The sequence below is a fragment of the Symphalangus syndactylus genome, chromosome X (assembly GCF_028878055.3).
Source record: "Symphalangus syndactylus isolate Jambi chromosome X, NHGRI_mSymSyn1-v2.1_pri, whole genome shotgun sequence".
Classification (NCBI taxonomy): domain Eukaryota; kingdom Metazoa; phylum Chordata; class Mammalia; order Primates; family Hylobatidae; genus Symphalangus; species Symphalangus syndactylus.
The window spans coordinates 72,301,103-72,589,460 of NC_072447.2; the positions used below are offsets into that span (position 1 = coordinate 72,301,103).

Genomic DNA, 288,358 nt, shown 5'->3' on the forward strand with positions numbered 1-288,358 from the left:
AATAGATAGAAATTATCAAAAAGACCAATAAGTATTCTAGAGTTTGATATAGGTAAATATAAAAGACAATATAAATTTTACTACTATGTGACTTAAAATACAACTACATAAAGCAACAATTATGAATCTATGTTAGTGGGTACACAATGTATAGAGATGTAACTTGTGACAATAACAGCATAAAGATGGGGGGACACAGTGAGATAAAAGCAGTATTTTTGTATATTATTGAAATAAAGTTGGTATAAATCCAAATTAAGTTGTTATATATTAAGATATTATTTATAATCCTCAGGGAAACCACTAAAAAAATAAAACCAAGAAATGTGTTAAAAGAAACAGTAAGATAATGAAAATGGTACATAGGAAAATGTCTATTTAACTCAAAGGAATGCAGTAATAGAGGAAGAAAAAGACCTCAGAAACTTGAAAACAAGTAGCAAACTGGCCGGCAGAAATCCTACCTTATCCGTAATTACGTTAAATGTAAATTGTTCATTTAAAAGGAAGATACTGAGAGTTTTGATAAAAATAACATGATGCACATACTTTCTACGAGAGACACGATTTAGTATCAAAGACACAAATAGGCTGAAAGTAAATAGTTGCAAAAATGTGTATTATGCAAATAATAACCAAAAGAGAAGTAGAGTGGCTATACTAGTATCAGGCAAAACAGACTCCTTCAAATTATCTACAGATTGATGTAGTCCCTATTAAAATCTCAATTTATTTCTTTTCTTTTTTTATTTTTATTTTTATTTTATTTTATTTATTTTATTTTTTGAGACTATTTTTATTTTTTTGAGACAAAGCTGGAGTGCAGTGGCGTGATCTCTGCTAACTGCAACCTCTGCCTCCCAGGTTCCAGTGATTCTCCTGCTTCAGCTTCCCAAATAGCTAGGATTATGAGTGCCTGCCACCATGTCCGGCTAATGTTTTTGTATTTTTAGTAGAGACGGGGTTTCGCCATGTTGGCCAGGCTGGTCTCGAAATCCTGACCTCAGGTGATCCCCCTGCCTCGGTCTCCCAAACTACTGGAATTATCGGCGTGAACCACTGCACCCAGCTCCGACTGATTTCTTCACAGGAGGCATTAACGTTTGATTTTTCTGGCTCTTGTTACAATGAGTGCTTTTTTTTTATTGTATCCTAGACATTTTGTATGTTATGTTAGGGGGCTCTGCTCCTATATAAATGTTTATTCTAGCAGGGAGTCAGCTTGTTTATGTTAGGAGGCAGGTCCTGGTCTACTTTTGTGGGCCGTGGTTCCAATGACAATTTAATTTTCCTTAGGATCTTTATGTTGCTATTTCAGTCTGCTTAATTTATCTGTTGCTTCACAGGGCCCCAACTTGATGCTGCCTGAGGGGTGGGAGGAGTTTTCCCTAGGCCAAACCACCTGGCAAATCTAGGTTAGGGCAAAAGAGTCATTGTCCTGCAGGGAGAATGAGCACTTCCCAGGCAGGGCTGCTTATTTTGATGGGACAACCCTGTTGATGCCACCTAGTCACCTTATGTGTCTCAGTGGGAAAGGGGAGTCTCAGGCCTGTTAGGGAAAGGAAGTGGTTCCTTTAGCTGCTTATTGTCAGTGGGGCTCCCTATCAACCCTCTTTGACTGTGCTGCCAGGATCACCTTATGTTGGGACACCTATTCTATCTTGGGGAAGGTTGAGCCTTCCTGGGCTGCCTTCTGTTGCCAGGTTGACAATTAGGAAATGCCAGGTTGTGGTTGCCTACTTCTCTTGGATGGGTGATCTGTGATGCCCTGTGGTTGTGCTATTCCTTCAATCCTGTGGTCCCATCCCAGCTTGCTTTCTTCTTATCACTTTTTCAAGTTTTGGTGGTGTCTTGCACTATTTTTAGAGTTTATAGTTGTACTTTGAGAGGAAGAGCAGGGAGAAATTAGCTGAAACTATCTTTTCTAAGCCAGAAGTTCCTGTGAAGCATTTCAAAAAATCCTTATTAATTGTCACAAACAATGAGCAATATGTGATTTCTACCATCAAGGAACTATGGTCTAGTGGAAAAGATGAGACAAGAATATAAACAATCCACATCCTCTCCAGCACCTGTTGTTTCCTGCTTTTTTAATGATGGCCATTCTAACTGGTGTGAGATGGTATCTCATTGTGGTTTTGATTTGCATTTCTCTGATGGCCAGTGATGATGAGCATTTCTTCATGTATTTTTTGGCTGCATAAATGTCTTCTTTTGAGAAGTGTCTGTTCATGTCCTTTGCCCACTTTTTGATGGGGTTGTTTGTTTTTTTCTTGTAAATTTGTTTGAGTTCATTGTAGATTCTGGATATTAGCCCTTTGTCAGATGAGTAGGTTGCAAAAATTTTCTCCCATTCTGTAGGTTGCCTGTTCACTCTGATGGTAGTTTCTTTTGCTGTGCAGAAGCTCTTTAGTTTAATGAGATCCCATTTGTCAATTTTGGCTTTTGTTGCCATTGCTTTTGGTGTTTTAGACATGAAGTCCTTGCCCACGCCTATGTCCTGAATAGGAACACTTTTACACTGTTGGTGGGACTGTAAACTAGTTCAACCATTGTGGAAGTCAGTGTGGCGATTCCTCAGGGATCTACAACTAGAAATACTATTTGACCCAGCCATCCCATTACTGGGTATATACCCAAAGGACTATAAATCATGCTGCTATAAAGGCACATGCACACGTATGTTTATTGCAGCACTATTCACAATAGCAAAGAGTTGGAACCAACCCAAATGTCCAACAACGATAGACTGGATTAAGAAAATGTGGCACATATACACCATGGAATACTATGCAGCCATAAAAAATGATGAGTTCGTGTCCTTTGTAGGGACATGGATGAAACTGGAAAACATCATTCTCAGTAAACTATCGCAAGGACAAAAAACCAAACACTGCATGTTCTCACTCATAGGTGGGAATTGAACAATGAGAACTCATGGACACAGGAAGGGGAACATCACACTCCGAGGACTGTTGTGGGGTGGGGGGAGTGGGGAGGGACAGCATTAGGAGATATACCTAATGCTAAATGACAAGTTAATGGGTACAGGAAATCAACATGGCACATCGATACATATGTAACAAACCTGCACATTGTGCACATGTACCCTAAAACCTAAATTATAATAAAAATAAAAGAAAAAAAAGAATATAAACAATCATAATAGCTGCATTTACTATTTAACATATTTCAGTTTATAGTTAATAAATAGTCAGTTTCAAACATTTATTAACTTGTGCAACTTCTGAGGGAAATACTTATATAATGCCCATTTTAAGGATAATCAAGAAAACTTAAGCAACTTGTCCAATGTCACATAGTAGCAAAGTCAGGATTGGGACCTAAGCAGTCTAGCTAAAAAGCTGCTGCTCTTACGACTATGCTAAGTCACATGCCAACAGAAAGAGACAAATGAATGACTATAGTGTTTAGGAGAGCAAATGATCCCATCATGATGTGGAATTCAGGAGGAAGTGGCCCTTAGGAGGCATCGTGAGAGATAAACAGGATTTCAATGGGCAAAACTGATGGAAGTCTAGATGGAGGGAAGAGCATGTATAAAGGCCCTGTGGTGGTAACAATCTGGGTTTACCAAGGAAACAGCTGAAGTATCTAGTATATCAAGAGGTGGGAGTTGGGGCTGCAAAGGAGGTTGGAGCCATAAGAGAAAACGCTTTTAATGTCAGGCTGAAGAAGTCATTCTTAATTTCATAGGCAATAGTGATCTCACAAAAGGCATGGCCTGAACAGTTGGGTGATACTTAAAGAACATTCTGGTGGCGGTAGTTGAGAAGGATGGAGCCCAGTGGAGGCTAGGAATAAAGGCCTGACCTAGGACCATGGCAGCTGAGATGAAGAAGAAGGGACAGATTCAAGAGATATTTAAGAGGTAGAATCAGCAGAATTCTTGTACTTGTTAGAAATAGAGACTGAGTGAGACAAATGAGTCAATGATAACTCTAAGTTTAGGAGCCTGGATGGCTAGTAATACCATTAACCAAAATGTTGAATTCTTCTGGCTTCATGAAATGGAAAAGGCAGTATAGATCCTCTGTATAGCAGTTATTTTGAGACATAAAGCCTATTATTCTGTTGACAGGCAGACTTCTTCTTTTCAAGGCAAAATTACTTTCACCTTTCCTCATGGATTCTATTTCCAACCGCTATACTCATTTTCCTTTGCTTTCTTCTGTACATGCTCTAATCTCTGACACTCTCAGAATGCAAGACACAGGCAGAGTGGTGAGGGTAGGGTGGAGGGAGGGAGGCAGAGAGAAAGAAAAAAAAGTGTGTTGGGACAATGAGTCTAAGACATAAGAATATCCGCTGGAATCTAACCTTTAACTCAGAGGACACAAAGAGACAAAAGACCTGTGTATATCCTACTCTATCAGTACTGCAGTTCTCACGTCAGAGCCTTGTCCATTTTGACAAAGAATCAGAGGACAAAAGAGTGATGATGAAGCCTTCAGGGTTAAGACAAGGAACCATGAGTCCTGGAGCCTAACTCCAGGTCAGCCTCAGATCATTGGAGGGACCTTGGGAAAGTCTCTTCTATTCCAGGTACTCTCTTCTGCTATAAATACTCAATTAGGTTTAACCATATGCAATTGTCAATAGTAGGCTAGTTTTGATTGACACAAATAGCAATATCTCATGGTTCAACTTAATACTCTTACCTATTGTAGTCATGTACCTGCTTATTTTACCAGCCTGTATGCATGTGCATTCACACACAGGTGCAAGCATGCATGCACACGCACACACACACACACACCACTGCTAGATTGGCAACTCCCTTGTGGCTGAGACAGGTCTGGATCTCTGGGAACAAAAAATAAAAGCCCTGATTTATAGTGTCTTCTGATTTCCATTATGGAAATTATTCCCACCATAGCCAATTTCAGTCTACCAATGTGATGTCACTGGACGTAGAGTTAGGAAGAGAGCACAACTGGCTCTTGGGAGCTGTTACCAGCTGGCCCTTGTTTCCATCATCACTGCTTGTTTCCATATCTATAGCACCTAGCGCAGGATCTCAGACTTAGCATGCAGGAAGTAAAAATTTATTACTTTGGAGATGCAGCCTCCTGCCTGAGAATTCAAGCTGGACAGATAATGCCAGTAATAATGACAACCATTTTGTCTTCTTCCTTTACAGTTTTCAAAATACTCTTTATAACCATTGCACTGGAGGGGGACATGGCAGAAATCCAAATTCTTACCTAATGACTGAGGAAGCTGAGCCCTGGAGCAGTGAGGGAAGTGCCCAAGGTTACACAGATGAGCAGGCCAGAACCAGAAAGGCAAGTCTTTGATCTAACTCCCAGGAGGATAAGTGAACACTCCTGCTGCCATTGGACTGCACTCATTGGGACTCAGCTCTATCTCAGGTTATGGTGAAGATATTTTTTGACTCATGAGCCTGAACCTGGGATGCTGCAAACAGTTTCCACCAGCTGCCCACAATTACTCTAAATAGTGGCTGCCATGAATAAAGCCAGCCAAGGAGGAAGTTACATGAGACCATCTGTACCCTGCATGGTCCTCTGGCTAAGCCAAGAACATAGTCAGTCTTGGTACTGAGAATGAGAGTGAGAAAGAGAGGGATATCAAAAGATTGAAATTAAGGAGTTGGGAACAGCAAGAGAGTGAATTCCTCTAAGTATGCCAATTTTTCATTTTCCTAAAAAAAACCTACTCACAAGTCAAAACTAAAACTCTAAACTTACCGTGTCCAATGACTGGCCTATCACAGTGTTGGTCTCGCTACTGGTAGGTTTAAAGGTTTTTTTAAATTTTTTTTTCTATTATTAAAAAAAATTGTGGGTACACAGTAGGTTTTTATATTTATGGGGTTCTTAACATGTTTTGATACAGGCATGCAATGTGAAATAAGCACATCATGGAGAACAGGGTATCCATCCCCTCAGGGCCCAAGCCTCGTGAGAGAGATGAACTCATAGAGGGCAGAGATGAACTCACAGTGCCAGAGTATTTGCATAATACTACCACCTTGAATTTCTATATCATTTTATAATTTTCAAAAATTAATTTAATATCCAGTGTCCACAGCATTGTTCAGTGGGGGAAATTAGAATGGCCTTCACTGGATCACAGGACTGGTGAGAGGGAGGATCACTAGGCATTACTGGTCCTGTTTAGCAGCTAAGAAAACAGGCTCAGACCTATCCAGGTTCTCAAAGACTTGCCTTTACTCTGGCTGCTCCCAACACAGGCCTGTCCCAAGCAATTATTTCAACCTCCAAGTGAACAGCGTTACTTCTCAGACTGGCCTACCACTAAGTCCAGCCCCAAAGGTGGAACCAGAGATATCCTACAAATACTTGGCTTTATGTCTGGACTACCCTGAAAGTAGTGCTCAAGGGACCCTGAGGAAAGCATCTTGGTGGGTCCTCTGTTTGCAACCTGTATGCAGACATGGCTCACTTGCTCACACAAAAAGCTACTGGAGACTCGTAAAAGCCCAGCCTTGGCACCAAGCACCAGCGACTGTCATCTCCTTCCTGCTCATCTGTTTGGTCCCACTGTTATGCACTTGCTTCCCCCCTTGGCATTGGGCTTCCGATGCCCACTTCAGTTTCCTTACTTGCATGATGATTTTAATTCTGATTAAGCAGCTCACACATTAGCCTGGTTTTTCAGGTACAATGTGATGAAGGTCTCTGGGCTTTCAATTGCAGGTCAAATAAACACTTGCCACTGACTTCGTTTGAAGTCTCCATTTCAACCTTCCCTCAGAGAAGAAACATTAAACTTTGAGCCTGAATGCTTACAGCCCTGGCTCTCCTGAGACCCTGGGTCTAGCCACCAATAGACACTCACATAACTCAATGGGAGAAGCACACGAGGTCCACACTCTCACTTCTCCATCTGCTGAGCACTACAAAAATGTGATCTGTTTAATCAAATTCTCTCCAACTACAGGGTCCCACCAAAGATCCGAAATGAGGCTGCCTATGTGCCAAGGATAGGAGCCACAATGATAGTTAAGATTGACCACCATATGTGCAGGGCCTGCATGGGCCAGGCAGTAGACAGAGGGGCTTCATACACATTATTGCTATTTCCCATGACGAGGTCCAGATTATTTCTTCTATTTTATAGATTAAGATGCTGAGGCTTAAAGAAAGTCTCACTTATCAAGGTCATACAGCCGGTAGGTCATGGAGCCAGGAATAAGACTTGGGTCTGTTTGACTCCAAAATTCATAATATCACTTAGACTCTTACAGGTACCCAGGAATCATGACAAAGAGCTTCAGTAAATTTGTCCAAAGTGTTCATCTTAGCATATTAAAATATAGAATTACCTGCTCTATGATGGCGGCTTTTTAAACCTTATTCATTCTTCCTCAAAGAATGTCAGCATTTGGCCAGGCACAGTGGCTCATGCCTCTAGTTTCAGCACTTTGGGAGGCTGAGGTGGGCAGAGAGCTTGAGTCCAATAGTTGGAGACCAGCCTGGGCAACATGGTGAAAGCCCAGTTCTACCAAAAATACCAAAAATTAGCCTGGTGTAGTGGCCTGTGCCTGTAGTCCCAGCTACTTGAGAGGCTGAGGTGGGAGGATTGCTTGAACCTGGAAGGCGGAGGTTGCAGTAAGCCAAGATTGGGCCACTGCTCTCCAGAGTGAGACCCTGTCTCGAAAAAAAAAAAAAAAAGTCAGCATTAAAAGTACGTTAGAGAACATCAAGGAAAGTAATGGCCCCATGCCTCTCTACCTAGGTTAGGCAGTCCCTAAGAGATCATATCCTATTCTGGGACCCATGCTTGAAGGGGGCACCAACACACTGGGGTATATCTAAGAGGGAGCAAGAAGGCTGGGGAGGGGGCTAAGACCCAAGGTACATAAGGAAAGACTGGAAGGAGCTTACTTGTTATGGTCTGAATGTTTGTGTGATCCCCGAATTCATATGTTGAAACCTGGCCCCCAATGTGATAGTATTAGTAAGTGAGGCCTTTAGGAGGTGATAAGTCATGAGGGTTCCATTCTTATGAATGGGATTAATGCCCTTATAAAAAAGGCCCAAGGAAGCTGTTTGCTCCTTCTACCATGTTAGGACAAAGCAAGAAGGCACTGGCTGGGCGTGGTGGCTCACGCCTGTAATCCCAGCACTTTGGGAGGCCGAGGTGGGCGGATCACCTGAGGTCAGGAGTTCGAGAGCAGCCTGGCCAACATGGCGAAACCCCGTCTCCAATACAAATACAAAAATTAGCTGGGTGTGGTGGCGCAAACCTGTAATCCCAGCTACTGCAGGATAATCACTTAAAATCAGGAGGTGGAGGTTGCAGTGAGATGAGATCACGCCACTGTACTCCGGCCTGGGTAACAGAATGAGACTCTGTCTGAGGAAAAAAAAAAAAAAAACAAGAAGGGGCACCATCTATGAGGAAGTGAGCCTCACTAGACACTGAATCTGCTGGTACTTTAATCTTGTGCTACCTAGCCTCCAGAACTGTGAGATATAAATTTCAGTTGTTTATAAGCTACTGAGTATGTTATAGCAGGCCAAATGGACTAAGACAGAGCTGAAGCTAGTTAGGCCTGGAAAAGACACTTCTACAGGTGACTTAAGTCAGCTAATGTCACTGCTCCCATCTCAGGAGTCTTTACAATGTCTTTACAATTGTCTACAAGGCCCTGTTTCATCCCCCTAACCCCAACACTACCTCTATGATATCATCTCCTAGCATTGTCCGCCTCACTCACTCTACTTCAGCCATTCTGGGCTCATGTTTGTTCCTGCAATACATTATATGCTCTCACCTCAGAGCTTTAGCTCTTCTCTCAAATGTGACCTGCTCAGTGAGTCTTCTCTGACCACTCTATTTTAAACTGCAATCCCTGTCTCTCCTCCTCTACTTAATTTTTCTCCATTGTACCTATCATCATTTGACACTCTATTTTATTTTATTTTCTGCCTCTCCACTCTCACAAAAAAGTAAGCTCTGTGAAGGTAAGGGTTTTATCTCTCCTGTTCACTTCCACATGCTTGGCATGTAGAACAGAGTCTGACACAAAACAGGCACTCAATAATATTTATTGATCCAAAGAATACCACCTCTGCCTTCAGATCTAGAAGGGCTATGATGGGGTAGATAGCAGACAAGATCTGTGTGGCACCCAAGGACTAAGCTAGGCCAATTCCAGCTCAATATAAGAAGGGGCATCTCAGGTATTAAAACTTCTCCAGGAGTCTATGCCAGTTGCAGTGAGCAGGCAGAGGACACATGGTGTAGGGGGGACTTCGAGCATCAAAAGGGGCAGGGTGAGAAGCAGCTCAAAATTCCATGTTCTCCAACCCCCTCATTTACAGTGAGGAAACTGAGACTCTGAGAAATCACCCAAGTTCCCAAGAGTTATAGGAAGAGCAGTGACTAAAATCTTGGAGTCTTGAGTTCTAGGATAGTGAAATCACTTTTTTCCCCAATGAGAAAGTCTTCTGTGGCAGAGTAATTTCTAGAAATATTTATGTTTGTGTCTGTTGCCTCCCTATGTCCCCATTCCCCATTTTTCTGCTCCATGGAGGTAACCAGGCCCTTGACAGACCTCTTACAAGAGGAATTTTGCAGTGTAGAAAGAAGAATCAGACTGAAGCCACTAAATCTATCATTCTTTTATAAAACCCCCCAAACCACAGTGAAGACATAATATCCTACAGGCAAAGGAAAGAGGGAAGAGACTTCTGAGAGCCCAGAGAGAGAAAAGAAGAACCAGAAAAGAGAGAAAAGAGAAAAGAAGACCCAGCTGGGAAGGAAGAGTTCCTAAGTCTGGGACTGTAGGAACCCTTAGCTGTAGAAACTCCTCCTCAAGGAGAGGGTGGACATAGCCCTAAGGTGCTCAGAGGCAGGAAGAACCTAAGATCTCAGGGCTTTTAGCTTTGCTTCCCCTACTATTGGTGTAAAAAATGAGGGTGTCAGTGGCGACTGGAATAGATGGGAGATTAGTTGCCCTTGACCTGATTTTTGAGCTCCACAAATAGTCCCTGGATTCCAGTGCCACCCTTGAGGGAGTGGGGACTCCCAGTCATGACTGACATGGAATTTCCCACTTCCCTGTTTGGATGGGGAGTCTGGGGTCAGAATTCAGCTACTTCAAAGAAAACAAACAATGGCTGTTTCTTGCCCTGACACATCTTAGTTTGAAGATGGAGATGGATGCCCATTCCGTTTTCGGCCTCTTAAAGGACATAACATTACTTAGAGCATCATCCACTTCCTGTTGGTGATGGGTGCTGCACAGGAGCCCTTAGAAAGCTGCAAGAAGTGCCTCATGGGCTGGAAGGAGCAGCGAAAATATGCTCGGGCATCCAGAGGGCGCAAGTGGGAAAGTAGGAGAGAAGCTGAGGGAACAAAGAACAGCCTTCAAGAGCCCATCAGACAGCAATTATTCTCCCAAAGAAAGAGACTATTTCCCACTGTGGCTATTAAGTGATTTACAATTAAGTAGCTCCTCATGAGGCAGCGCTCCAATTGATGATAAAGGGGTCTGAGTGGCGAAAGCTGAGTGGTGGGAGGCCCTGTCTCCAGTCATCCAAGTGCTCATGTCTATTGACTCACTCTGCTATTCATCATCTTTCCCAGGGCACTTATTAGCAGATTTAAGTGGGAGGAGTGTTGAGCTCACCTAGAGGGAAACAATTCTCAGAGATCCAAGGCTGGGGGTTGGGTGGGGAATGGGAGTCCCACCCTGGACTCCACCAGGGCCACAGCCACCAAGCTCCCCTGCTGACTGGGGGAGAGGGCCTTGGAGCTTGGAGGCTGGGCTGGGCATAGTGGGATAGGGAGGCAGCTAGAGGTCCCTTTCAGCTTTAGGATGCTCTGACCTGAGGCCAGCTGCTGGGACCATTGCTGTGAGTTACCCCTAATGTTCAGCTGACAGCTTCACTATAAGTGCAACGGTAAAAGCACAAGATTTGGAGTCCAGTGAGCTAGTTGGGTGAATTTTGGAAAGGGTCTTAACCTCTCTGAGTCTTAGTTTTCTTATCTGAAAATAGGGATAACACCAAATGTCAACTTCATAGGGTTAAGTTGAGGATTACACAAGAAAATGTAGTGTTTAGTGCCTGGCACATATCAATGATATTATTCATTCTGTGCTTGGAGAGTTATTAGCAGTAAACTTTCTCTTCTACCAGCTCTTCTACCCCAGCCTGCCCTACCCTTTTCCACACTGACTTGCAGTCAGTATTCTATATAACCATAAGCAAGTCACTCTACTTCTCCATGACTCTTTTATTCATCTATAAAGTGGGGATGAAATTACATGCTCTTTTCATCTACTTTTTAGGGCCATTTAGAAGATAACAAAGATGGAAAGAGTTTGCAAACTACAAAATGTCATGCTCAGGTCACGTGCTCTTACTGGCTAGTTTTGGCTCCCAGAAGCCAGGCAGCTCAGCTAAAGCCTGGGAGTTATTAAGCAAAGGAAGAACACGATCAGTAGGGCCCAGAGCCCAGTCAACTTCCTTGGAAGTGGGGCAGTGGGGAACTAGCAGCTTGTCCACAGCAGTTTTCAAAAGGCTTACAAAAAGCTCTCTTATCTGTTGGATTTACGTCTGCTTTAAATATTAACTGGAAACAAGGGCTGACCACTTGCTAGGCACAACCCCAGCCCTCAAGCAGACCATAGAACAGTGCTGGAGCTGACCAAAGTGAGTTTCTTGATGATAAAAGGAAGTTCTTAAGAAATTCCCTCCATCAACGCCACCCATCCCCCTGACCCCCACCCCAATAAGCACTGTAAAGCACTCCTCAGGGGACCATAGCAAAGGCAGCCATCTGTCATGGCAGAACAGGAAGAGCTCTTGTCCAGCAGGTTCAATACACCAGCATCATGTGGGTAAAACAAAAAATACTCCCTCCCAGGCCACTTAAGTCAGAATTAGGGTGAGAAATCCTGCACTTAGGTAGTTGAAAAAGTCCTGAGTCATTTGAGGTAGCCCAGTCTTCTGACTTGCATATGGGAACTAGTCAAGTAAAATCTAGCGCAAGATTTGCCAAAGATGAGATTTGCCCATGGCCCAGTTGATTAACTAGGGGCAAAAATTGGGCAGAAAGCCAAGCCTCTCAGACTCCAGGACCCCTATGAATTTCTAATGGATATAATGAGATTTTATGGACTTTCCCAGAGGGTCTTGCTCCAAAAGTTCCTTTAGCAATCATGCCTGCTCCTTCCCTCCCTGGACAGCCCAGGACAGTTAATCCAGTTTCTATGAAATGTCAACTCCCCTCCCATAAGTTTCTTTTTTGTCTTGCTAATTTGCTTTTAATTGGCTTTGCTTGATTCATGAAATACTGAGGGCCACCAAGCTTCTTTGCTGGTCTGGGAAGGGGCCCTAGGGATCCCTTCAATTATATCCATGGCAGCACTGCCCACAGCACTTTCAAGCAACTGCTGTATCAGGCCTTTTGGCTTGCTTAGAGATTGCAGTTGGGGGGAACTCAGGAATGCATCTACAGCAGGTGCCAGATACCCTTGCTTGCCAGAGAGCAAGGGTAAGAATCTGGATTAGAGAAACCAAAGCCATGAACACAATCACCTTCTCTCGGTTGGTGGCACAGGTAGGCATTTGTGTGGTAACAGAAAGTGGCAAGTGATTCCTACCTAGGCTAGGACAGGCCTGGAAATCAGCACATGCCCCCAAGGTGACTGGTTGTTGCTGTGGTATACCACTGGTGCTCACTGGATACGATGCCCTGCAATAAGTGGCAGAAGCCACATCCCCCCACCCAGCCCAACAGCTGAATAGGTGGGGCAGGCAGCTATCTGGCCAGCGTCTCTGCCCATAGGCCCGGATAAAAGATGCCATTCCTGCAGCTTGGCCTGCCAGTCCCACCATTAGACATAACCTTTTGATTGAGCCATCAGCAGGAGGTACACACATTTGTCTCCTGGCTGGTAGGGAGGCCGCATACTTGCAGAAATTGAGGCTAATTTTAGAAGTGCTAGCCAGCCCCTGGCAGTGCACAGGGACTTAAGGGGCAGGTCTTAAGGCATAGAAGGTGTGATAGAGAGTTTACCAATACGGCATCTGACTGGGATGTAAGGCATGGCTTGGATGAAAAACTGCAATTTCCTCTACTTTCAATTTCAGCCCTGGCTTCTGTTTCCCCTGCTAGGTTCTCCCCACTCCACCTCCACCCACCACCTCCTTGGTTTCTCAATTTCTCTCCAAGGGCAATCCCAACAACCATGGGTTACAGGCACACTACTGTGGAACAAACCACAAGAATGCACATTAGTGACTGAGGGGTTCCCTCTTGAACCCAGAAGTTTATTAGCACTCAGCAAAGAAGTATATGTTGTTACAAACAGGCAGTGCATCAAGATATCCAGATGTCAGTGAGAGCTAGAAGTGGAGAGGTCAGAACCCGGGTGATTCTGTGACGTCTCAGGGATGGAGAAGAGGAAGCTCAGGTACAGCCAGGGGCCACACTCCCCTTTCTGCACTGGGAGAGAAATAACTCTTACACCTGGGGTGATGATGTACTGCAGTTCCTAATTTCTTCCCTCCCTCCTCCAGCCATTTTATTTAACATGACCTAAATATACATTCCTGTTTTATTCCCCCCCACCCCCATATACAGCAGGAAAAATAAGCACCAATAATAATAACAATAATTAAAGTCCCACCTCTCAATAGACCCAACCCTCACACATATACATACCATGTGGATTTTCTTTTCTTCTTTGGAGTGACTATAGGATTGGAAAGTTGGGGATCAGGCCAGCAAGCCATCACCCTGAAAGTCACTGTTCCCCAAAGTACCATCCACGTGTGAGCTGGAGCAGGGCAGGGGAGGGGGAATGGTGGTAGGGGAGGAGATTCCCCCAAAGCAGCAAGAGGGGTGAAGGAGTTCCCCAAAGCCTCTCTTCTGGGCAAATGTCACAATCAACTGAGCTCCTAGGAAGTCCTATGCAAGGGTTTCCTCAACGAGATGGTAAATTCCTGATAGTGCAAGCATCATTGTCATCTGTCTCCCACAGCTTCTTGGGGAAAGGGGACATGATTGAAACCCCCTTCCTTCCCCATTGGGTGGAGAATGCTCCCAAAATGCTCCTTTGGAGAAACTCAACAAGACAAATAGCACAACATGGGCACTCTGATTTCAAAACTAAAGCACAAAACATAAAGAGGAAAAAAAAATGACACATGAGTACTCTCAGAGGGTCTAGACATGGGGAAGAAGGGTTCAAAAGAAAGAAAAACATAAAATAAAGCCAGAAAATGACAAGCTGTCTACCAGGTCCCACACGCCTGAGTCACTTGGCGTTTGTCTTCAGTACCTGGACATCTTCTGCTGTCCCTATCATGGGGGGAGGGAACGGACAGTGTGATACAGCTAAGGTAGGGAGAGGGGAAAGAGGGAGGGCCCTAGGCAGTTGAGATGCCAGCCCTCTGCAGAAGCAGCAGCAATTTTTGTGTCATCTTTGTTTTGCTTAAAACTGTAAACAGCACCGCTTAAAAATAAATCAGAAAAGAACAATTGATAAACATTGTTTTCCATGAATATAAAATGCAAACAATATAAAAATAGATAATTGACTTTTGATATATATATATATTAAAAACAACTTGAATGCAACATACACATGGGTAAACTTGAAGTCTCCCTGCTAAACCCCATGCCTCCCTCTAGCAACTGGGCCTGGGGGCTGAGGGCAGGTGGGGTGGTGGCACTGGCACAGGTAAGGAAAGCTGCTGGCAGCAGGATGAAGGGTACACACTCAGCCTCCTGAGTGTGTTAAGCTACTTCCCTTCTTGGCATAGGACTAAGGAGGGAGAGAGACTGGTGTTTACTGAACCCATTATCCGGGCAGTCTTGTGGCCTGGTACCCAAGCTGAGGCCAGAGAGGTAGGGCTGGCTTGAACTGGGCCCCAAGGCAGTGCTTCCTTGGAGACTCTAAAGCACCAAGAAACTGGCATCCTGGCCCTGGGAGAGGCCTACTAGGTGGCCTTCTCTATCCACATTCACTGGTCCTCCAAGGACCAGTCTCATCTGGGAATTCTCAGGATCACAGCTGTCTGGCACTAGGCCTATTGGGTAATAAGATGAAGGCAGCTGCTTCCACTTAGTCCCATTTTCCCTTAAAGTCACATCCAAAAGCATTATTCCAGGACCTTGCAATGGAGACATGGTGTTCATCTAGTAGTACTCTTGGAGGTGTGGACATGATACCAACAGTTTTAGTGGTCTGGGGTGTATTTGCTGCCACCCAAGCCAGCACTAGTCTGTGTCTGGAAACAGGCCTGAAGCTTGGCTGGCTCTCCAATGTCACCCTGTGCTGTCATCACCATGGGTCCCCAGACAGGTCTTCCTTCCTCTTCTAGGCTGCCATTGGGTTTCAGCCATAAACTGCTTAGCTCTAGAGATTCAAAGGAACCTGCTTCTGCAGCCACATATCCTGGCTGCCCCACTTCAGGTGGTAAGGATCCTATTCCTGGCCTGGCTAGGGCAGTGAAGGGACTTGCAGGCAGCAAGGCCGTCCAAACCATGAACTCTCACTCAGCCCCAGGCCCTACTCTGTGGTGTGTGACCTTCCAAAGCCCATCGAAGTGTGTCAGGGTTATGCCAGTGCCCCTCAGAGACAATGCCTCATGCTGCCTTCCTGACCCTGAGGGCAGCTCTCAGCCCTTAGCCAAAGGTTGGCCACCTCCTTTTTCTCTTCCCAGATAGGCTGATGGCCCTTCTCCAGCAGGGTCTGGAGGCTGGTGATGGCTCTACTGCCTGCTGTGGCTGGCGCAGTCCACATGTAGATAGGAGCTCAAGCTGCCCTGAAAGAAGAGGCAAGAGGTGGGTTTTTCCCTGTTGTAAAGGCATTTGGTGAGTGTTTACTTCCTGCCAAATAGCCAGGCCAATTTCAGCCCCACCATCCCAGAGCAGCTTTGGTAAGAGGCCAGAAAGTTGGAATTTGGGCACTTCTCTCTTGGAATGCTGTGCTTGGGGGTAAGGAGGGCCTTCCTCACCCTCTTTCATTTTCCAGCTCCACAACAGATACATTTCTTCACAATGTATCTGTAGCCAAAGTCAGCCTGAAGAGCTGGTCTGGGTCCCTTGAGTGGTGGTGTTAGTGCCATGCAAATTCATGTGGTGCTTCCAGGGGTGCAGCTTCTACCAGCCAGGTCTGCTATTTGTGAGTAAGGGCACTGGGCCAACCCCAATCTGAGAAATGGTGACAAAGACCAGCATGGACACATCCCCTGGGCAAGAAACAGTTTGCCCACAAAGTCACCTTGACTTAGGGGGCAAACAGCATCTGTTCCCAAGCTAAATTGCCATATCTCAGGAATGGCAAGAACCCTGTTGACTTCTTCTCTCAACAGGCATGGAGATGGTGGGATGTGGGGGCGGGAGTGCAATAATCATAATTTGAGTGAACACAGCCAAGCAAAAAATGTTCCATATGCCATTTCCAATAAAGACATGTAAAGGGAACCCTCTCCTATAGGTGATTACTGAGAGGTTGAGCTTGGCAAGATTAGCCTGTTCCAATGTCTTCCTGACAGCAAGCTCTTCCCCACCAGTATTTCCAACCTAGTTTAACATGAAAACTGCATGGATGCAGGAGAAGGGAGGGTGCCATTCATTCCATAAAGGGCTGCAACTGCCAAGAAGCCCTGTCCTTTGATGATGCTAAGGACTTGGCTAATTGGAAGATAAAAGCTCTTTAAAGGGCCTAGAACAGCAGCTGAGATGCCTTTGGTATCCTGTCTTGGGAGTGCAAACCTGGGGCCTTATTACAGAGTCCAAATGATGGGATGGGCAAGGCTTAAGGAACTTTTTGTGTTGGGAGGCTTGAGAAGGGAGTTTTCCCTTTTAAGAAACTGAGATACCTTAAGCTCTGCAAAGTCTGAAATCCCCTTTCTTGCTGGCTGTGATAAATGGACCCTCATTTTCTATCTTTTCCCTACACTCCACAAAAACCCCAACCCCTATAGTCAAGCCTAATTTAGGTTGCTTCTCTTCCCTTATCTCAATTAAAAGACCGTGTTCCTTGTGATGAGATTATGAAAACTTCCTTTAGAGGAAAAAAGAACAAAAATTCAAAAGCATCTGCGACTCAGGCAGTCACAGGCTTAAAAGAAGGAAAAAAAAATCCTATCATTCCGGAGCTCAAGACTCTATGGCAGTGTCCACAACAGAACCTTGTTTTGTCTTCTGTTTGCAAATGGATGAATTTTATCACTCCATCAAGGGGATTAGCGTTTTTGTCTTTAACCCAAGCTATGGCAGGACAGGTTAAAAGGCCCCCATCTGGTCATGATGCCAAAGTCCACAGCGATAGGCTGTGAGACACATGCTACTTGATCCTCTCTAAGGACAGCTAGCTGGGATGAATAGCTTATAGTCATCTGATATGATGATGGCAGCTATGCCAAGGCCAAAAGGAATAGGGGTGGGGAGGATCTGTACCATAATTTCACATTGCTAATAGCAAATAAGCCCCACTTCCCCAAGCGGGAGGCAATGCAGACTTGGCTGCTAATCAGTGGTTCATCATTCATTGGGGGAAAGGGGCAGGGGGCACTAAAGGTTTAGCCTGTGTCAAGGATGCATGCTATATATGTGTGTGCGTGTGTGTGTGTATGTGTGTGTGTGTATGTGTATGTGTGTGTGTGTATGTGTGTATATATATATAATCACTAACTTGGCAACTGGAATAGGCACAAAATTACAGCATCCCAAACCTGGTGTGGGTCACAAGAAGAAACCTCGAAAGCAAAATCTGGAGTGCAGTAGCAGCAGCAGCCTCCCTGGTCAGATGCACTTGAGTTGAACGTGGCCATAGATGGCAGAAGAGGGAAGTGGGAAAACCAAGGTGAAAACTCACAGGAGTTTTCCTTGGCCCAAAGGGTTTTCAAGTTAAACAACAACCCCCACCCCCCACCCTTCTGCCCAACCCCTGATCCCCATTCACATGCTCAGGCCCCGTGCCCCTACTCCAGAATCAATGATAACTACTTGGCTAGGTTTCCATTCATGGCAGTGGAGGAGTAGCTGGTGGCAAGAGAGGCACCTTGCTCGGCCCTCTCCTTTGACAGGTCAAGGCTGGAAGGCCCATAGTGAGTGGGCTGAGGCTGGGGGTGCTCAGGCCGGACCCTGGGCAGCTGAGGAATGCCATGGGTGATGCCCACAGGCTTGGCCTGTGGTAGAGGGCTGGGGCTGAAGCCTCCAGAACTGGAAGAGCAACTGGGCTCATCAACAGGCAGCAGCACATCTCGAGGCCTGGCCCTCACACTCTGGGAGGCCTGTGGCTGGAGGTTATAGCAAGGGCCCATGGGCAGGTGTAGGTGTGAAGGACGAGCTAGCTGAGGCCCAGATTCCCCAGGTGCCCTTGACTCTGGCACTGATAGTGATATTGACGTGGTCATAGGAGGTATGCAACAGGTTGCCTGCCTATATGGAGACTGGCTGGAAGGCCTGTCCAACTGGTTGGGGCTTATCCAGGCAGGACCTAGTCCCACTGGAAGAGGACAGGGAGCCCAAGCAGGCCAATCGTAGGCCCCTGGGGGTTCAGTATAGAGGGAAAGGGGACTGTCTCGGCTCCATTCTCCTTCTTCCTCCTCTTCGTCCTCTTCATCTGAATCTTCCTGCTGGGCCTGCAGCTCATCAGACTCGAGGTAGCCCTGGGCCAAGTGGGAATTGGAGAGCTCCATCTCCAGGGTCTCTGCAGTGTCGAGAGAGCGGCTTCTCCTGTTGAGGGCCATAGCAGCAGGTGGAGGTCGAGGGTGCAGGCCAGGCAGTCCCAAGTATCGAGGGAGGCTGCTCACACCCCAGGGCAGGCCTTGGTAGAATCGACTATGGTAGTTGTTGAAGGCATGTTTGTGATAGTAGCCCAGCTCAAAGGCTTCCAAGGAGGCTGCAAGATCTTCATCATTGTGGAACTCAGGATTCTCTTCACACTTGCCTTCCCCATCCCGTTCCACATCAGCGATGTCAAAGGTCACCATGGGAGGCAGCTCAGGGAGGTTTTGAGTGAAAGATGAGTCAGAGTCAGAGCTGCAGGACATGCTGGAAAAGAGGTTCCCATTGCTGGTGAACTCTACCAGGGCCTGTGAGAAACTCACAGTGGCATTCCCTTCCTTCTCAACCTCCTCTTCCTCTGGATCTTCAGGGGGTGAATAAGTAGGGTAGGCCCTCCTGGGAGATCCTCCAAAATTTGCTTCTTGCATGTCTGGCTCAAACATGGCATCACTCTGGAAGAGCTGCATCAGGCAGGTACTTTGATCTTTCTTGGAGCAGGTTCCTTCATAACGCTTCTCCAGAGGACGGAAGTCCCTCCAGTCTGGCTCGCTGCTTGCAGTGGTGGGGAAAGCTGAGGTAATTCCCCGGTGGGAAATGTGAGAGGTCCCTGATACCCCTGCTGCCAGGCCCATCACTGATGGGCCTAAGGGCCTCATCTGATACTCTAAGATGGGCTTCTCCTGCCGGGCCTGGGCCTCTCGGACTTGAGTCTCTCTAGAACGAGCCTCTCGTGTCTGGGCTTCTCGGGTTCTGGCCTCCCTGCCATGAGCTTCCCAAGTGTAGGCCTCCCTGGCACAGGCTTCCCTGCCATAAGCCTCTCGAGTATAGGCCTCCCTGGCGTGGGCCTCCCTGGCATGAGCTTCTCGGGCACGTGCCTCCTGGGCCTCAAGCTGCTCCCGCCGAAGCTCCCAATACAACAACTGTTTCTGGATGGTCACTAGCCGTTCTTCCTCTGTCTCCATTGCCCCAGGTGGCCGGGAGGAAGAAAAGGGCTCAAAGTTTAAGAAGGGGTCAAACATCTCAGAGCTTCGACCATGGAGGTCATAAAGGCAGTCATCTCCAGGTGGAGAGTTCTCAAGGCTGTCATCTGGCTCATAGAACTCATATAGGGCATCTCCACTGTAGCTGTCTCGGGGTAGACAATCCCTGTGGACAAGCCCCAGGGCCTCACCTGAATCATCCTCAAATCCAGGTGTGGTGGAGTCATAATAACCTTCATCACTATTGGGGGCAGATTCTTGCTGGTCACTCTGAGGAGTCAAAAGTTCCCCAGGGGCTAGGCCAGGATAAGACCTAACTGGGTCAAGGAGCATGTAGCCGTGGTGGCCTGGGGATGTGGTGGGATGGTAGCCCAGGTTCATATTAGGCCTTGGATACATCTGGGCAGTTTCCCACAGATATTCTAAGTCATCATCTTCTTCCTCCTCCTTAACCTCCTCTTCTTCCTCCTCTAATTCCACCTCTTCTTCCTCTTCTTCTTCCTCCTCGTCATCATCATCTGGCAAGGCCATCTCCTCCCCACCTCCTTGGTAGGTCACCAGGCAGGAACTTCGCTTGGTCCCATCTCGGTTTGCTCTCTGGCCCCCAGAGGCCATGCTGTCTGTCATACTGTCCATGTCCTGTTCTGCTATTATGTCACCGCAACCTGTCAATGAATCAAAGCTTTTCAGGGATGTCACATCCCCAAACAAGAGGCTCAGTGGGTCCCCCACAGGGCCATTGGGTGGGTTTACCTCTCCTGCTACTACCTTCTCCCCTGTTTCTGGGCTATGGGGCTCCTCTAGGCTACTGGCTTCAGGGGCAGGCTTGGGTTGCACATGTGCTGAGGCACAGGCCTCCATGGGTTTTTCTGGATCTTTACAGGCCATTTTCTCAGTAGCTGGTGGAGAAGGCTCTGGTGTTGGACAAACTTTTGGCCCAGGGGCATCTTGGGGGTTAGCATTTTCCTTTCTAGTGGCTTGGAAGTTCTCCTCAAAGCAGGGCACTTGAGGGGCTGAGCTCACATGCTCATGAGGCCTGGCTGTGACCCTCTCAGGCCCCTTGGCCCCTGGGTCACTTTGCTCAGCCCCAGTGACCTTGCTCTTCCGGTGACGGCGGATACTGCTAAAAAAGCCTTTTAGGCCTTTCTTTGGCTTGGGCATAGAGGGAAACTTCTCAGCCACAGCTTTCTCTGTGGCTCCAGCCACAGATGTCTTACATCTGGAGCCTGTCTCCAAAGCCCCATGGGCACTCTGAGAGCTGGGAAATCGGCAGGGTAACTCAGGCAAAGGCAGGGAGAAGCCAGTTCCTTCACTGACAACATCTTCAGGGCCATGGGCTGCTTCACTCAGGCCATCGTGGGTCTTGCTCTTGCTGAGACCTTTCTTGGAGCTGCCTTTCCCAGAACCTTTGCTCCGTCCCCCTCCAAAGAAACTAGGCAGAGTACAGATACCCTTCTTGCCACCAAAGAGTTTCATGGCAGTTTTCTTCAGCCTACCTGGGCCGGATGAGGATGGTTCTGAGGTTGGTCCTTCTGTCGTCTCAGCTGCCTTGTTCTTGGCTCCTTTTTCTGCTGTTTGTTCACGGGTACTCCCAGAGGCTGCAGCTCCCTTGGCCTGAGCAGCTTCATCCTTTTGGGTCTCCATGATGATGGGGACAACTGAGGTACGTCCAGCTGGAAATGCAGCCTCAAGCTTCCAGGCACTGTTATAACATTATCAGTCAGGAAGCATCACAGTGGGGTCTGGAGGAGATAGGAGAGACAAAGACAGAGAGACAGATACTAGTGAGCAGGCATCCAGGCTGGGTTTGCTTTCACCGGACGTCAGGCTTGAGTGGAACGAGAAAGAAAATAAGGGAAAATGTGGGGCAAATCTTAATCCACTCGATATGCTTGGCTTGCTGGGCCAGCTCTCTCTGGGCCCCAAGGCAGCAAAACTCTACACTGAGCAACAAGAAGCCTTCATCCCCTACCTTCTTGCTGGGTCCACTCCCTTCAGACCATCCTAAGCTCAGGGGACCACTGGGCAGGGGGACCTGCAGTTGTGTGAAAGGCCTAGTGGTGCTACTGGCTGTGGGAGGTATTATCAGTTATCAAAGGGGATGAGGATAGGGAGAGACAAGAAAGGCAAAAGGGATGTTGGCTCCAACATCACAGAATTTTTGAAAAGCATCTGGCAAAACAGTCCATTGAGTCTTCACAGGGTTCTGTTGGATTCAAGCTTCAATTTCACATTAGTCTAGGCTCTCACTGACATTTTGTCTGAGACTGAAAAGAGGACCTGAAGTTTCATCTCCCATCCAAAGCTTCCTAAATTGCCTGCAGAACCATGCTCAGGCTTCAGAATCTCAGAATATGAGCCTCACATATCCACACACTAGGTCTGCAATCTAGAACCTGCTAAGACAATGAAATGGGAGCCTCAAGAAAGGTACTCTCTGGGCTTCAATATTCGCCATCCAAGAGGCCTACCAACATCTCTCCCTCAGAGAGGTGATATGAGGGTGGGTCTAAGCCCGACCCTCTATTGGCTGTCCTGCTGGGAAGATATTTTAATGTGGTCATCACTGGAACCCCAAATTCCACTTGAGAACCATGAGGTGGACTGTTTCTCCTCTACTCTCCTCCTCTTATTATTTTTGTCCCCATCTAGCTCCCTATCTAGGAAGGGAACTCCTTGAAGGCCCTACATGATTCATATTCCTGGTGTGTGAGATAGGTTCCCAATGGCTTTTTAAATAAATAAACCTGGTGCAAGCCACATCCTTCTGGTCAAGGCTCTCAATCCTCCAAATGCCCAAATACCAACAGAGATGGAATAAAAACAAGACCTAGCCACTACCCACCACAATATACCTCTGCACCTCTGGTCATCGGCTAGCTCAGTGACCAGCCTGCTAAAACCCAATGACCCCACCCTGGGAAGTCCCTCGCCAATGTGTCCCCTCTCTGTAGAGTGGCACCAGCAGATGGGGGATCTGGGAGGAGAGGGGAGAGGGGAAGGGGAAGGGGAGGGAAGGAAGAGTAAGAGAGGGAGAGAGAAGCAAGCACCCTTGGTCCAGGAAGAGCTGGACAGTACACCAGGCCTGTGATTGCTTGCCATAGTAATAAGGCTCACACATTCACCTAAAGTGGAAGACTGTGGACCAGCACTGAGCGTGGGAAGAGGCTGGCAGCTACACTCTAGCCTTGGAGCCCCTGGGTCTGTCTTGCAAACATTAATTTTGTGCCTGCTGCCTTGCTTAGCTTGACACTTGAATCAGCAGTGTGATGATCCAAGCTTCCAATAAAGAACACTCTGCATAACTGAATATTAAAATTGGAGCAAGATAACAGCTGGTTATCCAGAAAAGAAAACAGCAGGTGAAAAGTAAAGTTCATTCGAACCTCTCTCTGCAGAGATCTGAATTGCCATTTGCTCAGGTTAGAGATTTTTCTGTAACATATTTTGACATCACACTGTTCCAACTCAGCTCTGCAACTGATAGTCCCACAACAGACAGCGCCCCCTCCCACCTCCAAATACACACACAATCATACCTAAACACACAATCACCCAGTTTTCTGCCCCTGGGTCTGGTGGGAATAGGGGCCCTATCATGTCTGAATGCCCCACTTTCCACAGCACATTTTTACCTCAGCCTTAAAATTACTGCTAAGGTATCGTCACGGTGTTGGGGATAGGGGAGCTGGGGTGGCAGTACTGGAGTTGTTTGTGAAATTCTATTCCCCTCTGGAATTCAGTGCTTCAGGGCAGGCCAAGAAGGGAGAACTCCCAGCCTTTGCTTCTAGGGAGCTCCTAGGCTAACAGGGAGAGTCCTATATGTAAGTCTGTTAGAAACTGGACCAAACAACAGGAAGTGACTGGCAAGCAGGAGGGCCAGGTGAACATTACCTGAGCTCTGCCTTCTGTCAGATCAGCAGAGACATTAGATTCTCATAGGAGCGTGAACCCTATTGCAAACTGCACATGTGAAGGATCTAGGGTGCACTCTCCTTATGAGAATCTAACAAATGCCTGATGATCTGAGATGGAACAGTTTTATCCCAAAACCTTCTCCCTCTCCATCCATGGAAAAATTGTCTTCCACGAAACAGGTCCCTGGTTCCAAAAAGGTTGGGGACCGCTGCCTTAAAGAATAGCCCCTGTTATTTCTAAAGCTGGTTGGTGGAGCATCATTCTTTATACCTTGTAAACATATTCCAAGACAAATGTGAAAGGGAGAAAGACAGTTCTTGGGCAGTAAGGCTGGGCCTCAAGGAAAACCTCAGAGCCAAGTGAAAAACTTTATGGACCTAGATATCCTTGTGAATCAAAGGCTGACTTGTCCTGCTGGGTTTGGGACTGGAGTTCCTGGGAACAGAGTGATTCGGCAAATTGAATCACAAAGAAGGCTGCTTTCCAGAGCCTTGACACCCCAGTTAGAGGATAGTCTCTTTGGGCTTTCCCTTGCCCTTGCTCCTATGCTCTGTGGGGGTAGAGGCCAGCCCACTCACCTCTCTCTGTAATGTCCCCTTTCCTGCCACAGGGATCTGCAGTGTGTTGTGGAAGGAGCCATGGACCGCAGGGCTGGGGTCCAGGCCATGTCAGCCTCCCATCTGCCAAGGGACCCTGAATGGGCCAGTGTAGCCTGCTGAGATGCAGGTACTTGTGAGCTATTTTGAGATCAAAACAGCTCCTCTACCTATCCTTCTACCTGCCCACTCCAGCTACAGTGGTGTGATGAGTTGATGTGATAATAGGCACAAAAAAAGCACTTTATAAACTGTATAGTACAGTGCAAATGAGAAAGATTGTCATTACTGTTATTATTACTCCTTCCAGGTCAGATCCCAGTTTCTTAGGAAGCAACTGACCACGTGTTAAAGGCTGTTCATTTGGGAAAGCCATTCACTGTGGGAAGCTCAGGGACTTGCTGCCTTGGCCCACGCTGAGAGGGAGACAGATATGAGGGGATTTTAAAGAGGTGTGTGTATCTATACAAACTTCTCTGCTAAGAGGTTTAAAAAGCCCTCTGTGTGTGTTGTGGGAGACAGATGAATTATGCAGGGTGTCCCTGGGATGGAGTTTCTCTCTGTCCAGTTAGTCCAGAGTAATCTTTGCTGGCAGGTACCAGCCTTAAACTGGTACTCTGCGTTCTCTCTCCCAGAGCCATGTCCCCCCACAGTCATTCACAGTATCTCTGCCTATGTTACCCAGAACACTGGGAACGAAGGTGGCAGGGTCACCCATAGCTGGCAGCTCCCTAGCCTAGCCCCATCTAGCTACCTCTGCCCTAGGCCTCTTCTCCATACTCTTTGCTATCCAACCAGGTGCCAAAGCTATCCTTCCTCAATGGGTTATGCTGCCTTTACTTAGGACCACAAGAGTTCACCAGGAGAGTGAGGTGGGGCAGAAAGCAAAGGAGACAGCAAAGGACAGATCTGCAGATCCCCTAGGCTGGGACTGGCTTTCCCTGGAGGTCCTGTCAAGAAAGTGGCACTGCCAAATGCAGGGCCCCATAACCCTCATGTTCCTCAACCAGTGTGGCTGAGTTTCAGCTGGGCTAGGGATTAAGAGAACCCTCCCAAGCCACTCTGTGGTCCCTTGCAGGGACTGCCTGCTGCAGCTGCTGCTATCATGGCAGAAAGCAGGCTGTGGTAGAAAGTGCTGGGGCCATTCCAGCTCCCTGAGCCAGATTCAGGCCATTCTGGGGCCAGTGGAAGGCTGGCTACAAAGGAAGAGCTTCTTCCTTCTCCTCTCCACTTAAAACATAGGCAGGAGGCCAGCCACATACCTGCCCTAAAGACCCTTCTCAAGGAGAAGGGACAGCTGCAACATGAGCCTTGTACATTCTGCTCCAAATCAGCTTCCTGGGGCCAGCATGGCCAACTTAAAGAGGGCTGAATTGGGGGAAGAAAAAGAAGCATGTGGATTTATGCAGTAGCTCCAGAGACATGGCCTTGACCAGCCATAGTTCCTCAGGCCTGTTCCAAGCAGTCTTCCTGAAGGCAAGCCCACTTCAGGCCCACCTGCCCTTCTGTATGTTGGGGAGGGTTGGTTAAAGAAAAAATGGTGAGGATGGCCCTCCAGAGAGCTGGCCAATTCAGCACTGGAATCAACTCTGCCCAGCTAGGGGAAATCCAGCAAGTTTTTTCCCATGTTTATGCCTCAGTTTCCTTAACTGTAAAATGAGGCCATTGAGAGTGCCTACCTCTTAAGGCTATTGTAAGAAGTAAAACCAATGCACATAATGTACCAAATCAAGTGCATTACATAGCAGAAGCTAAAAACATTATAGTAACTAACTTTTATTCATATTTTATTCAAACTGTGGTAGAACAATTTCTAGAAGTAAAATCATCTCAGTCAGGTTGAGTAGGGTGCTCCCTAGGGCTCTGTGGGTAAGTCACCAAACCTCCTTGGGGCTCAGTTTCCCCAAATGGCAAATGGTAAATGAGGATAACTGTGTGGTCATGTCATAGGAGGCTTTACTTGCTCATTTAGCCAACTTTTGATATTCAGGGACCTAAAAGAGTCAGCTACTGGCTAGCAGCCAAGGATTATCTGGGACTTTCAACTAGCCAGGTTCTCTAGCCCAGGTCAAACTCAGCTAAAAGTACCAACATCAAAGGAAATGCAAATCAACAGATATCCTTCACCCTCAGGGTATTTACCACTTTACTAAGCACTCCCTACTCCCATACTCCCCCATTTGCCCTCCTCAGCCACCCATTACTCAGGCCTGGTGGGGGATGGCAACTCCTTGTCACAGAGAAGGAAACTGTGCCTAGACTTGGGAAAAGACTTGTCCAAGGTCACATAGTGAAATGGTGACAGAGCCACACTAGCTCCCAGGACTGTTGAGTCTCAATTTCATGCCATTCTGCTGCACTGTGCAGGCCACCAATCAAAGGAGGAAGATTGAGCAAGAGAACTGCAAAGGTTCCCCTCACACCAGCAAGAACTATAATCTCCCACTCCCATCCCACCTCTGTCCCAGCCTTGCTAAGCCTTCTTTGCCACATTTCTAGTCTTCACTGGTTGCCACTGTTTAGGTCCTACCAAACACATTCCAGGAAGCCTGCTGACATCAGAATCTAGGGGCCAACAACCCAGCCTGTGGCTGCTCTCCTCATCAGCAACCCTACCACCATTCCTCTCAAACTACGGGACATGTCACTCTACTCCCCTTTTCCTTAAGAGATAGGTTTGAGTGGCCCAAAAACCAGAAACCTGCCAAAGTGGACAAAGATGCAGAATTTGAGCTATTTAAAGAAAATGACTTATCAGATGATCTGGAACTTGAATGATCCATTTCTAACACCCATAGCCAAGTACTGCTCTCAAAGCTATTTGGTCAGAGCCTAAAGGAAGGGCTGCTTGGCTTGGTACCCTCTGATGGAGTTGTAGAGGCAGCTGGCAGAGTCCCCTCAGCTACCCCTTCATCCACTCCTCCCCTGATTTGCAGCCTTCCTGCTGAGGGGCACCTCCTGCCCAGAGGGCATCTCACCAACTCCAGATGCAGCAAGACCCCAAACTGGGACTTCTCTCTCCTGTCCCAATTCCCCCACCAGCCCCCCTCAACTGATTTGTTCACATACTGAGCTTTGTGTAATTCATCCTGACAGGCTTTGGTCTGTTCATTCATCTCTGTCAGATTGACCCTCCTTCATCTTACAGTCACTACATCTAGCACATAGCAGGATCTCAAACAATGCTGATTCAACTGAATTCTAATTCAGCTGAAGTTTCTTGGTCCAGAACTGGAATGCCAGCCTCACCTTCTATAGGTTGTGTGGTTTGAGAAAGTGGCCTAACCTCTCTGACACTCAAATGCCTTATCTGTAAAATGAAGAAAATGCTATCTATCATACAGGATTGTGGTAAGGATTAGAGATGATCAATGTAAAAGCAAACTGGTAACTACACACTAAGCAGATATTCAATAAAGGGCTCTTGTGATGAGGCCACTTGCAGGGAACTTTTCCTCTCCAACTCCCCAGTTGCCACCCCACATTCTCCGAAGATGACACAAGCCTCTTAGCTGAGTTCCCTCTAGTCCCTCCCTGCCACAGCACCCCCTGGCTCCCCTCTCCCATCTTATTCATCCTGTATGTTGTTGCCAGATTCATTTTCTTACAACTCCTGTTTCAGCACTTCACTCCTCCACTTACCAAATTATTCTGCATTGCCTACAGGATAAGGGCCAAAACTCTATGTCTGATGTTAAATGCTTGCTCTCCCTGAGTGCTCCTTGCAAGTTTCTCAGCCTTGTTTCTCTGCCTCTTGGCCCCAGCCCCAAATACACAGGGGTTTGCCCAGTCTAGGAAATGTGGTCACCCAGATACCGCCTCTCCCTAGAAATGGGCTTTCCTGGTGAGTCTTCTTAGTGCCCCAGGTTTCTCCTCAGGCTCTTGAGGTCCCCTCCCTGCCCAGCTTGGCTTGAATGACAGGGGCTTTGGGAGCCACTTACTTGCCACTCCCATCTCAGGCTCCCAAACTTTCTTAGAGAGAAGTGTATCTGAAGTGGGCTTAGGCTTCCACTAAGTCAGTACTAGCTCAGCTAGAGTGAGATCAGACAGGTGCCAACCCTTCCCCACCCCCCGTTCAAATGAAGAATAGGAGAGGAGGTAACTCCAGAGAAACAGATGTGACAGAGCAGCCAAGGAAACCCTACAGAGGAGCAGCTGGGTCAAGTGAACAACAGATACCTCTGACTTTCCTATGTGTCCACTCCCCTCTACTAACCATGCCCTGTGTGAGAAGCAAAGTGAGGAAACTGAAGCTTGGGAGGGGACAAGGAGAGTGTGATTTGAGGAAGAACTCTGGAATTGAATTGGGGACCAGGAGCTTTGGACTTCTGAGTTAACTTGAGCAAATCCTTTCCCTGTTCTGGACCTCAGTTTCTTCATATAGAAATGGGAGATTGGACCAGGGAGTCTGCTTGCTCCAGATTGCCCTGAGAGCCTGGGGGAGGAGTGATCCTGTGCCCAGTTTTCTAATGGCTGCTGAGTCAGAAGGCATAGCAGGGGGCACTGGATTGGCTTTGAGGGTCCTAGGTCTTACTGTTAGGCCTGGTTACCTAGCTGGTTGGACCTAGTTCACCACTTCAGGACAGAGGTGCACTGTGGCCCAGCCTCACTCCTTGCACCACCCCTCAATATTTTGCTCTTTCAAAATGCAGTGAGTCTGGTCTGTGAATATTTCCAACACATCCAGAAAGGAGGGGGGCCAGAACTGGTCATGCCATTCCTCATTCCCCTGAAAAGAGCCACAGCCCCCAGCAAGAAGGGCTGAGCAGATGGAGAGGGAGGGTTGAGGCATACTCACTAGGGATAGAGGGTTAGTATCCACTTGGAAGCCCAGCAGGGGGAAAAACTGTAGGAAATGAAAGCAATGAAATCTCTATGTTGAAAAAAAATGCAGATCAAAGGGTCACAAAGGCCACTGCAGCACCAGTATGCCTGCCTATGACCACATCAAGCCCCTCAGGTCATTTTCTCCATTGTTCACATTTTCCCCTAATTCCAAAAGGGGAGAAGGAGGGAGCAACGTACTCTTACTGGGCTGGCACCTATACCTCTGTAGTGGTTCAGGTTCCCCTGCCTACCTTTGCTAGAAATACACTTACACATGCACAGGTTTGAAAAATAAGACAAAGCAGAGGAGATGGAAGACTCTGAGATTATTTAATTCAGAGAACAGAAGTTGGGGGTGGAGAAAGAGTTTAATGCCTATGAAATCTCCAATAGATCGCTAAGCAGAAGAGCAATGGTGGCCAGCTGCTCGTAACTCCTTCCCCCAACACACACACACACACACACACACACACACACACACACACACACACACATATGCAAGGTTTAACTACAGCATGACAGGCTCAGATTAGCACTGAGAAAGAACTGGCAATGAGGCAGGTGACCCAGGAATGAGTGACACAGAAAGGCTATGAAATATTGCCTCAGGGGCTTAACCCTTTATCACCCACTGTATCTGCCCAGACAGGATTCAGGTAGGGAAATTGAAATAACATTGGACATTCTCTCTTCTAGCCTGAGATAGCCTATTTGTTAAGCAAGGGGGCTGGAAACCCCTTCACCCTCTTGGTTCTACCTGCCAGGCTTGCTGCTGTTTCCTAGTGGAGCAGGGTTGTTTCTTCCATACACACTATCTATGAGTAGAGATGTAACAGTTCTTCAAGAAATTTTGTGTTTCTTTGAGACAGGGTCTTGCTCTGCTGCCCAGTCTGGAGTGCAGTGGCGTGATCGTGGCTCACTGCAGCCTTGATGTCTCAGGCCCAAGAGAGCCTCCTGCCTCAGCCTTCCAAGTAGCTGGGACTACAGGTGCAAACTACCACATCCGGCTAAATTTTTGTATTTTTTGTAGAGATGAGGTTTTGCCATGTTGCCTGGGCTGGTCTCGAACTCCTGGGTTCAAGTGATCCACCCAGCTAGGCCTCCCAAAGTGCTGGAATTGCAGGTGTGAGCCACCAGGTCCGGCCCTTAAGGAATTTTTAATACCTCCACTATACTAGGAGGGGATCATTAGACTGCCAAATTCTTCCAACTACCTCCTCTCCTTTTGAAATTTTCAGTCCCAGCAAAGCTGCAGGCCAAGACCAAGAGGCAAAAGAGACATTAAACGAGTGAGAGGCTCCCCTTATGAAGCTCCCAAGTTAACTTAGCCCCCCTTTCCTCTTAGGGAATGAGGGAGGTAAGATGAGGGGGATGGTTAATGAAATCTGCATTGATTGGAGGCTGCTGGTTCCATGGGACATAGTGGAAAGAGCCGCTGCACAGGAAGCAGGAGCCTATCCTTAAATAGCTGTGTGACCTTAAGCGAGCCCCTGTTGCTTTCCAAGGCTCAGGATTCTCATCTGTAAGCATAGCAGTTCAAACTGGTGCTCCCCAAGGACTGCCCATCTGAGAGGAAGGTGTTCAGCAGAGGCCTGGGGAACACTTCTCAGACCCAACCATGTTGGTATTTAGGCCCCACTTCCCACCTCTTCCTGCCCTTTCCCCTGCAATACCAAAGGGAGGCTGACATAGTAAAACCTTCCTTTGGAGGTAGCCTGCCCGCAGCTCTACTTCCAGATCCAAAGGTGGCCTCTTAACTGGCTGACTTTGCAGCATGCTTCTGATCCCTTTCTAAGACTCCATTCTAAAACTCATTCAAAAACCTTGTTTTTATTACTGCATATTTATATACAAAAATAGCAACTCTCTGCCAATTCCCTACTCTTTGATGCCCCCTTCCTTCCCCTAAAAGGATCAGATTCCCATTCCACAGCCTGGCATCCGGGAAACCCCATCACTGAGCCTCAATCTCTTCTCTACCTCTGAGCCACACCATCTCAACCAGAATAGACTCATTCACTCCCCTCACCCTGCCTGTCAATCACTTTCTCCCCTCCCATCCCTGGGTCTGCTTATGCTTTGCCTACCAAACCCTTCTACTTTCTGGCAGCTTCCAAGGATGATCCCCCTGCTTATACAGATCTTTCATCTCTCTCCACGTAGTTTGTCTCTAGGGTAATGAATCAGCAACCAAAGATATGCGTGGTCTGGGATCTGAGCATTCCAAATCCTGAGCCTGTTGTTGGGGGAAGATATATCATGATTTTTTGCTTGTAGATGCAATCATCCCCCTTCTAATCCATCCTCATTAGGCACACTCAATACAAATCTGAGCCTTGAGTACCATTTCTCTAGTCACTTTCATATGAATCAGGACAAGCACAAGTTGGAAAGGTAAAGGTCTTCTGGAAAACTCTACAAAGAAAGCAAGTCCTTCCAGAACAATCATTAACTGCTCTGCACTGCTTGGCTTTGAGAGGGTTGTGGCTGAGGTCCAGGTTTTATTTACTCCTCCAAAGGGTTCTGAGAGAACCCAGACATCCATGATATCAGACAAAACAGAGGCAGGCCAACTTAATTATAGTCTGTATCCTATTATAATTTAAGCCTGAATATGCCCAGGAGAAGTAGGCAGCCCTGGAGGAGTTCCGAGAAGAAAGAAGTCATCGTGGCTGGGCAAGAGCCAGGCAGGAAAGGCACCAAGGAAAAGGTAGGCCCAGGACTGAGGTCTGAGAAGGAAGATTTGGACAGGTGTAGGCTGAATGGGTTTGGGTGTGGGCAAGGGAGTTACATAGAGCAGATATATTAGGTGCCTGTTGGCCTGAGACAAGGCAGAGGGCAGGTCCAGCCCTGGGCTAGAGATGCCCAGCTGCAAGTAGAGGTTTGTGTTGGGGCCTAATCAAGGTGAGAGGAGGTGACTGTAGTGTGATATCTGTGGTCCTGGCTCCTGTCATAAAGGTCCAGAGCTAGCCTTCCCCCAAGTGAGGAATTTACTGGGTCTCGTTGCCCCTCCTCAAAGTGCCCAACCTTTGCCTGGGCTCTGGAGCCCACAGGGCTCTCCACACCAGAGGTTAATCAAAGGTCCAAGAAGAGCCTACCAAGCCCCTCAGTGGCTTCCTCTGTCCTATTCCTCAAAAAGGCCTAGACGGCCCACTGCCAGAGGTGCACCGTGGTGCAGTGACTGTGCAGTGGGTGGTGCCGAATGAGGGGAGCTGCACTGAGGGAGGGGGCTCTGCTGGAATCCCGGTGGGGCAGGCAGTCCAACAGTGCAGTGCCCTCTGCCTTGCCCATGCCCACGCCGCTGCACCAGGCAGGCAGAGCCGCAGAGGGAGATGTTTGTGTGTGGAATAAGGCTCGCCTTGACCCCGCGGCCCTTGCCGAAAGGAGCCTAGCCAAACGGAGACCAGCTCTGCGGGGCCAGTCCAGCTGCCGCCTAGGCGCTTGGGCTGTGACGCATGTAGCGGGGGCAGCCCCTCACCACTGGGGGAGCCAAGCAAAGTCCAGCGTTCGGGCGGTCACCAGTGTCAGAAGTGTCCCCAGTAGACAATGACAGGGGCCTGGCGGGCTGGGTATGTTAAGTAACTGCGAAGTTGGAGGGTTTGGCCACCTCGCTAGCTCTCCTGTACACAGAGATGGTATGATACGTTCCGTACTACAATGAGGGCTCCTTCGGCCTATGCCCCCCAAACACCGTGCCTATCGCTATTTTTAAACGGGAGGCTGGAGAGGAAAACGCGGCCAGTATCCTCCAAGGGAAAAGGAGGTGAGGCGAGGCGAGGCGGGAGACAAAGCGGCCTTGCAGCTCTAACTCAAGGACTAGCTTGCGCCGCTGCTCTAACCCAAGGACCAGCAAGAGCCCGGCTGCCAGCCAGCCAGCCCGACCGCGGGGGCGGGCGCCAGATGCGCCCGGAGGCCCAGGAGGTGGGGCGCGGCTAGTTGGGGCCGCAAGGCCAAGGTTCTGAAGGGAAGTGTGCGACTGAACTCAGCCCACAGGCCCAACTGAGCTCCTCTGGGGAGGGGGCAGTCTGTGAATGTCCCAATCCACGCCAAAGCCGGTCTCCGTCGGGCCCAAGCCAGCACGCCGGCTTGAGTCCGCAGAAAGGAGGGAGAGGCTGGAGATGCACAGGGGAGGGGAGGGGCGGCAGCCAGGCAGCCGGGGAGAGGGGTGAGCGGTAGCCGCGTTACACAGCTGTTCCAGCAAATGTGCTACAACAAAGCTGCAGAGCTCCTGGCCTACAAATGCATGGCTTGGGGTGCTGGCTGGCGGCGCCCTTCCCGGGACTGTGCGGCAGCACGTGCGGGCCCATCCCCGCCCCCCCGAAAGCCGGGAGGCATGGCCCAGGCTAGCCTGCCTTCCTACCCGCCCTCCCCAACCCCCCTCCCCCCAGCCGTGGTCGCTTGTGCCCAGGGGACTCAAGGCCGCTCTGCCTCTCCACCCGACAGTCCGCAAAGCGGGTTCCAAAGGAGAGGGGCGAGCGACCGGGACTCCGACCCGCCTAGTCCTTAGTGCCCTCCTCCAGTCCACAGGAGCAGAGCACGCGGGAATGCACCCGACCGCGGGCAGGCGGAGGCTCCTGGCTGTACGCAACGCTTACCCGGCCCGGTCAGGTTCCTAGCCCGGTTATTGTCCGCTGAGCCGCCCAGGGCCGGGCTGCAGCCTCGGCTGCCGCGGCTGAGAGCGCCGCCACCGCAGCTGCTGCCGCCGTCGCCGCGGCTCCAGTCACCTCCAGCACCGACTCCCCTTCCCCAGGCTTTGGGTAGCTCCCCCATACCCCCTCCCCCAGTACTCCAAGGCCACCGGGTGGGGCATCTGCGTCCTGATTGGCAGACATATGGCCCAATCGCTATGGTGGGAAGGCGTGCCCCGGCCCACCCACAGTTTTCCTTGGTGCGTTTCTCTTTAAATGCAAATAAGTGCAGGCGTGGTGTTGGCAGGGGGCGGAGAGGGTGCGGAACCACTGGCTGGGGCTCCCCACTCCCGCCCCTACGCCGGGCTGGTAGTGGCGTGGCTGCGCTGTGGCCTCAAGGAGCCGATCCTGCCCGGATGGGGCTCGCCGGATCGGTTTCGGTTTTCACGCACTCCCATTTCCGTGGCCGCTGTGCATTCGCGGTACTGTGACCTGGCCGCCACCAGGACGTTTATTCCTGAGCTAGAGGCCGGCGGGGAGTAACGAGGCAGAGAGGTTGAGGAATCTGGGAAGACTGCAGAAACCTTTAGCACCTCGGCCGGCCTATCCTTAGTCGTAGAGACAGGGCCCTGCGGATCGCGCCGCCAGGCCACCCAGAGGAGGGACTCACCTGCCAGGAAAGCCAGCTGCAGCGCCTGCGTCCTAACTTCGTCTGCCTCTCTGGCACACCAGTGCCCTTAGAGACCATAGAGGCCAACTTCCACCCGTTACCGACGGGCCGTCTGCTGCCCAGAGTGGGGAAAGCCCCTCCCCACAGTTACCCAGCCTGCCGGCAACAAGGGCCAATTTGGAATCCAGAGCCCTGGGCTCCCCTTCCAGGATTGCTTTCACTTTTCTTCTCTGAGATGATACCTGTTTCCATAGTTTGACTCTCACCCAAATTTCCCACCTTCTATGGAATGTGGAGGGAATCCCCAAGGTCTCCAGAGTCCCCTATCCCCCTGTCCTTTGTGAGCCTGGCTTTCTGCAGGCCCTTTTCCCTGAAAAGTCTAAATATTGAGAGGAAAATCTTGTCTGGGCCCAAACCGGAGGTCAGGCTGAGGACAAAGTGAGGAGGCCTGTACCAGCCTTGTCTGCTACTGTGTGTGGGATGTGGCAGGGAGCCAGCTGAACTTGGGTCTCTAGCCTAAGGACATTAAGTGGCATCAGTGGCTGCCAGGGCCAGGTGAGCTGAGGCAACAAAGAATCTAGTTCCACCACTAGTTCAAGAATATCCAGAAGGCCCAGGCCCGAAACTCTGTGTGTGTCTAAAAAGGGAGGTGGGTGGATTAAAGCTGGGGATAGGAGAAGGATTAGAGAACAATGCGTGCTATTTTTGCATTGCAGGAGTGTTCTCTGCTGCTTCTGGGTCCTGACAGTCTTGAAAAGATCCAGCTGCTGAACTGGTAAGAGGTGGACTGCTGCCTCTGCATGTGTAGAGCACAGGAACTGACATGGCTGCTAGGGATCTGACTCTAGCTCTACTTCAGACTTGCTGGACACCTTGGCCAATTCATTTTTTTCTCTGGGCCAGTCCATTACCCTGCCTCCACAAGGAGAGCGTAAGCATCATCAGGCTCCCTTGATATCTTTGAGATCTGACAGTTCAACTCATTTTTTTCTATAATATTCCATGACCTTCCACGGAATATTATAGAAAATATAAATGTTCCATGACCTTCCATGACATTCTATACATTGCCAACAAAAATCAATATTGAACATCAGACTCCCATCCTAGTACCAAGTCTAAATAAATGGTGAGGAGTAGGGAGCTGCTGCTGGCTCATTATGCAACTTTTTTCCCATCTGGATGGCTGGACTATAAAAGTTTCCCTGGGGCTACGCTTTCCTGCTTTGCAAAGTCCCGATTCTTATTTGTGAGCCTGATTTGGAAGTTTATTTTCTTTTCCAGAATCTCCGTTATAGACTTCCTCCCTACCTCGTGCCTCTGGTCACTGCCACTTGCTCACTTTTCACTCAGAACCTTGATTCTCTGAATTAGACCAAGATTATGATTTGGAGAAGGCAGTTTGCAAACCTGGGGTCCAGGGAAACAAAGGGCCAGAGCAGTCTCAGTTGTGGAAGCAGGGAGAGAGGAGGTGTGCAAAGTAGTCAGGTGGCAGGCTTGAAATAGTCCCAGGCACTATTGTGCTGCTCCTGTCACAGGGGCTAGTCTTCTATGCCTTCTGCCTAGCCACCAAACATTCTGTCACACCAGTCAGTTTTTGGAGTGACTAGTGTGGGAGGAGCAATTCATGAGAAATTGAGCTAAACCCAAAAGAAATGGGGCTTCAGAAAAAAAAAAAAATTCTTTGTGATCCTAGAGAACTCCCAGCTGAGCACCCTTCTTTATGGTCTGGATATTACTGAGTCTTGGGAGGATATTGTGTGCGTGCATTAAAGGGGAAAAGATGTGGGAGGGGACAACACAGCTTCTTGTTTGTATAGCTCACTTCTCTCTAGGGACAATGTATGGAAAGACCAAGTGTGTGCATAAACTTGCACCTCAAAATGCCTCCTCTTAGAGAGAGTACTGTAAGACCCCATTCCACATGCTGACTGACACGTGGTCAACTTGCTTAGTCAAGACAGGCACTGGTGGTGAGGAGCTGGAAATCTTTCTTAAGTTTGTTTACCTGCAAAATGGAGATAATCCTCGTGCTGCCTAGTGTCTTATGGCTGCGGTGTAAAGCCCATAAGAACAGATGTGTGGGCTGTGTGGAGGCAACTTCATAAACTCAAGTAGACACATCATTATAGGGCACATCATTACAATGCTCATTTCTTTCTTCACCAAGTTTTCCATAGTCATCTCCTCTATGCCAGGCCTGTTGATAGTTATTGGGAGAAGCAGTGCAGTGTTAACCTTTTTGAGGCACCTGGGTATGGAGTTCTGAGAGGAACTGAAAGCTACACTAGAGGTCTGGCAAAGGTGTTCTGGAGCATTGCAGATGAAGAGACTCCTTCTCCCCAGGGTGGCAAGGAGTATCAGAGAAAAGTTCTATGGAGGATAGCTTTGACGGTTGGGTCAAGTCAGAAAAGTAGGGGGAGGATTCCTGCCCAAGCCAAAGCCCATCAGTGAGAGGGTATGGTGGGTTGGGCAAGAGCTACAATTCTGGATGGCTGTGGCTAAGTATTTGTGTGGTAGGGAGAGGAAGAGCTGGACATTAGACTGGAAAGAAAGGCCTGGGGCCAAAGTGTAAAACACCATGACTGCCTGGATAAATTGAGGCTCAACTAGCTAAGTTCATCTTTCCCAGGGAAGTGGTATGTTGTAGTGGCTCTGCCACCAGACTGCCTGGGCTGGGATGCCAAGCTCGCCACTTAGGAGCAGTATGATCTGGGCAGGTTAATTTACCTCTCGGAGTCTCAACATTTTTTTCTGCAAAATGAAAATAATAGCACCCATGTCACAGAATTGTGGTAAGAATTGAGTAGTCCATATGAAGTAGCACAGAGACTGGTACATAAGATGGTCTCAATAAATGTTAGTTACTGATGCTGTTATTATTATTGCTATCCTTCTGATCCAGTGTACAGATCTTCAAAGTTATGGAACTGCTAATATGACTTTGAAACCAGTTTTTGTTTTGTTTTTGGTTTTTTTTGAGGAGGAGTCTCGCTCTGTCGCCCGGACTGGAGTGCAGTGGCGCGATCTCGGCTCACTGCAAGCTCCACCTCCCGGGTTCACGCCATTCTCCTGCCTCAGCCTCCCGAGTAGTTGGACTACAGGTATCTGCCACCACACCCAGCTAATTTTTCATATTATTAATGGAGGCGGGGTTTCACTATATTAGCCAGGATGGTCTAGATCTCCTGACCTCGTGATCCGTCCACCTCAGCCTCCCAAAGTGCTGGGATTACAGGCGTGAGCAACCACACCCAGCCGAAACCAGTTTTCAATATAAACACACATGAGCCTATGATTCCTTATGCACAGATTCACTTTATTGTGCAGACCCAGACTCAGTTTCCCAGGGCAGAATATTTTGTTCATCTTCATATCCTCAGCACTCAACAGAGAGTTTGGCACAAACTTGTTGATGAGCATGTATTTACTGAACATGAAATGAGGCATTTTCAGGCCTAATATCAAGCTTAAGTGCCAGCATCCACCAATGAAGTGTGATGTTACCACTCATTGGGCATCTCCTTTGTGCCAGGCCCTGTGTTAAGTGACACACTCATTACGCAGAATGATGGACTACACATAGCTTCTGGTCTCAAGGGCAACCAGTCTAGTGGAAGAGGAAGAAAACTCCTGAGTTTCTTACTTGGGCGAGGGACTGCTGGATGGTGTTATCATCCACCGAACTGAGGAATACAGGAACAGAATTAGGAAAATGTGGCCGGGCATGGTGGCTCATGCCTGTAATCCCAGCACTTTGGGAGGCCGAGGTGGGCGGATCACAAAGTCAGGATATCAAGACCATCCTGGCTAACACAGTGAAACCCTGTCTCTACTAAAAATACAAAAATTAGCTGGGCGTGGTGGCGGGCGCCTGTAGTCCCAGCTACTTGGGAGGCTGAGGCAGGAGAATGGCGTGAACCTGGGAGGCGGAACTTGGAGTGAGCCGAGATTGCGCCACTGCACTCCAGCCTGGGCGACAGAGCGAGATTCCGTCTCAAAAAAAAAAAAAAAAAAAAATTTAGGAAAATGTAATGATTTTGTTTAGGACATACTGAATTTCACTTGTCAGAAATCCCACCTAGGGCTTTTGCACTGGCTGCTGCCTCTGCCTACAGTGTTTGTCCTCTGAATATTGGCATAGTTTGCACCTCATTTCCTTGAAGTGGCTGCTCAAATGTCATTAATAGTGACACCTTCACTGAACAGTTGATGTATAAAATAGCAATCCCCATTTCCACCCCCTTCACTCTCCAATTCTTTAATAGGCCTTTCTTTCTTATCCACAGCATTTACCACCCCTTGGTATATTTCTTATTGTTATTTATTTTAGAGTCATTTTTAAATTTTCTCTTTCTTATCATGAAAATGGAAGCTCCGTGAGGGATAGACAATGAACAAATACATACATAAAATATACAACAGGTCAGATGGCAATAAATGTGATGGAGATCCTGGGTCAGTGGCACATACCTGTAGTCCCAGCTACTTGGGAGGCTGAAGCAGGAGGATAGCTTAAGTCCAGGAGTTCTGGGCTGAAGTGTACTATGCTGATAGGATGTTTGCACTAAGTTCAGCATTAACATGGTGACCTCCCAGGAGCAGGGGACCACCAGGCTGCCTAAGGAGGTATGAACTGGCCTTGGTCAGAAACAGAGCACATAAAAACTTCCATCTTGATCAGTAGTGGGATTGCACCTACAAATAGCCACTGCACTGCAGACTGGGCAACATAGTGAGACCTTGTCTCTTGAAAAAATAATGTGATGGAGAAAAATAGAGCAGGGAAAGGGTATAGGGAGTACTGAGGGGTGCTATTTTAAACAAGGAAGTTCGAGAAGGTGATATTCTAGAAAAGACCTAGAGGAACTGAGAGAGCAAACCATGAAGATATCTGGAGGAAGAGCATTCCAGGTAGAGAGACAAGTAAGTACAAAGTCCCTGAGGTGGTGACATGCTGAAATGTTAGAGGAGCATCTAGGCAAGCCAGTGCACCTGGAACACAGTGAGTGGAGTAAAGTGGTAGGAGAGGAGGTCAGAGAGGACATAGGGAAACAGACAATGTATAGTTTTCTGAGTCATTTTAAAGACTTTAGATTTTGCAGGATTTTGAGTTGAGGAGTTACATGACCTTAGTAAAACATTTAGGGAGCTACAGCAACAAAGGAAGAAGCAGAGAGGCCAGGAAGGAGGCTCTGATAGTGATCCATATCAGACTAGAGGCAGTGGAGGTGGTGGAAACTGATTGGACTCTGGATGTATTTGGAAGACAGAACTGGCTGGACTTGGTGTTGACACCTTAGATGAATGATGTGAGGGAAAGAGAAGAGTGAGGAATAGAAGCCCACAAGGTCCAGAGAAAGAGGGATTGGCAATGTGAAACCAGAGCAAAGAGAACTGGCTCTCCTGGAAGCCAAGTAAAGTACTGGGATTTTATAAAAGACAGAGTTACCAAGAGTGTATGTGTCAGATGCTGCCCAGAAATCCAGCAAGATACAGGCAGAAAAGATGCCATTGGATGTGGATCTAGCAAGTCACTGGTGATATGGGCAAGGCCAGTTCAGGACAGAGCTGTAGATATACACCAGACTGCGCTGGGGTGTCAAGAGAATGGTCAGTGAGAAAGGGGAAAGTGTATACAGCTTCCTTGTTCTAAAAGTTTGACCGCAAAGATGTGGTAGCTAGAGGGGGCCCTGGTGTTCAGGTTTGTTTTTACAAGATGGAAGGATGTGAGTTTGTTTATGTGCTGAGAGGAAAAGAAATCAATCAAGTAGAAGATACAGGAAACAAGATAATTGATGGGGCTACGGGTGGGAGTGGGGGATGGAATCCAGAGCCCTTATAGATGAATTAACCTTTGCTGGGATGAGGGATCAAGACAAGAGGGAAAAATGGGTGGACTCAATAGAGTGTGTTGTTATGGAAGGTTGAAGATGTCACTCCTTATGACCTCTACCTCCTCTGGGAGGAAGGAGGTAAAATTCCTAGTTGACAGTGAGAGGAAAAGCAGTACTAGAGGGAGGTTCAAGGAAGTCTGTTAATATTGGACAAGGTTTGAAATAGCCACTGCAGACAATGGACTAGTTGGTAAAGGTCCAGCTAGGCAGTCATCCAGGAATGTATAGCCACCCTATTCTGTAGTTTTGTGACATCCTGCTTCCTAGCTGTGTGACCTAGAGCAACTTCACTTAGCCTACTTAACTTCACTGCACCTGAATTTCCTCATCTATAAAATAGGCATGAGTAAAACAAAGCCATTGAAATAAATGAGTTAATCCATGTGAAATGATTACTGAGGACACTGTCTGGAACATATAAGTGCTTGATGGAAATCAACTCTTTAGAGTTATTTTTATTTTTGATTGACAAATCATAATTGTATACACTTATGGGATATAATATGATGTTTTGATATATGTATACAATGTAGCATGATTAAATCAAGCTAATTAACATATCCATCACCTTGTTTACCTGTCATTGTTTTATGGTGAGACATTTGAAATTTACTCTCTTAGTTACTCTGAAATAAATCATGCATTCTTATTGACTGTAGTCACCCTCCTGTGCAATTGATCTCAAAACCTATTTCTCCTGTGTATTAGTCAGTGTTCTCTAGAGGGACAGGACTAATAGGATATATGTATATATGAAAGGGAGTTTATTAAGGAGAATTGACTCACACAGTCACAAGGTGAAGTCCCACAATAGGCCGTGTGCAAGCTGAGGAGCAAGGAAGCCAGTCTGAGTCACAACACCTCAAAGGTAGGGAAGCTGACATTGCAGCCTTCAGTGAATGGTGAAGGCCTGAGAGCACCTGGCAAACCACTGGTATAAGTCCAAGAGTCCAAAAGCTGAAGAACTTGGAGTCCGATGTTCTAGGGCAGAAAACATCCAGCACAGGAGAATGATGAAGGCTGGAAGATTCAGCCAGTCTATTCCTTCCACGTTCTTCTGCCTGCTATATTCTAGCTGAGCTGGGAGCTGATTAGATTGTGCCCACCCAGATTGAGGGTGGGTCGGCCTCTCCCAGTCCACTGACTCAAATGTTAATCTCCTTTGGCAACACCCTCACAGATACACCCAGGAACAATCCTTTGCATCCTTCAATCTGATCAAGTGGACACTCAATATTAACCATAAGTCCACCCCTTGTCGACTTGAACCCATACACATCTCCTGAAATCATATATAATCTTTAAATAAAGACAATAATAATGTCAAAATTAAGCCCAACATAATACAGCTATCCTTTGTACACCCGGAAGCTGACTAATTCTTAGCCGAAGTGCTATTGCATAAAGATAACAACACTTAAATGCTGATAGGAAGTCAATAAATCTTATGTCACATGATGAAGGAAAAAGAAAGGAAATAAAGTAAAGATATTCTCTCAGTACAAGTGTATACATACACAAACATGTTCCTAACAAAATAAGGAGGAAATACTCATGACAATTACAGTCCTTATTTCTGCAACTGGTCTGCAGCTGTTATTGATGACTATAATCTTCTAATACCCATTTGGCATCCCCTTTGCCTTCAGCAAGCACCCTCAGCAGGTCGTTTTTTTTTCACTGGTGGAGTGACCGAAACTTCCATTCCTGAAGGATCTGGGCTATTTGTAGTCCTGCCTGGATTGTGTTGTTGTAGTTTCTCATTGACCTTAATCACAGGGTATGGTAATACTAAGAGACACCCGAAGGGACCTCCTGTGTTCCACACATACTCTTCCTTACCTCCATTGTGGAGTAGTAGACTGATTTCATCTTGATAGTCCGGGTCATTCACCCCAGCCAACATTGGAACTCCCTTCTTAGCCTGTTGACTTAGAGGTAGGAGGAGCCCAAAGTGTCCAGGTGGCAATCTTAACTTCCAGTTTAATGGAATCATTGTTGTGCCTTCTGGTGGCAGTATTCCTCCCTCTGGAACTACGACCTCTAGGCCAGTAGAAAGTAATGAACATGAAGCAAAAATTTTGTTAGTGGGTCATTAGGGGTGATGGTGAGTGGTGCTACTTCCACCCATTGATGAATGGACCCGTGAATCCTGGCTATGAGAGGAACAGTACCATATATTGGACACTGATTTAGAGTATATACAGCCTTCTGGAGAATTTTGCCCCAGCCCTGCAAAGTATTGTCACCTAGTTCGCATTGTACTTGTGACTTCAAAAGGCCATTTCACCGTTCTATCATTCCAACTGCTTCAGGATGTTGGGAAACATGGTAAGACGAGTGAATTCCATGAGCATGAGCCCACTGCTGCACTTCTGTAGCCATAAAGTGAGTGCCTTGGTCAGAGGCAATGCTGTGTGGAATACCATGACTGTGGATAAGGCATTCTGTGAGTCCACGGGTGGTAGTCTTTGCAGAATGGTTGCACACAGGATATGCAAACCCATATCCAGAATAAGTGTCTGTCCTAGGGAGGACAAACCACTGCCCTTTCCATGATGGAAGAGGTGCAATATAATCAACCTGCCACAAAGTAGCTTGCTGATCACCCAGAGGAATGGTGTCATATGGAGGGCTCAGTGTTGGTCTCTGCTGCTGGCAAATTGGGCACTCGGTGGTGGCCGCAGCCAAGTCAGCCTTGGTGAGTGGAAGTTCTTGTTGCAAAGCCCATGCATAACCTCCATCCTTGGCACCACGGCCACTTTGTTCATAGGCTCATTGGGCTATGACGGTGGTGGTTGGGGAAAGAGGCTGAGTGGCGTCCACAGAATGAATCATCCTATCCATTTGATTATTAAAATCCTCCTCTGCTGAGATCACCCTTTGGTGAGCACTCACATGAGATACAAATATCTTCTTAGTTTTAGACCACTCAGAGAGGTCCATCCACATACCGCTTCCTCAAATTTCTTTGTCACCAATTTTCCAATCATGCTTATTCCAAGTCCCTGACCATTTAACCAAATTATTGGCTACAGTTCATGAAACAGTAAAAAACCGCACATCTGGCCATTCCTCCTTCCAAGCAAAGTGCACAACCAGGTGCACTGCTCCAAGCTCTGCCCACTGGGAGAATTTCCCTTCACTGCTGTCCTTCAGGGATGTCCTAGAAAGGGGCTGCAGCTGTCCACTTTCGGGTGGTGCCTGCATATGCATATACAGAACCATCTGTGAACCAGGTCCTAGTCTTCTCTTCCTCTGTTAACTGATCATAAGAAACTCTCCATGAGGCTACTGGTGCAGGCTCGAGGAGAGAAGGCAGGGTGGCAGGCATATTTGAGCCATTTCTTCATGTAACTTACTTGTGCCCTCAGGACCTGCTCAAGCCCAATCTTGTATATACTACCACTTTCATTTGATGATGGAATGCTACTATGCATGCCCCACTCTATGGATAGATGGGTCACAAAGCACCCACTTCATGACAGGCAGTTCAGGTCGCATGGTGACTTGATGACCCAGAGTCAAACATTCAGTTTCCACCAAAGCCCGGTAACAGGCCAGGAGCTGTCTTTCAAAAGGAGAGTAGTTAACTGCAGAAGATGGCAGGGCCTTGCTCCAAAATCCTAGAGGCCTCCGCTGTGATTCACCTGTGGGGGCCTGTCAAAGGCTCCAAACAGCATCCTATCTGCCACTGACACTTTGAGCATGATTGGATCGGTAGGGTCATATGGCCCAAGTGGCAGAGCAGCTTGCACAGCAGCCTGGACCTATTTCAGAGCCTTCTCTTGTTCTGGACCCCACTCAAAAGTGCTAGCCTTTCAGGTCACTCAATAAATGGGCCAGAGTAACACACCCAAATGAGGAATGTGTTGCCTCCAAAATCCAAATAGGTCCACTAGGCATCGTGCCTCTTTCTTGGTTGTAGGAGGGGCCAAATGCAGCAACTTATCCTTCACCTTAGAAGGAATATCTCGACAGACCCCACACCACTGGACCTCTAGAAATTTTACTGAGGTAGAAGTTACCTGAATTTTAGTTGGATTTATTTCCCATCCCTTGGCATGCAAATGTCTCACCAATAAGTCCAGTGTGTTTGTACTTCTTGCTCACTGGATCTAATCAGCATAAAGTCATCAATGTAATGGACCAGTGTGATATTTTGTAGAGGGGAAATGTGATCAAGATCTCTGTGAACAAGATTATGGCATAAAGCTGGAGAGTAGGTATACCCCTGAGGTAAGACAGTGATGGTGTATTTCTGGCCTTGCCAGCTAAAGGCAAATTGCTTCATATGGTCCTTATGGACAAGAATGAAGAAAAAGGCATTTGCCAAATCAATGGCTGCATACCAGGTACCAGGAGATGTGTTAATTTGCTTAAGCAGTGAAACCACATCTGGTATAGCAGCTGCAGTTGGAGTCACCATTTGGCTAAGCTTACGATAATTTGCTGTCAGTCTCCAAGATTCATCTGTCTTCTGCACAGGCCAAATAAGAGAGTTGAATGGGGTTGTGGTGGGAATCACCACCCCTGCATCTTTTAAGTCCTTGATGGTAGCACTAATCTCTGCAATCTCTCCAGGGATGTGATGTTGTTTTTGATTTACAGCCCTCACCCTACCAGCCAAGGAACCAATGTGGGGATTCTGCCAGCTGCTAGGTATGTCTATGCCAATTATGCATTCATGTACTGGGGAGTTAACCATAGGTTGAGTCTGGGGACCCACTGGACCCACTGTAAGTCAGACCTGAGCTAAAACTCCATTAATTACCTGACCTCCATAAGCCCCTACTTTAACTGGAGAACCACAGTGACGTTTTGGGCCCCCTGGATCAATGTCAGCTCAGGGCCAGTGTCCAGTAGTCCCCCCAAAATCTAATCATTCCCCTTTCCCCAATGCAGTTACTTTGGTAAAAGGCCAGAAGTCTCCCTGGGGAAGGATGGGAGAAAGATTAACAGCATAAATTGTTGGTATTGTAGTTGGGTCTTTCCTCAAGGGGATTCAGCTTCCCCTTCATTCAAGGGGTTCTGGGTCCGTAAACTGGTTCAGGTCTGGAAATGGATTGAGGGGCTGTGATTCTATATTTTTACAATTCAAATTAGTCTTTTGTCCACTTGACCTCGAAGTTTTCTGCTCCTACAAATTAAGAAAGAATGCAGTACGCTTTCTATCAATTTCACTTCCAGGAACACCATGTTTAATTGGCCAAAGCCAGAGCTCTGCACAAGTCAGACTATTCTGATGGCTGCTTTGCCTTGCTCTCCATTACGGTAACTACACCCATCTTGCCTTTGATGGTTGAGTGCCCCCACTTGACTCCTGCCACCTCAGGATCCAATTATTTCCATTGCATTTAAACTTTTCTAATTTAGTTACTGCGGTTCCCAGTGTAAGATCTGGCATACAGAGAAGAGTAATCACAGAGCTCTTCAAGGATGCAGGTGTTCCCGTCACAAATCTGTTTCACAAACTACTGGTGAAGGGTCTGTCTTCTGGATCCTCCCAGCTGGGATGAGTGGGTCTAAAGTGATTAATCCAGTCTAGCATTCCAATCTTCCTAAGCCTTTAGATCCCTTCCTCTATAGTAAGCCAAGGGAGATCAGGCATTTCCAGCTTGCTCACAGTAGGCCATCTTTTGATCCATATTTCAGCTAACCAAGCAAATAAAACTATTAGAACGTTTATTAACTCCCCAAGGTGCAACATTAAATGCAGGATCCCTGCTTAGTGGGCCCATATCAATAAATTCAGCCTGATCCAACTTTATGTTCCTTCCACCATTATCCCACACCCTTAATATCCGTTCCCATGCCTGTTCTCCAGATTTCTGCTTATATAAATTAGAAAACACAAGCAGTTCTTTCGGAGTGTGTAGTGCACCTCCTTGTGTGTCACACTGTAAACCTCATCTCTAGGGTCTCGCCGGGACTTGAGTCTAGTTATAGGACTAGAAGCAAACAGCGGTGTTGCGGGTGGGTCCTGAGGACAATCAGCCTTGTCTTGCCTGGCAAGTGCCTCAAGGGAGGACATTACTGTTGCCTCAGGCAGTTCATGGTTAATCTCCTCAGACAAAGGTGGAAAGGCTGATGGCAGCATGGGTAGGGAGGGGATCTTGCCACCACTGGGGGTAAGGAGGCTGTTTTCTCTGGCAAAAAAAAGGATCATCACAATTTAGGGGCTCAGTGCCCGCAGCCTCATCAGGGTCCTCCCACGTGTCCTCATTCCAAATTGCAGGGTCCCACTCTTTTCTAATCAATGTCCTCACTTTAACAGTAGACACCTGGTGAGGCTGTGCATGCACATTTCATTGCAGGTCAGCCACTCGCATGACAAGAATTTGTGTCTGATTTTACACAATTTCAGCTGTTTCTCTATAAGAGATAAGAATCTCAGGGCAATCTTAGAAGATTTGAGGATCAGTATGTACTTCTGGAGCTGAGAGTTAGAATCCCTGAGTTCATCATTTTCTTTCATCATTTTGTCCAGTTAACTTAGGAGCAACCAACCAACATTATTATATTACTTGGTTCTCCACTTATGGTCAAAGGTATTATGTATAGTCACTAAACTCCTTGCCTCTCACAAGCAGTGAATCAGGAGTATCAAATGTGTTTATTTTGCATAACTCTCTAAACTGTTCACACCAAGGACTATCAATGTTCTCCATACTATTAGAAGTAGAGTCCTTAGCATTTTGGCGTCTAATCATATTAAGCAGCCAACCCCAGAAACCCCAAAACCAACTAAAGAACTCCATCCTTAATATTCTGTTTCTCTAGAACCACCCCACATCTGGTCCCAAAATCTGTAATAGGGTTCTCTAGAGGGACAGGACTAATAGGATATATGTATATATAAAAGGGAGTTTATTAAGGAGCATTACTGACTCACACAATCACAAAGTGAAGTCCCACAGTAGGCCCTGTGCAAGCTGAGGAGCAAGAAAACCAGTCTGAGTCGCAACACCTCAAATGTAGGGAAGCCAACATTGCAGCCTTCAGTCAGTGGCCAAAGGCCTGAGAGCCCCTGGCAAACCACTGGTGTAAGTCCCAGGGCCCAAATGCTGAAGAACTTGGAGTTTGACGATCGAGGGCAGGAAGCATCCAGCACAGGAGAATGGTGAAGGCTGGAATACTCAGGCAGTCTATTCCTTCCACGTTCTTCTGCCTGCTTTATTCTAGCCGAGCAGGCAGCTGGTTAGATTGTGCCTACCCAGACTGTGTGAGGCAGGGTCTGCCTCTCCCAGTCCACTGACTCAGATTTTAATAATCTCTTTTGGCAACCACCTCACAGACACACCCAGGAACAATACTTTGCATCCTTCACTCCAATCAAGTTGACACTCAATATTGATCATCACATCCTGTTTATCTGAAACTTTATACCCTTTGATGAATTATCCCCCATTTCTTTTCCCCCAAAGTCCCCCAGCCTCCGGTGACCATCACTCTTCTCTCGATTCTTTAGATTTCTATGATGATTAGTTATTCCTATTTCTTCTATAGTGTTCCTTAGACCAGGCTTAGGAGAGGACAATGGCTTGATCCAAAGTTAGTGTGGAGACTGAAGTGACTGAAGACAGAGTCAAAGATGGACAGTGAGGGAAGGGAAGACAGGGGAGAGGGGAAATGCAGATAAATTAGGCTTATGTGGTGCCTGAAATGCAGTTCCTGGCACAGAATAAGTACTCAATAAATATCTGTTGAATAGATTCTGTGGAATCAAACCATAGAGTTCCAGGAATGTAACTTCTGGGAAAGCAAGCAATTCTGACTAGAAAGGGGAAACTGCATTTCCAGGTAAGGCCAAGGATACTAAAATGGAGAGTGAGGGGTGGTGTAAGAGTCAAGGAGGTGAAGGAACTGCAAGCTAGAGCATTGGAGGTATCACTGGACCAGATTCTGCCACCAGCCTAGCCTCTGATTTTCTCTGGGGAAGAAGCAGCCTACTTGGAGACTGGCAAAGTAGGAGCTAGCAAGGAGGCTAGTAGCTGGAAGCTAATGTCTTCTGTGCCTGTAGGTGGATAGAGCTCAGAAGATACCCGGATGAAACAGATGGTCATTGGCTTGACTGTTTAGGAGCAGAGTTTCCTCAAGGCTGAGGGAACAATGAAACCCCTTTAGAGTTTGGAAATAACCAGCAAAGTAGAATTGGGGCCCCTCTGACCCCTAGGCAGGGAGAGGGAGACCTCTGATGCTCCCATATGCCCAGCCCCTCACTGTGGGCTTAGCCTAGTCCCTTTAGCTTATCCCCAGTCACTGGGGCTGCCACCTTTTCTTACCTTGCTACATCACTCCTTAGTGCTAAGTTCTATCAGTGGGAGGGTGGGGACCCAGGCCTGGAAAATGAAGTCAGAGCTTGCAACCTCCATGCACCACCCCTGCCTCAGTGCTAACATTCACACATGAGGCAAAGCGGCATCTTGGGAAAGGACACTGGCTGGGGCATCAGGAGTCTTGTGGGTTTAATTCTGGCTCTGCCACTGCCTCACTGTGTCAAGTCCCCTCCCTTCTCTGGGCTTTAGTTGCGACATCTGTACAAAAACTGTTCTGCTTACCTCACAGAATTGTTCTAAGAAGTAAATGAAATTATAGGTGTGCAAATAACTTGTAAGTAAATTGATATGTGCACACACGACAGTGGTTTAGTTAATGCTAACAGATATGTCCTGAGAAATCAGGGAACATGTTCTCCATATGCTCAGGAAGTCATTCCTGTGAGTGTAAGTGTCCCATTCTAAGAACTGAAACCTTCAAGTCTAAAAAACCAAGGTATTCATGGCTGTCTTCAGTCTAGTCTGCAACCTAGCTCCTGCTCAAATTCACTGAGCTGAAACCAAGCTTCCCTGCATTTTCCCACTTCTATGCTTTTGCTCATAGAGTTCCCTCCACTAATACCTTTTGCTTCCTCTCTGCTGATTAAAATTCTTTCCACCTTTCAAAGCAAAGATCAAATACCACCTTCTCCATCAGGCTTTCTGTCAAGTTAGCAGCTGAATGGGGATCTCTGGTTTCTGGAGTCCCATGGGCCATTTTACACTTTGGATGTAGTCCTTGGGGGCCATCTTTTTGAATAAAGCAAAATAATTTTCCCATTGCAGGAGAGAGTGCAGACTGATAGTGGCATGTACAAAGCAGAGCCAAGATCCAGGATAATGGCAATGTCAGGAAGGAAGAAAGGGAGGTGTCTTAGTCTGCTTGCATTGCTATAACAAAATACCTTAGACTGGGCAATTTAGAAACAACAGAAATTTATTTCTCTCAGTTTGGGGGGCTGGAAAGTCCAAGATCAAGGTGCCAGCAGATTTGGTGTCCAATGAGGGCCCACTTTCTAGTTTATTAACAGCATCTTGCTGTGTCCTCACATGGTGAAAGGAATGAGGGATGTCTTTGGGGCCTCTTTTGTAAGGTCACTAATCCCATTCATGAAACTGGAGCCTTCATGATTTAATCACTTCCCAAATGCCTCACCACCTAATACTGTCACACTGGGGATTAGGTTCCAACATATGAATTTGGGAAGTACAACATTAAGTTGATAGCAGGAGAGAAGAAATGAGGGAGAGAGGAAGGAAGAAAGGCAGAAAGGAAAGGGAGGTCAGGAGAGATAAAGGGGAGATAAGGGGCCTAGCTTACCTGAAGTAGTTAAGATTTGGCCTTCTGAAAGCTAGTGACTGTGCTGGGGGTAAGGGGGATTGAGGAAACTGAGCTTTCACCTGGAGTCAGTGCCAACAAGACACTAAAGGCCAAGAGGAAGATTTCACTCTAGGTGCAGTAATAGCATCTCTGCTTTCTTCTCATACTTCCTAGGCAAAATTGCCTTGGAAAAGTCATCATCAGAATTTGAGGTGATTCATTCCAACTCCTGGCCCATTTTTTGGATGGGAATGATGAGAACTGGGGAGGGGAAAAGATTAAGGCACCAGGACTTAAAATTGTCTCTTCTCACTAACAACACAGGCAACTGGAGAAAGAACAGCTAGAAGTACTTTGAAGAGCTGGACCATAAATAATAACATGGGCACTTACCTTAGTTGGGTTCTCAATTTCCCTCATCTGGGAAATTGAAGCTAAGAGTTTTGGCCCTTCATCTTTACCTAGAATTTTGTACATTCCTATAACCTCCTCAAGCACATGTACTTTGAAATGCCCAGAGTCTCCATGTGCCTTCTTGGGTCAACCAGAGTCTGTGTCCCAGATGCCATGGAGGAGGCCACCTTGGCCAGGCCCCATTCGAAGGGTGTACTTTCCTGGGGATCTATAGCAGATAGGGCTGCTGAGGTTGACTCAGTCCCCAAGGGCCCTAAGGGAATGGCAGGCAGGGCTAGGGGTGGGGTTTTGCATAAACTACCACTTAGGAGCCCAGATTGAAAGAAAGATAGAAGAGAGCTGAGGATGCCTACCCTGAAGCCCTCAGTTCTTTGGTTCTCATGTTCCTTGGAGAAAAACAGTTGTACTGTTTCCCAAAGTGCCTAAGAAAGAAAATCTGAAAGCTGGGTGGGGCGGGAGCATGGAGATAGAGGTCCAATTTTCTCATCTTCCTTCCTAAAGTCTCTCAGGCAGAAGTAGCTAGGGAGAGTGGGGAAGGTGAGAGAGGTGAGGGGCAAATCAGATTAAGACTCCGTGCTCTGCCTCCCTTTCCCAGTGATAGGGGAGCATGATGTAGGAGACCATCAAAGCAGCTCCCAGGAAGGGCTCTAAATATGTAAAGTGCTTCCTGGGGACAGATTATCTAGGCTCTCCTCCTCTACCCCTTAATCTTGTGTCCCTTTCACTGCTCATCCATGTCCTCACCCACAGTTGTACAGGAGAAATACAAAAAGGTCCTGTGGAGGGATTAAAATTTAGTAAAATGAATTTCCCTGGATTTAAGTGGATATCTGTGCTGGTCCAGGGTCTGTTTGCCTCCTTCCCCTGTTCTCCACATTATAGGGGGTCTGACCCCTACAGGCTGCATTTCCCGGGCTTCCAAGTCAACTACCTTCTGGCTGGGCTTAACCAATAGAAGGCATTGGTGGGAAGGCAGGGAAAATGGAGAAGCCAGGGTACTTAGCTTCTGCCTTCTTTGCCTTGAGTGGTGCCCCTGCTGTGTCTCCTCTGTGGTTCCTGCTATCAGCATACTTCCAATTCTGCTGTGTGATTCCAGCTCCTGGTTTAGGTCATACTACCTCCTCCCATGGTCCCTCCATTCTTCACCACCTCACCCTCACTCTGATTACAAGGGGGTTGACCCCTGTAAGCTGTGTTTCTCAGGTTCTAATATTAATTGACTTCTGGTTTCCTCAATGAGAGAGACTTCAGAGGCAGATTGAAGGGCAGGAATGAGGGAAAGAAGAGGCTACCTCTTCCCATCCTCTAGCTCAGGAGCGTTTCTCATCTGTGGCTCTAGCCCCTCTGGGCAGGCCTGCGATTTCACTTTCAATCAGATGACCCCTGTCCCTCCTCCCTTACCCCTGAAGCCTAGAAGTTATGCTGGCTTCCTGCACTTGCTAATCTCTAGGTTATCTGCTTGTCTTACTTGGATTCTCAGCCTATCACCTATGTAACCAATTTATTTTTCACATTAGATATTCTGTCATAAATATTTGATAGTTTGTTTACCCAGGTAGATCTTGAATATAAACTGGACTAGCGGAAATGCAGCCTATGATTCAAGGTGAGTGAATGGGAGGTTCCTCAGTCACTTGACTCAAAGTAATATGGGACTGGGGGACAGCCAATGAAAAGGTGTCTTGTAGTAGCCAGAGAATTGAAGGGAGGCACAGGGCTGGGCAAGCTGATGCTACCCTTCTACCCACTTGTATTATTCAGGACCTTGCTTCCAGGGCAACACAGCTCCCAAAACTCTCTAAAGGATCTTGGTGGGGAGGTATAGGCCATTGGGTTAGTTTCCTCTTTTGGTCTTACAGACTCCTGTACCTGTCAGATACCAGACCATTTGCTATCCTTCCCCATGGCCAATCATACCCCTTCCCTCAATAACGCCCACACCCCCATCCATGCCCACACACACCAGACACAGCAGACACTGGGACTTATTTTCCGGAGAATTTTATTGTGGAGGATAATACAGGAAAGCAGCTCCAGGTAAGTGGATGAGGCTGTAATGCCCTCCAGCTACCTGAGTCCCCAGGTGGTTTTTGGAGGCATCATAAGTTCCTGGGGAGACTGCAAGATTACAGTTGGTGTTTTAGATAGCTAATCAACATGGGAGGAATATCCAGCTGGTTGATGGCTTGTGGCTGGCCAGCCTGGCACAGGGCTCTGCGGATGACTAAACGGGCCTGTGATAGAAGTGACCGTGGAGTGGCTACAGCAAGAAGAAACAGGTCATGAGGAGCAATTATCAGCACAATTCTCCCACACAAGCCTACATTCACCTTCCCCTGGCTACTACAGCCCTGATGCTCTATCCTTTCCAGGGAATAAAACAGTCACTGGCAAAGCCAGAACCAGAAATTGGGCCAATGCTCCCCACCCCCACCCAACCTTATCTTACTGACCTTTCTCTAACATGTAATACATAACCTCTTCTCTACTGGGGCCCCAGGAGAGGGAGGAAGATGGAGTTTTCTCCAGTGCACCTCAGAGGATTGGCTTATACAGTGATTTGGGGCCCTGGGACCTCCAAGCCAGGTGGCCTATGAGGCTGGCCTGTTCACCACTCACCTCGGGCCTGTAGCAGCAATGCAATGCCTTTATCATCTTGTGAGGTCAGGTCAAGGGAAAGAGATGGAAGGTAGATATTAGCACCAAAATCGATTAACAGCTGGATGTATTCTGGCTCACAATTATGATGGAGGCAGATTTCAAGGAGGGTGCGGGGTCTTGGGACACGAGCCAATAGGCCCTGGTCAGTGCAGTTGTAGTCAGGGTCTGCCCCGTGGAGCAAAAGCAGGCGGAAACAGTCCAGGTGCCCGTAGACTGCGGCCAAATAGAGGGGGCCAGAACATGAAGCTATGTTTGATGCCCAGACTGGTAGTTTAGCTTTGACGTTGGCCTCTGCACCGTGGCCTAGGAGCTCCTGCAGGATAGCAACAGCACCATCACGGGCAGCTGTGAGCACGGGAGAACAGTTGTTGTAGATGCTACCACCAGGACAGGCACCAGCTTCCAAAAGCACACGTACACAGTCCAGATGGCCATGACTCACAGCAGTGAAAAGTGGCGTCTGTGCCTTGACATCCAAGCTGTCAACATCAGCACCATGGGCTAAGAGGACTTGCAAACAGCTCAAGTGGCCATAAGAAGCAGCCAAGCGCAAGGGTGTCCCAGGAACGCCCCAGCCACTCCTGCTGTTGATGAAACGTTTGTAACGCTCCTGGCGCAAAAGCTGGTCCAAGGTATAGGAGTCGTTGTCATACACTGCTTGATTGAGAGCCTGCTTCTCCTCTGTGTTGGTGTCCTCCTCCTCCTTGTCGGGCTGCAGGAGGGAGAAGATCTTGGTGATGTCCATGAGGTTCATCTTGGCTAATTGGAGAACTATTCTCATTATGAGCACAAGGAAATGCCAGATCTGTGGGTGACAAACAAGTGGGAGAGAATGAGGGTACCCATCAAAAGCCTGAACATGCACCCTCCTTGAAATCTCCCTCCATTTCACCATCAGGCTACTCATTCATGGGTCTCCTACTTCTCACTCTCAATCCCACTGTCTTATTTCAGGCCCCAAAGACACTGCCAAAACAGGTCAGGGCATTTTACAGTTTGATGCCTTTGCATACATTCTTCTGCCTGCCCCTCAAACTCCTACTTCTAGGAAACCTTCTCTAATCTCCTCTTCCTGCTCAGGGATTCTGGAGGATCACAACTAAACTTCAGCTATGAACTTTCACACCACATTTCTGCTTATCTATGTTCCATTAGTGTATAAACTCCAGGGCAAGGACCCTGTATTCATCTTGTATTCCTCTACCCCTAGTAGGGCTATATCATGGCTGGAAATTTGGTAGATGCATTTTCCTCAGTTCAGAATGTGTGGATTAGTAAGGTGGCTCTGGCCTGGCACTGGCTAGGCCAATAGAACCATACTTTGTGGTGTCAAGTTGTCATCCCTGAGCTTTCTGACATCAATCTTTTGGGGCAAGCCCTTAACTCCATTTTCAGATAGTTTAACTCTTCACAGCCCCTCATATATGACTAAAGCTCCCTCACCTGAGCCTTCTGTAACCTTCCTTCAGATGAAGGCCCCACATTTCAGGAACAGAAGTATTCAGGAAATTGGTATTGAATGATATTTACTGATTAAATGAAGAGGTGGCATTACAAAGAACATATTTCAAGTAAAATGAAGACAGATGGCAGGAAACAGTTGAGGTTCCCAGGGCAAGTTTCCTCTCTGATTACAACTAGATTCTCCCCTAGGACCAATTTAATCCAGGAGTCCCTTTGTCAACACTGCCTCCCCATTCCTCTGGCTTAAGCCTTTTTCCATCCTCTCTGTCTGACCCAGGCTAGAGCCTTTGACTCAACCTTCAACTCTTCTCTTCCCATAATCCTCAGGCCCTACAAAACCACTCATGGCTCAATGTCTGACTCAACCTAACCTCTGACCTTACCAGTGCTTCAGTGTCAAGGTCACCCACCTCAGTTTGTAATGTCATCAGGGTGAGCTGGCAGGTTTCTCAGAGCTTAAGTTCCCCTACTCTCCCATACCCTGCAGCCGAGGTCTCAGGGCCTCATACCTTCTTTTATTCATTGTCTACCCCCACCCCTCTTTGTTAGTCTGGGACCTCAGGTACCTAACTCACAGAAAGAAAATTATGAGGTGGGTGGGTAGGGTCACCCTAAACTTTAGGCCCCTCCCCACCCACCAGCATCAGCTCCATATATGGTCTTATTATTTATTCATTCTTGGGGTGCAATGGGAAGGACAGGATTTTGGAAATCCAGCAGACCCAGGTTTGCAGCTCAGCACTCTCAGTTCCTTGCTGAGTAATCTTGAGTAAGTCTCTTCCCTTCTTTGGGACTCAGTTTCCTCATCTATAAGGCAGAAATGAAAGTCCCTTTCTCATGAGGTTGTTAGGAGTAAGAGAGCTACTACATACTCTGCACCTTCAGCCTCCATCTTAGGAGACAAAACTTAGGAGAATAAACTTCTGTGGTCCTTTGTCCCACTCTAGCTATCTTTTCCTTCGTCTCTCCCTTCTTTACACCAAACATATCCAAAGAGTTTTCTACTATGTACTTCACCACCTTCCATTCACTTATCCATTCTCTGCAGTCTGGCTTCACCCACCCTCAAATATACATCAAGAAAGCTCTTCAAAACGTCATCTTTGTGGTTGAATCCAGTGGATGTCTTGAAGATCTTTTCTTCCCTGACTTTTCTGGAATATCTATCCCTACAGACCACTCTTCCCTATAAACTCCTCCATCAGCTTCCTTGCTATCACACTCTCCTGATTTTTCTCCCTTCCCATTCTCCCCTGAAATATTTATGTTCTCTTCTCCATCCTCTTCTCTCCAGTCACTCTCACCTTTATTCTGATTATTTTAAGCATCTCTATCCAAGCCCCCAGCTCTCTTTTTAGCTCCAGGCATGTATTCGCTGAGTTTCTTCAAGCACTTCAAAGACAGCAGTATCACATCACCACCACTACCACCATGACTAAACTTGATCCATATATCATTTCCTCACCATCTACCTGGTCAACCAAACCAAAACCCAAGACTTCTGTCAATCCTCTTGCCTCTTTATCCCACTCTCATAAAATCCCATCAAGTCCTGTGGATTTTACCTACTAAAGACCTCTTCAGACCATCTGTGCTCTTCAGGGACCATTCTCATTGACCATGCTTTATCTAGGCCCCCACTGCCTTTTGCCTCAGCAGTTATAGTGGTCTCATAGGTAGTTTCTCTTTTCAATATTTTCTCCACATTGTTGCTAAAGTGGTAATTTAAAAATACATATCTGATCTCTACTAATTCTCTGTTTTAAATACCTTAATGGCTCCCCTTTCTTTCCAGCTACAGCCCAAATACTTTAGCCCAGCTCAGAGGTCCTTCATGAACAAATCTTGGCCAATCTCTCCAGCCTCACTTCCTACTACTCCTTGACTTATATCCTGAGATCCAGTGAAAAGAGACAAGAAATGATGGCTCTCCATATACACCATGTTTCTTTCTGCCGCATGCAACTCCTTCTGCCAAGTTAATTCCTCCAGAGTCTGTGTTATAGCACTATAGCAGTCATCACACTGTATTGTAACTTCTATATGGGTCTTTGTTTGCCCCTAGTGCAGATAAAGAGGCCATATATGGTAGTGGCAAAACATGGGAGTTCTGCTTCTACCCCAGCTCTGGCATTTAGCAGCTGTGTGACCTAGGGCAGGTCACTTAATCTCTCTGTGCCCATTTCTTCATCTGTAAAGACAAAATAACAATAGTACCTGCCTTGGAGGGTTGTTAAGATTAAATGAGTTAGTATATAGTAAGTGCTTAGAATAGTGCCTGAAAGTAGTTCTCAGTAACTATTTTTACTGTGATGATGATTATTACTTATGTCTCCGTTTTCTAGAGCTATTGCTCCCTACTTAATGTTCTAGAACCTCAGAGCTGCAAGGGACCTTGTAGATCATCTAATTTAATTTTTTCAATTTAGAGATGGGGAAACCAAGGTTCAGAGCAGAGCAGGGACTTTAGTAAGGTCACATGGTTGTTATTGTTAGTTGTCTCATTAACAAGAACTCAGAACACACTTATAATCCTGTGCTTTTCAAAGCAATTTCATGTAACAAAATAGGTAATTATCCCCATTTTTTGGATGGAGGAAACTGAGCCCAGAGAGGGTAAGGGGTTTGCCATATGCCTTACATCAAGGCAAAAGCAGAGTCAGAAATAGAATCCAGGTTTCTCTACTCCTCCTCCTGTTCTTTCTATTACAAGATGAAACACAAACACATACCCCCCTCCCTTGACTCCAGCAGAGTCACATTGCAGCTCCCAGGATCTTCAGCTTTTGAGTGTCATACCAAGAGCCCACAGCAGAGCTCATATAATGAGCCTCCAGAGGGAGACCAAGCCATGCTCTCCAGCTGACTGTGGCACTGGAGTGAATTCTGCCTCCATTAGATAAGGACAAGGAAATCCAGCTAGCCTGTTGTCTAACCTCACTTTGCTGTAGTTTATTAATCAAAGTTACTATGTGCCTGTTATGTGCACGTAGCTCCTTCCTGATCCTAAACATGTAGGAGTTTTTTAAACCTTTTTTTGTGATATTGGTTCCTGTGACAAACTAGCGAAGTCTGTAAACACCTTTCAGAATGGTTTTTACTACATAAAACACATAAAATTAAAGAAAACCAATTATATTAAAATGTGACTGTCAAAATATTTTTAAATGCATGATATAGTAAGAGATGTCCTTTAGTAACACATTAAATAAAAAAGTCTAGTAATAATTTCTAAGTGGTAATAAATGACATTTCAAGATCTCTGCCACAACTGTAATATGATATGAAATATCTGTGGTTTCTTCTGGTAACCAAATTACATGAACTGGTTATGCTATTGCCATTTGATACCTGCATTCATCCTTGAAGGAAATAGTAAATTTTAGTTAGAGGTTAGGGGGAAAAAAGATAATTGTCTACTCATCCAAGATTCTGGACCCCTTGAATTCTATCTAAGGCTCTCTTGGTGTCTGTGAATCCAGGTTAAGTACTCCTACAGGAAAGTGGTTGGTTTCCGTGCACCCTAGAGCATTCCTTCAGGCATTAGTAGAACATTTTTAAGCCTCATCTTCCTTCTCCCACCCTTAGGAGTTCTGCCCTTATGCCCTTAAACCCACTCTAAGGCACCCATACACACAGACTAGCCAACACCACACAGGGACACAAAGACAAATCTCCACACTTCCTGTAGTGTATAATCGCAATTGCTCTCAAGAAGCAGGTCTGTTTAGACCCGAGGTCCTAGGCAGACATATTCTCTTGGGACACACAAGGCAGGGAGCTGGCATTATATCCCTCCTCCCTCCTCCTGGTGGGTTGCCCTAACGACCTTCCAAGCGCCTCCCCCAACTCCCACCAAGTCCCAGACCGAGCGGAAACAGCCTACAACGGGTAGTGGGTGATCACAGGTCTGCGGGCCCGCAGTGGTCACTCTTCACAAACCGGTCCTAGGCTCCAGGTACTCACCGGGCTTCAGCCTGTGGCCGTGCTGCCTGGGGTCGCTGCCCCTGCCCCTCTGTGAAACATTGGGGCCCTGGTGTCCCCTCCTTAGGGAGCCCCTACGGCCCCAACCTGGAGCAGCTGGGGCTCTCAGTTCCCACTGTTAACAATGCCACTGAAAGACTAGGAGTCAGCCCCTAGTCTTGGTCCAAGGGGCTAATTTTAGGCTACCCTCCACCCCCTCTTCCCAGGCCGTGTTATCTTACCAGTGCCATTCTGGGAGCGATTTCAGTAAGAGGAGGGGCTCTCCCACGGGGAAGTCCTGGAAGGACTGACTGACAGATAGACAGGTGCCTGGCGAGGCTAGGGTTCCTGCTCCCAGCCTATCCTCCTATATCCCTCCCTGCCACTCAAATGGGAGCCAGGGTGAGGCTCCTGAGCTGTGGGTGTTCCTACACCTCCATCAGGGGGCACTGAGAAGGCCCAGCCTCAGCCTAGCACACTTTTTTTTTCTTTTTTTTTTAAATTATACTTTAAGTTTTAGGGTACATGTGCACAACGTGCAGGTTAGTTACATATGTATACATGTGCCATGTTGGTGTGCTGCACCCAGTAACTCGTCATTTAACATTAGGTGTATCTCCTAATGCTATCCCTCCCACCTCCCCCCACCCCACAACAGGCCCTGGTGTGTGATGTTCCCCTTCCTGTGTCCATGTGTTCTCATTGTTCAACTCCCACCTATGAGTGAGAACATGCGGTGTTTGGATTTTTATCCTTGCGATAGTTTGCTGAGAATGATGGTTTCCAGCTTCATCCATGTCCCTACAAAGGACATGAACTCATCCTTTTTTATGGCTGCATAGTATTCCATGGTGTATATGTGCCACATTTTCTTAATCCAGTCTATCGTTGTTGGACATTTGGCTTGGTTCCAAGTCTTTGCTATTGTGAATAGTGCCACAATAAACATATGTGTGCATGTGTCTTTAAAGCAGCATGATTTATAATCCTTTGGGTATATACCCAGTAATGAGATTGCTGGGTCAAATGGTATTTCTAGTTCTAGATCCCTGAGGAATCTCTTTTCTCTCTTCTGAACTGAGCCTCTCTGCATATCCTCCAACTCATTGCCCTTCCTCTTCCCCCACTGCTCAGAGTGAGGAGGAGGGTAGGAAGGAGAAGCCTCCATAACAGAATGTGTTCTCACTCAGCTTTTCTAAAGCTTAAGAAGGCCTTGGTCATTTATAAAGACCTTCCCAGTCCACTGACCCACCAGGCTTAGCCTGAAGAAAATGCCCACAACCTCCCACTCTCCTCACCCTAAAGCATCACCATTAGTTTAATGTGTCCAGCACTGGGAACTTTGTCAAAAACTCAGCTCTCACTTTTTCTGCCCCAAAACAGCCCTCTAAGGATCTCAACCCAGACATTATATCCTCCATGTCACCTTGTTTCAGGGAAAACAGCCCCAGCTCCTTCATCTATTTCTTTCAATCTGGTATCTATTTAGTTCCCTCCCCAGTCTTGTCTACCTCACTCATGAAGTGGTCAAGCAACCTGCTTGCACATTGATAGTGCCAGGGAACTCACAGAAGACCAGATAACTCCTCTGGAAAATGTCGGAATGTCCTAGTGTGATCAGTGACTCTGAAGATCAGAAACATCAAAAAGCATACAGTTTCAGCTTAGCTTGAGCCAGGGGACTTTGTCTGAGGCCTCATGCAAGCCCAATTAGCAGTCAACAAATAAGCTATTATGATGCTAAAGATGACAGAGTAAGGTGTTATTCTTGAAAAAAAGATTTGCAGGATTTTTTAATGTAAGTTTTTGTTGAGATAATTGTAATTCACATGTGGTTGTGGAATTAATACAGATTCCAAGTACACTTTACTGGGTTTCTCCCAATGCTAACATCTTGCAATACTATAGTACAATATCTCAAGTATGACATTGGCATTGATACAATCCACTTATCTTATTTAAATCTTCCCAGGTTTACTTCTTGTACTTTTTTGTGTCTGTGCATACATTTAATTCTATACAATTTTATTACATGTAGCTTGTGTATACCACCTTAGACAATATACAGAATAGTTCTATCCCAATCAGGATATTTCACATTGCCTTTTATAGCCATATCTACTTCCTTCCTACTTCCTTTCCATTCTTCCCACCTTGGTACCTAACCCCTGGAAACCTCTAATCTGTTCTTCATATCTGTAATTTCAAAATTATATGAATGAAACCATACATTACATAAACATTTGGAATTAGGTTTTTCACTCAGCATGTCCTTGAAATTAATTCAAGTTGCTGTATGTATCAAGTTTGTTTATTTTTATTGCTAAATGTGATTTATAGTAGGTATGTAGCATAATTTGTTTGATTATTGACCGATTGAAGGACATGTGAGTTCTATCTACTATTTGTCTACTATGAATAAAGCTGCTATGAACATCTGTGTACAGGTCTTTATCATTGTAGTTTTATAGTAGAGTAGAGTGACTCCTTCGGCTTTACTATTTCATTTCAAGATTGTTTTAGCTATTTTAGTATCTGCATCTCTTTATATAAATTTTAGAATAAGCTTGTCTATGCCTACAAAAAAACCTCTTTGAGATTTTGATAGAAATTGTGTTAAATCTATATATCAGTTTGGGGAGAATTGAGTGCTTTGTTATACTGAGTCTTCCAGTGTATGCACATGATATGTTTTTACATTTGTTTAGGTCTTCTTTGATTTCTTTTATCAGCATTTCAGACTTTTCAGCATATGGATTGTATGTTTTGTTAAGAATATACCTAAATATTTCAATTTCTGTGGTGCAAATGTAAATGGCATTGGATTTTGATTCGGGTTTCCATGTATTTGGTTCTTCTTGTTCCATATGTTTGTTTCTTCTTAGAAATGCAATTGGTTCACATGCACATGTATGTTTATTGCAGCACTATTTGCAATAGCAAAGACATGGAACCAACACAGATGCCCATTAATGATAGACTGGATAAAGAAAATGTGGTACATATACACTATGGAATACTATGCAGCCATAAAAAAGAGTGAGATCATGTCCTTTGCAGGGACATGGATGAAGCTGGAAGCCAAATCCTCAGCAAACTAACACAGGAGCAGAAAACCATATACTGCAGGTTCTCACTCATAAGTGGGAGTTGAACAGTGAGAACATATGGACATGGGGAGGGGAACGACACACACCGGGGCCTGCTGGGAGGTGGGGTGCCAGGGGAGGGAGAGCATGAGGACAAATATCTAATGCTTGTGGGGCTTCAAACCTAAGATAATGGGTTGATAGGTGCAGCAAACCATCATGGTACATGTAACAAACCTGCATGTTCTGCACATGTATCCTGGAACTTAAAGTAAAATTAAATTAAATTTTAAAAAAAGAAATGTGTTTTTTTTGTGTGTTGATCTTGTATACTAACTGAACTCCTTAGTCACAGGAAAGATTTTGTAGTTGTTGATTGTTTACTTTTGTTTTTGTTTTTTGGTAAGTTTGTTGGGATTTTCTACATAGTCAATCATGCCATCTGCAAATGAGGGCAATTTTATTTTTCCTTTTCCAATCTGTATGCCTTATTTGTTTTCTTTGCCTTAATACAATAGCCAGAACATCCAGGACTATGTTGAATAAGAGTTGTGAGAGTGCACATGTTTGCCTTTTCCCAGTCTTAGAGAACTAGCATTCAGTCGTTCACAATTAGGTATGATGTTAATTGTACATGTTTCAAAGATGCCCTTTATCAAGCTTATAAAATTCTCTTCATAGTTTTCTGAGTTTATCAGGAATGAATGTTAAATTTTGTTAAATGTTTTTTTTTTCTCCATCAGCTGATGTGATCATTTCATTTTTCTTTCTTTAATCTGTTGACTGGTGAATTATGTTTGTTAGTTTCAGATGTTGAACCAGACTTGCATTCTTGGAATGATACACATTTGGTAATGGCGTGTAACTCTTTTTTATGCATCGTGGGATTCGGTTTGCTAATACTTTTGGTGAGGAATTTTGCATCTGACTTGATGAGAAATATTGGTTTGTAGTTTTCTTTTTTTGTTCTGTCTTCGGTTTTAGTATCAGAGTAATAATGACCTCACAAAATGAGTTGGGAAATGTTCTCTCCTTTTCTATTTCTGGAATAAACTGTGTAAAATTGGTGTTAATTCTTCTTTACATTTTTGGTAGAATTGTCCAGTGAAACTGCCTGGACCCAGAGATTTCTTTTTCCGAAACCTTTAAATAATAAACTGCATGTCTTTAATGGGTATAGGATTATTCATATAACCTATTTCACCTCTTTTAAAGTTTTGATAGTTTGTGGTTTTTGAAAAAATGGTCCATTTTTTCTAAGTTGTTGAATTTATGACGGTAAAGTTATTCCTAGTATTCTTATTTGTAATTATTTTATTATGGTTATTATATATATATACACACACACACATATATTACCAATTTAACCATTTATAAGTGTAAAATTCAGTGACACTAACTACATTCACGGTGTTGTGCAAATACCATCATTATCCATTTCCAGAGTTTTTTTTCTAATCATCTAAACAGAAACTTTGTACCCATTAAATAAAAATTCCCCATTCTCCCCTCCTTTCAGCATCTTATAACTTTCTGTCTCTACAGATTTGCCTATTCTAGGTACTTCATGTGAGTGGAATAATACAATACTTTGGTTGTGTGTGTGTGTGTGTGTGTGTGTGTCTGTGTGTAGCTTATTTCACATAGAATAATGCTTGCAAGGTTCGTCCATGCTGCAGCATATATCAGAACTTCATTCATTTTTAAGGCTGAATAGCGTCCCATTTTATGTATGTACCATATTTTGTTTATCCATTAATCCTTTGATGGACGCTCAGATTGTTTTTTCTTTTGGGCTGTTATGAATGCTACTATGAACATTCACATGTAAGTTTTTGTATGAACTTGTCTTCATACATTTCTCTTGTGTGTATACCTAGGAGTAGAACTGCAGGGTTATATAGTAGCTCTGTAATTTTTTGAGGAAAAGAGACACACTGTTTTTCCATTACAGGTGCACCATTTTATATTCCCACCAGCAATGTATGAGAGTTCCAATTTCTTCATATCCTAGCCAATATTTGTCATTTTCCTTGTTTTTGATTATAGCCATCCCAGTAGGTGTGAGGTGGTATCTTGTGGTTTTGGTTTTCCTTTCTGTAATTACTAATGATGTTGGCCTCTTTCGATGTGCTTATTGGTCATTTATACATCTTCTTTGGAAATATGTCTATTCAAGTACTTTGCCTTTTTTTAAATTTTAGAACATACTCATGTTTATTAGCTGGTTTATACTTGAGAAAGCAAAGGTAGGTGCACAAAGAGCTGTTTGACAAAGTCTCAGATATCGAAAAATAATAATATTCTGTCTGCCCGACTCAGAGGGCACTTACATCCACTTCTAGGTGACTGTCCTCTGGAATGCAACCATATGGTTTATGACATTGCACTGCTGTTTTATTGCACACAGAGTGCAGGCCTGTGTGCATCTAGTATCAAAGAAGTGGTCCATTAAACACTAAAAGCACTAGTTCTAAATGTCAAATTTGAATGTTAGTAACTACCAAATACTAATTACATAATAGAATGGTCAGAAAAACAACAAGCTTTGAATACTTTGTAAACTACAGGCTCTTATAAAATATAGGCTCTTATGAGCTGCTTCCAACTTATTTCCTTCCTTTGCCAAAGCCTGTGCATTCATGCCAAATCAAGTACCTATAACACAACACTTATTGTGGTAAAAACAGATAACATAAAATTTACCATTTCAACCATTTTAAAGTATACAGTTCAGTAGTGTTAAGTATATTTACATGTTTGTGCAACAGATCTCCAGAACTTTTTCCCACTTGCAAAATTGAAACTCTATATTCATTAAACAACTCTCCAACTCCCCTTTCCCCCAACCCCCAGAAAGCACTATTTTATTTTTTATTTCTATGAATTTGACTACTGCAAATATGTAATATAAGTGCAACCATGTGATATTTGTCTTTTCGTGACTGACTTATTTCACTTAGCAGATGTCCTCAAGGTTCATCAAAGTTTTCATTAGTAGTATGTATTAGTCCGTTCTCACATTGCTATAAAGAACTACGTGAGACTGGGTAATTTATAAAGAAAAAAGGTTTAATTGGCTCACAGTTCCACAGACTGTACAGGAAGCATGGCTGGGGAGGCCTCAGGAAGCTTACAATCATGCCAGAAGGCAAAGAGGAAGGAGTCACACCTTACATGTCCAGAGCAGCAGGAAGAGAACAAAGGGGTAGGTGGTACACACTTTTAAACAAGATCTCATGAGAACTCACTCACTATCATGGGAACAGAAAAAGGGAAATCTGCCCCATGATCCAATCACTTCCCACTAGGCCCCTCCTCCAACACTGGTGTATTAGTCAGGGTTATCTAGAGGGACAGAAGTAATTGAATATATATTCATATATGTATATATATATAGAGAGAGAATATATATAGAGAGAACATACATATATATAGAACATATATATACACACACACATATATATGGAGAGAGAGAGAGATTATTATTAAGTATTAACTCACACAATCACAAGATTCACACAATAGGCTGTCTGCAGGTTAAGGAGCAAGGAGAGCCAGTCGGAGTTCTCAAAACTGAAGAACTTGGAGTCTGATGTTTGAGGGCAGAAAGCATCCAGCTTGGGAGGAAGATGTAGGCTGAGAAGCTAGGCCAGTTTCACATTTTCATGTTTTTCTGCCTGTTTCATATTTGCTGGCAGCTGATTAGATTGTGTCCACCAGATTAAGGGTAAGTCTGCCTGCCCCAGCCCACTGACTCAAATGTTAATCTCCTTTGTCAATACCCTCATACACACACCCAGGATCAATATTTTGAGTCCTTCAACCCAATCAAGTTGACACTCAGTATTAACCATCACAACTGGAGATTACAATTCAACATAAGATTTGGGTGACAATAATCCAAACCATATCATAGTATGTTACAGAATTTTCTTCCTTTTTAAAGCTGAGTAATATTCCATTGTATGTACATATCACATTTTGTTCATTCATCCATCACTGGATGCTTGGGTTGCTCCCACCTTTGGCTTTCATTAATAATGATGCTACAAACATTGGTCTACAAGCATCTATTTGAGTTCCTGCTTTCATTCAATTCTCTTTGGTATATACCCAGAAGTGGGATTGCTGGATCATGTGGAAGCCCTATTTTTAAGTTTTTAGGAACTGCCATATTGTCTTCTATATCGGCTGCACCATTTTAAAATCACATCAACAATGCACAAGGGTTCAGATTTCTCTACATCTTCACCAACATTTGTTATATTCTGATTTTTATTTTATAGTAGCCATTCTAATGGGTGTAAGATAATATCTCATTGTGGTTTTGATCTGTATTTCCCTAATGATTAATGATATTGAGCATTTTTCATGTGCTTTTTTGTCATTTTTATATTACCTTTGGAGAAATGTCTATTCAAGTTCTTTGCACATTTTAAATTTATTATTTGGTTTGTTTCATTGTTGTTTTGTTGTAGGAGTTCTTTATTATTCTGGGTATTAACCCTTTATCAGATATACAATTTGTAAATGTTTTCTACCATTCCATAAGTTGCTTTTTCACTCTGTTGATATTAATTTATGATGCACAAAAGTTTTTAAGTTTGATGTATTACCATTTGTCTATTTTTGCTTCTGTTGCCTGTGCATTTCATGTCGTAGCCATGAAATCACTTCCAAATCCCATGTCACAAAGATTTGGCCTATGTTTTCTTCTAAGAGTTTTATATTTTGGGGTCTTACATTTAGGTCTTTAATCCATTTTGAGTTATTTTTTGTATATGATATAAGATAAGGTTTCTTTTGTATGTGAATGTCTATCGGGGAAACCAGCCCCCAATATTTCATCGTAGGTTCTTTTCTATTTTCCCTAAGTGTTGGCTGGTCTGAGAAATAAAGGGAAAGAGTACAAAAGAGAGAAATTTTAAAGCTGGATGTCCGGGGGAGATATCACATGTCGGCATGTTCTTTGATGACCCCTGAGCTGCAAAACCAGCAAGTTTTTATTAGCGATTTTCAAAAGGGAGGGAGTGTACGAATAGGGTGTGGGTCACAGAGATCACATGCTTCATAGGGCAACTAAAGATCATAAGGCAGAAGGTCAGGGCGAGATCACAAGGTCAAGGTGAAACTAGAATTACTAATAAAGTTCCATGTCCCGCTGTGCACGCATTGTCATTGATAAACATCTTAGCAGGGTTCAAGAGCAGAGAACCGGTCTGAATAGAATTCGCCAGGCTGGAATTTCCTAATCCTAGCAAGCCTGGGGGCACTGCAGGAGGCCAGGGCATGTTTCATCCCTTATCTGCAACTGCATAAGGCAGACATCCCTAGAGCAGCCATTTTACAGGCCTCCTCCTGGGAATGCATTCTTTTCCCAGGGCTGTTAATTATTAATATTCCTTACTGGGGAAATAATTCAGCGATATTTCTCTTACCCATTTTTGGCAATAAGAGAAATATGGCTCTGTCCTGCTCGGCTCCAGGCAGTCAGACCTAATGGTTATCTCCCTTGTTCCCTGAACATCACTGTTATCCTGTTCTTTTTTCAAGGTGCCCAGATTTCAGACTGTTCAAACACACATGCTTTATGAACAATTTGTGCAGTTAACGCAATCATCACAGGGTCCTGAGACGACATACATCCTCAGCTTATGAAGATGATGGGATTAAGAGATTTAAGTAAAGACAGGCAAAGGAAATTATAAGAGTATTGATTGGGGAAGTGATAAATGTCCATGAAGTCTTCACAATTTATGTTCTTCTGTCACAGCTTCAGCAGGTCCCTCTGTTCTGGGTCCCTGACTTCCAACAAATATCCAGTTTTGCCAGAACCATTTTTTGAAAAGACTCTCCTTTTCCCCACTGAGTGGCCTTAGAATTTGTGGAAGATAATTTAACCATATATGTGAGGATTTATTTCTGGGATTTCTATTTTGTTCCATTGGTCTGCATGTCTGTTTTTATGCTAGTACTACATTGTTTTAATGCTAGCACTACATTGTTTTAATTACTATAGCTCTGTCTCAGACTTCCAGTACTGTTTTGAATAGAAATGGTGAGAATGAATATCTTTGTCTTATTCCTGACCTTAATGAAATGCTTTCAATCTTTAATCATTGAGTATGATGTTAGCTGTGTACTTTTCCCATTTTTAAATTAGGTTTTTGTCTATTTGTTGTCGAGTTTAGGAGTTCATATATCTGAGACAGTAGACCCTTATTAGATAAAAGTTGTCAAATATTTCCCACCATTTTGTGGGTTGCCTTTTCACTTTATTTGGTTCTCTTTCTACACTGCCATCCCAAGTTTCCATATTTGAGAATGTTTTTATCATTTCCGTGCTGGAATTACAGTGTTATCTCAAGTGTGGTTATTTGTTACTAAGGTCTTTCTTTGTGAATGAAAAGAGCATGAGACAAGTCTAGTCAGCCATCTTGATAATGTCTCTTTTTCACTTTCTTAATAATGAGCTTTGATACATAAAAGTATTTAATTTTAATGAAGTTCAATTTATCTATTTACTGCTTTGTGGTTTGTGCTTCTTGTGTTCTCCACAAATGCATTGCTAAACCCAAGGACATGAAGATTTATATCTTTTTTTAACAACAGTTTTACAGTTTTATCTATTATATCTGGGTCATTGATCCATTTGAGTTAATTTATGTATATGTTGTGGGGTAAAGATCCAACTTTGTTATTTTGCATATGTGAATTCAGTTTTTCTAGCATCATTTTTGAAGAGACTTTTTTTTTTCACTCACTGAATATACCTGGAAGCTTTGTCAAAAAAAAAAAAAAAATGGCCATAGATGTGTTGGTTTGTTAGGACTCTCAGTTCTATGTCACTGGTCCATATGTCTATCACTATGTGAAAATCACACTTTTAAAAAATTTATACAAATTTATAGGGTACATGTGAAATTTTGTTACATATATATACTGTGTGGTGATCAATTCAGGGTGTTTAGGGTTTCCGTCAAGTGAGTATAATACAGTTTTGTTAACTGTACTCACCCTACTCTGCTATCAAATATTGGCTATATTTCTTCAATCTAACTGTATGTTTGTACTCATTAACCCACTTCCCTTCATCCTCCTCAATTCTCCCATTCACCCTTCCCAGATATAGTTTGGATATTTGTCCCTTCCAATCTCAAGTTGAAATTTGATATCCAATGTTGGAGGAGGTTCTTCATGGGAGGTGTTTGAGTTATGGGGATGGAACCTTCATGAATGGCTTGGTTCCATCCCCATGGTAATGCATGAGTTGTTACTCTATCAGTTCATGGGAGAGCTGGCTGTTTAAAAGAGTATGACACTGCTCCCCACCCTCTCTTTCCTCCTCATCCCTGATCATGTGTTGCCTGCTCTGCTTCACCTTGCATCATGATTGGAAACTCCCTGAAACTTTCACTAGAAGCAGATGTTAGTGCCACGCTTTTTGTACAGCTTGCAGAACCAGGAACCCAATAAACCTGCTTTTTAAAATAAATTACCTAGCCTCAGGTATAGTAATGCAAATGGACTAAGGCATCAGTATCTGTTATCTATCTTTTCACTCTCTACTTCCATGTAATCAAACTTTTTAGCTCCCACATATGAGTGAGAACATGTGATATTTGTATTTTTGTACCTGGCTTATTTCTTTTAAGATAATGACTGCTAGTTCCATCCATGCTTTGCTGCAAATGATATGACTTTATTCTGTCATATAGCTAAATAGTATTCCATTGTGCACACATACCACATTTTCTTTATCCATTCATCCATTGATGGACATATTGATGGAGTGCATGTATTGTTTGATATATTTCTTTCCCTTTGGATACATACATAGTAGTGGGATTGAATGGTAATTTTACTTTTATTTTTTGAGACGTCTCTGTACTTCTTTCCACAGAGGCTGTACTAATTTACATTCCCACCAACAGTATATAAGAGTTCTGTTTTCTCTGCATCCTTGACAGCATATTTTTTTTGTATTTTTAATAATAGCCATTCTGACTGGGGTAAAATAATATCTTATTGTGGTTTTGATTTGCATTTCTCTAATGATTAGTGATGTTGAGAATTTTTTATATACCTGTTGGATATATATATATATATATATATATATATATATATATATATATATGTTCTTTTAAGAAATGTCTATTCATGTTCTTTGCCCAGTTATATTCTGCATGTGGCTTTGCAATTTTTCTAGCACCTTTTATTAATGAGGGTGTCTCTCCCTCAATATAAGTTCTTGTTGACTTCGTTGAAGATCAGTTGGCTGCAAATATGTGGTTTTATTTCTGGGTTCTCTATTCTGTTCCATTGGTCTATGTGACTGTTTTTAAACAAATACCATGCTGTTTTGGTTACCATAGCTGTGTAATATATTTTCAAGTTTAGTAGTGTGATACCTCCTGCTTTGTTATTTTTGCACATGGTTGCTTTGGCTATTTGGGCCCTTTTTTGCTGCTATAAGAATATTGGGATTGATTTTTTTCCATTTCTGTGAAAAATGTCATTGATATTTTGATAGGGACTGTATTGAATCTGTAGATTGTTTTGGGTAGTATAACTATTTTAACAATATTAACTCTTCTTCATGAACATGGGATGATCTTTTCACTAGTTGGTGTCCTCTTCCATTTTGCTTCATTGGTATCTTGTAGTTTCCTTGAAGAGGTCCTTCACCTCCTTGGTTAAATTTATTCCTAGGTATTTTTTTTTTTTGTAGCTAGTGTAAATAGGATTTTCTTCTTGATTTATTTTTTCAGCTAATTCATAATAGGTATATAGATATGCTGCTGATTTTTGTATGTTGATTTTGTATCCCACAACTTTACTGAGTTTATCAGTTCTAAGAATTCTTTGGTGGACTCTTTAAGGTTTTCTAAATATAAAGTCATGTCATCTGAAAAGAGGAAATTTTTGACTTCGTCTTTTCCAATTCAAATGCCTTTTATTTCTTTCTCTTACCTCATTGCTCTGCCTAGAATTTCCACTGCTATGTTAAATGAGAGTGGTAAAAGTTGGTATCCTTGTATTATTCTAGTTTTTATAGGAAATATTTTTAGCTTTTCCCCATCTGGTATGATGTTAGCTGTGGATTTTTCATATATGCCTTCATTATGTTAGGGTATGCTCCTGTTATGCCTACATTGTTGAGAGTTTTTATCATGTAGGAATGATGAATTTTATCAAATGTTTTTTTCTGTACCTGATGAGATAATCATATGGCTTTTGTTCTTAATTGTGTTGATGTGTTTTATCATGTTTACTGATTTGTGTATGTTGAACCATCCTTTCATCCCTGGATTAAATCCCAATTGATAATGATGTATTATCTTTTTCTTGTCCTGTTGGATTCAGTTTGCTCTTTTGTTGAGAATTTTTCCAGCTATGTTCATCAGGAATATTGGCCTATAGTTTTCTTTTTCTGTTGTATCTTTATCTGGTTTTGGTATCAAGGTAATGCTGGCCCTGTAGAATGAGTTAGGGAGAATGTCCTCTTCAACAACCTTTGCAACAGTTTGAAGAAAACTGGTGTTAGTTTTTCTTTATGTGTTTGGTAGAAATAGGCAGTGAAGCCACCTAGTACTGCGTTTTCTTTGTTAGGAGACTTTTAGATACTGAATAAATCTGGTTACTTATTATTGGTCTGTTCAGGTTTTCTATTTCTTCATGATTCAGTCTTGGTAGGTTGTATGTGGCTAGGACTTCATCCATTTCTTTTAGGTTATCCAATTTTGGCATATAATTATTCATAATAGTCTCATAATCTTGTTTTATATGTGATACTAATGTCTTCTCTTTCATTTATGATTATTTTAACTTTTATTTTAGGTTCAGGGGTACATGGGAAAGTTTGTGATTAGCAATGTTGAGCACTTTCTCATATGCTTATTGGCTGTGTGTTTATCTTTTTTTTGAAAAGTGTCCATGTCCTTTGCTACTTTTAATGTTTTTTAAACTTGTAAATTTGTTTAAGTTTCTTGTAGATTCTGGATATTAGACCTTAGTTAGATGCATAGTTTGCAAATATTTTCTCCCATTCTGCAAGTTGTCAATTTACTATGTTGATAGTTTCTTTAGCTGGGCAGAAGCTCTTTAGTTTAGTTAGATCCCATTTGTCAATTTTTGTTTTTGTTGCTATTGCTTTTGGCATGTTCATCATGAATTCTTTATAACATTATGTCCAGAATGTTATTTCCTAGGTTGTCTTCCAAAGATTTTTATAGTCTTAGGTTTATATGTAAGTGTTTAATCCATTTTGAGTTGATTTTTGTATATGGTGTATGGAAGGCATCCCGTTGCAGTCTTCTGCATATGGCCAGCCAGTTATCCTAGCACTGTTTGTTAAACAGGAACTCCTTTTCCCATTACCTGTTTTTGTCAACTTTGCCGAAGATTATATCGTTGTAGGTCTGCAGCATTATTTTGGGGTTCTCTATTCTGTTCCAGTTTTCCATGTCTGCTTTGTTTTTTCTAATACGCTGTTTTGTGTTTTGGTTAGTGTAGCCTTGTAGTATAGTTTGAAATTGGGTAACGTGATACCTCCAGCTTTGGTTTTGTTTGTTGTTGTTGTTTTGTTTGTTTTTGCTGAGGATTGCCTTAGGTATTTGGGCTCTCTTTTGGTATAAACTTCAAAATAGATTTTCTAATTCTGTGAAGAATTTCATTGGTAGTTTGACAGGAATAGCATTGAATCTGCAAATTGCTTTGGGAAGTATGGACATTTTAAAGATATTGACTCATCCTGTCTGTGAACATGGATGGAATGTTTTTCCATTTGTTTGTCTCATCTCTGATTTCTTTGAGCAATGTTTTATAATTCTCATTGTATAGTTCTTTCACCTCCCTGCTTAGCTGTATTCCAAGATATTTTATTCTTTTTGTGGCTATTGTGAATGAGATTGCATTCTTGATTTGGCTCTCAGCGTGGATGTTGTTGGTGTATAGGAATGCTACTAACTTTTCTATGTTAATTTTGTATCCTAAAACTTTGCTGAAATTGTATATCAGATCAAGTTGTTTGTCAGCTTAAGCAGCTTTTGGGCAGAGACTATGGGATAGCATTATATCTAGCATTATATTCTAGGTATAGCATTATATTATCTGCAAACAGAGATTGTTTGATTTCCTCTCTATTTGGATGCCTTTTATTCCTTCCCCTTGCCTGATTTCTCTGGCTAGTACTTCCAGTACTATGTTGAATAGGAGTAGTGATAGTGGACATCCTTGTCTTGTTCCAGTTCTCAAGTGGAATTATTCCAAGTTCTGCCCATTCAGTATGATTTTGGCTACTGCTATGTCGTAGATGGCTTTTATTGATTTGAGGTATGTTCCTTGAATGCCTACTTCCTTGGGGTTTTTAACATGAAATGATACTGCATTTTATCAAAAGACTTTTCTTCATTTAGTGAGATAATTATGTGGTTTTAAAAATAGATCTATTTATGTAATTAGTCACATTTATTCATTTGTATATCTTGAATCAACCTTGGATCTCAGGGATAGAGCCTACTTGATTATGGTAGATTACCTTTTTGATGTGCTGCTTGATTCAGTTTGGTAGTATTTTGTTGAGGATTTTTGCATATATGTTCATCAAGGACATTGGCCTAAAGATTTTGTTGTTGTTGTTGTTGTGTCTCTGCCAGGTTTTGCAATCAGAATAATGCTGGCTTCAAAGAATGAGTTAGGGAGGAATCACTCTTCCTCAACTTTTTGGAATAGTTTCAGTAAGAATGCTGGTACCAGCTCTTCTTTATACACTTGGTAGAATACAGCTGTGAATCTGCCTGGTCCTGGGTGGCAGGCTTTTTATTACTGATTCAGTTTTAGAATCCATTATTCGCCTGTTCAGGGATTCGATTTCTTCATGGTTCAATCTTGAGAAGCTGTATTTTTTCAGACATTTATCCATTTTGTCTAGGTTTTCTAGTTTGTTTACATAGAGGTTTTGTGGCAGCTTTTGAGGATTTTTGTGTTTCTCTGTGGGTGGTGGTAATGTGCCCTTTGTCATTTCTGACTATGTTTATTTGTCTAGTTATCAGTCCATCAATCTTATTTATTCTTTTAATGAACCAATTCATAGATTCATTGATTTTTTTTTTTTTTTTGCATCTCAGTATCCTTCCCTTCTGCTCTGATTTTGGCTATTTCTTGTCTTCTTCTATCTTTGGATTTAGCTTGTTTTTGTAGTTTCTTGAGGTGTGATGTTGGGTTGTTAATTTGAGATGTTTCTACCTTTTTCATGTGAGTGTTTAGTGCTATAAACTTCCTTCTTAACACTGCTTTAGCTGTGTCCCCAAATTGAACAAAACTAAAGCAGTATTAAGAAGGAATGTTGTTATCTTTGTTCTTAGTGGTTTCAAAGAATTTGTTAATTTCTGCCCTAATTTCATTATTTATCCAAAAGTCATTCAGGAGCAGGTTGGTTAATTTCTATGTAATTGTATAGTTTTGAGTGATTTTCTTAGTATTGGTTTCTATTTTTATTGTGCTGTGGTCCAAGAGTGTGTTTGGTAAGATATTGGGGTTTTCGAATTTGCTGAGGATTGTTTTATGGCTGATTGTGTGGTTGACTTTAGAGCATGTGCCATGTGCTTCTGAGAAGAACGTATATTCTGTTGTTTTTTGGGGAAGATTTCTGTAGATGTCTGTTAGGCCCATTTGGTCAAGTGTCGAGTTCAGGTCACAAATATCTTTGTTAATTTTCTGCCTTGATGACCTGTCTAATATTGTCAGTGGGTTGTTGAAGTCTCCTACTATTATCGTGTGGTTATCTAAGTCTCTTCATAGGTCTCTAAGAACTTGCTTTATGAATCTGGGTGCTCCTGTGTTGGGTGTGTATATATTTATGAAGGGTGGGTCTTCTTGTTAAATTGAACCCTTTACCATTATGTAATGCCCTTATTTTTTTTTTTTATTTTTTTTTACCATTGTTGGTTTAAGTCTGTTTTGACTAAAAGTAGAATAACAACCCGTACTTCTTTTTGTTTTCTTAGTAGATTTTTCTTCATCCCTTTACTTTCAGCCTATGGGTGTCATTGCAGGTGGATGGGTGTCTTGAAGACAGCATACTGTTGGTCTTGCCTTCTTTATCCAACTTGTCACTCTGTGCCTTTTAATTAAAGCACTTATCCTGTTTACATTCAACGTTAATATTGATATGTGTGGATTTGGTCCTGCCATCAAGTCGTTAGCTGGTTATTATACAGACTTGATTGTGTGGTCACTTTTAGTGTCATAGACCAAGTACATGGTCTATGCATTTAAGTGTGTTTTTGTGGTGGCTGGTAACAGTCTTCTCTTTCCATATTTAGTACTCCCTTCAGGGTCTCTTGTCAGGCAAGTCTAGAGCTAACAAATTCCCATAGCATTTGCTTGTCTGAGAAGGATCCTATTTCTCCTTTGCTTATGAAGCTTAGTATGGCTGGATATGATATTCTTGATTGAAATTTCTTTTCATTAAAGATGCTGTATATAGGCACCAATTCTCTTCTGACTTATAGGGTTTTTGCTGAAATGTCCTTTGTTTACTTAATGGGGTTCCCTTTGTAAGTGACCTGTCCCTTCTCTTTGGATGCCTTTAATATGTTTTCTTTAATTTTGACCTTGGAAAATCTATGTGTCTTGGGGATGGTCATCTTGTATAGTATCTTGAGGGGTTCTCTGCATTTTCTGAATTTGAATGTTGGCCTCTGCAGCAATGTTGGGTAAATTTTCTTGAATGATATCCTTAAATATGTTGCCCACATTGCTTGCTATTTCTTCCTCTCTCCCAGGGACACCAGTGATTCATAGATTTGGTGTCTACATAATACCATATTTCTCAGAGCTTTTGTTCATTCTTGTGTTTACTTTTTGTTGTGGTGGTTGTTGTCTGAGTTATTTTGTAGAACCAGTCTTCGAGCTCTGAGATTTGTTCCTCAGCTTGGTCTGTTCTTGCTGTTAATACTTGCAATTGTATTCTGAAATTCTTGGAGTTTTTCAGCTGTCAGATCAATTTCGTTGTTTATTATCTGTGTAGACTAATGTTTTTTTGATCTTTGAAGCTGCTATCCTTTTGGTGTTTTTGCTGTTATCTTCTTTGATGCCCTTGAGACTTTGATTGTGGTATAAGGTCGGTTTGACTGTCTTCATTTCTGGAAGATTTTATGGGGCTCAGGCTCAGCTCAGCACTCCTGATCTGCATGCTCTGACTCTGAGGGGCAGGTACCAGGCTCTTGGCTTTCTTCTCCAGCTCCTTGCAGTTAGAAGCCTGCTGTGCTGGAGGGGCTGAGGTGTTCCCACGCCACTGGCCACAACACTCTAAAGGCTGGTGCCAACCAAAGCACTTCATTGGGGCAGTGACAGCACAAGCTGTGGCTGCTTGAATGTGCCAGCAGCTCTGGCAGCATGGTGGAGTGCACGTACATTGGCTGGGGTGGGATGCTGACAGAAGTGAGGTTGAAGCATTCCTGTGCATACTCCTGCTGGCAGTGGGCCACAGGCAGGGGAAAGGTTGCCAGTGCCTGTGCTTGCACTTATGCTGGTGGCAGTGGCAGTGGGGCACTGGTGGATGTGGGGCTGCTGGCCTCCATGTGTGCTTTTGCACTGTTGGCAGTGTCAGGGTATGGGGCTGCCAGCATTCAGCATTTATTCATACCAGCTGTGGTGGAGCATGGGAGAGTTGTGATCGCCAGTGTGTGTACACATTCACACGAAATTGTTGCACAGCTGAATGCCGAAACATTAGTGGTGGTGGTTGGGCAATAGGTTGCACTCACACTGGCAGCAGTGGTGGGGTGCATGCACACTTCCACACTGGCAGAGGAAAGGAGGTGAAGTCCACTTGCACATGTGCACCAGCAAAGCAGTTGCAGGGTGGCCATGAGAGAGAGTGTGCTGGCAAAGTGGTGTGGGGAAGGCTGTAATGGGGAGGGTGTGTGGGGGGCTGGTGTACTCTGTCAGTGGATGCTCTGCTGGGGCCCTCTCATGGTGAGGCATGGTCTGCTGGTGAAGGAGATATAATGAGGGTCCCCAGGAAGCACTCTGGTTGGGCATCCAAGGCTGCACTGCCAGCAGGTGCAGTCAACCTGGGGTCCTGGGAGACGGCAACAGACAGGTGGGCACTCAGATTGGACTGGCCTCATTTCGCAAGCAAGATAGCCCTGTTCCGTCCAGGTCTGACATTCATCCTATGGCCAAAGTATCCTAGAAAAGCATGGGAAGCCTTGGAGGATGGGCATCCCTGGCATTGCTCCCATGCAGATATTCCCACACCAAACCCTCTGGGCTCTGTGCAAGCTGGAGACCAGGTCCTAGCCCCTCTCTAAGAAGTACTCCCTGCCAGCTCAAGTGTCCATGGGGGTCATGGCATTTCCTGCTGCCCAGATTTCAGAGGTCCATGATAGGAGCAGGCTGCTTCTTGCCTGTTCCCCCCATTGCTCATCCCCATAAGGAATGAGTCTCAGTGCTTTGTATTCCCTTGCAGGGCTTCCAGATACTGCTCCCCCTCCCGTTCAGCCCAGCATCTGCTCCTTCCCTCCATCTACTCTTAATGCCTTCCCTCTGAAGATCTGCTTGGAATTTGCCAGTCTTCCTGATGTTCCAGTCTCTCAGTGGTAGATGTTCCTCCTGGCTGTGTCTAGTTGGCCATCTTTGGCCTATCACTCTCAATCTTGAAGGACAGTTTTTGCCAGATATAGAATTCTCAATTTTCAGGGTACTTTTTTTTTTTCTTTCAGCACTTTAAATGTATGAATTTTCTGTCTTCTGGTCTTGAAGGTTTCTGCTGAGAAACAAACTGATGATCTTATTGAGAATACCTTGTATGTGATGAATTGCTTTTCTCTTCCTACTTTCAAGATTTTTCTCATCCAACAATTTGATAATAATGTGTCTTGGTGTGAATCTCTTTGGCTAAATCTTACTTGGAATTTGTTGAACTTCTTATATTTACATATTCATTTCTTTCCTCAAATTTGGGAGGGCTTTGGATGTTATTTCTTCAAATAATCTCCTTGATACTTTTCCTTTCTCTTCTTCTGGAAATTTTATAAGATGTTTTATTTATTTATTTATTTATTTTTGTCTCCTTCATGGTCTCTCATTAATCCATTAGACTCTGCTCACTTTTCTTCATTTTTTTAAAATTTTTGCTCCTCAGATTTGACAACTTTAAATGACCCGTCTCCAAGTTCTCTGATTCTTTCTTCTGTCTATTAGAGTCTGATGTTGAACCACTCTAGCAAGTATTTCAATGCAGTTTTTGTATTTTTTTAGCCCACAATTTTAAAAAATAATTTCTATCTTTAATTGATTTTTAAAATTTTGCTCACATACTGTTTTCTTGATTTCCTTTAGTTCTTTTCACATATTTAAGGAAGTGTGTTAAAATCTTTATCTAGTACATTTGATGCTTAATGTCTCTTTTTGGATGATTTCTGTATTTTGTATTTTCTGTATTTTGTATTTTATTTTGTTTCTATAAATAGACTATGCTTTTGTGTTTTTTTTCTATGACTTGCTATATATTTTTTGAAAATCAGGCATTTGAAAAAAAAATCCCAGCCACTTTTTCCAGTCTTTGCAGAATGGCTCCCTGCAGGGATAGACTTTTATTACTTAGCAGGGTATATTTTTGTCCTTGGGATTGGCCCAGGCAATCCCAGCCTTTGCAGGCCTTTTCTCAGCCTGTATTTTCCCTGAACTCTTTTTCTCCAATTTCTCCACATATAGTCAAATTTTATGTGTCTTAGTTTCCCTACGAGTCTCACTGCTGCTTCTTTTTGGGGACATGGCAGTTAAATTGTATTCCCCTACCAATAATCTCCTGCCCTTGGGATCTATGGGTCTATAGTCCCCCTGTGGTTTTCATGAGCTGTACTCACTGCTTCTCATGACTTTTCTTAGCTTGAGATCTGGGCTGTATCACTTTTGGCCATCTAAGCTCCATTTTAGGTGACAGGAATCAATCCGTTAGGTTGCCCTCAGAGAGGCTAGAACATGGAAAATTAGGTCTACTCTTCTCTCTCTGGTTTGAAGGAGAGCTGGGGACTGAGCCACCTCTTCCCCAAAAGCATGTAACACCAGGGAAGGCGTGGGTCAAAGGCAAGTAACAATGCCATGAAATTTCCTAGCTTTTTGAATGTGACTTTTTCTTCATTGGGCATTTGCTTGGTTTCTATTGATCTCTGACTGATTTCCAGAACTACTATACAGTTATATAGTTTTTAGTAGTTTCTTTTTAATGTTTTTTATGGGGGAAAGATGGCTTGAATCTTCCTAGTTCACCATTTTTCTTTAAGCTTTTAACTTTTGAAGGATAATTTCACTGGACACAAATTTCTAGATTGGGGCTTTTCTACTTTTGATACTTTAAATTTTTGCTTCACTACCTTCCTTCTGGCATGGCTCTGAGAACTCCAATGTAATTCTTATCCTTGCTGCTCTAAATTTGTTTTCTTCCCCCTCTAAAGCTCCTTTCAAGATTTTTTCTTTGTCTTTGATTTTCTGCAGTTTGAATATAATATGCCTAGGTATGGAGTTTTGGGTATTTATTCTTCTTGGAGTTCTTTGAGCTTCCTAGATCTGTGGTTTGGTGTCTATCGTTACTTTTGGGAAATTCTCAGTCATTATTGCTTCAAATTTTTCTTCTCTTCATTTTTCTCTTTCTCATTCTTCTGGTATTGTCATTACATCTTTATGTAATGTTATGCTACACTACATAAAGTTATGTTACACATTTTCTAATTGTCCCACATTTCTTGGATATTGTTATGTCTTTCCATTTTTTTTTCTTGTTGCATTTCAGTTTAGGAGGGCTCTATTGACATTTCTTTAAACTCACTGATTTTCTTTTTCTTTGGCCATGTTCAGTCTAATAGTCTATTGGTGAGCCCATCAAAGCCATTCTTAATTGCTATTACATTTGATTTGTAGCATTTAGTTTTCATTCTTATGTTCTTGCACATGGTCCATTTTCTTTGTTGGTCCCCTAAGTATATTAATCATAAATCTTTTAAATTCTTTCAGATATATTACCCTGTTATTATGCAGGAGCCTAACTGATGTGGTGGTAAGATATGGAGGGAGTGGAGATGTTCTATTGTCCCATGATGGGTCACAGTGTTTTAGTGGGCTTATGCCCAGGGCTGTGACTTTCAGAAATGTTTTTTATACTTCTCCACCTGCTTTGTTGAGACAGAAAGGCTAAGTATTTTCCTCCCCCACATGTGGAAGGCTAGAGAGGACTGGAGGTGGGTATTACTCTTCTCCCAGTTCGATTAGACTGTGGCAAAACTCAAGCCAGTTACGTTCCAGGGAAGTAGTTTGATGTCAGGCCTTCTTAAGAACAGAAACCTCGGTGTATTTCAAAATGGTTACTTTCAAAATGGACTTTCTTTTCCACTGTAAGAATCTGGTAGTGCTCCTGGTGAAAATGCTCACAAAACAATGGAGTCATCCCTAAAATGGTCTCCTGGAGAGTTTCTTTGTTTTTTGCTATTGTTGTTTTAATTCTTAAATTTGTCCACACTGAGCCTCCAATAATTGTTCAATTTAAGTTTTCCCTACTCTTGTACTGATTCCTGTTGGAGCGTTCTGCTCATGGATTTCTGCTGTGTTTGGTACATTGTGGTTCTTCTGTATTTACCTGTCTGTCTCTAATTTTGAGGGTAGCAGTTTGTCCTGTGAACTCTGAGAGATTTAAGAAAAGTTGTTAATTTTCAGATTGTTACCTCTTTTCTTGTTATTCGGATGGGAGTGATGAGTTCCAAGCTCTTTACATGCTAGACTGGACAGAGGAAGGTTTAGGGCGTGTTTTTAAATTTTCTTTGAGACTTCCTATTTGTCCCATGGATTATTTAGAAATGTGTTGTCAAAGTGTTCACAGAGTTTTATTACTATCTTTTCATTTTTAATTTCTAGTGGTTTTACATTGTGGTCATAATGCACAGTCTGTAATGATTACGCTTACTTTCAATTTGTTGAAGCTTGTTTTAGGGCCAGGATATGGTCTTTTTTTCTTTGTATATGCTCTATCTGAGCTTGAATATCTATGCTGCTGCTGAGTGTAGCACTCAATATATGTCAGTTAGATTGTGTTGGGTGACTGTATTTTTCACTTCTATATTGTTTTATTTATATATTTATTTATTTTTTTTTAAATTTTATTATTATTATACTTTAAGTTTTAGGGTACGTGTGCACAATGTGCAGGTTTGTTACATATGTATACATGTGCCATGTTGGTGTGCTGCACCCATTAACTCGTCATTTAGCACTAGGTATATTTCCTAATGCTGTCCCTCCCCCCTCCTCCCACCCCACAACAGTCCCTGGAGTGTGATGTTCCCCTTCCTGTGTCCATGTGTTCTCACTGCTCAATTCCCACCTATGAGTGACAACATGAGGTGTTTGGTTTTTTGTCCTTGTGATACTTTGCTGAGAATGATGTTTTCCAGTTTCATCCATGTCCCTACAAAGGACATGAACTCATCATTTTTTATGGCTGCATAGTATTCCATGGTGTATATGTGACACATTTTCTTAATCCAGTCTATCGCTGTTGGACATTTGGCTTGGTTCCAAGTCTTTGCTATTCTCAATAGTGCCGCAATAAACATACGTGTGCATGTGTCTTTATAGCAGCATGATTTATAGTCCTTTGGGTATATACCCAGTAATGGGATGGCTGGGTCAAATGGTATTTCTAGTTCTAGATCCCTGAGGAATCGCCACACTGACTTCCACAATGGTTGAACTAGTTTACAGTTCCACTAACAGTGTAAAAGTGTTCCTATTTCTCCACATCCTCTCCAGCACCTGTTGTTTCCTGACTTTTTAATGATGGCCATTCTAACTGGTGTGAGATGGTATCTCATTGTGGTTTTGATTTGCATTTCTCTGATGGCCAGTGATGATGAGCATTTTTTCATGTGTTTTTTGGCTGCTTAAATGTCTTCTTTTGAGAAGTGTCTGTTCATGTCCTTCGCCCACTTTTTGATGGGGTTGTTTTTTTCTTGTAAATTTGTTTGAGTTCATTGTGGATTCTGGATATTAGCCCTTTGTCAGATGAGTAGGTTGCAAAAATTTTCTCCCATTTTGTAGGTTGCCTGTTCAGTCTGATGGTAGTTTCTTTTGCTGTGCAGAAGTTCTTTAGTTTAATTAGATCCCATTTGTCAATTTTGGCTTTTGTTGCCATTGCTTTTGGTGCTTTAGACATGAAGTCCTTGCCCATGCCTATGTCCTGAGTGGTAATGCCCAGGTTTTCTTCTAGGGTTTTTATGGTTTTAGGTCTAACATGTAAGTCTTTAATCCATCTTGAATTAATTTTTGTAGAAGGTGTAAGGAAGGGATCCAGTTTCAGCTTTCTACATATGGCTAGCCAATTTTCCCAGCACCATTTATTAAATAGGGAATCCTTTCCCCATTGCTTGTTTTTGTCAGGTTTGTCAAAGATCAGATAGTTGTAGATATGCAGCGTTATTTCTGAGAGCTCTATATTCTTTAAGAGACAGGGTCCATGTGTTCTCATTGTTCAGTTCCCACCTATGAGTGACAACATGAGGTGTTTGGTTTTTTGTCCTTGTGATAGTTTACTGAGAATTATGATTTCCAGTTTCATCCATGTCTCTACAAAGGACATGAACTCATCATTTTTTATGGCTGCATAGTATTCCATGGTGTATATGTGCCACATTTTCTTAATCCAGTCTATCGTTGTTGGACATTTGGGTTGGTTCCAAGTCTTTGCTATTGTGAATAGTGCCACAATAAACATACGTGTGCATGTGTCTTTATAGCAGTATGATTTATAGTCCTTTGGGTATATACCCAGTAATGGGATGGCTGGGTCAAATGGTATTTCTAGTTCTAGATCCCTGAAGAATCGCCACACTGACTTCCACAGGAAGGGGAACATCACACTCCGGGGACTGTTGTGGGGTGGGGGGAGGGGGGAGGGATAGCATTAGGAGATACACCTAATGCTAAATGACGAGTTAATGGGTGCAGCACACCAATATGGCACATGTATACATATGTAACAAACCTGCACATTGTGCACATGTACCATAAAACTTAAAGTACAATAAAAAAACAAAAAAGAGACAGGGTCTCTGTCACTCAGGCTGGCAAGCACTGGTATGATCATAGTTCACTGCAGCCTCAAACTCCTGGACTCATGTGATCCTCCCACCTCAGCCACCCAACTAGCTGGAACTACAGGCACGTGCCACCATACCCAGCAAATTGTGTTACTTTTTCTAGACAGGGTCTTGCTATGTTGCTAAATGGTCTCAAACTCCTGGCTCCTGGCCACAGACAATCCTTTTGCCTTGACCTCTCAAAGTGCTGGGATCGCAGGTGTGAGCCAGCATGCCTGGCCTTTCAGTTCTATATTCTCGATGATTTTCTACCTAGTAGTTTTATAAGCTGGTGAGAGGTGGATGTTGGAGTCCCCAAATATAATTGTGGGTTTCTCTCTCTCATTTCACTAGTTTTTCTTTTATGTATTTTGAGATTCTTGTTTGTATACATTTAAGATTATTATGCCACTCTGATAGAGTGATCCTATAATCATTATGTTATATCCCTCTAATAACTTTTTTGCTCTAAAGTATATTTTATTAGATATTAATATAGGCAATGTTTTCCCACTCTTACTTTTAATCTACTTATGTTGTTAAATTTGAAATGATTTCTACTCTTCTCATCTGTCTTTTGATTGGTGTATTTAGACCATATACATTTAAGGTAGTTGTTCATATTTTAGCACTTAAGTCAGACATTTTAGTATTTGTTTTCTATTTATTTCCTTTGGTTCTTGTTCTCAATGTCCTGTGCATTACTTGAACATTTTAAGGATTTCATTTAGATTTATTTATAGTGCTTCTGAAGGCATGTCTTTGTATAGTTTTGTAGTGGTTACTCAGGGTATTAAAACATATCTATGTGACTTAGCCTCTGAGTATTAACGTTTTACCACTCTGTGAAGTGTGGAAACCTTACATCCATTTAGGTCCTTTTATTTATTCACTTTTAAAATGCCATTGTCTTGCGTACCAGATGGTGTTACAATTTGTTTTAATAATCAAGTTTGATCTATAAAACTTAGGAGAATAAGTCATTGTACATACCCATATTTCTTCTCTATTGTTCCTCTTCTTTCCTGATACTTTATTTTTTCTTCTTTCATTATTTCCTTTCTGTTTGAAGAATTTCATTTAGCCAATCTCTAAGAGTAGGTCTGCAAGCAACAAATTCTTTTAGTTTTCCTTCAACTGAGGATATCTTTATTTCCCATTTATTCCTGAAAGATAGTTTTGCTGATAATGCAATTTGAAGCTGATAGTTTTTTGTTTGTTTCCTGTCAGCAGTTAAAAACTTTTGTCCCATTTTTTTTTTTCTGGCTTTCAGTTTCACATGAGAAATCTACTTTCATTTGATATTCTCCTGTCAATAATATATCATCTTTCTCTGGCTGTTTTCAATAATTTTCTTTCTTTTTAGTTGTCAGAAATTTAATTATCATGTATCCTGGTGTGAGTCTTTTGGTGGTTTGCTCCCTTTAGGGTTTGCTCAGCTTCTTGAATCTATAGGTTTGTATCTTTCACTAAATTTGGAAATTTTTCAGTCATTATTTCTTCAAAGACTCTTTCAGCCCTGCTCTCTTTCTCCTTTCTTGAACTCCAAATATATGAATGGTTTTTAAATTTAAATTTAATTATTTTTTTATTATACAAGTCCCTGATGCTTGATTTTTTTTTTGTTTTCTCCTAAGACTGGGTAAATTCCATTTATATATCCTCAAGTTCACTGATTATCTTATCTGTTATCTTATCTGTTATCTCCATTCTACTAGGAGCTCATCCAGTGAGTTTTTTGTTTCTCTTCTGTTATTGTTACTGGTTGAGGAGATCCAAGTTATCCCAAGTTACCAGTGGCATATTCGAATGGGTCTGCAGCAACTTCAGTCCTCCTCAGTAGAAAGAATTTGACTGAGGGGGCATAAAGCAGAAGAAGAGACCAAGGCAAGTTTCAGAGCAGGAGTGGAAGTTTATTTAAAAAGCTTTAGAACAGTAAGGGAAAAAAGGAAAGGAAAGAAGGAAAGTACAACTTAGAAGAGAGCCAAGTGGGCGACTTGAGCAACCAAGTGCACAGCTTGACCTCTTGACTTGGGGCTTTATATGCTGGCATACTTCCAGGATCTTATTGGGAAGCTGCTGATCAGTTTTAGGTGTTTTCTATCTATTAGGAGAATGCCTTTCCCTGGCACCGGCTGTAAACAATTATTACTTTAGAGAAACTGTTAACCACCTGACCATCAGCTGAAGGTCACCCAACACTCTTGGTGTGTGTGTGGTGGGGAGCCCTGTCTTGCCCTGCTCATACCTGATTAGTTACCTACTGTAACATTATTGTATCTTTCACTTGTACTATTTCCGTTTCATTTGGTTCTTTTTTTTTTGAGTCAAGGCCTCACTCTGTCACCCAGGCTGGAGTGTAGTGGTGCAATCACAGCTCACTGTAGCCTCAACCTTCTCAGCTCAAGTGATCCTCCCACCACAGCTTCCCGAGTAGCTAGGACTACAGGCTCACACCAACATGCCCAGTTAATTTTTGTATTTTCTGTAGAGAAGGGGGGTTTCGCCATGTTGCCCAGGCTGGTCTCAAACTCCTGGGCTCAAGCAATCAGAGGACCATGCCCCACTTTCATTTGGTTCCCTTTTTTTTTTTTTTTTTTTTTGATGGAGTCTCGTTCTGTTGCCCAGGCTGGAGAGCAGTGGCATGATCTTGGCTCACTGCAACATCTGCCTCTCGGGTTCAAGCAAATCTCCTGTCTCAGCCCCTTGAGTAGCTGAGACTACAGGCGCACACCACCACACCTGGCTAATTTTTGTACTTTTAGTAGGGATGGGGTTTCACCATATTGGTCAGGCTGGTCTCTAACTCCTGACCTCAGGTGATCCACCTACCTCAGCCTCCCAAAGTGCTGGGTTTACAGGTGTGAGCCACCACGCCCATCCTCATTTGGTTCTGTTTAAAAATAACTTTTATTTCTTTGCTGAAATTTTCCATTTTTTTCATTTGTTTCAAATGATTTTTTATTCCTTTTTGAATCTTATGATGGTAGTTTTAAAATCCTAGTAATTCCAACATCTGATTTATCTCAGTGTTGACGTTACTTGATGGATTGTCTCTTCTTACTTAAATTGTGAGTTTTCTATTATATCCTGGACATTTTGTCTATTCTGTTAGGAGTCTCTATTTAAACTTTCTATTTTAGCAGGCAGTCATCTTGTTTAGCTGTAGCATGCAGATCCTCTCCTACTTTTGTCAGCTATCATTCCAGTGAAGTTGTTTTTGAAAGCTTTTTGGTGCTGTTTTGGTCTGATTGGTTTGTCTGTTGCCACTGGGTTTCCTCCTGTTTTCTGCTTGTGCTGCCTGAGGGGAGCAGAAATAGTTTCCCTAGGCCTGTTGCCCAATGTCTCTCAGTTGGGCATGGAACTTTCAGGCTTGCAGTGACAAAGAGGCTTCCCTGCCCAGTCCCTTGTTTTGACAGGGTACCCATCCGGCCGTGGAGATTAAGTGGTCATCCTGGGATGAGCATTTGTGGCAGGGTCTCTTTTGCTGATGTCTCCTGGTTGCTCATGTCTCTGAGTAGGGAAGAGTAGAGATGGAGAGCCCTTCGCCTGGCTGCTTATTGTTAGTGGGGAATGAGGGAGTTCTTGATGTCTTGATTAATCCCCCTTGATGATGCTGTCAGGCTCACCTCTTATTGGAGGGAATCCTGCTTGATCTAGGGGAGGAATAAGCCTCCCTGGGCTGCCTTATCTTGTTAGGTTGGGGGTCAAGAAATACCCAGCCTGGACTGCCACCTTGTTGGGTGACAGGACATAAAACATCTTGCTGCTGTGTTGTTACTCCATCCCTGGGATCCCAAAACAGCTCTCCTTCATACCACCTTTCAGAGTTCTCCTTCAGTTGCCACTTGTGTTATTTCTAGGCCTTATGGTTGTACTTAGTGGGAAGGAATAGTGAGAAATGAACCTACACTGTCTTGCCTGGACTGGAAGTCCAATCAATCAATAGGGTTTTAGAGTATGAAATTCTCAAGATAGACAATATTTTAGTCAGTCTTGTGTTTCAGTAGCCTACATACTAGCCTGGCGACTTTGAACAGGACTTCAGTTATTTCATCCACACAAAATATAATTAAAGCTCCCAGCCCAAGACCTGGCACACATGAACCACTCAATAGGTATTCAGTCATTTCCTAGAAATCAACTAGTTCAAACCACCTGTCTTAAATATAGGTAACAGAGGCCTAGAGAAACGAGGTAGCCTTTCAAATGTGCTGTGCCTTACATATACCCAAGTAGCATTTTCCTCCCAAAGGCCAAAAGCATACTCCATTAATTCTTGATTTTGTACTTCTATATGTAGTTCTAGTTTAGTTGGACAGGATTTGAAGATTGAAACTAACAATACCAATTTATATTTGAAAAGTACTTCCAAATTTGCAAAGTGCTTTTGCAGTTACTATTTCCCTTGGTTGTCACAATCACAGCATGAGTCTGGCAGGGTAGAGATTATTCCTATTTTGCAAATAAGGAAGCACAGTAAGTCAGGGGGGCTGACTAATCCGGAAGCGCTTTCTCATTTAGGGGCTTCCTTTGACACCCTCTTTCCTGTGAAACTAGGCCTTTACTGAATGACAGGAGGCTGTGAACATAGTTGATTTCAGAGTGCCCAGCTTGCCACACCCTCAACCACAGCTAACACAGTGCATTACCTTGGGACTACAGAGTGAATAAATTCCAAGATCAGGCTTATGTTCTGTACAAAGTATCATGAAAATTTAGACCTCAAATTACCCTTAGGGTTTGATATGGTTTGGATCTGTGTTCTCACCCAAATCTTATGTTCAATTGTAATCCCCAGTGTTGGAGGTGGGGATCCTTCATTAATGGTTTAGCATAATCCACTTGGTGTTGTTCTCCTGATAGTGAGTTCTTGTGAGATCTGGTTGTTTAAAAGTGTGTAGCACCTCCCTCTTCACTCTCCTGCTCCTGCTCCTGCCATGTGGGATGCCTCGCTCCCACTTTGCCTTATGCCCTGACTGTAAGTTTTCCCGAGGCCTCCTCAGAAGCCAAGCAGATGCCAGCATCATGCTTCCTGGACAGCCTGCGGAACTGTGAGCCAATTAAACCTCTTTTCTTGATAAATTACTCACTCTAAGGTATTTCTTTATAGCAATGGGAGAAAGGACTAATACAGAGTTTGTTGGTTAAAAAAAAAAATCCTACCAGAATAGATGAAATTACCCATCTGTATAAGTCACCTCAGGGAAGGCGGTTACCTCAAATTAGAAAGCAGGTTGCTGAATTCTAACCAATGAAAATAGGGTATAGCTCAGAAAGGCAAGATTGAAATTTGATATAGAAGAAGGCTGTAGTGTGTTTAACAATAGGAAGGTGGTTGAATAAACTATAGCTCATATAGTGAGATACTATGTGGCCATTAAAATAGCAAAATAAACCTATATTTATAGAAATGGAAAGATGTTCAAAATTAAGCAAGACTATTACATAAGAGTGAACAGTACAGTCCTATTTTGTTCTCTGCATGTAGATTTCTCCCTGCATAGAAAAATTATGATGTCTTCTTTTTTGGTTCTCTATATTTTAAAAACATTCTATAATGAACAAAGATTTATTGGTTAATTTAGCATAATATATTATAATATGACTGTCTAAAGACAATATGTCAAGAGTAGGAAGGGACTGAATAGAGTTGAAAAAAGAAGCATAAGAGTGAGAACTTGTCAGTGTAATCAGCAGCATCAGGGCTGAAAGTAGGAGGAGGCTAATGCATTTTGACTGTTTTTTATGTACTACCAGGGACTTTACCAGGTAGTACTTTACATATTAGCTCTGTTAACTTGCACAATGACCCTGTGTGGTAGGTACAATTATCATTCCCATTTTACAGGTAAGACGTCTAAGGCTGAGAGAGAGAGAAAATGACGCCCAAAACCACTGGGCCAGTGAATGGCAGAGCCAGGACTAGAACCCAGGTCTCTCTGTGTTCTGCCCACTAGAGGCCCAGATCACATAGTCCCCAGAGAGGGAAGCTCTTTTGAGGCCTGGAGGAAATAACCCCCAAGTTCATGAGTGAGAATTCTTGCTGGGAGAGGGGGCAGTGGGGGCAGGAGAGAAGGCCTTGAAAGGGGGTGAAGAGCTTGGTCTGTAAACAGGTCTGTCCCCAATGTGAATGAACAAACTGGTATACTGTCAGCGCTCTTTTGTGAGTTAAGTTGGTGTCAGTCTTGCCCTCACAGCTGGTCACTGACAATGCTCTTCAGAACCAGGTGCCCTGATACCTTTCTTGTCTTATTTTAACATCAACAGAGAGTATTTTAACCTACCTGCAGATCCTGTCTTTGTAAGGTGGTTCATCTGTTGAGGCTAGGTCAGCGTACCATTTTTGGAGGTATGCCATCTTTTCTTTTATTTGTAGCTAATACACAGTAACCTCACACATGCAAAAGACTGAAGGTTTTTAATTTTGGATAAAAAACACGGTATCATCCAAACATTTGCAAATTGTAACACAGCTGCAGTAGAGGGCCAATGATCTCTGTGGCACTGGACAAAACAACTGGCAGTGAACATCGTCACTGGGTCACACATCCATACCGCAGTGGTGTAACAGGCTCAAGAAAACACATGACAGGGAATTAAAGTCAATCATTCACACTGTTGTACCTTGGCAAGTTCAGACTTGAGCTGCTGTGACAGTGTCAGTCTGTAAACCTGGAGCTAATAAAAAGTCAGGTTCTCAAAGAACCTATAGAGTTCAATTCTGAATTATACATCAGTTGCGTGATCTTCATGCAGGTATGTGGCTGACATTAACATATTACAGATAACACTGGTCATATACTTGAATCTTACTTTTAAAGCTGCCTGATGATATATCCCAGAGAAAAGGCCAATTGTTTAACTTTGGTCTCTATCTCTGGCTTGGCATGTCCTAAAGTACTCATTAAACTTAGCTAGACAATATCAAAGTAAGAGGCTTAGCACTAAAAGAGTTTCTAATTTCTGGGACAAATCTTCTTCATCTGAATGCCCAAATAACCTATGAGACCAGATGCTACCAAAGTTCTAGTAAACACACACACATACACACACACACACACAAATCGCTATACTATGAGCTATATTCCAAAAGGACTGAACTTGTTAGCTGTTCGTAAGCCAGAGGCATTGTCAAACTATAATATACAACATGCTCTGTTTCAGAAGCAGAATATGTGCTCTGCATTCTCACTGGCATTCACAAAATGAAGAAACCACCCTGTCTGCAAATGCAAGTGAAGTGGAGACTTGGAGGCACTTTATGTGAACTGGTATGGCCAAATGCATGTGAAGTGGGACCAGAGGACATGGGTCTTTGAACACTGATTATCTATGACTTTGGTGTTTGTTTCTCACCTGACAGGTGAGAAATCCAATGTTGCTTCAGCAAAAGAAGCAAAAAAGTGCTAAGGACTGATCTGCCTCAGGGATATATTAAGGGGAGAGAATACCACCCATCATCCTTCACTCTCTAAAAGAAGAGAAAACCCAGGACTACATATCACAACAGAGAAAAATGTTGATAAAGAAAATATACATCTCACAGCATTCTTAAGGAAACAGTTTCTACCAGTGTAAAAGCCTTAAAAAGAAAATATATTAATCCCAGTACCACTTGGAAAAGACTTTTGGATCTTATTGTGAACAATTTAATCTCAAGGAGCACATGAAATTTTAAACAACTAGAATGCTGGTAATCATGGATAGGTATATACTTTTTCTGTTGAACTGGCCAGGTATATTTCTGTATTACTCTCTTCCCCCGACCCTTCCCACCTCCTTCTCCACAACTGGGATTCTGTAAAGGCTGGTGTAGAGCCCTCTAAAAAGTTAGAGTACAAAGCCATGAAAATGGTTGAAAGGTTAATAAAGCTTTGGAAGAGAAAAAAGCTTTTAGGTTACCCCCAATGCTTTAAAAAGCACCAACAGACAGGACACCAGACTAAACATGGAAGCCATTGGTTTCACACATGCCAACTTCTGAGCATATTTTTGTTCAGCTCCCGCAAGATCCATGGGTCTAAATGAGACAGCTGCTTTCTTTTTTATTTTTGCTTTTTTGGAATATGTTCATTATTATTATTATTATACTTTAAGTTTTAGGGTACATGTGCACAATGTGCAGGTTTGTTACATATGTATTCATGTGCCATGTTGGTGTGCTGCACCCAGTAACTCGTCATTTAACATTAGGTATATCTACTAATGCTATCCCTCCCGCCTCCCCCGACCCCACAACAGGCCCCAGTGTGTGATGTTCCCCTTCCTGTGTCCATGTGTTCTCATTGTTCAATTTCCACTTATGAGTGAGAACATGTGATGTTTGGTTTTTTGTCCTTGTGATAGTTTGCTGAGAATGATGGTTTCCAGCTTCATCCATGTCCCTACAAAGGACATGAACTCATCCTTCTTTATGGCTGCATAGTATTCCATGGTGTATGTGTGCCACATTTTCTTTCTTTTTTTATTTATTTATTTTTATTTATTATTATACTTCAGGTTTTAGGGTACATGTGCACAATGTGCAGGTTTGTTACATATGTATCCATGTGCCATGTTGTTTTGCTGCACCCATCAACTCGTCATTTAGCATTATGTATATCTCCTAATACTGTCCCTCCCCACTCCCCCCACCCCACAACAGTCCCCGGTGCGTGATGTTCCCCTTCCTGTCTGTGTCCATGAGTTCTCATTGTTCAATTCCCACCTATGAGTGAGAACATGTGGTGTTTGGTTTTTTGTCCTTGCGATAGTTTACTGAGAATGATGTTTTCCAGTTTCATCCATGTCCCTACAAAGGACATGAACTCATCATTTTTTACGGCTGCATAGTATTCCATGGTGTATATGTGCCACACTTTCTTAATCCAGTCTATCGTTGTTGGACATTTGGGTTGGTTCCAACTCTTTGCTATTGTGAATAGATGAGTGCCATATTTTCTTAATCCAGTCTATCATTGTTGGACATTTGGGTTGGTTCCAAGTCTTTGCTATTGTGAATAGTGCCACAATAAACATACATGTGCATGGAGACAGCTGCTTTCAAAGCACACTTCTCTTTTGTGAAAACAGTCACAAATCACAGAGAATGTAACATGCTTTTACTTGCATTGACATGTAAAGGAGACATGGGCTGCCAAGACTGGTGACAATACTAGTACTTCCTATTTAAGGGGAAGGCAAAGACTGTCAGTATCACAGCCAGGGAATCAGAGAAGACATGTTTTATAGGGCTTGAAAAGCAAGTTTTTTGTTTTTGTTTTTTGCTTTGGAAAAGTTTCTATGCCACCATCAAATACTCTGAAATCACAACTGCCTTTAAAAGGACAAGAAAACAAGAGTCCGTTATGACCTCACATCTTTCCATGTCTGTTTTTGCCTGACAGCTCAACCATTTCTTCACAGTATATTTAAAAAAAAAACATAGGAATAACATGTAAGGCTTAAGCCTTGTCTTTTTGTTTGTTTTTAAATGTGTACATAAAAAGGCAGGTTTAGATTTGGCACTTAGAATAAAGCAACCAGATTTGGTTGGAATCATATCTGCCTGTATCATACAAAGAATTCTCAGAGTGAGACGCCTGAAGGTGGGGTAAAGATTTGGTTTAGATATCACTAAATCATACACACTGGAAATTAATAAAGTGAGAATTATCTTCCTAGGTATAAACCAATCTGGAGTACAGTAAACCCCTTTTGAGAAGGATATTTTAACATAAAGGTAATTTACATTACCCTACACAATTGTTTAGAAAAAGGACACTTAATAAAATGCTCTCATAGAAAGATTTCCCAATAGTATATCAAAGCCTAATTAGCATCAAGAAGAGTTGGGTGTTTAATAAAAGCCAGTATGTAACAAAGAACTGACATGATCATCTTTAATTATTAAACTTCTCTTTCTACTAAATTAAGACCAAGCTTAAATAGTTACCAATTAGGTTTGAAAAGCACCTCTTAAAAAGACTTGGATTCCTTTTGGCTGGAAGTGTTCTGAGAAAGGTCTCAACTTCCAGTGAAGTGTGAGGAGTATCTCAGACAAGAGGTGTTTCATGCATGACAACTGACTTGCTGGTAATTGAACATAATTTCTAAGGGTACTTTCCAAAGATACACATGTCTAATATATGCACCATAAGCTTTAGATTCTTGTAGTTAGTTCTATATAGAGTTTCAGGTTTTCTTTCATAGAGCAAACCTTATTCGTGAATTTATTCTTTAAAAAGTCAAACTGTTAGCTGTTATTTGTTACTTAAAATTGTTTTATTTACTACTGTGATAAATCTGTCATTCCATAAACTAAGTAAATAATTAATGAATTTTTAAAACGGTGGCCATGGTAGAATCTGAGCATGGCCACAAGCACAGGAACAGAGCCTGCCTCATGCATAGAAAAGATAAGCAGTAACCCCAGGCCTGTGAAACGTGTAGAAAGTAGGCAGAGGTCAGATTAGTGGATGACAGTGGCAGGTGGTTAAATGCCTTCCTATTTAAGTACAGTAGTCACATGAGAATGGAATTTCTGCTTGGGGAACTGGAAAGGTATGACAGTGGGTGAAGGGAGTCACATTTCTTTCACAGCATAGGTGCTATATCAGAGTATGAAGTGAAAGCCATTAATAGATCATCTTTTCTAGTACTCCTGGCAACTTGCCTTCAAGAGTCTCCTCACTATTGCTGGGCTCCTACCTATAGATAGCTAATCTGCTTTTAATAGTGTGTAAATACCTGGATTCCATCTTTTTCTTCTCTCAGATTTTTAAATCCAACTGTAAAACTAAAAGGTGTTTGGTGTTGAGAATAAATAGTTGATTTTCATGCAGATTTTTTAAGTTCTGTATATTTTATATGTAAGCAATAATGTGGCATGTTGGGGAATAAAAATATCAAAGACCAAACAAATTGACCTCACAGATTTTGAGACTGAGATTGATCACATGGCCTTAGATAATTAACAAAATAATCCAGTCTTTTAAAAATGTTGTTTTTGCTTTTGGAAATACCAGGGTTGTGGTTTACTCCTTCTTAGTTTAGAATTATATTGAAAAGACCTTCCTTTCACTATTGACTAATTTTGTTTTTGATCTAAGAAATAAGATTAGGTACTATGTACTGTCCCTGTACAGATCTTTAGGAATAAATCAAGACTCTTTAGTTTTTTATAGAATTTGCAAAAACTACTACGTCTTGCCATTTACCTTTTTACTTTCAACTTCCCTGAAAACTAAACGCACTCTATCCAGAACATCATGCTAGTTAATAAACTGCAATATACAGATTGAGATATGGGAGAAAGATCTGGGAGCAAGATCCAGAATAGCTCACTGGAGGCAGATTGGTACCATCATCCTTTTTGGCAACTTCCTTCACAAAGCCAGGAGTAGATGTAGCCTCCAGATTAAAATGGTGTGCACAAACCCCATTTTTTTTTTCCAAAAGAAGTCAAATGACAACTGGCAACATCTGATGATTTAGGTTATATAAAGCAAGGACTAAATCGTGGAAAGAGGAGGACCAGAGAGATAAAAAAAAGGAAATCATCTTGATGCTTTAAAATTATAGGATCAAGGGCGCTATCAAGAATATGGAAGTAAAATATGGCCCTTATTTATTAATGGGAAAGACCCAAATAAATTACGAGTTCTTCAAAAACAAAAAGTTAAAAATTTACCAAGAGGAAGTAAATAGAAAAATGACTCCTGCTTACATATAAAAAAAGACAACCAAAATGATTTAGAGTTCTTCCACTAAAGAGGATGTTTTGGGTCTACAGGTTATAGCTAGAGATAAGAAATCAAGGAGCTATCCTGGCACTCCTCTCCCATATTTAAATTAAACCCTTAAAAGGTACCTCTTTCTTTCAAAGAAAAGCACCTAATGAGGTAATCTTTTAGAGATTTCTATGTGCACAACTGGATGTGATAATCAAGGGATGCCTCTTTAAGTCATCTAATGTTTTAGCTTAAGCCAAATATAGAGTATTTGGAACAGACTTTTTGGGTGAGGACCTGGATTCTGTTGGCATTAAGAGTTCTGGAATTGCTGAGAATATACAGAGCATGACCCAAACTGACTGAGGACTATCCTACTCTCAGTATGTGGAAGTAGCAAAATCATGACTGAATATCCAATTAGGACAGATAAAAAACCCATCAAGTATATCAACCCCTAGGAGAAAAACTGGTGTTTAAATAAAAATACATCCTTTTCCCCAGGAGTATCTGGATCTGCTATCAGAATGGACTTTTTTCAAAACTGTACATTAGCACAAGGTGATAAACCTACCAGATTTAAAAGTAGTGCCAATTGTGTCTAAAACATCCATAAACCTCATGTGATATCTAGATAAGCAAAACCATTTGTTTTCATAAAAAGACCTAAAAAGGGTCCTATTTTGCACAAACCCAGATAGGCACACAGACCATGTCTCAGTCTGAGTCTGAAGCACTGAGATTTTCAGTTACTTCCTGAACTGATGCAATTAATGTTACTAATTCAAACCCCATTAATTTGAAATTTATAATTTTAGACTGTAGTGGATTCAAGTTTACCTATGGGCTATCTACGAGAAAAGGAATTGGCTAAGTATTTTAACAAGACCTAGCTGGGGTGTGGGTTGGAGAAAGCAAGTGTTGTAACTTAAGAAAACTTTCGTCACATGTTTCAAACCACCAAGCACCCATGCACTTATGCTAACAATTAAGCATCATTTTGATTTCCTTCTCAGGAAAATATTGTATGTCTCCATTGGCAATAATGTTAGCTAACATCCCATGACTAAGCATACCTGAAAATAAAATTTTCTTTTAATTTATTCTGCAATTCACAGTTACCTGCTGTATACCATCTCTCCATACCCTCAAAAGGGTCATTATTGACCATTGTGACAATATTTCCACTTCACTCTCATATTACAGCAGTGAGGATAGAAAATAGGGGAGGTCGATCATTAAGGAAAACAGACAGTAGAACCAGCTTAATATGTGCCTCAGCTGAGAGGCAACATTTCTATAGTTAAATCCCATTTTAGAACAATAACATATTCTTTCTCTTGCCTACACTCTGTACTGCTTAATATGAACATATTGGTCACTTAATCAGTAAAGTAATTCCCTTCCAGACTTAAGTGGGGAGAGGGGTGCCCTGGCTTCACCCACTTAAACCAATTGGAAAAGCAGCATAGCCCTCTCTGGGACAAGAATCACTGTAGCTGCTGTAGGTATACCTAGCATGGATGATGAGTAACTAACTCACTGATGCTTGGAGTAGTCTGCCTCCTTGGTGCTGGCCTTGGAGATGCCTGTGTCCCCCAAGATGCCCATGTCCCCAGAGAAACCCCTGGCCTCAGAAATACCCAAGTTTTCAGAGATGCCAGTGGCCTCAGAGATGTCCATGGCCCCATAGATTCCTAAGTCTTCGGAGAAGCCCATAGCCTCAAAGGTGCTCATGTCTCCAGAGATGCCCATGGCCTCAGAGATGCCCGTCCCTCCAGAGATGCCCACATCCCCAGAGATATTTATGGCCCTAAGGCTGCCCACAATCTCACAGCAGTTATGGTGGAGGTCTGCACACTGGCTTTTTACTTGATCCATCTGAGCTCGGAGGCCTCCTTCCCTGGATAGGGTGCCATTCTCCATCAAGGTATTCAGGTCTCCATCAATACCCATAAAGCCAAGAGGATTGGTCAAAGGACTTCCCAGATGCTGGGATAATATGTTTCCTAATTGAGAGCAGGTACAGATCTCTTCTGGTGGCTCATCATGGGCTTTTAGTTTCTGCCTCAGGAGCAAGAAAGGGTTGAGAAGTATTAGAAACAGGAGAAAAACTAGGCAAACATCACCTTGATCTGCAGAGATCCTATTGCTGTCACTTATAATGGTAGCAAATGACCTTTTGCTCACCCCCTCCCCCACAACATCTTTCCCTCATCACATGCCATAGTACTTTAGAAGCCCTACCATTGAAGAATCTCAAAGGTCTTATATCTATAAAAGTCCTCTTTTATGATAAGTGCAATTTTGTTCACAAGATGGGGAGAGGGCAGGGGAATAGATCACTAATATTTATTGAATATTGCTATGTGCTAGGCACTTTACACACAGTATTTCCTTTTATCCTGATAATAAACCTATTAGTTTAGGTATTAGCTGTATTTTACAGATGAAGAAACTGAGGCTCAGAGAAGCTAAGTAAGTCACCCAAATTCGCACATGTACAAAGTAAAGAACTGGGATCTGACCCTGCATCTGCCTAACGCCAAAGTCTATGACCTGTCGTCTACATCATGCTACCTCTATCAGATATTTTCACTTTCAGAGATAATATAATGATTCACTGATACTTTACAACAGTGATTATTTGGGGGTCATAAGTCCCCATTGAAAATCTGATGAAAATTATGGACCTTCTCTTCAGAAAAATGCATACATTTTTCTGAAGGTGGTGGGGGGAGTCTTTTAAACTTTTCATTTTGTACCTTGTTGCATTCTGTATTTTCTAACTTTACACTTATATTGCCTTTTAAAAAAAGTCAACAGGGTTGTCTGGGTGATATTATCAGCCGCTTTGTTTTTCTGCTCTGTATTAAAAAAAGAAAGTTAATAACACACATACACAAAAACACATACACACTTCAAAAGGAAGTCTTTCCAGAGTGATCGGGGTATATGTGAAATGAATCTGATTCTCTCTCAGGAATCAGGCAGGGATAAGCGAGAGGGCTGGGTCAATAATAGGGCACCTTCCCTGAGGGCCTTGTGAAAGAATCTGCTAGTAGCTAAAAGAGGAGCCATAAGAAGAAGTTTCTCTACTACATCTAATCTACTTAGGACTGGACCTTCTCGGGGATGCATGTTTCCTACGATTTTAAGTTATGCTTTAGTTCGCCCCCCTCCACCTTTTAAAAAAATGGAACCAAGTAACTGGCTGTTGACTCCCAAGAGGACATTAAAAAGTTTGGGATCTGATGTAATCACAACACATTTATTTTCACAATAAAATGACATTTGTTTACTTACAGGGAGCAGAAAAGCTATGCCTTATGTGGCTTAAAGTGGGTTCACACCCAGTTCCTAAATAACACACCATTTCCAATAATTCTTTTCTAAGAGGTACCTTTCCCCTGTCCTTCAAACAAACCCTTAGGGATTCCTACATTTCATAAGCAGCTCAGTTTATGAAATCAACAAGAAATACTTTTTGACTTCTATAACCTGTAATTAAAAAACAAGTGTCCAACATGGTCACTCAATAAGCAGAGTTTGCAGTCTACATGGGAAGGAAATAAGAATCTTCTTTTATAAGATTTTCCTAATTGGAAAACAGCAATTGCACTGTTCTTATCAGTATACCCTAGATGTTATACTTATTCCCTTAATGCTATGTGATTTCCCTAGTCATTCCCTCTTGTTCCTCCTACTCATTTCATCCAGATCCAAAAAGAGATAAAGGGAACAAATTCACTTGTTTATCTAGTTGAGTGACATATTTACCACATTTTGGGAAGTAAGAAAAGGAGTTATGTTCAAAGCTTTGTAGACACGGGACACATGAAAAGCCAAAGAGTATAAAAAAGCCAGCCAGTCAGCTTTCCACAAGTATCAATTCAACTCCAAGCAGGCTGGACCTACTCAGAAGAGGCAAGAAGATCTCTCTTTGGGACTTTTCTCCTCACCTTTTCTAGTTCATGCACATCTGTTTCCAGCATTGCTCTCTGTTTCTTAATTTCCAGGAGGCTCTCTAGCATACTCTGCTTGGGCTGCAGCCCTTTGTCAAAGCGGTTATACATCCCACACCAGAACCTCAAATAGACAAAAATGGGGGGAAAAGTGGGTTAGTTTAGCGGGAGTAATTGATTACCAATGTTTTCCTTGTGCCAAGAAAATATTGGCCTAGTAGGTGGGAAAATCTCATGAGTACTGTAATTTGATGACATTAAAAAGCCTGGACATGCTCATAATTGGGAAGAGTAAAGATACCAGCAGAAAAATCTCAGCTGAAGGAGACATTTTAGACTTGAGCAAACTTGATGTTCTTTTAAACAATCAAATTATGATTTTGAGATAATTATAGACTCACATGTAGTTTTATGAAATAATAAGGGAGAGGAATGACATCAGCAAGATGGCAGAATAGGAAGCCCCGGACTCTCCTTCCCCCAATGGATACACTGATTTAATTGCAACACAAGGATCAATTCCCTTTATGAGAAATCCAGCAACTCATGGAGAAGCTTCTGCACCATGGATAAGTATGAAACCAACCAGACTGTAAACAAAACATCTGTAGAAAAAGCAGAAACATCCACTCATCATAATCCCAACTCCCAGCACAGTGCCATAGGATCAGGAGGAAATCCCCATTCCCAGCTTCTACCTCAGAATGGAAGAAGTTGGACTGCACATCTAACATCCCAACTTCTCCAGGTGCCACCTGAAAGACTGGCTTCTTTCTCACCTATTTCAAAGAGTTGAAAGGGTCTGGCATGTGATAGTATCCTGAGGGCTACAGAGAAGAAAGTGGCAGTTTCAACTAGCATGTAGGCATGTACCACAGCTCCTGTACCTGGCTCAACACAGGGTAGGGGGAAAATCCCAGTTCCCAGCTTCTCCCTGGGAAGGGGAAAGAGTTGGAAAATGCACACAGCATTCTAAATTCTCCAGGAGCTACCAAGGGAATGGCTTTTGTGCCACCTGTCTAGGAACATTGATGAAACTGGACATACTCTGGATGCCTGGGGGACACTAATAACAAAGACAGCAGTTTAAACTAGGACAATGGGTTGAAAGGCCCACAGAAGCTCTGGCTTGGTTGGCTGGTGAATGTCTTCTCCCATACAAGGCCAATCCATATGACTGGGAGTGAGAGTGGATTCTTCTGATGTAACACAATCTGAACAAAGAAACAAGCTAAAACTCCAGAAACTGACTCTCATGAAAATATATGAATTACCCGACATAGAATTCAATATATCCATCATGGAAAAATATCAACCAGCTCAGGAAAACAATCCATGAACAAAACGAAAATTTCAACAAAGAGACAGAAAATGTAAAAGAATAGGCAGATGTCTTAAAGCTGAAGAATACAATAACTGAAGTAAAGAATCCAATAGAGGAGTTAAATGACAGACTAGAGCAAGCAGAAAAAAGACTAAGCAGACAAACACAGATTATTTGTCATTATCCAATCAGAGGCACACAAAGAAAAAAGAATAAAAAAAATAGCTTAAAGGACCTATGGGACACCATTAATTAGCAGACCAATATATGCATTATGGGAGTCCCAACAGAATATAAGAAGGACTAGAAATCTTATTTAAAGAAGTAATGACTGAAAACCCCCTAAATCTGGGGAAGGAAATGGACATCCAGATCTAGGAAGCCAAAATGACCCAAATACGATGAATCTAAGGAAATCCACACTAAGGCATATGATAATCAAACTGCCAAAGTCAAAGACAGGATTTTGAAAGCAGTAAGATAAAACCAACTTGTCATATGCAGGAAAATCCATTAGGACCATCAGCAGACATCTCAGCAAAAAAAAAAAACTTTCAGGTCAGAAGAGAGTAGAGAGTGGGATAATATATTCAAAGCACTGAAGGAAAACTAAAACTATGAACCAATAATGATATATGTGGCAAAACTGTTCTTCAAAAACGAAAGAGAGATCAAGACTTTCCCAGACAAACAAAAGCTAAGGGAGTTCATTACCACTAGACCTGCCTTACAGGAAATCTAAAGGGAAGTCTTCTTAGATTGAAAGGGAAATGAAAATGAAAATGAAAGAATGCTAAATAGCAACACAGTAGCATAAAAACGTATAAAAGTTGTTGGTGAAGGTAAGTATATAAACTAATAAAGAATACTATGTTACTCTAATGGTTGTGGGTAAATCACTTTTAATTGTAGTATAAAGTCTAAAAAAGTATTAAAATAATTATAAAGTATGCTAATGAATATACAATATAAATAAATGTAAACTTTGACATGAATAACATAGAGAAGAAGAAAACGTGTAATGTGTGCATAATTGAAGTTGAGTTGTTACATGCTTAAGACAGAGTGTTAGACTGTTAGACATTTTATGTAAGCCCCATGGTAGTTACAAAGGAAATACCTACAGAAGTTAAAAAAAAAAGAAGTGAAAGTAATCAAAGCATACTAATATAAAAACTAAACAAACAAACAAAAAACAAAACATAAAGGAAGAAAGCAAGAAATGAAAAGAAGAACAACAACAAAATCCCTACAAGGCAAACAGAAAACAATGAACAAAATGGCAACAGTAAATCCTCCCCTACCAACAATTACTTGAAATATATACATGGATTAAACTCCCCAATAAAAATACACAGAATGACTGAATAGTTTAAGAAAAACATCCTATTATATCCTGTCTATAAGAGACTCACTTTAGATTTAAGGGCACACATACGCTGAAAGTGAAGGGATAAAAAAAGATATTCCATGCAAATTGTAACTGAAAAAAAGCAGGTATGGCAATAGCAATATCAGATAAAATGAACTATAAGTCAAAAAATGTCACTGAGACAATGAAGAATTTTATATAATGATGAAAGGATCAATACACCAGGAAACTATAACAATTATAAATGTATATGCATTCAACATCAGAGTCCCTAAATATGTAAAGCAAACACTGATGGAACTGAAGGGAGAAACAGACAGAAATACAGTAATAGATTACTTCGATACTCTGCTTTCAATTATGGATAGAACAATCAGAGAGAAAAATCAAAAAACAAATAGCAGACTTGAACAAGTCTATGGACCAAATGGACCTAACAGATATACAGAATATTCAACCCAATAACAGTACAATAGACATTCTTTTCAAAAGCACATGTAACATTCTCCAAGATAGGTCACATGTTAGGTCATAAAAGAGAGCTTATCAAATTTAAGAAGATTAGAATCATACCAAGTATTTTTTTCTGTTCACAATGGAATGAAACTAGAAATCAATAGCATAAAGGAAACCTGGAAAGTTAAAACATATATGGAAATTAAAAAACTTAAACACTCTTAAACAACCAATGAGTCAAAGAAATCAAAAGGGAAATTGGAAAGTATCTTGAAACAAACAAAACCACAACATACCAAAACATGTAGGATGCAGCAAAGGCAGTACTAAGAAGGAAATTTATTAGCACAGCTATTATGGAAAACGGTATGGAGGTTTGACAAAAATTAAAAATAGAACTACCATATGATCCAGCAATCCCACTTCTGGGTAGAGGAACTGAAATCAGTATTTTGAAGAAATATCTGCACTCTAATGTTCATTCTGGCATTAATCACAAGAGTCAAGATATGGACTCAACCTAAGAGTCCATCAATAGGTGATTGAATAAAGAAAATGTGATATATATGTACATAATGGAATACTATTCTACCTTAAAAAAGAAATAAATGCTGTCATTTGTGACAACGTAGATGGAACCAGAGGACATTATGTAAGTGAAATAAGCCAGACACAGAAAGACAAAAACTATATGTTCTCACCTATACGTGGAAGCTAAAACAATCAAACTCATGGAAACAGAGAGTAAAATTGTGGATATGAGAGGTTGAGATAGGAGAGAATGGGGAGATGTTGGCCAAAGGGTAGAAAGATGCAGTTAGATAAAAGGAATGACTTTTTGAGGTCTTCTGCCCAGCATGGTGACCATGGTTGACAATAACGTATTGCGTATTTCAAAATTGAAGAGAAGAGAGTAAATTTCAAATGTCTCACCACAAAAATGATGGCTAAATGAGGTGATGGATATGTTAATTAGCTTGATTTAATCATTCCACATTTTATTCATATATCAAAACATCACATTGTACCCCTGAAATATATACAATTATGACTGGCCAATTAAAAATATTAATAAAAAAGAGAAATTTATAGTGATAAATTATAGTGATAATTTATAGTGATACTAAAAAAGAAGAAAGATCTAAAATCAAAAACCTAACTTTATATCTCAGGAACTAGGAAAAGAACAAACTAGCCCAAAGGTAGTGGAGGAAGGAATAATAAAGGTTAGAGAAGAAATAAATGAAATAGTGAATATAAAATCAAAGAAACAAAGAGGTGGGGCCAGGTGCAGTGGCTCACGTCTATAATCCCAGCACCTTGGGACGCCAAGGCAGGAGAATTGTTTGAGGCCAGGAGTTCGAGACCAGCCTGGACTACATAGAGAGACCTCATCTCTACCAAAACATTTAGAAAATAGCACATGCTTGTAGTCCCAGCTACTTGGGAGCTGGGTTTGGAGGACTGCTTGAGCCTCGTCCAGTCTGCAGCCAGGCCAACAGAGTGAGTCTCTGTCAAAAAAAAAAAAAAAAGCAAGAAAGAAACTAAGAAGTGTTTATTTTTTGGAAAAAAAATTCCGAAATTGATAAAACTTTAGCTAGACTAAGAAATAAAAAGAGAAGACTTGAATAAATAAAATCAGAAACAAAACAGGAGACATTACAACTGATGCAACAAAAATAAAAAAGATCATAAAGACAACAATGTACCAATAAATTGGATAACCTAGAATAAATGAATAAATCCCTAGAAACATACAACCTACCAAGACTGAATCACAAAGAAAAACTGAACAGACTAATACTGAGTAGAGAAATTGAATCAGGAATCAAAAACCTCCCAGCAAAGAAAAGCCCAGGGCTAGAGGCTTCACTGAAGAATTCTCCCAAATATTTAAAGAATTAATGCTTTTTAAATTGTGTCTATTTGATTCTTCTCTCTTTTCTTCTTTATTAGTCTGCCTAGTGGTCTATCTAGTTTGTTGATCTTTTGAAAAAAACAGCTCTTGGACTCATTAATTTTTTGAAGGGTTTTTCATGTCTCTATCTCCTTCAGTTCTGATCTGATCTTAGTTACTTCTGGTCTTCTGCTAGAATTTGTTTGCTCTTGCTTCTCTAGTTCTTTTAACTGCAATGTTAGGGTGTTGATTTTAGATCTTTCCTGATTTCCCCTGTGGGCATTTGGTGCTACAAATTTCCCTCTAAACGCTGTGTCTTTGTTCTGATTGGTTTCAAAGAACTTATTTATTTCTGCCTTAATTTCATTAATTACCCAGCAGTCATTCAGGATCATTAATTACCCAGTAGTCATTCAGGAGCAGGTTGTTCAGTTTCCATGTAGTTGTGCAGTTTTGAGTGAGTTTCTTAATCCTGAGTTCTAAATTGATTGCACTGTGGTCTGAGACACTGTTTGTTATGATTTCCATTCTTTTGTATTTGCTGAGGAGTGTTTTACTTCCAATTATGTGGTCAATTTTAGAATAAGTGCAGTGTGGTGCTGAGAAGAATGTATATTCTGTTGATTTGGGTTGGAGAGTTCTGTAGATGTCTATTAGGTTGGCTTGGTCTAGAGCTGAGTTCAAGTCTCATTGATCTAATATTGACAGTGGGGTATTAAAATCTCCTACTATTATTCTGTGGGAGTCTAAGTCTCTTTGTAGGTCTCTAAGAACTTGCTTTATGAATTTAGGTGCTCCTGTATTGGGTGCATATATATTTAGGATAGTTAGCTCTTCTTGTTGAATTGATCCCTTTACCATTATGTACTTTGTCTTTTTTGACCTTTGTTGGTTTAAAGTCTGTTTTAAGACTAGGATTGCAACCCCTGCTTTTTTTGTTTGTTTGTTTTCCATTTGCTTGGTGTATATTCCTCCATCCCTTTATTTTGAGCTTATGTGTGTCTTTGCATGTGAGATGGGTCTCCTGAATACAGCACACCAATGGGTCTTGACTCTATCCAATTTGCCAGTCTGTGTCTTTTAATTGGGGCATTTAGCCCATTTACATTTAAGGTTAATATTGTTATGTGTGAATTTGATCCTGTCATTATGATGCTAGCTGGTTATTTTGCCTGTCAGTTGATGCGATTTCTTCATAGTTCCGATGATCTTTACAATTTGGTATGTTTCTGCAGCGGCTGGAACCAGTTGTTGCTTTCCATGTTTAGTGCTTCCTTCAGGAGCTCTTGTAAGGCAGGCCTGGTGGTGACAAAATCTCTCAGTATTTGCTTGTCAGTAAAGGATTTTATTTCTCCTTCACTTATGAAGCTTAGTTTGGCTGGATATGAGATTCTGGGTTGAAAATTCATTAAGAATGTTGAATATTGGCCCCCACTCTCTTCTGGCTTGTAGGGTTTCTGCAGAGAGATCTGCTGTTAGTCTGATGGGCTTCCCTTTGTGGGTAACCTGACCTTTCTCTCCCTTAACATTTTTTCCTTCATTTCAACCTTGGTGAATCTGATGATTATGTGTCTTGGTGTTGTTCTTCTCAAGGAGTATCTTTGTGGTGTTCTCTTATTTCCTGAATTTGAATGTCGGTCTGTCTTGCTAGGTTGGGGAAGTTCTCCTGGATAATATCCTGGAGTGTTTTCCAACTTGGTTCCATTCTCCTCATCACTTTCAGGTATGCCAATCAAATGTAGGTTTGGTCTCTTCACATAGTCCCATATTTCTTGGAGGCTTTGTTCATTTCTTTTCGTTCTTTTTTCTCTAATCTTGTCTTCATGCTATATTTCATTAAGTCGATCTTCAATCTCTGATATCTTTTCTTCCGCTTGGTCAATTTGGCTATTGATACTTGTTTATGCTTCATGAAGTTCTCATGCTGTGTTTTTCAGTTCCATCAGGTCATTTATATTCTTCTCTAAACTGGTTATTCTAGTTAGCAATTCCTCTAACTTTTTTTCAAGGTTCTTAGCTTCCTTGAATTGAGTTAGAAAATGCTCCTTTAGCTCAAAAAAGTTTGTTATTACCCACCTTCTGAAGCCTACTTCTGTCAATTCGTCAAACTCATTCTCCCTCCGAGGAGTTGTGATACTTTGGAGGAAAAGAGGCATTCTGGCTTATGGAATTTTCAGCCTTTTTGCACTGTTTTTTCCTCATTTTTGTGGATTTATCTACCTTTGGTCTTTGTAGCTGGTGAGGTTCAGATGGGGCTTCTGTTTGGATGTCCTTTTTGTTGATGTTGATGCTATTTCTTTTGCTGTTTTTTTTTTTTTTTTTTTTTTTTGAGACAGAGTCTCAGTCTGTCCTCCAGGCTGGAGTACAATGGTGAGATCTCAGCTCACTGCAACCTCCGCCTCCCATGTTCAAGTGATTCCCCTGCCTCAGCCTCCTGAGGAGCTGGGACTACAGGTGGGCGCCACCATGCCCAACTAATTTTTTGTATTTTAGTAGAGATGGGGTTACACCATGTTCGTCAGGCTGGTCTCGAACTCCTGACCTTGTGATCTGCCCGCCTCGGCCTTCCAAAGTACTGGGATTACAGGCATGAGCCACTGTGCCCAGCCAATGTTGATGCTACTTCTTTCTGTTTGTTAGTTTTCCTTCTGACAGTCAGGCCCCTCTGTTGCAGGTCTGCTGGAGTTTGCTGGAGGGCCACTCCAGACCCTATTTGCCTGGTTATCACCAGTGGAGGCTGCAGAATAGCAAAGATTGCTGCCTGTTCCTTCCTGTGGAAGCTTCGTCCCAGAGGGGCACCTGCCAGATGCCAGCCAGAGCTCTCCTGTATGAGGTGTCTGTCGACTCCTGCTGGGAGGTATCTCCTAGTCAGGAGGCACAGGGGTCAGGGACCCACATGAGGAAGCAGTCTGTCCCTTAGCAGAGCTCAAGTGCTGTGCTGGGAGATCCACTGCTCTCTTCAGAGCTGGCAGGCAGGAACACTTAAGTCTGATGAAGCTGTGCCCACAGCCACCCCTTCCCCCTAACACTTCTCAAATTATTTCAAGAAATCAAAAAGGAGGGCATGCTTCCAAACTCATATTATGTTAGCCAGAGTTACCCTTATACCAAAGAAAATTATAGGCTAATATTGCTGATACTGAATATAGATGCAAAAATCTTCATGAAAATACTAAACATCATACTCAATGTTGAAAGACTGAAAGCTTTACCTTTAAGATTGGGAATAAGATAAGAAAGCCTGCTTTCACTAAACTTAAGCATGCAGGTAAGAGGCTTATACACAATAAACTACAAAATATTGTTGAAAGAAATTAAAGATGACACAAATGAATGGAAAGACATTCCCTGTTCATGAATTGAAAGACTTAATATTGTTACAATGTCAATACTACCCAAAGTGATTTACAGATTTAATGCAGTTTCCATCAAAATCACAATGGTGGTTTTTAACAGAAATGGAAAAAATACATCCTAAAATTCATATGGAATTGCAAGGGACCCTGAATAGCAAAAACAATCTTGAAAAATAAGACAAAGTTGGAGGTCACATACTTTTTGACTTCAAAAGATATTATTAAGCTACAGTAATCAATACAATATTGTACTGGCATGAAGACACACATATGGACCAATGGAATAGAACAGAGAACCCAGAAATAAACCATTGCATATACAATGAAGTGATTTTTGATAACAGTGCCAAGATAATTCAATGCAGAAAGGACAGTCTTTCAAACAAATGGGTGCTGGGAAAACTTTATATCCACATGCAAAGAATGAAATTGAATGAAATTGAAATGAATAAATTCCTGGACACATACACCCTCCCAAGGCTAAACCAGGAAGAAGTCAAATTATTGAATAGACAAATAACAAGTTCTGAAATTGCAGCAGTAATAAATAGCCTAACAACTAAAAAAAGCCCAGGACCAGAGGAATTCACAGCCAAATTCTACTAGAGGTACAAAGAGGAAATGGTACCATTCCTTCTGAAACTATTCCAAACAATTGAAAATGAGCGACTTCTCCTTAACTCACTTTATGAGGCCAGCATCATCCTGATACCAAAACCTGGCAGAGACACAATAAAGAAAGAAAATTTCAGGCCAATATCCCTGATGAACATTGATGCAAAAATCCTCAATAAAATACTGGCAAACTGAATCCAGTAGCACATCAAAAAGATTATCCACCACAATCAAGTCGGCTTCACCTCTGGGAGGCAAGGCTGGTTCAACACACACAAGTCAATAAACGTAATTCATCACATAAACAGAACCAATGACAAAAACCACATAATTATCTCAATAGATGCAGAAAAGGCCTTCGATAAAATTCAATGTCCTTCCTATTAAAAACTCTCAATAAACTAGGTACTGACAGAACATATCTCAAAATAATATGAGTTATTTATGACAAACCCACAGCCAATATCCTACTGAATGGGCAAAAGCTGGAAGCATTCCCTTTGAATATAGGCACAAGACAAGGACACCCTCTCTCACTACTCCTATTCAACACAGTATTGGAAGTTCCAGCCAGGGCAATCAGGCAAGAGAACAAAACAAAGGGTATTCAAATAGGAAGAGAGGAAGTCAAATTGTCTCTGTTTGCAGACGACATGATCTTATATCCAGAAAACATCATCATCTCAGTCCAAAAGCTCCTTAAGCTGATAAGCAACTTCAGCAAAGTCTCAGGATACAAAATTAATGTGCAAAAATCTCAAGCATTGCTATACCACCACCAATAGACAAGCAGAGAGTCAAATCATGAATGAACTTCCATTCACAACTGCTACAAAGAGAATACAATTCCTAGGAATACAGCTAACAAGGGATGTGAAGGACCTCTTCAAGGAGAACTATAAACCACTGCTCAAGGAAATGAAAGAGGACACAAACAAATGGAAAAACATTCCATTCTCATGGATAGGAAGAATCAGTATCATGCAAATGGCCATACTGCCCAAAGTAATTTAGAGATTCAATGCTATTCCCATCAAACTACTATTGACATTTTTCATAGAATTAGAAAAAACTACTTAAAAATTCATATGAAATCAAAAAACAGCCCATATATCCAAGACAATCCTAAGCAAAAAGAACACAGCTAGAAGTATCACACTACTTGACTTCAAACTATACTACAAGGCTATACAGTAACCAAAACAGCATGGTATTGGTACCAAAACAGACACATAGACCAATGAAACAGAATAGAGATCTCAGAAATAACACCACACATCTACTACCATCTGATCTTCGACAAGCCTGACAAAAACAAGTAATGGAGAAAGGATTCCCTATTTAATAAAAGGTGCTGGGAAAACTGGCTAGCCATTTGCAGAAAACTGAAACTGGACCCCTTCCTTATACCTTATACAAAAATTAACTCAGGATGGATTAAAGACTTAAATATAAAACCCAAAACCATAAAAACCATAGAAGAAAATCTAGGCAATACCATTCAGAAAATAGGCATGAGCAAAGATTTTATGATGAAATTGCCAAAAGCAGTTGCAACTAAAGCTAAAATTGACAAATGGGATCTAATTAAACCAAAGAGCTTCTGAATAGCAAAAGAAACTATCATCAGAGTGAACAGACAACCTAAAAAATGGGAGAAAATTTTTGCAATCTACCCATCTGACAAAGTTCTAATATCCAGAATTTACAAGGAACTTAAACAAATTTACAAGGAAAAAAAACAACCCCATCAAAAAGAGGGCAAAGGATACGAACAGATACTTCTTCAAAAAAAAAGATATTTATGCGGCCAACAAACATATGAAAGAAAGCTCAACATCACTGATCATTAGAGAAACACAAATCAAAACCACAAGATACCATCTCACGCCAGTCAGAATGGCGATTATTAAAAAGTCAAGAAACAACAGATGCTGGCAAGGCTGTGGAGAAATAGAAACACTTTTACACTGTTGTTGGGAATGTAAATCAGTTCAACCACTGCAGAAGATTTGACCCAGCAATGCCATTGCTGGGTATATACCCAACAGAATATAAATAATTATATTATAAAGATATAAGCACATGTATGTTTATTGCAGCAGTATTCACAATAGGTAAGACTTGGAACCATACATGGACACAGGGAGGGGAACAACACACACCGAGGCCTGTCAGAAGGGGCGGGCGTAGGGAGAGCATCAGGACTAATAGCTAAAGCATGTGGGGCTTAATACCTAGACAACAGGTTGATAGGTGCAGCAAACCACCATGGCACATGTTTACCTATGTAACAAAGCTGCACATTCTGTACATGTATCCTGGAACCTAAAATAAAATAAAATTAGAAAAAAAGAGACAAAAAAAAGAATAAAGTTGGACCCTTACTTTACACCATAAACAAAAATTAACTCAAAGTGTATAAAAGACCTAAAGGTGGGGGTGGAGCCAAGATGGCCGAATAGGAACAGCTCCGGTCTCCAGCTCCTAGCCCCAGCGACATAGAAGACGGGTGATTTCTGCATTTCTGCTTGAGGTACCGGTTTCATCTCACTAGGGAGTGCCTAACAGTGGGTTCAGGACAGTCGGTGAAGCGCACTGTGCGCGAGCCGAAGCAGGGCGAGGCATTGCCTCACTCGGGAAGCGCAAGGGGTCAGGGAGTTCCCTTTCCTAGTCAAAGAAAGGGGAAACAGACGGCACCTGGAATATCGGGTCAGTCCCGTCCTAATACTGCGCTTTTCCAACAGGCCTGGAAAACGGCTCACTAGGAGATTGTGTCCCGCACCTGGCTCGGAGGGTCCTATGCCCACAGAGTCTTGCTGATTGCTAGCACAGCAGTCTGAGATCACGCTGCAAGGCGGCAACGAGGCTGGGGGAGGGGCGCCCGCCATTGCCCAGGCTTGCTTAGGTAAACAAAGCAGCCAGGAAGCTCGAACTGGGTGGAGCTCACCACAGCTCAAGGAGGCCTGCCTGCCTCTGTAGGCTCCACCTCTAGGGGCAGGGCACAGACAAACAAAAACTCAGCGAGAACCTCCACAGCCTTAAATGTCCCTGTCTGACTGACAGCTTTGAAGAGAGTAGTGGTTCTCCCAGCACGCAGCTGGAGATCTGAGAACGGACAGACTGCCTCCTAAAGTGGGTCCCTCACCCCTGAGCAGCCTAACTGGGAGGCAACCCCCAGTAGGGACAGACTGACACCTCATTCAACCGGGTACTCCTCTGAGACAAAACTTTCAGAGGAACTATCAGACAGCTGAATTTGTGGTCTCACGAAAATCCGCTGTTCTGCAGCCACCGGTGCTGACACCCAGCCAAACAGGGTCTGGAGTGGACGTCTAGTAAACTCCAACAGACCTGCAGCTGAGGGTCTTGTCTGGTAGAAGGAAAATTAACAAACAGAAAGGACATCCACACCAAAAACCCATCTGTACATCACCATCATCGAAGACAAAAAGTAGACAAAACCACAAAGATGGGGAAAAAACAGACCAAAATAACTGGAAACTCTAAAAAACAGAGCACCTCTCCTCCTCCAAAGGAACGCAGTTCCTCACCAGCAACGGAACAAAGCTGGATGGAGGATGACTTTGACGAGTTGAGAGAAGAAGGCTTCAGACGATCAAACTACTCTGAGCTACGAGAGGAAATTCAAAACAATAGCAAAGAAGTTAAAAACTTTGAAAAAAAATTAGAAGAATGGATAACTAGAATAACCAATGGAGAGAAGGGCTTAAAGGAGATGATGGAGCTGAAAGCCAAGTTTCGAGAACTATGCGAAGAATGCAGAAGCCTCAGTAGCAGATGCGATCAACTGGAAGAAAGGGTATCGCTGATAGAAGATGAAATGAATGAAATGAAGAGAGAAGGGAAGTTTAGAGAAAAAAGAATAAAAAGAAATGAACAAAGCCTCCAAGAAATTTGGGACTATGTGAAAAGACCAAACCTACGTCTGATTGGTGTACCTGAAAATGATGGGGAGAATGGAACCAAGTTGGAAAACACTCTGCAAGATATTATCCAGGAGAACTTCCCCAATCTAGCAAGGCAGGCCAGCATTCAGATTCAGGAAATACAGAGAACGCCACAAAGATACTCCTCGAGAAGGGCAACTCCAAGACACATAATTGTCAGATTCACCAAAGTTGAAATGAAGGAAAAAATGTTAAGGGCAGCCAGAGAGAAAGGTCGGGTTACCCACAAAGGGAAGCCCATCAGACTAACAGCTGATCTCTCGGCAGAAACTCTACAAGCCAGAAGAGAGTGGGGGCCGATATTCAACATTCTTAAAGAAAAGAATTTTCAACCCAGAATTTCCTATCCCGCCAAACTAAGCTTCATAAGTGAAGGAGAAATAAAATACTTTACAGACAAGCAAACGCTGAGTGATTTTGTCACCACCAGGCCTGCCCTAAAAGAGCTCCTGAAGGAAGCACTAAACATGGAAAGGAACAACCGGTACCAGCCCCTGCAAAAACATGCCAAATTGTAAAGACCATCGAGGCTAGGAAGAAACTATAGCAACTAACGAGCAAAATAACCAACTAACATCATAATGACAGGATCAGATTCACACATAACAATATTCACGTTAAATGTAAATGGGCTAAATGCTCCAATCAAAAGACACAGACTGGCAAACTGGATAAGGAGTCAGGACCCATCAGTGTGCTGTATTCAGGAAACCCATCTCACGTGCAGAGACACACATAGACTCAAAATAAAGGGATGGAGGAAGATCTATCAAGCAAATGGAAAACAAAAAAAGGCAGGGGTTGCAATCCTAGTCTCTGATAAAATAGACTTTAAACCAACAAAGATCAAAAGAGACAAAGAAGGCCATTACATAATGGTAAAGGGATCAATTCAACAAGAAGAGCTAACTATCCTAAATATATATGCACCCAACACAGGAGCACCCAGATTCATAAAGCAAGTCCTCAGTGACCTACAAAGGGACTTAAACTCCCACACAATAATAATGGGAGATTTTAACACCCCACTGTCAGCATTAGACAGATCAACGAGACAGAAAGTTAACAAGGATATCCAGGAATTGAACTCAGCTCTACACAAAGTGGACCTAATAGACATCTACAGAACTCTCCACCCCAAATCAACAGAATATACATTTTTTTCAGCACCACACCACACCTATTCCAAAATTGACCACATAGTTGGAAGTAAAGCTCTTCTCAGCAAATGTAAAAGAACAGAGATTATAACAAACTGTCTCTCAGACCACAGTGCAATCAAACTAGAACTCAGGATAAAGAAACTAAGTCAAAACCGCTCAACTACATGGAAACTGAACAACCTGCTCCTGAATGACTATTGGGTACATAATGAAATGAAGGCAGAAATAAAGATGTTCTTTGAAACCAACGAGAACAAAGACACAACATACCAGAATCTCTGGGACACGTTCAAAGCAGTGTGTAGAGGGAAATTTATAGCACTAAATGCCCACAAGAGAAAGCAGGAAAGATCCAAAATTGACACCCTAACATCACAATTAAAAGAACTAGAAAAGCAAGAGCAAACACATTCAAAAGCTAGCAGAAGGCTAGAAATAACTAAAATCAGAGCAGAACTGAAGGAAATAGAGACACAAAAAACCCTTCAAAAAATTAATGAATCCAGGAGCTGGTTTTTTGAAAAGATCAACAAAATTGATGGACCGCTAGCAAGACTAATAAAGAAGAAAAGAGAGAAGAATCAAATAGATGCAATAAAAAACGAAAAAGGGGATATCACCACCGATCCCACAGAAATACAATCTACCATCAGAGAATACTACAAACACCTCTATGCAAATAAACTATAAAATCTAGAAGAAATGGATAAATTCCTCGACAAATACACCCTCCCAAGACTAAACCAGGAAGAAGTTGAATCTCTGAATAGACCAATAACAGGTTCTGAAATTGTGGCAATAATCAATAGCTTACCAACCAAAAAGAGTCCAGGACCTGATGGATTCACAGCTGAATTCTACCAGAGGTACAAGGAGGAACTGGTACCATTCCTTCTGAAACTATTCCAATCGATAGAAAAAGAGGGAATCCTCCCTAACACATTTTACGAAGCCAGCATCGTCCTGATACCAAAACCTGGCAGAGACATAACCAAAAAAGAGAATTTCAGACCAATATCCTTGATGAACATTGATGCAAAAATCCTCAATAAAATACTGGCAAACCGAATCCAGCAGCACATCAAAAAGCTTATCCACCATGATCAGGTGGGCTTCATCCCTGGGATGCAAGGGTGGTTCAACATACGCAAATCAATAAATGTAATCCAGCATATAAACAGAACCAAAGACAAAAACCACATGATTATCTCAATAGATGCAGAAAAGGCCTTTGACAAAATTCAACAACGCTTCATGCTAAAAACTCTCAATAAATTAGGTATTGATGGGACGTATCTCAAAATAATAAGAGCTATCTACAACAAACCCACAGCCAATATCATACTGAATGGGCAAAAACTGGAAGCATTCCCTCTGAAAACTGGCACAAGACAGGGATGCCCTCTCTCACCGCTCCTATTCAACATAGTGCTGGAAGTTCTGGCCAGAGCAATCAGGCAGGAGAAGGAAATAAAGGGTATTCAATTAGGAAAAGAGGAAGTCAAATTGTCCCTGTTTGCAGATGACATGATTGTATATCTAGAAAACCCCATTGTCTCAGCCCAAAATCTCCTTAAGCTGATTAGCAACTTCAGCAAAGTCTCAGGATACAAAATTAATGTACAAAAATCACAAGCATTCTTGTACACCAATCACAGACAAACAGAGAGCCAAATCATGAGTGAACTCCCATTCACAATTGCTTCAAAGAGAATAAAATACCTAGGAATCCAACTTACAAGGGATGTGAAGGACCTCTTCAAGGAGAACTACAAACCACTGCTCAATGAAATAAAAGAGGATACAAACAAATGGAAGAACATTCCATGCTCATGGGTTGGAAGAATCAATATCATGAAAATGGCCATACTGCCCAAGGTAATTTATAGATTCAATGCCATCCCCATCAAGCTACCAATGACTTTCTTCACAGAATTGGAAAAAACTACTTTAAAGTTCATATGGAACCAAAAAAGAGCCCGCATCGCCAAGTCAATCCTAAGCCAAAAGAACAAAGCTGGAGGCATCACGCTACCTGACTTTAAACTATACTACAAGGCTACAGTAACCAAAACAGCATGGTACTGGTACCACAACAGAGACATAGATCAATGGAACAGAACAGAGCCCTCAGAAATGATGCCGCATAGCTACAACTATCTGATCTTTGACAAACCTGACAAAAACAAGAAATGGGGAAAGGATTCCCTGTTTAATAAATGGTGCTGGGAAAACCGGCTAGCCATATGTAGAAAGCTGCAACTGGATCCCTTCCTTACACCTTGTACAAAAATTAATTCAAGATGGATTAAAGACTTATATGTTAGACCTAAAACCATTAAAATCCTACAAGAAAACCTAGGCAATACCATTCAGGACATAGGCGTGGGCAAGGACTTCATGTCTAAAACACCAAAAGCAATGGCAACAAAAGCCAAAATCGACAAATGGGATCTCATTAAACTAAAGAGCTTCTGCACAGCAAAAGAAACTATCATCAGAGTGAACAGGCAACCTACACAATGGGAGAAAATTTTTGCAACCTACTCATCTGACAAAGGGCTAGTATCCAGAATCTACAATGAACTCAAACAAATTTACAAGAAAAAAACAAACAACCCCATCAAAAAGTGGGCAGAGGACATGAACAGACACTTCTCAAAAGAAGACATTTATGCAGCCAAAAAACACATGAAGAAATGCTCCTCATCACCAGCCATCAGAGAAATGCAAATCAAAACCACAGTGAGGTACCATCTCACACCAGTTAGAATGGCCATCATTAAAAAATCAGGAAACAACAGGTGCTGGAGAGGATGTGGAGAAATAGGAACACTTTTACACTGTTGGTGGGACTGTAAACTAGTTCAACCATTGTGGAAGTCAGTGTGGCGATTCCTCAGGGATCTAGAACTAGAAATACCATTTGACCCAGCCATCCCATTACTGGGTATATACCCAAAGGACTATAAATCATGCTGCTATAAAGACACATGCACACGTATGTTTATTGCAGCACTATTCACAATAGCAAAGAGTTGGAACCAACCCAAATGTCCAACAACGATAGACTGGATTAAGAAAATGTGGCACATATACACCATGGAATACTATGCAGCCATAAAAAATGATGAGTTCGTGTCCTTTGTAGGGACATGGATGAAACTGGAAAACATCATTCTCAGTAAACTATCGCAAGGACAAAAAACCAAACACTGCATGTTCTCACTCATAGGTGGGAATTGAACAATGAGAACTCATGGACACAGGAAGGAGAACATCACACTCCGGGGACTGTTGTGGGGTGGGGGGAGGGGGGAGGGACAGCATTAGGAGATACACCTAATGCTAAATGACGAGTTAATGGGTGCAGGAAATCAACATGGCACATGGATACATATGTAACAAACGTGCACATTGTGCACATGTACCCTAAAACCCTAAAGTATAATAAAAGTAGATATACATAAAAAAAAAAAAAAAAGACCTAAAGGTAAGGGTGAAAATTGTAAAATTATTTACAGTGAACACAGGATAAAACATCATGATACTGAATTCAGCAATCTTATATCACAGATATAAGACCAAAAGAATAAAAATGGATAAATTGGGCTACATCAAAATTAAACTTTCATGTATCAAAATACACTATCAGAAGAGTGAAAAGGCAACCTGCAGAATGGGAGAAAATATTTGCAAATCATATATCTAGTAAGGAGTTAATATCCAGAAGGGGAGAGCTCCAAGATGGCCGAAGAGGAACAGCTCCAGTCTACAGCTCCCAGCATGAGTGACGCAGAAGATGGGTGATTTCTGCATTTCCAACTGAGGTACCGAGTTCATCTCACTGGGGCTTGTTGGACAGCGGGGGCAGGACAGTGGGTGAAGCCCACCGACCATGAGCCGAAGCAGGGCGAGGCATCGCCTCACCCAGGATGCGCAAGGGGTCAGGGAATTCCCTTTCATAGCCAAGCAAAGCTGTGACAGATGGCACCTGGAATATTGGGTCACTCCCACCCTAATACTGTGCTTTTCCAATGGTCATAGCAAACGGCACACCAGGAGATTATATCCCACACCTGGCTCAGAGGGTCCCACGCCCAAAGAGCCTCACTCACTGCTAGCACAGCAGTCTGAGATGGAACTGCAAGGCGGCAGCGAGGCTAGGGGAGGGGTGCCCGCCATTGCTGAGGCTTCAGTAAGTAAACAAAGCAGCCTGGAAGCTCGAAATGGGTGGAGCCCACTGCAGCTCAAGGAGGCCTGGCTGCATCTGTAGACTCCACCTCTGGGGGCAGGGCATAGCTGAACAAAAGGCAGCAGAAACCTCTGCAGATTTAAATGTCCCTGTCTGACAGCTTGGAAGACAGTAGTGGTTCTCCCAGCACGGAGTTTAAGATCTGAGAACGGACAGACTGCCTCCTCAAGTGGGTCCCTGACCCCAGAATAGCCTAGCTGGGAGACACCCCTCAGTAGGGGCAGACTGACACCTCACACAGCTGGGTACCCCTCTGAGACGAAACCTCCAGAGGAACGATCATACAGCAACATTTGCTATTGAGCAATATTCGCTGTTCTGCAGCCTCTGCTGCTGATACCCAGGCAAACAGGGTCTGGAGTGGACCTCCAGCAAACTCCAACAGACCTGCAGCTGATGGTCCTGACTGTTAAAAGGAAAACTAACAAACAGAAAGGACATCCACACCAAAACCCCATCTGTATGTCACCATCATCAAAGACCAAAGGTAGATAAAACCACAAAGATGGGGAAAAAACAGAAGAGAAACACTGAAAGTAATAAAAATCAGAGCACCTCTCCTTCTCCAAAGGAACGCAGCTCGTCACCAGCAATGGAACAAAGCTGGATGGAGAATGACTTTGATGAGTTGAGAGAAGAAGGCTTCAGACGATCAAACTTCTCTGAGCTAAAGGAGGAAGTTTGAACCCATGGCAAAGAAGTCAAAAACCTTGAAAAAAAATTAGACAAATGGCTAACTAGAATAACCAATGCAGAGAAGTCCTTAAAGGACCTGATGGAGCTGAAAACCATGGCACGAAAACTACGTGACGTATGCACAAGCTTCAGTAGCCGATTCAATCAATTGGAAGAAAGGGTATCAGTGATTGAAGATCAAATGAATGAAATGAAGTGAGAAGAAAAGTTTAGAGAAAAAAGAATAAAAATAAATGAACAAAGCCTCCAAGAAATATGGGACTATGTGAAAAGATCAAATCTACGTCCGATTGGTGTACCTGAAACTGACGAGTTGGAAAACACTCTGTAGGATATTATCGAGGAGAACTTCCCCAACCTAGCAAGGCAGGCCAACATTCAAATTCAGGAAATACAGAGAATGCCACAAAGATACTCCTCGAGAAGAGCAACTCCAAGAAACATAATTGTCAGATTCATCAAAGTTGAAATGAAGGAAAAAATGTTAAGGGCAGCCAGAGAGAAAGGTCGCATTACCCACAAAGGGAAGCCCATCAAACTAACAGAGGATATCTCAGCAGAAACTCTACAAGCCAGAAGACAGTGGCGGGCCAATATTCAACATTCTTAAATAAAAGAATTTTCAACCCAGAATTTCATATCCAGCCAAACTAAGCTTCATAAGTGAAGGAGAAATAAAATATTTTACAGACGAGCAAATGCTGAGAGACTTTGTCACCACCAGGCCTGCCCTAAAAGAGCTCCTGAAGCAAGCACTAAACATGGAAAGGAAAAACCGGTACCAGCCACTGCAAAAATAGGCTAAATTGTAAAGACCATCGAGGCTAGGAAGAAACTGCATCAACTAAAGAGCAAAATAACCAGCTAACATCATAATGACAGGATCAAATTCACACATAGCAATATTAACCTTAAATGTAACTGGGCTAAATGCTCCAACTAAAAGACATAGACTGGCAAATTGGATAAAGAGTCAAGACCCATCAGTGTGCTGTATTCAGGAAACCCATCTCATGTGCAGAGACACACATAGGCTCAAAATAAAGAGATGGAGGAAGATCTACCAAGCAAATGGAAAACAAAAAAAGGCAGGGGTTGCAATCCTAGTCTCTGATAAAACAGACTTTAAATCAACAAAGATCAAAAGAGACAAAGAAGGCCATTACACAATGGTAAAGGCATCAATTCAACAAGAAGAGCTAACTATCCTAAATATATATGCACCCAATACAGGAACACCCAGATTCATAAAGCAAGTCCTTAGAGACCTACAAAGAGACTAGACTCCCACACAATAATAATGGGAGATTTTAACACCCCACTGTCAACATTAAACAGATCAATGGGACAGAAAGTTAACAAGGATATCCAGGAATTGAATTCAGCTCTGCACCAAGCAGACCTAATAGCCATCTACAGAACACTCCACCCCAAATCAACAGAATATACATTCTTCTCAGCACCACACCGCATCTATTCCAAAATTGACCACAGAGTTGGAAGTAAAGCTCTCCTCAGCAAATGTAAAAGAACAGAAATTATAACAAGCTTTGTCTCTCAGACCACAGTGCAATCAAACTAGAACTCAGGATTAAGAAACTCACTCAAAACCGCTCAATTACATGGAAACTGAACAACCTGCTCCTGAATGACTACTAGGTACATAACGAAATGAAGGCAGAAATAAAGATGTTCTTTGAAATCAATGGGAACAAAGACACAACATACCAGAATCTCTGGGACACATTCAAAGCAGTGTGTAGAGGGAAATTTATAGCACTAAATGCCCACAAGAGAAAGCAAGAAAGACCTAAAATGGACACCCTAACATCACAATTAAAAGAACTAGAGAAGCAAGAACAAACACATTCAAAAGCTAGCAGAAAGCTAGAAATAACTAAGATCAGAGCAGAACTGAAGGAGATAGAGATACAAAAAACCCTTCAAAAAATCAATGAATCCAGGAGCTGTGTTTTTGAAATGATCAACAAAATTGATAGACTGCTAGCAAGACTAATAAAGAAGAAAAGAGAGAAGAATCAAATAGATGCAATAAAAAATGATAAAGGAGATATCACCACTGATCCCACAGAAATACAAACTACCATCAGAGAATACTATAAACACCTCTACGCAAATAAACTAGAAAATCCAGAAGAAATCGATAAATTCCTCAACACATACACCCTCCCAAGAGCAAACCAGGAAGATGTTGACCAATAACAGGCTCTGGAATTGAGGCAATAAGTAATAGCTTACCAACCAAAAAAAGTCCAGGACCAGAAGGATTCACAGCCGAATTCTACCAGAGGTACAAGGAGGAGCTGGTACCATTCCTTCTGAAACTATTCCAATCAATAGAAAAAGAGGGAATCCTCCCTAACTCATTTTATGAGGCCAGCATCATCCTGATACCAAAGCCTGGCAGAGACACAACAAAAAAAGAGAATTTTAGACCAATATCCCTGATAAACATCGATGCAAAAATCCTCAATAAAATACTGGCAAACCAAATCCAGCAGCACATCAAAAAGCTTATCCACCATGATCAAGTGGGCTTCATCCCTGGGATGCAAGGCTCGTTCAACATACGCAAATCAATAAACGTAATCCAGCATATAAACAGAACCAATGACAAAAACCACATGACTATCTCAATAGATGCAGAAAAGGCCTTCGACAAAATTCAACAGCCCTTCATGCTAAAAACTCTCAATAAATTACGTATTCATGGGACGTATTTCAAAATAGTAAGAGCTATTTATGAGAAACCCACAGCCAATATCATACTGAATGGGCAACAACTGGAAGCATTCCCTTTGAAAACTGGCACAAGACAGGGATGCCCTCTCTCACCACTCCTATTCAACATAGTGTTGGAAGTTCTGGCCAGGGCAATCAGGCAGGATAAAGAAATAAAGCATATTCAATTAGGAAAAGAGGAAGTCAAGTTGTCCCTGTTTCCAGATGACATGGTTGTATATTTAGAAAACCCCATCGTCTCAGCCCAAAATCTCCTTAGGCTGATAAACAAATTCAGCAAAGTCTCAGGGTACAAAATCAATGTGCAAAAATCACAAGCATTCTTATACACCAATAACAGACAAACAGAGAGCCAAATTATGAGTGAACTCCCGTTCACAATTGCTTCAAAGAGAATAAACTACCTAGGAATCCAACTTACAAGGGATGTGAAGGACCTCTTCAAGGAGAACTACAAACCACTGCTCAATGAAATAAAAGAGGATACAAACAAATGGAAGAACATTCCATGCTCATGGATAGGAAGAATCAATATCATGAAAATGGCCATACTGCCCAAGGTAATTTATATATTCAATGTCATCCCCATCAAGCAACCAATAACTTTCTTCACAGAATTGGAAAAAACTGCTTTAAAGTTCATATGGAACCAAAAAAAGAGCCCGCATTGCCAAGTCAATCCTAAGCCAAAAGTACAAAGCTGGAGGCATCACACTACCTGACTTCAAACTGTATTACAAGGCTACAGTAAACAAAACAGCATGGTACTGGAACCAAAACAGAGATATAGACCAATGAAACAAAACAGAGCCCTCAGAAATAATACCACACATCTACAGCTATCTGATCTTTGACAAACCTGACAAAAACAAGGAACGGGGAAAGGATTCCCTCCTTAATAAATGGTGCTGCGAAAACTGGCTAGCCATAGGTAGAAAGCTGAAACTGTATCTCTTCCTTACACCTTACACATAAATCAATTCAAGATGGACTAAAGACTTAAATGTTAGACCTAAAACCATAAAAACCCTAGAAGAAAACCTAGGCAATACCATTCAGGACACAGGCATGGGCAAGGACTTCATGTCTAAAACAACAAAAGCAATGGCAACAAAAGCTAAAATTGACAAATGTGATCTAATTAAACTAAAGAGCTGCTGCACAGCAAAAAAATAAAACAAAACAAAACAAAACAAAAACACTACCATCAGAGTGAACAGGAAACCTACAGAATGGGAGAAAATTTTTGCAATCTACTCATCTGACAAAGGGCTAATATCCAGAATCTAAAAGAACTCAAAAAAATTTACAAGAAGAAACAAACAACTCCATCAAAAAGTGAGTAAAGGATATGAACAGACACTTCTCAAAAGAAGACATTTATGCAGCCAACAGACCCATGAAAAAATGCTCATCATCACTGGCCATCAGAGAAATGCAAATCAAAACCACAATGAGATACCATCTCACACCAGTTAGAATGGTGATCATTAAAAAGTCAGGAAACAACAGGTGCTGGAGAGGATGTGGAGAAACAGGAATGCTTTTACACTGTTGGTGGGACTGTAAACTAGTTCAACCATTGTGGAAGACAGTGTGGGAATTCCTCAGGGATCTAGAACTAGAAATACCATTTGACCCAGCCATCCCATTACTGGGTATATACCCAAAGGAATATAAATCATGCTGCTATAAAGACACATGCACCTGTATGTTTATTGCGGCACTACTCACAATAGCAAACACTTGGAACCAACCCAAATGTCCAACAATGATAGACTGGATTAAGAAAATGTGTCAGATATACACCATGGAATACTATGCAGCCATAAAAAATGATGAGTTCATGTGCTTTGTAGGGACATGGATGAAGCTGGAAACCATCATTCTCAGCAAACTATCGCAAGGACAAAAAACCAAACACCGCATGTTGTCACTCACAGGTGGGAATTGAACAATGAGAATACTTGGACACAGGGTGAGGAACATCACACGCCAGAGCCTGTTGTAGGGTGGGGGGAGGGGGGAGGGATAGCATTAGGAGATATATCTAATATAAATGACGAGTTAATGGTTACAGCTCACCAATATGGCACATGTATACATATGTAACAAACCTGCACATTGTGCACATGTACCCTAGAACTTAAAGTATAATAAAATATATAAGTATCCAGAATATATTAAAAACTCCTACAACAACAACAACAACAACAAAAACAATTATGAAGTGTGCAAAGGACTTTGTCATTTCTCCAAAGAAATTAAAATGGACAAGACACACAGAAAAAGATGTTCAACAACACTAATAGAGGAATGAAAATCAAAACCACAATGATATATCACCTCACACCCATTAGAATGGCTACTATCCCAATAAAAAGAACAGAGAACAAAGAATAACAAGTTTTGGTGAGGATATGGAAAAATTGGAAACCTTGTCCACTGCTGTTGGGAATATAAAATGATGCAGCCACTATTTAAAACACTATGGTGCTTCCTCAACAATGTAAAAACAGATTTACCATATAATCCAGAAATTCCACTTTTGGATACGTATCAAAAGAATAGGAGCCTGAACAACATAGCAAGACCCTGTCTCTACAAAAATAAAATAATTAGCTGGGTGTGGTGGCACATGTATGTAGTCCTAGCTACTTGGGAGGCTGAGGTGGGAGGATCACTTGAGCCCAGGAATTAGAGGTACAGTGTGCTATAACTGTGCCACTGCATTCCAGCCTGGGTGACAGAGTGAGACTCCATCGCAAAAAAAAAAAAAAAATTAAGTTGGGAGCAAGGACTCAAAAAAGATACTTTTTCAAAAATGTTCCATTCAGTATTATTCACAAAAGCCAAAAGGAGGAAGCAACCCAATGTCCATTGCCAGATGATAAAAAAATATGGTATATACAACCAATTAAATATTATTCAGCCTTAAAGAGGAAGGAAATTGTGACACATGCTACAATATGGATAACTTTTGGGGACACTATGTTAAGTAAAATAAGCCAGATACAAAAGGAAAAACATTGTATGATTCCTCTTATATGAGGTACCTGGTCAAGTCATGTTCAGAAATAGAAAGTAGATTGGTGGTTGTCAGGGGCTAGGTGGCATGATTTGTTTAATGGTTAGGGTTTCAGTTGAAATGATTTGTTTAATGGGTAGGGTTTCAGATGAAAAATTTCTAAAGATTGACCTAACACTACTGAACTAAAACCTAAAAATGGAACTAACCTAAAACCTAAAAAAGTGGACTAACACCTAAAAATGGTCAAGAAGGTAATGGACCTTCTTGGAACTAACCTAAAACCTAAAAAAGTGAACTAACACCTAAAAATGGTCAAAAAGGTAAATTTTATGTGTATTTTACTACACTTAAAAGTAAATTTAAAAAGAAATAATAGCGTTCCCATGCACTCTTTACCCAGTTTCCCCAATGGGTAACTGCAGTACAATATCACAACCAGGATACTGAAACTGATAGTCAAGATACCAACAATTCCGCTAGGCAAACTCCTGTTCTCCTTTAGTAGCCACACCCACCTCCCCCTCATACCCACCACCTCCTCGGAGTGTGGACTCTGTCCTTAGCCCTTCATAACCATTAATCTGTTCTCTATTTCTTTAATTTTGTCAAGAAATTTATGTAAATGAAACCATACAGGACATAGCATTTTGAAACTGGCATTTTTCATTTAACATATTCTCTGCAAGGTGTTGCATATATTTAGTTTGTTCTTTATTGCTGAGCAATATTCCATGGTACAGATGGACCACAGTAAGTTTAACCATTTACCTGTTGAAGGACATCTGGGTTGTTTTCAGTTTTTGACTATATGAATAAAAATACTATAAATATTCATGTAGAGGTTTTCATATAAACAGAAAGTTTGATTTTTTTCTGGCATATATGGACAAGAGTACAATTTGTACAATTGTTGGGGCATATGGCATTTGCATATTCAGTTTTTTAGAAAACTGACAAATTGTTTTTCAAAGTGGCTCCATACTATTTCATATTTCTATTACATAAATGAGCCAAAGGTAGCCTCTGCATATGGACCTTATGTTGTTTATTTTTTCTTAGCAGCTGGGAACCCATTTTTATTTATTTATTTATTTTATTATTATTATTATTATACCTTAAGTTTTAGGGTACATGTGCACAATGTGCAGGTTTGTTACATATGTATCCATGTGCCATGTTGGTTTGCTGCACCCATTAACTCGTCATTTAGCATTAGGTATATCTCCTAATGCTGTCCCTCCCCCCTCCCCCCACCCCACAACAGTCCCTGGAGTGTGATGTTCCCCTTCCTGTGTCCATGAGTTCTCATTGTTCAATCCCCACCTGTGAGTGAGAACATGCAGTGTTTGGTTTTTATCAGATGTAAAATCCTTCAAAGTCACTATAAGCCCCACCAGGAAGGCAGGAAAAATTCAGCTTTTCAGTATCTTTGACAGCACTTTGTATTGTAAAACATTTCTTTTTATTTTAGCCATTCTGATAAATGTGTAGTAGTATCTGATTGAGCTTTTAATTTGCATTTACCAAATTGGCTAATGAGGTTGAATGTTTTTCTTTTTTTTTTAAGTCTTAATGTTTATTTCCCCAAGACAGCCTAGCTTGTACTCTACTTGGATAATTTTCATAAGCTAGTTTTCTGCTGTTACTAGTTTTAAACTTTATATTTCTGATGACAAGGCATCCTGCAAAAATACTCTAGTTCAACAGAGTTATGTTCACAAAACAATTGTTATCCATTCTACAGTGTTTCAGAATTACTAGTTGATTTTTAAACACAAAGTAGATATAGAGGCTAATGGTGGTTAATGTGATAAATTTCTTATAGCAAACTGTGGTTCACACAGTACTTGTGCTCAAAGGGGAAGGCACAGGATTTCCTAAAATGAGCCACCTTATAAAGAGTTCTTACTGTACAAATTACATCACATTTACTGTACATAACCTCAAAACTGAGGTATTATTCAATTTATAAAAACTACTTGATCAGTCTTTATGAAGCAGTACATATGTGCCAAATGCCATTTTAGAAGTTTCCACATCATTTTCATATAAAACAAAGTTTGAAAACAAGTAACATTTAAATACAGCATGGTATTCTACCACAACTGAAACTTTTTTCTTCTTCTTCTCTACAGGACCCAACAAAATCTGAAAATGAACTATGCTGTAAATTTACCTCATGCAAAGATCTTTATGTTCTCTCCGAAAGTGAAAAGCATGGCCTTTTAAGCACATTTTACTGTTTTATACTATTATGGCAACTTGTGTACTGCAGCACAGTCTGTTTTGAGAAAAAGTTATGGTTTTTTTCATGCAAAAATCTACACAAATTAGCTTTAATAAGGAAAGACATTCATAGTATCAAACATTCATTCAGTGCAAATGCACAGGAAAACCTTCCCGAAATGTTTTCTGACTTGGGAGTCAACTAAAAAGAAAGCCATACTAGGTAAATAAAAACTTGCAGGGGTGGGGAGGAAAAGGGGTAAGGGGAAATAGAAAACATAAGTTGCAGAGTAAACAAACGTCTGCTGCTGATTCAGTATTTGTTTTTATGTTCAGTGTACATTAACACTCATGATCTCATTTTGATGATTTACTAGGTTATCAGCCACCTGAAGGCAAATCAAGCTTGCATGTGTTCACATACAGCACCACTACCACACTCTTGTACATAGTCACTCCAGGACTAGGAGTCTAATTCATGAATGAGAGCCCTAGATTTTAAAAATGATACTGACTGTCCATCACTGAGCCAGACATTCATTCAACATTTTCCATTTGGACAGTGCTTCATAGCAAGGCCTAGGCTCATTTTCCTTTTACTTATATGGGCATCCAATTCTCTTTCATTCTTACAAGCCTTGAAGATAATAGTACCACGCTTTCCCCTCAGTTTAGGCAGAGTAAGTCAACGTTCTTTCTCAGGCACTGAAGATCTGTGACCTGTAGCCCTTTTTACTATGAACAGCCTAAATAAGCATTCATGTAAAGTTTTCATTACATTTTGCCACTCATTCTCACTCATACCCATTCACCATCTGGACCACATTTGGGCATTTTCTGTGATTCCAAATGAAATCTTCACATTTTCTTTCCCAATTTAATGCAGAAGCAGATCCCATGAGCTAAGCTTGATGGATCAAACCTTCATATATATACATATATATATATATATTGTACCTAACTTCCACAATACTGTTCTAAAACTGGAACTGTTCTATTGGTATACTGGCAGATAAACTGAAACCAAATGTTCCACCTTGAATTGCCTCTGGATCAAGGCTAAGATCTTCATCAATATCATTTGAAGAGAACTGAGCAATGACCTCATAGGCTAATTTGTAGATGTCTCCATTTTCATGATTTTGGAGTTGTTCAATTTTCTCCAGTCCTCCACATTTTTCTATAAGATTGGCTATGGATTCTGCCTCATTTTTAGCCATTTTTAATATATTACTTAGTTCATCCAGTACTACTGGTACAACTTGTGCATCTTTTACAGTCAGCTTCTGAGTGCCAATATCCTCCTTATCCAAAAGGTTTATTATTCTTGGTACAATATTGGCATCAATTACTGCCTGTATCTGCAGCTGATTACCTGCAGTGATGTTACAGAGAAACCATACTGCCTCTTTATTAATTTTCTCTTTGGGATGTGTCAGGATTGCCCACAAGTATGAAACAGCATCATAATTCACAACTACTTCTGTTTGCTCTTCAATTCCAGTAGCCATGTTGCCCACAGCTTGAGGTGCAGCAGTCTGAACTACTCGGCAGCTGAGCAGAGGAACCAAATGAGGAACTATTCCAGTGTCTATTACCATCTGTATTTGTTCACTGCCAGCATCAGTAAGGTAAGAGAGGGCCCAGTCTGTATCTACTAATATATTTACAAATGTATGATGAATTAGAACACAAAGAGCTGACAGCATTTCCTGTATGGTTTCCATTGATGGTGGTGGGTCTTTGTGGTGACATAAATTGGCCATAACCCAGGTTGGGCATGGTGGCTCACACCTGGAATGCTAGCACTTTGGGAGGCTGAGGCAGGAGGATTCTTGAGCCCAGGAGTTAGAGACCAGCCTAGGCAACATGGTGAGACCCTGTCTCTACAAACAATTTAAACATTTAGCTGGGTGTGGTGGCACGCACTTGTGGTTCCAGCTACTCGGGAGGCTGAGGCAGGATGATTTCTTGAGCTCCAGAGGTTGAGGGTGCAGTGAGCTGTGTTTGCACCACTGCATTAAAGCCTGGGTGAGCCCCTATCACAGAAAAAAGAATGTTTTGAAGTAAAATAAAGGTTTCACAACTCCAAGACTTATGACATAATCTCTACATTGGGAGAACCATCACCTATGATAGTTCTCAATGTCCACACTGCTTGCTCACAAACATTCTGATGAAGTGAATGGAGGAGCCTCAGGAAACGTGGCATGGCATTGGACTGAACTACTGCTTGAGCTTGTTCAGAGGTTTTAGATGCAATGTTTGTCAAAGCCCATGCAGCTTCTAAATGTAAAGCATTGTCATCTCTTTCAAGACAATAGACTAGAACAGGCAGTATTTCAGATTTTATTTTTATAAATTGATAGATTTCAATCACTGGACAAAGCTTCCCAGCAGCCTGAACTGCATTTGATTGAATTTCTTAGTTATCACTTGAAGCATTTTGAATAATAGCTACTAGAGAGGTATTTTACACTCCATAATCATCATTTATATCAGTCTTCACAGGTATCTTCATTCAGTACATTCCTTCTCTTTAAGAGATGTTCATCTCTTTTATTCTTCCTTAATTCAACTACAATTTCATTTTGCTGTCTTCTCATAATCCCCAAGTTGTGGACTTTGTTCTTAAAATTCTTGAGCCATTTTCATTGTCCACTATGGCCGAGATGATGACTCCTTCCCCTACCCAGACCCCACAGGATCTGCCCCAACCCACCATGCCACACTGACATTCCCAGGAATCAGGCTGCCTGCACTGCTATGCCGGCTGTGCCACTGCTTCCTTCCTCCTCCTCAACTGCCTCAGCTGAGGCCTTCTCCTCTCCCTGTACCACTCTCTTCCCCAACCCCAGCATGAGAGCAGATCAGGTGGAGACAACTACGGGAGCGGAATGGCAGCAAGAGTGGCGGAATGTAATGCAGGCTGAGAGAGTGAGATGGCCTCAATTTCTGCACACCTTTTCATGTGCTTATTTTTCATCTGTTATATTTTCTTCAGTGAAATGTTTATGTCTTTTGCCTATTTTTAACTAGGCTTGTTTTTACTATTACGTGTTAAGAGTTCTTGATATATTCTAGATACCAGTTTGTTACTGGATATGTGATTTGTAGTATTTTCTCCCAGTCTAGCTCTGTAGCTTCTGTAGAGGAAAAGATTTTAATTTTATTGAGGTCTAATATATCAACTTTTCCTTTTATGAATCACACTTTTAGTATCAAGTGACTTACTTGAAATTTTTTCTAAGTTTTCTTCTAAAAGATTTATAGTTTGAGCATTTTACATTTAAATTTATGATCCATTTTGTATAAAGTATGAGGTGTAGGTCAAGGTTAATTTTGAGGGGAGAGGGCAATGGATTGGTCAGCATTATTTGTTGAAAAGACTATCCTTCCTCCATTTAATTACTTCTGTAATAATTTAGGCGTATCTGTGCAGGTCGGCTTCTGGGTTCTCTATTCTCTTCTATTGAGCTTTGTATCTATCCCTCTACCACTACCGCACAGACTTGATTACCATAGCCATATAAATGTCCTGAAATTGAGGATAGTGGTTCCTCCCACCTTATACTTCTTTGTCAAATTGTCTTAGCTATTCTACCTCTGCTGACTTTACATACACATTTTAGAATAATATTGACTACATCTCCAAAAAAAATCTGCCTGGGATTTTGATAGGAAATGTATTGTAATTGCATACCAATTTGGGAAGGGCTGACATTTTTACTATGTTGATTCTGACAATCCATGAACATGCATTGCGCCTCTCCATTCATTTACATCTTTAATTTCTTTATTATTATTATTATACTTTAAGTTTTAGGGTACATGTGCACAATGTGCAGGTTTGTTACATATGTATCCATGTGTCATGTTGGTGTGCTGCACCCATTAACTCGTCATTTAGCATTAGGTATATCTCCTAATGCTGTCCCTCCCCCCATTTCTTTATCAGCATTTTCTAGCTGTCAGCAGATCTTATACATGTTTTGCTACATTTCCATTTATGTATTTATTTGAATGATTGTGAATATTTTTTATTTCAATGTCTGTATGTTTATTGCTAGTATATGAAGCACAAGTGATTTCTGTATGTTGATATTGTGTCCTATGATTGTGTTGAACTCACCTATGTTGATGGGTGCAGCACACCAACATGGCACATGTATACATATGTAACAAACCTGCACGTTGTACACATGTGCCCTAAAACCTAAAGTATAATAATAATAATAATAATAATAATAATAATAATAATAATAGAGAATTAGCTAAGAATTCAAAAAAGCTTTTGACGAGGCATAATACTTTTTTATTTTTTTTGAGACAGAGTCTCACGCCATTCTCCTGCCTCAGCCTCCCGAGTAGCTGGGACTACAGGTGCCCGCCACCACGGCCGGCTAATGTTTTTTTTTGCTGTTGTATTTTTAGTAGAGATGGAGTTTCACTGTATTAGCCAGGAGGGTCTCGATCTCCTGACCTCGTGATCTGCTGGCCTCAGCCTCCCAAAGTGCTGGGCTTACAGACATGAGCCACTGTGCCCAGCTGACAGGGCATAATACTTTTTATGATTTCTTTATTTTTTAGTTTTTTGGCTTTCCCATTTATAATTCAGAATATAGTATCATCTATTATAGTTATACCTATACTTTTCTGACAATATTTCCTAATTTTTTTATTTTCCAATTTTATAAACAATATTTTCATTTGATTCCAGTCCATAAACTATTTCTACATAACGATTAATAATACCATCTCTATAAACGTCGTGTGCTGTATACGTGGCATGGCATATACAGATAGTTTTATGTTTTGTTATATAACCTATATTGAGTTAAATTTTGTGGAGTGTGTAAGCTCTGTGTCTAGATTCATTTTTTCTCTTTTTTAATATGTGGATGTTCAGTTGTTCTGGCACTATTGGTTAAAAACACTTTCCTTTCTCTGTTGAATTGCCTTTGTTCCTTTGTCAAAGCTGAGTTGATTATATTTCTGTGGGTCAATTTCTGGGCTCTCCATTCTGTTCCATTGATCTATTTGTACTTGTTGTTTGTTTCCAATAACACACTGTCTTAATTATTGTAGCTTTGCAGTAAGTGTTAAAGTCAGGTAGTTTCAGATCTGCAACTTTGTTATTCTGATTCAATATTGTGTTGGCTATTCTGAGTCTTTGGTGTCTCTATATAAACTTTACAGTCAGCCTGTCAGTATTCACAAAGTAACTTGCTAAGATTTTGATTGAGATTTTACTGGATCTATAAAGTTGGGAAGAACTGACAGATCAGCAATATTGAATCTTTCTATCCATGAGCATAGAATATCTCTTCATTTATTTAGTTCTTTGATTTATTTCATCAGATTTTTTATAGTTGTCCTTGTGTTGATCTTGTATATATTTTGTTAGATTTATAGCTAAGTATGTCATTTTTTGTGTGCTAATGTAAATGGTATTGTGTTTTTAATCTGAAATTCCACTTGTTCATTGCTAGTATGTTGGAAAGCAATTGATTTGTGTATATTATATTAAACCTGTAAATCCAAAAAAAAAAAAAAAAGAGTTGTTCTCTGGCTTTCTAGATTCCTTGGGATTTTTCCTATATAAACAATCATGTCATCTGCAAATAGACAGTTTTATTTCTTCCTTTCCAATCTGTAGGTCTTTCATTTATTTTTCTTGCCTTAATTCTATGGCTAGGACTTCCAATACTAATTAAGATTTTGAAGTCACAAATTATGAATTAAATTACTGTCAAACCTTGGAGATAAGGTGGGTTCAGTTCCAGGCCACTGCAATAAAGCAATTGTCACAGTAAAGTGAGTATCACAATAAAGCCAGTCATACAATTTTTTGGCATGTAATTATGTTTACACTACACTGTAGTCTATTACGTATGCAACAGCATTACGTCTAAAAACTGTATATACCTTAATTAAAAATACTTTATTACTAAAAAATGCCAGCAATCACTTAATCTTTTTGCTGGTGGAAAGTCTTGCCTCGATGTTGATGGCTGCTGACTGCTCAGGGTATTGGTGGTTGAAGGTTGGAGTGGCTGTGGTAATGTCTTAAAATATGACAACAATGAAGTGTGCCAAATCGATGTACTCATCCTTTCATGAAAGATTCCTCTGTAGCATGTGATGCTATTTCAGGCATTTTACCCACAGCAGAACTTCCTTCAAAACTGGAGACAATCCTCTGAAACCGTGACACTGCTTTTTCAATTAAGTTTATATAATATTATAAATCCTTTGCTATCATTTCAACAATGTTCACAGCATCTTTACTAGGAGTAAATTCCATCAAATAAATCACTTTCTTTGCTCATCCATAAGAAGCAACTCCTCATCCATTCAAGTTTTATCATGAGATTGCAGCAATTCAGTCACATCTTCAGGAACCACTTCAATTTATATTTCTCTTGGTATTTCACCATATCTGCCGTTATTTCCTCCACTGAAGTCTTGAACTCATCAAAATCATCCATGAGAGTTGGCATCAACTCTTTCTAAACTTCTGTTAATGTTGATATTCTGACCTCCTCCCATAAATCATGAATATTATTTTTTTTTAAAAAAATTATACTTTAAGTTCTAGGGTACAAGTACACAATGTGCAGGTTTGATACATAGGTATACATGTGTCAGGTTGGTTTGCTGCACCCATCAACTCGTCATTTACATAAGGTATTTCTCCTAATGCTATCCTTCCCCTAGCCCCTCACCCCCCAACAGGCCCCGGTGTGTGATGTTCCTCACCCTATGTCCAAGTGTTCTCATTGTTCAATTCCCACCTATGAGTGACAACATGTGGTATTTGGTTTTCTGTCTTGTGATAGTTTGCTGAGAACAACGGTTTCTAGCTTCATCCATGTCCCTGCAAAGGACATAAACTCATCCTTTATTATGGTTGCATAGTATTCCATGGTGTATATGTGTCACATTTCCTTAATCCAGTATATCACTGATAAACATTTGGGCTGGTTCCAAGTCTTTGCTATTGTGAATAGTGCCACAATATACATACGTGTGCATGTGTCTTTATAGTAGCATGATTTATAATCCTTTGGGTATATATATACCCAGTAATGGGATTGCTGGGTCAAATGGTATTTCTAGTTCTAGATCCTTGAGGAATCACCACACTGTCTTCCACAATGGTTGAGCTAATTTACACTCCCACCAACAGTGTAAAAGCATTCCTATTTCTCCACATCCTCCCCAGCATCTGTTGTTTCCTGATTTTTTAATGTTCACCATTCTAATTGGCGTGAGATGGTATCTCACTGTGGTTTTGATTTGCACTTCTCTGATGACCAGTGATGACGAGCATTTTTTCATGTCTGTTGACTGCATAAATGTCTTCTTTTCAGAAGTGTCTGTTCACATGCTTTGCCCACTTTTTGATGGGGTTGTTTTTTTTCTTGGAAATTTGTTTAAATTATTTGTAGATTCTGGATATTAGCCCTTTGTCAGATGGGTAGATTGCAAAAATTTTCTCCCATTCTGTAGGTTGCCTGTTCACTCTGATGGTAGTTTCTTTTGCCATGCAGAAGCTCTTTAGTTTAATTAGATCCCATTTGTCTATTTTGGCTTTTGTTGCCATTGCTTTTGGTGTTTTAGTCATGAGGTCCTTGCCTATGCCTATGTCCTGAATAGTATTGCCTAGGTTTTCTTCTAGGGTTTTTATGGTTTTAGGTCTAACATTTAAGTCTTTAATCCATCTGGAATTAATTTTTGTATAAGGTGTAAGGAAGGGATCCAGTTTCAGCTTTCTACATATGGCTAGCCAGTTTTCCCAGCACCATTTATTAAATAGGGAATCCTTTCCTCATTGCTTGTTTTTTTTCTTTTTTTTTGGCAGGTTTGTCAAAGATCAGATGGTTGTAGATGTATGGTGTTATTTCTGAGGGCTCAGTTCTGTTCCATTGGTCTATATCTCTGTTTTGGTACCAGTACGATGCTGTTTTGGTTACTGTAGCCTTGTAGAATAGTTTGAAGTCAGGTAGCATGATGCCTCCAGCTTTGTTCTTTTTGCTTAGGATTGTCTTGGCAATGTGGGCTCTTTTTTGGTTCCATATGAACTTTAAAGCAGTTTTTTCCAATTCTGTGAAGAAAGTCATTAGTAGCTTGATGGGGATGGCATTGAATCTATAAATTACCTTGGGCAGTATGGCCATTTTCACTATATTGATTCTTCTTACCCATGAGCGTGGAATGTTATTCCATTTGTTTGTGTCCTCTTTTATTTTGTTGAGCAGTGGATTTTAGTTGTTCTTGAAGAGGTCCTTCACATCCCTTGTAACTTGGATTCCTAGGTATTTTATTCTCTTTGTAGCAATTTTGAATGGGAATTCACTCATGATTTGGCTCTCTGTTTGTTTGTTATTGGTGTATAGGAATCCTTGTAATTTGTGCACATTGATTTTGCATGCTGAGATTTTGCTGAAGTTGCTTATCAGCTTAAGGAGCATTCCCTTTGAAAACCGGCACAAGACAAGGATGCCCTCTCTCACCACTCCTATTCAACATAGTGTTGGAAGTTCTGGCCAGGGCAATCAGGCAAGAGAAAGAAATAAAGGATATTCAATTAGGAAAAGAGGAAGTCAAATTGTCCCTGTTTGCAGATGACATGATTGTATATTTAGAAAATCCCATCGTCTCAGCCCAAAATCATGAATATTCTTAATGGCATCTGGAACAGTGAATCGTTCCCAGAAATTTATTTACTTGGCCCATGTCCATTGGAGCAATTACAATCTATGGCAGCTATGGCCATACAAAGTGTATTTCCTAAATAATAAGACCTGAAAGTCAAAGTTACCCCTTGATCCATGGGCTGCAGAATGGATGTTATGTTAGCAGCCATGAAAACATTCATCTCCATGCAGATCTCCATAAGAGCTCCTAGATGACTTGGTGTATTGTCAATGAGCGGTAATACTCTGAAAGAAACCTTTTCTTCTCCACAGTGCATCTCAAAAGTGACCTTAAAATATTTAGTAAACCATGTTGTGAGCAGACATGCTATCATCTAGGCTTTTTTGTTCTATTTATAGAGCACAGGCAGAATAGATTTATTATAATTGTTAAGGGCCCTAGGATTTTTGGAATGATAAATGAGCACTGACTTCATCTGAATGTCACCAGCTGCATTAACCCCTAACAAAAGTTAGGCTGTCCTTTGGAACTTTGAAGCCAGACACTGATTTCTTCTTTCTAATTATGAAAGTACTAGGTAGCAGCTTCTTCCAATAGAAAGCTGCTTCATCTATATTGAAAAATCTGTCCTTCAGTGTAGCCATCTTCACCAATTATCTTAGCTAGATCTTCTAGATAACTTGTGCAGCTTCTACATCAGTACTTGTTGCTTCACCTTGCACTTTTGTGTTATGGAGATGACTCCTTTCCTTAAAGGTCATGAACCAACCTCAGGTAGCTTCCAACTTTTCTCCTGCAGCTTCCTCACCTCTCTCAGCCTTCAAAGAATTGAAGAGAGTTAGGAACTTTTATCAACAATAGGACTGTTTTGCTTTCTTATCGTTTGCGTTTTCACTAGAGTAGCACTTTTAATTTCCTTCAAGAACTTTTCCTTCACATTCACAACTTGGGCTGTTTGGTGCAAGAGCCCTAGCTTTTGGCCTTTCTCAGCTTTTGACGTGTCTTCCTTGCTAAGCTTAATGATTTCTAGCTTTTGATTTAAAGTGAGAAACATGTGACTCTTCGTTTCACTTGAACACTTAAAGGCCATTGTATGGTTATTAGTTGGCCTAATTTCAATATAGTTGTGTCTTGAATCAGAAGACTGAAAAGATGGAGCAATTATCTTCATTTCTTTCCATATTCTGCATTCTATTTCTGTGATTTCAGCCATCTTAGCCTGGTTAAGAACCCTTGTTGAAGAACTAGTACTGTCATTTGGAGGAAAGAAGACACTCTGGCTTTTCAAGCTGTCATAGTTCTTGCACTGGTTCTCATTTTTATCAGCTGATGTTTCTTCAATCTTTGAAGTCACTGTTCTTTGGATTTTTTTTAAATTTTATTCTATTTGATGACCTTGGGATTTGATTGTGGCAAAAGGTGGGTTCAGTTGACTGGGTTCATTTCTGGAAGATTTTAGGGGGCCAAGCCTCAGCTCAGGACTCCTGAACTGCATGTGCTAACTCTGGATGACTGCTATCAAGCCTCTGCTTTGTTCTTTGGCTCCTTGAAATTATGAACCTGCTGTGCTACAAGGGCCGAGGTGCTCATGGACCGCTGGTCACTACACTCTAATGGGTGGTAACAGCTAAAGTGTTTCATAGGGTGATGGTAGTGGGATTCATCTTTGTTTGCATGTGTCAGCAGTGGTGGCAGTGGCAGCACAGCGGGGTGCACGCTTGTTTGCTGCAGCAGGGTGCTAGGAGGTGCCAGGGTGCCTGCCTCTATGCAGGCATTCACAGTAGTGGCGGTGGAGGCTCAGGAGGGCAGGGGCCTGGCTGGTGACTGTGTGTGTGGTCCTGCTAGTGGTGTTAGCATGGGGGTAGGGCACTGGTGGGTACAGGACTGTGTCCACTCTCTGTGCATGATCATGCAGGCTCAGGGCAGGGGAGGGTGTGCTAGTCTCCATGCCTAGTTTCATTTGCAGGGGTTGAACTGCCTGGCTTTGTGCCTGCCAAGGCTCCAAATGCAATGGCGGTACAGCAGCGGTGGAGGGTAGAGGGTTGTAGTGAACTCCTGCTGGCAGCAGTGGCACAGCACGGTTCAGTGCGTATATGTGCTGGCCAGGCAGGGAAGAAGGCAAGTTTGGCCCCATGTATACACGTGCTGTCAAGGCAATGTGGGAAGTGGCCCTGGGCCCAGGGGAAGCTGTATTGTGGGTATCGAGTGGATGGGATGGTACGTGACCTCGGGGGCCACCCTGCTATAGCTCATCAGCAGTCAGGTGCAGTCCACCAGCTCAGAAGCTATGATGCAGACCCCCAGGGTACTGAGACTGCACTGCAAACCAATGTGGCCAGGCTGGGGCCCTAAGAGAGGCCAGAAGACCAAGGGGTGCACAGATTGGACTGGCCTGAGTGATGGACAAGACCACCCTGCAGAGTTCAGGTCCACTAGTTCCCCTAGGACTAAAGTCTACTATGAGAGCAAGTCGAGCCTAGGGGGATGGGCATCCCTGGCTCTGCTCCAATACAGATGTTCCTGCACCAAACCCTCTGTGCTCCACAATTGGCTGGCATGCTGCCCCTAACACTTCTCTAAACTGCTCTCCCTGCCAACTCAGGTGTCCATCGTGATCTGGGGGTCTCCTCCTGCCAGGTTTCCAGAGGCCCATGGCAAGAGAGGGTTGCTCCTTGCCAGTTCAACTCACCCATTCCCCCACTGTTGTTAGGAGCCAGTAACAAGTCCCAGGCATGGTGGCCCTATACAGGGTCCCTAGCTTCCTCCCACTTCAGCCCAGCTTCTGTGTCTTCCCTCTGCCTACTCTCAGTGCCTTCCCTCTGCCTACTCTCAGTGCCTTCCCTCTGAAGATCTTCTAGGAGTGCACCAGTTGTCCCAGTTCCCTTGGTGGCAGCTGTTCCACCTGGCTATGTCATCAGCCATCTTGCCCAAATAAATTTCTTCTGAAGTCTATTTAATCTGATACTATGTGATATGGCCTCTGATGCTTCCATTTATGTTTTCATAATGCTTCTCTTTCCATCCTTTTTACTTTCAACTTGTCTATTTCATTATAATTGAAGTGCAATTCTTGTAGACAGCATGTATGTTTTTATCCACTCTGCTAACTTTTTTCATTTAATTGGTGTATTAAGACCATTTACATTTAAGATAATTATATATGTTAGAGCTTAATTCCCCATGTTATTGCTTTTGTTTGTTCAATCTGTCATTTCTGTTGTCATGCCTTCCTGTGGGTTACTTTTTTACAATTTTATTTTGATTAATCTAAAGTGTTTTTGAGTGTATCTCCTTGTATAGGTCTTTCAGTGGTTTCTCTAGGCAGTATATTATATGCGTGCCTATACATACTCTCTCTGTGTGTCCGTGTATCATGGTATAGTGGTGTCAGCATTTTATAAGTTTGAATGAAGTCTACAAATCTCCCTTCCTTTTACATCCCTTTTCCCTCCCCTATTTATAATATAATTATCTTAAACATTTCCTCTCTATACATTTAGAATCATATCAGATAGCGTTATAATTTTTGCTTCCACTGTCATACATTGAGACAATTCAAGAGGAGATGAAAAGTCTATTGTATTTATACATATTTCCATTATTTCCATTCTTCTTCCTTCTTTTCTGCTGTTCCAAGATTCCTTCTTTCATCATTTCCATTCTCTTTAGAGAACTTCCTTAAGTCTTCCTTTTAAGGTAGGTCTGCTGGTGCCAAACACGTTTTATTTCATCTGAGAATATCATCATTTCTCCTTCATTCCTAAAGAATATTTTTGGGCCAGATGCAGTGGCTCACACCTATAATACCAGTACTTTGGGAGCCCAAGATGGGCAAATCACTTAAGCTCAGGAGTTCAAGACCAGCCTGGAGAATGTGGCAAACCCCCGACTCTGCAGAAAATACAAAAATTAGGTGGGCATGATTGGTGCATGCCTGTTGTCCCAGCTACTCAGGAGGCTGAGGCAGGAGGATCATTTGAGCCTGGGAGGTCAAGGCTGCAGTGAGCCATGATTGCACCAATGCACACTAGCCTGGGTGACAGAGCGAGGCCCAGTCTCAAAAAAAGACTATTTTCACCATTTATAAGATTTCGCATTGATGTATTTTTTTTGGCACTTAAAAATATGCAACTTCCTTCTGGCTTCCATGATTTCTGATGAGAAATCCACTGTCATTTAAACTGTTTTTCCCCTATAAGTAAGGTGTCATTTCTCTCCTGCTGCTTTCAATAGTTTGTTAGGCCAGGTGCAGTGGCTCACGGCTGTAATCATAGCACTTTGGGAGGCCAAGGCAGGTGGATCACTTGAGGTGAGGAGTTTGAGACCAGCCTGGCCAACATAGCAAAATCCCGTCTCTACTAAAAAGACAAAACATTAGCCAGGCGTGGTGATGCATGCCTGTAGTCCCAGCTACTCGGGAGGCTGAGGTGGGAGGATCACTTGAACTTGGGAGACAGAGGTTGCAGTGAGCCGAGATCATGCCACTGCACTCCAGACTGGATGACAGAGCGAGACTCTGTCTCAAAAAAGAAGAAAAAAAAGAGTATTTTAGTTTTCATAAGTTTTGCTATGATGTATTTTCATGTAACTTTATTTGGGGTTTATCCTGTTTGATGTTCACTCAGCTTCTCGAATCTATACGTAGAAGCCTTTTGCCATACTGGAATATTATCAGCCATTATTTATTTGAGTGCTTTTTGAGGTCTTCCATCTTTCCTCTTTCCCTCCAAGTTTCCAATTATATGAGTGTAAGAACTTTCATTATTGTCCCACAGACCCCTGTGACTCTGTTTATTTATTTTTTTCAGTCAGTTTTCTCCCAGACTGGGTAGTTTCTATTTTTATATCTCAAGCTCATGTATTCTTTCCTCTTTCCCTTCTACTCTGCTGTTGAGCTGATCCATTTAGTTTTCTTCATTTCTATATTATTCATTTGAATAATTTTCATTTGATTCTCCTTTATTCTTGAATTTCTTTGCTGAGACTTTTTTCATTTGTTTCAATCATGTTTGCAATTGTTTCTTGAGGCATCATAATGATGGCATCCATTGACTGCCTTTTTTCATTCAAGTTGATAGTTTCCTTGTTCTTGGTCTGATGGCTGATTTTCAACTGAAACCTAAATATTTAGGTAATTTTGTGAAGAGACTCTGGATTGCATTTAGATCTGCTGTTTTAGCAGGCTTACTATAACACTGCTTTGGCAGGAGAAAGAAGGAGGAGTGCCTCCTCATTATTGCCAGGTGGGAATGTAAGTCAAGGTTCTCCATTTAGTTTCCACTGACACTTGAGTTGGGGAGTACTACTGGGTAGAAGTGGGGATTCAGGCTCCCCACTCAGTCTATGCTAATAACACCCTAGCTGCATTGGATAAAAGTGGCTCGTTGCTTTTCCCCATGTGACCTCCAATGACAACACAGGGCATGGCCACATTAATGCTAGGTGAAAGTCCAGACTCTCCACTAGGCTTCCTCTGATCATATCCAAGTGGAGAGAGGAAGGAAGTCCAGACTTTCCATATGGTCTCCACTGACACCTCAGGAACAGAAGTGTCTTTTAGGGATTTAAATTCCAACTCCCCACTTGGCCTTTTCTGACACCACCCTGGCAGGGGGACATTTGGGTATTTTGTGATAGCTTGATGAGGCCAGAAATCTAGACTCCTGACATGGCCTTTTCTGGCTAAGTAGAGCCATAGTGTTTTCTGTAGTATTTGACATAGAGCAGTTATTTTCTCAAGTTTTCTGTGTTACTAGGCTCTTTTCTGGTCCTTTGGCTAGAAAGAGATGGCTTCTATTTGTGGCTTTTTTTCTGTTCCCATGTGATTTATGAGTTGCCAGCTTCTTCAGCTCCAAGTCTGGGTTATATGAGGCAAAAAGAAAACCCATGAAACTCACCATCGTGTTGTTCCTTCGGTCCTGTGGACCCTAGTCAATCTGCCTTCTACTCTGAATTTTTCATGATGGGTTAATATTTGTTACATAATGTCCATGGGCTTTAGTTTTACTTAGTGGGGGGAGTAGGAAAAATATGTTGACTCCATCTTCCCCTAAAACTGTTTTTGTTTTGTTTTGTTGTTTTTTTTTTTTTTTTTTTGAGATGGAGTCTCCCTCTGTCGCCCATGCTGGAGTGCAGTGGCGCGATCTCAGCTTACTGCAACCTCTGCCTCCGGGGTTCAAGCAATTCTCCAGCCTCAGCCTCCCAAGTAGCTGGGGTTATTTTTGTATTTTTAGTAGAGACAGGGTTTCACCATACTGGTCAGGCTGGTCTCGAACTCCTGACCTCAGGTGATCCACCCGCCTTGGCCTTCCAAAGTGCTGGGATTACAGGCGTGAGCCACCATGCCCAGCCTAAATCTGGTTTTTATATCTTAAGGAAATGCAGAATTTCTGGCACTACAGTTGTCAATAAGTACATGTAAACCGCCTTCACTTTACTGAGAAGTTCCCATTTGAGATACTGAAAGCTAAAAAGAATAATTGGTGGCAATGAAAAATACCTATCATTGGTGATATCACCAAAAATGGTGGAGTAGGGAACTCCGTACCTCCATGAAAGCAATAACTAAGCAGGAAGAAACTATAAGAATAAACATTTTCAAATTCTAGAATCTAATTTAAATAAACTTACACCAACTACAAAAACCAGGGAAATGCTTAGTTAAAAAAAGAGACTACTTTGTCAGATGAGTAGATTGCAAAAATTTTCTCCCATTCTTTAGGTTGCCTGTTCACTCTGATGGTAGTTTCTTTTGCTGTGCAGAAGCTCTTTAGTTTAATTAGATCCCATTTGTCTATTTTGGCTTTTGTTGCCATTGCTTTTGGTGTTTTAGACATGAAGTCCTTGCCCATGCCTATGTCCTGAATGGTATTGCCTAGGTTTTCTTCTAGAGTTTTTCTGGTTTTAGGTCTAACATTTAAGTCTTTAATCCATCTTGAATTAATTTTTTGTATAAGGTGTAAGGAAGGGATCCAGTTTCAGCTTTCTACATATGGCTAGCCAGTTTTCCCAGCACCATTTATTAAATAGGGAATCCTTTCCCCATTGCTTTTGTCAGGTTTATCAAAGAGCAGATAGTTGTAGATATGTGGCATTATTTCTGAGGGCTCTGTTCTGTTCCATTGGTCTATATCTCTGTTTTGGTACCAATACCATGCTGTTTTGGTTACTGTGGCCTTGTAGTACAGTTTGATGTCAGGTAGTGTGATGCCTCCAGCTTTGTTCTTTTGGCTTAGGATTGACTTGGCGATGCGGGCTCTTTTTTGGTTCCATATGAACTTTAAAGTAGTTTTTTCCTATTCTGTGAAGTAACTTATTGGTAGCTTGATGGGGATGGTATTGAATCTATAAATTACCTTGGGCAGTGTGGCCATTTTCACGATATTGATTCTTCCTACCCATGAGCATGGAATGTTCTTCCATTTGTTTGTATCCTCTTTTATTTCATTGAGCAGTGGTTTGTAGTTCTCCTTGAAGAGGTCCTTGACATCCCTTGTAAGTTGTATTCCTAGGTACTTTATTCTCTTTGAAGCAATTGTGAATGGGAGTTCACTCATGATTTGGCTCTCTGTTTGTCTGTTATTGGTGTACAAGAATGCTTGTGATTTTTGCACATTGATTTTGTATCCTGAGACTGAAGAGACTACTAAATTTTGGTAAGAGGGTGCTACAACATGTTGGCTTCCCTCTCTGCCATCCCCTATTCCCCAGCTTAGTGGCGGCCTTGGAGATGGTAGTCTACAGTACTGACGTGGCTCACTGCTGCAAGGGAAGCAATATACATCTTCATCTCAGAAAACTATGGTTATATATTTTGGCCTGCCTGGTAGCTCCCTAAGGTATGGGCTCAGCACCTTGACTTTATTTTGCCCACCTTGGAACTTTCTCAGAGCTAGAGTGGCGTTTTTCATAATATTTGTTGAAAGCACTTAAAGGCAAATATACTAGCCACAGCCAACTGAGGCAAGGGATAATAGATGGAGCAAGCAGCAGACAGAATAAAAAGCCTGGGAAGGAAAAGGCTGGGGAAGCAGATACATGAGAAAAAAAAATGCTCTGGAAAGCTCCTGCAAATATCAGGGAATGTAGGAGGTCAGATACATGCTGAGGATCAGACCTATTCTCAGATATGTGAAAAGACCCTAAGCTTTCACCTGTGGCTTACTTTTAAGCTCTACAGAAGCAGGACATGGCTAAGATATAAGTGGCCCAGCTAAGCATTGAAGATAATACACCAACAAAAAGCCAATCTGCAAAGACTAGGAGAACTATTGTTATTTTTCTGGAATTTAAGGGAATCTCTGTGAGATCACGATCTGAGAACTAAGCTAACTGACAGAGAATTCACTGACTACATGTGGCAAATAACACAATCTTTACAAACATAATTTAGAAAAGCTACTAAACTAACAATTACAACCCACAACAAGAAGCAACAAAAAACCATAGAGGGAGGTAAAAATCTGATTTCTACCACATTATAATATTGAAACTACCCAGTTTTCAACAACAAAAAAAAATTATGAGGCATTAAGAAAAAAAACAAAAACGTATGCCCCATTCATAGGAAAAACAATTAATAGAAACTGTTTAAGAAGAATCCCAGATATTACACTTGGCTAGTCAACAAATTTTTTTTTTTTTTTTAATTAAACTTTAGGTTTTAGGGTACATGTGCACAATGTGCAGGTTTGTTACATATGTATCCATATGCCATGTTGATTTCCTGCACCCATTAACTCGTCATTTAGCATTAGGTATATCTCCTAATGCTGTCCCTCCCCCCTCCCCAACCCCACAACAGTCCTCGGAGTGTGATGTTCCCCTTCCTGTGTCCATGAGTTCTCATTGTTCAATTCCCACCTATGAGTGAGAACATGCAGTGTTTGGTTTTTTGTCCTTGCGATAGTTTACTGAGAATGATGTTTTCCAGTTTCATCCATGTCCCTACAAAGGACGTGAACTCATCACTTTTTATGGCTGCATAGTATTCCATGGTGTATATGTGCCACATTTTCTTAATCCAGTCTATCATTGTTGGACATTTGGGTTGATTCCAACTCTTTGCTATTGTGAATAGTGCTGCAATAAACATACGTGTGCATGTGTCTTTATAGCAGCATGATTTATAGTCCTTTGGGTATATACCCAGTAATGGGATGGCTGGGTCAAATGGTATTTCTAGTTCTAGATCCCTGAGGAATCGCTACACTGACTTCCACAATGGTTGAACCAGTTTACAGTCCCACCAACAGTGTAAAAGTGTTCCTATTTCTCCACATCCTCTCCAGCACCCATTGTTTCCTGATTTTTTAATGATGGCCATTCTAACTGGTGTGAGATGGTATCTCACTGTGGTTTTGATTTGCATTTCCCTGACGGCCAGTGATGATGAGGGTTTCTTCATGTGTTTTTTGGCTGCATAAATGTCTTCTTTTGAGAAGTGTCTGTTCATGTCCTTCGCCCACTTTTTGATGGGGTTGTTTGTCTTTTTCTTGTAAATTTGTCTGAGTTCATTGTAGATTCTGGATGTTAGCCCTTTGTCAGATGAGTAGGTTGCAAAAATTTTCTCCCATTGTGTAGGTTGCCTGTTCACTCTGATGGTAGTTTCTTTTGCTGTGCAGAAGCTCTTTAGTTTAATTAGACCCCATTTGTCAATTTTGGCTTTTGTTGCCATTGCTTTTGGTGTTTTAGACATGAGGTCCTTGCCCACGCCTATGTCCTGAATGGTATTGCCTAGGTTTTCTTCTAGGGTTTTTATGGTTTTAGGTCTAACATTTAAGTCTTTAATCCATCTTGAATTAATTTTTGTATAAGGTGTAAGGAAGGGATCCAGTTGCAGCTTTCTACATATGGCTAGCCAGTTTTCCCAGCACCATTTATTAAATAGGGAATCCTTTCCCCATTGCTTGTTTTTGTCAGGTATGTCAAAGATCAGACAGTTGTAGATATGCGGCATCATTTCTGAGGGCTCTGTTCTGTTCCATTGATCTATGTCTCTGTTTTGGTACCAGTACCATGCTGTTTTGGTTACTGTAGCCTTGTAGTATAGTTTGAAGTCAGGTAGCGTGATGCCTCCAGCTTTGTTCTTTTGGCTTAGGATTGACTTGGCAATGTGGGCTCTTTTTTGGTTCCATATGAACTTTAAAGTAGTTTTTTCCAATTCTGTGAAGAAAGTCATTGGTAGCTTGATGGGGATGGCATTGAATCTATAAATTACCTTGGGCAGTATGGCCATTTTCACGATATTGATTCTTCCAACCCATGAGCATGGAATGTTCTTCCATTTGTTTGTATCCTCTTTTATTTCATTGAGCAGTGGTTTGTAGTTCTCCTTGAAGAGGTCCTTCACATCCCTTGTAAGTTGGATTCCTAGGTATTTTATTCTCTTTGAAGAAATTGTGAATGGGAGTTCACTCACGATTTGGCTCTCTGTTTGTCTGTTACTGATGTACAAGAATGCTTGTGATTTTTGTACATTGATTTTGTATCCTGAGACTTTGCTGAAGTTGCTCATCAGCCTAAGGAGATTTTGGGCTGAGACAATGGGGATTTCTAGATATACAATCATGTCATCTGCAAACAGCGACAATTTGACTTCCTGTTTTCCTAATTGAATACCCTTTATTTCCTTCTCCTGCCTGATTGCCCTGGCCAGAACTTCCAGCACTATGTTGAATAGGAGTGGTGAGAGAGGGCATCCCTGTCTTGTGCCAGTTTTCAGAGGGAATGTTTCCAGTTTTTGCCCATTCAGTATGATATTGGCTGTGGGTTTGTCGTAGATAGCTCTTTTTTTTATTTTTTTTTTTTTTTTATTTTTTTTTTTTTATTATACTTTAGGGTTTTAGGGTACATGTGCACAATGTGCAGGTTTGTTACATATGTATCCATGTGCCATGTTGATTTCCTGCACCCATTAATTCGTCATTTAGCATTAGGTGTATCTCCTAATGCTGTCCCTCCCCCCTCCCCCCACCCCACAACAGTCCCCGGAGCGTGATGTTCCCCTTCCTGTGTCCGTGAGTTCTCATTGTTCAATTCCCACCTATGAGTGAGAACATGCGGTGTTTGGTTTTTTGTCCTTGCGATAGTTTACTGAGAATGATGTTTTCCAGTTTCATCCATGTCCCTACAAAGGACGCGAACTCATCATTTTTTATGGCTGCATAGTATTCCATGGTGTATATGTGCCACATTTTCTTAATCCAGTCTATTGTTGTTGGACATTTGGGTTGGTTCCAACTCTTTGCTATTGTGAATAGTGCCGCAATAAACATACGTGTGCATGTGTCTTTATAGCAGCATGATTTATAGTCCTTTGGGTATATACCCAGTAATGGGATGGCTGGGTCAAATGGTATTTCTAGTTCGAGATCCCTGAGGAATCGCCACACTGACTTCCACAATGGTTGAACTAGTTTACAGTCCCACCACCAGTGTAAAAGTGTTCCTATTTCTCCACATCCTCTCCAGCACCTGTTGTTTCCTGATTTTTTAATGATGGCCATTCTAACTGGTGTGAGATGGTATCTCACTGTGGTTTTGATTTGCATTTCTCTGATGGCCAGTGATGAGGAGCATTTCTTCATGTGTTTTTTGGCTGCATAAATGTCTTCTTTTGAGAAGTGTCTGTTCATGTCCTCTGCCCACTTTTTGATGGGGTTGTTTGTTTTTTTCTTGTAAATTTGTTTGAGTTCATTGTAGATTCTGGATATTAGCTCTTTGTCAGATGAGTAGGTTGCAAAAATTTTCTCCCATTGTGTAGGTTGCCTGTTCACTCTGATGATAGTTTCTTTTGCTGTGCAGAAGCTCTTTAGTTTAATGAGATCCCATTTGTCGATTTTGGCTTTTGTTGCCATTGCTTTTGGTGTTTCTCAGCCCAAAATCTCCTTAAGCTGATTAGCAACTTCAGCAAAGTCTCAGGATACAAAATTAATGTACAAAAATCACAAGCATTCTTGTACACCAATAACAGACAAACAGAGAGCCAAATCATGAGTGAACTCCCATTCACAATTGCTTCAAAGAGAATAAAATACCTAGGAATCCAACTTACAAGGGATGTGAAGGACCTCTTCAAGGAGAACTACAAACCACTGCTCAATGAAATAAAAGAGGATACAAACAAATGGAAGAACATTCCATGCTCATGGGTTGGAAGAATCAATATCGTGAAAATGGCCATACTGCCCAAGGTAATTTATAGATTCAATGCCATCCCCATCAAGCTACCAATGACTTTCTTCACAGAATTGGAAAAAACTACTTTAAAGTTCATATGGAACCAAAAAAGAGCCCGCATCGCCAAGTCAATCCTAAGCCAAAAGAACAAAGCTGGAGGCATCACGCTACCTGACTTTAAACTATACTACAAGGCTACAGTAACCAAAACAGCATGGTACTGGTACCACAACAGAGACATAGATCAATGGAACAGAACAGAGCCCTCAGAAATGATGCCGCATAGCTACAACTATCTGATCTTTGACAAACCTGACAAAAACAAGAAATGGGGAAAGGATTCCCTATTTAATAAATGGTGCTGGGAAAACTGGCTAGCCATATGTAGAAAGCTGCAACTGGATCCCTTCCTTACACCTTATACAAAAATTAATTCAAGATGGATTAAAGACTTATATGTTAGACCTAAAACCATTAAAATCCTACAAGAAAACCTAGGCAATACCATTCAGGACATAGGCGTGGGCAAGGACTTCATGTCTAAAACACCAAAAGCAATGATAGCTCTTATTATTTTGAGATACGTCCCATCAATACCTAATTTATTGAGAGTTTTTAGCATGAAGGGTTGTTGAATTTTGTCAAAGGCCTTTTCTGCATCTATTGAGATAATCATGTGGTTTTTGTCTTTGGTTCTGTTTATATGCTGGATTACATTTATTGATTTGCGTATGTTGAACCAGCCTTGCATCCCAGGGATGAAGCCCACTTGACTATGGTGGATAAGCTTTTTGATGTGCTGCTGGATTCGGTTTGCCAGTATTTTATTGAGGATTTTTGCATCAATGTTCATCAAGGATATTGGTCTGAAATTCTCTTTTTTGGTTACGTCTCTGCCAGGCTTTGGTATCAGGACGATGCTGGCTTCATAAAATGTGTTAGGGAGGATTCCCTCTTTTTCTATCGATTGGAGTAGTTTCAGAAGGAATGGTACCAGTTCCTCCTTGTACCTCTGGTAGAATTCGGCTGTGAATCCGTCATGTCCTGGACTCTTTTTGGTTGGTAAGCTATTGATTATTGCCACAATTTCAGAACCTGTTATTGGTCAATTCAGAGATCCAACTTCTTCCTGATTTAGTCTTGGGAGGGTGTATTTGTCGAGGAATTTATCCATTTCTTCTAGATTTTATAGTTTATTTGCATAGAGGTGTTTGTAGTATTCTCTGATGGTAGATTGTATTTCTGTGGGATCGGTGGTGATATCCCCTTTTTCATTTTTTATTGCGTCTATTTGATTCTTCTCTCTTTTCTTCTTTATTAGACTTGCTAGCGGTCTATCAATTTTGTTGATCTGTTCAAAAAACCAGCTCCTGGATTCATTAATTTTTTGAAGGGTTTTTTTTGTCTCTATTTCCTTCAGTTCTGCTCTGATTTTAGTTATTTCTAGCCTTCTGCTAGCTTTTGAATGTGTTTGCTCTTGCTTTTCTAGTTCTTTTAATTGTGATGTTAGGGTGTCAATTTTGGATCTTTCCTGCTTTCTCTTGTGGGCATTTAGTGCTATAAATTTCCCTCTACACACTACTTTGAACGTGTCCCAGAGATTCTGGTATGTTGTGTCTTTGTTCTCGTTGGTTTCAAAGAACATCTTTATTTCTGCCTTCATTTCATTATGTACCCAATAGTCATTCAGGAGCAGGTTGTTCAGTTTCCATGTAGTTGAGCGGTTTTGAGTGAGTTTCTTAATTCTGAGTTCTAGTTTGATTGCACTGTGGTCTGAGAGACAGTTTTATAATTCTGTTCTTTTACATTTGCTGAGGAGAGCTTTACTTCCAACTATGTGGTCAATTTTGGAATAGGTTTGGTGTGGTGCTGAAAAAAATGTATATTCTGTTGATTTGGGGTGGAGAGTTCTGTAGATGTCTATTAGGTCCACTTTGTGTAGAGCTGAGTTCAATTCCTGGATATCCTTGTTAACTTTCTTTCTCGTTGATCTGTCTAATGTTGACAGTGGGGGTTTCATCTCACTATGGAGTGCCAAACAGTGGGTGCAGGACAGTGGGTGAAGCGCACTGTGTGCGAGCCGAAGCAGGGCGAGTCATTGCCTCAGTCATGAAGCGCAAGGGGTCAGGGAGTTCCCTTTCCTAGTCAAAGAAAGGGGTAACAGAGGGCACCTGGAATATCGGGTCAGTCCCACCCTAATACTGTGCTTTTCCAACGGGCCTGGAAAACGGCACACTAGGAGATTGTGTCCCGCACCTGGCTCAGAGGGTCCTATGCCCATGGAGTCTCGCTGATTGCTAGCACAGCAGTCTGAGATCAAGCTGCAAGGTGGCAGCGAGGCTGGGGGAGGGGCGCCCACCATTGCCCAGGCTTGCTTAGGTAAACAAAGCAGCCAGGTAGCTCGAACTGGGTGGAGCCCACCACAGCTCAAGGAGGCCTGCCTGCCTCTGTAGGCTCCACCTCTGGGGGCAGGGCACAGAGAAACAAAAAGTCAGTAGGAACCTCCAGAGACTTAAATGTCCCTGTCTGACTGACAGCTTTGAAGAGAGTAGTGGTTCTCCCAGCATGCAGCTGGATATCTGAGAACCTGAGAACGGACAGACTGCCTCCTAAAGTGGGTCCCTCACCCCTGAGCAGCCTAACTGGGAGGCACCCCCCAAGTAGGGACAGACTGACACCTCATTCAACCAGGTACTCCACTGAGACAAAACTTCCAGAGGAACTATCAGACAGCTGAATTTGTGGTCTCACGAAAATCCGCTGTTCTGCAGCCACCGCTGCTGACTCCCAGCCAAACAGGGTCTGGAGTGGACCTCTAGTAAACTCCAACATACCTGCAGCTGAGGGTCCTGTCTGGTAGAAGGAAAACTAACAAACAGAAAGGACATCCACACCAAAAACCCATCTGTACATCACCATCATCAAAGACCAAAAGTAGATAAAACCACAAAGGTGGGGAAAAAACAGAGAAGAAAAACTGGAAACTCTAAAAAGCAGAGCACCTCTCCTCCTCCAAAGGAACGCAGTTCCTCACCAGCAACGGAACAAAGCTGGATGGAGGATGACTTTGATGAGTTGAAAGAAGAAGGCTTCAGACGATCAAACTACTCTGAGCTACGGGAGGAAATTCAAAACAATAGCAAAGAAGTTAAAAACTTTGAAAAAAAATTAGAAGAATGGATAACTAGAATAACCAATGGAGAGAAGGGCTTAAAGGAGCTGCTGGAGCTGAAAGCCAAGTTTCAAGAACTATGCGAAGATTGCAGAAGCCTCAGTAGCAGATGCGATCAACTGGAAGAAAGGGTATCGCTGATGGAAGATGAAATGAATGAAATGAAGCGAGAAGGGAAGTTTAGAGAAAAAAGAATAAAAAGAAATGAACAAAGCCTCCAAGAAATTTGGGACTATGTGAAAAGACCAAACCTACGTCTGATTGGTGTACCTGAAAATGATGGGGAGAATGGAACCAAGTTGGAAAACACTCTGCAAGATATAATCCAGGAGAACTTCCCCAATCTAGCAAGGCAGGCCAACATTCAGATTCAGGAAATACAGAGAACGCCACATAGATACTCCTCGAGAAGAGCAACTCCAAGACACATAATTGTCAGATTCACCAAAGTTGAAATGAAGGAAAAAATGTTAAGGGCAGCCAGAGAGAAAGGTCGGGTTACCCACAAAGGGAAGCCCATCAGACTAACAGCTGATCTCTCGGCAGAAACTCTACAAGCCAGAAGAGAGTGGGGGCCGATATTCAACATTCTTAAAGAAAAGAATTTTCAACTCAGAATTTCATATCCAGCCAAACTAAGCTTCATAAGTGAAGGAGAAATAAAATACTTTACAGACAAGCAAACGCTGAGTGATTTTGTCACCACCAGGCCTGCCCTAAAAGAGCTCCTGAAGGAAGCACTAAACATGGAAAGGAACAACCGGTACCAGCCACGGCAAAAACATGCCAAATTGTAAAGACCATCGAGGCTAGGAAGAAACTGCATCAACTAACGAGCAAAATAACCAACAAACATCATAATGAGAGTATCAGATTCACACATAGCAATATTAACTTTAAATGTAAATGGGCTAAATGCTCCAATTAAAAGACACAGACTGGCAAACTGGATAAGGAGTCAGGACCCATCAGTGTGCTGTATTCAGGAAACCCATCTCACGTGCAGAGACACACATAGACTCAAAATAAAGGGATGGAGGAAGATCTATCAAGCAAATGGAAAACAAAAATGGCAGGGGTTGCAATCCTAGTCTCTGATAAAATAGACTTTAAACCAACAAAGATCAAAAGAGACAAAGAAGGCCATTACATAATGGTAAAGGGATCAATTCAACAAGAAGAGCTAACTATCCTAAATATATATGCACCCAACACAGGAGCACCCAGATTCATAAAGCAAGTCCTGAGTGACCTACAAAGGGACTTAAACTCCCACACAATAATAATGGGAGATTTTAACACCCTGCTAGTCAACAAATTTAAATCAACTGTTTTAAATATGCTCAAACAGCTAAAGGAAACCATAGAAAAATAACTAAAGGAAACCTGGAGAATAGTATCTCACCAAATAGATAGCATCAATAAAGAGACAGAAATAATAAAAACAAAACAAAACAGAAATTTTGGATATGAAATGAAAAACTCACTAGAACAGTTAAACAACAGATTTCAGCAGGTAAAAGAATGAATTAATGAACTTGAAGATAGGTCCACTGGGGTTACCCTGTCTGTGAGACGAAAAGAAAGAAAAATGATGAAAAGAGCCTCAGGGGCCTGTAGAAGATTATTAAGCAGACCAATAAGTGCACAGACAGAGTCCTAAAAGGATAGGAGTGATAGAAAGGAGCAGAAAGAATATTCCAAGACATAATGACTGAGTATGTCACAAATTTGATGAAAGACATTAATCTACATATCTACAAAGCTCAGTAAACTCCAAGTAGGAAAGCTTTAAACTTTTCCCTGATGAATATAGTATTACCTGTGGGTTTGTCATATGTGGCCTTTATTGTATTGAGGTACATACTTTCAATACATAATTTGTTAAGTTTTCATCATGAAGAGATGTTAAATTTGGTCAAATACTTTTCTTCATCTGTTGAAATGATCATATGGTTTTGTCCTTCATTCCACTAGCATTCTGTATCACATTTATTGATTTGCATATGTTGAGCCATTCTTGTATCCCTGGGATGAATTCCACTTGATTATAGTGAATTACGTTTTTAACGTGCTGTCGAGTTCTGTTTGTTAGTATTTTTTTTTTTTTGAGGCAGGGTCTTGATCTGTGACCCAGGTGGGAGTGTAATGGTGCAACCATGCCTCACTGCAACCTTGATCTCCTAGGCTTCAGCCATTCTCCTGCCTCATTTTTTGATTTTTTTTTTTTGTAGAGACGAGGTCTCACTATGTTGCCCAGACTGGTCTCAAACTCCTGGGCTCAAGTGATCCTCCATGTTAGCCTCCCAAAGTAATGGGATTATAGATGTGAGCCACCATGACTAGGCCCTGTTTGCTAGTATTTTGTTGAGGATTTTTGCATTCGTGTTCATCAGGGGTATTGGCCAGGGATATTCCTTTTACTGTTATGTCCTTCTCTGGTTTTTGTATTAGAGTATGCTGTTTTTATAGAATGAGTTTGGACGTATTGTCTCCTCTTAAATTTTGTTGACTAGTTTGAGAGGAGTTGGTATTCGTTCTTTAAATTGGTAGAATTCAGCAGTGAGGCCATCGAGTCCTGGGCTTTTCTTTGATTGGAGACTTTCTATTATGGTTTCAATTTAATTACTCACTGTACACCTTTCCCTCACCAAAACCCAAGCTGCAGCTATACAGTGCCATCTTGAAAACAGAGCCACAGCTAGCGTGTATCCTGCTCCAAGAGCCAGCAATAACTGCATCTTTTCATTGCTGAAGCTGCACTGCCATTACACCACCTTAGTGGTGGTGCACCATTCTCCAGCCAAGCTGTTACAGCACTCTATCCTCTGAGAACAAGCTGCCTAGGAAGGGCTCTGTCTTGCACATTCTGGTGACTGCAGCAACCAACCCTAGCCTCTCAGAGCCTAAGTCCACTGCTCCAGCACAAAGGCAAGTGGTACTCTGTCCCTAGAGGAATAGGTAATCTTGCCAAGTAAAGAAACTGAGTACTGCCCAGTGACGTGCACAGTCAGCACACTCACGAGCCAGGTTCACTCTCCATGTGCAACCCTGTGCACTCACTAGCCAGGCATATTGCTTCCAGGTGCCCCTGCCCCAAGTTGGTGATTTGGCCCCCATGTGACAATGGCATACCAGCCAGACATGTTGCTTCCATGGAGCCCTGCCCCAAACTGGCAGACTTCTGTTGCCTACATACTTACCAGCCAGGCATACCAATTCCAGGGGGTACCTGCCCAGAGTGACATGTACACTGAAAGTGAAGAGATGGAAAACGATATTCCATGCAAATGGAAACCAAGAGAGAGCAGAAGTAGCTATAATCATAACAGATAAAATAGGCTTTAAGGCAAAAACTATAAAAAGAGAAAAGAAGTTCATTATATAATGAAAAGGAGTTATTTCAACAAGATGATACGAAAATTTTTAATATGTATACACCTAACACCAGAGTACCCAAATAAATGAAGCAATTATTATAGATCTAAGGGAATAGACTGCAATAAAATAATATAAGGAGACTTCAGCATGCCACTCTCAGCAATGGACAGATCATCCAGACAGAAAATAAAGAAACATCACATTTAAATGACACGCTAAATCAAATGGACCTAGCAAACATTTACAGAATATTCAACCAAACAGCTGCAGAATAAACAGTCTTCTCAACAGAACATGAAACTTTCTCCAGGACAGATCATATGGTAGCCTGTAGAACAAGCCTTAACAAATTTAAGAAAATCAAAATCATTTCCAGTATATTTTTTTACCACAATGGTATAAAACTAGAAATCAGTAACAACAGGAACTTCTGAAAATTCACAAATACATGGAAATTACACAACATGCTCTTATATGACCAACAGGTCAATGAAGAAATTAAAAGGAAGTTTAAAAATTTCTTGAGAGAAATGAAAATGGAAATACAACATACCAAAATCCTTGGGACAGAGCTAATGCAGTTCTAAAAGGAAATCTTATAGCAATAAATGTCTACATTGAAAAAGAAGAAAGATCACAAATAAAAACCTAACAATGCACCAAAGGAATTAAACATTTTAAAACCCAAGTAAACCTGTAACTAGTAAAAGGAAAGAAATAATAAAGAGTAGAAATAAATGAAAGTGCCCAGGCACAGTAGCTCATGCCTATAATCCCAGCACTTTTGGGGAGGCCAAAGTGGGAGGATCACTTGAAGCCAGGAGTTTCCACCAGCCTGGGCAACAAAGCAAGAACCCATCTCTATAAAAAATTAAGATCAGCCAGGTGTGGTTGCATGTACCAGTAGTCCTAGCCACTTGGGAGGCTGAAACAGGAGGATCATGTGAGCTCAGGAGTTTGAGGCTACAATGAGCTATGACTGCATTACTGTACTGCAGCTTGGTCAACAGAGTGAGATCCTATCTCAAGAAAGAAAGAAAATAAAGAAAAGAGAAGAGAAGAAAGAGGACGAACTTGGTGGCTCACACTTGTAATCCCAGCACTTTGGGAGGCCAAGAGGGAGGACTGCTTGAGGCCAGGAGTTCAAGACCAGCCTGGGCAACATAGTGAGACCTCCATCTCTACAAAGAAATTAAACAACTAGCCAGATGTGATGGCATGCGCCTGTAGTCCCAGATACTCAGGGAGCTGAGGCAGGAGGATCACCTGAGCCCAGGAGGTCAAGGCTGTAGTCAACTATGATTGTGGCATTGCACTGCAGCCTGGGTGACAGATCAGGACCCTGTCTCAAAAAAAGAAAAGGAAAGAAAAGAAACCCAAATCTTATAAAACAGCCCTACCCCTATCTCCCTTCGCTGACTCTTTTCGGACTCAGCCCGCCTGCACCTGGGTGAAATAAACAGGCTTGTTGCTCAAAAAAAAAAAAAAAGAGAGACTTAAAATAAAATAGATGAATGAAACAAAGAGTTGGTTTTTTTGAAAAGATAAACAAAATTGAGATGCCTTTAGCTGGCCTAAGAAAAAACAGAGAAGACTCAAGTAAAATTAGATACCAAAAAAAGAGATACTACAACTGATGCTACAGAAATAAAAAACATCACAAGACAGTATCAGGAACAATTCTATGCCAGAAAACCCAGATAACCTATAAAAAATGGATAAATTCTTGGTCATATACAACCTTCCAAGATTAAAGAATGAAGAAATAGAAAATCTGAACAGACCAATAGTGAGTAATGAAATCAAAACAGTAATAAAAATCTCTCATCAAAGAAAAGCCCAGGACTTGATGGCTTCACTGCTGAATTCTACCAAACATTTAAAGAACGGATACCAATTTTCCTCAAACTAGTCGGCACAACTGAAGAGGAGACAATATTTCTAAACTCATTTTATAAGGATAGCATTACCCTGATAGCAAAGCCAGGCAAGGACACAATTAAAAAAGAATATCCCTGATGAACACAAATGCAAAAATCATCAACAAAATACTAGCAAACAGAAGTCAACAGCACATTAAAAAGATTACTCACTATGATCAAGTAGAACTCATCCCAGGGATGCAAGAATGGCTCAACATATGCCAATCAATAAATGTGACACAGAACACTAATGGAATGAAGGACAAAAACCGTATGATCATTTCAGTAGATGAAGAAAAGGCATTTGACAAAATTAAATATCCCTTCATGATAAAAACAACACGTTATGTACAGAAAGTATGTACCTCACTACAAATAAATGCCACATATGACAAACCTACAGCTAACACCATATTGAACAGGGAAAAGTTGGAAGTTTTTCCTTAAGATAGAGAACAAGACAACAATGCCTACTTTTACCACTTCTATTCTACTTAGTATTTGAATTCCTAGCCACAGCAATTAGGCAAGAGAAAGAAATGAAAGCTATCCAAATTGGAAAAGGGGAAGTTAAATTATCCCTGGTTGCAGATGACATGAGTGTATACAGTTGGCTCTCAAACAATACCAGTGTTAGAAGTGTCAGACCCTTGCACACTGGAAAATCAATATATAAGTTCTTACTTACCAAAAACTTAACTACCAGCAGCCCACTGTTGACCAGAAGCCTGATCAATAACATAAATCATTGATTAACACCGATTTTGTATGTTATATGTACTATACACTGTATTCTTATAAGTTAAGCTAAAGAAAAAATTATTATTAAGAAAATCATAAGAAAGAGAAAATACATCTACTATTAATTAAGTGGACGTGGATCATCATAAACATCTACATCTTTGTCATCTTTGTGTTGAGTAGGCGGAGGAAGAGGAAGAAGAAGGGTTGGTCTTGCTGACTCAGTGGTTGCAGAGGTGGAAGAAAATCCACATATAAATGGACTCACACATTTCAAATCTGTGTTGTTTAAGGGTCTACCATACACAGAAAACCCAAAAGACTCCACCAAAAAACTGCTAGAGCTAATAAATGCAGTAAAGTTGCAAGATACAAAAATCAGCAGTATTTTCATACATCAGTAGTAAACTATCTGAAAAAGAAATCAAGAAAACAATCTCACTTACAATAGTTACAAAAAACATATACTTAGGAATAAGTTTAACCAAGGAGGTGAAAGATCTTCACACTGAAAACTATAAAATATTGTGGAGGAAATTGAAGAGGATACAGATAAACAGAAGGATATCCCATCTTCATGGACTGGAAGAATTAATAAAGTGTCTACACTACCCAAAGTGATCTACAGATTCAATGTAATCTCTAACAAAATACCAATGGCATTCTTCACAGAAATAGAAAAAAGATCCTAAAATTCGTATGGAACCACAAAAGATCCTGAATAGCTGATGCAAACTTGTGGAAAAAAAAAAGAAAGAAAGCTGAAGATATCACACTATCCGACTTCAAAATGTACTACAAAGCTATAGTAACCAAAATAGCATGATACTGATCTAAAAATAGACACATAGACCAATGGAATAGAGAGCCCAGAAAAAAAAAATGCATATACAGGCAAAGGTGTGAAGAACAAACATTGGGGAAAGTACAATCTTCAGTAAATGGTGCTGAAAAAAATGGATACCCATATGCAGAAGAATGGAACTAGGTACATATCTCTCATCACATATAAAAATAAACTCAAAATGGATTAAAAAATCAAAGACCAAAAGCTATGAAACTACTGGAAGAAAACATAGGGAAAACACTTCATAATATTGGACTAGGCAACGATTTTTTGGCTATGACTCTAAAAGCACAGGTAATAAAAGCAAAAGTAGACAAATGGGATTACATCAAACTAAAAAGCTTCTGCTGCACAGTAAAGGAAACAATGAACAAAGTGAAGAGACAACCCACAGAATGGAAGAAAATATTTGCAAACTATCCTTCTAAAAAGGATTAATAACCAGAATATATAAGAAACTCAACTAAATAGCAAAGCAAACAATCTGATTTTAGAATGGACAGAAGATCTGAATAGACACTTTTCAAAAGAAGACATACAAATGGCCAATAGGTATATGAAAAAATGCAACATCACTCATCATTATGAAAATGCAAATCAAAACCACAATGAGATGTCATTTCACCAAGTTTGAATGGCTATTCACAAAAAGACAAAACATATCAAGTGCTGGCAAGGATGTGGAAAAAAGGGAACACTGACATACTATCAGTGGAAATGTAAATTCATACATTCATTATGAAAAGCAGTATGGACTTCCTAAAAATATAAAAATAGAACTGCCCTATGATGTATCTGGCAATCCCATTACTGGGTATATATCCAAAGAAAATGAAGTCATTGTGTCGAAGAGATATGTGCACTCCCATGTTTATTGCAGCACTATTCACAATAGCCAAGACATGAAGTCAACCTAAGTGTCCATAAACGGATGGATTGAGAAGGAGAATGTGGTATATATACACGAGGAAATACTATTTAGCAATAAAAAAGAAAGAAATGCTGTCATTCACAGCAACACAGACGAGCTTGGAGAACATTATGTTAAGCGAAATAAGCCAGCCACACAAAGGCAAATACAGCATAATCACTCTATACCTCATATGTAGTACAATGATTGTGTCAATTAAAATTTAAAATGTAATAATAGCAAAAGAAACACAATAGACACTCAACTGGAAACAGAACATCCTAAACATGAAAACGGAAATTTGTGAAAAACCTATAGCTAACATCAATACTCAGTAGTGAAAGACTGAAAGCTTTCCACCTAAAATCAGGAACAGGACACCAGTGCCTCTCTTCACTACTTTTACTCAACACTGTACTGGAAGTTCTAGCCAGAGCAATTAGGCAAGGAAATAAAAGACATCCAAATTGAAAATGAAGAAATAAAATTCTCTTTTCAGAGATGACATGATCTAATATTTACAAAATCCTAAAGAATCCACAACATGAGCTATTAGAGCTAATAAATATATTAATCTCTGTTTTGTACTCTTTGTGAGTGCTTCAGCCTGCAGAAGATTTGGAAAAATATAGCAAACATTACCAGCACACTCCTGATTTCTCTCATTTTTCTTTTCTTTGTTGGAGAAGGGAAAGAAAAGTAGAAGATACAGAGGAAGAGTAAATCAATCAAACAAACGTTATCTTGACTGGTTGTATTCCTACAAATCAACTATAATTTCTTATTTATTTCCCTAAGCAGGTAACAGCAAAGCCCTGAAAACCAAAAGGAATTGGGCTCTAGTTTTCAGAAACAGCAACGTATGGGTGATATGAGGACAGAGTATCCTACTCCATAGCCAGGCTTGTACAGATGGTGGCAGCTATCCAAGGAGAAGCAAGGAAGCTGAGACCCTGGGACCTGCTGTAAGAAAGGAGGGAAAAACTTAAGAACTTACTGAATGTTGTAGGGCACAGTACTAGGATTGAGTACCCCATACATAGTGAAGCCTTTATAGAGAGGGTTCCTGAAGTCTGGTTTCCTCTGAACCAAGAAAGGCCACACAGAATGTGTTTTCTCATAGACTCTGTTAGAAAAGAAAAACAAGCCAAATAATTAAAAGCAGTAAGCAAGTAATCTCAATAGTCCTGTTGAACTGATAAGCAGCAAATTTTACTAATAAGTAACCCAACTCAAGAAAGGAGGACAGGATATGACAGAATAAAAATAAGTGGATAAAAACTGTTGATAGAGTAACAAATTATCTGGGCTTCAATTTATCCATCTTTAAAATAAATGAGAGGTTAGAAAGAGTTCCATATTGGAGAACAGGATATTCTAAGTCCAGTCTCTGTGCGGAATAGCTATGTGATCTTAAGAAAATTCCAAGTTTTTTCTGGGCCTATTTCCTCACTGTTAAATGTGACCTCTAAATTATCTTCCAAATCAAGGATTTTATGAACTAATGACTTTTCTGGTTTTAAAAATTCTGGAATTGCTTTTACAAGTCTGGTAAGTTAAGAGATAGGTTCTATGGGGTGAATTTCTGGCTCGTCTATATTTCATTTTACTTAAAGCCAGCTTCTTCTCCCTTCAGAAGGTTTAAGACAGTGAAAGACAATTGGAAATTTATACTAGAAAATGTCATGAGTTATCCCAGGTGGGCAACTAAAGATTATGGCATTTATATTACAAAATTGATTCTTATACTTTAGTTGAGACCATGGGGAGGCTGCTTAACCAGTAAGCAAGTCCCTTAGTTAACACCTCAAAATACATGAGATCCACTAGTTCTCAAAGAGAGTTGCTATATAACCATTCATGAGAAGGTCATTTGCACACACACCATGTCAAAGGAAGCTAAAGGAGAACTGAAGAGTGATATAAGTGGTAAGACCTAAAATTGTGGTCTTGTAACTTTTACAATTGTCAGAGCATTTCAGTGAGGCCAAAGGCTTTGTATATCCATCTTTCTCATTTGCTGTTGGTTTATAACAGAAAAAACAATATTGCATTGGTAAGGTAACTAATTTGTTGAGTATTTACTATGTGTTCAAACACTATTCCAGACTCTTTACCTAAAATATCTCCTAAAATTTTCCCAATAAAACCTTGTGAGATATTTTAGCCCAAAATTACTAATGAGAAAATTAGACTAAATATTAATTTGCTCAAGGTCACATAGCTAGTAGGTGACAGAGCCAAAGTTTGAACCCAAGTCTGCCTGATTCTAAAGCCCATACTTTTCTGTTCATGAATGAATGACACTTCTGCTTATTTTAAGTAATCACTATTTTAAAATATGTTAAAATGTTCAACTGTTATATTTTTTAAATGGATATTCAGATTTGTGTGAAAAATACGACATATATTGACCTGATTTTAAGAGAAGGAAAAATATTATGGAAAAGATTCTGGGTTTTAATGCATAGGTAAACAAAGACAGAATGAATATCTTAAAAGAATTTGGGGAGAAAGTGACAAAGGTCTAGTTGTAAAGACAGAGAGACAGAAACATGCATGGCATCAAGAGAGAAACTACCAAGTAAGTACAAATGTTGAAACAGAAAGACTCATTATTGTTCTCTATGTTGACAGGAAAACCAAATCACAGAGAAGTAATGTCATCTTGCTATGCTATAAAGGGGCCTGAGAGTTGGGCTAACTACTAACTCAGCCAACAGCTGTGAAATAGGAGTGAGTTGTGAAACAGCTACTTTCCTATTTCTTTTTCTCTGTCTCTAAAATAATGAAAATACTGTTCATAGGAGCTCTACCTTGTCAATTTTGAAAAGTACTTAGGTCTCATATATTGCCAAGATGTTAGTTTAAGTGAGGGGTGCAAACTCAACTGCCTACTAGAACTAGGCAGATAACATTAGAAATGGGTTAAGAATAGAGAATGGTAAGAAGTGCAGTCAACAAGAGTGAGTTTGCCTCATCCAAATGGAACAGCTACTATTCAGCTCTAGCTGTTTATTATCATGAGAAAATATAGTCTAGTGTTGCCAAAGCTCCTGATTTTTCAGAATATTTAGAAAAAAAATCCTAAAATAACTGTATTTTAATGTGAAATCTACTGATATTTAAATGTTAGCAACTAGGCATAAGAATGAGACAACGGACTTTGGGAACTCAGGGGGAAAGGGTAGGAAGGGGTGAGGGATAAAAGACTACAAATTGGGTTCAGTGTATACTGCTCAGGAGATGGGTGAACCAAAGTCTCACAAATCACCACTAAAGAACTCATTCATGTAACCAAATACCACCTGTTCCCCAAAAACCTATGGAAATAAACAAAAATGTCGGCAACGAATTAGGAGTTTTAAAAAATACTCCACAGACTAAACAAACCATGCCTGTTGGGTTGGGCTCAGCCTACGAGCTGCTAGTTTGTAATCTCTGATATGAGTGAGAAAGGACTGTAGATAATGACTACTCATACCTGCACAGCAATTAATTATTTGCAAAGGCCTTGTACATCCATTATTTTACTGGATCCTCATGATTGCTCTAAAAAGTAGGCATTATTATCCCTATTTTACAGATGAGATATCTCAGGGTTCTGAGAGATCTCTGTGCAAACATTGAATGCTTTATGCTTCAAAAGTTCTTTTTATTATTGTTATCTCCTCCCCTTTCTTGACAAATTCAGGGTGGTAGGTACATTCTTTTTGCACTGACCCCCTTCTCCCTGTTCAGTGTCTTCTCACAAAGTAAATTCACCTTAGATCTTCCCGATCCTTCTGGCAGTTACCAAGGAAGTTTCCAAACTGGCAGGAGAAAACATGGTCATGAATCTCCAGCAGGAAGTTTTCATTAAACTCAAAGGCACAGGGAAACTGTTCCATTAATTGCCAGATACAGTCTAGGAACTGGGTGAAGATAGGGGACACTTCTTTAGAGTCCCCATCGAGGTGGCCACACCTGAGAGATGCAAATAAAGGTAAAGAAAGACACTAGTTAGCATTAAGGATTACACTGTCGGGAATAGGCTGTAAGAGGGTCATCTCTTGTCTCTGTTGGTAGTGGCAAGGAAACACCTCATACCAAAATGCCAGCCAGAATCTCAAAGCTAGTCAATCCCAGCAGACCTCTTAGCTGCTGGTGTCCTTCACTGTCATCCATACTGTAAAGCCTTTGGTCATCTAGCCTACTTTTTTATACACCCTCTTTCCAATAGAACTTTCTGCAATGATGGAAAATTTCTACAGTTGTGTTGTCCAATATAGCAGCCACTAACTGTTAAGCACTTGAAATGTGGATACTGTGACTGAGGAACTGAATTTTTAATTGTATTTAATTTTAATTAATTTAATCTAAATAGCTACATTTAGCTCTATGTGAGCAACGACCACATCTATATTGTTTACTGCATAGTACCTGGCACAAAATAGGTATTAAAGAAACATTTATTAAGTACATGAATGAAACCTCATCCCAGAACTGTTTAATGTTTCCTCCCCACAATGCTCTCTTTACCAACCCTATCATCGACTGAAACACCATTCCACTGGAAACGAACACGGCACTCTCAGTTTCTACATTGAATGTTCTCTACCTTCTGATATAATTACAACCTGGCTCACAAGGATACCACCTTTCCTTGGGGTCAAATAAAAATGGAGAATGCTGATCATTCCACTTTCCACATACCATAATTCTAAAACAAAGCAGAGGTGGGTTTAGCTTTCTCCTTGCACCTACTGCTGCTTCTGCTGCTTCCAAGCTACTATTCTTTTCATGCCCTTAAAAACACTTCCTTTATGGGTCATGCTATTTAGCTTATTTACCTTCTCCTTCCACAATGCTGTCTTCTAGAATCTCTGTGTCACTTCCCTACATTCTCTGAATAATCTGATGGTCTTAAGCTTTTCTGTTGATGTAGATGACTTACACTAGCTCAACAGATTCCTTAACTAACGCAAATCAAATTACCTTCACTGATCTTTATCTCTACTCCAGTCTTTTGAATCCACTGGCCACAGGCTGGCTAGTAGTTCTTACTCCACCTTTGAAATCTTAATCACAATATCCCACTCTGAACACCATATATTATATTCCCAAAGGCTGCTCATCTTCTTAACTCCTGCAGACCTCATCTGAGGACATCTCCACATGCCAGATTCCTATTGGCTTCTCTTTTTCCTTATCAAGCCTAAATTCCATGATCTGCCCTATTAACTACTCTCTCCCCATTTTGTTCAACTTTCTGGTCTTTCTTGTAATTATTTTCCTTCTAAATCCAACCACAGATCAGCCTGAAAAGCTATGTTCTCTGCTTCCACATCCTGACTGATTAATAATGCTCAAGAAAATTATAAAATCATACAAATTCACACCATTCAAATTGAGTCTCCACATTCAGCTGTGTTTTAACTGCTCTCAAATAATCTTTGTGTAGGTCCTTAACAACATTTTCTCATTATCTTTACAGCTCATACAAATTTTCAACTACCCTGTCAAACCCCTAATCCATTTCATATCTTCCTTCACTCCAGTGCCACTGAAAAATATCAAGGCCATTAAGTAGAAAAAAAATTTCTAACTTCTGTCTCTAATATTCACATATAGCACCTTTTCTGCCTGTCTTTCCACCTAATCTCTATGGAAAAGGTGTTCTTCATTATAGCTCAAGCTAATCTTTCATTTGGACTGGAACTTTCACCCATTTGCCCAGAAGTCTTACTCTACCAAAAACTCACTCTCTTTCATATCTTCAACCTTATCTTCTTTAATGTTTCTTTCTTCTCAGCCTAAGAAGCTGCTCAAATATCTCCTGTCTTGAAATACACTTCCTCAGACCCAAACCCGACCCCTTCTCTTCTACCCCCTTCAGAGCCAAGGTTCTTGGAAAGAGATTTATATACTCACATTCCACTTCCTCATCCCTCACTCATGCCTCCATTCACAAACATTTGGCTTCTGCTTTCACCACTTTACTCAATCAGTTATCACTAAAGATCATTAAAACCTGCATATTGCCAAAGTCGATTCTTGGGTTATTCTGAGGCATATGACACTGCTGACTACTCCCTTGAGATTCTCCTCTCTTATGTTTCTTCTTTCCTATCCTTAGATTTATTCTTATCTCACTAATCACTCTTTCACCGCCACCTTCATGGACTTCCTTCTTCACTAGACTTTCAGGTGTCAGTATTATCCAAGGCTCTGTCCCACCCCTTGGCTCTTCTTCCTCTATGCACAATTTTTTGAGTTACCTTATCTGAATCCATGGTTTAAACTACCAATTACATGCAGATAACTCTTAAACCTCTATACCACCTCTCTATCCAACCCAGAACTAGTGAGCTCCAGATTATTACTGAATAGTCTCCCTACTGGATATCTTCTCTTGGATGCCCCATGCCAAATAATTCCCAAACTGAAGCCATCTTCCCCACCAAACCTGCCCTGTATTATCCTATATCCTCTATCTCAATAAACCCAGCTACCTCAGGCAGAAACCTTTGAGTTTTATTAGACTTTTTCTCCCATCTTCTGGTGAGTTCTACTTCCTGAATACCCTTGTATCTGTATCATTGCTTGTGTCTTTTTTCAGGCCCTCATCGATTCTGGTAGCCTACTAATTTAGCCCCTTGCCACCAATTTCAATCTTCTACATGCTGTCAGAGGGATATTTGTAAAATATAGATCTGAACATCATGTCACTGCCTTGTTCAAAGTCCTCCAATATAGCTTTACTATGTACACAAAACACTCAAATCTTTCAGCTTAAAAAAAAAAAAAAAAAAAAAAAAACAGGGCTCTGGATGATCTTCTCCTCACTGGCTCCGCTTCCCTGGCCTCATTTCCTCTATTCTTCCTACACACCCTTTGACCCAGCCACACTGAATTGCTTGCAGCTCCTCACACACGTAATCCTGTTTAATGCCTTTATGGTTTCAAACACATCAGGGCTAGAATGCTTTCTCCCTTTCTAAATAACATCTACTCATACTTTAAATCTCAGTTAAAATGTCACCTATTACAGGAAGTCTTCTTTGCCCCAGAATGGGTAAACTTCCTTTGCTTATGTTTTCCTCTGTCTTAAGCACTTATCATACTACACCGTCATCACTGATTTTTCTTTTCTTTCAAAGAAGAGATAGGGACTATATCTGATTCAACTCTGTCTTCTCAATACCTAACATAATGACTGGTCTAATGTTTGTGGGTGAAGGAAGAATAAATAAACGGACCCAAATGGCTAGAGAGTGGCAACCAAATGAAATTAAATTAATGCATATCAATGGGGGAAAATAAGATCTGAATTAATTTCCTTGGGGTAAAACTCAATTTTTTTTTTTTTTTGAGATGGAGTTTCACTCTTGTCACCCAGGCTGGAGTGCAATGGCATGGCCTCGGCTCACTGCAACCTCCGCCTCCCGGGTTCAAGTGATTCTCCTACCTCTGCCGCCCAAGGAGTCGGGATTATAGGCACCCGCCACCATGTCTGGCTAATTTTTGTATTTTTAGTAGAGAAGGGGTTTCACCATGTTGGCCAGGCTGGTCTCGAACTCCTGACCTCAGGCGATTGGCCCACCTTGGCCTCCCAAAGTGCTAGGATTACCGGTATGAGCCACTGCACCCGGCCAAATCTCAAATTTTATTTGCCTTTGGAATCAGCTTAGTGTCTGATATAATATACAGCACATTGTTAGGCATTTGACAAATATTTATCGATTGTTCTGATAACACAGGTAAAGCCTTAGTGAGGCAGTTTGGTTTATAGCAGACAACAGATAAATATAAGCCCTTGTCCTCACCCCTTAAAAAATGACAAATCTGCACCTTTTATCTTACAAAAGGTTAAAAGGTGAATTGTCTTGATATTAGTCCCTCTGAATGACATCATCATTCCCGTGTTCTTCCTGTTAAATTTCTATTCATTTCCAAAAATTCATCCTTAAATGCTGTGTACTCCTGGAAGCCTACCCTGACCTCTTCGTGCAATGTTAAGCACTTTTCCTTCTGTAGCCTGTGATGCCTTGTTCTTCCTTGAAATATTTAACAATTTGATATAATTACTTGTACTCCTTGAAAACAGGGATAATATTCTGGTTATTTTTGTCACCTTAGTGCCCTAGCATAGTATTTAGAATACTTGTTTCTTGATGAAAAGAGATTTATGCCATGTTCAACTTCCTCTTCCTTCCTTTACATGTGGATACTGAGGTTTTGATATACTTCACCCTAATGAACTATCCTCAGCCCCTTCCTTCAAAATGAGTATATTTTTACCTTTGGGAAAACTTGTGGCCCATGGATATCCATTCCTTCTCTATCAAGATCTTCATTTTATACAAAAGAAAGAGTTTGCATTAGGAAAATCATAAAATGAATTAATTATACACACGAGAATGTCAAAACACTTTGCTGAAATAGTTGAACTGATCATAAAATAGTTAATTTCCTAAATGATAACTAAGTAAGTAACTTAGATTTCATTCACAGGCCTATACAGGGTGCCTTCAAATTTAAGATGCTCTCAGACATATACAGAGTCAAGTTTCCTTTGGCTTTCACATGTGTGACAAGCCACTGAGCCATAACTAAATGCAATGCTGATAAGCACGATATTAAACTCAAACTTTGAAAAACAGAAATCCAAAGGCAGCTCTTAGCTTTATACCAGTAACAAAACCATTTTTAACCATTAAAAAAAAATTCTAGCCAGGCATGGTGGCTTACACCTGTAATCCCAGCATTTTGGGAGGCCAAGGAGGGCAGATCACATGAGGCCAGGAGTTTGAGACCAGCCTGGCCAACGTGGTGAAACTCAGTCACTACTAAAAATACAAAAATTAGCCGAGCATGGTGGTACACATCTGTAATCCCAGCTACTTGGGAGGCTATGGCACAAGAATCACTTGAACCCAGGAGGCGGAGGTTGCAGTGAGCCAATATCACACCCCTGCACTCCAGCCTGGGTGACAGAGCAAGACTCTATTTCAAAAAATAAATAAATAAATAAATAAATAAAAACAAGCTTTCCAAAGAAATGAGAATAAACCACTATGGTGAGTTCTGTTTCTTAGAAAGATCAACTAAGAGGCTTTAGATTCAGCACTAGAAAACAATCATAAGTCTGACATTCAAACAGCTGACATGTTAAAGATAATAAGCCCCTTGGACAGTCTATTTGACAGTCATCCATTAAGTTCTGCAAACTTTTTGAGCTTTTCCTACTCTGTGCAGTAGTCTATTACATATAACTTACCTTCTGATAGGTAAGAAGTATGTTGAACATACAAAAGAAAGTATACAGATAGTACACACCTAAATTTAATGAAAAGAAGCTAAATTGGAAAAGCTATTTTTGTAGACTTAGAGCTAATTCTGGCAGAAAAAAATACTCTCTGAGAGTTATTTTTTATTTTGTCGCAATCTGTCTCTTACACAAATTAAAATATAGTAGCGTGCTCTCTTACCATGAGTCCTTTGAATGTCCTATAAAATGGGTCTAGGAGGATGCTAGCCACCGAGCAGACTTGTGCTGTGCGGTCCCACCCATCAGAACAATGGACTAAGACACTGGCCTTTTCTACCTTCACTGCCTGTGAAGACAAGTGGCAAAAAAGTACCATAAGCAACCTTTGCACAGCTTGTTGGATTAAAGAGTTGCCAAATACAGTCCCCAAAGCACAGAGAACCTGGTCTTATGGGCTACATTAACTTTTTCTCATAACATTAGCATCCTCTATGGGGAATGAAAAGGAAAGCAATGGAGTGCAAGAGGAGAGCTTACCAAATAGGAAAAGAATATCAAAACTAACCCATAATGCAGGGCAAAAAGAAAGATGAGGGGAGTTCTAAATTCACTAAACTTCTGAAGAAACCAAGGATCAATTCTCAGAGGAATAGGTGAACTGGAGGAAGAATTCACACTCAAAAACACAGACAGCTCTGCATTCTAGTCCTAGATCTGACAACAATCTCCTCCAGCTGTTTTAGTCTTACTAACACAAATGCTTTCAACTTAAGATGGAGGTGCGTGCCTGTCTTAGGTCGCTTTAACAAGCGATTGTATAAACACAATCAGAATGATGTAAAGATCTGGGCAGTTATTTAACCTGGGAAATTTTGGCAATGGTACATATTGACCATTCATTTATTCATTCTAACAATTTTGCGCCTCTGTGTGCCAGGTATTAGAAACACAAAGACTCAGTTTCTGCTTTTAAGGAACCCACAAACTAGTCAGGGTGACTGAAAATAAATAAATAATTAAAATACAATGGAAAAACTACTGGTAATATACAGTAATGTGTAGTTACAATATTCTTTTGCAGGAGCCAGGGAAGCTTGACCCTTGAAGAAAGAGCTGGATTTCCTTAAGTGAAGAAGGACATTAATTCACTCATTCATTCATCCACACACCTAGCCAATAATTACTGAGTGACTGTACAAGAGGAACTATGATGTGCACTGGGAATACAAAAGAGACAAACACTTAAATGCATGACTGCAAACCAATGAAAAATAAAAGGGAAAAATCCATGCCAGGTATAACAAAGGCACAAAAGATAACCAGCGAGGAGGAGACAACTAAGGTGGGTCTGGAAAGATGAATAAGAATTTACCAGATGGACCAGGAGGAAAGGACATTCCAGGCTGGGGAATGATGTAACAGCGTGTACATTGGAAGGAGGCATAACATAGAGGAAGAACACTTAATGGCTCAGGCTAAGCTGGAAGTGAGAGAATAAGGAAAGATAGAGCCGGCTAGGAGGACAAGGGTCAGACCAATCAAGTATACATTTTATCTGATAGCAATAGGAAGTTGAAAGCAGAGGAGTGCGATGATCAGATGTACATCTTTGAAAGATCACTGTGGTGGCAGTAAGGAGAATGGATTGAGAGGACATGAGTTTGGATATAGGAAGACCAGTTAGGGAGCTACTAAAATCATGGAAGTCCATATAGGCCTGAGGTAAGGTAGTAGCAGTGGAGCTGAAAAACAGAAGAAGGATTTTAATTATGAACATTTTAACAGGACAGAGTGAGAGACTAGTCATGGGATGAAAGAAAAGGAAAAGTTAAAGATAACTCTGAAATGTGTGGTTTAGCAACCAGGTGGATGGTAGTGCCATTAGACTAAATAATGAACACAAAAGCAAGGTAGTAAGGGGTATGTAAGAAGATTTCCGTTTTGGCCATGGTGAGTTTGAGGTAGTTCTGGGACATCTAATGGAAAGTCCAGTGGGACAACTGGATATGTGGGTTTGAAGTTCAGGAGAGGGAAACATCTGAACCAGAGTATAGATTTCACCACTATCTGAATAGTGTGCACAGTTGACACTGCCCAGGCAGAGACCAAATGTGACAAAAGAAAAGACCTTAAAAAGCAGTGACCTTTAAAGGGCAAGTAGAGGAAGGAGGATTATTATAGGAGTCAGCCTGTTCATAAAAGCCCAAAAGGTAAAAAGAGAGCCAGGAGGGAATAGTTGGATAAAAGTCAGGACTACAAAAAGGGTTCAAAGTCAAAAGGAGTGAACAGTGCCAAATGCAACAGAGAGGTCAAAATAGAGTGAAGACTAACAAGTGACTCTTAGATACGACAAGTCAAAGGTCATAAGACCTCTGGAAGAGCAATAGTAATTATATGAAAATTGGATCACAGTGGGCTGAAAGGTGATGGGAGATGAAGTACTAATAGGAAAGACTAACTGCTTTTCAGAAGGCGCTAACCAAGAGGAAAGAAGGCAATAGCTAGAAGATTGAAAAAATACTTTTTCTTTAGGAATGAGAAAATATTTGAGCATACTATTGAGAGAAGAAGCCAGTCGAAAAGAATAGGTTGAAAATGTAAGACAATGAGGGTTTAACTGATAGAGTTGGTTCCTTAAAGTAGGAAGAGATGGAATTTCGAATATAGGTAGAGTGAGTATCCTTACACAGAAGATGGGGCACTATGTCCGCTGAGATAGCAAAGAAGTTGGTAAGGATAATAGTGAGAAGAGGTATTATATACATTTTTCCATGAAGGACATGTTTCAATATGTGCTTATAGAGAGGGGAGTTACCATGGTGTAGCCAGTTTGAAAGCAAGGTACAAGGAATATCTGCTTGGTGAAACAGGACTGGGAGCCAACCAAAAACACATAAAATAACTGTTCAGCTCAGCTAAGACTATAAGGCATAAACCTGTGATAATACCAACTAACATACCTATGGGATATATTTATTTGCAGCAATGCTTAGAGGTCAGGGTGTAAGAGCAGAGAATGACCGTGGCTAGCAGGGCAGGTAGAGTGGAAGGATAAGAGACAAGGTGGAATGGATGAAGTGCTACACCACCCGGTCTTGGTATATAGGGAAGAAAAAAGAAGTTTGGAAAAAGAGGAGTTAAAAGTACAGAGGTTTCTACGAGATAGAAGAACTACGCTAGCTGGATTAAGGATGTGAAAGCTGGAATTATAAAAAGTTCAAATAATTGTAAGTGCAGAATGTTTGAAAAGTTGTACATTGACACTGAAATCTCTACAGATGATGGGAAGAACCAGGATGGAAAAGAAGATGGCGAGGCTGTTCCCAACATCCTTAATGGAGGGGGAAGAGTAACTAGAAGGTGTAGAGGGTGGTATAGCTAAATGAAATAGATCTGAAAGGAGGAGGGGCTTTTGTAAGGAGCAAGGAGAATAGTGAAACTGCCCTGGGCCATGTGGTTCATATGACGTGGGACAATGAGTAATCTTTGTAATAGGGGTACAAGAAAAAATGATATTCCTAGAAAGGTAGTCAGGTTGCAGGTAAAAAAGGAGTTAAAGAGATCTAGAAAAAAGTTTTTCAACCTTTTTGACTTCTCAATTAAGCAGACACCTCAGGTAGTAGCAGAGCATGACGGCAGCAACCATGTTCTTTGTTTAGGGCTCCAAATGGAGTCAAAAGTCACTGGTGGACAGAAAATGATGCTGGATTTCACTAATGATTAAAGAAATACAAATTAAAACATGATATAAAATCTGTCACCTATCACATTGGCAAAGATCAAAAAGATTGATGATAATCATTGCTGCCAAAATGGAAAAATAGGCACTGTTGGTAGGAATGGAAACCGGTATTACCTACTTGGAGGGCAATTTGGCCACATCTATTAAAATTTGAAACATTCATACTCTTTGACTCAGAAAATCCACTTCTATAAAGATACATGTTTAAGAATATTTGATGCAGCAATATCTGCATTAGTGAAAAATTAGAAACAACTAAATTACCACAATTGAATATAACATAGTTGCTGAAAAGAACGACATAGTACTGACTGAACTGTCTTAACAAATGCTCATTACATAGTATAAGTATAAAAGGTCTATTAAAGAACAGTATGGGCCAGGCATGGTAGCTTATGCCTGTAATCTCAGCACTTTGGGAGGCCAAGGCTGGCAGATCACTTGAGGTCAGGAGTTCGAGACAAGCCTGGCCAACATGGCAAAACCCCGTCTCTGCTAAAAATACAAAAATTAGTCAGGCATGGTGGCATGCTCCTATAATCTCAGCTACTCAGGAGGCTGAGGCAGAAGAATCCCTTGAACCCAGTAGGCGGAGGTTGCAGTGAACCGAGATCGCGCCACTGCACTCCAGCCTGGGCAACAAGAGCAAAACTCTGTCTCAAAAAAAAGAGTATGCACAGTATGATCTCATTTTCACAAAGTATTAATATGTGTAACTCTATATGTTGAAAAATTCTACAGCAGCACTGTCCAATATGGTAGTCACCAGCCACCTACAGCTACTTAAATTTGAATTTGTTAAAACTAAATAAAATCATAAATTCAGTTCCTCAGTCTCACTAGCCACATTTCAAGTGCTCAATTTCCACATGTAGTGGTACTGTATTAGACAGTACAGATACAGAATATTTCCATCATCACAAAAAGTTCAAATGGACAGTGCTGACTGAAGGACATAAACATTAAACTACTATCAGTGATGTGTGTGCACTGTGGGACAAACTATGGGGAATGTTTACATTTTATGTTATATATTTCTGAAATGTTTGCTTCTTTGATAATGTACATGTATTGCTTTTGTAATGAGAAAATAGGTAAATAAACATTTAAAAAAGAGAGAGAAAAAGAAGTAACACAGTATGTTACAGAACAGCAAGAGGTCCACTACAGCCAAGCTGGGGCGACATTGTGAAAGACTCTGAATGTCAAGCTTATGGGGTCTTATTGGTAATAGAATTGATAACCAATGGAGAATTTTGAGTTTAAAGTGACATGATCAGACACGTTCAAGAAAAATAACTTTAGTAGCAATTTGGTTCCCGAACTAAAGAGTAACTACTAGAGACAAGTAAAGCAGTTAAGAGGTTATTATTACACTGTGGGCAATGGATTGTGGCTATCTTAACTAGAGAAGTAGCAGTGGAGACTGGGAAGAAAGGACAGATTTGAGAAACACTTTTGAAGCAGAACACATGGGACTTGGCAATAGCCAGATGGAGGAGAAGAGGTAGAATTCAGGGCTGACTGAAGTTCTCAAGCTTGGGATACTGGATAGGTAGTAACAGAGATAGGGAACACAGAAACACTGTGCAATCCAAGCCTATCTTTTTGGTTCATTCATTTTAAGTCAACCAATATTTATAAGGCTGTACTGTCTATCAAATCTCCCTCTTATCCATCCTCACTCTCTTTGGTCTAATAAATTTGGTTTCAGAAAGGGACTATAGATATATGGATGTAGAATCTATGAAAAAGTAACAGAACAAAGAATAGTTAGAATAGTGAGCTTGAAACAACTGACAGGGTCACATAGTGAACATCAATAACAATGAAAAGTGCAGGCAACAGGATTAGGAAAGCAAAAAACATTAGGGCTTGGATATTTAAGGCAGTTCATTATATACAATCTTCAAACCTTTTAAGCCAGAAGCTATATATAACATTGCCTTCAACTGAGAAAATTATAGCAGATGTATGAAAAGTCATTATCTCCTTTGCTTTTACCAAATAATAGGGGTGGGATGAAGAGGGAGAGTTCTCATGTAGAAATATATAAAAACAAAACGTCAAAATGAGAAAATATACACTGAATTTTATTTTTGTTTTTGTTTTTTGTAAGAAAACAAACCACTTAACAAAGGCCACAGAGCCTAGGGTTCTAGAGATCAGAAAATAAATGAGTCAGCATAAATACAGGGTGACAAAGCCTGCCTAGACTGCATTTGGAGGCAGATCTATACGAAGAAGTTTAAAAAAACAGGTCTTTGTACTCAGAGTTCTGCAAACTCATAGATACATAAGCTCTGCATTTATTTCACACCCACTCTTGTACTTAATACCTTAGAATCAACACAAAAATATATCACAGAATAACTGAGCTAGAGATCAATTATTATCAATTATCAATTAGAGATCACCTAAGAGTTTTTAATGTGAAGTCCAGGGGTCTGTGGACCCCCTGAAATTGAGGTTCATTTTCTGTATGTATCATCATATGTTCATTTTTCCAGTGGGGGAGAGGGTTAATCATATTCCCAAAGAATTCTGTGGCCGCCTAAAAGTTACATCATTAGATTTTAGTTCAACCACCTTGTTTAAAGATGGAGACACTGAGACCCAGAGAAGAAAAGAGACTCGCCCAAGGGCACACAGTGAATTAGTGTCAGAGCTGAATCTAGAAACTAGATTTCTTTTCAATATTCTTTCCATCATGGCACACTACTACTTCAACATATCCCATAATTAAAGTCAGTGCAAATTTTAAAAGTCCTGATTATTACCTTTGTAATGAAAATTCCAGCATCCATAATAGCTTTAATGTGTCTTAACCACCCTGAGCTCTCCAGGCCGCTAAGAAATTCACTCATTGTTGGAGTTTTCAATTCACAGACTAAGGTAGAAAAGGAAGCACAGATTGAAATTCACAATCAACTCAGTTTATTCATTAAGAAAGGGAAGAAAGTGGATCTCCATATCGTAAGTGAGGAAGCTGAGGCAGAAAGGTTAAATGATTAGTTAGAAACCACACAGTGAGTCAGGGACAGAACTAGGTCTAAAGCCTACCAGATCTCCTCGCCTGGGCCTCTGCTTTATCACGCTGTAGAACCCACTCTCAAGCCCTTAGAAATGTCTCAAGAAGAGAGCCAGAAGACTAAATTAGCATCTACAGGAAAACACCTCCTCTGATTAGAAAACATATTTGATCCCTATCCTAATCCCACCCACTTATGCTAACTCTGAAGGCTCTCAGCATCTGTCTCTACTCCCACACCCCCATCTACTCCCTGTAGCCCTGTTCTGTCAATAGGTTGAAAAAAAAATTACCAGTTAATTTTTATGCACTTTGCAATAATTACCCAGCAGAGGGAAATCTTTTGCCTTAAAAATCTGTAAAACAAAGTCCTCTTCCATAAAATATTCTGGGGCAAAAAAGAAAGGAGTAAGAGACCTAAGGAAGAGGGACATTAATATTTTTAAAGGGATGCAGACTGAGCAGATGAGATCTGGCAAGGGTGATATAAATGAGAGGTCATGGCAGACTACACAAGTACAAAGTTGAAGAAAGGAGAGGAAGAATGGGGAGTTCACTAAAGAAGGCAGGTTTTCACTTTCTCTGCCTGAGTTGACATAGAACATCATGGAATCCTAGGTAGTGGTTTTAGGAGAAATGCTCTACACCCAAGAGTCTTGTAAGGCCCCAATCTCACCTTGCCCCCTTTCTGACCCTAATCATTTTGTAATCGATAACAGATCACCAAAACTGTCTGATATCAACTTTATTCGTTTGAGGTCTAAATTCAACTTCATCAGCACAGTGATGAAATCAGACTGAATCCTTATACCAAATTTAAAAAAGGTAATTTCTTACCTTGAGGATGATAAAATGAATCCCAAATTTATTTAATACTTATGTTGGTTTGCCTATCCCTGAAAATCAACCTCTGTATTTCTACAGAGAGAAATAATTTTCATACCAACTAGACCCAGATGAACTTTAACGAATTACGCAACTGCACATCTTAGTCCCTTTTCCAGACCAACACTGCTAAATTCAGTACTATGTAAGCTAGATTCGTACAATAGTTAAACACCTAACCACTTATTGACTCTGCTCACCTGCTTGCTTTTATATTCCACCCCAAATCAGGCATGCTTTCTGCTTACATGATAATGCAAAGCTATGGTCGCTTGCCTAGCCAAGGTGAAATCCCTGTACCTTCCAAGAGTTTCTGCAGACTGCTCCGCATTACATGGATGTTCTCAATGCCCATGAATCTGAAGCGAATGTTGGCATAGTTGTCTTCATTTTCATACCCCTTCCCAGCTGCTCGGTTGGCCATGGCATTCAACTGCAATAGTGGAGGACATAATAGAGCAGATAGGCCAGATGATGAAAGAATGGAGTTCATCAATCTCAATGCCTCATTCTGAACTGTTTAAAATCCTACCCAATTAAAAAGAAGTTAAATCAGATGAGATACATTCTGGAATGGAGAGAATTTCACTAGTTTTTACATCAGGTACTTTTAGTAACAGACTCATATAGGGGAAAATAGGGAGATACAGTGTTTTGTTTCATTATGAAAACCTTTCTTAAGAGATAAAGGATATGGCAGCTATGAGGATATCTGATCTAAAAAACTGAAATAATAATTTTGAGCTGCCTACCACAAATGTTTTCTCAGCTGAAAGGGTTTTATACTGAGAAACATGTGAAAGTTCAAAAATATTTACAACTGAGAAGCTCTAGAAAGAAGCCTAAGAACTTTAGGATGATTTAATTTTATTTATTTGTTTAAGAGACAGAGTCTCACTCTGTCATTAAGGCTGGAGTGGAGCAGCACAATCACAGAGTTCACTGCAGCCTCGAACTCCTGGGCTCAGGCAATCCTTCTGTCTCAGCCTCCTGAACAGCTAAGACTACAGGCATGACCACCATGCCTGGCTAATTTTTTTGTAAAGACACAGTCTGGCTGTTCCCCACACTGGCCTTGAACTCTTGGACTCATGTAATCCTCTTGCCTTGGCCTCCCAAAGTGCTGGGATTATAGGCATAAGCCACCACATACAGCCCAATTAAATAGCTATTCTAGAAAAATGTCTAAAATGTGACTGCATGAGATAAATGACTTTTACTCACTGACAAAATTGAAATGGAGACATCACCAATTGTTTTAACACTATGTTCAGCTTGTGGTAATCAGAGAATCTCTAGGTCATATGAATAATGCTGGGTGGGGTAGGGAGTAAATGAGACTTGTGGAAATATGAATATAATAACTAGAAGGCAGCCAGGATACCGTCTATGATAATGACCATCTTACCAATTAAGTGATTTTCTGTTTTCTGGGCCTATTTTCTCATCTCCCAATATTGTGCATTTCAGAAGGCAAGAGGAGCATGTATGTGGACAGGGTATAATTTTTGTATTAAAAGAATACAAAAACCTCAAAGCACAAACTATTCAAGTTAGAACATGCAGAGGGAAAAAAGTCAGTGTGCTAAACATATTCTGTTTACAATGCAAGACATCTGTTAAAAGGGGAAATGTGATAGTAATTTTGATCTTTTATCACATTGATACTGTTACTGAGCTTTCATTAAATTAATGACAAATGTCAAAGGAACACCTGTGGAAGCATAAGCGATAGTCACCTAGTAGCAAGGATGTTTGTTATGAGTGATGCTTCAGCAAAAATAATAATAATAATAATAATAATAATAATAATAATAATAATAATTACAGTAGTCACTACTCAGATCTGGGTAGGCCACCTAATGCAGATAACTAGCTACCTCATACCAGTATTCACTCTTTAAAAATATGTCTGGCAGATCTGAGTAACAGATACCTATTTAATGTTCAGGTAGTAAACTGAGAGGAAAATGGAGAGAGGAAAATGGAACCTGTTAAAAGGGGCTTTTTGGTGTTGGATTTGAACAAAAGGCACCAACCCTTTTGTTTCTTCAAAAGCTTGGTGTAGTTCTCTTTACTATTTTAAGATTATTTCATCTTTAAAGATACAGATGCAATTAAACTCTTTCCAATTGCAGAATGTCAGATGTAATATTTATTGTAATGTAGTATTTATTGAGCTCCTACTATATGCCTGACAGTGTGCTAAATCCTTTATGTACATTATCTCATTTAATCCTCATTACAGCCTCTCAAAATGGGTGCTATATTATCCCCATAAGAAAACAGGCTCAGAGAGATGAACCAATTTGCCCAAGATGATATGGCTAAAGGCTGAAAGCAGGATTTGACCACAGGTTTGACTGACTCCTAGAACAAAATTTTGTCAGTATAATATACTTCCTACTAAAAGTACAGATCTAGCCATCCAGAAGAGAGGGAATGCCAGATATTTCTAGGCCTGTCTTAATTTGCTCAAATTGGAGAGAGGAAAATGGAACCTGTTAAAAGGGGCTTTTTGGTGTTAGATTTGAACAAAAGGCACCAACTCTTTTGTTTCTTCAAAAGCTTGGTGTATTTCTCTTTACTATTTTAAGATTATTTAATTTTTAAAGATACAGACTCGATTAAACTCTTTTCAATTGCAGAATTTCAGATGTAGTTATGGTTGAAACAAGACAGCAAGCTTCTGAGAAACTGAAGGATGGGCCTGAGCAGAAAGGGAAATTATTTTCTCTCTTGAGCTCAGTCAGTCCTAGGTAGCTCTGGAGAATAGCCACTGAGGGATCACAAAGATGGGGCAGAAAGCTGTCTAAGGCAACTATCTGGTTTCATGTACATCCAACTGCTCAACTCTTAAGTCACAACCATCTGGCTTAGGCTTAGATGAAAATCACCAATTTAGTAATGACTAGAATCAGCAATGAAACCTCTTAGTCAGCCACACTTTACATACCAAATTATAAGCAAAATTATTTCTTTCTGGGGCTGTTTGTAAAAAGGACAACATTTAAGAATAGGGAATCTATCCTTTACTTCCTCTGTGGGACACAATGAGTTCTTCTACAGCCCATATAGAGCTAGACAAAACTTTGAAGGTTAAGGAATTAATGCAGAGAGAAGTTTAAGCTGATACTTAGGTTAATATGAGGACACTCTGTTCAGCAATGTTCATATTTGAAAGAGACAAAGCCTGAGAAAACACATTGCAACAAATCATGCAGCATTAGATTATTAGAAAGATCAAAGGATTTGACTAGGTCTATCCATGTCCACTGCCAAAATCCATGGCAAATTTATGAACTTGGTCTTTTTTATTCTCTGGGACCAAAATTTAAACTGCACTGTGCTAAACTGGAAAAAATTTAATCAGCTAACAGTACTAGATGCTAAAAAAGAATTACTGCCATATGAGCTAAAGATTTTTTGTTAATTGCATAGCAGTAAAATTTGTGAACCCTGGTGCTTTGGGAGAACCAAAGTATTATTAAATTACTGTGTCCTAACACATTTACAGAAAAAACATGTTGGTTGTAGTAAGTTTCCAATGTCTAAGTTGAAGCTCTTTCTCTAACAGTAAATTTAGACTACAGAATGGGAATACTGAAAATTCTGGTTAAGGAACAGACTTGGTAAAAAAGATGAGGGATGTTAAGGAGCCTTCTATGCAGAACGTCACACTGAGGTGGGAAAGCCAGGTTGTTTGAAATACCCTCTCATAACCTCACTTGACAGTGACAACCTTATAAAAGGAGCCCCAAATGGCTTCCTGAAATGATTTTACACAATGTCTGACGTAATAAACACACATACACAAACCTAACTTTCCCAATAACACTGCATGTCTCAATATGAGGAAGTAGACTGCAAGAGGCAGAAATATCAAAGAAATCACTGACAAATAGATACCTTTGGTCTTGTGTCTACAACATACATAAACTGGCTCCCTGGGTTTGTTTGGCTAATGGCCTCCAGCAAGAGCTCATCATCTACACAGCGAGTGTAAAATCCAGAGAGAGGCTGGCTACAGCGGCAAATGGCAGCCTGTAAGGAAAAGGTGTGTCAGTTGAGTGATTATATTCACAAATGGTCAAAAGTCTTTCTTGACCCTGGCCAGGTTCCATGAGTAGAGGGAGAGGATGAGCCAACTTAAGATAGTGTCCAAAGCAAAGAGAAATGTGACTCTAAAGTCATTCTCCACTGACATTGGGCTTAACCTCCTGCCTACCCTGGGCATGTGGCTCTAATTTCCAACCCAGTCTTGGCAAATCAGACTACAAAAAAAAAAAAAAATCACATCATGAGTATTTCCTTAGTGAAATTCTATTCTCGATACATAATGGGCTATTTTTCTGAAACTGCCTCACTTTTTACAGTCCGAGTAATATTGCCCACATAAACCATAAGCTTGCAGAGGAAGGAGAATTCAAGATAGAGCAAAAATCTACAGTGTCTTAAGAAAACAGGGTTCACTAGTTTCAGAAGTTAATGCCAAATCAGAAGGGTGGTTTGTTTCAAGCCACTTTAACACAAAAACAACATAACTATTTAACATGAATGTCTGGTAATGATTAGTTAATGAAATTCATTACACTTTGATGTGGTTTTTAAGGGGTCAACTCACTTCAATAATATGACACCCAATTGCATTACTATACTCCTTAGCACTTGAATGGTTGCCCACCTGACAACTTGCCTATTTGTCTAACCCCAGATCTCAGAGTGATTACAAGAGGTGATAAATATTATCACTTCCTACATAAGTAAGGGGATTGAAACACAGAGGAGTCAAGCGCTTTCTTACTACTACCTGAAATTATATGAAAAGCACTAAGAAAGTATCAAGGATATCTGTATTCTACGGGGAGGCCACAGCCCCAAAAAATCCTGTATACAACTAATTTCCTGTCATTTCACAACTTTCCACAAAGCTGGATCCCACAGAAAAGGAAAAAAAGAAAAAAGAAATAAACACACTAAAATGCCACTTAACATCTGCATAAAATTTTACAATTTACAAAGTACACATATATTATTCCTCCTGGGATCCTCTCAAAAACTTTCAGAAGTATGAAAGTCCAGAGAAGTTAAGTAACTTGCTTGAGGTCACACAGCTACTAAGTGGCAGCATGAAACTTAAAACAGGTCTTCCAGAGCCAAGTTTAATTCTCATTAGAGAAATCTGCTTAACTTACATTGTTCTCTTTGTAGAGGTAGGAGAGCACAGGGACACGTTCTTTACTTCTGAACTTTGAACTTCCAACCACCGTTCCCAAGGTAACAGATTTAGGAACCACTATTTCAGGAGGATAGGTGCTGCATATCTAAAAGAAAATAAACACAATATATATAAATATACATATTTATATATAACTGTCTCTTTGGAAATACATATTTTGGTAACCACTAAAAGCTGATAAACTTGAGAAAATACGTCAGTCTTTTCATAGAGTAAGTCACACATAAAATGTCAACACCTCTACCCCCAGACTGGTGTTTTAAAGGCCATCCAGATATGAATACTAGGAACCTAGTATGTAGTTTATGAAAGAGTACATCGTATTTCCTCCTCCACTACCTGTCTGCTTCATATTTGTGTCTGTTCATATTAATTTACTTCTTTACAGTTATAGTTTTTGCTCTGATATGCACATGTAGGAATTTCAAGATGGGGTTTTATGTGTGTTCCTGTCTATGATTTTTGTTTTTCTAATTCTAAAAGTACATTTTGTTCTCATATGTCTCAATCCCTTCCTTTCTAGAAAATAATAGGATACTTCCATTTGTTTGTATCCTCTTTTATTTCATTGAGCAGTGGTCTGTAAATGTCATTGAAGAGGTCCTTCACATCCCTTGTAAGTTGTATTCCTGGGTATTTTATTCTCTTTGAAGCAAGTGTGAATGGGAGTTCACTCGTGATTTGGATCTCTGTTTGTCTGTTATTGGTGTATAAGAATGCTTGTGATTTTCGTACATTGATTTTGTATCCTGAGACTTTGCTGAAGTTGCTTATCAGCTTAAGGAGATTTTGGGCTGAGACAATGGGGTTTTCTAGATATACAATCATGTCATCTGCAAACAGGGACAATTTGACTTCCTCTTTTCCTAACTGAATACCCTTTATTTCCTTCTCCTGCCTGATTGCCCTGGCCAGAACTTCCAACACTATGTTGAATAGGAGTGGTGAGAGAGGGGATCCCTGTCTTGTGCCAGTTTCCAAAGGGAATGCTTCCAGTTTTTGCCCATTCAGTATGATATTGGCTGTGGGTTTGTCATATATAGCTCTTATTTTGAGATACGTCCCATCATCAATATCGTGAAAATACTGCCCAAGGTAATTTATACATTCAATGCCATCCCCATCAAACTACCAATGACTGTCTTCACAGAATTGGCAAAAACTACTTTAAAGTTCATATGGAACCAAAAAAGAGCCTGCATTGCCAAGTCAATCCTAAGCCAAAAGAACAAAGCTGGAGGCATCATGCTACCTGACTTCAAACTATACTACAACGCTACAATAACCAAAACAGCATGGTACTGATACCAAAACAGAGATATAGATCAATGGAACAGAACAGAGCCCTGAGAAATAATGCCACATATCTACAACTATCTGATCTTTGACAAACCTGACAAAAACAAGCAATGGGGAAAGGATTCCCTATTTAATAAATGGTGCTGGGAAAACTGGCTAGCCATATGTAGAAAGCTGAAACTGGATCCCTTCCTTACACCTTATACAAAAATTAATTCAAGATGGATTAAAGACTTACATGTTAGACCTAAAACCATAAAAACTCTAGAAGAAAACCTAGGTATTACCATTCAGTACATAGGCATGGGCGAGGACGTCATGTCTAAAACACCAAAAGAATGGCAACAAAAGCCAAAATTGACAAATGGGATCTAATTAAACTCAAGAGCTTCTGCACAGCAAAAGAAAATACCATCAGAGTGAACAGGCAACCTACAAAATGGGAGAAAATTTTCGCAACCTACTCATCTGACAAAGGGCTAATATCCAGAATCTACAATGAACTCAAACAAATTTACAAGAAAAAAACAAACAACCCCATCAACAAGTGGGCAAAGGACATGAACAGACACTTCTCAAAAGGAGACATTTATGCAGCCAAAAAACACATGAAAAAATGCTCATCATCACTGGCCATCAGAGAAATGTAAATGAAAACCACAATGAGATACCATCTCACACCAGTTAGAATGGCCATCATTAAAAAGGAAACAACAGGTGCTGGAGAGGATGTGGAGAAATAGGAACACTTGTACACTGTTGGTGGGACTGTAAACTAGTTCAACCATTGTGGAAGTCAGTGTGGCGATTCCTCAGGGATCTAGAACTAGAAATACCATTTGACCCAGCCATCCCATTACTGGGTATATACCCAAAGGACTATAAGTCATGCTGCTATAAAGACACATACACACGTATGTTTATTGCAGCACTATTCACAATAGCAAAGACTTGGAACCAACCCAAATGTCCAACAACGATAGACTGGATTAAGAAAATGTGGCACATATACACCATGGAATACTATGCAGCCATAAAAAATGATGAGTTCCTGTCCTTTGTAGGGACATGGATGAAACTGGAAATCATCATTCTCAGTAAACTATCGCAAGGACAAAAAACCAAACACCGCATGTTGTCACTCATAGGTGGGAATTGAACAATGAGAACACATGGACACAGGAAGGGGAACATCACACTCCGGGGACTGTTGTTGGGTGGGGGGAGAGGGAAGGGATAGCATTAGGAGATATACCTAATGCTAAATGACAAGTCAATGGGTGCAGCACACCAACATGGCACATGTATACATATGTAACAAACCTGCACATTGTGCACATGTACCCAAAAACTTAAAGTATAATAATAATAAAATTTAAAAAAGAAAATAATAGCATACTTGGAAAAGCTTTTATACCAAGGATATTTTCATTTCTATTTCTGAGGAATAGATGATTAAATACCAGCTAGCTAATGCTTGAGTGATTGCTAATTCCAGCCTGTTGCTAGCAAGTGAAAAATGTATATATACAAACTGCATACTAGGTTCCCAGTATTCATATCTGGACGGCCTTTAAACCACTAGTCTGGGGGTTGGAGGTGTTGACATTTTAGGTGTGACTTACTCTATGAAAAGACTGACATATTTTCTCAAGTTTATGAGCTTTTAGTGGTTACCAAAATACATATTTCCAAAGAGACAGTGACAAAATATTATAACACCACAGACCTGACATTGCAAAATTAATTCTAATCACTCCCCTAACTAAAGAACACCCCCAAACATTTAACAACAGATGAAACAAATATAAACTGAACAGGCAAAACTAAAAAAAGTTAAAGGTAGATAAGATCAAGAATGCTCTATGTAACTCATTAAAGTCAATGTCCCCAGAATGCAGACCATTTCAAAATGTTTTCTACCCACCCCCTTACCTGGACTTAAACTTTGGAGAAGACGGCATACAAAGAAAAATAAATGGAGCTCCCCATTCAGCTTAGAAGGTTATACACATCAAAAAGACCAACAAGAGTATTTCAGACCTTCTTTGGGAGACTCAGACACACATTTGAGGTGGACAGATTTTACACCCAATCTCTACTCATTCCTCTCAAGCATGACCCTAACAAGCCACCTCACAGATGACCCTGCGAAGTCACAGCTCATCAATCCCCATACCTAGTAGACATTCAAAGCTATGTTACCAGAAAGTCAATGCAATTACAGTCTTATTATGATAGTAAAAACACTGTTAAAGATGAACGATTCAGGGATATCACTTAAACACCAATGACTCTGCAGAAAAATTATCCTAGCAGGCCTGATTGCTACCTGTATTAGTCAGAGTTCTCTAGAGGGACAGAACTAATAGGATATATGTATATATGAAAGGGAGTTTATTAAGGAGAATTGACTCATACAATCAAAAGGTAAAGTCCCATGGTAGGCCGTCTGCAAGTTGAGGAGCAAGAAAGCCAGTAGTGGATCAGTCCGAGTCCCAAAACCTCTAAAGTAGGGAAGCCGACAGAGCAGCCTTCAGTCTGTGGCTGAAGGCCCGAGAGCCCCTGGCAAACCACTAGTGTAAGTCCAAGAATCCAAAAGCCGAAGTACTTCAAGTCTGATGTTCGAGGGCAGGAAGCATTTAGCGTGGGAGAAAGATGAAGACTGGAAGATTCACCAAGTCTGCTCATTCCACCTTCTTCTGCCTGCTTTTTCTAGCTGCGCCGGCAGCTGAAGGAATGGTGCCTACCCAGATTAAGGGTGGGTCTGCCTCTCCCAGTCCACTGACTCGAAGGTTAATCTCCCCTCTAGTAACACCCTCACAGACACACCCAAAACAATATTTTGCATACTTCAATCCAATCAAATTGACAATATTAACCATCAGACTACCCTTAGAAAGGCCTACTTGCATTGTGCTTAAAACTGTTTGTACAAACAATGTGGCTTATCCTGAACACCTGCTTTCCTTCTGGACTTCTGGAATTCTGGCATACACTAGGCAGAACGTGCCTATGTGGGCAGGCCTCAGTAGAATCCCTGAGCACTTTGCCTCTAATGAGCATCCTGGTAGACAACATTTCATAAGTGTTGTCACAATTTCTGCTGGAGGAATTCAGTGTGTCCTATGCCACTCTGCTGAGAGAGGACTCTGGAAGCTTGTTCCTGGTTTTGTTGACTTTGTCCCCTGAACCTTTTCCCTTTGCTGATTTTTGCTTTGTATCCTTTCACTGTAATAAATCACAGTCATAAGTATGACTATACACCAAGTCCTATGAATTTTCCTAGTAAATCACAAAACCTGAGGAACAGTCTTTGGGACCTCCAACACATTCCCAGATGTCCATATTTGGCCCAGAGCTCGCTCTTGAGATCCAAACCCAAATGCTTGAAATCAAATACTTGATATCTGTTTAATCACCTTGAAGTCAAGTGTAAAATTGAAGACACCACCTGCCCCTCTTCTTGTGGTCCTTATCTTTGTTAACATCACCACTACTCATTGATCATCAAAGCCAGAAACCAGGAAAGCTGGGATGCATATTAAATTCCTCCACTTTTCTAGCCACATTTGATCTGTCACCAGTTGCTTTCAATTCTACCACCTAAATATCTTTTAAAACCATCTCCTTCTCTCCATCTACAGCCATTGCCTTAGTTCAGGTTCTCATAACTTCACATATCATTCTTCTGCATTCTTAGCTCCAGCAAATGAATTCTCCACACTAATAACAGTTATCTTTCTAAAACACAAATATACATATGTTCCTTTCAAGCGTAAATACTCTTGTGGCTCACAACTGTCTTCATGATAAAGTTCAAATTCCTTAATTTGGTCATGAAGCCCTTTATGATATGGCTTCACTTCCTGACCTCCTTCCTTCTCCCCCTGTATAAATTAGGAGAGAAACTCAGAAATAATTCAGACATTTACAGTTCAGTCAATTTCAACAAAGGCACCAAGGACACATATTTGGGGGAAAGGAGTCTCTTCAATAAATGATTCTGGGAAAACTGGATATCCATATGCAAAGAAACACTTCAGGATATTGGTCTGGGCAAAGACTTCTAGAGTAAGAGCTCAAAAGCATACGCAACCAACTAAAACAAAAATGGGCAAATGGGTTAACACTGAGCTAAAAATCTCCATGGCAAAGGAAACAATCAACAAAGTGAAAAGACAACCCACAGAATAGGAGAAAATATTTGCAGATTACCCATCTGACAAGGAATTAATAACCAGAAAATATAAGGAGCCCAAGAAACTCAATAGAATGAAAACAAATAATCCAATTAAATATGGAGAAAGTATTTGAATAGACATTTCTCAAAAGAGGACATACAAATGACCAACAAGTATATGAAAAAACACTCAACATCAATAATCATCAGAAAGATGTAAACCAAAACTACAATGAGATATCATTTCACCTGTTAAAATGGCTTTTATCAAAAAGGCAATAATGGATACTAGTGAGGATATGGAGAAAATGAAATCTTCATACACAATAGGTAGGAATGTAAATTAGTACAGCCACTATTGGCCAGGCGGGGTGGTTCACACCTATAATCCCAGCACTTTGAGAGGCCAAGGAGGGAGGGTCACTTGAGCCCGGGAGTTCAATAATCTCATCTCAACAAAAAATGAAACAAATTCGCCAGGCATGGGGGTGAGTGCTTATGGTCCCAGCTACATGGGAGGCTGAGATGGGAGGACCACTTGAGCCCAAGAGATTGAAGCTACAGTGAGCTATGGTCATGCCACTACATTCTACCTTGGGCAACAGAGTGAGGCCTTGTCTCAAAAAGAAAGAAAAGAAAACTGTGGTACATATGCACAATAGAATATTACTCAGCCACAAAAAAATGTAATCCTGCCATTTGCAACAACATAGATGGAACTGGGGGACATTATATTAAGTGAAATGAATAAAGTATAGAAAGACAAATATTGCATAATCTCATTCACATGTTGTAGGAGCAAAAAAAAAAAAAAAATGAACTCATGGAGACAGAGAGTAGAATGATGGTTACCAAAGGTTGCTAAGGGTAGTGGAGTGGGGGGATAAAAAGAGGATCCTCAATGGGTACAAAAATACAGTTAGATAGAAGGAATAAGATCTAGTATTCAGTAACAAAACAAGACAACTACAGATAACAATAATAAAATAACTGAAAATGGAATTGGAATGTTCCTAACACAAATAAATGATAAATGCTTGTGGTGATGGATACCCCAATTACCCTGATCTGATCATTACATATTGTATGCCTGTATAAAAATATCACATGTATCCTATAAATATGTACAACTATTATATATCCATAATAATTAAAAATAAAAAATGTTAAAAGTAAATTAGCCTTCACAAGGCTACTCCGCAAAGCATCAGGATGTTTCTGGCTTCCTTAGGCTGATTTTCATGCCCTGCACCTATGCTCCCATAACACCCTATGCTTTAGGCGATGAGATCTCTTACTCAATGCCTATTGCACTGTAGGTACTCAATAAATGTTTGTTGAATGGCTGAATGTTGAATGGAAAGGAGAGAGAGATTATGAGTCATTTCTCTCTTTTTTAAAAATCTTGTTTCCTGATATTCTGCCATTTTAATTAAATGCACCAAAAGGCAAACAAGGACAAAATTACCTCATAGTTTCTGTTGGCATCTGTTATGGTCCAGTTTCTGTTGGGTATTCCCATACGCCCGAAGTCTGATATTGGGTCAATCAGTTTCCATCCACTTTCCCTCATCTCTTTTGAGGATTTGGGATTATAAGAAAAAGCATAAAGATCTTCAGGTAATGCTGGAGAAGAGAGATAGGCATGGAAAACAAAATGATGAATGAAACCTAAAAATCATCAAACAATGCAAACAAAGGCTAGATTTCCTTTTCCTAAGGGAATGTTTGTCAAACAGTCCCAGAAAAGGACTGTGGTGTGTGCAAGTTTGCCTTTATGTAAGTAATAAAAACTGGAATATTGTTTGGGTTCTTTTAAAAAATGTTTTGATTTTTTGTGTTATCAATACAAAGTGGGATCTTTCTGCCTGGCTTCCTGTAAAAAAAGAATGCTGGATAATTGACTGAACTGAGGCTTCAGGGTTTCACAAGTTAAGAAAAGAGTCCTTACCAAAAGTTTTTAACTGGGCTCCCATGTCCTAATAGTACTGTTTATTGTAACATGTTGCATATCTTTAAGTGTTTTTGTATTCTATTTGTCAGACCAATAGAAACTTCTGACTTATAAATGGCCCCTTCCTCTCTTTTATCTGTCAGTCCTGCTTCCTCCCTTCACGAGATACAGCATCCAATCAAATAACTCATTTGACCAATTTATATGGCAACAACTTCTCCAGAGATGAATGGAGCCTATCACAGACTTGTAAAATGCTAGGCCATCCAGTAGGTAACTTTATCAGTAAAAATCAGCAAATATTGAGGAATTATTTTGGGGGAAAAGGGGAAAAATGGGAGAGAAAATGTAAGAGCATGATTAAAATCAAAGACTAAAATCAGAGGAAGCTGGTTAATTGCCTAGGGGTGGAGGCTGGGGAATGAAAGGGTGATGCTGGAGGAAGCATTAAGTCCTACATTAATGAGGACTTTGATGAACTGCCTTGGTCTTCTAGTTGGAATTAAAAGTAGGGGTGGAAATCGTGGGCCAAAGAAAAAGTCTGCAAGACAACAGGAAACAAATTTTCTTCCACAGCAGTCTTCCTTCCTGAACTGAGAAAACATTCACAAGGTGATACTTTAAAGGAGGGAGGGAGAGAGAAGAAAATATCTATTAAACATCTACTATATACTAATACGTGAAGGTATTCAACGCTCAAAACAACCCCCTTGAAGAGCTTTTACTCTCCTTACTTTTACAGGTAAAGAAAATGAGTTCAGAGGTTATATAACTTGCCCAAATATAATGGAGCTAATAAGTGGCACTGGATCCATAGCCCAGATCCAAACCCTCCTCTGACTCCATAGCCCTGATCTTTCCATTATGCCATTTTGGAAAAATATTAAAATGGTTTTAGATAAAAATACTATCATAACTACCTGGCTGAGAAAGCTTGAGCAGTGAAATATAAACCTCATGGCACACAAGGTCAGAGTCTAAAACAAAGTGGGCCACCCGGAAATTCTTGCAGCGGAGGGTCAGGGGACAGCCCAGGCTAGTAATGGGTAACTTCTCCACAGTGGCAATGTGATGGAGTGCAATCTGAAAAACATAAAAGAACCAGCGTAAACATACAGATGTGCAATATCTCTATCACTATCAGTATTCCTGACTCTCCGTAATCGTAACAGCATGACCAGATCTGTAGGCTACATGTATAGCCTACAACCATTCTTTGTAAGACACAACTGGGGTTCTCTCAAATAGAACTAAAGCATAATAGTGGTAAAGCAACAAGAAGCAGACTGCAGTGTTAGAAAACTTCTCTCTCCTTAAGGATACGAGATTACCAAGTTTGTGGGACAATTTTGGTAGATCAGCTCAGAATACATGGCTTTTAGCATGCTGTGATAGAGTTCACAATCAGAATAATTGTTACAGAGGAAAACAGGAATTTCTTTTCTTATATCAAATTACTAATTAAGATAATTATTAATAGCTGGTATTGTGCTTTATTATAAACAAAGTAGTCCATGACCATTAGCTATTTAGGAAGAGCCATTTGACGTGTAATCATCCTATTTCAGGAATGAAAAAAAACAAAGCTCTGAGAAGTGAATTCCTCATCAGATATCATATAGCCAAGAAGTGGCACAAACAGAATTTGAACCATAGCAGTCTAACCTTAAGTCCAGGATTCTTCTCTGGGAATTCTAAAAACTCTAGTTCTGGAATAAGGATTTAACTAGAAATGTTAGGGAGGAACTATTCGTCTACATTTTAAACTCTAGTGACAGTAAAGCAAAGAATGTAGGATGATTACTTCTGTTCATGCTGATGCCAGCAAAAAAAGAAATGCATGTAAAGGGAACTGATGAAACAAAATGTGTCCAAATAATATAATTCTCTCTTAATTGATTCAAAAAGCCATAGAATCATGGTTTTGCATTTTGATCTTTGATGTTCTCCTCCTATCCCTGTCTTATGTTTCTGCAAATATGGAGCCTGGATGTGCTCTTTCCATTCTCTAGACTCCCTGTCCTGTGCCTGGAATGGTCTTCCAATCAATAGTGCCTTTTCTGCTCTCCCATCACCTCAATGCCCCAGTCCCTAATTTATTTGGAAAAGTCATCTCTTCAATGAAGTCTTTCAATCATATCCACCATCTAAGAAGGGAGCAAGTGTGGAAATGATTCAGATATTCCTAGGATAAATTTTCTATTTTTTTAAGGCAGGGTCTCGCTCTGTTGCCTAGGCTAGAGTGCAGTGGCTTAATCATGACTCATTGCAGCCTCAACCTCCTGGGTTCAAAGGAGATCATCTTGCCTCAGCCTCCTGAGTAAGCTAGGAATACAGTTGTGTGCTACCATGCCTGGCTAATTTTTTAACTTTTGTAGAGATTAGGTATTGCTTTGTTGCCCAAGCTGGTCTCAAACTCCTGGCCTCAAGTGATCCTTCTTCCTTAGCCTCCCAAACTGCTGGGATCACAGGTATGATTAATTTCTATCTTAACTGTTTTGTCACACTCAGGTCCTGCCATGGCAGTTCTGAAGGTATCACAAAATGTAATATGAATTAATAAATTCAACCTCAAGAAAATCAAAGATCTTCCAGTCAGCATGAGAGATGTGTGTTTTGGTAGTACAATACTGAAAATCGAGATCAGGGCCCAGGCAAACAATTGTGGTGAAACTGGGAAGGGTCAGGGGAAGGTAGGCAGACTAAGGCTGGGAAGAACTTCCCTAATTGGGTAAATAAGCCTCCTTTGACATGTAGAAATAAGTGTAAGTTCTCCCTTCCAGATACAGTCCACTGGGTTTGAAATAATACCCAAAAGGAACAAATCTGGAGACATCTGTGCTGTCTATAAATGCAGGTAGATAGGAGATAGGCTTATGGCACAGTATTAAAGAACTGGTTCCTAAACTGTTAGAATTACAAGAATCTTTACTAATTATATAATCTAACCACCTCATTTTACAGATGAAGAAACAAGCCCAGGGAGTAAGAATCACTTGCCTAAGGTTACATAGCCAGTTAGCAACACAGGCTAGTCTAGCCCAGCTCTCATTCCTCTTTTGACATTCTTATCACAGCAAAATGACAAGATACAATCTCATATGGGGAAAGTTCAGTTTTAAAAGGAAGTATTAAGATACTTCTTTCATATGCATACTCAATTCAATTTATTTTATACTTATATGATAGTATTTACCATGTTCTAGGCATTGTTGTAAGCACTTACAAACATTCACTTTATAATTCTTGTATCTTGACTTTTTAAAACTAATTCAAGGTATTATTTTATCTGTATTTTACAGATGAAGGAAGCAAGACACAGAAAAGTTAAACAACTTGCCCAAGGATACAAAAGTAGTAAATGTTGAAGCTGAGATTTCAACCTGAGCAGACTGGCTCTAAAGCTTTAATCACTAAGCTATGCTGTATAAAAGAAGCATGTTGTATTCTTATAAATGGAGAGGTCTAAGTATAAATATAACTAATGATTAAGTTAAGATTAAATTATGATCTTTAGGATGGGTAAGGCATAAAGTAATGTTGGGGTGCTGAATTAATTAGAAAACATTACTTACAGGTGTAAAAAGAAACACATACACATGCCCATGCATGCACACACACACACACACACATATATATACCCAGGTAAAATCCTGTCTTAGGACAGAGAGATGGTCTAAATTAGTGCTGCCCAAGGTAAAGTCCATGAGGCCTTAGCATCAGCATAACCTGAGCCCTTTTTAGAAATTCAAAATCTTAGGCTTGAGATTCTGCATTTTTATCAAGTTCCCATACGCTACAGATGCTGCTGGTTCTTGAACTACATTTTATGGGTAGCAAGGCTTTAAATTACTTCAAGATGCTTACAAACATAGTTCAGGAAATTAGCAGAAACTATTCTACCTAAAAATAATTTAGCTAAACCCCAGGAATATTACCACGTAGAATAAAATGACTACGATGACCAGAGCCAATAACTTGAAAAAAGAGGAGTAATACAATTCAGACCATAAAAAGATTATTAGAATAGGTCCTTTGAAGAACAGGTTTTTTTTTTTTTTTTTTTTTGAGACGGAGTCTGGCTCTGTCGGCCAGGCTGGAATGCAGTGGCGCGATCTCGGCTCACTGCAAGCTCCGCCTCCTGGGTTCGCGTCATTCTCCTGCCTCAGCCTCCCGAGTAGCTGGGACTACAGGCGCCCGCTAGCGTGCCCGGCTAATTTTTTGTATTTTCAGTTGAGACAAGGTTTCACCGTGTTAGCCAGGATGGTTTTGATCTCCTGACCTCGTGATCCGCCCACCTCGGCCTCCCAAAGGGCTGGGATTACAGGCGTGAGCCACCGCTCCCGGCCGAAGAAAAGGTTTTACAGCAATTTAAAAATTACACTTGAAATTTCAAGAAACTACCATATAGAGAGCATGTATGCACAACTCTTTAAGACCCTTTGATACTTCTTCTCATGAACATACCCATGTTTCTTTCCGGGCTGCACCTGAAGCCTCCACATAGATCAGGTGGGTTGCAGTAAGATAAAGAATCCCATTAGCTGGTTTCTTACTCACATAACGATCCACCAATTTCACGTTTTCTACCTGTTATTGGAGGAAAAAATACTGATTAAGTTACCAACTCACCACCTGTGATTGAAGAGGGGCCATTCAAAGCAAGATAAATGCTGTTAATTTGCTACAAAACTTGAGTCTTTCCAGTTCCTGCCAAGGTGGAAAACTACTATGATCCGTATTACCTTTTCTGAAATCAGTGCTGGAAAAACTATGAAAGTGATAGGAAAACCTGTATTCTAGAAAAGATAAAAATTCTAGACAAAGTTTACAAGATGAGGTATGTATAACTGGAAAATATATAGAACCTGAGAGCCTGCTGAGGTACTTATCTTGTTGGAAGAAGGTGCAGTTATTGTATGTGTAAAAAAATCAGTAAGGGTAAATAACATGAAGATAGATCTTATGTCACAGGCCAAGAATAGAAAAAAACAGAAAAGGAGAAAAAACAAAACAAAACAAAAGGAGTACCATAAATAAAATACATAAAAAGAAATGCCAGAATTAAATCCCAATATAAAAGTAATTGCAATAAATGTACATGAATTAAACTTACCAATTAAAAGAAAGACACAGACTAAAACAAAAGATTCAACAATATTCAGACTAGAAGAGATATACTTTAGAGTCACAAACTGAAAATAATAAGATATGCCAGGCAAATATGAACCAAAATAAAGCTGAGGTAGCAGTCTCAATATCTGACTAAATAGAATTGACGTGACAAAAATCAATAGGACAAGAAGATATAGCCATCATAAATATAAACATATTGTATAATACAGTCTCAAAATATATCAAGCAACTAGCAGAACTGCAAAGAGAAAAGGAACAAGTGCACATGGATATTTTAATACTCTTCTTAGGAACCGATAGGTCAAGCAGACCAAAAAAAAAAAAAAAAAATCAAGTGAAGATACAGAACATTTACACATTCCACCAAAAAACTCAAGCTATTATATACAGAGTAGGACTCTATATCCAACAAATAGAACATTCAAGACAAAAAAAAAATTTCCAAAATGAGACCATGATTATAGCTGTAAATGAAACATGAATAAATTCCAAACGTTCAATATCATACAGTTTAGGTTCTCCAACCACAATGCAATAGCACTAGAAATTAATAACAAAATAATAGCCAAAATGTAGCATATGTTTGAAAACACGATAGCTTATTACTAAATTAACCTTGGGTTAAAAAGAAAAAGGAAAGGAAACTAAGAAATATTTAAAAGTGAATGATAATAAAAACACAACAAATAAAAATTTGAAGGACAGAGTTAAACAAGAACTAAGAAGTAAATGTATAGTAGTAAGTAAGTTTATCATGAAATGAGAAAGGTTAACAACATACTAGTTAAACAGTCAATGTAATGGAAATAAGCAAAAGAACAGAGAAATAAAATGATAAAGGACAGAAATTCAAAACCAGAGAATCCTCCTCCACAGATACACACACACAGCCTGAACAGAAAAGATTAACAAACCAGAATTTAATTATTTCAAAAGGTTAATAGGATAGCTCTTTGCTAAAAAAGAGAAAAGATGCAAATAAACAAAATACAGAATGAAAAAGAGAAAACATAAAAAATTAAAACTATCACTATTATGAACAACAACATGCTAATAAATTGGAAAACTTACAAGAAATGTTTTTAAATATGAAGAAAAAAATAAAATGGCAATGGTAGTCAAAGATTTTCCCTAACAAAACCCTCAGGCCCAGATGATGTTATAGGTTTATTCTACTAAACTTCCAAAAGATAATTAATTACTACCTTATCCAATTGATTCCGGTCCCTGGAAAAAGAATAAAGTTACTCAGTCCATTTTATGAGGGCAATTTAATCTTGATTCTAAAATCAAATGAAGACAATTATAAAGTAAGAAAGTTTAGGGCTATTTCATTTATGAAATGTAGACACAAAATATGCTAAATAATGTTAATGAATCAACAGTATATTTTAAAAAATACATTTTGATCAAGTGCAGTTTATCACAAGAAAGCATGGGGAGTTCAACATCAGAAAATGTCAATGTAACACATCACCAAGACTAAAAAGAAAAATCATATGCTTTATCTCAATTGATACAGAAAAAGAAGCATTTAATATAGCTTAATTCTATTTATAATGATAATCCTTAGTGAACAAGGAATAAAACTAAACAGTCTTAACTTGGTAAAAATTACATACAAAAAACCTACAAAGTATGTTATGAATAATGAAGAAACTAACTGCATTAATTTAAAATCATGAACACGACAAACTTGACTCTATCACTGCTACTGTTTTAAATATCCTGGCTAAATAATATGAGGAAAGGGGACGTGGAATTAAGAAATGCAAGGACCAGAAGGGAAGTTCTATATTTGGCACCACTTACAGAAGGTAGTCATTCAACTAGAAAAAAATGAAAGAAAAGAATCAACCAAACTCTCAGAACTAATATAAAAGAGTTCAGCAAGGATACCAAATATAATATCAACCTACAAAAGTCAATAACATTTTCCTATACCAGCAATGACCACTTAGAAAACATAATTAAAAAAATACCATTCATGATGGCAACAAAAATTATATAGAATCTAGAAATTAGCTTAATTAACCAAGCATATACAAGACCTTTACAGAGAAAACTTTAAAAGTCTAATGAAGGATATAGAATATAAAGAAATAATGTCTATGCTTATGGATAGGACAACTTAATATAATAAAGATGGCAATTATCCCTCAAATTAATCTATAAATTCAATACAATTTCAATCATATTTCAAAGTGGATTTTCTAATAAATTTATTCTAAATTTACACAGAAGAACAAAACACCACAAATTGCTAAATCAACCTTAAAAAAAAGTAAAGAGGGGAAGATTTGCTCTACTAGGTATTAAAACATACTCAAAGCTGTGGGGGAGAAAAACCAACAACAACAAAAAAAAAAACCTCTAGTACTATTGCAAAAAACAGAAAAATAAACCAATGGAAAAGGACCAGAGCTCAAAATCAGATTGATGTAAAAAATGGGAGTCTATAAGAGCATAAACATGGCACTACAAATTGACAGACAAAACAGTATTTACTAGATGTGTTGGGGAAACAGTATTAGTACACGCAGTAAGATAAAGCCATATCCCTACCTAACACCATATACAAAACTAGATTCTAGATGTATCTATATGTAACTTTTACATAAAACTATAAAGTTACTGGAAAAATGCAGAGTACCTTGGATCTATGAACATGGAAAGACTTTTTAAAAATTAATAAGAGAATGGAAGAACATATGTGCCACTCCTAAAACTAACAAGGAATTATTATCTAGAATATACAAGGGACTTTTGCAACTCAGTAAGAAAAAGAGGCCCTAAAAGAAAAATATATGAAGCATAAGAACAGGCAAGTTGCATAAGAGGCAATCCCAGAAGCATATAACCATGAAGAGAAACTCAAAACATTGGAAATAAAATAAAGTTAAATTAAGATATTGCTTTAAGACTACAAGATTTGCAAAAACTAGACAGCTAGAAAATGCCAAGTATTGGTAGGGTTCAAGGCATATAGGAATCCTCATCCACTACAACCAGGGGGTTACAGACAGGTGGGGGCCATTCGGAAGGGCAATCTGGCACTACTTAATAAAAAAAAAAATGTATTTCCTACGACTCAGCAAATGTCCATCACTCTGAGAATAGTCAGGTAATACAGTTTGGATACTTGTCCCCACCCAAATCTCATGTTGAAATATAATGCCCAGTGTTGGTGGTGGGGACTGGTGGGAAGTGACTGGATCATGGGGGTGAATTCCTCATGAATGGTTTAGCCCCATCCTTTGGTGCTGTCCTCATGATAATGACTGAATTCTTTTGAGATCTGGTTGTTTAAAGGTGTGTGGCACCTTGCACTCTCTTGGTCCTGCTCCAAACATGTGAGATGCCTGCTCCTCACCTACAGTTTATGCCATGATTGTAAGCTGTCTGAGGCCTACCCAGAGGCAGATGCCTGTGTTATGGTTTCCGCACAGACTGCAGAACTGTGAGCCAATTAAACCTCTTTTCTTTAAAAATTACTCAGTCTCTTCTGTTCTAAGATGGCTGAATAGGAACAGCTACAGTCTGCAGCTCCCAGCATGATTGACGCAAGGGATAGTGATTTCTGCCTTTCCAGCTGAGGTACCTGGTTCATCTAATTGGGACTGGTTGGACAATGGGTGCAGCCCATGGAGGGCAAGCCGAAGCAGGGTGGGGCATTGCCTAACCCAGGAAGTGCAAGGGGTGGGAGATTTCCATTTCCTAGCCAAGGGAAGCCGTGACAGAATGTATCTGGAAAATCGGGACACTCCCGCCCAAATACTGTGCTTTTCCAACAGTATCAGCAAATGGCACACCAGGAGATTATATCCTGTGCCTAGCTCAGTGGGTCCCACGCCCATGGAGCCTTGCTCACTGCTAGCACAGCAGTCTGAGATTGACCTGCAAGGCAGCAGCCTGGCAGGGGGAGGGGTGTCCACCATTGCTGAGGCTTGGGTAGGTAAACGAAGCTGCCAGGAAGCTCGAACTGGGCAGAGCCCACTGCAACTCTGCAAGGCCTGCTGCCTCTCTAGAGCCCAACTCTGGGGGCAGGGCATAGCTGAACAAAAGGCAGCAGAAACTGATGCAGACTTAAATGTCCCTGTCTGATAGCTCTGAAGAGAGCAGTGATTCTCCCAGCACGGTGTTTGAGCTCCAAGAAAGGTCGGACTGTATCTTCAAGTGGGTTCCTGACCACTGTGTGGCCTAACTGGGAGACACCTCCCAGTAGGGGCCGAATGATACCTCATACAGGCGGGTGCCCCTCTGGAATGAAGCTTACAGAAGAAGGATCAGGCAGCAATATTTGCTGCTCTGCAATATTTGCTGTTCTGCAGCCTCCACTGGTGATATCCAGACAAACAGGGTCTGGAGTGGACCACCAGCAAACTCCAACAGACCTGCAGCTGAGGGACCTGACTATTAGAAGGAAAAGTAACAAACAGAAAGGAATAGCATCATCATCAGCAAAAAGGACATCCACACCAAAATCCCATCTGTAGGTAACCAGCATCAAAGTCCAAAGGTAGATAAAACCACAAAGATGGGGAGAAACCAGAGCAGAAAAGCTAAAAATTCTAAAAACCAGAGTGCCTCTTCTCCTCCAAAGGACTGCAGCTCCACACCAGCAACAGAACAAAGCTAGACAAAGAACGGCTTTCACAAGCTGACAGAAGTAGGCATCAGAAGGTCAGTAATAAACTTCTACGAGCTAAAGAAGGATGTTCGTACCCATCGCAAGAAAGCTAAAACCTTGAAAAAAGACTACACGAATGGCTAACTAGAATAAACAGTATAGAGAAGACCTTAAGTGACCTGATGGAGCTGAAAACCATGGCACAAGAACTTCATGATGCATGCACAAGCTTCAATACCCGATTCGATCAAGTGGAAGAAAGGGCAACAGTGACTGAAAACCAAATTAATGGAATAAAGTGAGAGGAGAAGTTTAGAGACCAAAGAGTAAAAAGAAAGAAAAAGCCTCCAAGAAATATGGGATTATGTGAAAAGACCAAATCTACATTTGATTGGTGTGCCTGAAAGTGACGGGGAGAATGGAACCAAGTTGGAAAACACTTTTCAGGATACTATCCAAGGAAACATCCCCAACCTAGCAAGGAAGGCCAACATTCAAATTCAGGAAATACAGAGAACACAACAAAGATAGTCCTCAAGAAGAACACCACCAAGACACATAATTGTCAGATCCACCAAGCACTACATGAAGGAAAAAATGTTAAGGGCAGCCAGAGAAAAAGGTCAAGTTACCCACAAAGGGAAGCCCATCAGAGTAACAGTGGATCTCTCGGCAGAAACTCTACAAGCCAGAAGAGAGTAGGGGGCAATATTCAACATTCTTGAAAAGAATTTTCAACCCAGAATTTCATATCCAGCCAAACTAAGCTTCATAAGTGAAGGAGAAATAAAATCCTTTACAGACAAGCAAATGCTGAGAGATTTTGTCACCACCAGGCCTGCATTATGAGGACTCCTGGAGGAAGCACTAAACATGGAAAGGAACAACCAGTACCAGCCACTGAAAAAAACAGGCCAAATTGTAAAGACCATCGAGGCTAGGAAGAAACTGCATCAACTAACAGGCAAAATAACCAGCTAACATCATAATGACAGGATCAAATTCACACATAACAATATTAACCTTAAATGTAAATGGGCTAAATACCCCAATTAAAAGACACAGACCGGCAAATTGGATAAAGAGTCAAGACCCATCAGCGTACTGTATTCAGGAGACCCATCTCACGTGCAGAGACACACATAGGCTTAAAAAAAAGGGATGGAGGAAGATCTACCAAGCAAATGGAAAGCAAAAAAAAAGCAGGGATTGCAATCCTAGTCTCTGATAAAACAGACTTTAAACCAACAAAGATCAAAAGAGACAAAGAAGGCCATTACATAATGGTAAAGGGATCAATTCAACAAGAAGAGCTAACTATCTTAAATATATATGCACCCAATACAGGAACACCCAGATTCATAAAGCAAGTACTTAAGAGACCCTACAAAGACACTTAGACTCACACACAATAATGATGGGAGACTTTAACACCCAACAGTCACTATCAGACAGATCAACGAGACAGAAGGTTAAGAAAGATATCCAGGACTTGAACTCAGGTTGGCACCAAGCAGACCTAATAGACATTTACAGCACTATCCACCCCAAATCAACAGAATATACATTCTTCTCAGCACTACATTGCACTTATTCCAAAATTGACCATATAGTTGGAAGTAAAGCACTCCTCAGCAAATATAAAAGAACAGAAATCACAACAAACTGTCTCTCAGACCACAGTGCAATCAAATTAGAACTCAGCATTAAGAAACTCACTCAAAACCACACAACTACGTGGAATCTGAACAACCTGCTCCTGAATGACTACTGGGTAAATAACAAAATGAAGGCAGAAATAAAGATGTTCTTGGAAACCAATGAGAACAAACACACAACATAACAGAATCTCTGGGACACATTTAAAGCAGTGTGTAGAGGGAAATTTATAGCACTAAATGCCCACAAGAGAAAGCAGGAAAGATCCAAACTTCACACAATGAGAACACTTGGACACAGGGCAGGGACCATCACACATGGGGGCCTGTCATGGAGTAGGGGGCAGGGGAAGGGATAGCATTAGGAGAAATACCTAATGTAAATGATGAGTTGATGGGTGCAGCAAACCAACATGGCACATGTATACCTATGTAACAAACCTGCACATTGTCCACATGTACCCTAGAACTTATAGTATAATTTAAAAAAATTATCCAGTCTCAGGTATTTCTTTATTGCAATGCAAGAACAGGCCAATTCAGAAGGTCAAATGTGGTGGGATATTATGCAGCTATTAGAAGCAATGGGTTAGATGTACATACAGCAAAATAAATATGACGGAAAAAAGTAAGAAACAATGATATACAGAAGGCATCACTATATAAACTAAAAATTCATGTGTATAAAACAACTATCATGTTTTGAAAGACACATTCTAATATAAATCACATTAATCATATTAGAATGCTTGCCTGTGATGGGGGAGTGGAATGGGAAAAAAACGAGCTAAGTAATTAAATCAAAACAAGAGGTAGCTTTTCATGGACCAATGATGATAAGTACCAAGAATTGAGGAGCACATTATGAACTCAATGCAACACACCTGAGGTTAGAAAAATAGAACAAAACAAAAAGCCACCTTTCCTTTTCAGAAACATGAGAAATAATCTTAGATATTTAAATGGTGTTGTATGATGTTGGCCTCTTTAACTCATAGGTGAATGAGTGGTTCAGAACCCATGCTTCTAACATGTGTATCCATACCCTTAGGTGTCATGATTTTCATTTACAAAAAAAAAAAAAAAAGGAAAGGCGACATGCTTGTGAACATAAAACCCCAGCCCAATGATCTTTTCATTCACATATTCTCTTGTTGACATCCACGAGTCATTAGCCCAAAGTCTGCCAGTGTGACAAATTATGTAGGCAAATTACATATAGCTAAAAGGGATAACACAAAAATGGTATCACCTTTTTCCCTGAAGACATTTAAGAAAAGGATATTCATTTATCTACTGAGGCCTTGATGTTTTCTCTTATATAGTCATGCACCACATAACAACATTTCAGTCAACGATATACCACAAATACAATGGTGGTGGGAGCAATAGGCTATATACCACATAGCCTAGGTGTGTAGTAGGTTTGTGTAAGTACACTCTATGTTCACACAATGACAAAATTGCCTAGTGAGGCACTTCTCAGAACATATCCCCATGGTAAAGTGATGCATGACTGTAACTGTAAATGTGCTCTAATTAGGGATGCTCAATATCCAAGACAGACCAGGTACGGTGAATCAAACCTGTAATCCCAGCACTTTGGGAAGCCAAGGTGGGAGGATTGCTTGAGCCCAGGAGTTCAACACTATCCTGGGCAAGATAGCAAGAACTCGTCTCTACAAAAAACAATAAAAATAATTAGCCAGACATGGTGGTGCATGCCTGTAATCCCAGCTACTTGGGAGGCTGAATCAGAAGGATCACTTGAACTCAGGAGTCTGAGGCTGCGATTGCACCATGCCACTCCACACCAGCCTAAGTGAGACAGCAAGACCCTATCTCAATCAATTAACAAATCAATCAGTATCAAAAACGTTCTCCTTATTAATCTTGTAAAGTATAAGTAGCGTATTTACATTTATAAGAAAAGCATTACAAGCTCAACAGATGAAGTAGCCAAAGAACATGAACAGATAATTCACATAAGAGAAAATAAAAATGTGATGAGTTAAATTTCACTAGTAATGACAGAAATGCTAATTTTAAATGACATGGAGCTACTATTTTATACATATTAAATTTGCAAAACATCAAATACTAGCATGGTTGTGGTAAAACTGGTATGCTTATACATTGCTGATTGCAATGCTATATCACGTTTAGAAAGCAATATGGAAAAACTGTCAAGAACATATAAGTATAAACCAGTATCCTTTGACCCAATACCCTACTCTTAGAAGTTTATCCTCAGAAATTTATCCTTATACATTGCTGATTGCAATGCTATATCACTTTTAGAAAGCAATATGGAAAAACTGTCAAGAACATATAAGTATGAACCAGTATCTTTTGACCCAATATCCCTACTCTTAGAAGTTTATCCTCAGAAAATATACACATGAGAATATTCCCTGAGATTCTGCCAATAATAGGAGAAAACTAGAAACACCTGTATGTCCAATAATAGGGGAAAGGATTAGGTAAATTTAAGAACATTATATTAAAATGGACTATTTAGTAGATAAATAATACTATGGTTCCTAGGTAGGTGCCTTTCACATATTAAGTGTCCAAAAAATTAACTAGATCTGAAATTTGGTGCCATTAAAAATTTTTCAAGAACTGTATAAAAATATTTAACATAATAATAAATTAAAAAGTTAAGTAAAAATATTATAAATATGTTAAACAATGTAGGTATGCATACAAAGAGTGGATGAGAACATAATGGAATGAAAATGGTAGCCTAAATGTAGAATGACAGGATTTGGGGTAATCCTTAATGTTAAGATTTTTAAAACTTTTTTATTATGAAATAATTATAGATTCATAGGAAATTGCAAAAAAAAAAAATAATTTACAGGAAAGTCCCAAGGACCTTTTGCCCAGTCTCTCAAAATTTAACATCTTACAATAACTATAGTATGTCATTAAAACCAGGAAAATGATATTGGTACAATCTACAGATCTTATTTGGATTATACCCATTATATATGTAGTTATACATGTATACCAGGTACAGTTATAAATTGTGTGTGTATGGCTATATGCAATTATATCACACGTATAGCTTTGTGTAACTATCACCACAATCATGATACATACATACATACCACAAAACTCCCTTCTGCTATTTCTTTAGAGTCACACCCATCCCTCCTCCATCAAACCCTCGGCAAACACTAATCTGTTCTTCATCTCTACAATTAATTCTTAAAGAATATTATATAAACAGAACCATTCAGTATGCAACCTTTTGAGATTGGCCTTATTCACCCAGCATCATTCTCTTAAGATTCATCCAGGTGTTTGCCTATATCAATAGTTTACCTCTTTTCAATGGATATATCATAAGTTATCTAACCATTTACTCACTGAAGGGACATATGGGTAGTTTCCAGTTTGGGGCTATTATGAATAAAGCTGCTATGAACATAGTGCACAAGTTTCTGCATGAAAATAGGTTTTCATTTCTCTGGGATAAATGGCCAAGAGTGCAATTTCTGTAATATTTTTTAATGACAAATTAAAATTCATATGTATGCACTTAAAGGAAAAGAGTACTTCATTGTCAGACAAATAACTCTAACAGGGCTGGGCCAATCAATCCACAGACCCCAATAACACCAATCTAGGAAGTATGTCCAAGCCAAAAGTGGGAACAAAGAGAGATGATAAACACTGTGCTATACTCTACATGTGTTATCTCATTTAATCCTCATAATAACTATTTAAGACAGGTGATATTGTTAATAGCATTTCATATATGTGGAAACTGGGTCTCAGAGAGGTAAATTAACTTATCGAAGACCACACGGGTGGTTAAGTGGTGAGGTAAAGGCAGGCAGTGAGAAGAAAGAACCCAAACTCTTAACCATTTGATATGGTTTGGATTTGTGTCCCTTCCCAAATCCTATGTTGAATTATAATCCCCAATGTTAAAGGAGGAGCCCAGTGGGAGGTGATCGGATCATGAGGGCAGATTTCCCCCTGGCTCTTCTCATGATAGTGAGTTCTCATGAGATCTGGTTGTTTAAAAGTGTGTAGCACGTCCCTCTCTCTCTCTCCTGCTCCAGCCACTTGAAAATAAGCCTGCTTCCCCTTCACCTTCTGCCACGATTGAAAATTTCCTAAGGCCTCTTCAGCCATACTACTCGTACAGCTTGCAGAACTATGAGTCAATTAAACCTCTTTTCTTTATAAACTACCCAATCTTCGGTTATTTCTTTATAGCAGTGTGAGAATGAACTAATACACCATTATACTATACTGCCACAGACTTATTAACCATGTGTGGTTGGGGAGAGGAAGGGAACTGAAAAAACCTCCCACCCCTATGGCCCACCCTCTAAAAGAGAAAAGGAAAGGTAACAAAAATGTAGTCAAAGCATGGAGACTAGGGGAAGATGCCAAGACACCCCAATCTAAGCACACCACATTCTCTTTGGGCAGGGACAGATTAGAAGAGACAAGGCAGTAATAATGGGAACTTCCTGCCAAAGTAACTGAATCTAAAGAATCCTGATCTTGTAGTAAGATGGTACAGCACTGGGCTCAAAGAAAAAAAAGCCAAATGGACTCAGGAAGTTTTCTTTCAGCCAGATATCTTGATGTTCACTCTATCACAGAGCCAGACAACAGCAAAAATACAAACAACTAAAGCTAGTATTCAGTAATTCTTTTTTGAATGCCTACTATGTACCAGATTCTGTGCTAAACCATCCTATGGGAAATAAAAGTAGAATGTATAAGACATTATAAATTATAAACTCCCAGAAGTTTATAATTTGTTGAAGAATGCAAACATAAACCCAACTCAATGCAACATAACAAAAGACACCCTGTGGTAAATGCCAAAACAGGTGCATGAGCAGAGCACTAGGGCAACCAGAGGTCCAAGTTTCAGAAAGATTCCCCTGGGAGACACCTAGAACTGAATATTCAAAGGTATTCTTTCTTTAATTCAAGATTCGCCAGTATCTACTATTTTCAAACTATGGAGTTAGGCATTTTAAGGGAAAATGAAATAAACAAGGCATGATCCCTCCCTACAACCATCCATTTAACAAACATTCATTGAGAATCTACTATATGCCAGGCACTGTGTCAAATGTTATAGAATTAAAGAAGTCTAAGCATGCTCTTTACCCTAAAGGACTAACAGAGTTAGTGCTCACAAATCAGTCAAGGAAGTACCATCAGTATTTAGGAAAGAGAATAAGGATTATACTCGGCCAAGAGTGGAATGAAAGTAGTTAAAGGGAAGTGAAAAAGGTTGCTGAACACCTATAGTGGGTTGAATGGCAGCCTCCTGAAAGACAGGTCTTCTTTCTAATACCTGGAACCTGTGAATGTGACCCTATTTGGAAAAGGGGTCTTTGCAGATGTAAGTAAGTTAAAGATCTAAGATGAAATCATCCAGGACTGCCAAGGTGGGCTGCAAATCCAATGATAAGTGTCCTTATAAAAGACAGAGAGGAGATGGCACACAGAGAAGGCTATGTGAAATGGAGGCAGAGATTGGAGCGATGGATATAGCTACCAGGAATGCTGACAGCTATCAGAAACTGGAAGATGCAATAAGGAAGGATTCTCCCTTAAAGCCTCCAGAGAGAGGGCAACCCTGCCAACGTGTGAATTTCAGACCTCTGGGCTCCTGAACGGTGAGGGAATAAATTTCTATTGTTTTCAGCCAAAAAAAAAAAAAAAGTAAAGGAATGGCCAGCTGTGGTGGCTCACACTTGTAATCCCAGCACTTTTGGGAGGCCAAGGCAGGAGAATCATTTGAGCCCAGGAGTTTGAGACCAGCCTGGGAAACACAGCAAAACCCCATCTCTACAAAACTTAGCCAGGCATGCTGGTGGGTGCCTGTAGTCCCCGTTACTCAGGAGACTGAGGAAGTGGGAGGATTGCCTGAGCTTGGGAGGCAGAGACTGCAGTGAGCTGAGAGCACACTACTGCATTCCACCCTGGGTGACAGACAGAGACTGTCTCAATAGAAAAAAAAAAAAAAGTAAAGGGATGGGGAAAGATATACCATGCTTACACTAATCAAAATAAGTTGAAGTACATATATTAATATAAGACATAAAAGACTTCAGAGCAAGGAAAGTTATCAGGAATGAAGAGAGGTGGAATGGTCTGAATGCTGGTGTCCCTCAAAAATTCATATGTTGAAATCTAACCCCTGCCAATGCAACAGTATTAACTGGTGGGGTATTTAGGTGGTGATTAGCTCATGAGGGCTCTCTGCTCATAAATGGGATTAGTGCTCTTATGAAAGAGGCTTAAAGGAGCCTGTTTGCCCCTTCTGCCATGTGAAGAGCCAGCAAAAAGACCACTGTCTATGAGCCAGGAAGTAGGCCCTCTCCAGATACCAAATCTGCATGCATCTTATCTTGGACTTCACATCCTCCAGAACTGTGAGCAATAAATTCTATTGTCTCACTGAGTGATATGGTTTGGCTCTGTGTCCCCACCCAAATCTCATGTTGAATTGTAATCCTCAGTGTTAGAGGACAGGCCTGGTGGGAGGTGACTGGATCATAAGAGTGGACTTCCCCCTTGCTCTTCTCATGACAGTGAGTGAGTTCTCACACGATCTGGTTGTTTAAAAGTGTGTAGCACTTCCTCTTCACTCTTTCCTGTTCCACCATGTGAAGATGTGCCTACTTCCCCTTTGCTTCCACCATTATTGTAAGTTTCCTGAGGCTTCTCCAGCCATGCTTCCTGTACAGCCTGCAAAGCTGTGAGTCAATTAAACAACTTTTCTTCATAAATTACCCAGTCCCAGGTAGTTCTTATAGCAATGCAAGAACAGACTAATACAGAAAATTGGTACCAAAAAAGAGGAACATTGCTAAAAAGATACCAGTAAATGTGGAAGCAGCTTTGAAACTGGGTAATAGGCTTTGGGTGGAAAAGTTTGGAGGGCTCATAAGAAGACAGGAAGATAAAAGTTTGGAACTTCCTAGAGTTGTTGAATGGTTGTGACCAAAATGTTGATAGTGATATGGACAATAAAGTCCAGGCTGAGGTGGTCTCAGATGGAGATGAGGAACCTATTGGGAACTGGAGTAAAAGTCACTCTTGCTATGCTTTAGCAAAGAGATTAGTGGCATTGTGCCCCTGCTCTAGGGATTTGTGGAACTCTGAACTTGAGAATGATGATTGAGGGTATGTGGCAGAATAAATTTCTAAGCAGCAAAGTGTTCAAGATGTGCCCTGGCTGCCTCTAACAGCATATGCTCATATATGTGAGCAAAGAGATCATCTGAAACTCTAACTTATATTTAAAAGGGAAGCACAGCATAAAAGTTTAGAAAACTTGCAGCCTGGTCATGTGGTAGAAAAGAAAACCCATTTTCAGGGGAGGAATTCAAACTGGATGCAGAAATTTGCATAAGTAAAGAAGAGCCAGATGTTAATAGCCAAAACAATGGAGAAAATACCTCAAAGGCATTTCAGAGACCTTCACAGCAGCCCCTCCCATCACAGGCCCGGAGGCCCAGGAGTGAATCAAGGTTTTGTGGTCTGGGCTGAGGGCCCTGCTGCCCTGTGCAACCTTGGGACACTGCTGTGTCCCAGCCACTCCAGCTCCAGCCATGGCTAAAAGGACCCCAGATACATCTCAGGATGCTGCTCCAGAGAGTGTAAGCTACAAGCCTTGGCAGCTTCCACATGGTGTTAAGCCTGCAGGTGCTCAAAGGGCAAGAGATGAGGCATAGGAGCCTCCACCTAGATTTCAGAGGATGTATGGAGATGCCTGGATGTGTAGGCAGAAGTCTGCTGCCGAGCCAGAGCCTTCATGAAGAACCTCTACTAGGGTAGTGTGGAAGGGAAATGTGGGATTGGAGCCCTCACAAAGAGTTTCCACTGGGGTACTGCCTAGTGGAGCTGTGAGAAGAGGGCCACCATCCTCCAGACCCCAGAATGGTAGATCCACCCACAGCTTGCACTGTGCACCTGGAAAAGCTGCAAGCACTCTACACCAGTCTGTGAAAGCAGCCAAGAGGGCTGTACTCTGCAAAGCCATAAGGCAAAATGCCCAGGGTCTTCTGAACCCACCCCTTGCATCACTGTGGCCTGGATGTGAGACATAGAGTCAAAGGAAATTATTTTGGAGCTTTAATATTTAATGACTACCCTGCTGGGTTTCAAACTTGCATGGAGCCTCTTTGTTTTGGCCAATATATCCCCTTCGGAATGGGAATATTTACCCAATGCCTGTACCTCCATTGTATCTGGAAGTAACTAACTTGTTTTTTATTTTACAGGCTCATAAGCACAAGGGATGTGTCTTGTCTCAGATGAGACTTTGGACTTGAACTTTTGAATTAAGGCTAGAATGAGTTAAGACTCTGGGGAACTGTTTAAAAGGCATGATAGTGTTTTGAAATGTGAGAAGGACATAAGATTTGGGACGGGCCAGGGTGGAATGATATGGTCTGGCTCTGTGTCCCCACCCAAATATCATGTCGAATTGTAATCCCCAATGTTTGACGAAGGGCCTGGTGAGGGTAACTGGATCATGGGGCAGACTTCCCCCTTGCTGTTCTCATGACAGTGAATTCTCATGAGATCTCATTGTTTAAAAGTGTGTAGCACTTCCCCTTTCGCTCTGTCTCTCTCCTACTCTGCCATGTGAAGGTGTGCTTGCTTCCCCTTCACCTTCTGCCATGACTGTAAATTTCCTGAGTCCTTCCCGGGCATGTTTCTTGTACAGCCTGTGGATCTGTGAGTCAATTAAACTTCTTGTCTTCATAAATTACCCAGTCTCAGGTAGTTCCTTACAGCAATGCAAGAAAAAACTAATACACTAAATCTATAATATTTTTGTTATAGCAGCCTGAACAGACTAAAACAAGAAGAATTACATAAAAATAGAGGGGTCAGTTCTCTAAGAACATATTTTTTAATATGATCATGGCTCACTGCAGCCTCAACCTCCTGGACTCAAGTGATCCTTCCATCTCAACCTCCCAAGTAGCTGGGATTACAGGCATGGATCACCATGCCAACGTAATTTTTCAACTTTTTGTAGAGAAGAGTTCTTACTATGTTTCCCAGGCTGGTCTCAAACTCCTGGCCTCAAACGATCCTCCTGCCTTGGCCTCCCAAAATGCTAGGGTCTCAGGCATGAGCCACTGTGCCCAGCCTGACACTTGAATGTAACAACACAGTTCTAAATAGCACATTGATCAAACAAGTTGCAAGAAAAATGTTTTTAAAACATTTCAAACTAAAAGAAAATACACCTTAACAAAATTTGAAGGATATAGCAAAAGCAGTGCTTAGAAGAACATCTATAGCATTGAATGCATATATTAGAACAAAGAAAAATCTAAGGTCAGTAATCTAAGCTTCTACCTTAGAAAACTAAAAAATACAAGAGCAAATTTAATCCAAAGTAAACTTCTGAAATATTACAGAGTAGAAATCAATGAAATTGATAACAGGAAATCAATAGAGAAAATCAACAAAACCCAAAGCTGGCTCTTTGAAAAGATCAAGAAATTGCTAAGATGCTAGCCAGGCTACCTAAGAAAGAGAGTGAAGACACAACACCAGAAATGAAAGAGGGGCCATCACTACTGATCCCATGTACATTAAAAGGATAATGAAACAATATTATGAATAACTGTATGTCCACAAATTTGATAATCTAGGTGAAATGGACCAATACATCAAAAGACACAGTCTACCAAAACTCATACAAGGAGAAACAGATCATCTGAGTGGGCCATATCTATTACAGAAACAAAATCCAAAATTAGTAATCTTCTAAAACAGAAAGGTTTAGGTCCAGATGGTTTCACTGGTGAATTCTACCAAACAATTAACAAAAAAAATTATAGCAATTATCTACCATGTCTTCAAAATAGAAGCAGACAGAATACTTCCTAACTCATTCTATAAGGCCAGCATTACCCTAATTCCAAAACCAGAAAATACATTAATAGAAAGGAAAAGTACAGACTAATATTTTTCATGAATACAGATGCAAATATCCTCAACAAAATATTGGTATATTAGTTTGCTAGGGCTGCCATAACAAAGTACCAGAAACTGGGCAGCTTAAGCAACAGAAATTTATTACCTCACGGTTCTGAAGTCCAGACAACCAAAATCAAGGTGTCAGCAGAACCGATTCCTTCTGAAAGATGTGAGCCAAGGATCTAACCCCTTGGCTTATAGATAGACATCTTCTTCTTCTGTCTTTTCACATCAGCTTCCCAATATGCATGCCTGTTCCCAAATTTTTCCTTATAACCCAAGTCACATTGGGATAGGGCTCACCCTAATGACATCATTTTAACTTGATTACCTCTGTAAAGTCCCTATCTCAAAAAAAGTCATATTCTGAGGTATGGGAGGTTAGGACTTCAACATATGAACTTTTAGGGGATACAATTCATCCCATAACAATTAGTAAATTGAATCCAACAATGATAAAAATAATTATACACCACAACCAAGTGGGTTTTATTCCAGGTATGTAATGTTGGTTCAACATTTAAAAATCAATTAATGTAATCCATTACATCAACAAGCTAAAAAGGAAAAAAAATCACAGTGTCATACCACTAGATGCAGAACAGCATTTGACAAAATCCAATCCCCATTAAGTGAAGTCAGCTACAAGGGGCCAGCGATAGAAAGGAGGGAGCAAGGTGGGACAAGGCCAGAGGAGGATTAAAGAGTTAAGTGAAAAGCCAGAGGGACCCGTGTAAGACAAATGAAAAACAACTCTCAGAATTCCGGGGGCACTTTAAAACCAAAAACCCACATGGGGATGAGAGGGGAAAAAGAACTCACAGGAACCTTCAGGCACAGAATAAGTAGAACACTCCCCCTACCACCATGGAAAATACTTATGGGAAAAGCTGCAAAGAACTACAGCAAGAGAACCATGGGTATACACCATTTCCTTACCTGATGGGGAAGCTGCAGGGAGGCATTGTGCTAATCTCAATGCAGAAGGATATGTAAACATGATAGAAATAGTTTGGTGAAAGCATGTCATCATTTCAGCCAACTAAAAGTCAAAAGGGGCCAGGTACAGTGGCTTTCACCTGTAATCCCAGAACTTCGGGAGGCCCAAGCAGCAGGATTGCTTGGGCCCAGGAGTTCAAGACCAGCCTGGGCAACATAGTAAGACCACATATCTACAAAAAAAAAAATGTTAAAAAAATTAGCCATGTGTGGGGCCACGCTCCTGTGGTCCCAGCCACTCAGAAGGCTGTGGTGGGAAGGATCACTTAAGCCTGGGAAGTTGAGGCTGCAGTGAGCCAAGTTCATGCCACTGCACTCCAGCCCAGGTGACAGAGCAAGGCCTTGTCTCAAAAAAGGAAAGAAAGAAACTAGGCTTGCCCTTGCTAGACAAAGTGTATTGTGATTAGATTAAAAGAAAAACATCAGTGTCAATTGCACAGGGGCTCACTTACTCACACTCAGGAAAAGAAGTCACACTTCAGGGGAAAGAAATGGTCAAGGGATGAGTAGTAGGAATTGAAAAAAACAAAGCATCTTTGCTTTCTCCTGACTGTCCCAGAGATCCTTATGCAGTCCTGAATGGTAGGAGATGCTCAACAAGAGGAAAAACTGGCCACTCATAAGAAATCCCTGATAAGGCCCAGGGCACTACCTACCAAAAGGCTACATTATGCAAGTACAAAGAGTGCTGTGTGACACTTGGAGAACAGTTTTTGAGGAAGCCTGAAGAGAGGGGAAAATTATTGCTATCCAGGCTGGACTTCCTATATAGCATGTCTCCCCAAGGCAGGAATCCTGTGCCTTTTAGTAGGTAGGACCTTCTAGGAGACTTGCAGCTACTCAGACCCTCCCCTCTTTCTACTCAAGGGCACCAGGGCCCCATCTGTTTCTGACACAGTGTTATAAGAGGGTTCCTCTACCCGTAGTGCTTTTAACTGGCAGAAACTGAGGTCTCACAGAATACGTGTGTGGGGTTGGGGGTGAGGGGAAGAGGGAAAGAGACAGAGAGATTGGGGGGAGAGAGAAGGAAAAGACAAAAAGGAAGGGGAGAGAAGGGGATGCAGGAGGGAAGGTAAAAGAGAAGGGAGGAGAGAGGAAAGGAGGGAGGAAGAGAGAGAAGAAAAAGGAGAAGAGAGGGAGAGTAAAGAGGAGACAGAGAAAGATGAAAAAAGAGAGAAAAGGGGAGAAAAGAGGCTGACCACCACTAGGTAAGGTACAGATTTTAATTCCCAGGCAGGCCACCCAATTGTTTTGTTATTTCTCCACTCCTGAGCTGTAGATAGAGCACTCTGGCATTTATAAGAACTTTGCTCTTGGAGAAGCTGTGAACCATAACCCACATTTGTTTGTTTTTCTCATGTCCTTTCTAGGAAGGGAGGAAGAGAGGAAATCAGGCGTACTTCAGAGGTCTCTGAATTCATCTACTGTCCTGATTATCGCAATTATTGGTAACAACTTAGATGCACTGCAATAATAAATAAAAGAAGTGACACCTGGCTCTAGAATACCAACCAGTGTAATGATATTCATCAGTCACACCCATGTCCCAAGCAAGTCCTGCCGCTTGTGTCATTGCCTCCAACAACAGAGAGGATTCATCATGAAAACAACTGCTGTGCCGTGTATGTACTAAAAAGGGCAGGCTTTCATGACAAGCCTCTCTAATTTAGGTCTCTTCTTTAAAGTAATAAGTGAGAAAATACGTAACAGGAGGAAGGAAGGGGAATGGTGGAATACTTTTGTGTCAAGATGTACAAGGTCACTGAAGGTAAGTGTTAAAAATACAATCCAGACTAGACTTGAACTTATGCCTCTCCACACCCTACTTCTCCATGTCCCTCCAACTAAAGCAAATTTCAGACTTGGAAACGAATCCTGCATCTTGAGATCCCCACATCTATCATTTTTAAATGCTGAAAGCACTCAAGAGTTAGAATGAACCTTCCAGATTGATACCAGCATTTCTTAAGGCATGTTCTATGAATCCTAGTTCCACAGATGTTAATAGGCACGTACACACATGCACACACACAGTTCTGTGGTCAGCATAGGGGAACACAGGGTGAAACAAACATAAGCAGGTTTATTGCAGGGCTTCTCGGAGCCTTTAATAGGTGAACATTCACTATGAATCTCCACAGTATTTGTGGTGTTAATATATTTTACCTTAGAATCATTTTTTTAAAGCAAATTATCTTGTGGGACTAGTGTTCATCAGGAACATAGTTTAGGAAATGCTAGTATATCTCTCAGCTCATTTTATTGAAGCACTATAGTACATAGGTAAAGAGCACATACTTGGGTCACAGACTGTTTGGCTTCATATTTCCAGCTCTGGGCAAGTTGCTTAAGCTTTCTGGATGCTTTCTTTATATTTAAAATGAGGATAATAGTGTTGTTGCAAGGGTTAAATTAGCATATAAATATGTAATATTTATGTAAAGCACTTAGAATAGTACCTGGCACATAGCAATTGCTCTATAAAGGTTAAATATTATTTTACTGATGAAGAAAGTGAAGCCTAGAGAGGTAAAAAGACAGTCTAAGATCACACAGCATGTCAGTATCAGAAGTGGAGCCAGAATTCAGGACTCCTAACTCTCTGTCTAGTATTGGTGTCTCAAATGATGAAAATGTCTTTAGAACTTAGCAAAAAATCTCTCTAAAGCCTTAAGTATTTTACCACAAAAACCAGAAAATGATATCTAAAAAGACACAATCCTAAAACAAATCCCAGTGGTTTCTAGGAGTAACTGCTTAGTTGGGGTTTCCCAAGTACAAAGTGAGGTTGAAGGAGTGGGTTTTGGTGGTGAGGAAAATTATTCCAATGCCTATAAAACAGTGTCTAAAATGCCAGACCACTGCCACCAGGGCTTCCTAGGTAGCCTCTTTCCTTGCAATGTAGTACCAAGAGCCTTTCCGGATGCTCAGGCAAATCTCCCTGAGACAGGCTGATCTTTGAGACCTCCCATGACTAATGTATACTAAAGCCTCTACTATTGTTTGGCTCTGATGGAAAGACGAAAAAACACACAGTTATAGAGCACTTATAATGTGCCAGGCCCTCATCATACCTTATCTTAATCTTTATCATAGTCCCAACAGACTCAGAGTGTTTAAGTGATTGCCCAAGAACTCAGGGCTAATAAATAATATAGATTGAATTCAAATCCAGCTTTGTCCATGCTTTTTCAATTATATCACACTATTTCCTAGACTGGAAGGATCACAGTGAAGCCAACTGGATTTGCAATTTTGGGAACTGGAAGGGGAGCACAATTCTCACCTCTAGAAATCTCATTTCCTTCATAATGAAAAACACTTTTTACCCAGTTTTATATTTCTTTATTTTGACCCTGCTTCTTGTCTAAATGCATTTCAGGTTGTTTATAATAAAAGACAGATCTACAAATAGGTTATTAGAATAGAAAACCAAAGCCATGAAGAGTGGGAGGAAGCAATTATGCTAAGTACAAGGACAAATGTAGTTAACATGACTGAACATTTGGCCTTACTTTCCTGGAAGTAAAGGCAAAAATTATCTGCTTTTAAGAAGGCTTCATACAAATTGTAATCTCCTGTGTGGTACTACGAAGTGTTACAAAGTGTTATTAACATACTACAAAGTGTTATTATTTTTTATTTTTACTATCCAGGATAGCGTTCTGTACCCATCTGGCACTCCAATTATTTTGGATGTTGTTTCTGTGATAACTCCACAGTTTATTATAGTCTGAACAAGCTATGCATACTAAACAATTAAAAGACAATGCTACCTCTGCTACTTGCTAGATGTTTGACCTTGGATAAAAAACTCTAGCTCTCTGAGACTCAGTTTTCACATCTGTGAAATGAGAGGCTTGGACCATCACTAGATGATCTTTATTAATTAACTTATTTATTAGAAGCTTTATTGAACTATAATTTACATACCATAAAATTCACCCTTTTTTTTTGAAACAGGGTTTCACTCTGTCGCCTAGGCCAGAGTGAAGTGGCACTATCAGAGCTCACTGCAGCCTCGACCTCCCAGATTCAAGCCATCCCCCCACCTCAGCCTCTCAAGTAGCTGAGACCACAGGTGCAAGCCACCACACCCAGCTAATATTTTTAATTTTTTGTACAGATGAGGTTTCACTATGTCACCCAGTCTGGTCTCAAACTTCTGGGCTCAAGTGATCCTCCCATCTGGGGCTCCCAAAATGTTGGGATTACAGGCTTGAGCCAACCAGGCCCAGCCAAATTCACTCTTTTAAGTATACAATTCAATTAGTTTTAGTAAATTTGGAGTTGTACAACCATCATCACGATGTAATTTTAGAACATTTCCATCATTCCAAAAAGAAACTTCATCCCCATTCCTCATTTAGATAATCTTTTAAAAGGTCCTTTCTAACTTTTCCATTTCTAGACTTACAAAGCTTTAGTAGCTCCTTGGCTATTTACAAGTTCAAATTCCTCAGTGTAACATTCAAAGTCCTTTACAATCTATAAAATCTTCCACTGTCTTTTCTTCTACCCACACAAATGTAGAAATTACTTTTTTTGTGTTAAAACATTCCTTAATGAGCTAGCAATTATTTATGTGAAGGAGAGTCCAGAAAACAGATTTTTGACTAAATTATCCTTGTCCTTGATTAAAGAGATTCATGAATTAAACACATAACACTATTCTCTAGAGTAGTTACTGAGGTCTAAGGGGCTGTAAACTTGGAAGAGCTTCTCCCTGCCTGTCAGGCTGCTCCCATCAGATCACAAGACAGAACAGACATATTTTTCGGTCTCTTTCATTTTTGGACCTTATGCCTGGCATCTCATTACCTTACTTGATTAAGAGATCCCAGAGAGCAGTTGCCATATCTATATCCAGTTATGTATCCTTAACTCCCAATGTGAGATTCTGCATATAATTAATAATGATGATGATAGTAACTGGTAGCTAAATTAAGCATCTACCATGTGCCAGACATTGTTCTAAGCACTTTACAGATACTAACTTATTTAATTCTTATAACAACCCTGTGAGATAGATACTATTTTCAACACCGTCTTATAGATGAAGAAACTGAGGCAAAAGAGATTACATATTTTCCAAAATCACAAAGCTAGTTAAGTAGCAGAGTTGAGATTTTATTTCAGACAGCCTGGCTCCAAAGTATGCACTCTTAAACCACAGCAAATTGTCAAACCAGTTGAAGCTCAATAAATATTAATTGCATAAAGCCTTATTATTAAGCTTCCATTCCAGGAAAGAAAAGTAATTAAGAATTCTGGGTGCCAACTGACACAGATGCAATGAGGTAGGGAAAAATACATAGAACAAATTCTGATTCAGATAGGAGAGTCACCAAACTTTAGGGCAGGTCTGAGACACTCCAAAAATGGTTGTTGAACCCTAAGCTATATCTTAGAAAGATAGATCTGTTCTTATACATAGGTCGTGGGAATGTAAAATTGGTAGTGTCTAGATGAACATATGCATATTCTATGACCCAGAAATTCCACTCCGATGGCCTATACCAACAAAAATGTATATTTAAATCTGTCAAAATGTACTATTGGTGAAAGGCAGAAACTGGAAATTCCCCATCAACAGAAGAATGGATAAATCGCATGTGGCATGTTAACAAAACATAATATAGCAATGAGAATGATCTATAACTTCAAGAAATAATATGGATAAATCTTTCAAACAATGTTGAGCAAAAGAAGTCAAACACAAAAGAGAATGTATTAATCCATTTATATTAAGTACAACAAAAGAGTAAAATGAATGTATCCTGTTAGAGGTCAGTATAGTGGTTTACCCTTGGGAGGGGTATTGACTGGAAGGGGGCATGAAGCAGACTCCTGGTAATGTTCTTTTTTTTTTTTTTGGTTTTGTTTTTTTTTTGTTTTTTTTAATCTCAGTAGCGGTTGCAGAGGTGTGTCCTGTTTATAAGTTTATAGCACAATGAATACTTCCAATCTATACATTTTTCTTTATGTGTACTGTACTTCAATAATTTTTTAAAGTCTTCCTGAGTAAAGAAAAAGACTCAAGCAAAAGCCAAAAATAAAAGTCACTTTTGTACTTTACATGCACAACTAATGACTGACAAACTCAAAGTTATCCCTTTGACCTGAGATGGACAAGGCAGATGTCTCTCTCTTTTGTGGAAATAGTGAGTTAACAAAAGGGAGGCCATTTTTATCCCGAGCCATTAATGCAACCCTAATCCTTTCTAGAAACTGAGAAAAAAACAGACTCACAGCAGCATACCACCTGCGGGCACTCACAGCCCTGCCAGGCACCAAAACAAATACTAACTCTGCTTAAAGAATCAAGTCTTCATTTGGAGTTTTTATTTATATTTCAAGACTAATGACACTATCCATGCAGTACAAATGGAGTCTGACCATGATGCAAGTTTAAGTTTTCTTGAGCACGAACCCTATCCCAGCACCAGTCTGAGCACTCCTATCTTTATTTAATAGGCAAGCATTCCACATCTATGCATCTCAGTTTCCTCATCTGTAACATGGGAATAATAATAGTATCTCCTAATAGGTTATTGTCAGGATTTAAGGCATATTTCATGTAAAATATCTAACACAGTGCCTGTCACATAAATATTCTATACGTATTAGCTGCTATTATAATTTTCATATGGGCCCGTTAATGGTTTCTTCTCCCTTCCAATTTCCATACAGCCAGCCCAGTTTACAGCTTCAATCCCTAACAGGGAAATTTTAATATTTTAACACTCATGGACAGGAGCAGTTCTGCCTCTCCATCTTCCTCAGTTGTCAAAAGAAAGAAAAAAGGAGTATTCAAGTGAGCTGATTTTGAACTAGACAAGTAACGTGGCCCAAGCTTAGGTGGGTTGGGAGAAGAGGGAGTCTGGACAACAGAAGTTCCTTTCCTTTAATGGTACCACCTTCTTATACCATGTCAGAGGACCCGTACAAATGAGATGATCTGGAAACAAAGGGACACAGAAAAAGGCAAGGCTGGCTTTTACACGGGATGTGGTTATCCTCCACAGAGAAAGGCCCTGAAGAGGAGGGAGTCAGAATAAAAGGTTGAAGGTTGGAGTTTGTGCTTTGCCCATCAGGCAGCATCAAAGTCTTACGCTAAAAAGTGGGCAAAACATTACTAGTTACAAAAACTCTTTCACACATATCCTCTTATTTAATCCCACAACCATCTTGTGAAGTGAGCTGGGCAAATTTCATTATCTTCATTTGGTAGGTGTATCAGTCTGTTTTCACGCTGCTGATAAAGACATACCCGAGACTGGGCAATTTACCAAAGAGGTTTATCGGACTTAATAGTTCCACATGGCTGGGGAGGCCTCACAATTATGGAGGAAGGCAAGAAGGAGCAAGTCACATCTTACGTGGATGGCAGCAGGCAAAGAGAGAGCCTGTGCAGAGAAACTCCCATTTTTAAAACCATCAGATCTCATGAGACCCATTCACTATCACAAGAACAGCACAGGAAAGCCCTGCCCCCATGATTCAACCATCTCCCACCGGGTCCCTCCCACAACACGTGGGAATTATGGAAGCTACAAGATGATATTTGGGTGGGGACACAGAGAAAAACCCTATCAGTAGGTGAGGAAAGCTAAGGCTCAGAGAGGTTAAATAATTTGTCCAAAGTCATTAGCTAGTAGTCTGTGGGGGTGCAGTGGGCAGCACTTTAATTCAAGTCTTCTGGCTTCAAAATCCATGCTCTTTCCATTAAAAACACGCTGGATTTTTTACCAGGACTTCAATTAGCCTGGGCCACGTGTGTTATGATCAAAAGGAAAAAATAACCACAGACTAGTTGTGAACTTTTCACTGTTCCCCAGCCCCAGACAGGAGAAAGGAGGGAAGTGGATTTGAAACAGAAAGGGGCTGGCGTTGGGAAGGGAGGGAGTAGGATCTGGAAAGATGAGAGGAAAAAGTAGCAAAAGTAACTCTAACTCGGGACTGGCTAAAAACAGGCGACAACTGGCTAGATAAACCTCTTGGGTTTCTCCTACCGGCTGAGCAGGGCCAGATCCACTCTGCCCCACTCCCCTTCCTTTTCCATTGCCCAGCTTTGGCTGAAGAGATGCTGTGGCCCCACAAACCCTCACAGGCATGCCGTGGAGCTGGGGCGAGAGGGGGCTTCTGGGCAGTGCCTGGGGAAGGTTAGTGGCTGGAGGAGCCAAGAGGATGGTGAAGAAACGCTCGATAAAGGAAGTAACTCTGCAGGAGGCAGAGCAATGTGGGGTATTCGCGAATGGCGGTTACAAGTGCGGCTAGTATAAAAAGCTGAGATAAGAGTGGGTGTGAGGTCAATGCTAGGGAGGAGCTGGAGTCAGAGGGCCAGAACAGGCGTGCACCAGGAGCGGGGGCGGTGTCGCGTAAGGGGACAGTGGCGCAGACCACCTCTTTCCCGGCCGCCGACGCCCGCAAGCAGATCCTAAGAAGAGGTGTTTGGTTGAAAGGGGGTGTGGACCCAGAAAGAGAACCCGGGACGCCGCACAGGAAAGACGCGTCAAAGAAGGCTGAGAAGGCTGAGGAGGTGTGTCTGGGCTCCCAGGTGAGCACCAACAGGAAGCTCGCAGCTGTCAGCCTCGCTTAACTCTTCTCCTTACCTTGGGTACCGTAATATGATCCATAACCGCAATTCCCGGCACCGGAAGATCTCAGTGTTACTCCGGATGCCGCCGCCACCGCTCTAGCCGCCTCCTGCCCCAACCCGGGTTTCTACCCCCGCTCTCCTGGTCCTGGCTCAAACTCTCGTCACCTGATCCTCGGCGGAAGCTACTATCGCGACACTTTGACCATAGCCGTTCCCGCCATCTTGCTTCCTGGCAAGTGCCCTTTTCTTCGGGGAACTGATTATTCTGGTTCAGGTTCAACGTTTGGCCGAGTCTTTAAGTCCCAGATTCGAGTACTGCCACCCTTCTCACACTCCTTGATGCTATAAGGGCTCTGAACACAGATGTCACTCATTTACTCTAATATTACAATGATAGCATCCTGCAGCGGTAACACAGGCTGCCCCATGCTGGCAATTGGGTTTCTGAAGAGCTTCCTAGCTGTGAGACCTTGGGCAAGTCACCAGAGAATATTTTTTGAAATATGGAAAGGTATATCCTCCTCTCTATCTCTCCTTTATGTGTCTGCTGCCATCAACCTAGTTAAAATCTGGAATACTACAGTATCCTCATCACTTTTGCCATCATAGATATGGGAAGTGGACCAAGGAAGGGCCCACTGGACCAGCTATCAGATGAGAGGTAAATAGGTGCAGACCCTCAGTGGTGTGCTCCAAGTCAGATTTGTGGTGGAAAAAAGAACAATCTGAGACTTGAGAAATCTGGGTTCTACTCCTCTCAGGTCTGCCACTAACTTGCTATGTGACCTTGGGGAAATCATGCCACCTCTCTGGGTCTTAAGTTGACCAAGGTTACAATGAGGGTATTGGCCACTATCTCAGGGTAATTTCTAGCTCTACTATTGCAGTGTTATGGTTTGCAATCTCACTGCCCCTACAAAATAATTTTGTTCTTCTTTGAGTTCTTATAACATTTGCTAGCAAAACTACTCGTTTATCATATTCTGCCTTTTTCTCTAGCCTGAAGGCCCTTCCCTTGATCCATGACCCTATTCTCCCTTGTACCATCGTTCCATCATGTTCAGCCCTTTCACTGCCAAATATCTCAAAAGAATAGTCTACTTATCATCACCTTCACTTCTCCATAACAAACTCACTCCTCCCTACCACTCCACTCAATTGGCTCTTTCACATCATCCTTGATTCCAGCTGCTGATTCCAACAGCTCTTCTCAGTGCTCATTTTCTATTTGTTTTACAGCATTTAAAACTATTGATTCATATTCCTTTTTGACATTCTTTCTTCCCTTGACCTTTAATTATAAACAAACTCACTGCCTGCATCCCCAACTGTTCCTTCTCTGACTCCTTCCCAGCTCCTTTCTCCTTTTTTTAAGACATTTTCCTGGCTTCTATCCTCATTCCTCTTCTATTTTCTTTCTTTTGGTTATCTTGATTTCTTCCACAAGTTAAACCCTTACTCCTGGATATGGCTTGGGTCTGTGTCCCCACCAAATCTCATGTTTAATTGTAATCCCTTATGTTGGAAGTGGGGCCTGGTGGGAGGTGATTGGATCATGGGGGTGGTTTCTTCTGAATGGTTTAACACCAGCCTCCTTGGTATTGTCGTTGCCATAGTGAGTGAGTTCTCATGAGATCTGATGGCTTAGAAGTGTGTGGCACCTTCCCCTGCCCACTTTCCTCCTGCTCTGGCCATGTGAAGTGCCTCACTCTCCATTTGCCTTCCACCATGACTGGAAGTTTCCTGAGGCCTCCCCAGAACCAGAAGCCACTATGCTTCCTGTACAGCCTGCAGAATCGTGAGCCAATTAAATCTCTTTTCTTTATAAATTACCCAGTCTCAGGTATTTATTTATTTATAGCAGTGTGAAAAGGGGCTAATGAACCCTCAGTAGGGAATGCCCAACTTCGTATCTCAAGTACCATGACCTTTTTCCTGAGTTCAAATTTAGAATTTCCAATTGCCCTCTGACAGTTCCACTTGTGTGTTCCTGCTAGCACATTAAAGGCATCATGGCCCAAAACAAACTCATCTTTCACACTCTCTCACAACCCCCTTGCATTTTCCCACCTCTATCACTTGCTCTTTCTCAAGTTTTTCCTATCCCTACTAATTGCACCACCATATACCCAGTTACTCAGACTCAAAACCTTGTTTCCATGCTGTTTAGGATAGTGGAAAGAGTGTGTGGACTCTAATCAGACAAGGTTCAAATTTTGGTTTAGCAATATGCTAATAATACATGGCCCTGGGCAAATTACAGAAACTCTCTGTGCCTTAGTTTTCTCATCTGTAAACCTATTCTCTTAAAGTCCTTGTGGGAATTCCAAATGTAATGTATATGAGGTTCCAGGAACATTGTAAAGACAAAATGAATATTGATAGGTTGCTTCCTTTCCTCAACTTTATTATCAAATATTTCTGTTTTCTCTCTCAAATGCTTACCTTGCTTCCTAGTTTGCTGATAAAATAGAAGCTATGAGAAGGGAACTTCCACATCATCCCAAAGCCAAATTTGCTTGATGCCCTGCATGTGAGCCCATATAATCTGTCTTCAATTAACGAACTCTTCCTGAGCTTTCCTAAGGCAACCCTTCCACTTGTCCACTCAATTTCATTCTCTTTAGCCTGCTCACTTGTTTCCTTGCCTTTATTACTAAATGTTCCCACTTTACCAGATCACTGCCATCAGCATGAAAGCATGCCGTAGTATTTCCAATCTTAAAAAAATATCTTTTTGGACGCACATTTCTGTCCCCAACCTGCCATCCCCCCATTCCTCTTATACTTTATAGCAGAACTCTTCAAAAGATTTATCTAAATCCATTCTCTTCTATTCCTGTCCTATTCTCACTTGAAACCTCTCTAATCAGGTATTTCTTCCACCACTCCACCAAACTGTTCTTGTCAAGGTTACCAATATTCTCCCCATTGCAAAATCCATTGGTCATCCTCAGATCTCTTTTTGTCCTCTCAGCAGTATTTGATCACTCCCTTCTCCTTGATACATTTTGTTCACTTGGCTCCAGGGATAGGGATACCACTCTCTCTCCTACATCACTGACTTCTCATTCCCAATCTCTTTTGCTGTTTCACTTCATTTTACCTATCTCTATGTGTTATAATGCTGCCAGAGCTCAGACGTTGATCCTCTTTTTTATTTACACTTATTCCTTGGGTGCTATCATCCAGTGCCATGGCTTTATATAGCATCTATTTGTGGACAGCTCCCAAAATTTTATCTCTAATCTTTATCTGTCCTCTGAACTCAAAGCTTAACATAATATTCAGCAGCCTACTGACATGTCTGCTCAGGTATCTTAGAGACCTCTCAAACTTATTACATCCAAAACAGAATTTTTGATTTCTACCTGAATCCTCAAGCCTGCTCTTTACACAGTATTACTCATCTCAGGAAATTGCAATTTTATCCTTCCAAGTTTATCCTAGTGCATTTGTGCTGCTAAAACTAAATACTCTAGACTGGATAATTTGTGCAGAACAGAAATGTACTTATCACAGTTCTGAAGGCTGGAAAACCAAGATTAAGGTGCCAGTAGGTTCAGTGTCTGGTGAGAAGTGCTCTCTCTTTGCTTCCAAGATGGCATCTTAAATGCCATCTGGAGTGATGAACGCTGTATCCTCACATAGCAGGAGATACACACATGGCTAGTTCCATCCAGCCCTTTTATAAGGCACTGATCCCATCTGTAAGACTACAGCCCTCATGGCCTAATTACCTTTTAAATGCCCCTTAATAATTAATTCTTAATACTGTTGCATTGGGATTAAGGTTCAATACCAATTTTGGAGGAGACACAAACATTAAAACATAGCACAGTCATTCAGGACAAAAGTCTTGGAGGCATCCTTTTCTCTCATATCCCATACCTGATTCATCATCAAATCCCATGAGTTCTTCCTTCAAAATTGTCTCCAAATTCAATCACTTCTCACTGCTGCATCCTGGCCCAAGCCTCTGTTTTATTTTATTTTATTTTTTATTTTTTGAGACAATGTCTCTGTCATTGAGGCCGGAGTGCAGTGGTGTGATCATAGCTCACTGCAGCCTCCAAATCCCAGGCCCAAGTGATCCTCCTGTTTCAGCCTGCCAAGTAGCTGGAACTACAGGTGTACCACCATGCCTGGCTAAATTTTTTTCTTTTTAATTTTTTTTAGTAGAGACGATGTCTTTCTATGTTGCCTAGGCTGGTTTCCAACTCCTGGACTCCAGCAATCCTCCCACCTCCATCTCACAAAGTGCTGGGATTATAGGAATGAGCCACTGTGCCTGGCCCCAAGCCTCTGTTACCTCTTACCTGGATTGCTGCCACAGCCTCTAGCTGGTCTGCATGTTTTGGCCTTGGTCCCACTAGAACCTGTAGTCTACATAGCATCTTCTATGGGACTAGAATCTAGAAGGATATCATTTCTTGGTTTAAAACTGTCTACTGGCTCTCCATCTTAGAGTAAAAGCCAAACATTAACCATATTCTATAAATCCCTACATAATTCTAAGCCCAGTACAACTCTTATTATATCTATCTTCTATCACTCTTTTTTCTGTCTCTTCAAGTCATATTGGTTTCCTTGCTGTTTCTTAAATATACCAGACATTCTTCTGCCTCAAGGACTTTATGTTTGTTATTTCCTTTGCCTAGAATGCTCTTCCCCAAGATCTTTATATGTTTACTCCCTCATCTCTGTCAGGTCTCTGATGAAATGTCTCTGTATCAGAGAATCCTTACCTACCTGAGTACCATATATAAAATAAAACTATCACTACTTCTTCTCCAACATTCTCTACACTCTTAACTTTTTTCCTTCATAGTTATCAATACTACCTGATATATTATAGATGTATTTGTCATTTATTACCTCCCTCTATAGTATGTCATCTCTGTGAGGGCAGGGACTTTTTGTTCACTGTTGGATTTCCAAAGTCTAGAATAGTCCTAACACATAGTAGGCACTCAATAAATATTTGTTGAATAAAAACAACAAATATTTTTAGCAGTAGCTCAAATTTTTCCTACCATTAATATTAGTGATTTCTCATAACATTCCCTTTTTAAGGCAAGTTGATGTCATTTCAGGGTAAATTGATGCACACACACTGACTTGCCAAAGGTTACAGAAGAGCCACAAGTCAGAATGTACCCCCATAGGAGTAGAGAAAGCCTGGAAATAAGAGAGAAAATCTGGAAGAAAAAACTACTAGGCTAATGAAAATATTTTCAGTGAAAGAGATACTAGTAGCATCTATTATTTGTTTCTTCCCTGTAGAATGTCAGCTCCATGAGGGCAGCAGTTTGTCTCTGTTCTGTTCACTACTGTACCCTACTGCCTAGACAAGTTCTTGGCAAAGAGCAAATGTTTGATAAATAACTAAATGAATGACTTTGGACTAACAGCTAATGTAGGCCAGAGGGTAAACTAAAGGGAAGAAGTCTGGAGGCAAGGAAACCAAGTAGGAAGCTGTTGTGATCATCTCAAAAGAAGTTGTGAACTGACAATCCTGTGGGCTTTTTGACTTTGTACCTAAAGCTCAGGTCTCAGTAAGATTAACCAACATATGAGATACTAATTACTGCAGTAAATCTCACCTGTCCTATTTCACATATAAGCCTTCAACTCAATTATTTCCCACTTATGTTCTACTAAGGTCTTTCCTACTATTGGGGGTTGGTATTTTTCCCACTGTACACCAGGGAAGTAAGTAAGTATACTTTGCACCCACTATCTTTATAGCTATAGATACAGCCTCAGAAAGCTACTGCCAGAGATCACCAATGATATAGTTGATTATGACTCTTTAAAAAGTCACAGAACATTTGTGACCTCACTCCTATTCTTGAGGTAGCTTGATAAATCACAGCAGATGGCAGCTGAGACACAACTTTATTCAAGTCACCAAGACCTCCTCTACCGTGCTTCTGGGGAAAGGCCATAAGAAATAGACTGTATTTTTAGTTTATTTCAGTCTCAGCTGATCAGACTTCTTGAGCCAAGCGCTAACAAGTTTCCTTTGAAGACCAACTTGCTAGAGACAGCTTACCTGAATCATGCAGTGCATACAGGATGTCAGTGAAGAGGTCTGGCAGGACTGCCTCACTCTTTTTCTACCGACTGGTACGTGCTGTGATGCAGTAATTATTACCAATTCCCCACCCTGGTTATTAGCATCTTGCTCTGAAAGCAACTTGTTCCAGTTGACCCAGGAAGAAATTCGGATTTTACTGGCAAGAGAGGGGAGAGAGAAGTTGTTTCTCCAAGGAGTCACCCTTGCAGGGACCAAATGCTTGTTGATTTGAGACAATCTGTACACTGAAGGCAACAACACCATGTACCTGCACACCAAAGGCCAGAGTCAGGGCAGCCAGGCAGTGACGGTAGTTCAGATCGAGTCTGTAAGCCTTGTGGTGATTGGACAAAAAGGAACAGAAAGAAGGCCTCTCAACCTTGAAGCTTTTGAGATGGCAGGTTATGTCAGAGAGGCCATTGAGCAACATGTGGCCCATTTATAACTAAATAAAAAATAGTTGGTGTTTGACCTGTAATTTGAATTCAGTATTATGTGTTTCACCTACTAAATTAATATGTTCTTCAGGAAAATAGAAGATTCCAGACCAGGTTTGAAGGGGTGTGTGTGTGTGTGTGTGTGTGTGTGCATGTGTGTGTGTTGGGAAGAGATATGGGTTAGAGTAGTTCCTTCAAGCATTTGGGATCTGGTCCGCTATTTAAAAATTGTGTGCACCTAGAATACAACCCTTTCTGTATTAGTCTATTCTTGCACTTCTATAAAGAAATATATGAGACTGGGTAATTTATGAGAAAAAGAGGATTAATTGGCTCACGGTTCCACAGGCTGTAGAGGAAGCATGATGCTGGCACCTGGTTGGCTAGTGGAGAGAACCAAGAAAACTTACAATCATGACAGAAGGCAGAGGGGTAGCAGACACTTCACATGGTTGAAGCAGGAGCAAAAAAGATTGAGAGGAGAGGCGCAACACACTTTTAAATGACCATATCGCACAAGAACTCACTGACTATTGTGAGGACAATATTGAGAGAGATGGTGATGAACCATTCAGGAGAAATCCAACCCATCATCCAATCACCTCCCACCAGGCCCCACATCCAACACTGAGGATTACAATTTGACATTAGATTTGGTAGGGACACAGTTCCAAACGATATCATTCCACTCCTGGCCCCCAAATCTTACATCCTTCTCACATTGTGAAATACAATTATGCCTTCCCAAATGTCCCCCAAAGTCTTAACTCAGTCCAGCATTAACTCAAAGTCCAAAGTCTCATCTGAGACAAGGGAACTCCCTTCCACCTATGAGCCTGTAAAATCAAAAACAAGTTATTTACTTACAAGGTGCAATGGGGGTATAAGAATTGGGTAAATATTCTTATTCCAAAAGGGAGAAATTGGCCGAAAGAAAGGGTCTACAGGCCCTATGCAAGTTTGAAACCCAGTAGGGCAGTCACTAAATCTTAAACTTCCAAAGTAATATTCTTTGACTCTAAGTCCCAAATCCAGGGCATACTGGTGTGAGAAGTGGGCTCCCAAGGCCTTGAGCAGCTCCACCCTTGTGGCTTTGTAGGGTTAAACCTCCACAGATGCTTTCCTGGGCTGGTGTTGAGTGCCTGTGGCTTTTAAAGATGCAGAGTGCAAGTTGATAATGGACCAACCATTCTGGGGCTGGAAGATGGTGGTTCTCCTCTCACAGCTCCACTAGGCAAAGCCACAGTGGGTACTCTGTGTGGGGGCTCCAGTGCCACATATCCCCTCTGCACTGCCCTAGTAGAGGTTCTCTGTGGGGGTTCCAACCCTGCAGGAATCTTCTGCCTGGACACCTAGGCTTTTTCGTACATCTTCTGAAATCTAGGCAAAGGCTTCCAAGCCCTAACTCTTTCACTCGACGCAGCGGAAGGCTTAACATCACATGGAAGCCACCAAGCCTTATGGCTTGCACCCTCCAAAGCTGCAGCCCTGAGCTGTGCCTGGGCATTTTTGAGCCACAGCTGGAGCAAGAGTGGCCAGGATGCAGAAAGCAGTGTCCTAAGGCTATGTAGAGCATTGGGGGCTGTGGGCCTGGCATACAAAATCATGCAGTTCTCCTAGGCCTCTGGGCCTGTGATGAGAAGGACTGCTGCAAGGTCTCTGAAATCTCTTTGAGGCCTTTTCCCCATTGTATTGGCTATTAGCACTTGGCTCCTTTTTACTTATGCAAATTTCTGTAGCCTGCTTCAGTTACTTCCATGAAAATTGGCTTTTCTTTTCTTCCACATGGCCAGGCGGCAAATTTTTCAATCTACTTTACACTCTGCTTCACCTTTATATATAAGTTCCAACTTTAGATCATTTCTTCACTCACATATATGATGATAGGATGTTAGAAGTAACCAGGACACATCTTGAACACTTTGCTGGCTAGAATTTTTTCTACCAGATACCCTAAATTGTCACTCTAAAGTTCAAAGTTCCACAGATTCCTAGGACAGGAAAACAATACAGGCAAGTTCATTTCTTAGGCATAAAAAAGTGACCTTTGCTCCAGTTCCAGATAAGTTCCTTATTTTCTTCTGAGACCTCATCAACCTGGACTTTATCATACATATTTCTATCAGCATTTTGGTCAGAATCATTTGGCCAATCTCTAGGAAGTTCCAAACTTTCCCTCATCTTTCTGTTTTCTTCTGAGCCCTCCAAACTCTTGGCCTCTTAACCAATTCCAAAGCTGCTTCCACATTTTCAGGTATTTTTACAGCAATGCCCCACTCCTGGTGCAATTTTCTGTATTAGTCTGTTCTTGCATCACTATAGAGAAATACCTGAGACTCAGGATACAAAATCAATGTGCAAAAATCACAAGCATCCCTATACACCAATAGCAGACAAACAGAGAGCCAAATCATGAGTGAACTCACATTCACAATTGCTTCAAAGAGAATAAAATACCTAGGAATCCAACTTAAAAGGGATGTGAAGGACCTCTTCAATGACAGCTACAAACCACTGCTCAACGAAATAAAAGAGGACACAAACAAATGGAAGAACATTCCATGCTCATGGGTAGGAAGAATCAATATCCTGAAAATGGCCATACTGCCCAAGGTAATTTATAGATTCAGTGCAATCCCCATGAAGATACCAATGACTTTCTTCACAGAATTGGAAAAAACTACTTTAAAGTTCACATGGAAACAAAAAAGAGCCCACATTGCCAAGACAATCCTAAGCAAAAAGAACAAACCTGGAGGTATCACGCTACCAGACTTCAAACTATACTATAAGGCTGCAGTAACCAAAACAGCATGGTACTGGTACCAAAAGAGAGATATAGACCAATGAAACAGAACAGAGGCCTCAGGAATAACACCACACATCTACAGCCGTCTGCTCTTTGACAACCCTGACAGAAACAAGCAACAGGGAAAGGATTCCCTATTTCATAAATGGTGCTGGGAAAACTGGCAAGCCATATGTACAAAGCTGAAACTGGATCCCTTCCTTACACCTTATACAAAAATCAATTCAAGATGGATTAAAGACTTATATGTTAGACCTAAAACCATAAAAACCCTTGAAGAAAACCTAGGCAATACCATTCAGGACATAGGCATGGGCAAGGACTTCATGACTAAAACACCAAAAGCAATGGCAACAAAAGCCAAAATAGACAAATGTGATCTAATTAAACTAAAGAGCTTCTTCAATGCAAAAGAAACTACCATCAGAGTGAACAAGAAAACCTGCGGAATGGGAGAAAATTTTTGCAATCTACCCATCTGACCAAGGGGTAGTATCCAGAATCTACAAAGAACTTAAACAAATTTACAAGAAAAAAACAAACAACCCCATCAACAAGTGGGCAAAGGATATGAACAGACACTTCTCAAAAGAAGACATTTATGCAGCCAACAGACACATGAAAAAAAAATGCTCATCATCACTGGTCATCAGAGAAATGCAAATCAAAACTGCAATGAGATACCATCTCACACCAGTTAGAATCACAATCATTAAAAAGTCAGGAAACAACAGATGCTGGAGAGGATGTGGAAAAATAGGAATGCTTTTACACTGTTGGTGGGAGTGTAAATTAGTTAAACCATTGTGGAAGACAGTGTGGAAATTCCTCAAGGATCTAGAACTAGAAATACCAGTTGACCCAGCAACTCCATTACTGGGTATATACCCAAAGGATTATAAATCATGCTACTATAAAGACACATGCACGTGTATGTTTATTGCAGCACTATTCACAATAGCAAAGACTTGGAACCAGCCCAAATGTCCATCAGTGATATATTGGATTAAGAAAATGTGGCACATATACACCATGGAATACTATGCAGCCATAAAAAAGGATGAGTTCATGTCCTTTGTAGGTACATGGATGAAGCTGGAAACCATCATTCTCAGCAAACTATCACAAAGACAGAAAACCAAACACCGCATGTTCTCACTCATATGTGGGAATTGAACAATGAGAACACTTGGACACAGGGTGGGGAACATCACACACCGGGGCCTGTTGGGGGCTGGGGAGCTGGGGGAGGGATAGCATTAGGAGAAATACCTTATATAAATGACGAGTTGGTGGGTGCAGCAAACCAACATGGCACGTGTATACCTATGTATCAAACCTGCATGTTGTGCACATGTACGCTAGAACTTAAAGTATAAAAAAAAGAAAAGAAAAAATAAGTACCTGAGATTGGGTAATTGATAAAGGAAAGAGGTTAAATTCATACATGGCTCCATAGGCTGCACAGGAGGCATGATTCTGGCATCTGCTCAGCTTCTGTGGAAGCAACTGGAAACTTACAATCATGGTGAAAGGCAAAGGGGAAACAGGCACTTCACAAGGCCAGAGCAAGAACAAGTGAGAATAATGGCACAGGTGCCACACACTTTTATGTGACCAGATCTTGTGAAAACTCACTCACTATCATGAGGACAATACCAAGGGGGATGGTGCTGAAACATTAATGAGAAATCCAGCCCCATGATCCAATCACATCTCACCAGGGCCCACATCCAAAATTGGGGATTATCAATTCCACATGAGGTTTTCTGGGGACACAGATCTAAACCATATCACCCCACTTCACAACACCTGGTGAACAGAGCAGCGAACTGGGAACCCAAAACCCTTAGTTCTTTTGTTTTTTAAAAAAGTTTTATTTTAGGTTCAGGGGTACACGTGCAGGTTTGTTATATAGATAAATTCGAGGTCATGGGGGTTTGTTGTACAGATTATTTTGTCATCTGGGTACTAAGCGTAGTACCCAATATTTACTTTTTTTAACTCTTATTTTAGGTTTTGGGGTACATGTCAAGGTTTGTTACATAGGTGAACTCGTGTCATAAGATTTTGTGGTACAGATTCTTTCATCGCACATGTATTAAGCCCAGTACACAATAGTACATTTTCTGCTCCTCTCCCTCCTCCCACCCTCTACTCTCAAGTAGAATCCAGGGTCTGTTGTTCCCTTCTTTGTGTTCATGAGTTCTCATCATTTAGCTCCCACTTATAAGTGAGAACGTGCAGTATTTTGTTTTCTGTTCCTGCATTTGTTTGCTAAGAATAATAGCCTTCAGCTCCATCCATGTTCCTGCAATGACATAATCTTTCCTATGAATGCATGGTATTTCACAGTATATATGTACCACATTTTCTTTAACCAGTCTGTCATTAATAGGCATTTAGGTTGATTCCATGTCTTTGTTATTGTAAATAGTGTTGCAATAAAGATTCTCATACATGTGTCTGTATGGTAGGATGATTTAAATTCCTCTGGGTATATAACCAATAATGGGATTGCTGAGTCAAATGGTACTTCCACTTTTAGCTGTTTGAGGAATCATCATGCTGCTTTCCACAATGGTTGAACTAATTTACACTCCCTTCAGCAGTGTATAAGCGTTCCCTTTTCTCCACAAACTCACCAGCATCTGTTATTTTTTTGGCTTTTTAGTAATAGCCATTCTGACTGGTGTGAGATGGTATCTCATTGTGGTTTTGACTTGCAAATCATTCTGTAATGATGAGTGATGTTGAGCTTTTTTTTATATATGGTTGTTGGCCGCATGTGTGTCTTTTGAAAAGTGTCTGTCCTTGTTGTTTGCCCACTTTTTAATGTGGTTGCTTGCTTTTCTCTTGTAAATTTATTTAAGTTCCTTACAGAAAATGGATATTAGACCTTTGTCGAATGCATAATTTGCAAATATTTGCTTTCATTCTGTAGGTTGTCTGTTTACTCTGTTGATAGTTTCTTTTGCTGTACAGATGCTGTTAAGTTTAATTATATCCCATTTGTCATTTTTTGCTTTTTATGTGATTACTTTTGATGTCTTTGTCATGAAATCATTGTCCAATCCTATGTCCAGGATGTGTAGGTTGTCTTCTAGGGATTTCAAAGTTTGAGGTTTTTCATTTAAATCTTTAATCTATCTCGTGTTGATTTTTGTATATGTTGAAGGAAGGGGTTCAGTTTCTACCTTCTGCATATGGCTAGATATGTAACCCAGCACCATTTATTGAGTCGTGAGTCTTTTCCTCATAGCTTCTTTTTGTCAGCTTTGATCAGATGGTAATAGATATGCAGCTTTATTTCTGGGTTCACTTTTACCTCCCTGGTTAGCTGTATTTCTAAATATTTCATTCTTTTTGTGGCTGCTGTGAATGGAATTTCCTTCCTGATTTGGCTCTTGGCTGGACTATTGTGGATGTATAGGAATGCTAGTGATTTTTGTACATTGATTTTGCATCCTGAAACTTTGCTGAAGTTGTTTATCAGCCGAAGGAGCTTTTGGGACAAGACTATGGGGTTTTCTAGACATGGAATCATGTCATCTGCAAGCAGGGATGGTTTGACTTCTCTTCTTATCTGGATGCCTTTTATTTCTTTCTCTTGCCTGATTGCTCTGGGTAGAACTTCCAATACAATGTTGAATAGGAATGGTGAAAGAGGGCATCCTTGTATTGTGCTGGTTTTCCAGGGGCAATGCTTCCAGTTTTTGCCCATTCAGTGTGATATTGGCTGTCGGTATGTCCTTGATGACTCTTATTATTTTGAGACATGTTACTTCAATACCTGGTGTATTGACAATTTTTAACCTGAAACGGTGTTGAATTTTATCGACAGGCTTTTCTGCACCTTTTGAGATAATCATGGGGTTTTGCCTCTAGCTCTGTTTATGTGATGAATGTGATGAATCACATTTATTGACCTGCCTATGTTGATCCAACCTTGCATCTCGGGGATAAAGTCTACTTGATTGTGGTGGATTAGCTTTGTGATGTGCCACTGGATTCGATTTGCAAGTATTTTGTTCAGGATTTTTGCACTGATGTTCATCAGGGATATTGGCCTAAAGTTTTTCTTTTTTTTTTTTTTTAATTGTGTCTCTGCCAGTTTTTGGTATCAGGATGATGCTGGCCTCATAGAATGAGTTGGAGAGGAGTGTAACCTCAATTTTTTGGCATAGTTTCAGTGAGAATGGTGTCATCTCTTCTTTGTACATCTGGTAGAATTTGACTGTGAATTCATCAGGTCCTGGGCTTTTTTTTGGTTGGCAGGCTATTTATTACTGATAAATTACTGATTCAATTGTGGGGCTCATTTTCAATCTGTTCAGGAAACCCATCTCTTCCTGGTTCAGTCTTGGAAGGGTGTGTGTGTGTGTCCAGGAATGTATCCATCTCATCTAGGTTTTCTAGTTTGTGTGCATAGAAGAGCTCATCGTAGCTTCTGATGGTTACTTTTATTTCTATGGGGTCAGTGATAACATTCCCTTGTCATTTCTAATTGTGTTTATTTGGCTCTTCTCTCTTTTATTCCTTATTAGTCTAGCTAGTGGCCTATATATTTCGTTACTTTTTTAAAAACTGAATTTACTGATCTTTGGAATTTTTTGTCTGTGTTTCAATTTCCTTCAGTTAGTTTCTGATTTAGGTTATTTATTGTCTTCTGTTAGCTTTGGGGTTGATTCATTCTTGCTTCTCTAGTTCTTTTAGTTGTGATGTTAGGTTGTTAATTTGAGATCTTTCTAACTTTTTAATGTGGACATTTAGTGCTTTGAATGTTCCTTTTAATGCTACCTTAGCTGTGTCCCAGAGATTCTAGTATGTTGTATCTTTGTTTTCATTGGTTTCAAAAACTTCTTGATTTCTCCCTCAATTTCATTATTTACCCAAGAGCCATTCTGGAACTTGTTGTTTAATTTTTATATAATTGCATGATTTTTAGCAATATCTTAGTCTTGACTTCTAATTTGATTGTTCTGTGGTCTGAGAGAGTGTTTGGTATGATTTAGGTTCTTTTGCATTTGCTGAGGATTGCTTTATGTCTAATTAGGTGGTCAATTTTTGATTATGTGCCATGTGACAATGAGAAGAGTGTGTATTTTGCTGTTTTTAATTGGAGAGTTCTGTAGAGGTCTATCAGATTCATTTGGTCTAATGTTGATGCCCAAGGCCTTGGAAGCGCACCCCTTGCATCAGCATGGCCAGGATGTGAGACATGGAGTCAAAGGAGATTATTTTGGAGCTTTGAGATTTAATGATTGCCCTGCTGAGTTTCAAATTTGCATGGGGCCTGTATTCCCTTTGTTTTGGCCAATTGCTCTCTTTTGAAACAGGAACATTTACCCAATGCCTGTACCTCCATTGTATCATGGAAGTAACTAACTTGTTTTTTATTTTACAGGCTCATAAGCACAAGGGACTTGCCTTGTCTCAGATGGGATTTTGGACTTGGACTTTTGAGTTAATGCTGGAATGAGTTAAGACTTTGGGGGACCGTTGGGAAGGCATGATTGTGTTTTGAAATACGAGAAGGACATGAGATTTGGGAGGGGCCAGGGGCAGAATGATATGATTTGGCTCTGTGTTCCCACACAAATCTCATGTTGGATTGTATTTCCCAGTTTTGGAAGAGGGGCCTAGTGGAAGGTGATTGAATTATGGAGAGTGGACTTCTCCCTTGCTGTTCTCATGATAGAGTTCTCACAAGATCTGGTAATTTGAAAGTGTGTAGCATGTCCCCGTTTGCTTTCTCTCTTCCTCCTGCTCTGGCCATGTGAAGATGTGCCTTGCTTCCCCTTCATCTTTTGCCATGATTATAAGTTTCCTGAGGCTTCCCCAGCCAGGTGGAACTCTGAGTCAATTAAAGCTCTTTTCTTTATAAATTACCCAGTCTCAGGTGTGTCTTTATAGCAGTGCAAGAATGGACTAATACATTTGAGTTCCGGTCCAGATTATCTTTATTAATTTTCTGCCTCAATGATCTATCTAATATTGGCAGTGAAATGTTGAAGTATCCCACTATTATTGTGTGGGATACTATTTCTCTTTACAGGTCTCTAAACACTTGCTTTATGAATCTGGCTGCTTCTGTGTTTGATCTTTGTTGTTTTAAAATCTGTTTTGTCTGAAATTAGGATTGCAGCTCTTGCTTTTTTCTGTTTTCCATTTGCTTCGTAGATTTTCCTCCATCTTTTCATTTTGAGCTTATGGGTGTCATTACATGTGATGGGTCTCTTAAAGACAGCATACCTTTGGGTCTTGCTTTTTTTATCCAGCTTGCCACTTTGTGGGGGCATTTATCCTGTTGACATTCAAGGTTAGTATTGATATGTGTGGATTTGACCCTGTCATTGTGTTGTTACCTGGTTATTATTCTGGCTTTAAGAATATTGAATATAGGCCCCCAATCTCTTCTGAATTGGAGTATTTCATCTCAGAAGTCTGCTGTTAGCCTGATGGGGTTTTCTTTGTAGGTAAACTTCCCTTTCTCTCTAGCTTCCTTTAACATTCTTTTTTTTCATTTTGATCTTGAAAAATCTGAGGATTGTGTATCTTGGTGATGACCTTCTTGTGTAGAATGTTGCAGGAGTTCTCTGTATTTTCTGAATTTGACTGTTGGCCTCTTTCACAAGGTTGAGGAAGTTTTCACAGATGGTATTTTGAGATATGTTTTCAAGTTATTTGCTTTCTTCCCCTCCCTTTCAGGGATGCTAATGATTCACAGATTTGGCCTCTTTACATAATCCTATACTTCTTGAAGGTTTTGTTCATTCCTTTGAAAAAAAATTGTCTAACTGTCTTCTTTTAGAGAGCCAGTCTTCAAGTTCTGAGATTCTTCTCTCAGCTTGGTTTATTCTGTTGTTAATACTTGTGATTGCATTGTGAAACTCTCCTATTGTGTTACTCAGCACTGTCAGATCCATTAGGTTCTTTTTTATACTGGCTACTTTGTCCTTCCTCTCCTGTAACATTTTATTGTGGTTTTCAGTTTCCTTGGATTGCGTTTTTCCATTCTCTTGAACCTTGATAATCTTTGTTCTTATCCATATTCTGAATTATAGTTCTGTTATTTCAGCCAGCTCAGTCTGGTTAAGAATTCTTCTTGGAGAACTGGTGCAATTGTTTGGAAGACATACAACACTCTTTCCATTTGAGTTACTGGAGTTCTTTCTCATTTCTGTGTGTGTGTGTGTGTGTGTGTGTGCGTGTGTGTGTGTGTTCATTTAATTGTAGTGTTGATTAATTACAGTCAATAGACTTCTTTTCTGGATGTTTTCACAGGGCTGATTCTTTGCGAAGCATCTTTATTTGAAGCTGATTTCTTGTCCTTGGTTTCAGTGTGGGGTATGTTAGCAAGGTATTTCTGGTGTTGAAGCTTTGGGGTATAATCTGATAGGTGGCACTTAGGTGTATTAGTCAGTTGATAGGCTTTTGCTCAGTTGTGTGATTTCCCTGTTTCCTCACGGTTACATCCATGTTCCTTCTGAATGCTCTGAAAGTGTGGATTCCTCTCCCCCTTGAGTTCTGGCTGTAGATTTCAGCATGGCACTCCTGGGCTGCCCACTGCAGCTCTGGGGTGATATCAGTGCTTATGTTCCTTCCCAAACTTGGAGGCAGCAGAGGAAGGGAACTTAGTAGTGGTTGTAGCTAAGGGTCTTTTGCTTGTCTCCTGGAGACACCACCCTAGAAAGATACAGGTCAGTCATCACTCAGTGCAATCAGCCCAGGATAGAGGGTCTGTGTTCTGTGCCCAAACTGGGGGTTTCCTGTCTGTGACAAGTAGTAGGGGTGGGTGGGACCTGTGGGAGATGGATTGGCCTTCTCTCCTTGGCTCAACTACAGCTTATTGCAGGTGTGGACTTAGGGTCTCCGCACCTTCATTAGTCCGAGGATAGCAAGGGAAATTCCACTGCATAGGTGGCAGAAAGGCTTTCAGTTGCCCCTGGAGACTCTGTCCAGGAAGTTGCAGAGCTGCTGTTGGCTCAACAGCTCTGGCGGGGACTGGTTGGAGGCCCAGGCCTGGAGGACCTGCCTAATGAGGAGTTATAGAAATGGGCACCCATGTAACAGTCTGGCCAATTTTTCATAGGGCTGCTGTGATATGCTAGTGGCCCACTCCACTTCCTAGTTACCTCAGATTTTCCAGTACCTAGAGGTATCAACAGTGAAGGCTGTAAAATAGTAAAGATGACAGCCTGCCCCTCCCTCTGCAAGCTCAGTCCCAGTGAGGTATGCATATGCTGCTGGCTTGAACACACTTGTAGGAGGTGGCTGGAGACCCCAGTTGAAAGGTCCTACCCAGAGAGAAAGAACGGGATCAGCGACCCCCTTTAAAAGACCAGTCTGGCTACATTTCTGTAGAGTAGCTGTGCTATGCTAGGGGTCTGCTTCGGCCCCTGGTCATATCAGAGACTCCAAAGCTTAAATGCTGGAACAGCTAAGTCACCCAAACAGCAAAGATGGTGGCCCACCCCTTCTTCTGGGAGCTCTATCCCAGGGTGATTTGAAACCTCTCCTGGCTAGAGAACACTAGCAGGTATAGCTGGAGAGCTCAGTTGGGAGGTCTCACCCAGTGTGGAGGAATGAGATCAGGAACTTGCTTTAAAAAGCAGTCTGGCCACGTTTTCATAGAGGAGCTGTGCTGTGCTGGGACTCTGCTCCAGCCCTCAGACACCTTGGACTCTCCAAAGTCCAAAGACTGAAACAGCTAAGTCACCCAAACAGCAAAGACGACAGCCCACTCCTTCCTCTTGGAGCTTCATTCCAGGAGGTTTGAAACCTCTGTCAGCTGGAGAACACCAGTGGGGGTAGCTGGAGACTTTGGTTGGGAGGTCCCACCCACTGATGAGGAACAAGATGGGGAACTTTAAAAAGCAGTCTGGCTGCATTTTCATAGAGCACCTGTGCTGCGCTGGGAGTCTGTGTTGGCCCCAGTTCACTTGGACTCTTCAAAGTCTCAAGGCTGGAATGGCTAAGTTACCCGAACAGTAATGATGGTGTCCTGTCCCTCCCACTGGAAGCTTCATCCCAGGGAGGTTTGAAATCTCTGCAAGCCAGAGAGAACTAGTGGAGATGGCTGGAGACCTTGGTTGGGAGGTCCCACCCAGTGATAAGGAACAGGATTGGGGACCCTCTGTAACAAGCAGTCTGGTCACGTTTTCATAGAGCAGCTGTGGTGTGCTGGGGAACTGCTTCTGTCCCCAGGTGGCTTGGAATCTCCAAAGTCCTAAGGCTGAAATGGCTAAGTAGCCCAAACAGCAAAGATCATGGTCCATCTCTCCCACAGGAGCTCTGTTTCAGGGAGTTGCAACACTCATACCAGTGGCTGGCTGGGATTCCAAGCCAGTGGGTCTTATCCTGTGAAGTGCCATGAAAGTGGGACCTGAAAACTGTTGCTACCCAGCCCCCTGGTTTCAACCCCTTTCCTAGAGGCATGTACAGGGGTTTAACTTCCCGCTTTACTAGAGTTGCAGCTACTTTTGCTGAGAAGCCCAGAAACCCTGGGTATCTAAGGCTCCCAGGTCTCTATGTGTGCCTGAGTGGCTGCCCTGCTGACACTCCATGTAGCTGTGTATATCAGACTGAAGGCCAGGGTTGCAAAGACCCATGGGAGAAGCATAGGTTTCTGGGGTTGCACATTTACTCACTGCTTTTCTGAATGGGAGAGGTTCTCCTGGCTCTGTGTCACTCCTGGGTAGGCTGTCATCTTGCCTTGCTTTTCTCCATTCCCTGTGGGTCCAGTTGTTTTCTTTTTTTCTTTTCTTTTCTGTTTTGTTTCTTTCTTTTTTTTGTTGTTTGTTTGTTTGTTTTTTGAGATGGAGTCTTGCTCTGTTGCCCAGGCTAGAGTGCAGTGGCGCGATCTCGGCTCACTGCAACCTCTACCTCCCGGGTTCAAGCGATTCTCCTGCCTCAGCCTCTGAGTAGCTGAGATTACAGGCCTGCCACCATGCCTGGCTAATTTTTGTATTTTTAGTAGAGATGGGATTTCACCATCTTGGCCAGGCTGGTCTCGAACTGACCTGGTGATCCACCTGCCTCGGCCCCCCAAAGTGCTGGGATTACAGGCGTGAGCCACCACTCCCAGCTGAGTTGTCCTCTTGATTAGTCCCAATGCATGCACCTGGATGTTTCAGTTAACGTTACTGTATCTACTTGACCCTTGCATTCCTCTCTGTGAGAGCTGTGCACACTAGCTGCTTTTAGTTAGCCATCTTGGCAAACCCCCAAATAGTTATTTTTTCTGATAGTCCCCCTCCTCTCACCTTCCACTCCCTGATAGGTCCCAGTGTGTTGTTCCCCTCTGTGTGTACATGTGCTCTCATCCCTTAGCTCCCACTTAGAAGTGAAAACATGCAGTATTTAATTTTCTGTTTCTGTGTTAGTTTGCTAAGGATAATGTCCTCTAGCTCTAACCATGTTCCTGCAAAAAACAGGATTGTATTCTTTTTATGGCTGCATAGTATTCCATGGTGTATACGTACCACATTTTCTTTACCCAATCTGCCATTGATGGGTGTTTGGGTTGATTACATGTCTTTGCTATTGTAAACAGTGTTGCAATGAACATACACATGCATATGTATTATGGTAGAATTATTTATATTCCTTTGGGTATATGCCCAGTAATAGAATGGCTGGGAATAATGATAGTTCTGTTTTTACCTATTTAAAGAATTGCCATGCTGCTTTCAACAATGACTGAACTAATTTACACTCCCACCAGCAGTGTATAAGCATTCCTTTTTCGCCACAACCTAGCCAGCATCTGTTATTTTGAATTTCTTGTAAGAGCCATTCTGACTGGTGTGAGATGGTATCTCATTGTAGTTTTGAGTTGCATTTCTCTAATGATCAGTGGTATTGAGATTTTTTTTTCATGTGCTTGTCAGTCACATGTTTGTCTTCTTTTGAAAAGTGTATGTTCATATCCATTATCCACTTTTCAATGGAGTTGTTTGGTATTTTTTATTGTAAATTTGTTTAAGTTCCTTGTAGATGCTGGATATTAGACCTTTATCAGATGCATAGTTCACAAAATTTTTCTCCCATTCTGTAGGTTGTCTCTTTACTCTGTTAATAGTTTCTTTTACTGTGCAGAATCTCTTAAGTTTAATGAGATATTTGTCAATTTTTGCTTTCATTGTGATTGCTTTTTGTGTCTTTGTCATGCAATCTTTGCCAGTTTCTATGTTCAGAATGGTATTGCCAAGGTTGTCTTCCAGGGTTTTTATACTTTGAGGTTCCACATTTAAGTCTTTCATCTATCTTGAGTTAATTTTTGCATATGGTGTAAGAAATGGTCCAGATTTTATCTGCTGCATATGGCTAGCCAGTTATACCGGCATTATTTATTGAATAAGGAGTCTTTTCTTCGTTGCTTGTTTTCATTGATTTCATAAAAGATCAGATGGTCATAAGTGTGTGGCCTTATTTCTGGGCTTTCTATTCTGTTCCATTGGTCTATTTGTCTGTATTTGTCCCAGTATCATGCTCTTTTGTTTACAGTAGCCCTGTGGTATAGTTTGAAGTTGAGTAACATGGAAATAATCTTAGTTCTAATCTTAACATTTTCCTGTGATTTTATTTCTCTCTGGGCCTCAGTTTTCTTATCTGTACAATGAGAAGTGCACCATATCATGTAGGGTCCTTCAAGCTCTGGAAATTCTGGATCTTGAAACATCACACACATTCTTCAAGGAATAGCTCAAGTACTACCCCCATGTTGACCCCCATGACATGCAGTGACCCTGTAGAGAAATCCCCAAGAAAAATTAATTTTAAAACTGTCTCATCCAGGAAACACATATAAGGGCTGATCATCTGGCATTTTGAGCCCTCTCAGAGGTTATAGACCTCTGGAGTGAAACTGAGACACATAAGAGGGTGGAATTGACTCAGTTGTGACCAACTGTGGAGTCCTGCCCACAAGCAGCACATATTGATCCACAACACAAAACCCCTAGGCCACAGCTCAGTTTCTCCTTTTAAGAAAAAAAAAAAAAAACTGGGAAATGAATAATCTAAGAATGAAGAGAAAATAAGGAGAATGACCCCATTTTGAGCACTCTGTAAGTTTTATGGAACCTCTGCTTGCCAGAGTAAAATGGAAGTAATATGGTTTTTGTGCATATTTACATTAAAGTAAAAGAGTCCCGAGGCTGACCTGCAGACTATAGAGTTTGTAGGTCCCAATTTTCTCTATTTTTCTTTTCTGGCTGCTTTAAATCTGCTGTTATTTTCCACTGAAATAAAAACCACTGTTTGGATCTAACTTTTTTTTTTTTTTTACAAGCTGGTGAATTTGTATTTATCTCATGGCTAAAACACTGAAGTAAAAGCTATAGAATCTTTGTGTGTGTGTATGTGTGTATGTATATGTGTGTGTATATATTTGAAGGCCTTTATAATAGACTACTATAATTTTATGTTCAATTGGCAATTAAATCCCTTTCAATTTCCCTCTAGCTCACCAGACAGTCTCTTTGTACCTTATAATGTAAATTTTGCTATCTGATTTTCACCAGAATTGTTTCCTTTAATATGCATATTTAGGGCTATGAAGCTGACAACTGCCAGGGTAAGGAAACAAGTTATCAAGAGTTTGCAAGTTTAAGACAGGAAAAAAAAGAGGAGGTTTTGGAAATCTATAAGATGTACTTCTATCAGCATGCCTAATACATCTATGTATTTATGTGTTGTGTACAAAATGTTTCACTACTGAAAATATATAAAGAGCTCTAATTAATTGGCTTAAGAAAATAAAAGCACTTGAATCAAATACTTTATCAGGAAAAAAGAAAAGACTAGTCAAATACTTTTTCAAGTTTATGTAAGTTAAGTTAAAATCTTTATTAAATAAGCTAGCTTTAAAATTATTGGTAAAGTAATATTAGAAATGTCTTAAGAATTGCCAGCATACATTTTGTTTGCATTTATTAATCAAGTAATTTCATACTTATTCCTGCCAAATACTGTAAGTTGTCAAAATTTGGCATAGGGATTACAAAACTATAAACCCAACCCTAAACAGCATAATATTTGCTTGTGTAATTTTAATAAATAAGACTGATATTGGTTTAATGAAAATAACTGCATCTTGAATTTAGTAAGATAATCATAACTTCTAATCCTGTGGCTTTAGGAAGTCTAGTTCCCTGGCAATACGAAGGTTTGTTTTGGGAAAGGACTGTTATCATATTCATTTCAAAGCTAAACTATAAACTAAGTTCCTCCCAAAGTTAGTTCAGCCTATGCCCAGGAATGAACAAGGACAGCTTGGAGGTTAAAAGCAAGATGGAGTCAGTTAGGTCAAATCTTTTTCTCTGTCTCAGTTATAATTTTGCAATGGTTGTTCAATAACTTTAAATGATGACTATCACAGTTTTCCTAAATAATCTAGGTAAACAATTAAAATAAAATGAGTAAACGTAATGGGATAAATACTTGTAGACAAACCTGTCATAACTTAGAATATACAGTTATATTAAATTAAATAATAGATAGTTCATTATTTGGGTATTTTCCAATAAAAATATATTGTAGGAAAACATTCTTGCTAAAAAAGTGTGTACTTTTTAAAAAGATGAAAAGTTTTGTGTAATTTGAACCTTATTTAAAGGTTATATATAAAACAAGGAAAAAGAAGCAGGAAATAAGAGACGTAAAGAAAGTTATAAAAATAGAGAGGTTTTTTGTGGTAAGAAAGCTTAACGAGAAATAATTTTATATGAGAAAGAATCTTATATGGTAAATTTAGACCTAAAATAAAATGACTAGTTGTTTTAGAAAGAGTGATATTCAGGACAAACCAGAAAGTTCCAGCATGTCATGAATGGTCTGTGTAAGTCACAAAAGAGGATTTAAAAAAAAAAACCCTTTTATATGATCAAGTTGTATATAATTAAAGAAAAATTATAATGCTCTTTCTAGAGATTGGGCTTGATCTAAAAAAAACACTTATACACTAAATCAATTGTTAATGAAATTTTCTTAAGGGGTTGATTTACTCTTTATAAATTATAAGCTATTTTAATTTCTTTTAACCCAAAGTTCAACTTTTATTGCATCTCGCTGTTTTTTAGCTTTCTCTCACTCCCCTTTTAAAAGGCACATTTTCTTAAAGGTCTAAAGGAAATGTTTTCTTCCAACATAATATTCTGTGCACTGCAGAAGGTCTTTTATTTTGCCTTTTGGTAGCTGGCCTAATACATTGTACGTTTTATTAAAATAATTTCTATGCCATTATTATTGCGTTTGGTTTGCTTAGGAAAAAAACTGAGATTTAAATTGTTTTTAATTAATGTTATTACATTCGTGTATCTTCCTGTATGTGCTTTTAATGTCCTTGTGACATTGAGTTACAGGGCTTTGACTCCTGAGTGTAAAAAGGGCACCAAGTCTTGCTAGATCTTAAACACTGAGAGCAATTAAAGTCTCATCTTCAGGCCCCGTAGAAGATACCAACCAAAATAAACTGTATTCCTGAGATAAAGGCCAAAAATTAAAGCTATGTCAGCTCAAGGCCCAGAGACTATCATGGAAGATTTGGACATGGAAGATTGTAAGGGCTGACTTTGAAAGATAGATAAAATAAATTCAGTTTCACTATAAATTAATCATTAATGTCAGAGACACACTGATGCAAGACCAGCATATGGGCCCCTGTGTCAGATTAACAAGGTTTTCTTGAAGCACTAACCAACTCCTTAATAAAGGTTATAAAGGCTTATGGAGGTTATATCTGATGGTCAAAAATTAAAATTTTATAGATTGTTTATAAAATTTTGAGAAACAAATTTAATCAGCTTCATGCTGTTATTATTAGGAGTTATTTTGAAAATCAAGTCTCCTTTCACAACAAATAATGGTTTTGGCCTTTTTTTTTGAAACCCTTGAGTTATCACTTTGGTGATTCATTTAGAATGATGTATTTTACAATGACCTGTGACTCTATTTTGTAATATCAAGTGTTTTAAACCTTTTATATTTGACCAGGTTTCCAAAATGAAATGATAGATTATGTATTTTTGGACCTAATTAATTCTTTAAGATATTAGGTTCCCTAAAGTTCAAAAATGACATAATTTGACTCATTTGGTACAAAAAGTATACAGGAAGCATTGTCAAATATGAAATTGTGTTTGGTTTTCTTTGGGGTGTATTTGTATAAATATGTTATTGGTATGTTTTCCAAAATTATGGGAAACTCCTGTAATTCTGATATGATTTAGTGTTCATTATCAGTAACAATCATAATTGTTATGTTAAAATTATTGTGTGCCACAGAGGTAAAACATTTCGTTGTCAATTGTATCTTTAAGTATGGCTGTCCTAAAATTTTTGTTACCCATAGACAATTGTCATGTTGTTTTGGTCCTCTTTAGAAGGTGGTTTTATAATTAGCCATAAAGTTCTTAACAAGTGCTCTTGAATGCAGGTTTCTGATAACTTTGGAGACTGTGACTTGAGAATAGAGGAAACACTTTCAGGACTCATGGAGAGCTAAAACTTTTATGACTAGCAAGCAAAACAGGAATTAATGGCATGGACTGGACTAATCTTTTTGACTTTTCACTAAAAATGTTGCTGATCCTTTCTTTTGTTTTTTAGTCTTGAAACTTTTCTTTAAAGCTATTGACAGCTTTTAACAATTTAGTATGCTCCTCTGAACAAAATTTGGAGCATATTTTTTCTCTCTACATGATTTCTCCAGGATTTGGAAACTATTTTTAAGTATTCTTGACTTATGACGATACAATTATTTGCATAAAGAATCTGTTTTCATTTGTAACAGGACACAATTGGAGAAGCTGATTATTTTACCAGGGCTTTGACTGGAATAGTGTGCTTTCCTTTAAGGAATCAAAACTGCCCTCATACCTTTGTCTACACAACCCTTGTACAGGGTTTCTGACCTGTGGTAGGTAAAGAATGCCACTTTCTGACAGGTCCAGGACTCCCAGGTTTATCTTGGAACCTCAAGAGGAGAGGAAACTTACCCAACTTATAGGTATTTGATGATACAAATGCATGCCTGGGTTCAGCTTAAAAAGTTTTATCTGAGGAAGAGGCTCCACACTGGGTGGGGATGGGGCCCAAAACTGTCTGTGTCTGAGCTGGGGAGCAGAAACCACTGGTCCCTCTCATGCCCCAGGACTTCTGTGACTCCTGGGCCACAGAGGTCCGACCAGGCTAAGGGCTTGGGCATACCGCCTGCCTGGCCTCCTTGCCCAAACTGGCAGAGGGGCCAGGCTGAGCAGCAGCCCCTCTCTCACCTCAGCTATGAATCTCCTGCCCCACAAGCCCAAGTACAATGCATTGCGGAATGAGTCTCTGTCATCGCTGGAGGAAGGGCCTTCAGGGTCCACCCTGCCAGAGGAGCTGCCTTCCCCATCAGCCTCATCCCTGGGGCCCATCCTGCCCCTTCTGCCTAGGAACCCTAGTCCCACTACCCTGTGCTCCTTCTTCCCCTGGATGAGCAACCTGAGGCTGGCCAATCGGGCCAGGGGACACCTGGGGCCTAAGGGGGACCCAGGAAGGGCAGCCAATGATGGGGAGGGCATCGTAGGGGCAACCATGCCAGACTCATTCCCCTACCCCTCCTCCAGGACATGAACAAGCTGAGTGGAGGTGGTGGGTGCAGGACTCAGGTGGAAGGGGGCCAGCTGGGAGGCGAGGAGTGGACCCGCCATGGGAGCTTTGTCAATAAGCCCATGTGGGGCTGGCTGCATCCCAGTGACAAAGTCATGAGACCTGGGGTTTCCTACTTGGTTTGGTACATGGGCTGTGTGGAGGTCCTGCAGTCAATGAGTGCCCTGGACTTCAACACCTGGACTCAGGTCACCAGGGAGGCCATCAGTCTTGTGTGTGAGGCTGTGCCAGATGCCAAGGCGGGGGGGACAAGGAGGAGAAAGCCCTGTAGCCATCCACTCAGCTCTATCTTGGGAAGGAGTAACCTGAAATTTGCTGGAATGATAATCACTCTCACCATCTCCACCAGCAGCCTCAACGTCATGGTTGCAGACTGCAAACAGATTATCACTAACCATCATATGCAATCTACCTCATTTGCATCCAGTGGGGATCCGGACATAGCCGAGTATGTCGCCAACATTGCCAAAGACCCTGTGAATCAGAAGGCCTGCCACATTCTGGAGTGTCCTCAAGGGCTTGCCCAGGATGTCATCAGCACCACTGGCCAGCCTTCGAGTTGCACTTTAAACAATACCTCAGGAAACCACCCAAACTCGTCACCCCCTATAACAGGATGACTGGCTTTGATGGCTTAGCTTGGGATGAGGAGGAGGGAGAGCCGCCTGGCCATCAGCACTATAATGACTTCCTGGGAAGGGACCCCCTTTTTGGCGTGTGGTATACATGAGGCTTCTGGAAGGAGCCGCTCCAGGAGCTGCTCGACCCACTCCACCAAGTGCCCAGACCCCCAGCAACTTGGGAGCTACACTGCCTTTAGGACAGTCTGTTGGGGGAGATCCAGAAGTTTGCAAACAGATGCCACCTCCCCCACCCTGTCTAGCCAGAGAGCTCTTTGATGATCCCTCCAATGTCAACATGCAGAACCTAGACAAGTCCTGGCAAGCAGGGGGTGGTGCTGGGACCCCCAATCCTGCCATCAATGGCAGCACACCCTGGGACCTGTTTGACATGAAGCCCTTTGAAGATGCTCTTCACATGCCTCCTCCTCCCCAGTTGGTGTCCATGGCTGAGCAGCTCTGAGGGGACCCCTTGTTCCATGGGAAGCTGAGCTAGCGGGAGGCTGAGGCACTGCTGCAGCTCAACGGGGACTTCCTGGTGCAGGAGAGCATGACCACACCTGGCCAGTATGTGCTCACTGGCTTGCAGAGTGGGGAGCCCAAGCATCTGCTACTGATGGACCCTGAGGGTGTAGTTCGGACAAAGGATCACCGCTTTGAGAGTGTCAGTCACCTCATCAGCTACCACATGGACAATCACTTGCCCATCATCTCTGCAGGCAGTGAACTGTGTCTACAGCAACCTGTGGAGCAGAAACTGTGATCTGCCCCAGCACTCTCTTCCAGAAGATGCCCTCCAACCCCCTTCACCCTATTCCCTAACTCTCAGGACCTCAGTTGGGAGTGTTCTGTGGGCATGGCCTTGTATCAGAGCTGGGAGTAGTGTGGACACTGGGTTTCATATCCAGCTGAGTGAGAGGGTTTGAGTCAGAAACCTGGGGGAGAATTCTGCTTCTCCCCAAGCATTAATCATCAAAGTATTAATGTACAGAGTGGCCCCTTACCTGGGCCTTTTCTGTGCCAACCTGATGCCCCTTCCCCAAGAAGGTGAGTGCTTGTCATGGAAAATGTCCTGTGGTGATAGGCCCAGTGGAACAGTCACCCTTCTGGGCAAGGGGGAATGAATCACACCTCTGGGCTTCAGGGTACCCCAGACCCCTCTCAACACCCCCACCCCCATGTTTAAACTTTGTGCCTTTGACCATCTCTTAGGTCTGAAGATATATTATGCAATGAGTTTTTGGGACCCTGAGTTTAATGACAGGGATGCCAACACCTTCTTGGCTTCTGGGACCTGTCTTCTCCTTGCTTAGCACCCTCTCCGGTTTGGGTTGGGAGAACAGAGGCAGGAGTGGCAGCTGTCCTCTCTCCCTGGGGATATGCAACCCTTAGAGATTGCCCCAGGGCCCCCTCCTGGCCAGGGAGGAGATGGATCCCTCCCTTACTCAGTGCCTCCTGGCCAGGGGGTCCCCTCACCCCAAGGCATGTGTACATACATTTCATAAGGCCTGCCCTCCTATGTTGCATGCCTATTGTACTCTACAGCCAAAGTGTAGCCCTCCCTCCTGGAGCCTCTGCCCTGCTTCCTTTTCTGGGAGGGGCGTGGGGTGACTGAATTTGGGCCTCTTGTACAGTTAACGCTCCTAGGTGGATTTTGTGGAGGTAGGAAAAGGGGCATTGAGACTCTAAAGCAGTAGACAATCTCCAAATACCATCTGTAGAGTTGGAACTGCATTCTTTTAAAATTTTATATACATATATTTTAGGGCTGTAGACTTACTTTTCTAATTTTGTTTTCCATGGCTTATTCTTGAGCACAAAATGATAATCAATTATTACATTTATACATCACTTTTTTGATTTTTCCGAGCCCTTTCACAGCTCTTGGCATTTTCCTCACCCAGGCCTGTGAGGTAACTGGGACTGGCAGCATTATCTTTTATACCAGAGACCTGAGGCAGATGAAATTGATTTCCAGCTAGGACTAGAAAAACTTGGGCCTCTTACTGCCAGGCTGAGAGGCCAGAAGTTTGCCTGAATGCCTGTCAGTTTCACGGATGGGAAATGCAAAACCTACAATTCCTGAGTACCTTCTACAGGCCTGGAACAGCCTAGGCCTGGGGTGGCCACACCACAGCAAACAGACCCCCTCTTTCAGCCTTGTGGTTAAGGGAGAGTTCACTGTTTTCATCCTTTTGTTGCTGTTTGGATGTTTCCATGGTCTCACTTATGCCAAAGGGAAAACTCTTCATTAAAGTCCGTATTTCTTCTTAAAAAAAAAAAAAGTTTTATCTGAGATTCCTTCTATGGAACAAAGTTTCATCAAAGCCAATTTAAAAGTCTATGTAAAAAATAATTATTCTTACTGCACTGTATACAAATAATTAGGCCAAGTATAATAAAGGTAACCAGTCCTACCATAATTTGTCTTTAGTTAAAATGGAAAACTGGAGAGAGAAAAGTTATGTTTCAAAAACAGTAGTACACTTGTTGTTAGATTCTAGCCTTGCCTAATTTTTTTTAATTTTTATTATTTTCTACAGTTTGAATCAAATTCTAATTTTTCTTGACTATAAGACTGCAAAATAATGTTTTTATTTTTTTCCTTTTCCCCCATTTTTCCTAATTTGAAATTACTGAAAACTAAGCTGTGCTTTCATAAAGCCATGAATACTGAAGCTAGACAACTTAACTTCAGAAGAAAATAATAGCATCCTATGTATATACATAAGTGACTTTCATATCTGCCTACTGATGTAAGAACTTCAGACTGTGTGGCCTATATAGATTTTCCAAGATTGTTCTTTTGTTCGTTGTTGTTTTCCTCCCATTTTTACCCCTATTTTATTTTCATAGGACATGAGACTTCAAAACCTTCTAAAAATGAGCTTTCCTAATAACTTGGGGCCTACCTTTCTAGGAATAAAACATCCTAGCCATGAGAGATCAGATGAAACCTGAGACCAAAGACTCATTTTCTTTTAATATGCTTTCTCTAAAAGATTTTTAAAAAGAAAAGGGGGAAAATGTGAAAGAAAAATATCTTGGGCCCCCAAAATCACTGAGCTAAAAGGAAAATTTAAGCTGGGAACTGCTTAGGGCAAAACTGCCTCCCATTCTATTCAAAGTCATCCCTCTGCTCACTGAGATAAATGCATATCTGATTGTCTCCTTTAGAAAGGCTAATCAGAAACTCACAATAATGAAACTATTTTTCTCTCATCTACCTGTGACTTGGAAGTCCCCTCTCTGCTTTGAGGAGTTGCCCCACTTTTACTTCAAGTTGTCTCACCTTTCTAGATAGACCAATATTCATTTTACATATATTGATTGATGTCTCATGTCTCCCTAAAATGTATAAAACCAACCTGTGCTCTGACCACCTTGGGTGCATGTCATCAGGACCTCCTGAGGCTGTGTCATGGGCAAGCATCCTCATCTTGGCAAAATAAACTTTCTAAATTAACTGAGACCTGTCTCAAATTTTCAGGCTTCATAAGATAAAGCATTGTGTGAGTGCTTTAGGGTTCATAAAAGACTTTTATTATTTATTAATTCAACAAATATTCATTGAGGGCCTATTATATACTTAGTGTGAAGAGATAAATTAGAGTATCATATAGTAAGTGATATTAGAAAATGTATTTATTGATTCCTTCAAATACTTACTGAGTGTTCACTATGTTTCAAGCACTGTTGCAAGCACTGACAACACAATAGTAAACAAAATAGGAAAAAGAAAACAAACCCTGCTGTCATGGTGTAGCAGGATGAGCCACGGACAAAACCCCATAGACACTAAGGTAGTGAAGGAAGTTGCTTTAATCAGCTGGAAGCATCAGCAGACTAACCTCTCAAAATCTGAGCTTCTTGAGTGCACAATTTCTGTCCCTTTTAAGGGCTCACAATGCTAAAGATTTTACATGAAAGGGCCGTAATTGATTGAGCAATCTAGGGGGTGAAAGGGGCTGATGCACCAGTAATCAGAGGGAAACAGAACAGAAGGGAAGTTTCACAATGTCCTTCCATACAATGTCTGGAATCTATGGATAACATCAGTTGCTAGGTCATGGGTTGAATTTTAACTACCAGGTTAGGTCAGGCAGGCCCAGGCCTGATTTTGGGTCTGGTGCCTGGTGCCGGGATGCCTGCCTTTGGTGTCGCTTCCTTGTGTCTTCTTAAAATACGTACAGAGTATAAAATACTATAAAACAATATGGGGGGTCTCTTTGTCTCTTCTCTCAATGGAACTTACATTTTAACCTGGGAGATAGATAGTACACAAAATAAATGAAATATACAATGTGTTAGATGATGATGAGTTCCAAGAAAGAAAGAAAGAAAAAAAAACAGAAAAGGTAAACAGGGAGTGCTGGAGCAGAGTGGGGAAAGATTGACAATTTTAAATATTGGAGTTAAGGAGTGCCTTACCTATATCTAGCGTGTATCTAGGGGAAAAATATTCCAGACAAGGCAAAGGCTATGAGGTAAAGGCAAGATTGGTATGTTTGAAGCTGGAGTAAAGTGAACAAGGAAGGGAAGGGAATGTAGGGAGATGAGATAAGTTACGTAGGGTAGATCTCATAAAGTCTTATAGGACTTTAGGTTCTACTTCAGATTATTTGGAGAGCCTTTGGAGAATTTTGAGAAGAGGGTTGATATGATCTGACTTGTGTTTTAATGAGATGACTCTGGTTGCTATGTTGAGAACAGACTACAGGATGGAAGAGGAGGAAGCAGGGAGACCTGTTAGGGGGCTACTGCAAATGATCCAGGTGAGAGATGATAGCAGCACAGACCAGGTGATAGTAAAATAGCCTTTGCAAAAATTATAACAGTGAGAAAATTATGACAGTGTAAGAGATCTGATCTAACCAACCCTCATTTTGCCTTTTTGTAAAAAACAGGTGGGGTCTCACTCTCACCCAGGATGGGGTGCAGTGATGCGATTATAGCTGACTACACCTTTGACCTCCTAAGCTCAAATGATCCTCCTGCCTCAGCCTCTCAAGTAGTGGGGACTATAGGTACATGTCACGACACCTAGCTAACTAAAAAATAAATCCTTAAGACACGGTTTTACTATGTTGCATAGGCTGGTCTTAAACTCTTGGCTCAAATGATCCTTCTCCCTCAGCCTCTTAAGGTGCTGGGATTACAGATGTGAGGAACCATGCCTGGCCCACATCTTGCCTTTAACCTTCAAACTTCCCTTAATTATTCCTGGGGTTGCACCAGGCTAACTTTGAGAGAAATTTAGTTTATAGTTTAAGTGATAACAGCTCTTCCCCCAAAACTAAGCAGCCTTTATAAAGTTAATGAAAGGCCACCAAGTTAGGAGGATGTGAGGATCCTGAATTCTGCTAAGATGTAGACATAAATGATTACTAGTAATGATTCCAGAGGTCACAAGATTTGCAACTTCCCCAATTATTCCTGCAGATAACATCACTATTGTAGAACCTAAGATTGGCCTTTTGAGATGTCTTTCCTGGTTTTTGCATTTCTGACAACTGATGGACCAATGGCTCCACCAGGACCTCTGATTCCCACTGAGCATTCCTGTGGCCCCACCTACAAGCAGACTCCCATGCCTTCCAAACTATCCTTAAAAAATGTTAGCCTCCACATCTGGGGGGAGAATGATCTGAATAATAATAAAACTCCAGTCTCCTGTTCAGCCTGCTCTGTGTGAATTAAGCTCTTTCTCTATTGCACTCTGTCTTGATAAATTGGCTCTATTTGGGCAGCAGGCAAAATGAACCCATTGAGTGGTTACAGTAGCATGGGACATGGTAATAAACAGATTCTGAATGTGTTTTGAAAGTAAAGCAAACAGAATTTGCTGATGGATTGGATGTGGGGTGTGAGAGAAAGGGAACATTCAAGGATAATGTAACTACTTGATGGGTTCTTCCTCCTCACTGCACAAACAAAATCAACTCACAGAGACCACAGCATTGCAGTAAAGAAAGCGTTTAATTGATGTGAGACTAGCCATGCCACATGGAAGATGGACTTATTACTCAAGTCAATCTCCCCATAGGCTCACAGGTTAGGGATTTTTAAAAGATAGTTTGGTGAGCAGGGGACTAGTGTAGGGGTCATGCTTATTGGTTGGGTCAGAGATGAGATTACAGGGAATCAAAGCTGTCCACTTATGCTGAGTCAGCTCCTGGGTGGAGGCCACAGGACTAGTTGGTGTGTCCTGGTGGTGAAGGCATCCAGTTGCCAAAAATGCAAAAATCTGAAAAGACATCTCAAAAGGCAGTTCTTAGGTTCTATAACAGTGATGTTACCTTCAAGAGTAATTGAGGAAGTTGAAAATCTTATGACCTCCAGAATAATGACTGGCAATTATTTAAAATTCAGGTTTTCTTCATTCTCCTAACTTGGTGTCCTTTCACTAGTTTTAAACAGTTTAATTTTTACAAAAGGTTATTATCATTTAAACTATAAATTTATCCCAAAGTTAGCTTGGCCCACACCCAGGAATGAGCAAAGACAGCCAACTTGTGAGGCTAGACACAAGATGGAGTCAGCCATGTCAGATTTCTCTTACTGTCATATTTTTGCAAAGGCAGTTTCAATAACACCAAGCTTTCAGACCTTAACAACTGGAGGAATTTTTCATTTGCTAAAATGGACAAGACAGCAGGGGAAATTTTGTGGTGGGGAGCATGAGGGGATTTTAGATTGGGAGGTCAGTTTAAGTCATGCTAAGTTTAAGATGACTATTAGACATCCAAATGAAGATACAAAATGTTAAATAGGCAGTTGGTTATACAAGTCTGCTATATATGTTTTGTATCCAGAAGATATGTCTGGATTGGAGATATCAATTTGGGAGCTTTCAGAATATACATGGTATTTAAAATCACAAGAATGGATGAAGTTAACAAAGATGTGAGTGCAGACAGAGAAGCCATATGGTTAGTCTGTGGCAGTGATATAGGAGCTAAGAATAAATTACTTAGGCAGATAGTAAGGGTGTGGGAATCCTTGGTAAGGCTTTTCTTTTTAATGAAAAGCAGCCCCAAATTATTTTCCTTTTTAACAAACAGCACCCTATAAAATTGAGCTACAGACATAGATACTGGAAGTTGTGCCAATCATGTTCAAGATGGCACCTCCATCTTCCTCTCTCTTTGTTAGCCATGTGTACAGTAAGAAGAAGACAAGATGATGCCGATCAACTGGAATGCTCATTTGCATAATAAGATTAAGGCGGGGCAACCAGCCTTCCCCACCCACTATGTAGACATCATAACTGATCGAACCAATCTATGAGCCCCACGTAAATCAGACACCACCACCTCAAACTGGACTATAAAACTCAGCGCATTCACACCAGCCAGTTCTTTTTTCCACTCTGACATTCTCTTTTGGGCTTTCTCAACATGAGGTAGCTTTTTCTCTCTCTTTTCTTTTTCTATTAAACCTTCTGCTCCAAAACCCACTCCTCATGTGTGTCTGTGTCCTGAATTCCTTCTCGACTGACCAAGAGCCAGGGTATATACCCCAGACAACAGAGCCATTTCAGCAGGACTGAAATCAGTGGTGTGCTAATAAATGTTTAACAACAAATTGTCTAAAGGACATAAGCCCTAATTTGTAGAATTTGCCAGCTTTTGTGATGTAAATTCTTCTACTGTGGCCAATTTCAAGCTACAAGGTGATGCCAACTAGTCACAAAATTCCTGAAAATTTACCAATTATCTCCCACCAGCTGATATAGGTGAGTTCCAGCATACCATCAGCTGGGATAGAATGTGGATCCCAGACGTGGGCTTTTCCACTGAGTCCCAGTCTTCCTGACATTTGGGCCAAATCAGAGATGTACTAAAAAAAAAGATGTTAGAAGCAGTATCTGAGTCTTGAGTCCTTTTGGGTCTGGCCTACTTTTACTTACCAGAGGGATATAGATTACTTCATCCTTTGTTGGGAAAAAAAAAACCTTCCTATCTGCAAATCAGTTTTCAATTTTCCACACTGCCTCTTTTAATAAAAGCATCCTCTTCAAAAGACTATTGGCAAAATGCCAAGGTCAGTTCTATAAGGGGTGGCATATTAACTCATTAGCACTAATTAATATTACTTAGCTCTAGTCAGTTACTCTGCTGAGCATAAAGGTCCTGAGGAAATGATACCCAGGAAAAGCAAATCTGGATAGGATATGAGGGTAATGGAAAGACAGAAAGGGATAGAAGTGACTACAATAAGATCTATATGATTTCAGTATTTCTTCTCTCCAGAAATGCACCACCATCTTCCCAAATGCTTAAGACAGGCACTTGGCGATCATCTTTAACTACTCCTTCTCTTGCAAACCTACCACCACTCATCGTCAGTCACCAAGTTCTGTTGATTATATTTCCTAAGTTTCTCAAAAGTTTGTCCACTTTCTTTTCATTGCCACCTGCACTACACTAATACATGTCACTGTCATCTCATTCCTAATTTCACCTTCCAGCTAGTGTCTCCTCCTTCAGGCTATTTATCCCACCACCAGCCTATTCTCCACAAAGTAGCTAGAATGATGTTTTTAACATGCAAATCTGATGGCACTCTCTTACCTAAAACACTTTGGGACTTCCACTTACCCTGAGGATAAAAACAGAAAACCCCACCATAGCCTACAAAAGCCTGGCAACATTAGGTTCTATCTACCTATTCAACTTTGCTTTTTACTACAGTCCTTTCCTGTACACTTTAGTCATGCCTTAGGGGGATTTGCGCATATGTTTCCCTCTGCCTGAACCCCTCTTTCTCTCTCTCCTTTGCTTCTGCCCTCTGGTGTCTCTTGATGATGCTTTCTCAGCCTTCACATTTCATTAGAAAAGTTGCTTTCTCTAGAAAGTCCTTAAAGAATATTCATACTAGGTTAGGTCCATCCAGGATATGTTCCTAAGCACCCTGCACTTGTCTTTCAGATATTCAAAGAACTTGATCATTGGTCATCCTTCTCTATCAGGCTGATAGCATGAGAAGAGTTGAAATTAGTTTGCCTCATTCACTATTTCACCTTTCCACAATCACGTAATAAGTGACCAGTAGATATTTGTTGAATGAATCAATGAATTAATATTTTTTAGAATCCTAATCCAAGCACATTCGGAGGCTGAAGTGGAAGAATTGCTTGAGCCCAGGAGTTCAAGACCAGCCCAGACAACATAGGGATACTCCATCTTTACAAAAAATGATTTTAAAATTAGCTGGGCTGGGCTCAGTGGCTCATGCCTATAATCTCAGCACTTCGAGAAGCCGAGGCAGGCATATTACTTGAGGTCAGGAGTTTGGGACCAGACTGACCAACATGGTGAATCTTGTCTATACTAAAAATAAAAAAAATTAGCCAGGCATGGTAGTGCACCTGTAGTCCCAGTTACTCAAGAGGCTGAAACAGGAGAATTGCTTGTACCCAGGATGTGGAAGTTACAGTGAGCTGAGATTGTACCACTGCATTCCAGCTTGGGTGACAGAGTGAGACTCCATCTCAAAAAATAAATTAATTAATTAAAATAAAAATTAGCCAGGCATGATGGCACATACCTGTAGTCCCAGCTACTTTGGAGGCTGAGGCAAAAGGATGCTTAAACTCAGGAATTCAAGGCTTCGGTCAGCTGTGATTGTGCCATTGCACTCCAGCCTGGGTTATAGAGTGAGAATTTCTCTATTATCTATCTATCTATCTATCTATCTATCTATCTATCTACCTATCATCTATCTATCTATCTAATCTATCTATCATCTGTCTATCTATCTATCATCTGTCTGTCTATCTATCATCTATCTATCTGTCTATCTCTATACTACTGCTCACTTTTGGTTTCCATTTGCATAAAATATATTTTTACGTGTTATTTCCATTACCTTCACATCCTATCAAAATTTACTTTTCCTGTGTCTTATTCCCTCAGGACCCTTGTGCTCAGCAGAACAACCGATATATATGTATATCAAAGTACATATAGAGATATTTATATATATATATATACACATAGAGATATATCTATATATACATACATATATATATATATATAAAGAGAGAGAGAGATAGAGAGAGATAGCAGGTGGTTAAAAATAACATATAGACGGCATAAACAAAAAGCAGTAACAACTTCTGGAAATGAGGGATGCACTTAAAGAAATGCAAAATGCACTGGAAAGTCTCAGAAATAGAATCAAACAAGTAGAAAAAAGAAATTCAGAGCTCAAAGAAAATACTTTTGAATTAACCAAATCCAACCAAGAAAAACGAAAAAATAATTAAAACAAATGAACAAAGCCTCCAAGAAGTTTGGGATTATGTTAAATGACCAAATTTAAGAACAATTGGTTTTCCTTAGGAAGAAGAGAAATCTGAAAGTTTAGAAAACATATTTGAGGAAATAATCGAGGAAAACTTTCCTGGTCTTGCTAGAGATACAGATATCCAAATACAAGAGCTGAAAAAATACCTGGGAAATTCATCACAAAAAGGTCATCACCTAGGCACCTAGTCATCAGGTTATCTAAAGTCAAGATGAAGGAAAGAATCTTAAAAGCTGTGAGGCAAAAGCATCAGGTAACCTGTAAAAGAAAACATATCAGATTAACAGCAGATTTCTCAGCAGAAATCCTACAAGCTAGAAGAAATTGGAGCCCTACCTTTAGTCTCCTTAAACAAAACAATTGTCAGCCAAGAATTTTGTGTCCAGCAAAACTAAGTTTCATAAATGAAGGAAAGATACAGTCATTTTTCAGACAAACAAATGCTGAGAGAATTTGCCACTACAAAGCTAGCACTACAAGAACTTCTAAAAGCAGATGTAAATTTTAAAATAAATCTTTGAAATACATCAGAATAGAACATTCTTAAAACATAAATCTCACACCTGCAAAACAATAATACAATAAAAACAACAACAACAAGGTATTCAGGCAACAAATAGCACAATGAATAGATGAATAAAAGAGTACCTCACATCTCAATACTAACGTTGAATGTAAATGACCTAAATGCTCCACTGAAAAGGTACAAAATGACAGACTAGATAAGAATTCACCAACCAAGAATCTGCTGTCTTCAAGATATTCACCTAATACATAAGGACTCATGTAGACTTAAGGTAAAGAAGCAGAAAAAGATATTTCATGCAAATGGAAACCAAGTGTGAGCAGGTGTAGCTAATTTTATGTGAGACAAAAGAAACTTTAAAGCAACAGCCCTTTAAAAAGACAAAGAGGGACATTATATAATGATAAAAAGACTTGTCCAACAGGAAAAAATCACAATTCTAAATATATATACACCTAACACTCGAGCTTCCAAATATATAAAAGAATTATTACTAGACCTAAGAAATGAGATGGACAGCAACACAATAACAGTGAGGGACTTCAATATGCTGGTGGGAATGTAAACTATTACAACCCTATGGAAAGCAGTGTGGTGATTTCCTAAGAACTAAAAGTAGATCTATCATTTGAGTTAGCAATCTCACTACTGGATATCTACTTAGAGGAAAATAAGTCATTATACCGAAAAGATATTTGCACACACATGTTTATAGCAGCACAATTTGCAATTGAAAAAATATAGAACCAGACCAAATACCCTTCGATCAACAAGTAAATAAAGAATTCCTGGATGGAATTGGTGACCATTGTTCTAATTTGAGTAACTCTGGAATGGAAAACCAAACATCATATGTTCTCACTCATAAGTGGTAGATAAGCTATGAGGGTGCAAAGGCATAAGAATGATTCAATGGACTTTGCAGACTTGGGGGAAAGTGTGGAAAGGGGTTAGAGGTAAAAGATCATTAATTGGGTACAGTGTATACTGCTTGGGTGATAGGTCACCAAAATCTCAGAAATCACCATTAAAGAACTTATTCATGTAACCAAACATCACCTGTTTTCCAAAAACCTATTGAAATAAAAAATTAAGAAAAGAATTGTCTTCCTGAACATTGTTCAGAGGCTAGAAGATACACTTTATCCTATCAGTTCCCTTTCTCTACTAATTGAATGTTGCCTCTGGGACCATTAATATTCTCTGCATTTCTAAGCTACTTCTGAGCAAGCTCTACAGCATCAGAAAAGGCAGTGGGGAAGAATGCAGAAAGATGTTTATTGTGTTCTTGAGGTAGGACATTAGTAGCTTCAGATGAGTCAGAGCTGTCCACCACAGCTGCAGGTAGACTCAGAGGTAGCTCAAAAGGGTGTGATGTGGGTTCCAAAGGTTTCTGCTCAACTACTGCATTAATTTCTATTGATGTGTAAAACAAATTACCTACCATCTTAGCAGTTTTGTTTGTTTGTTTGTTTGTTTGTTGGAGACAGGGTCTTGCTCTGTCACCCAGGATGGAGTGCAGTGGTGCCATCATAGATCCCTGCAGCCTCAAACTTCTGGGCTCAAGTGATCTTCCCACCTCAGCCTCTGGAGTAGCTAGGGCAACAGGTGCATGCCACCATGCCAAGCTAATTTTTTAAAAGAAAAAAACTAGTAGTGAGGAGGTTTTGCTATGTTGGTGAAACTCATCTCAAACTCCTTAGCTTAAATGACCTTCCTGCCTCAGCCTCCCAAATGCTGAGATAACAGGTGTGAGCCACAGCACCTGTCCAAATTTAGTAGTTTAAAACAAAACACATTTATTAACTTGCAGTTCTGTATGTCAGAAATCTAGATGGGTTTAGCTGGGTTCTTTGCTTAAAGTTTTACAATGCTCAAATCAAGATGTCAACCAGGCTGGACTCCAATCTGAAGGCTCTGAGGAAGAATCTGCTTCCAAAATCATTCAGATTACTGGCAGAATTCAATTTCTTATGGTTATAAGACTGAGGTACCTATTTCATTTCTGGCTGTCAGCTGCTGAAGGTCACTATCAGATCCTAGAGGCCATTCTCAGGCACTTTCATATGGCCTCCCCCACATCAGAAAAGAAAAATCTTCCTCATTTTAAATTTCACTCACTTTGAATCTCTCTGGTTTCTTCTTTTGCTTCCTTCTGGATCTGCTTTTGAAGGGCTCGTATGATTAGGTTAGGCCCACTTGAATAATCTTCTTTCTTAAGGTCAACTGATTAGTAACATTAGCAATATCTGCAAAATCCCCTTAGCAATGTAATGTCACATAATTATGGGAGTAATACCAAGGAACAAAGGTTATGGGGGACATCTTAGAATTCTTCCTACTTTAACTATCATCTACTTAGTTGCATCCTTTTTCTCCTCTCTCCCCATATTCAATCACTACATCATATCAATTCTACCTTGTCTCTAATTTCTTCTATTTCTACCCTCTCCTCTCTATCCCTCTACTACCTGGAGTCAGGTCCTCATCTTCTCCCAGCTGTACAATTGAAACAATCTCTTGACCGATCTCTCCACTTTCAATTTCACCCCTCTCTAGTTCATTTTTCACAATACAGTTAGTCAGAATTGTGTTTCTAAAGTGTCGTCCAAATCATGTCACTCTGCTTTTGAACTTTTTTATTGTTTAAAAGAGAAAGCTCAAATCATTTATATTTTATTTATGTATTCATACTCTGCCTTTCCAACAAACAAATGACAACAACTTATAAAATATCTCATACAATATTATAGTAAATAATAAAGGCAAAACACACAATAATGGAAAACAAACAGAAAATGAGGATCAAGGGAAAGAAAAAATATAAAATGAAGATCGTAGAGCTTGTTGAGTTTTACCCTAGATTCTGAGCTTCCCCATAAGCAAGAAAATGGTGGGATATGATCAATTACATTAATCTTATTATCCAGAAAGGAGGAAGTAAATATGTGTTTATCACTTGGTGATGAAATGAAAGATGTTTTGCCCTGACATTTTTATAGTATAAGCAGCGAGATTTCAAATAACTATATGAAATAGCTGGGCAGAACATTGCAAATTATTTGCAGTCCATCTTTTACTTTCTTTTCAGATCCACTTCTGCCATTCGTTAAGAAAACAATTCTGCCTTGGGGCTGGGTGCAGTGGCTCATGCCTCTAATCCCAGCACTTTGGGAGGCCGAGGGGGGCAGATCACCTGAGCTCAGGAGGTTGAGACCAGCCTGACCAACATGGAGAAACCCCATCTCTACTAAAAATACAAAATTAGCTGGGCGTGGTGGTTCATGCTTGTAATCCCAACTACTCAGGAGGCTGAGACAGGAGAATTGCTTGAATCTGGGAAGTAGAGGTTGCGGTGAGCTGAGATCGTGCCATTGCACTCCAGCCTCGGCAACAAGAGCAAAACTCCATCTCAAACAAACAAACAAACAAACAAAACACAATTCTGTCTTAGCTCTCAAAACTACTTTCTGCCCTGTAAACACAGCATGAGGATTGATGCATCCATGACTTTGCTCGAGCCTGTCCCTCTGCCCTATTTTTAAAGGTCTAGGTCAAATATTTCCTCTGTGCAGTGTTTTTGTCACCTACTCTAGAGTACTCCCGTTTATAACAGAGGTTGGAAACTCAAATGCTTTCAGGAGTCAGACAAATATAATAGCAGCCATGGAAAGCTTATTACATTAGCTCTTTAAATGCTCACAACTATAAGATGGCACTATTATCTTCCCCATATAAAGATAAGGAAATTGGACAGATAGTAAGTGACAGGTGCAGGCTATGTAAGCAGGAGATCTGACACGAGAGCCCCAGTATTCTTAGTCATTGCACATACTGACTCTCAGAATGCAGGTATGACAATAGGGAGTGGTATGGACTCCAGAGTTTATACCCCATGTAAAAGTCATCAGGCTAACATTTTTTAAAACACAATGCTGGTAAAATATACATGACCTCAGGTCATTAGGACACTAATTACTAGTTTGCCACCTTTGTTTTATTCTCTTAACCATAAGCTGTTTGACATTTCTCTTAATGAGCTGTATCCCACACCAGGTGCATCCTGAGTGGCCTCAGGATAAATATTTCATATTCATTTATTTATTTCATATTTATTTCATATATTCCATATATTTCATAAGTATTTCCTCTACATAGCCCCCCACCTCTCATCCAGGTTTCAGCCAGCCAGAGGGTGAAGCAGCCATATTGCCAAATGCCACTTCCAAGGGGCCAGGAGTAATATAGAGCTTAAGGTCTGTCTTTTTTTTTTTTTTTCAAGATAGTTTCTGGAACTGAGTCTATGAGAGGGGGATCTTATGTCTAATAGGGTTCTATTCATCTTGTGGATCTGCTGTTCAATTTCCTTTGACTAAATAAGTTTCAATACCAAATGCTGGTAACAAAAATAGCCACATTGCTGCTTGTGGTCTGGGTCTTTCCTCCTCCTCTTCCTCACTATTTCCTTTGGTGCAGCACCCCAGGACTATGCAAGACTCTATTCCATCTCTCTTTGTCCATCTCCACTGAACACCCTCCACAAAAACAGGGTCTTATTCTACTTCTGGTGTGGCCTGAGAAGAGAGAGAGATATGCACTTTTCTTCGGATATTGAACCTATTTAAGGAAGGAGAATTCCCTTCTTTGGTAAACCAAGAGGATAACTCAGAGTGTAATTGATTCAACAAAGAGCAAGCCAAACCACTTCTCAATTCTAGAAATATGCTCTGAATCTCTGTTTCGGTTTAGAAAACAGAAAACTCTATGAGTTTCCTGCCTCAAGCAGCTTTCAGATCCTTCTTTAGCGTTGAATTGTGGGTGTGCCTAGTGTAGTCCATACACTTGGCTCTACCTGGGACATAGACAGTAAGCGCCTGGGAAATAGGGTGGGTGTCTGAAGATCAGTGAGCAAAAAGTGAGTAGCTAAACCTAGAAGGTGAAAGCCCTGTGCCTGAGGTGAGCCGTGGAGTCTAAACTGGCCATAGGCTTAGTATTCTTTCAACAAGCCCTGCTGCTTCTACTCCATCAGTTTTCTATCCTCATCTTTTAAATTTATTTTTAACTCAGTTGTTGTCAACAGATTCTAAGAGATTTGACTCTGTACTACTCTGACCTTTTCTTTTGACGCTGGTTTTCTCACTCTGCTTCAGCTACACTGGCCTCTTTGCATAGTCTTACCTCATGACATTTGCACTTGCTGAATCCACAACTTAAGGCACATTTTCTACAGGTATCCTTATATATAATTCTCTTTCTTATGGTAGATTTCTACTCAAATGTCATCTTTTATGAGAGGCGTTCCCATACTCTCCTAACACAGATGTTACCCCTCTAATTTTATGCCTCTTACACTGCTTACTTTTTATAGTATTTGTCACTACTTTACATATGCTATATTTATTTGTTTATTGTCTGTATCCCATGTATTAGTCTGTTTTTACATTGCTATAAAGGAATACTTGAGACTGGGTAATTTATAAAGGAAAGAGGTTTAATTGACTCACAGTTCTGCATGGCTGGGGAGGCCTCAGAAAACTTACAATTATGGTGGAATGTGAATGGGAAGCAAGTACCTTCTTCACATGGTGGCCGGAGAGAAAGACTGTGTGTGGGAAAAAATGTCAAAGACTTATAAAACTATCAGACCTTGTGAGAACTCACTATCGTGAGAGCAGCATGGGGGAAACTGCCCCCATAATCCATTCAGCTCTGACCAGATTCTTCCCTCCACATGTGGGAATTATAAGGATTACACTTTGAGATGAGATTTAGGTGGAAACACAGAGCCAAACCATATGATCCTTCCCCTGGTGCCTCCCAAATTTCATATCCATTTTACATTTCAAAACCAAGCATGCCTTCCCAACAGTCCCCCAAACTGTTATCTTATTTCAGCATTAACTCAAAAGTCCAAGTCCAAAGTCTCATCTGAGACAAAGAAAGTACCTTCCACCTATGAGCCTGTAAAATCAAAAGCAAGTTAGTTACTTCCTAGATACGATGGAGCTACAGGCATTGGGTAAATTCTCCTGTTTCAAATGAGAGACATTAGCCAAAACAAAGGGGCTTTAGGCCCCAGGCAAGTCCAAAATCTGTTGGCAGTCAATAAATCTTAAAGCTCCAAAATGATCCCCTTTGACTTTATGTCTTACATCCAAGTCATGCTGATGCAAGAGGTGGGCTCCCATGGACTTGGGCAGCACCACCCCCATGGTTTTTCAGGGTACAGTCCCTCTCCAGGCTTCTTTTATGAGCTGACATTGAGTGTCTTTGGGTTTCCCAGGTGCATGGTGCAAGCTGTGGGCAGATCTACCATTCTGGGTTCTGGAAGTTGGTGGTCCTCTTCTCACAGCTCCACTAAGCAGTGCCCCAGTGGGGACTCTGTGTGGGTGCTCCAACTCCACATCTCCCTTCTGCACTGCCCTAGCAGAGGTTCTCCATGAGGGCTCTATCCCTGCAGCAAACTTCTGCCTGGACATCCAGGCATTTCTATACATCCTCTGGAATCTAGGCAGAGGTTCTCAAACCTTAACTTGACTTCTGTGCATCTGCAGGCCCAACACCACATGGAAGCCACCACTGTTTGGGACTTGCACACCCTGAAGCCATGGCCTGAGCTGTACATTGGCCCCTTTTAGCCACAGCTGGGATGTGAGGCACCAAGTCCCTAGGCTGCAGAGAGCAGCCATGGGGCCCTGTGTCCAGACCATTAAAACATTCTTCCCTCCTAGGCCTCTGGGTCTGTGGCAGGAGGCGATGAATGAAGTTCTCTGACATGCCCTGGAGACATTTTTCCCATTATCTTGGATATTAACATTCCTCACATTAATGAGGAACATTCAGTTTCTGATTACTTATGCAAATTTCTGCAGCTGGCTTGAATTTCACTCCAGAAAATGTTTTTTTTTTCCCTATCACATCATCAGGCTGCAAAGTTTCCAAACTTGTGTGCTCTGCTTCCCTTTTAAACATAAGTTTCAATTTCAAATCATCTCTTTGTGAATGCATGTAACTAAACACCTTTAAAAGCACCCAGGTTACCTCTAGAACACTTCGCTGCTTAGAAATTTCTTCCACCAGATACCCTAAATCATCTCTCTCAAGTTCAAATTTCCACAGATCTCCAGGGCAGAACAAACTGCTTTCAGTCTCTTTGGTAAAGCACAGCAAGAGTGACCTTTGCTCTAATTCCCAACAAGTTTCTCATCTCAATCTGGGACCTCTTCTGCCTGGACTTCATTGTCAACAACACTATCAGCATTTTTGGTCAAAACCATTCAATAAGTCTCTAGGAAGCTCCAAACTTTCTCATATCTTTCTGTCCTCTTCTTAGCCTCCAAAACTGTTCCAACTTTTCCTTTTACTCAGTTCCAAAGTCACTTCCACATTTTCAAGTATCTTTATGGCCATACGCCACTCTCTGTGGCACCAATTTACTGTGTTAGTCCATTTTTACACTGCTATAAAGAAATACCCAAAACTGGGTAGTTTATAAAGAAAAGAGGTCTAATTGTCTCTTTCATATGGCTGGAGATGCCACAGAATACTTACAATAATGGTAGAATGTGAATGGGAAGCAAATACCTTCTTCACATGGTGGCCTGAGAGAGAAGAGTGTGTATAGGAGGAAATGTCAAAAATTTATAAAACCATCAGATCTTGTGAGAATTCACTCACTATCATGAGAACAGCATGAGGGAAACTGCCCCCATTATTCAATCAGCTCTGACCAAGATCCACACTTTATATGTAGGGATTATGGAGATAGCAATTTGAGATTAGATTTGGGTGGGGAGACAGATCCAAATCATATCATCCAATAATAGAGTGTAAGTACATATAAATATGGATGTTTGAGTGTTATAGTTACTGATGTACCCCAGTAACTAGCACAGTGCCTGCCACATAATAGGTACCCAATAAATATTTGTTGAAAGAATGAATGAGTAAAAAAATAAACAAAGATTTACAAGGGCCTACTATGCAGCAGATGTTGTGTTAGACTATGCTGGGAAAATGAGATGGATGGTATATTAATCAGGTTCTTTACAGAGAAAGAAGTAATGGAATATATATATACATATGAAGAGGAGTTTTAGTAAGTATTAACTTACACATAACAAGGCCCCACAAGAGGCCATCTGCAGGCAGAGGAGCAAGGAGAGCCAGTCTGAGTTTCAAAACTGAAGAACTTGAAGTCTGATGTTCAATGGCAAGAGTATCCAGCATGAGAGAATGATGTAGGCTAGGAAGCTAGACCAGTTTCTCTTTTTACATTTTTCTGCCTGCTAATATTCTATCAATGCTGGCAGCTGATTAGATTGTGCTCACCCAGATTAAGGGGGTGTCTGCTTTTCCCAGCTCATGGAGTCAAGTGTTAATTTTTCTTGGCAACACCCTCACAGACACACCCAGGGTCAATACTTTGTATCATTCAATCCAATCAAGTTGTCACTCAATATTAACCATCACAAGTGCACTCCTGGTCAAATTGAACCCATACACATCTCCCAAGATCATATATAATCTTCAAATAAAGACAATGACAATGCTGACTTGATGACAATGGTGACTTGATGACTCATACTCAAACATTCAGTTACCATCAAAGCCCAGTGACAGGCCAATAGCTGTTTCTCAAAAGGAGGGTAATTATCTGCAGAAGATGGCAAGGCTTTGGTCCAAAATCCTAGAGGCCTCCACTGTGAGTCACCTAAGGGACTTGTCAAAGGCTCCAAACAGCATCCCTGTCTGCCACTGACACCTCAAGCACCATTGAATCTTCCAGGTCATATGGCCTAAGTTGCAGAGCAGCTTGCACAGCAGCCTGGACCTGTTGCAGAGCTTTCTCCTGTTCTGGACCCCATTCAAAACTGACAGCCTTTTCGGTCACTCAATAATGGGCCAGACTAATACACTCAAATGTGGAATGTGTTGCCTTCGAAGTCCAAATAGGCCCACTAGGTGTTATGCCTTTTTCTTGGTTGTAGCAGAGGCCAAATACAGCAACTTATCCTGCACCTTAGAAGGAATATCTCAACAGGCACCACACCACTGGCCCCTAGAAATTTTACTGAGGTAGAAGGTCCCTGAATTTCAGTCAGATTCATTTCCCATCCTCTGGCATGCAAATGTCTCACCAATAAGTCCAGTGTGTTTGCTACTTCTTGCTCGCTTGATCCAATCACCATAATGTCATCAATGTAATGGACCAGTGTAACTTCTTGTGGAAGCAAAATGCAATCAAGTTCTTGTTGAATAAGATTAAGATGCAAAGCTGGAGAGTTGATATACTTCTGAGGTTGGACAGTAAAGGCATATTGCTGGCCTTGCCAACCGAAGACAAATTGCTTCTGGTGGGCCTTATGGACAGAAATGGATAAAAAGGCATTTGCCAATTCAATGACTGCATACCAGGTACCAGGAGATGCATTAATTTGCTCAAGCAATGAAACCAAATCTGTTACCACCGCTGCAACTTGAGTCATTACTTGGTTAAGCTTACAATAATCCACTGTCATTCTCCAAGATCCATCTGTCTTCTGCAGAGGTCAAATGGGTGAGCTGAATGTGGATGTGGTGGGAATCACCACTCTTGTGTTTTTCAAGTCCTTGATGGTGGCACTAATCTCTGCAATCCCTCCAGGCATGCCATATTGTTTTTGATTTACTATTTTTCTAGGTAGAGGCAGATCTAATGGCCTCCATTTGGCCTTTCCCACCATAATAGCCCTCACCCTACCAGTCAGGGAGCCAATGTGGAGGTTCTGCCAGCTGCTAAGTGTGTCTATGCCAATTATACATTCTGGCACTGGGGAAATAACCAAAGCGTAAGTTGGGGGATCCACTGGGCCCACTGTAAGTTGGACCTGAGCAAAAACTCCATTAATTACCTGACCTCCATTAGCCCCTAATTTAACTGGCAGACCACAATGACGCTTTGGGTTCCACGGAATCAACGTCAGCTCAGAGCCAGTTTCCAGTAGTCCCCAAAATGTTTGATCATTTCCTTTTCCTCAATGCAGTTACCCTGGTGAAAATCCAGAGGTCTCCTTGGAGAAGGATGGGAGAAAGATTCACTGCATAAATTGTCAGTAATGTAGTGGGGTCCTTTCTCAAGGGAACCCGGCCTGTCCTTTATTCAAGAAGTTCTGGGTCTATAAACTGGCTCAAGTCTGGAAATTGAGGGGCCATGATTCTCTGGTTTTATAATTCAAATTAGTCCTTTGTACATTTGACCTAGAAGTTTTCTGCTTGCATGAATTAAGTAGAAATGTATTAGGCTTCCTATGAATTTCACTTCTAGGCACACTGGGATTAATTAGCTTATGCCAGAGCTCTACACAAGTCAGACTATTCTGATTGCTGGTTTGCCTCTGCTGTCCGTTATGGTAGCTATGCCCAGCTCACTTTTGACAGTTTGGTGCCACCACTTGGCCCCTGCCACATTGTGATTTAGTTATTCCCATTGTATTTCAATTTTATGGTTTAGTGACTGCAGTTTCCAACGTTAGATCTGAGATACAGAGAAGAGCAATTACAGGGCTCTTCAAAGATGCAGGTGTCTGTCCTCACAAATCTATTTCACAAGGTATTGGTCAAAGGTATGTCTTCTGGACCCTCCCAACTGGGATGAGTAGGTCTAAAGTGACTAATCCACTCCATCATCCCAACCTCCCTAAGCCTTTTGTTCCCTCTCTATATTAAACCAAGGGAGATCAGGCATTTCCAGCTCGCTCACAGTGGGCTACCTTTTAATTCATATTTCAGCAGACCAAACAAAGAAACTATTAGAACCTTCTTAGCTTCCCGAGCTGAAACATTAAATGCAGCGTCCCTACTTAGTGGGCCCAAATCAATAAATTCAGCCTGATCCAACTCCATGTTCCTTCCACAATTTTCTCAAACCATTAATATCCATTCCCATGCCTGTTCTCAAGATTTCTGTTTCTATAAATTAGAAAACTCAAGCAGTTCTTTTTGCATGTAGTACACCTCCTCATGGGTTACACTCTCAATCTTACCACTAGGGGGCCTCCAGGACTCGAGTCTAGTTACAGGTCTAGAAGCAAAGAGGGGTGTTGGAAGTGGCTCCTGAGAAGAATCAATATTACCTTGCCTGGCAACTGCCTCAGGGGAGGCCACCACTGTTGCCTCAGGCAGTGCAGGGTTTATCTCCTAAAACAAAGGTGGAAAGGCTGATGGCAGCATGCGTAGGTGAGGAGACATTGCCACTACTGCAGATGGGGAGCTGTATCTTCTGGCAAAAAAGGTTCATCAGAGTTTACAAACTCAGTGTCCCCAGGTTCATCAGGGTCCTCCCACAAGTCCTCATTCCAAGTTGCAAGTTCCCACTCTTTTTCAGTCAATGCCCTCACTTTAACAGTAGAAACATGGCGAGGCTGTGCATACATCTTTCATTGCAGGTCAGCCACTTGCAGGATAAGAGCTGTGTCTGTTTTTTCTACAATTTCAGCTCTTTCTCTACAGGAGGTAAGACTCTCACTTAGGGCAATCTTAGCAGATTTGAGGCTCAGTATCTGCTTCTGAAGCCGGGAGATAGAGTCTCTGAGTTCATTTTCTTTCATCACTTTGTCCACTGAACTTAGGACCAACCAACCAGCTTCATTTTGTCCCTTGGTTCTCCAAGTATGGTCAAAGTTATTATGTATAGAGTCACTAAACTCCTTGCCTCTCATGAGCAACTAATCATAAGTGTCAAATGAATTTTTTGTATTACTCTCTAAACAGTTTACACAAAGGACTATCAGTGCTCTCTATACTATTGAAAGTAGAGTCCTTAGCACTTTTGGGTCTAATCATATCAAGCAGCCAACTCCAGAAACCCCAAAACCAACAAAATAACTCCATCATTAATATTCTGTTCCTCTAGAACTATTCCTGGTACCCAAATCTGTTTTATTCAGGGTTCTCTATAGAGACAGAAATAATGGAATATAAGTATATTTAAAGGGGAGTTTATTAAGTATTAATTCACACAATCACAAGGTCCAACAATAGGCTGTCTGCAGGCTGAGGAGCAACGAGAGCCAGTCCGTGTTCCAAAACTGAAGAACTTGGTGCCTGCTTATATTCTAGCTGTTCTGGCAGCTGATTAGATTGTGCCCATTCAGATTAAGTGTGGGTCTGTCTTTTCCAGCTCACTGACTCAAATGATAATCTTTTTTGGCAACACCCTCAGACACACACCTAAGATCAATACTTTGTATACTTCAGTCAAATGAAGTTGACACTCAATATTAACCACCACAGGTGGAGATAGAGTTTCTATCTTGTTTTTGAAAGAGAGACTTTATAAATCAGTCAGGCAGCCAAATATACCCATGAGTAGCTCTCTTGAGGTACAATGTGGTAGTTGCCATGACAGGAGCCAAAGAATGTTCAATTGGAGGCCACAGGTGAGAAAAATTAATCTAGAATGAAGTAATTTGTGGAACATTTTGAAGGAAATGGAATTTGAGTTGCGGTTATGGGGATAAGCAGAACTGTCAAAGGTGAGAAGCAGCAAACAGAAGAGAATTTTGGGTATAGAGAGGATAGTTTAAGCAATGGCACAAAAAATGGCAAAAACATTTGGACAAAAAACAGGTTGTCTATGATGGCTGGCTGAAAAGTAATTTGCATTGTTGGAGGCTAGAGTGAGTGAGAAAGGCTGGCTAGGGTCAGGGAGAGAGATGTCTGGCTCTTTAGACAAATAATAAAAATTAACAGGCACCTGAGAGAGATAAATAGTGTGTGTTTATAAAAGCAAGCAGTAAGCATATTGGCCTCACTTTGTTTGTTTGTTTGTTTGTTTAAAAAAAAACTCTAAACTTTTTCTCCAATTAATGCAATGAAACACCAGAAAAGTCCATGCAGGAATACTTGTGGATGTTGAAATATATAGAAGATATTTTTCAGGCTCTTTGATTTTTCTGAATCTGAGTAGAAGCCTGATTTTAGATGTCTCAAAAGGCTGCTACCTCATTCTCACAACTTGAGACAAATTATTGTGACCAAAAACATCTGTATCTTTGTCAGATGACTCATCATCCATGAAATCTGGAAGAATTGCTTGCTATTTATAAAAAAAATTCCATGCACATTTCTAGTTTAAAATCTCCCAAGCCTCCACTGCTTTCTTGTAATTCAGCTGTCTAGTACATTTTGCCCCATCACTGTCATCTTTGTTATTGTCATCATCACTGCCACCACCGTATTTATGCTATTATGTCTTTAGAGTAAGAAGAGGGAACAAGGAGTGTTTCAGGGCTTACTTGAAAATGCCTTTTATCCTTGCAGATCTTTCCTTTCTCAGCCAAGAAAGATCTTAGTATGAGCATCTTTGTTATGAGTGTTTGTTTTTACATTCCCAGTACCTTTTTTTTTTTTGCCCTTTGGTTATAGCCTCCTCAATTTCCTTTTGGGGAACATTCCCTTTCATTGTAAGTCCAGGTGGGTCAGATGGGCTAATACACTTACTCCTCCTGACTCCAATGGGCTGGTACATAATACAGCTCTGGCCAACAAGATCTCACAATGAATGTTCAGGGATGGAAAATGACCAAAACTGAACCAACTCTTGGACTTTTGCTGGGACTATTGGTAACAGTATGTTTTATTTCCATTGGAATTAATAGATGTTCAAATTAAGATAGTGATAGCAGGTACTTGTTGAATATTTATTATCGTTCTAAATCCTTTATGTATATTAACTTGTTTCATCATCACAAAATCTTGGTGAGGTAGATAGTAGTATTATCCAGATTTTGTAGAGGATACAGAGTTAAGTAACATTCAAAGTCATACAAGGTAAGTGGCAGAACCAGGATTCAAACTCCAGCAGTGGGACTCCAGAGCTTGTGCTCTTTACTACAATGATATATTGTAGATGAATGTGTGATAAAAGCCTAAAGTTGCTGAGGGTGGAGCTGGAGATAACTGAGGGTGAACATGAATTATGAAGAGAGAGGCCAGGTTCTAACGATGTAATTGAACTTCTGAATCCAAATTTCCTTGGTCTATTTAGGTATCTGAATTAATACAGTTTTTCGTTTGTTTGTTTGTTTGTTTGTTTTTTGTTTGCTTAGGCCAGTTTGAATTGAGTTTCTGTCACTGGCGGCCAAAATAATTTTGACTAGCTTCCCTTCCCTTCTTCCCTGTTATCTTATTCACAGCCTCAATTTCCATGAGTTGGAGGAAGGAAGGAAGAGTCCTGAATAGCATCAGGCTCTTACTGGCCTCCTTATCTCTCACATCTGGAGCCACATGACCTCTGCCTATAGGTCGAAGGCCACACTGGCCTTTGGAACTATCACTGACTAGAGACAAGGGAAGCGAAAGCATGGCTCATGAGATTCCTTATCAAGTGTCATTTGCTGGGAACCTTGCTTAAATCTTGAATCACAATACTATTCACTGGCTTCCAGTTTGTTATCCAGACACTGCCCCTACCTTACATCTTGGTTTTAGTCAGTCATTCACTTCCTGTATTACTTGTTTTTTCCCCCATTGCCTTGGAAATCTGCCTAAAATTCCCTGCTCTCACTAACAAAGGTCAAGGCTTGTTCTTGTCATTTACTCAGCTACTGGAGTCCATCTTGAAGCCCCAAGTTGATGGCTGGGGTTCTGTTACCTGCTGATAGATGTCCCAAATGCCAAATATCTGCCTGAATTTCCTTGTATCTCACATATCTGTCTTCCATATGGGTCTTGCTATCAATCTGTCTTTGGTCTCTTGGATATAGGACATGCTCGGTAAAAGATAGCTTATTGTAACGGACACTTATTGTTTACCTTTTAAACACCCATTGTGAAACAATTAACAACCCCCTTCCCAACAATTCCAGATTTCTATTTTTTTAGACCCACCATTTTCCTTGAATATATTTATAGGGTACAATGTGATTTTTTTAAACTTTTATTATAAGTTCAGGAGTACATGTGCAGGTTTGTTACACAGGTAAACTTTGGTGATGGGGGTTTGTTGTACAGGTTATTTAATCACCCAAGTATTAAGCCTAGTGCCCATTAGTTACCTTTCCTGATCCTCTATCTCCTCTCACCCTCCACTCTCTAATAGGCACTAGCGTGTATTGTTCCCCTCTATGCATCCGTGTGTTTTCATTATTTAGCTCCCACTTATAAGTGAGAATATGTGGTATTTGTTTTTCTGTTTCTGTGTTAGGTTGCTAAGAATAATGGCCTCTAGCTACATCTATGTCCTTGCAAAGAACATGATCTCATTCTTTTATATGGCTGCATAGTATTCCATGGTGTATATGCACCACATTTTCTTTATTCAGTCTAATATTCATAGGTATTTCTGTGGATTCCATGCCTTTGCTATTGTAAATAGTGTTGCAATGAACATACACATGAATGTGTCTTTGTAATAGAATGACTTATATTTCTTTAGGTTTATACCCAGTAGTGAGATTGCTGGGTCAAATGGTATTTCTGTCTTTAAGTCTTTGACGAATCACCACACTGTCTTCCACAATGGTTGAACTAGTTTACACTAACAGCAACAGTGGATAAGCATTCCTTTTTCTTCAAAACATTGACAGCATCTGTATTTTTTTGGCTTTTAATAATAGCCATTCTGACTGGTGTGAGATAGTATCTCATTGTGGTTTTGAGCAACATTTCTCTAATATTCAGTGATGTTGAGCTTTTTTTTTCATATGCTTGTTGTCCTTCTGTATGTCCTCTTTTATAAAGTGTCTGTTCTTGTCCATTGCCCACTTTTCAATGGAGTTTTTTGTTTTTTTGTTCTTGTAAATTTATTTAAGATCCTTTTAAATGCTGAATATTAGATCTTTGTTGGATGTATAGTTTGCAAATATTTGTTTGCTTTCTGTAGGTTGTCTGTTTACTCTGTTGATAGTTCCTTTTATTGTGCAGAAGCTAATTTGTTTAATTAAATTCCATTTGTCAATTTTTGCTTTTGTTTCAATTGCTTTTGGTGTCTTTGTTATGAAATCTTTGCCTGTGCCTATGTCCAGGATTGTATTACCTAGGTTGTCTTAAAGGCTTTTTTTAGTTCTGGGTCTTACACTTAAGTCTTTAATCCATCTTGAGTTATTTTTTGTATATGGTGTAAGGAAGGGGTCCAGTTTAAATCTTCTGCATATTGCTAGCCAGTTATCCTAGCACCATTTATTAAATACGAAATTATTTTCCCATTTCCTGTTTTTGTCAGGTTTTTTGAAGATCAGGTAGTTGTAGTTGTGCTATCTTATTTCTGGTTCTCTATTCTGTTCCATTGGTCTACATGTCTGTTTTAGTCCCAGTACCATGCAGCTTTGGTTATACTACCCTCTAGTGTAGTTTGAAGTCAGGTGGCATGATGCCTCCAGCTTTGTTCTTTTTGCTTAGGATTGCCTTGGCTATTTGGGATCTTTTTTGACTCCTTATACATTTTAAGATTTTTTTTCTAGTTCTGTGAAGAATCGCAATGATAGTTTATTAGAAATAAAGCACTGAATGTGTAAATTACTTTGGGCAGTGTGCCCATTTTAACAATATGATTTATTTCTACCTATGAGCTTGGAATTTTTTTTCATTTGTTTGTATCAACTTTGATTTCTTTGAGTATTGATTTTTACTTCCCCTTGTAGGGATCTTTCACTTCTCTAGTTAGCTGAATTTCTAGGTATTTGATTCTTTTTGTGGCAATTGTGAATGGAAGTTCATTCCTGATTTGTCTCTTGGCTTGATTGTTGATGGTGTGTAGGAATGCTAGTAATTTTTGCACATTGATTTTGTATCCTGAGACTTTGCTATAGTTGTTTATCAGCTTAAGCAGCTTTTGGGCTGAGACTATAAAGTTTTCTCGATATAGGATTTTGTCATTTGCAAACAGGGATAGTTTGACTTTCTCTCTTCCAATTTGGATGCCCTTTATTTTTTTTCTTTTGAATGATTGCTCTAGCCAGGACTTCCAATACTGTGTTGAATGTAAGCAGTGAGACAGGGCATCCTTGTCATGTGTTGATTTTCAAGGGGAATGCTTTCAGCTTTTGCTCATTCTTTGGGTTTGTCATATATGGCTCTTATTATTTTGAAGATAGTTTTTTTCTTTTAATATGAATGGATGTTTAATTTTATTGAAAGAATTTTCTGCATCTATTGAGATAGTCACGTGGTTTTTGTCTTTAGTTGTGTTTATGTGATGAATCATGTCTCTTGATTTGTGTATGTTAAACCAAACTTGCATCCTGGGGATGAAGCCTACTTGGTCATGGTGGATAGACTGTTTGGTGTGGTGCTAGATTCAGTTTGCTAGTATTTTTTGAGAATTTTTACATCAATGTTCATCAAAGATATTGTCCTGAAGTTTTCTCTTTTTGTTGTATCTCTGTCAGGTTTTGATATCAGAATGGTGCTGGCCTCAGAGAATGAGTTAGGGAGAAGCCCATCTTCCTCAATTTTTTGGAGTAGTTTCAGTAGGAATTGCACCGCTCTTTTTTTGTAAATCTGGTAGAATTCAGCTGTGAGTCTGTCTGGTCCTGGGCTTGTTTGTTTGTTTGTTTGTAGGCTATGTGTTACTGCCTTAATTTCAGAGCTTATTATTGTCTGTTCAGGGATTTAATTTCTTTCTGGTTCAGTCTTGAGAGGGTGTATGTGTCCAGAAATTTATCATTTTTTTCTAGATTTTCCAGTTTATGTGCATGGAAATGTTCATAATATTCTCCGATGGTTGTTTGTATTTCTAAGTGCTCAGTGGTAATATCTTCCTTGTCATTTCTGATTATGTTCATTGAAATCTTGTCTATTTTTTTATTTTTCTAGATAGCAGTCTATTTGTTTTATTACTATTATTTTTTAAAAAATCAGCTCCTGGATTCATTAATTTTTTGAATCTTTTTTTGTGTCTCAGGTTCCTTCAGTTCAGCTCTGATTTTGTTTTTTTCTTGTTTTCTGCTAGATTTGGGGTTAGTTTGCTCTTGGTTCCCTAGTTCTTTCAGTTGTGATGTTGGATTGTTAACTTGAGCTCTTTCTAGCTTTTTGATGTGGGCATGTAGTGCTATGAATTTCTCTCTTAACACTGCCTTAGCTGTGTTTAAGAGATTCTGGCATGTTTTATCTCTGTTCTCATTAGTTTCAAAGAACTTCTTGATTTCTGTCAATTTCATTATCTACCCAAAAGTCATTCAGGAGCAGCTTATTACAATTCTATTTAATTGTATGGTTTTGGGTAAATTTTTAAGTCTTGAGTTGTAATTTGATCGTGCTGTGGTCTGGGAGACTGTTACGATTTCAGTTCTGTTGCATTTGCTAAGGGATGTTTTACTTCCAACTATGTGATTGATTTTAGAGTATCTGCCACATGGCAATGAGAAGAACATATATTCTGTTGTTTTGGGTGAAGAGTTCTGTAGATATTTATCAGGTTAATTTGATCCAGTGCTGACTTCAGGTCCTGAATATCTTTGTTAATTTTCTGTCTCAATGATCTGTCTAATGTTGTCAGTGGGGTGTTAACACCTCTCGCCATTATTGTGTTGGAGTCTAAGTCTCTTTGAAGGTTTCTAAGGACTTACTTTATAAATCTGAGTGCTCCAATGATGGGTGTATGTATATTTAGAATAGTTAGGTCTTGCCGAATTGAACCCTTTACCATTATGTAGTGCTCGTCTTTGGATTTTTTGTTCTTTGTTGGATTAAAGTTTTTTTTTTTTTTTTTTTTTCAGAGACTAAGATTGCAATCTGCTTTTTTTCTGCTTTCCATTTGCATGGTAGATTTTTCTCTATCCCTTTATTTTGTATGAGAGATGGGTCTCTTCAAGACAGCATACCAATGGGTCTTGGTTCTCTATTCAGCTTGCCACTCTGTGTCTTTTAATTGGGGCATTTAGCTCACTTAAATTTAAGGCTATTATTTATATATGTAGATTTTTTCCTGTCATCCTGATGTTAGCTGTTTATTTTGCAAACTTGTTTACGTGGTTACTTTATAGTGTCACTTGTCTGTTTACTTTGGTGTGTTTTTTTAGTGGCTGGTAATGGTTTTTTATTTTCATATTGAGTGCTTACTTCAGGAGCTCCTGTAAGGCAGGTCTGGTGTTAAGGAATTCCCTCAGCATTTGTTTGTCTGAAAATAATCTTTTTCCCCCCTTCACTTTTGAAGGTTAGTTTCCCCAGTTATGAAGTTCTGGGTTGGAATTTTTTTTTTCTTTGAAAATGTCTAATATTTGCCATCAATTTCTTCTGGCTTGTAGAATTTCTACTGAGACAACTGCTGTTAGTCTAATTTGTCTTTTAGATGATCTGACCTTTCTCTCTAGTTGCCTTTAACATTTTTTGTTTCATTTCAACCATGGAGAATCTGCTAATTATGTGTCCTGGGGATGATCTTCTTATGAAGTATCTTACTGGGGTTCTCTGCATTTCCTGAATTTGAATGTTGGCCTCTGTAGCTAGGTTGGGTAAATTATCATGAATAATATCCTGAAATGTTTTTCAAGTTGGTTCCAATCTTTTCATCTCTTTCAGGTACACCAATCTGTCATGGATTCCATCTCTTTACATAATCCCATATTTTGTGGAGCTTTTGTTTATTTATTTGTGTTTTTTTCTCTATTCTTATATGCGTGCTTTATTTCGGAAAGGCAGTCTTCAAGCACTTAGACTCTTTCCTCTGTTTGTCCTACTCTACCATTAATACTTATGATTGCCTTATGAAATATTTGTAGTGTGTTTTTTAGCTCTGTCAGGTCAGTTACATTCTTCTCTATACTGGCTATTTTGTCTATTAACTACTGCAGTGTTTAATTATGATTTTTAGCTTCCTTGCATTAGGTTATAACATACTCCTCTAGCTCAATGAATTTCATACCTATCCTTCTTCTGAATTCTACTTCTGTCAGTTCAGCCATCTCAGCATCAGCCTGATTCCAAACCCTTGCTAGAGAGGTGATGTGGTCACTTGGAGGAAAGAAGCCACTCTGGCTTTTTGTGGTTTCAGTGTTCTTGTGCTGATTCTTCCTCATTTTTGTGGGCTTATCTAACTTCAATATTTGAGGTTGCTGAGCTTTTGATGTTTCTTTTTCTTTTATCTTATTCAACGACCTTCAGGGTTTGATTGTGGAATTAGGTGGATTCAGCCAACTGTCTTCATATCTGGGAGATTTTTAGGGGCTAATGCTCAGCTCCCAATTCCATGATTGCATGCTCTAACTCTGGGGGTCTTTTATTGGGCCCTGACTTTGTTCTCTAGCTCCTTGAGGTTTAAAATTTACTGCGCTGTGAAGGCCGAGGTGTGGCAGCTGCTGCAGAGTGCTAGCAAAAGCAAGGATGCCTGTTTCCCTGTGGATGTTCACCACAGTGGCAGAGGCAAGACAGCTTGGGTGGGAGGATGCAGGGGGCCCCTGCTGGACACTGTGTGCACTGTTGCACTTGAGGGGGTGTTGGCTTAGGACAGTGTGCTGGCCAGCACAGGTCAGGGTACCTTCTCTGTGTCCTGTAAGCAGGAGTGATTGGTCATTTTCTGGGACCCTGGGAGAGGCCAGCAAATGAAGGAGTGCTCAGGTAAAACCAGCCTTGTCTGATGTGCAAGACCACGCTGAGAGAGCAGGTCACCCTGACAGATCAGGTCCAACAGTTCTGCTAGGGCTGTCTCTTATGGGAGCAAGTAGAGCCTAAAGGGATGGCTGTCCCTGGCTGTGGTCCACTACAAACACTCCAGCACCAAACCCTCTGGGATCCATATCTGCTGGCTTGCTGTGCCACCATGTTGCTTGTCCCCTGGGTGTTCTACCCCAGAGAGATGCAGGTCATCAATTGCTCATGGCAATCAGCCCAGAGTGGAGACTCTGTGCTGTTGGCCCAAGCCAGGGGTTCTTTTTCTGGTGATGAGCACTGGGGTGTGTATGGGACCCATAGGAGATGGACTGTCCTCCTCTCCTTGGGTCGACTGCAGCTTATTAGAGATGTGGATAAGGCATTTAAGTTCTTGGCACCTTCGTTAGTCTGAGGGAAGCAAGGAGAGTTCCACTGCAGAGGCAGTAGCAGAGAGGCTTTCAGTTACCCCTGAGTGCTCTGTCCAGAGAGTTGCAGAGCTGCTGCTACTGGTTCAATAGCTCTGGTGGGGGCCGGGTAGAGGCCCAGGCCTGGAGGACCTGCCCAGTGAGAAGATATGGGAACCTACATCCACATAACTGTCTGGCCACTTTCCCATAATGCTGCTGCGGTATGCTGGAGGTTCCTAGTCATCTTGGATTTTCCAGTACCTGGAGGTATCACCAGTGAAGAGTGTGAAACAGCAAAGATGGCAGGAAAGTATCGACCTGTTGCTGGCTCAAATGCACCTGTAGGAGGTGGCTCCTTGTTGGAAGGTCTCATCCAGTGAGGGGAAATGGGGTTTGGGTCCTGCTTTAAAAAGCAGCCTGGCCACATTTTCATAGAGCAGCTGTGCTCTGCTGGAGGTATGCTTCAGCTCCTGGTCGCCTCAGACAAGCCAAAGCCCAAAGGCTGGAATGGCTAGGCTGTCCAAACAGCAAAAATAGTGGCTTGCCTCTCTCTCTGGGAGCTCTGTCCGAGAGAGATCTGAAACCTCTGTCAGCTGGAGAAAACTGGTTGGGGTAGCTGGAGATTCTGGTTGGAAGCCTCCACCAGTGATGAGGAATGGGATTGAAGACCCACTTAAAAAAGCAGTCTGGCCATGTTTTTGTAGGACAGCTGTGCTTTGCTGGAGTACTCCTCCTGCCCCCAGTCAGCATGAACTCTCCAAAGCCCAAAGGCTGGAATGGCTAAATTGTCCAAACAGCAAAGATGACGGCCTTCCCCTCCCTCTGGGATCTCTGATCCAGGGAGGTTTCAAAACTATGTGGGCTGGAGAACACTGACAGGGGTGGCTGGAGACACCAGCTGGGAGGTCTTGCCCAGCAAAGATGAAAAGAATTGGAGACCCGCTTTAAGAAGCAGTCTGACCAAGTTTTCACAGAGCAGCTGTGCTGTTCTTCGGGACCACCTCCACCCTTGTTTGGCTTGGACTCTCCAAAGCCTGAAAGCCGGAATGGCTAAGTCACCCAAACAGCAAAGATGGTGGCTTACCCCTCTCTCTGAAAGCTTCATCTCAGGGAGGTTTCAAAACTCTGTTTGACAGAGAACACTGGCAGGTGTGGCTGGAGACCATAGTTGGGAGGTCCCACCCAGTGAGAAGAAACGGGATCAGGAACCCACTTTAAAAAGCATTCTGGCCACGGTTTTGTAAAACAGCTGTGCTGGGATTTCTTCTGCCTTTGATTGGCTTGGACTTTCCAAAACTCAAAGGCTGGAACAGCTAAGTTGCCCAAACAGGAAAAATAGCATACCAAACCTCCCCTTGGGAGGACCATCTCAGAGAGGTTTAACGCTACTATTGGTGACCGGCTGGAATTCCAAGCCAGTGGGTCTTATCCTGAGAGGCACCATGGAAGTGAAGCCTGAAGACTCTTGCTGCTCAGCCCCCCTGGATTTAGTCTCTTTCCTAGGAGTATGTATGAGAGTCTAACCTCCTGCTTTAATGGAGTTGAAGCTGCTTTAGCCAGAAAGCCCAGAAAGCCTGAGTATTTAAGGTTCGTGGGTCTCTGTGTGTGCCTGAGCAGCTGCTCTGCCAAGCCTCCACATAGCTCTGTGTGTCAGACTGAAGGCCTTGGGTTCGTGAGGTGATCTCCTGACCCGAGGGTTACAAAAATCCATGGGAGAAGCATGGATTTCCTGGTTCCCACATACATTCACCACTTCCCTGGGCAGGGGAAGTTCCCTTGGCTCTGTGTCACTCCCAAATGGGCCATCATCTTGCCTTGCTTTTCTCCATTCTGTGTGGGTTAAGTTGTTTTCTTGATTGTTCCTAGTGGGAGTACCTGGATGGGATGTTTTGATCGACGGTACTGTGTTTACTTGCCCCTTTCGGTGTTTTACCTGCTTTTAATCAACCATCTTCGTCACCTCCCCTTCCTGATTTCTTTTGGGGATCTATGTGATGTGGATTCAAGGAGGTTAGCTTATCCATAACTCTAGGGGTTGAGCAATCAATAAATTGTATCCCCCATACACAGAGATTAATGAGTGGTTATGTGATTCAAGCTGGTCAAATCAGAATGAATCTCAGGAATATAAAGGGAACACTGAAATGATGATGCTTTCTTTTTTTTGTAGAAAATTTTGTAAAATTTGAATCAGGTAGCCCTTGTGGATATTGTCAGCCATCTTGGGTTTCAACCTTAGTTTGAAGCCAGCATCATGGCAAGTAGGGTGGAGAGAAGAAAAGAAACCAAGTCCTTTTAGATAATGCTGAGCTGCCAGATAAAGCCTCACCTGAATCTAACACTATCTCTGGACTTCTCAGTTATGTGAAATCATTTTATTTCTTAAATTGGTTTGGACAGGGTTTCATTTTATATGCAACCAGAAGAATCCTAATTGATATACCTATTGTTTTTGTGGTCCCAAGTGTTTCTGGCCAGCTGCTAACCAGTCTACTCACAATAGCTTTGAGATATAAGAAGCTAACATATGCTTTAGGAAAGGCAGAAATGAGTAGGGACAGTGTATGGAAACAATGTAAGGACAAGATACTTGAGTTAGAGGAAGGCTATTTTTTAAAGTCTAGAGATGTGCTGTCTAACACAATAGCTGTTAGCTACATGTGGCAATTCAAATTTTAATAAATTAAAATTAGAAATTTTGTTTCTCTATCTCACTAGCCACATTTCTGTTTTTTGTTGTTGTTGTTGTTGTTGCTGTTTTGAGACAGGGTCTTACTCTGTCACCCAGGCTGGAGTGCAGTAGAGCAACCACCAATCACTGCAGCCTTAACCTCTTGGGCTCAAGTCATCCTCCCTCCTCAGCCTCCTGAGTAGTGGGAACTACAGGTGTACATTACCATGCCTGGATAATTTTTAATTTTTTTTGTAGAGATGGGGTTCTCACTATGTTACTAAGGCTGGTCATGAACTCCTTGACTTAATCCTCTCACCTTGGCCTCTCAAAGTGCTGGGACTACAAGTGTGAGCCACTGTACCAGGCTAATAATAGTCATATTTCTAGTCCTTAACAGCCACATGAGTGGCAACTGTATTGGATAATGCAAATTAATGAACGTTTTCATCATCAGAGGAAGTTCAATTGGACAGTGCTGCTCTAGAATAAGAAGCAACAGCAATAAATCTCAACCATAACTGCACATTGGAAACATCTTAAAAAACCAAAAATGCTAACACTCACACTCCAAAGAAGATCAAGTCAAACAGGGTTTCAGGGGCTGGGGCTCAGTATCAATTTTTTGAAAAGCTTCCCAGATGTTTCTAATGTGCATCCATGGCTGCAAAACATTATGAGTCTTGCTATTTAAAATGTGGGCAAAGAAAACCAGCAGCATTGATGTTAAGGCTATAAAATCTTAGACCCTGCTTCAGATCTACTGAACCAGAAACTGAATTTTAGCAGAATTCCTAGGTGATTTATATGCACATTAAAAGTTGAGAAGCACTTTTCTCTGAGAAATCAGGAAGGGTCAATAAATAAACTGTATTAAAAGGTATGAATCTTAGGGGATACCCAAGCCTAACTGGACGGTGTTGCTTTTCTCTCTAAGCTTCCATTTAATCTAACTGTAAAATGAAAGGGTCAGACATCATATCTATGGCCCTCCAATTTGCTTGGCTTTGTGTTGACAGGGACCTTAAAAGTCTGTGGCCCAGTGTTTCCAAGCCTAAACTAGACTTCAGACCAGTAAGTGCTCTACTGTGAATCCTAGGAATGAGGAACAGAAATTGAGGAGCAAAAGATTTGAGATTGAACTCTTTTCACCTTGAAAAGGGTGAGAGAGGGAACAAGCTTGAATAAGTAAAAATCTGCCTCAGTGAGTTAAGGATCAGTGGCTGGGAAACAGTACTTGTGGCTAACTGCTCCCAACCTAAAGCTTGAATTCATCTATGGCATTTCATCTAACTGGCTGTTCTACCACTTCTTACAGATATGCAGTGATCAGATGTCCCCTAACTCATCAACAAGGTCACTCATTCCATCCATGGTCAGCCCTGCAAATTCTTCCTTGTGTTGAGAACTCAGTATCCTTATGCTTCTAACTATGGGTCCTATAGCTCTGGCCCTTGAGTTATATAGACTGCACCCTCTCTCATGTGAGAACACATCAATGGTTCAAAGACAGAGACCTTGTCCCCCTGAGTCTTTTCTTCTCCAGACCACATACTCCTGGTTTCTTCAATTAGTCTTCATGGAGCTTGGGTTAGAGCCGTCTCCCCAACCTGCTCACTCCCCTCTGGACATGCCTCACCTTCTCCACCTCATTGAATTGCAAGACCTAAAACTGAAAAAATTCTCCTGGAGATGTCAGACCAGTAAAGAATCAACTATTTAATGTAGACCTACAGCAGAGGAGGCACATGTATCAGCAGGCAATATTATTTCATGAGTAGAAGCTAAGGCATTGCCAAGGTCTGTGACCAATTCAAGATCCCCATCCTTGGCCAAGCATGGTGGCTCATGCTTGTAATCCCAACACTTTGGGAGGCTGAGGTGGGAAGATTTCCTGAGCCCAGGGGTTTGAGACCAACCTGGGCAACATAGTGAGACCCCCAAATCTACAAAAATATTAAAAAGTAGCTGGGTATAGTGTCATTCACGTATCGTTCCAGTTGCTCTGGAGGCTGAGGTGGGAGGATAGCTTGAGCATGGGAGTTTGAGCTGCAGTGAGCCATGATTATGCCACTGCAATGCAGCCTGGGTGATGGAGTGACGCCCTGTCTCTAAAAATAAAAATAAATAAATAAAAATTTTAAAAAGAAACCCATCCTTAAGCTGTGAGTCATCCGGCTATGTTAATGTCCTGGTGACTTCTTCCTCAAGTGTCAGAACCAAAATTCATGCTTTCCTGCCCTAATGAAGATCAATAATTCTATAAAACCAAATAATCTAAGTTCACTTAGGTGCATGTGTATTCCCTTGTAAAAACCTGTATGGATTTATATTAAAACATTAATTCAATGAACACAATTACTTGGCAGCTCTTTTAAGGGGTATAGGGTCTGCTGGCAGCATTTCTGAAAGACAAAGTGCAGGAGGAAGATTATTAGTCTACTCAGCTTAGGAAGCACCTGTAGTCACTGTCAACACCATTAAGTTCAATCAAATTGCTAGGTTTTTTTTTTCAGAGCCTATGATTCCTTTCTGAAAAGGGAGTGTCATCTGAGAATGAGGATTTTTAATGCAAGTGGAAGTTACAATACATGTTCTTCTAGCCTCTGGATCCAACTGCTATGCACCTAGTGATCAAAGGAAATCCCCAAACCTTGAAAGACTCACCTGCATTTACTGAGCACCAACTATGTGCCAAATACAGTACTAAGCACTTTACATATACATGCATCAAAATTAGCTAATATTTCTCAAAGACAGCCAGTAAGCCTACCCAACTTGAGTGATCATGATTTGGATATTACACTGATGGCTGCAATTCTCAACCAGCACTATGTTTTAGGTGGGCCAGTGGGTCTGAGATAGCAGAGGATCTAAACCAGAACAAGTTTGCTTATTTATGTACTGATAGATTGAAAGTTTCCTCTATCTCCTAATACATAAACACTTAGATAATAATTTTACAGATGTGAATTAAATAGAACTGGAGTCCAGCAAACCTCAAGAATTTGACAAAATCTGGATTTAGACAAAGGAGTAACTGGAGAGGTAGAAGAATGGTTGGTAGGCATGACTATAACTAAGCATGAGGGCATGATTAACCAAGACAAAATTCTAGGCTGGCAGATAACTGGTAGAGTTAGGGCTGAGAAATCAGAAGGCAGGATTCAGAAGGCCTTACATATACATTATCATTCGATCCAGTAATGCCATTTTTGGAAATTTATTTTACAGATACATTTGCACAAGTGTGAAATGATGCATGTATGAGGTTATCCATTGTAATGAATGTAAAATTTGCTTCTAATAGCAAAAGACTGAAAACAATCTTTTTTCATCAATAAAAATTTGGTTAAATACTATATATACATACTATACTATAATTAGTATGATCATACAAATAAACATTATGAAACTACAGAAAAAACATGAAGACATTCTCTGTAATTATATGAAAGACCACCAAGACAAATTATTAAGGGAAAACAGAGGACAAACAATATTCTACATTTGTTTAAGAAAGAGAGAAAATAACAACATATATTTGTGTTTGTTATATTTGGTTATATTTCCATAAATAAAATATCTCTGAAAGGTCACAGAAAAAAATAATAAAAGTGGCTAATTGTGCAAGTGGAGTGTGGGGAAGAAAAGAAGCAGACAAAGCAGGGGTGGGAATCAGACTTTTTGCTTTATACCTTTTTATATTTGTTGATGTTTTAATCATGTGGGATTTTTTTAACATGGGTTTTTATTGCTAGAAAAGACAGAGTGAGAAGGGCGAGAGAGATAATGAGAGACAGAATAAAGAAGCAGGGCAGCTTGAGGGTTAAGTTCTGGGGTAAGAAGCACACAGATTCTAATGAAAGCTATTGTAAGTATGACAAATATGCAGAAAAGTGTATGTGGCTATCCAGATCCCAGGGTCAGCTACTCAACTTCAAATCCAGGACTCATTAAAGTAGGCTCAACTCTTAACAAAGTAATATAGTGTGTCCTTATCTTCCCAGGACTTGAGCATCCTTGTAGGTGTGTAATGTGGGTGGATTTAGGTCATTCTGAATGGGGAAATCTCCTAGTTGTTCTCTTGGGCCCCTCAGGTTTCCATTTTCCTGAGCCTTCCTTTAGGATTCTCTACCACTAAGCGTGGCATCCAGGTTTTGGCAGAAAGCCTCCAACTCACTCCTGGACAATTAAGGTATTTTGGCCTTCAAAATTGACTATTTCAGCCTGGCAGAGTGATCCATTCTGCCTCTATTTGCGTGTGTATGTGTGTGCTTTTACTTTATTTTATTTTTATTTTTTTCCAGCTTTATTAAGATATAATTGACAAAAATATGTATATTTATGATGTACAATGTGATGTTCTGTGATATATATGTTTGTATATTTAGTGAAATGAGTAAATCAAGGTAATTAACATATTAATCAACTCACATACTTATTTTTTTTGGTGGGAACATTTAAGATCTATTATCTCAGCAATTTTCAAGTATACCATGTTATTTTTAGCTATAGTCAGCTTGCTGTGTGATAGATCTCCAGAATGTATTCTTTCCTTGTAACTGAAATATTATATACTTTGAGTAACATCTCCCCATTTCACCATACCCCCACCATATCAACCTCCTGCTAACCACCACTCTACTGTCTGCTTCTATGAATTCAACTTTTTTAGATTCCACATGTAAGTGAGATTATACAATATTTGTCTTCCCGTGTCTGATTTATTTTACCCAATATAATATCCTCCAGGTTCATTCATGCTGTTACAGATAGCAAGATTTCATTCTTTATTAAAGTTGGATAGTATTCCATTGTGTATATATACCACATTTTAAAAATCCATTCATCTGTTGATGGACACTTAGGTTGATCCTGCAATAAACATGGGAGTGAGACATCTCTTCAACATCCTAATTTCAATTCCTTTGGATATATACCCAGAAGTAGGGTTGCTTCATAATGTTCTTGTCTGGCTTTGGTTTCAGGGTAATACTGGCCTAGTAAAAAAAGTTTGGAAGTGTTCCCTCCTCTTCAGGTTTTTGGAAGAGTTTGAGAAGTATGGGTATTAATTCTTCCATAAATATTTGGTAGAATTCACCAATAAAGCCACTTGGTCCTGGGCTTTTCTTTTTTGGGAGGTATTTGAACAGATTCAATCTCTTTATTCATTATTGTTCTGTACAGATTGCCTATTTCTTCATGATTCAAGCCTGGTAGGTTGTAAATAAAATTATAAATGAAAGAGGACACATTACAATTGACACCACAGAAATACAAAGGGTCATAATAGACCACTATGAATAATTATATACCAAATTGGATAAACTAAGGGAAATGGTTTTTCAAATAACATTTTATTGATATATAATTCACATACCATAAAGTTCACCTTTTTAAGGTGTAACATTCGATAATTTTTTTGTATACTCACAGTTCTGTGACCACCACAATCAATTTGAGAATACGTTCATCAACCCAAAATGAAACACTGTTTCAAGTACTCACTATGTCTCCCTGAGACCTTCCCCACAAGCCCAGAGCTTGGCAATCACTAATTAACTTTTTGCCCTTATAGATTTGTTTATTCTGGAAATTTTGTATAAATGGAATTCTACAATATGTGACTTTTCAGGACTGATTTGAACATTCATATAATTTTTCTATAGAAATATAATTTACATATAATCAAATTTACCCTCTTAAAGTATAACATTGATAGTTTTTAGTATATGTGTGAAATTGTACAACCATCACTACTTTCTCTCTTTTTTTTTTTTACTTTTAGTTTAAGGGGTACACAAGCTGGTTTTTTATATAGGTAAATTGAGTGTAACAGTTGGTGTACACATTATTTAATCATTCAGATAATAAACATAGTACCTGATAGTTTTTCAAGGCTGTCCATCCTCTCACCTTCCACCTTCAAGTACACACGTATCCATGTGTATTCAAAGTTTAGCTACCACTTATAAATGAGAACATGCAGTATTTGGTTTTATGTCCCTGCATTATCGTTCGCTTAGGACAATAACCTCTAGCTCCATCCATATTGCTGCAAAAGACATTGTATTAATTTGTTCTCACACTGCTCAGAAAGACATACCCAAGACTGGATAGTTTATAAAGGAAAGAGGTTTAATTAAGTCACAGTTCAGCATGGCAGGAAAGGCCTCAGGAAACTTACAATCATTGGGGCAGGGAAAGGGAACACATCCTTCTTCACATGGTAGCAGGAAGGAAAATGAGTGCGGAGCAAAGGGGCAAGAGCCCCTTATAAAACAATCAGATCTCATATGAACTCACTATCACAAGAACAGTAGCAGAGGGGTTACCGCTCCCATGATTCAATTACCTCCCATCAGGTCTCTCCCAGGACACATGGGGATTATGGAAACTACAATTCAAGATGAAATTTGGGTGAGAACACAGCCAAACCGTGTCAGACATGATCTCATTTTTTCATGGCTGTATAGTATTCCATGGTATATATGTACCATATTTTCCTTTTATTTATTTTTAATTGTTGTGAGTACATAGTAGTTGTATAAATTTATGAGGTATATGAGATATTTTGGTATAGGCATGCAAAGTGAAATAAGCACATCACAGAAAATGGGGTATCCATCCTCTCAAGTATTTATCCATTGAGTTACAAACAATTCAATGACACTCTTTATTTTAAAATGTACAACTATTATTGACTACAGTCACCTAGTTGTGCTATCAAAAAGTAGATCTTATTTATTTTTTTAACAATTTTTTGTACCCATTAACTATCCTTGCCTTTCCCATTTTCGCTTCCCACTATATTTCTGAGACTCTGGTAACCATCCTTCTATTATCTATGTCCATTAGTTCAGTGGTTTTGAGTCTTAGATCCCACAAATAAGTAAGAACATGTAATGTTTGTCTTTCTGGGCCTGGATTATTTCACTTAACAAAATGATCTCCAGTTCCATCCATGCTATTGCAAATAAATGAATTCCATTCTTTTTATGGCTAAATAGTGCTCCATTGTGTACACATACCATATTTTCCTTATCCATTAATCTGTTGATGAACACTTAGGTTGCTTCTAAATGTTACCTATTGTAAACAGTGCTACAACAAACATAAGAGTGCAGATATCTCTTCAATATACTAATTTCCTTTCTTTTGGGTATATACCAGGCAATGGAATTGCTGGATCATATGGTAACTCAATATTTAGTGTTTTGAAGAGCCTCCAAACTGTTCTCCAGAGTGATTGTATTAATTGATATTTCCACCAGTAGGGTACAGGGGTTCTCCTTTTTTCACATTATCGCCAGCATTTGTTATTGCCTGTCTTTTGAATCTAAGACATTTTAACTGGTGTAAAATGGTATCTCATTGTAGTTTGATTTGTATTACTCTGATGATCAATGATGTTGAGCACATTTTCATATGTCTATTTACCATTTACATGCCTTCTTTTGAGCAAGGTCTATTCAAATCTTTAGCCTATTTTTTTATAGGATTATTATAATTTTTTCCAATAGAGCTGTTTAAGCTCCTTATATATTCTGGTTATTAATACCTTGTCAGATGGGTAAGTTTTCAAATATTTTCTCTCATTCTGTCGAGTGTCTATTCACTTTGTTGACTGTATTCCTTGCTATGAAGAAGCTTTATACTTGATGTGATCCAATTTGTCCATTTTTTGTTTAGTTTACTTGTGCTTGTGGGGTATTGCTTAAGAAATTTTTACCCTGACAAATGTTGTGAAAATTACTATATTGAAGAGATATCTGCACTCTTATGTTTGTTGTAGCACGTTTACAATAGGTAATGTTGCTGGCCTCATAAAATGAGTTAGGGAGGATTCCCTTTTCTTCTACTGATTGGAATAGTTTCAGAAGGAATGGTACCAGCTCCTATTTGCACCTCTGGTAGAATTTGGCTGTGAATCCGTCTGGTCCTGGACTATTTTTGGTTGGTAGGCTATTAATTATTGCCTCAATTTCAGAGCCTGTTATTGGTCTATTCAGAGATTCAACTCTTTCTGGTTTATTCTCGGGAGGGTGTATGTGTCCAGGAATTTATCCGTTTCTTCTAGATTTTCTAGTTTATTGTGGGATCGATGGTCATATCCTCTTTACCACTTTTTATTGCATCTATTTGATTCTTCCATTTTTTATCCTTTATTAGTCTTGCTAGTGGTCTATCAATTTTGTTGATCTTTTCAAAAAAACAGCTCCTGGATTCATTGATTTTTTTGAGGGTTTTTTTGTGTCTCTATTTTCTTCAGTTCTGTTCTCATCTTAGTTATTTCTTGCCTTCTGCTAGCTTTTGAATGCATTTGTTCTTGCTTCTCTAGTTCTTTTAATTGTGATGTTAGGGTGTCAATTCTAGATCTTTCCTTCTTTCCTTTGTGGGCATTTAGTGCTATAAATTTCCCTTTAAATGCGTCCCAGAGATTCTGGTATGTTGTGTCTTTGTTCTCATTGGTTTCAAAGAACATCTTTTTCTCTGCCTTCATTTCATTATTTACCCATTAGTCACTCAGGAGCAGGTTGTTCAGTTTCCATGTAGCTGTGGGGTTTTGAGGGAGTTTCTTAATCCTGAGTTCTAATTTGATTGCACTGTGGTCTGAAGGTCAGTTTGTTGTGATTTGTTCTTTTACATTTGCTGAGGAGTGCTTACTTCCAATTATGTAGTCAATTTTAGAATAAGTGCGATGTGGTGCACAGAAGAATGTATAATCTGTTGATTTGGGGTGGAGAGTTCTGTAGATGGTTAGGTCTGCTTAGTGCAGAGCTGAGTTCAAGTCCTGGATATGTTTGTTAACCTTCTCTCTCGTTGTCCTGTCTAATATTGACAGTGGGGTGTTAAAGTCTCCCATCATTGTTGTCTACAAGTCTAAGTCCCTTTGTAGGTCTCTAAGGACTTGCTTTATGAATCTGGGTGCTCCTGTATTGGGTGCATATATATTTAGGATAGTTAGCTCTTCTTGTTGAATTGATCCCTTTACCATTATGTAATGGCTTTCTTTGTCTCTTTTGATCTTTGTTTGTTCTGTTTTATCAGAGACTTAGGATTGCAACCCCTGCTTTTTTTTTTTTTTTTTTGCTCTCCATTTGCTTGGTAGATCTTCCTCCATCCCTTTATTTTGAGTCTATGTGTGCCTCTGCATGTGAGATGGGTTTCCTGAATATAGCACACTGATGGGTCTTGACTCTTTATCCAATTTGCCAGTCTGTGTCTTTTAATTGGGGCATTTAGCCCATTTACATTTAAGGTTAATACTCTTATGTGTGAATTTGATCCTGTCATTATGATATTAGCTGGTTATTTTGCCCGTTAATTGATGCAGTTCCTTCATAGCATCAATGGTCTTTACAATTTGGCCTGTT

At 40.9% G+C, this 288,358-nt stretch overlaps 2 protein-coding genes and 2 pseudogenes across 5 annotated transcripts; 1 reads left to right on the plus strand and 3 right to left on the minus strand.

Moving 5' to 3' along the window:
* Positions 1 to 13,265: 13,265 nt before the first annotated feature.
* Positions 13,266 to 33,875, minus strand: AMER1 (APC membrane recruitment protein 1). Of its 2 annotated transcripts, XR_010119764.1 has the most exons (3): positions 33,691 to 33,853; positions 13,696 to 21,496; positions 13,266 to 13,476 (listed from the first exon to the last, which is right to left on the minus strand). XR_010119764.1 is itself a non-coding variant. In XM_055267401.2 (2 exons), exon 2 carries the CDS (start codon positions 21,396 to 21,398, stop codon positions 17,988 to 17,990), a length of 3,411 nt encoding a protein of 1,136 aa, XP_055123376.1. In that variant the 5' UTR covers positions 21,399 to 21,496; positions 33,691 to 33,875; the 3' UTR covers positions 13,266 to 17,987. The 2 variants fall into 2 exon arrangements, 1 of the variants encoding a protein (XP_055123376.1); XM_055267401.2 differs by having other exon boundaries at positions 13,266 to 21,496; positions 33,691 to 33,875.
* An 18,473-nt stretch (positions 33,876 to 52,348) lies between these two features.
* Positions 52,349 to 218,051, minus strand: LOC129475244 (ankyrin repeat and SOCS box protein 12). Of its 3 annotated transcripts, XM_063635295.1 has the most exons (15): positions 217,902 to 218,035; positions 191,332 to 191,454; positions 187,785 to 187,947; positions 186,379 to 186,536; positions 179,385 to 179,513; positions 178,099 to 178,233; positions 174,490 to 174,622; positions 173,054 to 173,163; positions 166,752 to 166,877; positions 165,562 to 165,611; positions 161,044 to 161,244; positions 158,276 to 158,404; positions 98,334 to 98,460; positions 52,963 to 53,809; positions 52,349 to 52,603 (listed from the first exon to the last, which is right to left on the minus strand). In XM_063635295.1, exons 1-15 carry the CDS (start codon positions 217,923 to 217,925, stop codon positions 52,470 to 52,472), a joined length of 2,589 nt encoding a protein of 862 aa, XP_063491365.1. In that variant the 5' UTR covers positions 217,926 to 218,035; the 3' UTR covers positions 52,349 to 52,469. The 3 variants fall into 3 exon arrangements, with proteins under 3 accessions (XP_063491365.1, XP_055123378.1, XP_055123377.1); XM_055267402.2 differs by lacking the exons at positions 52,349 to 52,603; positions 52,963 to 53,809 and adding an exon at positions 92,905 to 96,435 and having other exon boundaries at positions 217,902 to 218,051; XM_055267403.2 differs by lacking the exons at positions 98,334 to 98,460; positions 158,276 to 158,404; positions 161,044 to 161,244; ... (8 more) ...; positions 191,332 to 191,454; positions 217,902 to 218,035 and adding an exon at positions 54,879 to 54,945.
* Positions 126,439 to 128,658, minus strand: LOC129475245 (importin subunit alpha-3-like; annotated as a pseudogene).
* Positions 218,052 to 243,503: 25,452 nt separating the features above from the next.
* Positions 243,504 to 245,412, plus strand: LOC129476048 (SHC-transforming protein 1-like; annotated as a pseudogene).
* The last annotated feature ends 42,946 nt before the right edge of the window (positions 245,413 to 288,358 follow it).

Coding starts and splice junctions, on each gene's coding strand:
- LOC129475244 (XM_063635295.1), bottom strand. CDS start 217,925: ATGGATCATATTACGGTACCCAAG. Junction 186,537..187,784: donor GCTCAAGCTTTCTCAGCCAG/GTAGTTATGATA, acceptor TCTCTTCTCCAG/CATTACCTGAAGATCTTTAT. Junction 165,612..166,751: donor GGACATTCAAAGGACTCATG/GTAAGAGAGCAC, acceptor TATAAAATGAAG/ATCTTGATAGAGAAGGAATG.
- AMER1 (XM_055267401.2), bottom strand. CDS start 21,398: ATGGAGACCCAAAAGGATGAAGCTGCTCAGGCCAAGGGAGCTGCAGCC.